Genomic DNA, 247,579 nt, shown 5'->3' on the forward strand with positions numbered 1-247,579 from the left:
TATACTTCTCTGCTTTTGAAACAATGGTTAATAATACTGTCTTCGACTCTTAAAATACTGACTTTCTTGGAGGCTATCTGGAATGTCCTTTCTTGTTCTACTTTGGACAATATAAATCCTCAATCTTCAATAACTAGGCATAACTTAAATTTTATTTCTAATCCAGACTTTACTACACTGGTCTCCACCTGTGCATATAGCAGCAGCCTGCTTGAATTCTCCATGTGGTAGCCCAATTAGACATGAGCGCTTTCCCACCTCATTAACTACTCTACCATCTACTAAACTTTTTTTTTTTTTTTTTTTTTTTTTTTGGTTTTTCGAGACAGGGTTTCTCTGTGTAGCTTTGCGCCTGTCCTGGAACTCACTTGGTAGCCCAGGCTGGCCTCGAACTCACAGAGATCCGCCTGGCTCTGCCTCCCGAGTGCTGGGATTAAAGGCGTGCGCCACCACCGCCCGGCTCATCTACTAAACTTTTAAGTCTTCAGCAATAAACTGATAATATGGTTTTAGGCTTTTACTATTTAAAATCTTTTGAGTGTCCTTAAAACACGGATTCTAACATTATTCCAATGTTCTAGACAAGAGGTTAAGTAACTGTTCCTCAGTCACAGGAAATGACAACACAAGATTTTTAAAACATATCTTACAGGTCTATTATGTTCTAGGCACCATTCAGCAACTAGAACAACTTTAAAAAAATAAAATAAAATACGGGGACTAAAGATGCAGCTCAGTGAGAATGCTTGCTTAGCACATGCAAGACCTTGGGGTCAATTCTTAGCGGGGCAAAGGGGAATTTCCAGAGAAAAAAAATTAAATCGTCTTAGCCCTTTCTTGCCATAAATTTAGATTGCAGGAGCTCAATTCAGTATTAAAAACTAAAGCACACTACAGACATTAGGACACTTCAGAAAATGGGCATTTTGTGACATGATCCAAATACACCCATCATGCAACAAAATTTCATGCGCCACTCTTAGTGCCACACTTGAAAACTTTAGCTTCTTTCTTTTATGACAAGAACCCAACTTGCCCCCTCGAACATTTCGTTAAGGTTGGTTCTAAATGTCTTTGGGTTGTTTTAAAACTTGACAATATCTTCATGGGATAAAAAGTGCTGACCCTGAGGACCTTTAAAGGAATGGGCCACTGTTTCTGAAGGTCATTTCAAGCATCTTGCACATTCCCACGGAAAGTGTCTCTAACAACATTCTTCTGGATGCATACATGCTGTCGCTCAGAAACAGTCAAAGTGCTCTGCAGTCGGAACTTTCCAGCTCTGAGGAAAGTGCTATGAGCTTGCCGTGTGTGGAGGTACTCTTCCCTGTCCTCTCCCTGGCAGCTCACCACAGAAAGAACAGGTAAGGTCGCCAACAAGATCCTGATCACTGTGTGGTAGATGAATTCGGCAGGTGGAGTTTGAGCAGTTTTCGAGCAGGTGAAGAATCTAATTGCTCCATGCTTCTCTTCTCTGCAGAGGAAAGGAGCCAAAAACCACATTTCAATTATTGGAACTCTATGTGGAAACTGTGCCAGACAGTGAAGGCCACTAAATGACACATAAAATCTTTGTTCTCAAGGAGATGGCAGTCTAGTAGGAAAGCCAGTATGGTGTGATAAATAAGAAAATGGACAGAGAAAGCCAGGAAAAACTCTGGGAAAGTACCTGCAGCTTTACTTCATGCGTTCTTGAAAACTGAAGCCGTCAAAAAGCAGTGGGTATCTTCATGGAGTGCTTTTATGGAATTTACACTAAGGCATTTCTATCAACATTCGACTTACTATGGGGAGTAAAACAAGTCATATGGCTTAAGTCTAAGGACCTTCTGCCTGGAAAGACAGTTTAGATCGCAAGGGGTCCCCTCAAATGATGCACTTACTGAGCTGGAGTGACACCTTCTGGAGGTACTGAGTATTTCATCCATGAAGGCTTGCAGCTGCTTCACTGATCCTTGCAGCTCATCCATCTGCAGACAGAAAGGACTTTCTCTGATTCCCCATACTGCCAGGCAAGCTCCTGCTTTGGAGCTTTAGGCCTGCTCTTTCAGCCTGGAATGCTGATGCCAGACATTCGCTCTTGGCACCCACTCAACCACACCCTACATTTCTCCAGCTTGCTCCATGCCCCAGGAGACTGACCCCCAAACCTCTACCAACAAGATGCCAAGTCCTCTAGGTTTTGTTTGAGCATAATGACAAAGGAGCTAATAGCCACTGTATGTAAAATAGCAGCTCACTGCTCCTCCTGTATTCTTTACCCCATCACTCTGTTTTATTAGCACTTAACATTATATATTTACTTAAATTTTTTCCTCGTTTTCCCATGGTCGAGAGGTTGATATCCTTATTACACATCTTTTACTTCCAAAGATTAAGCCTGAACTCCTATTTTGTGTGTTCTCCTGAGGCTTACACTTTAAAAGGCTTTGTTGCTGCTACTCAAGTGTCACCAGCAGGAGGTGATGGGACCTTTAGAAGTAGTTTAGCTTTTTGGGAGCATGAAGTGGCTATCAGGACCTAACTCTCTGTCTCTCCCTGCTCCTCTTGTTACTCACCCTCATAAGGGGAGTAGTCTCCTCTGCCACATGTTCCCACCACCATTATTGCATGGCTGCAGTCCAAATCGACAGGGTTTAAACAACCACAGACTGAAATTAGCAGCCAAAATAATCCCTTCCTCCTTGAGTCACCTCAGGTACTCTGTCAGAATGTCATAACGCTAAGAAATGGTGACAAGTCCAGAAAGCTGGGCAATCCACGTAGTAAGCCCAAAGCACTAACCACTAACTCCATGCAGGCAAAGACACGGTTCTGATTCCGTACTATTTCCTGGTAGTCAGGCTTTGTGTGAAGGACTTCCTTCTGGGAAGAACCAAGACAAGTCGTAGGATCCACTTGGACTTCAGTGATTTTGGTTTCAGTTGATTCCCTAAAACAACAACAACAACAACAACAAATCCGGAGTTTTCCTGGAGCTTACAATCCTTCTCTGGAAACAATATGTAAGAGTGTCTTTGAGAGGGAAACCCTGTTATGTTCCTCAGAGCCTCTTTCCAGCACCTCTATGACTAGGGTTTCACCTAACACTTTATAGTTGCCTTTGTAAGTGAGATTTGGTTGGGGGAAGAGCTTTCAAATACCAGCTGAGAGATTTGTGGTGCCGCACATTTACAATACCAGCAACTGGGAAGCTGAGACAGGAGGATTGTGAATTTGATGTACACCTGGGGATTTGAGACCAACCTTGGCTGCCTCGTGAGACCGTATTTTAAACTAATGAAACCAGTTCAGATGCTGAAGTAAAACAAAATCTAGTGCTTTCGAACCTTCTCTGACTTACCTAGCCAAAGATGGCCTCTCATATCTTATACCTCCTGTTCCACTCCCTTCATGGCTTTGTGTTTTCACCAAGGCCTTAACCAAGGTTCTCTCTCCTATCTACAGCTCAAAGGCCATGTACTCACTCACTAAAGTCTTTTGAGGAGCGATGTTGGCTCAGTTCCAGGGGAACAGGTGCAAGGGTGGCCATGTGCCCATCTCCCTGAGGATTGTGAATAGTAGCCAAAAACACAGCCTAGAAGCAGTTCTGTTCTGTGTCTGAAAACAGTGACACTTAGGCTTCCATTTTTGTCCTCCATTCCACCAAAGAAAACAAATGGATACTTTAAAGTTGACTGAACTATGAGAACAGATTCATCACTCAGTTTGTACAAATGGATTTGAAATAAACTCAAATCAAATTTCACAAAGTAAAAAGAGAGCTGTTCCTTTCCAGTTCTCGGGTCTCACCTGGGCGTCTCTTCGGGTGGAACCTCATTCTGGTATTGTAGTAAGAGCTGATCCCAAGTTTGACGTTCCAAAGAAAACCTGTGGAATTCAGGAAGGGAAATTCAGTTAACTTTTGGTCACATTTTTAATTACTCAGGGCAACAATAAGTACTCTAGGCATGTAATCTGGTTATAAAATGCATTAAAAGGTCATTAAAGGATTAGAAAGCTCAACTGATTCAGAGGGTATTAATTTAATCAAGTAATACACAAGCTGTTAAAATCAAATTAACACCCTTATTCCTTGACTGCACCCCGTCTATCAGGGCTGCTCATGTGCCTTCCGGCTCTAGAGCTGACACACGAGTGCTTCCACCAGGCTTACCAGGCATTTTCTCCGCATTCAGTTATTTCCCTGGTGGAGAACAAGGCTCAGTTTTCTAAGAAAGGTTCACCCATTTTACTTACTTTGCTATATATTCTTTCACCTCAGCCACTGAGGTTTCCAGTGAAAAATCTGGTGCTTTTCTAGAACACAGATAATACTATGAGATTAATATGAATCCTTCAACAAACACTTGCTTTTAATGTCTTACATAATTTTAGTGGTATTTAAATATACTCATAATTTTTTATTATTCAGAGAATATTTATTCTTGGACTCAATATCTACTTTGCACTAGCAACGGCTAAATGGTTTTTAAATCTGTTTTTCTCATCAACTCCACTTCATACCTTTCTAAAAATAGTCCTTTATACTTTTTCTCCCCAGCTTCAAAACTCCATGACTACTGCAAACAGAATAAAAGCCAAAACCCTTTAACTTGGTTCTTGAGACTTTCTGTGTTCCGGCTCCTCTTAACTCAGCAATTTCTCTATGGTTCGGCTCACTAGGATGATTATTTCTAATGCAAAGAAGCAGGGACTGAAAACGCCAAAGCACTGCAGATAGACTTGGGCTGCCATCTGACAAACACAGATTAGCAGTGGCACAACTCCTGTTTTTCTACCAAGGCTTGTGCACAGTATCTCTAGCAAAGATGCAGCCAACTGTGCTTAAATACACATTCAGAGAGATTTTGTTGGGCGAAAATATTCCATGTCTGATGAGAAATGTCACCCTTAAGAACTTGTGAATGGGCAGACCTCGAATGAATTTCAAACTCGGACTAAGTGCATGATCTATTGCAGGGTGGAGTTGTGATGGCAGCCGCACCCTTGAAGGATTACCAATTTAGGGTGATATCCTTTTAACAATAAATTCTATTTATTATTATTGTTAGTAGTAGTCGTGTGTTTGCATGTACATACGCACATGTGAAGGTATGCATATGACATAGAGTGTGTACAGGTCAGAAGACAACTTTCAACAATGGGTTTGCATCCTTCCAAGGGAGGTATGGATAGAAACGAGGTCATCAGCTTGTGCAGCAAGAGCTCTTACATTTACCATCTGCTAATATTCGTGTTTGCAAAGAACATTAGAACAAGAGCTGCCCTCTGCATGACAATCAAAGATCGGAGGAACGAGAGCCGGGCGGTGGTGGCGCACACCTTTAATCCCAGCACTTGGGAGGCAGAGGCAGGCAGATCTTTGTGAGTTCGAGGCCAGCCTGGTCTACAGAGCGAGATCCAGGAAAAAGATCGGAGGAACGGCCCCCTCAGTCTTCCCAAGTCATTCCTTCTTGCTACCCAGGTCTTTTGTTCCAGCCCCAAATGAAACCATTAGGATCTTCTCTCAAAACTCTACCAAGGTTGCCTGCTCCTGACGTCACTATGCTACTTGCCGACTCCCTGGTTTATTTATCACTAGCTGAGACTGAATTTTCTCTGCATTATCTCCTCAAATACAAACAGGACAAGAGGGACTTGACTCATTGATCACTACATCCCCTTCCTCATCATCTGGAAGAGCCTTGTACAAGCCAAGGATGGCAGCTCACACCTGTAATCCCAGCACTTGGAAGGTAGAGGTAAAAGGATTGCCAAGGTTGAGTCCAGTCTGGACTACAGAGACCCTATCTCAAGAAAGCAAAAATAAACAATTAAGAGTGTGGTGGTACACAGGCGCTGGGTAAATGTTTATTGTGTAAGCAATGGCGTAATTATAATCAAGTTTTAGCTCAGTTATAATTAAGGACAGAAGGGGAATTGCTCTTACTCTTTTGAATCTTCAACAAAACATCTTTGTAGAGTTCCATCACTTTCCAGCCTGTCTGTAAAATGTTTCAATTCTTCAGAGAGAGAAGATGCTAGAGAGGATAAATTGGTTAGAAAATAAAAAGATTACAGATGTTCACCAAGAGCACATGACAAAGACATTAAGGAGTTCCTAAGTCTAGGGTCCCATTCCGGCCCTCTCATTCACACAAACAGTCATGTAAGTATGCCAATATTTTATCTTTGGGATTGGAAGTTTAGCTTTATGGTAGAGAACTTGCATGGCAAATTCAAGGTCCTGGGTTTGGTACCCAGCACCAAAGGGATGGCTGTGGTGGTTTGAATGAGAATGGTACCCATAGGTTCATGTTTGAGTACTTGGTTCCCAGTTAGTGGAACTGTTAAGGAAGGATTAAGAGATGTGGCCTTGTTGGAGGTGTGTCACTAGGGGTGGGCTTTGAGGTTTCAAAAGACTTGTGCTATTCCCAGTGTGCTCTCTTGCCTCCTACTAGCAGATCAAGATGTACACTCTCAGCTGTTCCTGCTGCCATGCCTTTGCTCTGCAATCATGGACTCTAGCTCTCTGGAACTATAAGCCCAACTAAATACTTTCTTTTATAAGTTGTCTTGGTCGTGATGTATCGCAGTAAGAGAAAATTGAGGGCATGGAGACAAAAAAATACAAAAGAAAATTTTATCCTTTTATTTGGGTAGATAGTTAAATGGAAGGCAACTTTATTAAGTGTTTTTATACTTATGAAAAAAGCAGTTAAACGCAGCTATCTATACAATTTCACTTTTCCCCAGAGATGTGAACTGCTGTCACTGAAGACAAAGCGTCACCTAAGCAGTAAGAAGGGGCATTTTTTTTTTTTTTTTTTTTTTTTCCAGTTTTTCGAGACAGGGTTTCTCTGTGTAGCTTTGCGCCTTTTCTGGAACTCACTTGGTAGTCCAGGCTGGCCTCGAACTCACAGAGATCCGCCTGGCTCTGCCTCCCGAGTGCTGGGATTAAAGGCGTGCGCTACCACCACCCGGCTAGAAGGGGCAATTTTTAAAGAGGCCAGGGACCTGGTTTAAAGAGGCAGCATCTCCTGTAAAAGGACACTGAAAGCATGCTGGCTGGTTCCGAGAGAGGGACTGGGTCAAGGCCAAAGCACTTGTCTATGCTCGGCAACTCACCTTTCGCTCTAAAGCATTCAAGGCTGAAGTCCTTAGTGCTCTTTAGGAAAGGTTCAAGTTTCTCAACAGAGAACTAAAGAAAGAAAAGCATTTTCAGTACAACCACCAAAATCTCCCAGGCAAGCTCTATGTGTGGCTTTATGATGCTTAGGATAAACTTTATGATGAAACTACAAAGGGCCTAACTTTTCCATCCAACACTTTTCATGTAAGTAAGTAGATAAGGAAAAATTCTCTGTTGCTCACATTCCGTTTTGATTTTAGTTTTTGTTTTTTTGAGACAGGGTTTCTCTGTAGGTTGTCCTGGAACTCACTCTGTAGAACACATTGGCCTTGAACTCAGAGGTCCACCCACAAGGCATGCACTATCACACCCAGCTTACATTTTGACTTTTAACTCAGGGAAAACAATAGTCATTTAATTCTCACAAATTACTTGCTTATCTAAACAGTCATAAGCATCAGTGAGACATGAAACACAACTTAAAAAAAATTAAAAAAAAAAAAAAGTGGTGGCGGCATACATTTTTAATCCCAGTACTCGGGAGGCAGAGGCAGGCGAATCTCTGTGAGTTCAAGGTCAGCCTGGTTTAGAGTGAGTTCTAGGATAGCCAGAGCTACACAGAGAAACCCTGTCTCAAAAAAAATCAACAAAACAAACAAACAAACAAAAATCATATGCTCCATAGACCAGTCTACCCTGTAGGCAGCCTTGAATGTCTACAGCGACAGATTTTGACCTCTACCCAATTTATTTTCATCACTTGCTGCCAATGAGTAAAATACACTGCGAAACTTTTCAGCTGCTCAGCCTAGCAACAGCAGAATTCAGTGCAAAGGCCACCTGCCCAGGTGAGAACTGGCTTTTAAGTCAGTCCCCCACATGGAAAAATCTCTTTTCCTCAGTTCATCACTGATCCTGCAATCTCTTTGAAGTTGTGACAGTAACACAACAGTGAACGAGAACACTTCTCAACCCCGGAACCTCACCTGGAAGCTGGAGAGCAGGAGAGCGCCAAGCCGTTTGCTACCTGCTAACTTCAAACTGATGGATCTGCTGAGCTCTGACGCAAAAAAGCACATTTAAGGAACATCACACTACAGTTAGCAAGACAACAAAACTGGAAAATCTCCTTCCTCTCCATGCAACCCAGCTTAAGACAAGAAGCTGCCTTCTCTTAGTAAGAAGAGAATTCTAGTTTTTCCAGGCTAACCGAGGAATAAAGTTTACACTTTCATGCATCCAAATTTTCAAGTGTTATTAGAACCTTTTCATGTATTGTATTACATTAAAATCTTGTTCTGTTTAACAAAGTAGATAGAAAATATAATGAAATCTATTACTTTGTATGTCAATTAAAAACAAACAAGGTAGATACAAATAATGTAGATGGCACTTTTGTAACAGGCCCTGCAATGTGCTTTAGTACAGTCCTACAAGCTGTTGGGGCTGCTGCTCGCTCAGTGGATGAACCCTTGCCTCGAATGTGCATGGACCTGAATATTACCTTCAGCACTGAAAAGAAAAAACGGCTTCAAATAAACAGCACAGGCTCCACTTTACGAATGGAGAAACTCAAGGAAGGGAAGTGAACTGTCTGAAGACAGGCTGAAGAAGCCATGCTTCAAATCCAAGTATGCCAGCAGGATCTGTTTTCCTAGTAGTAGCAGGCTGCCTACGTGATCTACTATTAATAGCCAGCACCAGCTGAACACCTGCTGTATAACAGACATTTTTCTTTGCCGCCCTGCACATCTCATTAAAATTTTAAGGCAAGTATCTTCTGTTCATTTGATTTGGGCTTTTTGAAACATGGTCTTGTAATGTAGTAGCCCAGGCTGGTCTTAAACTCCTGGCAACCCTCCTACATCAGACTTCCAAGTGCTGGGATCACAGGAAAGAATGACTATGCCTGGCATCAATTCTATTTTGATAACAGATGGTAACACTGTGGCACATAGGCTGGTTAGACTCCTTGCTCAAGGTTATACAGCAAGCAATGAGAATGGACTGGGTGCGTGCTTTACATAATCATGTCACTGACCATTGTTCTCTCAATGATGTCCATTTAAGAACAATTATTATATAGTAAAGGAATTGTTGTATAGTAAACAATGATCATATAGTAAAGGAATTGCTGTATAGTAAACAATGACCATATAGTAAGGGAATTGTTGTATAGTAAACAATGATCATATAGTAAAGGAATTGCTGTATAGTAAACAATGACCATATAGTACAGGAATTGTTGTATAGTAAACAATGATCATATAGTACAGGAATTGGCTGCAAGAATTCTTGCCCTTTGGCTTCAGCTGGCTATTTTAAAAGCATTCTTGTCTCTTGAATGATTTTGGCTGCTGTTAACCAGATTCTTTCTGGCTATAACCAAGGAAACCTGGCAAGTAGCCAGAATAACCAGAAAAATAATTCATCTTATTACATGGTTGATTCCATGTTACACAGAACATGTTGTACAGAATGGGAATGAAGGTAGGGCTAGTCTTGGACAACGACTCCCTTGGCATGTCTAGGGAGTGAAGTGCATGGGCACTATGGCACCAGTTTTCCAACTTGGCTGTTTCCCTTCCACACACATAACCACCTTAAAGAAATCGCAATAGCTTTAACACTTGAGGCTCTACTAATGGCCAAGTATATGCACTGTGGTGTTATTTCCCCAGTTTACTGAGAAGGACTTAAGACAAAGGAAGTGAAGCTCGAGACCAAACTAGACTTTCTGCATTATGTCCTGTACTTTGATACCGGCAAATCAAATGATTATAAATTTAGAAGAAAAAAAAACACAAATTACATTCAAATATGGCATCCCTAGAAACATTTTACTTTTTGTTCTTTAGTGTCAGGGATTGAACCTAGGGCCTCAGGCACACTAAGTATGCACCCTACCACTGAACTATATTCCTGTCCCCACTTAATGTATTTTTATGCACATCTTCCTTCTAAGTCATAGCTATAAAGGCTAGAATCAGGCAGGTATTAACCCACTTGCCTTCTGTTCTACTTTAAGGTATAAGACACAGGAAGAACTCAAATTCCTAGCATCCTAGATAGGATGACAGATTAAACAATTAGCAACCAGAATTTCTGTTCATATGTAAACCATAAGCAGCCAATATGTAAACACCAATTAACACTGAACACTTATTAGGTGTGTGGCATTAGGATGTATAAACAAGAGCATGTCCACAGGATTCTCTATTTTATAGGTAAGGAGACTGAGGCTCAAGGAGATGATGTGTTCAAAGTTGCATAGCTAAAATGTAGCCAAGTAGTGTCCACTCTGCTACACTTCCTGTCATTCATTTCTCACTGCCTCTTATTTGGGCTGGAATTCCAGTTTTCTGGACACAGCACCCCACCTGTGATGCCTGGGTGGAAGGGGGCCAGCGACTTCCGTCGGTTTATCTCCTTCATACTTGCTCGTCGCCAGGACTGCCTTCTGTCTTGATGACGGACAGACTGTTCTTGGGGGGACAAATGAAGTGACCTCAACTGAAGTCTCTCCTGATGGTTGGCATCACAACTTTCCCCCTTTTCAGGGCTCCAGCCGAGGTGATTTTTTTCCGTTGGAATGCCTTGCGTCATCTCCAGGGAGGCAGAGGATTTAGGCAACACTTCCAAAGGGTTGGGACTTGATTGCAATTGATGATCCTGAGTCTTGGACATCATTGGTTCCTGTTCTAGCATTTGTTATAGAAAAGTCAAAATATAAAATCAAAACCTACCGCAATCAAGTATCTGAGCCTTTGCTCAGTGACAACAGAAAATGTACAGCCCCACAAGATGACATACACTGGAAGGCTCAGCTTCCTGGGAGCCTAGGCAGAAGGAACAAAGGAGGGAAGGAAATCTATTTCCCTGGTGAAGAAAACAGGAAGCCTTTCTGCAAATATACAGCGTGTGATTCCAAAGCCACCAGGAGCCAGAGAAGGGTTCTGTAATAGTTCAGGAGTCTGAACCTGAGGCAAGAGGCACTAAATTTCACCGTAAAACTCACCTTCTGCTCTGGTGACTGACGTCATCCTGGATGGAGAAATGAAAATAGGAAAATGAGGTGATTTGTTCTTAACATTCCAGCTCCAGTCTCACAGGGGCTTCACAACCCCATAATAGGTCTCGTGCTTGAACTGCCCTCACTTGTCTCCTCCAAGACTATCTGCCGGGGTCACTGACTGCTCTCCTACAGAACTTACTACATATAGCCTATCTTAGCTCCCAGGCACTTTGTGATTCACTAGCCTCTAATTCCATCAATGGTATTAGGATCTACTTTGTTTTCCAAACTAGAAAACAAACAAAACAACCCCACACCATCTCTTCTTATTCTCTCCAGATCCTTCCATACCTGGAAATCCTACTTTTTAATCTCTGTACACATATTCCTTCCACCCATAAAAGACTCATCTTTTTTTTTTTAAATGCGCATTGGCATTTTGCCTGCATGTATGTCTGTCTGTGTGAGGGTGTTGGGCCCCCTGGAACTGGAATTACAGACAGTTGTGAGCTGCCATGTGGGTGCTGGGAATTGAACCTGGGTCCTCTGGAAGAGCAATCAGTATTCTTAACCACTGAGCCATTTCTCCAGCCCCCAGACTCATCCTTTTTAACACAGCTTAAATTTGAAGTCACGGGGCTGGAGCGATGGCTCAGTAGGTAAGAGCACTGACTGCTCTTCAGGAGGACCCAGGTTCAATTCCCAGCACCCACATGGCAGCTCACAACTGTCTGTAACTCCAGTTCCAGGGGATCCAATACCCATGGCAAAACACCAATGCACATAACTAACTAATTAAAAAAAAAATTGAAGTCACTTCCCTTTGGCATATTTTGATGGCCACTAATCTTTTCTCTATATTACTGGCTGTAAAATATATTTACATGTCTGTCTTCCCAGCCAGACTGCACTGCATTCCCAGTACCTGTCAGAGACAACTGACCCGAAGAGAGGCAGGGACACAGCCTGGCATCTCTCCATCTTGCATGTATTTCTCCCTCCCAAAAGACATCTGAATGTGGGGGGAGCTTGGTAAAGAACAAAACGAGTGGTTGCTGAGGGACCATACTGAAAGAACAAAGGGTCCTTTAAGGATCTAAATCACCACAATCCGTATAACAGATCCCACAGGCTCAAGCTTAGATAATGGATCATTATCCCATTTAATACGTTCTACAACTCTTGAGTATTATTACTCTATCAGGAGGCCCAGGCTCCTTACGAGGCCAGCCCGGGGCACAGGAACAATGCAACCCGGGCTGTGACCCCAGCCCTCTGCCCAGCCCCCAGCCACCATCTGGAATCAGGGTCGCTCGCCGCTGTGCCCGGGAGAGAGGAGTGGTCTTCCCGCGGTTGTCCTATCGCGAGGAAGTCTCCGAGGCCCTGCGGCCGGGAGCGCCGGGAGCGCCGAGAGCGCCGGGAGCGCCGGGAGCGCCGGGAGCGCGGGGTGGGCCGGGCCGAGAGGCGGGTCAGGGGCGAGCGAGCCACATCCGGGGAGATGTCTGCGACTTCCGACCCCAGAGCGACGCCCGTCCAGCCCGGGGGCCCCCGTTCCTGAAACACAAAGCCCAAGGTCACCTCTGAAAACTCGGCGTCAGTGCAGAGGGCCCTCTCCCGGGTTAGTACGGCTCGCGGTCCCGCGTCGCTGCCGCTACTTCCGAAATTCCCGCCAAACAACTGCGCGTGCGCAGCCAGCGGCTTCGGCGTTCGAGCGCAGGGCCGCGCCTCCGGGAGAGCGCATGCGTACTCCGGTGTTCCAGGCTCTGGCCCAGCCCATCTTGTCCCTGATTTTTCTGTCCAATTACGGTCACTACTTGTCCAGCCACACCCAGCCCCGGGATTGCCTTCTCCAGTGCACCACTTTGCTGACCCTTACTACAATACAGCCTACATAGGAAAGTCAGGGAGTCTGGTGCCGTACTCCTGTTCTGGGCCACGGCTGCCTCTCTATCTCTTTCACTCCAAAAGTGTGGACAGTGACTCTCCCCAGGGACAACTGGAACTCTGAGCTCAGTTTGTCCCCTGCCGATTTACTCCTGCTTCACGGGCCCCTCCCATGGTCCCTTACGTACAGAGCAACCGACCCTGCGGCTGCCACCGCTCTGCCAGTTCTTGCCCTGCTCCTTTGTTCGAGCATGCTCTTTGCCTTGAAAGCCTTTCTCTTCCCCTGCTAACCTTCTCTTCCATGTTGGAGGCCAGATGTTCTGTGCTCCCAGGAGCCCAACCCATGCCTGCTTCACCCTCCTTTGCCTGGGAGGGTCCGTGTCCTCGGGACAAGGTATTGAGCCATCAGAATGGCCCTATGCATCAATGAAGTGATTTCTTTCAGATCTGAACCTTGTGAATGCTGAATTGAGAGCAGTAAGAGAGATTCCAAAGGGCCAGGTGTGGTGGCACATGCCTTTAATCCCAGCACTGGGAAGGCAGAGGCAGGCACATCTCTTGAGTTTGAGGCCAGCCAAGGCTACATAGTAAGACCCTGTCTCAAACAAAAGCAAAGCAAAGCAAAACAAAACAAAAAGGCCCTCAAGGAGTGGGAGGCAGGTGGATGTAGCATGACTTTGGCCATTCTTCCATTGTAATTGTGGTCCCTTGCAAAGTTTCTAGTCAAAGATAGAAATGTGTATAGCAGAAATTTCTGCGCTGCCACTCTGGCCTAGTAGTTTCAACAGTTATCCGAAAGAGGTGTGTTCTTGGTTCCCTGAATATCACTTTCTGGAGCTGGGTTCCTTTATCCATGCCTCCGTCCTTCAGCACTTCATGTGTTGATGTCCCAAAGACAGAATTTAATATTCCCAGCCAGGGCTGGCCATGTTGGCTGGCCTCATTCAATCCAGTCCCAGTCAACGTCCAACCATGTCTTTTCCTTGCTTTGAATTCTCTGATGGTTCCCTCCTCTTTTTAAGATACATACGAATTCTTTCCCTGTTCCACATTCAACTTTCATTTCTTAAGTTCATATTGCCTCCCCATTTCTGGTTACTTTGAAACAGGTTCTCATGTAGCCCAGGCTGGCCTCAAACTCAATATATAGCTAAGGATGACACTGTAACTTCTGCTCCTCCTGCCTCTCCCTCCCAAGTATCAGGATTACCAGTGTTGCCACCCTGCCTGTCTCTGCCCTCTTTCCCCAGGCTTTCAGGCACATTCTTTCTCTCCTCTGTTTCCTACCTACAATCCATTACCATTCACTTTGCTCAATATGACAACTCTGTGTGCTTCCCAGGGGCCCCCCACTTTGGTTACTGGTGATTGATATATTATTTTCCAGGCCCATCTGTTGGGAGCTAGGTCAGTATGAGTGGTTGTCCAAGGGATCTCCAGATGAGGCAAAGCCCACGGGGACAGTCTCACTCGGCAAGGACCAGTGGACTTTGGGACAGCGCAGAGTGCTGCTGGAACTGTGTGGCCTGTACACTCTCTTCTCATAATACTGATGATTCTCTTAGCAGTTTTTAGTGTCACTTTGTCAGTCACGTGTGGGACAGATGTGATCAGTCCTGGAAACCCCATTTCTCTTGAATATTTTCCCCTAAAACTCTTTGGGAGCTGATGCTTCTCAGGTTTCTTGTCTGGGGATACCAGCTGTCACTCTAGACCCTGGGAGCTGTCCTGATTCAGTGCTGACAGGATCAGAGGTAGATCATCCCTATTTCTGTAAATATGTTTGAATGATATTGTTGTTCTTGAAAATTTGGCCTGTGTTTATCACCTTTTAGTTTTGTAAAGACAGGATGTACCTGGCTCGGTATTTGACCAAGCTAGCAAAATAAAAATTTTTTGATGTAAAAGTTGGGGGAAAACCCCATATTTGACATATTTGTTTTTGCTGGAGGTTAACATCGGAAGGGTGGGAAAACATGTTTGTTAGTATGGAAAAACATGCTTGTTTTTGAAGTATAAAGACGGCTTGAGCTCTTTGGACGGCTACTTGTGTGAAACTCATCTGAGGGTCAGACAATTCATTTCTTTGTGCCAACCCCCCTTCCCGTCTCAGGACCCGAACCCAGGCTGTAGCGGGACTGCAGCACCTATCTGTTATATCCTCCATGCCTGGCACAGGCCTGGCATTTATTAGCCCCCCATAAAAGAGAAGATCTATAAAAGTAGGTGTTAAGTCTTAGGCTGTCCAAACATCCAGAAATGAGCTAAAACTGGACTATAAGGAAAATTTCCAGCAGTTAAATAAAAACCAGCATTCTTTGGAAACTTGTAAAACTGGTTTCCATCTGCCCACAGTGCCTATCAGCATAGCAAAGCCCATGCTGCCCTCCAGGCTCCCTCACTATCAAGAGTACCTGTTACACATTTCTTTTTTTTTTGGTTGTTACGAGACAGGATTTCTCCGTGTGGTTTTGCGCCTTTCCTGGAACTCACTTGGTAGCCCAAGCTGGCCTCGAATTCACAGAGATCCGCCTGCCTCTGCCTCCCGAGTGCTGGGATTGAAGGTGTGCGCCACCACCGCCCGGCACTGTTACACATTTCAGAGTCCATACTAGCTAGCTCTTCTCACTTCCTCCTCCACCCCAAACTTCCTCCAGTTCACGGGCTTCCCACCTCCCAGCTACTCACTCTCTTTTATAACTCACTGTTCTCTGCTTCCCGCAATTACTCTAGCTTGTCTCTTATTTGCACTTGATTTCCTTTACTCTCTCTCACTATGCCCTATGCTCCATCTCTGGCTACCCTGCTACTCTCCACTATTCTCTCCCACGCCCCTAGCCCTGGCCATGTTCAGTCTACTTCTTTCTCTCTCTGCTCTGGACTCTTTCAGATCCCCCTGGCTGTTCTGTCTCGTATCTACAATAAAAACCTTAACCATATCAAGGAGCGGTCATGTCAGCAGCTTCTTTACCGTACCCCTCACATACAGCAGGCAGCTTCCAAGATGGCCCCAGTGTCCCTTTTCCTGGTGTGTCGTCTCTTCCTACAGTGAAGAGTGTCTGTATAGCCCCCTCCTGCACTGAAAAGAGTTGGTTTATATAACCAATAAAATATCACAGAAATGTAACTTTCAGGGCTTAGCCCATAAGCTAGTGGCCACACGCAAGGATACATACGCAAGCTTCCCCACATGTTGAGGAACTGAATCTCTTTACCCAGGTTTGTGAATTAGTCACTTTGTAAAGGGATCTTTGAGCTCTAGTCAGAAATCCAAGGAGCACAGGCTGCCTAGGCCTATAGCTCTCTGGTAGAGAGCTCCCCTGACATGCATGACATGGACCCTGGGTTCCATCCCCAGACGCTCTAAGCTGCAAATACTCATAGCCTACTTGATATCAGATTGCAAGCCTCCAGAATCCATGAACTAGAACTGCCCAGCCCCCACATTCGCAGCCCACAACATTGGTAGGATATGATACATTTGGGATGATTAATGCAACTGTAATGACTAAAAGTATCTTCCCCCCGTAATAAATCACTGTGTTAGGGAAAGGCTTGATTCTCTTTTTCCCCTTCTTGAGCATTCTGCATTTGTTTCTCAGTAGTGGTGACATACTTCCTGGGAGACGCTGAGTTACCAGCCATGAGCCACCAGAACCGCACCCCCCCCCCCCCCCCCCCCCCCGCCCCCGTGGCCCCATCTAGGTGATTCCAAACCAGCCAGCTGGCTTCAGTTTTCCCCTCTTAAGCAATCCCAGGTGGGATGGAGTCAGTTTTCAAACCTGCTGGGGCCCCACCAGCCTCTCCACGGAAAAGCAGAGAGCAGAAAGCAGGCAAATGTTTATATGACATACTTTATTTCCAATCTACAACCATTAAAAACACTTTGTAAGTTTACACTGTACAGTTCTCATGTCTGAAATAAGACACAGGGCGAGGAGAGCTGGTGGACTAGACTGCTGTTCTCTGTCACCCAATCCATCCCAGGAAGGAGCCTTTAAAGACAGAAAGGGGGATGGGGGTAATGGAAGGAGGGAGAGAAGAGAAGGAGGAGGAGGGGAGAATAGTGGAAGGGAGAGGTGGATAGTTGGCCCAAGGATGCCCTTGGTCCCTTCCCTCCTGAGGGGTCCCCCAGGGCCCACGACTGCAGGACCCTCCCCAGGAAACCGGGATGAGCAGGAAGGGCCTTCACAGTATTGGCCAGATCGGGGAGGGGAGCCAGGACGAGGAGGAGAGGCAGTTTCTAGCTCTTTCCCAGGCGCTGGGGTCTGGAGCTGGGTTTTGGCACTGTCTTCAGGTCTCCCTGGGATTGGGAGGATAAGGACATGGTGTGGGAGTGCTGACGGTGAGGGGCTGGGGAGTCTCTTCCTGCAGCAGGTTCCTTCCCTTTGGACAGAGGCCCTCTGGCAATGGTGAGGATTCCAGTGGAAAAACAAAAAAGGGTCCTTTTTGCCTCCTGCCTCTGGGGACTCTCCCCTTTGCCTGCTGTGACCTCCTATGCACAGTTCCTCAAAATCCAAATTAGTGGGGGATGGTGAGCTGGGCTGAAATGGAACCAGGGAGGTAATAGGAAAGCTGCAGGGCTGTCTCCCCATCCCAGCTTCCAAAAGTAGGAGATGCTACAGTGATGTTTTGTTAGGGTGGGGGTGGGGGTGTGGGCAGAGACCCTGAATCGAGGGTCTGGTTGACTGGTTGTTTTCCATTGTTCTTGGCCCAGGCCAGGCCCAGTTACTGCCCACGCTGAATGGACAGCTGTCTGGGACAACAACCTTGTTGATGGTGGCAAACTTGTCTACATAGGAATGACCTGGAGGCTCTTTCAAACCCCAACTGGCTGGACTTGCTTCAGTGGGTCTTGGGTGGGGCCAACAATCTGCACTTCTCTCAACCTTGCTGGCGAGGGCTCTACTGCTGGAGAGAGTTTGAGAGACACTAGTCTCCAGTGATGCCCCCAGTTGCCTTGGCAACCTGGTACTCCTAAGGCAAGCCATGTTGGCAAGGCCCAGTTGTAGAGGTCCAAAAGATCTAGACAGATGCTAGGAATGATGTTGTTGTGGGTGAGCCCCCCTGTGCAGAGAGGTAAAACAAGGCACAGAGAGAGATCAATGGCAGAGCCAAGAGAAGAGCCAGGGTGCCAGGGCCCAGAGGATCCAGGGGAGGCTGCAGGACCCCAAATGCAAAGGATGTTTGAAGCCCATAGGGTCATCCTGGTGCTCCCGGGAGGACCATAAAACTGGGAGGCTCATAAAACTGGGAGGCTCAAACTTGGGATAGGTTTCCAGACTGCCAACTGAGGTCTCTCTTGACAGAAGTGGCAACGGTGGCTTTGGATGTGGTGTGACAAGTAATCCAGACTCTGACTGCCTCAATCCTTCTAGGATTTTCAGAGGAAACCAAAGACTCTTCCCTTAGGTCCAGGGAGCTGGTGAAGGGTAGGAGAAGGGGGCCGGGCACAGAATCAATGGGGTAGACAAAGGGAAGAGAAGGGTCCCAGGAAGGTGAGGAAGGAAAGGGGTCGGGCAGTAGAGGAGCCCTGAGCAGGGACTGTGGCCCAGGATCATGCCCTCAGTCCCCTTTCATGGCTCTGTGGTTCTGCAAACTGCAAATGCTGTTGGTTCAAGAGGGTGAGTGAGGTTCTGTCACCTGAGGAGCTGATCTGGAGGAGGTGAAGGCTAGGGGAGAACAGACAGGATGGACAGAGGGACACAAAACCAAAGAAAGAGAAGTCAAACTTCTGCTTTATACCAAGGCCACCCAGAGTAGGGAGGGGAAGAGAAGACCCAAAGGTGAACACTGGGTCCGTGTGCACTGCGCATCTTCCCAGAGGAAGGTGACATGGTTGCTACTGGGAGGAGCAGGGAAGACAGAAGCCAGAGAGTGGGGTGGGACTGGGGGTGTTCTGGGCTGGTATGAGTCTGATGAGAAGGGCTGGAAGAGGTGGCATTGCATGATGCCCAGAACAAAGGGGATGCTTCTAGTGAGAAAAAATACAAAATAAACACAAGACTGGATAATTCCGGATCTGAGAGAAAACCTTGGAATTGGAAAAAAAACAAAACAAAACTGGACATGGCAATCCCCTGATGGGGTGAGGATGTGAGTGTGTAGGGACAGGGAGGGGATTGTCAAGGTCAGACAAAAGTCCATACAAAAGAGGGAAGAGTGTACCAGAGGATACAGGAGGGCTGAGGGCTGGTGCTACAGAAATCCCAGGGTCCCAGAGAAGAAAACCTGGTTCTAGGTTAGGATTGCTTCACCAGGTGGCAGAAACCAGCTAAGAAGTGGAAGCTACGAGGGGAGCTCTGGATGATGAGGGAGGAGGAGGGGTGTGAGGTAGGAAGATGGGGATTCAGCCAAGCCCCCAGAGCATGCTTCATGCACTATGTCTGGAATCTTCCGGGAGTCAGGAGCCCTGGATGTGCTGGTAGCTACGCCTCTGCCTTGCTGTGAGGCCTTGGGCAAGCCACTCCTTTCTCAACGCGTAAACCACGAAGGGGTGAAACACGATGGATAAATGTTGGATTCTGTCTACACAAGTACCTAAAAGAGGCCAGTGCAAAAAGGAAGGAAGTAGAGCAGAGGTCATTCAGCCCTGGGGCAGGGGCAGGAATTATTGTTTAGGGGTCAGTTATTAACTATTATGAGGGGGTGCAGTTTCAGTCTGGGGCCAAGAAAAAGTTCTGGGAATAGTACTGGTGACACAATATTGTGAATGTTCACAAAAGACAGGGGTTGTGGCAAATGCCGGTGGAGAGAGAGAGACAGGAAGATCAGGAGTTCAAGTTCATCCTTGGTTACACAGTGAGTTGGAGGCCAGCTGATGACAGAGGAGACCCTGTATCGAAATAAATTAATTTTCTAAAAGCCTCTTAGGTGTTGAAGATGTAGCTCAGTGGTAAAGTGCTTGTCTCATATGCTCAGTCTCATTCCCAGCACACACACACACACACACACACACACCACTGGAGCCAGGGCACTGAGGAGCTCGATGGCTATACCGAGTGCGGTCAGATGTAATTCAGATTGGTATAGAACTTCAGCTTTTCTTGGGAGATGAGCAGGCATGGTGCATCTGGTCATTACCATAGCCACCGCTTTATCGCTGGGGAAACTGAAGCACGGACTGGCTATGTGATTTGGCCAAGGTCATTCAAGCTGGTGGCAGTTTATTATTTTATAAATGTCACCTGGAAAACATGCTTTATTGGTAAAACACCAACCAGCTCCTCAGTCTTCGAGGAAAGAACTCATGCTCCACATTAGCTTGTCTCTCAGAGCAAAAATGCTCATCGCTCACATGCCTGACTGCCGGAAACGATAAAAACCTGACATGCTTCTTCTCTTACCGTGGCTGCCAGGAAACTCAAGAATGAAGTTTCAGGCTGTGTATGGTGGTACACGGCTATTAATTATTAATTAATTAAACTTGGGGAGGCAGAGGCAGGAGAATTACCACAAGTTTAAGGTCTACATAGCAATTTCCAGATTTGCCAGGGATACATAGCACAGTCCTGTCTAAAAACAAAAACAGACGGGGGGGGAGAGTACAATTTAAATCATGTAATCACGGGGATGATAGCAGGTAGGCTGGGGAAAGATTGTTTTTCCCTTTTTCATACGCTGGGCAAGTGCTCTCCTACTGAGATATATGTCTCTAGTCCTACTCACCCTTTGATTTTCTAGTTTTCTAATGCTAGGGAAAGAACCCAGGGCCTCACACATGTGAAGTAAGTGTCTACCACTGAGCTACATAGCACTTTCTAAAATCCTTATTTTGAGACAAGGCCTCAGAAAACTGCCCAGACCAACCATGAACTATAGCCCAAACAGGCTTTGAACTTGACCCTCCTGTTTCAGCCTCCTGAGTAGCTGGGATTAAAGGGCTGTGCCGTCAGCCTCAACTTTCTGGCTTTGCTATTTTATGAAACATCTGACTAAGGTGGAACACTGGTCTGGGTGCCCTTTGGAAATCCTTGGGGTAATTTCCTCAAAGTAGAGTTTGGTTGAGGACCCTCCCCCCCCACCCCACCCCCCCACACATCCTCAATATCCCAGTTTAATGCTCAGGGCTCTTGTCAAGAACCCACACCACGAGCACTGGCTCACAATGCAAGAGCTACGAATGACTGGACCTGTGGATGTAAACGCTGTGGTCACTGGTACTTAAGGATCTCCCAGAGAGCTAAACCTGAAGGTCCTCTGTGCAGACGGTTATGGTACGGCCTAGGAATCTGCACTTTGAGCACGCTCTCAGAGGTTCAGATGTAGCAGGTCCCTGGGATACCCTCTGGAACACAAAGGTCTAGAGAGTTGAAAGTCTTGCCTCTGGGTTTGGCAGTGGCAAATTTGGGATGCCCTGAATCTAGCAGCATCCCAGTGAGTTTGTACAGAAAGAGTCCAGCTGTAAAAGTGATGACTTCCTGGCTCCAGGCTCCGGTATGAGAACTTTATCTGTTTTCTCATTGGCAGAAGGAGCATTAATCCCTGCTTTGTCAAAACCGCCTCTTAAGAGTTGCCCTTGAGAGACCTGAGGAGAGGGGTTTGAGGATGTGACTTCTAAACAGTTAAGTACTCTAGGGAGGATGGTGTGAGGGATGGCTGTTACTACAACAGGGAGCTAGTGAACAGTTAAGTCTGGAACTGGATCCATTCTGGGTGGGTCTGGGAAGAGGAAGAGCCTGGTGGTCTTGGGGCAAAAGACAAAGCTGAGTGAGCTGAGTGATGGATATATCCATGAAAGGTTCATAGAGTGGCACAGTGGTATCCAGAAGGCCAAGTCTTTGGAGTACTTATTCTTGTCACCTGGAGGCCAGCTGGTGATGAATATCCCTGGAGAGGCCAAGAGACAGGGCCCGATTTGAGAACAGGCCTTGGTTGGATAAGGACTAGGAGGAAGACCACAGAGCAAAGGGAATGGATTCTGATGCCTTGTTCAGTCAGGGGTCCCAAGGGCTCTGAATTTCATTTCAAAACCCTCACCATTGCCTCCAAGATGGTCTAGTTTGGTTTAGCCCTGGGAAAAGGTGAGACCTAGTTTAGTTTCAATCATGTAACTCACCCTCATGCCGCCCGCCAATTTGTGTCAACCCTATGGGCTCAAGCCAGGCAATCTATTAGAGGAGGGGGACCCCAGGGTTCCTTGGGACATTGGCTAAGAGAGAAAGAGAGATGGGGGAAAAGGAGGTAGAGGGCTGAAGGAAAAGGAGGAGAAAGGCGGAGGTGGACAGAAAGAGGATGGATTGGGAGGAAGGGCGGTGCTCCTTCCCAGGACCCCAGGCCTCCGGGGGAGTGCCCCATGTGGGCCAGGCAGTTTTCTGCTTTGGGAATGTTACCAAGACATAAAAGGCATTTGAAGAAACAAACAAACTTAGAAATTACATTTCGAAAGAGTAGAGAGATTTACATACCAACCCTTCCACCCCCCCCAAAAGAAAACAGAACCAGTTACCAAGTAAAATGCTAAAGATCAAATCAAACCAATATTTACATGTAACATGTTCAACCCCATCAAGCCCTATGTCCAGGGGCTTCTATGGGGACAGTGACAAGGGCCTTGCACAGTAGCAAGCAAGAGTTAGAAACAGGGACTGAAAACCAAGACTTGGAGCTTGCAACACCTGCTGGGGGCCACAGGGGGCCAGGTGCTGAGACAGCGGAAACGCAAAACGACCCAGATGGGAGACGATGGTAAGGCTGAGTGGCCCCTAAGCCCTGGGGTTCAGGTCTATGGGGACTTTTCTTCAAGCCTCCCTGGCTCTCAGCAGCTCTGGGAGGTGGCAGAAGGCCTCTGGTGGCTTGTGGCCTGGTGTGGTCCCCTCAGCTGGAGGTAACCTTAGAGGGGCCTCTGACCTCTTGGAGGAGAGCAGTAGCATCCTGGAGGGACCTGGCCCAAGGTCCACTGGCCTGCTGACTCTGCCCATGCAAGTCACTAGGACACGAGGCAACAGCTGGTGGGATGGACTGACCCTGGTATACTGCCCATAGGGAATGGGGTCGTGGGGCTTTGGGTAACTGTTCCAGGTGTCCCCAAAAAGGTAGCCTGGAAACTGGTAGGTGGGAGTGCAGAGGCATCTCCCTAGTCTGGAGGAAACCCGCTGTGCAGCTGGCCCTCTGCCTTTCCGATGGGGAACTCGGCACGACACCAATCCATCCTTAGATGAGTCCAGATCCCCAGCCAGGAACAGGAGGGCAGCACATCCCGTGCACAAGTGAAATTGGTTCATTGGCACCAAGGGGAGGCATGTGAGCTCCCGATACTGTGGTTTGAGTTACACTGGTGTGGCTCAGGCGACTCCTAGGGGTGCAGGAAGGGCAGGCAGGCAGTAGAGCTGGGGCTAGAAGAGGAGCCGTGAGTGGCTATAAGGCTAAGAGAAGGGCTGGTAGACACTCTCAGATCCATGTGCAAAGCTGCGGTAGACAACATTCTACAAGTCCATCCCGTTGTCCTGTGATGTCTCACATGGGGAACGTGGAGGGTCGCTGTGCTCACAGCAGAGCTGCAGCTACGGTCATCTATGTTTGACTCGGGAGAAAAGGTGTTGGAGGAACGGGAGGGGTCAGAAGGATCACGGAGGATGTCTGGGGAGTGATGACATCATTCTGGCCTACACTGTGTCTGAAGTATTTACAGTCTGGCCTGTAGAGGCCAGGCCAAGTACCAGGCGATGAGTAAAATGTCGTGATCTGAGACTAAATGGCCAGTGGCACTGGGGTACCAAGGTGCTGAGCCCCAGCTCTGCCAAGGGCCCTTCTGACGAAACCAGGCCATCTGAGCCTGGTGCTGAGTTGCCTCAGCTACGTGGGGGACTCCATGGTGTCACAAGCCCCACATTGTCCCAGCGGCAAGAAAACCTCTAATAAATTACCTTAAGGGCTTCGGGGGGCTGGTAAGTTAAATTATTAAAATAAAGTAAATCACCTTAAATATTTATAGTATGAAAAATTCAAATAAACAATCTAGGCAAGAACTGTTTGTAGGCCCTTGTCTTGGGCTGCGTCCTGGGACACTAGCCTTTTGGCGCTTTTCTCTGGCCTGGCCTGACCAACAGAGTCTCTCCCAGGGAGCATTTCTGCCCCTACTTGCTGCAGGATTGTGGCACCCATTCCTGCTACCAAGAAAGAGGCCCTCGGGATCAAGGCATGGCATGTAGGCTTTTACCTCTGCGTCAGGTGTCGAGATGGACCCTACCCATTTCTGTTCTCACGGAGTCTCCTATGAAAGTCGGGCTTTCAAGTCACCTTGACAAGGGAGCCAGCTCTTCTGGCCTCCAATTATGAACCTTACACACTCCTAGCTGCCTCCCAGTTCTTGTTACATGTGGGTACAGGAGGGGGATCCAGGGCTCCAGGATCCCAAGTGTACTTGGCCCTGGCTTCTGCTCTATCATATCCCCCTTCCCTGCTCCAAGAAGGCCTACCAACCGGATCAGCAGAGCTAGGAGGAGGAGGCAAGAAGTGACGGTGACACCGCCCAGCCCACCCACTCTTCAGGAGCGGCAAGCTGGGCCCGAAGCAAAAACCAGTCTTCTCGGTGGCTTCTCCGCATGTGGTTAGGTAGGGCCCATCTCTGTGAGCCCCATTCCTGGAGCCTGACCAGAAATCCCTCCTTTTCTAGATCCTTCTAAGAAGCGGTGTGGGTGGTACCAGGCCCCCTTTAGGATCCAGAGATGACTTGTGGAGCTCTTCAGGTGCATTTGAGGCTCAGAGTCCTGATTACCCAGATTTGGTCTTTCTCCTGCTCACTGCCTTCCCCTGGAAATCAGAGGTCACCTCCCAGCAGTCAGCGGGACACCCTGCTTTACCTTGAAAAGCTCTTCTCTGGCAGTGGTACAGCTGCTGTTCCTCCTGGGCAGAGCGAGGCTGAGGACGTGACCCCTTGTCTCATCTCCAGGGTCTGGGCTGCTTGAGGCGGGAGCTTGGCTGCCCTGGGACTCACTGTGGGGCTGCCCTCTCCTCCCCGCCCCAGCCCGACTCTGAAGGGTGCAGTCTGCACTTGGAAGGAGAGTGTCGGATGGTGTTGCGGGATGGCCGGACGAAGCAGGAGGCGAGCGACTGGGCACTACAGTCACAAACAGCATCCTGGGAAGAGACAGAGAGGCGGTGAGGAGCAGTCCCAGGCACTGGCTGCAGCCACCCAGGAGCTGAGACTCAGCCATGTCTCACACTGCTTCCCAGGGGCAACAACCCTGTTCTATACAAATTTTTATCACATTACACCTACTAGGGCAGAAATGGATCCTCATTCTAATAAAGTCTGGAAGGCACAAAGAAGAAGGCAGACATTATGCATGGTTAAAATTCTCAACATTCTACGCATTCATACACTGACCAGCATGGCCTCATCCCCAAAGCATTTTTTTCCACTTACAAATGACAAACACTTCTCTGCTGCTGTGAATGTCTATGTTTCTGTTGGTTTGTTTTTGTTGTTATTTTTATGTGTTTGGGCATTTTGCTTGCATGTGTGTCTGTGCACCACATGTCTACAGTGCCCACGGAGTCTAGAAGAAGGTGTCAGATACCCTGGAACTAGAGTTATACACAGCTGTGAGCCATCATGTAGTGCTGGGAATCAAACCCAGGACCCCTGGAAGAGCAGCCAGGGTTCTTAACTACTGAGCCATCTCTCCAGCCCCTGGGTCTCTCTGTTTTAATGGCTCTATAGTATTCTGCTGAATGGAAATAAATACCTTCCAATTCACCGCCCCCCCCCCCCCCCCCCCCCCAGCACTAGAGATAGAATCCAGGGCCTTGAGCAAGCCAGGCAGGTGCTCTACCACTGAGCTACATCCTCGGCCCCAATTTACTTTTCTGTTTGCTTCTTTGTGACAGAGTCACACTATGTAGCTCCAGCTAGCCTTGAATTCACTATGCAGCCCAGTCTGGCCTCAACTTGTGGTGTTTTTGTCTCAGCTACTCATAATCCCAAGTATTGGGGTTATGGGTATGTGCAACCACATCTGGTCAATGCTTTCCTCCTCCCCTGGGAGGACTGGGCATTTCCCAATCCACTTTTGATGTATATTTAGGTAGATCCAGTCTTCTGTTTTGTTTTGAGCATTTCTCTGTGTAGCCCTGGCTGTAGACCAGGCTGGCCTCAAACTCAAAGATCCGCCTGGCTCCGCCTCCCGAGTGCTGGGATTAAAGGCACGCACCACTAATGCCCAGCTCATTCATTCTTGTAGTTATTACCAGAACATAGAAACAGTCCAAAGCACTGCTGTCAAACCTGCTCTTTCTGTTCAGTCCTGGCTCTGCACTTACTAGGCAAGTGACACATCTATAAGCTGTTATCCCCTTCTCTCTATGATGAAAGTACACTGTGTCTCGCAGTATTGTGAGGGGCAAATCAAACACAAGAGTACTGGCTGTTCATGCAAAGCACCCACATCAGGCTGCTCATAGGTGCTGTAACTCCAGTTGCAGGGGGCCTGACATCATCTGGCCTCTACAGGCACTTTCACACACATGATGCAAAAAGACTCAAGTGAACTCACATAATACACATGAATATAAAATAAATAAATCTAAAAGAAAAAAACGCAGGACACTGGAGAGATGGCTCAGTGGTTAAGAGCACTGGCTGCTCTTCCAGAGGACCCGGGATCAATTTCCAGCGCCCACACAGTGGCTCACAACTCTCTGTAACTCCAGCTCCAGTGAGTTAAGACACCTTCACACAGACATACATGCAGGCAAAACACCAATGCACATACAATAAAACTGAAATATTTTTAAAAAGAAAGAAAAAGCCAGGAAGAGGGTAAGAGAGGAGAAACAGGGGAAGACAGAGTTCAAGTAGGAGAGGACGATGCTGCAGTCTGCCAGGCCCACGTTAGGGTTCCACGAGACCACCATCCTGCAGAGACCACTTCTTCCCCTTCTCCAATTTAGACACATTCCTTTACTAAATTTCAAATAATCCCTAACACAACAAAACTGGTATCGGGAGTGGGGTGTGCAGCAAGACATTCCTAGACAACTTAGACGTGAAGTCTTGTTGGGATGGGGAAATGGCAGTTGGTGAATGTGTTATAACCAGTCTTCTAAGAGTGAGGGTGGGTAAAACCCTGATTTGTAGCTTTTCAAAGCTTTTTTTTTTTTTCCTGGGATTTACCTGTTATTACAGCAATCTTAAGTTACCAAGGCACGAAGGATGCTAACAACTGACTCTCAGAAGCTCACAAGCCACTCGGTAGGCACACCTCCTATCTGGAGGGATGCTGTAATCTCTGCAGCACTGTGGCAAAGTGAGTGGTTAGGCCATGTCCACTAGTCTCTTGGCACTAGGCCTGTGTTATTTCAAGTCAGGGATGTTCGTGTCCATCCCAGATCAGTGTAAGAACACTTTAAGACACACAGCTAATATCTTCCCTGGGTTTAAGAGCCAGAGGAGGGCCTTGGCACACACCTCAGTCGGTAGAGGCTTGCCTAGCGTGCACAAAGCCCTGGATACCATCTCCAGCACCATATAAACCAGGTGTCATGCACATACCTAGAATCCCAGCACACTGGAGGTAGAGACAAGGGGGTCAGGAATTCAAGGTCATCCTCAGCCACATAGAAAATTCAAGGCCAGCCGGGGCTACAAGAGACTCTGACTTTAAAGAATAAAAACGCGTAACACAGCACAAAGCAAAACAGAAGAGTTTGAACTTCCTAGGCTAATCCCCCATCCTGACAGAAGGGTAAAGACCATCCATACCTCACTGGAGAGGATCAAGGTGCCATCTCCATCCCGAAGGACACCATCCTTCCCCACCTGGGAGAGCATGGTGGGTCTGACCTCTTCACTACCGCCTGTCTTGGCTGCCTTCTTATTCAGAATCCTGGCTACACCCTCAGGTTGGTGGTAGCTGGCAGGGGAAAGAGGCTCGGGTTTCTTGGAACCCTCCTCTCCCGCTGCAGTAGTGGGGCTCGGTGCCCGGCCACACACATTCCGGAAGAACTCCTGCACAATGCCATACTTGGGAGGCTCGGGCTTGGTTCGGGCCTCAGACATGCCCAGTTTCCAGACAGATTCTGTGCTCCCTGAGTGCTCCACCACGCTGAAGAGGCTGGACAGCCCATCGTTGATGTTCCTCAGCACGGGGCTATCCCGTGTGGTGGTGGAGCGGGCCCAGGCCGAGCCATTCTGCTTGCCTTGGTGCAGGTTCCACAAGCTGCGGTCCTTGGTGCTGTCCAGCTTGGACACTGATCGCCTCTGGAGCTTGGGGGAGCCATACTTAGGCGAGCAGCATGGCCGCTCAATGCGCGAATGGACCTTGTCCAGGGAAGAGGAGATCTGCTTGCTGCGTACAGACATGAGCGAGGAGCTGCGGGGTGACCAGCTCTTGCTATGGAGGCTGCTGCGGGGTGGATCAGTCTGCAGGCCCACACTGACCGTCCGAATGGTCTGCGTGCCCACACTGGCCAGGCCCACCGTCTGGCTGGATGTGCTCTTCACCTTCCTCTCCAGGGAGCCAGAGCGCATGGCCTGCCGCACACAGTTGGTGATCTCCTTCATGTCATCGCTCATGTTGCCGGACATCTCAAAGTCATGCAAGGCTGCAGGGAAAGCAGATCCGGAACCCGAGGTGTTGCCCCCGGATCCTCCATCCAGTCGCTGCCGGGAGAAGTTGCAAAGCCACCGGCTATAGGAGCTCTCAGCCAGCCCATCTGCCTCGGCTGACTCCTTGGGCTTGGCTGTGGTGAAGAGGAAGCCTGGTTCAATGAGGATCTTGCCCTCCTTGTCATGGACCACAGGGACACCCAGGCGCCGGGCCACCGGGGGACTGTAGTAGACTCGTATGCCCGTCTTGTCTGGAGCCGTGTAGCTGCGCTGCATCTGCCTTCCTGCAGGCTCCTGGCAAGCCAGGGTACCCATGCGGCCGCAGTCCCGGGTGGAAAGCCCAGGCTTTTCCTTGGCCTCTTTCTCAGGCTCCCCCGGCTCAGTACTCACAAAGGCAAAAGCAGGGTTGTTGGGCAGCTTCTTGTTCCGGGCATCTCCACCAGCAAGGTAGGGGGAGCAGTCAAGCAGACTTTCAAACTCAGACATGGAGGAAACTGATTTGGTCCTGGGAAGAGTAGAGGAAGAAAATGGGACTGATAGAAAATCACATATCAAGCACGCTAGTCTACTTACCTGGCTATGCATGTGGAGACCAAGCCTGTCTTGCCTGTCTCTTAGAGAGCGCCTTGCTGGCACCCCCTCAAACCCGCTCTATACAGCTACCTTATATACTCAGGTGGCACAAACACTAGGACCACACTTAACCTCTAGACAGAGGAAGCCAGAAGCAGCCGCTTCAATCCCCCTGAATGTAGCCCTTAGCACACAATGGGTGGGATCTGGAGTAAGTACGTGGCCTTCTCACACCTTAACTGGGGTAGCTCTGATTGACTGATTCGGCCTCTGCTAGCTCCCAGGTTCCTCAGCAGTCTTGAGCTCCAGTTGCCCACTGACTAACCTGGCAGTACCCCAGATCTGCCATCGATCATTTGGAATTCCTTTGGCCCACTGCCTTCATTCTGTGTCTTACATCCAGGTAGAGCTTGCTTCTAAGGCGTCCTCTGCTGCACATGACTGGTCACTAGGCAGCTCTGGGGACATCTCCAATTATCCCACTACAGAGAGGGAGCTACCCAAGGCCTCAGTGCTAGAAATGGCAGAGCTAGAATTGAAGCCTGGCTCTCTGACCCCAATAACCCCCTCACTCTAGAACGTTCTGTATTGCCCGTCACTTCCTTCGTGGAGGGTCTTAATGGTGGAGACACTATCCTTGGGCGTCCCCCTGGCCACAGCATTGGGCGGGGCCCAATGGACACTGCCCAACCCCAGGAATGGATATCTACCAAACTCAAACTCCAGGGAGGAAAAGATAATCCCCAAAGGAGTCAAACAGCTTCTTTGCCAGCAGGTACAGCTGAGGCCCCAGTTTTCCATACCCGGCATCAACATTAAACTGCATGCTGCAGTCTTCATAGCCCCAAGCTTTCCAGGGCCCGAGTGACCGGGATTACAGAGATAAAAACCATCTGGTGGCTCTCCCAACCCTCAGGGGGACAGAAGTGAACACATGGGGCAGTGGAGTGCAGACAGCCAAAGCCAAGGGTCTATGGGGGAGGCAGAACTGGGGGGGGGCACTGGGGAGTGAGGGGCCAGCACCTCTTTAAGCCGGTTCCCCCAAGTTCAGCTTCAGAAACACCCTCCTTGTCGTGGATCTTCTCACTTCGTGTCTGTCAAAGGGAGAGACAAGAAGCGTCAGTTCTGGTGACCAGTGTGTGAAAAAGAACTGCGTCACTAGCCCTGTGAACCCCCCACAAATCCTCTGTGTCTCAGCTCCCCAGAACAGGCATTTACCTTCTGTAGCCCCATTTCCCGAGTACTATGACATCATGAGGAGGGAATGGCGATGTGAAGGGTCTGTACATAACCTCTGTTACTTGGCTCTGTATTCTATGGACAATGCCCCTGGATCTATGCACAAACTCCTCCAGTGTGACCCGACTGACCCCACTCAGGACTAGGCCAGGGCGATGAGACAACTGGGGCTCAGAGATGGAGAGTGACTCACCTAAGACCACACAGCCTGCTTTCTGCTGAGGTATAACTGAAGTGGCCTGGGGCTTCCCCCAGGCACGGTCAGATAGCCCCAGCAGAGGACCCTTCCCAACCCCAATCCATGGGCAGGAGTGTGAGAAAGGGATAGCTAAGAAGCCCAGGGTGTGAGAAAGGTACAGCTTTTGGGACAGAGTTAGCAGCCTTTGGTCACGTTTCCCACAAGCAAGAAATTTTCTAGTGTAGTCAGGAGCCAACAGAACACGGGTAGCAGGGATCCCCTTACCTCTTTCCAGTTGTTGTCCTGCTTTTCCAGGTCTGAGTGCTTCAGGACCCAGGGTTCAGCAGCCTTCTGTAGCTGAGAAAGGCAAAAAGTGTGTGCTGGTGAGCAGGGCTGCTCTGAGCAGGGCCATTCCCCAGGCTCAACTCTATAGCCCACATGACCCACGTCATGGGTCCAGTATTAGCTTCTCAGTGGGTAGCAGATCTGAGCCCCCACAGGTGGATTTGGAAAACAGTTAATACAAGCAGCTCCTGGCAGGCATCTTCCTGACATAGCTAATGGAGTTGTTATAACAGTTGTTATCGCCACATTAATCGACAGGAGAGTCACAGAACAGCTAGGCAGAAAAGCAACAGCTATTTCACATAAGGGACCATGCTGCCATCAACAGCGGCCATCCGCAACAATCCAGCACTACTTCCTGCTGAGTCCTGAGGTGACCCCCGGAGCACCATCACTTCCGGGGAGTCCACTGCATGTACATATCAGTTCATTTAATCCTCATTAATACTTGCAACCACAGGAGTAGGTGTGACTGTGATTATTCCCATGTAGCAGGTGAGAGGATAAAGACAAGAAAAGGAAAAAACTGGCCCAGATGTGGGCAGATGAATTAGCAGCTGGGATTACAGGAGCTGCACCATCACTTTGCTTAAATTCCTCCACAGCTTTACAGCTGACTCCCACATAGGGTGACTCACCTGAGTTTCCCCAGGGTTTTCCCAGTGTTAATAAGGCTGACGTCCCCCCAAACCTTTCAGTTCTGAAAAAGCAAGAAGGTTCTGCCTAGGACTGTTCCAAGAGAAAAGTGGAAGTCCAAAGCAAAGCCAGGATGGGCTGGTCACCTGTTTGCACTTGAACCCATGTCTCAAAATTTATAAGATAAATAAAATGGGGGCGGGGGCAATCGAAGTCACCTCAACATGACTGACATGAACAGAAATCACAGATGAAGACGGTTAAGCCAAGGCCCGGGCAGGGGGACCTGGGGACATGTGCCGTTCTTGTAGCTAGCTCTCTTATTCCCATGGCTTCCCTGAGAGATGAGAAGGTGAAAGAACAGCCATCCTCCTTGTGTAGACAAACCCCAGAGATCAGAGCTGACTTGACTAGGCTTGGGCCTCCTGATCAGGAGCCCCTTTGTGGTCCGAATGAAAATGGCCCCCATAGGCTCATAGGGAGCAGCACTATTAGGAGGTGTGGCCTCGTCTGAGTAGATGTGGCCTTGTTGGAGGAAGGGTGTCACTGGGGATGGGTTTTGAGGTTTCAAGTGCTCAAGCCAGGCCCAGTGTCATTCTCTCTTCCTGCTGCCTTTGGATCAGGATATAGAACTCTCAGCTACTTCTCCAGTACCATGTCTGCCTGTGAGCCACCATGCTCCCACCATGACGATAACGGACTGAACCTGTAAGCCAGCCCCAATTACATGTTTTCCTTTACAAGAGTTGCAGTGATTATGGTGTCTCTTCACAGCAACAGAGCACTGACTAAGACCCCCCCTCCTGCTGCTCTGCAGGCTGTCTGACCTGGCTGGTTTCACTGAGAGCACAACTTACATGGATGTGGGGCTGACACCCGTGATCCTAGCTCTGGAGAGGCTGAGGAAGAACTGAGCACCCCAGGCTGATCTGGGACAACTACTAAGTGAGATACACAGAGACTCAGTCTCAAAACAAACAAAACAAAAAAGGAAGGAAAGGGTGAAGGGAGGAAGGAGGGAGAAAATAAGAGAAAGAGGATGCAGCTTTGGGTGTCCTGGTTTGAACTGAGGGAAGCCAGCAAATTCCACACAAGGTCCCTGCTGGGACACCAAGCGCAGGACTCAGCACCTGTGAGCCAGCAGGTCCCGGCTGTGGATTTGCTGATACCCCATTAAGCATGGCATGGATTTGGCTTAATGATTTCTAAATCATCAAAAAATAATGTTAATGGAACAAAAAGGAATCATTCTATAGACAGGAAGTGGCCAGATGGTGCAAAAGGGTGCTCTGATCAGCGCTCCACATGTCCCAGGGAATGTGCTTTAATTTGTGGGTGTATCAGCCTGAACTTGCCACATATAGACACCAATGAAATGTAACCCCCCGAGATGCGATGTTCTGTAGCTAGTGAGTGTGACCCCAGAGAAAACCTGGTCCCTTGCAAGAGGTCAGTTCACGCCAAATGTTAGGGCTGGAGAGATGGCTCAGCCATTAAAAGGACTTGCTGCTTTTCTAGAGGACTCAGGCTCAGATCCCAGCACCCACGTGGCCGTCACAACCATCTGTAACTCCAGTTCCAAGAAATCTTTTTTGGCCTGAGGGCATCAGGTATGTACATGGTACATATACATACATGCAAGCAAACAACTCATCCACATAATCTTTATTTTTAATCTGCCAGATGTGAGGTTTCTGCCATGTTTCGGTCCTGTCAGAAACAGGACATTTTGGGTCATTTTGCTCATCTGCAAAGTGACCTTCCAAGGTTGAGGGGGTTGGAGATTGCATTCTGAGAAGACATACAATGAAGGTAACTCTTGGAGAGATTTATTAACTCTTGGAAGGTAACTCACCCTCATCAGGTGAACTGAAAGATTGGGGAGTCTTGGAAACTGGCAAGGGAAAAGCAAAGCAGGTCTGCATAACGCTCCGCTTACAGCGGGTGGGTGGGGCGGGGGGGTAGGTGTGGGGGAGAGGGAGGGCACACAACACGACATGGGGCTGGAAGGCCAAGGGAAAACCCTTCTGAGACCAGCTTTTCAATCACTATACACTCGAGTGCCCTTGAATGTAGCATCGTGATACTGTGCACACGCTCGTGTGTAGATCTCACTAGGGGGCTACTTTCTGCTTGTTTGGTTGTTTTGAGACAGGGTTCCTTGTAAACCAGGCTAGCTCCAAACGCACTAACTAGCTGAGGATGATGACCATGAACCTCTAACTCTCCTGCCTTTACCTTTGAAAAGATTACAGGCATGAGCCGCCACGCTTGGTTCCCATGGTGCTGGGAATCCAAGTCAGGGTTCCACGCATGCTAGGCAAGTGCTCTGAGACATCACCGGCTCCCTAGTGCAAACACGGTGCCTGGATTTTGTCTGTGTGGGATAAAGAATGGTGGAGTGAAGCAGCAGCTACACTCCTGAGGCTCTGCACGGGAGAGGCAAGTGTGCATGCAGGAACAGAAAACCCTCCGCAGGCGTAAACCCACACAGCACCAAGGGAGGGAGCCAGATGGAGTACGGTTTCTGTAGTATGTAGGTCTTGGTCTCCCTCCTCCAGAGGACTCCAGTTTTCCTATGGGAATCACTCTCGGCCCTTCAATCACTTATGGGTCCCGGTTTTGATAGGCCCTCATAACGGGTCTATCATGACTGACACCCGGCCACTGAGAACTTGGGGGGGAAAAAAGTTTTTATTGCAACTGCTAAGCTGTGAGCTATGAGCAGGAAACGATGGCCTTATGCGAGGCTGGCATGCATAAGAGTGGCGTGAACACAGGCGAGGGGCCTGAAAGACTGAGGCCGAGGAAAGGCCTGGTTCTCACGCCTCTCTCTGGGCTCTCTCGCCGCCTGAGCCCCTGGATGCAGCCTCACCTGACTGAGGCGGTTCTGCAGCTCCTTCACCTGCTGCTCCACCTGCTGCTTCTCGCCCTGCAGCCGCTCCACCAGCTGCAGCTTCTCCTGGCTCCAGTGGCGCTCGCTGATCTGCAGCTGCCGCGTCAGCTCCATGACGGCGCTGTAGGACTCAGCCAGGAGGTGTTGCTGTTCTTCCCGCTCCCGCTGCAGCGCAGCCTTCCAGTCGGGCCCGGGCCTCTCGCTGGCACCCTTCCCAGCCTTCAGCTCCATCTGCAGGAAGAAGCATCAGCTGGGTAGTGGAGGGGACACTGGCTCCACACCTATACCAGGGAGGCCCTGGGGACCCTCCATGCTGATCCCCCTTCAATAGAGCTGTGGACCCCTTTCTGCATACGAGCCAGGCCCTGCACTAATGTTCTCTTCCTAAACCTCTGTAAGCCAAGTGCTACATCCCGTCCCTCAGAGCGGCTCCAAGGGGCTAAATAAACATTCCACATCTGGCTACAATAGGCAAAGCCCCCAGCTACTGATAACCATGCCATTTATCAACTCTCTCTTTTTTTTTTTTTTTTTTTTTTTTGGTTTTCAAGACAGTGTGTCTCTGTAAAGCCCTGGGCATCCTGGAACTCACTCTGTGGACCAGGCTGGCCTTGAATTCACAGAGATCCGCCTGCCTCTGCCTCCTGAGTGCTGGGATTAAAGGCGTGAGCCACCATCACTCAGCCCCTGCCTATTTATCTGTATTAATAACGCTGCCTGCGTCTCTCTGCTCTAACCGACTACATAATAAATAGGCTAAGCTACCAGAGCATTGTGGTTTCTCCAGCAGAGAGCCCAGATCACCCAATCCTAGCTTTCTGTGTCTCCTTGTGTCCCTCTGTCTTTTCTTCATTCTCTTGACATCCTAGCCAGGTCTAGCCCAGAGCCACGTTGGCTGTGGCATGCAGGCAGGTGTGGGAGCATTCTGAGAGCCCACGGTGCAGCCTATCATCTCTCTATCATCTCTCTGGGGCACAAGGTGAAGTGTAAGGGGTCCTGTGCACCCCAAGAGCACAGCTTAGGACCCTCCTCCCCGATCTGACGGTCTAGATCTGGGCTGGGAACAAGGGAGAGACGCCCCTGAGAAGCAAGGAGGCTTACTTGTGAGGCGTGGCCCTTGAGCTCTGCCCGCTCCGTCTCCCACGCGGCCTTAGCCTTCGCAAACTGCTGCTGAAGCTCAGTCAGACCGCGACGTTCGTCCCGCAGGAGCCAACACAGCTCCTTCAGCGTGACCTTCATGTCGGCCAGGGTCTTGACGTACTCATTAGGCTGCAGACAGGGGAAGGCCTGGTCAAGAGCTCTGTGAAGGCAGCCTCAGAGAACCCACCTCGGGTCCTCTCCAGTAGAATGGGGGGGAAGGCCAGTCCCGGGGTAGCCTGGCTGAGCAGCACGTCTCACACGCAATGGATTGTCACATGAGCAGCAGTTCTGCCCAGGCGGAGAGAAACAACCTCCCCCAGGCTTTGCAGGCCCCAGGCTACAGCTCTCTTGCCTCGCTGAGCTGAGGCCTCCATGGAGCCTCTCAAACGGTACTCCCCTTTCCTGGTTCCTTACACACGGCTCAGCCACAGCCCGGCTCACGGTAGAACCCTTCGAGGCTGACTGACTCCGTGGCTCCCTCTGACCGGTGGCTTGATTTGACAGTTCTTAACTCTAGACCATAAGGGCCTCTCTTCGTGTGACCCTGGCCTGGTATCCTTACCCTCTCCCAATGTCCCCCACTGGTCACAGCTACTCCAACACATCTTGCCACACCTCTGTACACACAGTCCTCTTGGTTCAACATGGTCTGTTCTCCTTTCTGAATTTAGCAAGCCCCTATTCATCCATGGAAGCGCACTACACATGACCCCCTTCTCTGTAACACTGTTGCCTACAAACATAACAAATTAACTACTCTCCTTCCTGTACTTCACAGATCATCTGTTCTTCTGTCACCACCCCGGATGACTCACGTCCCCCTAGCCCTGAGCAATTGGAGGGGCCGGTTCCCAGCCAATAACCATCTGCAGCTCCCGTGTCCCATCAGGGCTGTGTGGGAAGACAGCCGGAAGTGGTCATTAACAGATGAGGTACACATGAGTAGGACCAGAAGGGGCTGAACACACCGTGTTCTGGGTCCAGCTGTCCCCTGTGCAGGCCTTGTTATCCGAGTGTTGGGCGTTCATCTCTTCTTCCTCCATGAGCAGGTACAGTTCCTTCATGCTGTTTACCTGGTTTGAGAAACCGCATTCAACAGCCTCAGCCTTCAGAGGGTGGGGACACTGCCTAGCCGCCCATGCAGGAAGGATGAGCGGCTCAGGAGGAACCAAAGCCTGTCACTGACGTCCCACACCTTAACGGTGACCCACCCCCAACCCGGCACTGCTCAGGGAGAGAAGCAGAACTCACGCCCCACGCCCCCTTCTTCCCGCTCAGGGCTAGGACTAAGCTCAGCCATACCTCCAGGAAATCATCCTCCTCATGGGGCAGGACCTTGCCCTGCCGCCAGCGCTTCAGGAACCACCTGAGCTTCATGAAGAGCAGCAGGAAGTTGTGCTTGAACTGCTGGGACTCCTGCACCAGGATGTTCTTCTCCTGGCTCCAGAATTTCTGCTCCAGCCTCCTTTGGAGGCTCAGACTCTGCAGCTCGAACTCCCGCCTCAGCAGCGCCCTCTGCTGGTCTTCTTTTAGCTGCCAGGACAGGCGTGAGCAAGGGAGGGACCCAGTTGATTCCAGATCCAGATCAAAGGCAGAGGGGGGGACACTAATGGCAAGTGCCTGCTGGTGGACCCCTGCCAGGGCTTCTACTCAAAGCAGCCCAGTGGGCTGGAGAGAGAACTGTCAGTACAGTGCCTGCCACACAAGCATAAGGACGTTAGTTCATCCAGAAGGCACATACAAGAGCTCAGCCAGCCCGCCTCCTGTCATCAGTGAGCCCCGGGTGTCAGGGAGGGATCCTGACTCAAAACATTGAGGAATGACCTCTGGCCACCGTGACTGAGCACCTACCGGGCGTCAGATGCCTCCCATGTGCTCACACTGGTCTGGGAACTATGACGGTAAGTGGGGACCGCAGAGAGATACCCGCAGAGGTATGCTGGGGTCAAGGAAGGCTGAGAAACATGAACTATCCTAAGGAGCAACCCTGGGTCACGGCTAAGGGAGCCAAAGGCCCGGGATGTACAGCTCTCAGCGAAGCACGTCTGCTCTGTGAGCTCTGTTTCCCAATCTGTAATCCTTCTGCCTCTGCAGCACGTCCTACCCTGCACCGTCACTGCAGCAGCTTCCAGATCGGTAAAGTGGGGGACCTCATAGGGAAGAGTATGAGGATTACAGGATATAATATGTGGGGCATGTGTTACACGGGCCACTCAGGAAGGTCTGCTTCTCTCTCTCTCTCTCTCTCTCTCTCTCTCTCTCTCTCTCTCTCTCTCTCTCTCTCTCTCTTTCTCTCTCTCTCTCTCTCTCTCTCCATTTCCTTATTATGTATTATTATTCCTTATTTTGTATGTATACCGGTGGGCACAGGTGCCTTGGCACGTGTACGGGGGTCAGAGGACTAGAGAGGTTAGTTCTCTCTCACTGTATGGGTCCTGGAGATCGAACTTAAGTTGTAAGGATTGATGACTAGTGTCTTTACCCTTCTCACCATTAATAAATGCTATTATCGAACTATCAAATTGACCCACAGCCAGGTTTGAGAGGAGCACCATTTCAAAAACAGGAAACTGAGGCCAAGAGTTGAAACGGGCTGGAGAGATGGCTCAGTGGTTAAAAGCACTGGCTGTTCTTCCCAAGGACCCGGTTTCTGCTGAGCGCCATGGGAGTATACAGCAGGTGACAACTGATGTTTGACAAGTCGACCCACCAGATGTATAACTCTCTGATGGGGAGCCCTACCTGGCAAGGCCATGGGGTCACTGGCTGTGGAAACCGGTTGCTTTCTGTCTGTAGCTTTCTCATGTGCCACCATTATACCTCCCTGTGGGGTGCTTTCCAAGGCCCTTTGGTAGTGTGTTTTATATCTCTGGGCACACAGTCAGCTCTGGATTTCTGTTTAAGCTCTATAATTCTGATAAACAGAAATATTACCAGAATATTCTTCTTTACTGACACAGGAAAGTAGCAGTATTCTCAGTCTCAAAGACAGCCTTTCATACATTTTGCAAAGACCTTAGAACAAGTCCAATATAGACTAGCTGCCCCCACAGAATATATGCAAAGACTAATTCCCAGGTGTTGTTTATTGCTAAGTCGAGGCCAGGCTGTTTACATCAAGACACAGTCCTTTCTTGCAGTAGTTCCCTTTCTGCATGGGCCCTGACCACTCAAGGCTCAGCCAATTGTTTATTGGCTGTGTAGAGCTATGTGAGAGCTTGTGGCTGCATCCCTGCTGAGCTCCCCAGGAGTGGCTCCAGAGAGCAGCACCTAGCCCTAGTCCATCTTTTGTTTAACTGATACCTTTTGTTTGTCCTATGTGAATCTTGTCTCAGAGCCTCCTAAGGATACAAGGCCTATGCAAAACTTGGTTCAGGAAACTCGGCACACTGTGGTACCTGAGAAATCGAGGAATTTGCACTTGGCATTGTATTGTTGGGAGCTCCTTTTAGGTTGTTTTGAGCATATGGAAATCAACTGGCTAAACTGTAAATATTGAGAGATATAAAAATGCCCAGGGTGAAGGGAAAGGGGTCAGTCCCTAGAGTCTTGAATCCAGAGAGGCTGGATTCCCCTGCAGCCTCGAAGGCTAAATTCATTCTTTTTTTTTTTTTTTTGTTTTGTTTTGTTTTTTGTTTTTTGTCTGTTTGTTTTTCGAGACAGGGTTTCTCTGTGTAGCTTTGTGCCTTTCCTGGATCTCACTCTGTAGACCAGGCTGACCTCGAACTCACAAAGATCCGCCTAAATTCATTCTTAAGGTGCCTCTGAGCCTTCTTTCCATGGATTCATGTGAACCCACACACCCGTGCTGCGACATTTCGACACAAGAGCTGCTACAGAATGTGAGTGAAGTGTGTGTGTGTGTGTGTGTGTGTGTGTGTGTGTGTGTGTGTGTGTGTTGGGTGAGAGATGAAGAAGCATGAGAGAAGTGTGAGGAAGTGAATGGGTGAAAGAATGAATGAATAAAATGTGATAGATAGACTAAAACTTGTTCCGAATTACCCTCAGATAAAAGTTCCCTACCGCTCGATACTCTGAGGCATTCCTTTCATTACCCTGAGCCCATCGTGGGAGCTGGTCTAACAAGGTCCACGATAGGTTTCAGTTCCCAGAACCCACATCAGGCAGCTCCACAGACACCTGCACTGACATGCACATTATCCACACATATCTATGTGTAATTAAAAATAAAAAAATCTTAAATTTTTTTTTAAAGAGATGAAACAGGGAGTCATGGTGGCACACACCTTTCCCAGCACTTGGGAGACAGAGGCAGGTGGATCTCTGTGAGTTCGAATCAGCCCACTCTACATATTGAGTGGACAGCCAGGGCTACATAGAGAGAGATGTTGTAGAATATTATTTTAATGCTGTGGAACATTTGTTTAATGATGCAAAGATGTATTGCATTCTTTTATGATGCATGTGTTTAATTCTGTGAAGCTGTGTTACTGTGCCTGTCTAAAATACCTGATTGGTCTAATAAAGAGCTGAACAGCCATAGCAAGGCAGGAGAAAGGATAGGCGGGGCTGGCAGGCAGAGAGAAAAGGAGAAAATGAGAGAAACTGGAGATTAAGGAACGAGAAAGGAAGAAGAGGGGACTCCAGGGGCCAGTCACTCTGCTACACAGCAAGCCATGGAGTAAGAAGTAAAGAAAGGTATACAGAAATAGAGAAAGGTAAATGCCCAGAGGCAAAAGGTAGATGGATAATTTAAATTAAGGCAAGCTGGCTAGAAACAAGCCAAGCTAAGGCTGGGCATTCATAAGAAAGATTAAGACTCTGTGTGTGATTTATGTGGGAGCTGGTGGTAGGCTCCCAAAAGATTGAAAGAGTACAAAACAACCAACAACAGAGAGAGACACTGTCTCAAACAAAACAGAGCAAAATCCAAAGAGATTAAACAGGCCAGTGTCATCTAGGCAGCCAATATCATGGGCAGAGGTCCCAGCCCAGTCTAGAGCTAACAATCACAAGCTCGGTGACACCCTGGCATGTGGTGATATATTGTGTACCCTAATAAACTTGCCTGAGGATCAGAGGACAGAACCAGCCACTAGATTAGACACAGTGCCAGGCAGTGGTGGCACACACCTTTAATGCCAGCATTTGAGATCTCATGCCTTTGCTTGGGAAGCACACACGCCTTTAATCCCAGGAAGTGATGTCTGGGCAGAGGAAGGTAGATAAGGCGTGAGGAAACAGGAACTCACTCTCTTTAGGCTGAGGATTTTGGACAGGTAAGAACTAGTGGCTGCTGCTCTGTTTCTCTGATTTGTCAGCTTTCATCCTGATATCTGGCTCTGGGTTTTTTATTAAAAGACCATCTAAGATTTGAATAAGCACTGGCAGGGCACCAGGGGTGCTTCCCCTCATGTTATCCCCTTCTGAGGGCCCTGCTTTTAGTAGTGTTTTATTTCTTCTGCCAGGGACAGAATCCTGAGCCTCCCACACGCTGGGCAAGCGCTCTGCCACAGAATTACACCATGGCCTCTGCATCTTCAGTCCTGGGAGAAGTTGTAGCAGGTTAAAAATGTGGTACAAACCCACCTGGACCACTTTCTGGTTGAAGCTGTCTGCCTCCTCCTTCCGGAGCTGCCGCTCCTGGGACAGCTGCTCTTGCAAGCCCCGGAGGCTGTCGTGGGCCTCGGCCAGAACCAGCTGAAGCTCTTTGATCTGCAGTGGGGCGGGGGCCATACAAGAATGAAGAGAGGACACAGGCTGTGGTCAAAGAACGGCAGGAGCAGAGAACCAACAGTAAGCTGGATCCGGGCTCCTTGCCTCAGAGTCATCGTGATCGTTAAATGAAACAGTCCATGTCAAACCCTCCACAGAATAATTTTTAACATTTCTCTCTTGCAAATGTATTTGCAGAAAAAATATACCGTGAAAACTAAAGTTGATTCACGAAGTTGTTCATAGTCTCTTTAATCGCTTGATTTACTTATTTTTGACTCGGCCTCAGTATTTTTCACAGGCTGGTCTCAAACTCCTGAGCTCAAGGTATCCCCCTGCTTCAGCCTCCCAAGTAGCTGGGGCTGTAGGAACTGCCACCACAGGCAATTTCATTGTTTATAATTAAAGGTTTAGAGGTCTCTTTGTCAACAATCAGGTGCCCATAGGTGTGTGGATTTACATCGGGGTCTTGGATTCCATTGATCCACCTGTCTGTTTTTATGCCACTACCATACTACAGCTCTGTAGTAGCGCTTGAGATCAGGGATGGTGATAGCTTCGGAAGTTCAGGATTGTTTTGGCTACCCCGAGTTTTTTGTTTTTCCATATGAAGTTCAATATTGCTCTTTCAAGGTCTGTAAAGAATTGTGCTGGAATTCTAATGGGGATTGCACTGAATTTGTGGATTGCTTTTGGTAAGATGGCCATTTTACTATGTTAATCCTACTGATTCATAAGCATGGGGAGATCTTTCCATACACGATTGGAGAAAAAAAGTCAACATAGTGATGCCTAACAGTATTCTGCCTAACAATATATATACTCATAGATCGGTGACTATGCCAATTGTCATCAGAGAGCCTTCATCCAGTAATCAATGGACACAGATACAGACACCCACAGCCAAGCATTGGGCCAAGCTCAGGGAATCCTGCTGAAGAGAAGGAGGAAGGATTGTATGAGCCGGGGTGTGTGTGTGTGTGTGGGGGGTGGTCAAGGACATCACAAGAGAACCCACAGAAACAATTAATCTGGGCTCATAGGAGCTCACAGACTCTGGATGGACAGTTAGGGAGCCTACATGGGACTGACCTAGGCCTTTTGCGCGCGCGCGCGCGTGTGTGTGTGTGTGTGTGTGTGTGTGTGTGTGTGTGACAGTTGTGTAGCTTGGTCTACTTACGGGACTCCTAGTAATGGGTGCAGGGACTGTCTCCAATGCTTTGGCTGGCCTTTGGGAACCTATTCCTCATACTGGGTTGCCTTGCCCAGCCTTAATACAAGGGGAGGAGCTTGGTCCTGCCTCAACTTGATATGCCATGCTTTGTTGACACCCACGGGAGGCCTGACCCTTTCTGAACAGAAACAGAGAAGTGGTGGTGGAGGGGAGGTGGGGGAGGAAATGGAAGGACAGGAGGGAGGGGAAACTGTGGTCTGGATGTGAAATAAATGAATAAATTTAATTAATATAAAAAATTTAGAAGCAATTTAAATAATAAATAATGAAATCTAAAATGTATTTAATGGGTCTATATATGTAAAATCCATTCAGCTGTACACTTACAGACAGTCTTTGTGTATTATTACATAACAGAAACACATTAACTATCAACATGGTTAACTACTTAATGATCTTAACTTTCTTTGTATCTTCATGTAATGCTGCTTAGGGGTCTAATTGTACTTATTGTGGCTTATAATGACCATGGAACAAGATCATTAAAAAAAAAAAGTTGGGCTGGAGAGATGGCTCAGAGGTTAAGAGCACTGACTGCTCTTCCAGAGGTCCTGAGTTCAATTCCCAGCAACCACATGGTAGCTCACAACCATCTGTAATGAGATCTGGTGCCCTCTTCTGGCTTGCAGGCATACATGCAGGCAGAACATTGTATAAATAAAAAATAAAAATCTTTAAAAAAAAAAAAGTTAACCAAATTCTCCAATTTCTGGGGGAACTGGTGTTTTAAAAGCATTTAGAACTAAATAGGCAAAGTTGATGTGTCCTTGGCCCCGGAGGATGGCTCAGCCAATAAAGGCTCTTGCAGACAAGCATCAGGACCTGAGTTTGATTCCCGGGACCCACGTGGTGGGAGGAGAGAACCAACTCCTACAAGTTGTCCTCTGACTATACGTGCATGCTGCAGCTCAATGTGCACACACCCACACACTAAATAAATAAATGTAAAAAGTGTTTTAAAACCTGTTCTTTTGTAAGTCCAGCTAGAGACTAGAAGGGCACACAGAAGGAAATTTCTAGAATCTGCTGGTGGATCTAGAGGCTAATTTACAAAACAGGAAGATCTTGAGCTTGAGGCCAGCATGGGCTACATGGCAAGACCCTGTCACAGGGCACCACAGGGGAACAAGGTGTTCAGTTTGTGAAAAGCCGCACGCACCTGTTCGTCTTCCCTTCTCCCTCTCTCTCCCTTCCCTATCTGTGTGCGCGTGTGTTGATGCCGGGGATTGGACCCAAAGCCCCACACATGCTAAGCAAGTGCTTCATCACTGAGCTGTAGCCCCGCCCCATTGGTACTCCGTTGTTTACTCCAGTCACAAAAGTTTTAGCCAGACGAAATGAAGTGGTGCATGAGGCAGGAGGGTCACCTGAGCCAGTGAGTTTGAGACCAGCCTGAGCAACACAGTGAGACTCCATCTCAAAAAAAGAGAAAAGCATTGAGTATTTCTGGTAACGGGAATGTTTATTCTAACACACTGTGCAGGAAGAGGGACGTGGAAACGGTCCCAGGCATGGCAGGTGTCCTGCTGTGAGAAAAAATTATGTGGCCAATAATATGACAACTTGGCACTGTCTCTGCAATGATTTGAGGCATGTCTTGTACACCTGTTCTGTATTAAAAATCTCTGCAGAGCTGGGCAAAGTGTCGTGTGCCTGTAATCCCAGCACTAAGAAGTTGGAGGCAGGAAGATGGTAAGTTTGAGGTAAATGTGGTCTACATCCTGAGACCCTGGCTCAGCAAACCAACAACTCTTTAGAAGAAGTCAGGCTGCTACCCTCACACATCCTCCTTGAACTCAGGGTTGGTGCCATGTTTCAATCGTAACTGCTCAGGAAGGATGAATGAAACCGATTAAATGTGTAAACGAGCTCACACAAACAAGCTCATTTCTTCTCAGAAAATGAGATCTAAGCATCTCAGGGGTTTTCTTCTTCCTTCTCTCTCCTTGCCCTTCTCTATCTGTCTGTCCATCTCCCCACTGGGGATCAAAGCTAAGGTCTTCCGCATGCTAAGTGCACAGGGCTACAGCTCAGTTACACACCAGACACTGTTTTTCCTTTTTCCCCCTTCCCCGACTAGAATGTCCAGACTGCCTCAGTTTCCAGGGAGCATCCCAGGCTCAAGGGGACAGGGAACTTTTCAAAGACCAGAGAACTTTAGAAATTCTAATGATCATCAATGTTGTGGGTGGGAAAGCTGGGGCCACAGGATGTGAGTGTATCCAAGGTCATACCACCAGACCATCAGAGTGATATTTCACTCAGGTCCCCTGAGTCCAAGTGACATGTCATGGACACTGTCCTTATCCTCACCCATAGAGGCCAGGCCTTAAGCTAAAGCTTTTCACGTATCTACCCCTGTCAACAACCCTATGAGGGGCTCTGTTCTTAAGGTCACAAACCCTACAAATAAGAAGCAAAGTGACATATCCAAGATCTCAGAGCCAGCACACAAGAGATTCACAACCTGAACTCAGCCAGAGAGACCATTGTGCTGGGGGATGTCTTTCTGTATGCTGTGAATACATGTTGTTCCCATTGGTTAATAAATAAGCTGCTTCGGCCTATGGCAAGGCAGCTTAGAGACAGGCAGGAAATCCAAGGAGAGAGAAAAGAGGAGTCTGGAGAGACTCGAGCCTGCCACCCAAGGAGCAACATGCCAGCAGACTGGTAAAGCCACAGAACACACGGCAAAACATACATTAATAGAAATGGGCTAATTTAAGATAAAAGAGCTAGCTAGCAAGAAGCCTGTCATAGGCCATGCAATTGGTAATTAATATAAGCCTCTGTGTGTTTACTTAGGACCAATCAGCTGCAGGACGCGGGTGGGAGAGATTCGTCCCATAGCATGTGGGGTGGGGCGTGGGGGCGGGTGGTACAGGCAGGAGAAACTTCCAGCTACACCATTGCCTCTCTGGTATGCACATTAGACATTTTATGATGGCCTCCAGTTCAGCATCCTAACACTGGCATTACAGGTACATACCATGTCCAGCTAAGCTTTCTCTAACTAGACATGGGATTGATTCAAATTCTCCCCCCGACCCCCCGGTTGTCAGGAAGCTTAAAACCAAACAGAATGCTCAAAGCCCATACCATCACCCTCCAAGGGTCACCCTGGTTTTGAGAGGCCCCAGACAATCTCCTTCAACCCAACCTCCAGCTTAGGCCTCGACCCACCTCAGAGGCATAGGAATCATTATCTTCAGCTCGATAAGGCCTGAAGTTCCGACTAGGGTCAGGCTTGGAGTCCAAGTCACCAGCACGGAAGGCCTCTCGGATCCTAGGCTCCCATTCCAGCAGATCTCTGAAGTCAGATGGCTAAAGTGAGGGGCACAAGCAGAAGACAGCCATGGGGAGAGGCCCGAGGAACACTACAAAAGGTCCCCACCAGGTCTCAGCTCCATAAAAGGGTTTGTCCACATGAGAGCGAGGCCCAGGTGAATCAACCTTGCACCCTGGGCCCAGCCTTACCAGGGAGCATTGCCACCACGCAATGACTGCTTGTTGCAAAGATGAATGAGTGGCAAAGATGAATGAGTAGGCACGTGAAAACACTATTTTTGTGAATGGCTGTTATGCAAAGCCCTCTGAAACAGTTCCACTGCTCTACCACCTGTGTGATCCCAGCTCACTCTTCAGGATGAAACAAGGAGGGGACTCGACATGGGGCTGTCCACTTGTTTAAGAAGCCATCTCAAGCCACAGCAGCAAAGCATGAGTTGAAGCTGCTATAGTACTGTGCAGTGCCATGCATGGAAATCTGCTCTCAGGATGAAAACCAAACCACCCCATGCTCTGCAGCCCAGCCTCACCGCTCTGCACAGTTCCTTGACCCTACCATGTTCCTTCTCTATGAGCTGAGCCTCTTCAAGATCTAGGACAAGTTCCTTGTTGATAGAAACTATGTATCTTTCTTTCAGGTCCCTCTTCTGTTTGTCATATCATAGTCACAGGCTTGCCATGTTAATTAATTCTTCCTCACTAGGCAATAAGGACCTTTGGAGTGGGAATCCTATTGCTATCTGGTTCTACAGACTACCACCTATCCTGTGCTGAGCCAAAGGGTAGGGACAAGCAACAAAGTATCCAGCAAATGGACCGGTAATACAGTGCATGAGGAAGACACGCTATCCAGGAATACAAAGGGTAGGGACCAGCAACAAAGTATCCAGCAAATAGACTGGGAATATCATCCATGAAGAAGATGCTGTCCAACAAAGCCAAAGGAGTGAAAAAGAAGCGCAGGGGAGGGCATATGGAGGTTTAGAAGGCTGCTTCCAGGATGCAACAAGACACAAACATCTAAATGAGTAACTGCACCCAAGAAACCTCAGCCCAATCCTATGTCGTTTTTATTCATTTAATTTTTAAATTTTGTTTTGTTTCTATTCTGTCCTGGAGATGAAGCCTGTGCAGCCTGCTAAGGCAAGTGCCTTACCACTGAGCCAAATTCCCACATGGCTGCTACATGTGACTGTATTGAATATCACCAATCAAGACCACCTACAGAGGTATTGGCACGAAGTGGTAAGCAGGGACACAAGGTGTTCACTTAATTTTGTCTTTGCTTCCAATGTTTATGTGTTGCTTTTGCAAGAATACTTTGCAAAGTGTGGACATTTTTGCCGTTTTAGTTTTTCTAGGTAGCATATCCTGGGTATTAAGACTAAGCTTCTCAAAAACTCATCAAAATGATTTAAAAACCACAAACATTTGCTTTAAAATTTAAAATTATGGGCTGGCAAAATAGCTTAGTGGGTAAAGGTCCTTGCTACCAAGGCTGACAACTTGAGTAGATCTGCAGGACCATCTGAGAACTGACTCCTGTGACCACTGCATGTCCACAGTGGCTCCCCCTGACCCCCCAAGAAAATAAGTGTAATAAAGATTTTAGTTACAAAAGAGACAAGAAAAGAAGGGGTGGGGTGGCTGCCCTGGAGAAATGGCTCAATGGCTAAGAGCTCTTGATGCTCTTCAGGAGGACCCAAGGTCAGTTCCTAGTACCCATATCAAGGCGCTCACAACCACCTTCCTCTGGCTTCTGTGGACCCATATACAGGGGGCATACATATACACATATGCACACACACGTACATTTTCAAAAGTCTTTTAAAAGGAAGGGGCCAGGGATGTGGCTCAACGGTAGAGTACTTGCCTAGCATGTATGAGGCCCTGGGTTCTGTCCCCAGCACTAAGGAGAGGGGAGGGCAGGGGAGAGGGAGGAAGGGAAAAAAGTAATCTAGCAAAAAGATAGGACCTCAGAATCAACCTCCATCCATAGTAAATGCATGCTGGGCAATTCACTGAGTCAACAGACTTATACTTAGTAAGTTGGAATAAATACATTTTTACTACCTGTAACAGCAAATTAGCAGGCCAAGTGAACAAAGCCAGGTACTGCTGTGTTCGGTTTGTATAATTCCATTTATATAAAGCTCAAAGATGGATAAAATCAGGAGGTTGTCCTGAGGAGCAGGGATAGTGGCTAGCAGGGAGACTGAGCAGGGCAGCCTTGGGACTGACTGGCCATGTTCTGGATGATGATCACATGACTGTTGACTGCAGGACACTCGTAGAGTTGTTTGTACACATGGACTTGTGTCCTCCTCTGTCGTGTGCCTGGCCCAGCACAAAGTTTGTGTGTAATAAAAGTAACAGGACCCTGGCCTGGGCATCTTACCTGGAAGTCAGAGCCAAGGTCTTTGGCCAGCATGATCTCCTTAGAGGACCCCTGGGAGCCCAAGGCGGGTAGCGGAGGGAAGGGCTCAGGTGGCTCCTTGCCAGAGCTACCCAAGGCCACATCCACCTTGCGTGTGAAAGTGTTCAGTTCCTGCTGCAGCACGCTCAGGCGCACCAGGATGGCATGGATGAGCTTGGCATCCCTGGGTCCCTCACTGTTATCAGGTGCCTCGTGCAACCGCAAGTCTGCACACTCATTGTCCAGGCACAGCCGGAGGCCAACCGAGAAGCCATTGGCATCAGCCACCAGGACGTCGATGGCCTTGCTGACCAGGGCGGCCTGCTCCCGCAGCCCGGGCAGCGCCTCGGCCTCACGGGCCCTGCAGAGCCGGGCAGTGTGGGGCTCCAGCGCCTCGCCCAGAGGAGCGGGCACACACTGTGCAGAGTCCCCAGCCTCGGCGTCCGTCTCCAGCATGGGGCGCGTGCTCTGGCAAGAGGCCAGGTCGCAGCGCTGCAGGTTGGAGAGGAGCACGCGGTTCTCATACTGCAGCTTCTTGACCTTGCCGCTGAGCTCGCCGATCTGCAGTTTGGCGGCCGCGAGCTCCTCCTGCGAGGGCTCGCTGAGCACCGAGCAGCTGTCCTCTGACAGAGTCACATCCAGCTCGTGCTCCGAGCGGTATTTGGCCAGCTCATTCAGCAGCAACTTGTTCTGGTCCTCCAGCTCAGCGGAAGAGCGCCGCAGCAGCTCAGCCTCCTCTTCCACGAACTGCAGGTGGCGCCGCAACTCAGCCAGGCTCTCCCCGCATTCACCACCCAGAGCAGAGAAGGCCAACCGGGCCTCAGGGCCCCCGCCACCCCCGTGGTCCTTCATGTCGTCCATCTCGGCCCGGAGGCCCCGGTTCTCCACCTCCAGCTCCACGATGCGCCGACTCAGCAAGTTGGCCTCCTCCTCCACCAGCTTCAGGTGCACCTTCAGCTCTGTCTCGCGGGAGTGCGGAGCATCCGCCAGCTCCTCCGCGGACAGGGCTGCGTCCAGATCCCCATACAAGGAGCGGTACTTGAGCAGCTCCTCCTTCATGCTGTCGTTCTCCTTGGCTAGCTTGGTGAGCTTCTTGCACATGAGAGCGGACTCCTCCTTTGCAAAATGCAGCTGGCATTTCAGGTCTGCGCTGTCCTCCTGCGGCCCAAGGGGTACGGAGACAGATAGCAATAAGGAAGGTTATTGACAGCTTGGAGCTAGCCACAGCATTCTGGAGTGCACTGACTATGTCTGAGAACACAGGGGTGAATCAGCCCGGCTCTCCAGGCCTGGAGGCCACAGGAAGCAGAGCAGGGACATTGATATTGAGAGACCAGGGCACACTGCCTACAATCTCGGAGTCTTGGAGCCGGTGACATTCTGACTGACTATGGCAACTGCTCCATCTGTAAAAGGGGACAGAAACATTCCTCTCTCACACAATGACTGTTAAATGGGAAAATGTACAAAAAGTGCCTGGCACCCTGGCTGCTAACAGGATGTGCCCGGCCTGTGCAAAATGTGGTGTTTTTATCTAATTCTTACAACAAACCCACATAATAGGAATAGATGAGGAAATGGACCAGAAAGTTGAAGTGATGCATCTCAGTCGGATGGCAATCAAGCCGCAGAGTCCAAGGGCCTCTGACCCTGAACCCTGGGTTTAGTCATCCCTATGCTGTGTAAGCAACGTGTGGGTCCCGGAGAGTCTAAGGATGGGCTCAGAGTGGGCTTGGAGAAAGTAAAGTTATAGTGGAGTTGAGAACATGCACAGGGAAGGAAGTGTACAGGAGAGACACGGGGGAGGGATGGGGACCTCTGGGGACGTCCCAGGACACTTCGAGTTGGCCTGGTCTTCCAAACTCCACACAGGGTGTGTGAGGGGTGCTGAGGAAGTACCTGTGCAGTGGGCTTCTTGTCTGTCTTCCCCAGAGATCGGGTTCCTCTTTTCTTCAAGGAATGCTGAAGGGAAAGAAGAACCAAACTGAAAGATCACAAAGACGATGCGTGTCCAAAGAGGGCTCCCACAACAGATTCACACTGACGGCCCCAGCCCAGCCTGCGTGTGTCGGCCAGCACCCACGGCTGAGCTGGGGGGGGTCACTGACTGAGCGGCACAGGGCAGGCAGACTAGAGGAAATAACCAGATGCCTTGCCCATGGCTCCTCCCCCCTGCACCCACCTGTGCCGTCGCCATCCTGTTGGCTGGAAATTGGAATTTGGGCTCTTTTGGGCTCCCCCCCCCCCCCGCAGATTAAAACATAATTATATCATTTTCTCCCTTCCTTCCCTCCAATCCCTCTCATATACCTCCCCCTCATTCAAATTCATGGCCTCTTTCTTAAAGTGTTGCTGCATATGTGTGTGTTCCTAAATATATAAATACAACGGCTCACTCCAGATGTCACTTGGATGTATGTTTTCATGGCTGACGCTCGCTCCAGATGTCACTTGCGTGTGTTTTCATGGCTGACACTTGTCTTTCATTCACTCATCAGAGATTTCCTGAGAACACCTCAAAGTGCAGAGAACACGACACTGAACTAGACAAACGAAATACCAAAAGGATGCTGTGGCCCCCCGCTTCGGGACTGAGATGTTCCTTCTCCCAGGAAAGACCTCCAAACCTAGGACTGTTCTTGGTGGTGCTCACTGGCTAAGGGGAGCATCTTAAGTGCGCTCCCTGGGTGGAGCCCAGGCCCCATGCCTCAGCCATAAAGGGCCACTAGCTCGAGCTGTTGCCATCCAAGTGATTCAGTTTCTATTTCTGCCTCACTCCCTGTCACAGCCTAAGGGGATCTTCCCTAAAACTCTGCATGCAAAGCTCCACCTCGCAGGAAGTGACATTTCACAGGACCTTGGACACAGAATGAATACTAATGAACAAAATGTGGGTGCAGAAGTAGAAACAGCACAGGAGACTCAAAAGTGATGGTGAGAGACAAACAAGCAAAGGTTCAAAAAACCCAGAAGCTTCGGAGGAGGGGGATCAATACATTTGATTACACAGGAAATACTACCCAGATAAAAACAAAACAAAGGAGAACAAACCATCTCGGTCCCAGCACAGCTCAGTGCTAGAAAACAGGCCCCATGTGTTCCAAGCCCTGGGTTCCATCTTTAGAAACACACACACACACAGTTAAGAAATAAACAATGAATTGGTGAAAATATCTGCAATGGGAAAATGGGTTAGGAATATAAGAAAAAGCACAAGAAGTCAGGCCCAGGGGGGCAGGCCTATAAATCCAGTTACTCCCAGTTACTCAGGAGCTTGAGACCGGAGAATCATAAATTCAAGGCCTGTCTGTGCCACAGATTAAGACCTCGTCTCATTAAAAGAAACGACAGAAGAAAGACTGGGGGATGCTGTTCAGTGGGAGAGAGCTTGCTCAGTGTGCATGGGGCTCTAGGTTCCAGCCCCAGTTCAGGGTGGGGGAAAGTTTACAGAAGAAAGGCAAATCCATCTTAACCTGGAGAGATGCTTGGCCCCACTCAGGATGGAGACACTCAAAGGAAGCTACACCGAGGTGCCACTTCTCAATGACCAGATTGGCAATGCGCCAAGCCACCTAACAATACGACCTATTGGTGAGGCTCCAGCTAAACAAGGAGGCTCATTTATTGCTGGCAGGGGTGCAAAACGGCACAAGCCCCACGGTGGGGAATTTAAGGAAATGCTACAATCATCAGTGCTGAAGTTTCTTGTTGTTTAAAGAAGTCATTCAATTAGACGCATGATTCCATTGAACACTTCCTCCCGAGAGAGGGATGATTCATGCCACCAGCTTTTGAAACCACACTTGGGTTGTTCTCAACTTTCTGAGTTGGGCTGCCCACTTGGATTTCTGAAAATGCTCCCCAGGGGTTTTAGATATGCCAACTCCCCATCACTGTAGGCAGGCCACTTACAAAAAACAAGACTTGTTTGTTCGCATATTTTTATTTTATGTACAGGAGTGTTTTGCCTGTGTGTATGTTTGTGCATCACATGCGTGCAGTGCCTGTAGAAGCCGGAAGAGGGCATTGGATTTCCTGGATCTGGAGTTACAGACGGCTGTGAGCTGGGAATTGAACCTGGGACCTCTGGAAGAGCAGCCAGGGCTCTTAACCACCGAGTCATCTCTCCAGTTCATCAAGCCCTGTTTTACTGAAACTGAGAAAGGAACAGGGACTTGACCAGAGAGTTCTGTAGCAAATACAAAGCCAACCTGAGACTAATTCTTGACCTAGCTCTTGATTGCATTCCAAAGGCTAGGTGGGAGAAAAATGTGTCTTTGATGAGGGCCCGAGTGGAGCTAACATAGTGGTTTTTAACCTGCATGCAGGGAAGAATTATCTGGGGATTCAGGAAAACACCAATGAAGGCGTCGCTTCAGAGTCTGGAGTAACTGGCCTGGGGTAGGCCTCAGCCATCCAAGGTTAAAGTCACTTCCCAGCAAAGCGGGTTGGCCCTATCATGTGTGTGTGTGTCCATGTGGGTGTTTGCTAGTGTGTGTGCACATGTGGGCATGTGTGTGTATGCACAAATGCATGTGTTTGCATGCATGTGGAGACTAGAGGACTTCAGTGTGCACACGTGTGTGTGTGTGTGTGTGTGTGTGTGTGTGTGTTTGCATGCATGTAGAGACTAGAGGACAACTTCAGTGTGCACACACGTATGCATGCACAAATGGATGTGTGTGTGTATTTGTGTGTGTGTGTGTGTGTGTGTGTGTGTGTGTGTGTGTGTTTGCACGCACGTGGACACTAGAGGACAACCTCAGTTGCTCAGACGCTCTCCATCATTTCATCTTGTTTTTCTGAGACAGGGTTGCTCATTTGCCTGGAGCTTACCAATTATGCTAGGCAGGCTGCTGGGAAGCCGCAGGGCTCCTTCCCGAGTCTGGTGTTTACATCTTGTCAGCCCACTCTAGGTCTATCTTAAAACTCATTTAGGTCATACAGAACTTTGGGAACACCAATGAGGCAGGAAGATGGAGATAGAGTCAGGATGCCACCAGGCTGCCAAAAGAGCCCCGGATCTTTCAAAAGAGGACTTAGGCATGGGGGTCATAAAATAAGCTCACCAAAACAAGGGGCCTGGAAGGGAGAGCTCAGAGGGAGACTCCCGTGGAGCGATGAGGTGGTGCTGTGGGTCAGACTCCCACGGGCTGAGTGGTGCCTTGGCTGTGGCCTCTGCTGTGATTCTGGAGAACCCACACAGAGGAACTCCTTCGCCTCCCTAGAAATCCATGAGCTAGGTGACCACAGCTCCACCAAGTCCCCCTGATCCCAGGAAGGAAGTGAAGAGACTCAGATCTCGAAGTGTTCCCAGCTATCACACATGCACCCATGAGATGATGTAAAAAGCCACCAGGGCCGGGCGGTGGTGGCGCACGCCTTTAATCCCAGCACTCGGGAGGCAGAGCCAGGCGGATCTCTGTGAGTTCGAGGCCAGCCTGGGCTACCAAGTGAGTTCCAGGAAAGGCGCAAAGCTACACAGAGAAACCCTGTCTCGGAAAAACCAAAAAAAAAAAAAAAAGCCACCAGGAATGGCTGAGGGGTCGTGACAGTGGGCTGACAAATAACAGTGTGACAAATAACCACTATGAAGGGATGGAAGTAACCTACAAACAAAGCCTCCAACCCAACAGGCCTCCAAGTGAGGAACGGAGGAACAAGCCACTGGTGTGTTCACACAGGAAAAACAAATGGGGTCCTGATGCTCAGGGCCACGTGGGCGCCTTGAAGACACCATGTGAAGTGAGCCAGGCCACCCAGACATGGCAGGCACTGCTGTGTAACAGTTTCCTCTGAGATTAAAACTTTTCCATCCTGCAGGAAGCTCCTTAAGCAGGAAGGTAAACAACACAAAATAGGTTCAGGAAGCCCCTGAACCTGGCCAGACTCACTAGGCCCCTCTCTGCCAGAGTCAGCAATAAAAGCTGAGAGTCCCTCTCACACAAAGTGAAGCTGAACTCCAAAGAAAACTCTCAGGAGAAAAGCTGCAAAAACCCTGAGACCAGATCAGCTGCCTGGAAGACTTCCGACCAGAGTCACTGGGGAGGACAATCCCCAACCTGCTGAGCAGCCTGCAGGCTGTGTGGCGAGCTCCAGGTTCCCAGCTTTGTGAGCTGTCACCCGTGCTAGGGTGGGCCTTGGTGACGCAGCTGTCTTTGAGTCATTTCTGCTCCTGTAAGTGACCCCTCACCCATACTCCTGGAAGTGACCCCTCAGCCACACTCCTGGAAGTGACCCCTCAGCCACACTCCTGGAAGTGACCCCTCAGCCACACTCCTGGAAGTAACTCCAATAAAACCTGTTGGTTTGCAAAGGTGGACTTTGGTTTGTCGTGCGATCCCTGTCTAGGGATCTAGGCGTGTGTGTGTGTGTGTGTGCGAGCGCGCGCGCGCGCACACGCGCGCGCGCGCGTGTCCCCAAGAAGACACAACGTCAGTCAGGCACGTAGCATCAGGTTCCGTTTCCACAAACTATCCAGGCCAGGCAAATTGGCAAAGATGGAAAATATATTAATGGTGTCCCAGAGCTGAGAGAGGAAGGAATGGGGGGTGACTGCTAATAAATGCCAGGTTGGCTTTTTTTAAAGGGTGTAACAAAAAAGTCCTGGAATTAGGGAGCAGGGATGGATACACAATTGTGCAACCCACTAGCTGTGAAGTTTAAAAGGGCAAACTTGGGCTAGGGATGTCGTTTAATAGCAGAGCATTTGGCTGGTGTGGGTTCAATTCCTAGCACTGCAAATAAAAAGGGGAGGGCAGAGTCACAGCATGTTAATTACATCTCAATAAAACGGTACTAAAAACCCAAACTGGATACCCGGGCACAGGGGCACACAACTGCCAATTCAGCACTTAGGGGCAGAAGCAGGAAGAATGTCACAAGTCCAAGACCAGCCTGTCTGCATAGCAAGTTCCAGGCCAGCCTGGTGTACGTAGTGAGTTCCGGGTGAGCCTGGACTACAAACAGGAGCACACACATAACATACAAAAATATAGTCATGCTGGGCGGCTGGTGGCGCACGCCTTTAACCCAGCCCTCGGGAGGCAGAGGCAGGTGGATCTCTGGGTTTAAGGCCAGCCTGGTCTACAGAATGAGAGCTACACAAAGAAACTCTGTCTTGACAAACCAAACCAAACAAAGCAAACACCCCATCCCACCCACCCCCAAAACACCCCAGCAAAGCACAGATGTCAAGTGGATAAAGCCAAGGCCTCCTCTCATGCTGCCCCCCACCCTCCTCCCCTCCCTGAGGGACACTTGCCAACTGGTGTCCTCTGGAGCACCTTCTAGACCCGTGGCTCTGTGTTTAGGACTGAAATAGATGGTTCTGCTTGGGACTTTCTTCCCTTCCTATGTTTGCTTGATTCTGTGATGTTTTTTTATAATAAGCACTTCAGACTGAAGAAAACCCAAAAGCACCCAGCATTTTAAAAGGCTACATCCATGCAACATGATCCCGGACATGACAGAAACCGCGTGTGCAACCTAAACCCGTCTTTGTTTATTTTTTAAAGACATAGAAAGGTGCATTGTTAAACACAGGGAAAGACCCAGAAAAATACAAAGCAAACTGTTAATCCCAGGTTAGGCAGATGAGAAGGGAGTGGCTGGGTACGGCTTTCATTATTTTGTATATTTTTATACTGGTTCTGTCAGTTTGAATAGATGCCTCAGTCACATGGTGACATTGAAAGAGCACAAAGGACAGAGGGGAGCAATGGTCCCCAGTTTCCTGCCTCAGGGGCAGGCAGTGTAGCCAGAGCCTGCTGGAACCTTCCTCAGAGTTATGCCAGGTATGCGCCTACAGGCTTTTGCAATGGGATTTTTGCCTCATTAAGTTTATATTACATTTTTAAATTTAAAGAAGCATGTACACATATACATAAAAGTGTGTCTGTATACACACAGAAAATCCTATTGGGAGTGTCTGTTCACCTCCCAAGTCGGAATCTCAGAGTACTGGATTGCAAGAGCCTGGAAAGGATTCGATTCTCTGATTGTGGATCTGTTGGGGAAGGGAAAGGCCTACTGTTTTTTCATTTCAAAGCTCTCTAAGAAGCCATGGCACACCTTGCCAGCAGCAGGCAGGCTGTGGGGCTGGAACCTCACAGAATAGAGGCAGGCAGAGAGCATGAAGCTGCACCTTGGGAGGTGGACGACAGTGGTCCCAGTCCTTCTGTCTTGGACTGAACCCTTTCTCACCACGCGGAAGTCGTTTGGGCTCCTGCACTGCCCTGAGTTCAGGAGGGAAACCAAGGCAGGTTTTACAAGCACACAGACCGCCCTCCATCTGTTGCGTGGCAGCTGGCCGGGCGGCTGAGGGCTGCCTTGCCCCTCAAGGGAGCCAAGGTCTGTCAGAGCTCCCTTTTAGAGCCCTCAGAGGTGGGGCCAGTCCTGCTCAAAAGGCAATGTTCTGGCTCTGGGCCTCTTAGGGTGGGCCCGTATACCAGAGAGAAAGCAGCCACAGGTCCAGCAGGACCCAGCTCAAAGGCACACTCCCCACTCCTCATAAGGCCACTATGAGGAGCCTGGGTGGCACCTCTGTGCATCCCCTGGTCCAATCCATCCCAGCAAGAGCCTGAGCTCCCAGAAACTCCCAGGCAGCACCCTAAGGCCTGGAGAGAGCTGCCTAAACACACCTCAGGGACCTCCGCCCCCAACACCTCCTTGCCTCCTTGCTGCCAATTTAGCAAATGTGGAGGGGTGTCCATATAAGTCTCACTGACATCAGATTACAGGTGCACAAAACTGACCATAAGGGGGACATGGGTTGGGGTGCATCTCTAGAGTGAGGTGTAGTTCTTGCAGCATGGCCAGATGGTTAGGCAGACAAGCCATATAATCCTCGGAGAGATTACCACTCGAACGGAGGGAAAAAAATTTAAATTGTATCGTGTGTGTATGTATGCATAGTATATGGGTGTGGTGTGTGCACACACCTTTGTACACACATGGAAGCGGGATGTCGGCTGTCCCACTCTCTCACTGACTGCCTTACTCCTTCGAGACAGGGTTTCCCACAGAACCTGGAGACGAGCAAACCTGAGCCGTCCTCCTGTTCCCTGCTCCTCACTCAGTGCTGGGGTTGCGGGTCTGTTTGGGACCATGCCTAACTTTTTATGTGGGTTGTGGAGATTTGAACTCAGATCGCCATGTTTACTCAGTAAGCTCTCTTAGCCTCTGAGCCACCCTAAAGCCAGGAAAAATAAGTTTAGACTGTGTCCCAAACCAAATACCATCGACGGTTTTCTGTGTAGCTGTTTCTTCCACATGCAGCTGCCAGCGTTATGGGGAGAGCCCCTGTGCGAGGCAGCGAAGGCTTCTCCAGGCCGGCAGCCAGTGGCTGGTTGAGATGGTAACGATAATAGTACATACTGTATTTAGCAAGCGCTGATTCTATGGTGAGCACTTCCCAGCCTGCCTCATTGAATTCTCACAAACGCCCCTAAGCTGTAGGGACTGATTTTCCCTTTTTGTAAACAGATCAAGCAAGCACTAAAGCTGTTGCGCCATCTGCCCAAGGTTACAGTCGCTCTTAAGGAAACAGCGAAGCCAAGATTCACACCCAGGCCTCCGTGGCTCCATGGCTGGGTTTGCCTTGCAGCTCACAGACCGGGGCCGGAACACATCGCACAGCAGCAGAACCAGGGCCTGACCCCAGGTGGTTGGTAGTGTTCTTCTCACCCACCAAGGAGGAAATCCAGATGAGAAATCACTGATGTGGGTGAAAGCCCCTTGATGGCTCAGGGCCAGGGCAGCAGCATCTCTGGTAGGAGTCAGCACAAGTGTGGGAGACCCAGGGCCCCGGGTTTGAATCCCCTACTTCTCTTTCCTCAGTCTGTCATAGACAGCAGTTCCGCTGCTGTGTGCAATACAGAATCACAAAATAAGTGAACAGGGATGCCCTTTGCAACATTATTTACGACAGCAGAAAGTGGAAACCACCCCAAATATCTATTCAATATAAGGCACTCAGCCCACACAATAGATTATTACCCAGCCATGAAAAGAAATGAGGTCCTTCAACATGGATGCCTAAACCCAGAAAGCCTTCGGCTAAGTCACAGAAGCCCATCACCAAAGATCACACATTGCTTGATTCCATTTGAATGCAATCTCCTGAATGGACAAATCAATAGAGACAGAAAACAGGCCAGCAGTTGCCAGGAGCTGGAGGGGAGGGGTAGAGAGTGACTGCTAACAGGTGTGGGTCACTTACAAGAGCAATGGGAGTCTTCTGGAATTAGATCATGGTGATGGCAATACAACATCAATCTACGAGACTGAACTATAAGATGGTGTATTGTGTGATCACCGAATTGAACTGCAATTTTAAAATGTCCATGAAGGAGGAGTACCTATAAAGCAGGGACAGTGGAGGGTTAAACATCATGAAGGCGCATGGGCAAGGCTGGAAGCTGTGCCTGGCACAGGGTAAGCACTCAGACACAGCAGCTATGTGAGGACAAACCACACTCGCACTGGCTTTCTGCCTGAATACAAGGGGGATGAGAGTGGACGAAGGGGCAGCTGCCTTTAAGATTCTTAAGCAGCAGCCCAGCTGAGCCACAGTGCCACTGCAGATAGCAGTCAGGGCATGCCACCTCCCTTCTGTCTCACCACGAGCTGTCTCCATAGCAACAAGCATCAGCTCAGGGCAGGGGCTCCCATTCTCAGTCGGGTGACAACATTGCCCCAGCAACCTGTCAGGATGGCAAAGGCAGGTCGTGAGGATGGGACTGTAGCTCTTGCAGAAGAAGTGCTGAGGGACCCTTGTCTCCATAGCAACCACTGTCAGGAAGGAGAGGGAGGAGAAGAGGGCAAACAGCACATAAACAGGATCTGGAGCCAACACCACACATCAGGACAGACCAGACTTGAGGCATCTGTTTCCCAGGAAAGAGAACAGGTTTCTTCAGCGCCTACTCTGTGTCAGGGTCAATTCTGGGCTCTTTACATTAAAATCCTAAAATTTACATTTGAAGCTCCACGAGTAGGGCTGTGGGGCTACTTAGTAGGTAAAGGCACCTGCCACCAACCCTGGTGACCTGAGTTTGGTACCCGGGATCCATGGGGTGGAAGAAAAGAACCAACTTCTTCAAGTTATCCTTTGACCTCCTCACACCTGCTGTGGACAGACACAGATACACACACACACACACACACACACACACACACACACACACACACACACACACACACTGTCTAACTTTGGGCTGGTGGTATAGCTCAAGAGTCCACCCTACCCTGGTATGTATGAGATCTAAAATAACTTGTGGGATTTTTCAATATATGCAATTCTGTAACTTTCTTTTTTGGCTCTAGTGGGTCTCAAATCCTGGGTTTCGTGCGTGTTAGGCAAGTGTTCTACTCCTGGGCAATGTTCCCAGCCCTTTATTGACTTTTGATTTCAAGACAAGGTCTCACTAAATTGCCTCAGCTGGCCTTAAACTGCCTCTGCAGCTCAGGCAGGACTAGGATGTGCCATCCCCTCCCTTTAGCCTTCCAGGTAGCTGGGATAACGGGTCTGGCCACCAGGCCTAGCTCCCTCATTTCCTTCCCGGGTTTACAAGAAAACTTGGAGAACTTCTCATATCAGTACATATTTTTCTACTTTTTAAACATGTGGTAAAGGTTCTATCATATAAATTTACCATCTCAAACGTTCTTTTTTATTGTGGTAAAGTATATTTAACATATAATTACCATTTTTTACTTCTGGTTTTTCTGGTGCTAAGGTTTGAACCCAGGCTCTCTTTGTGAGACAGGGTCACATGTAGCCCAGCGTGGCTCCAACTCACTGGGGAGCTGAAAATGACCTGAACTCCTGATCCTCCTGCTTCTGTCTCCCAGGTGCTGGGACAGTAGGTGGTAACACCACATCCGGCTTAAATCTACTCCTTCTGTATGGCAAGCACAATCTGTCTCCAAAGCCCTTCCATTGCTCCAAACTGAAGCTCTGCCCCCGACTCCCACTGAACAGTCAGCCCTGGCTCCCTCCTCCCTTGCCCAGTACCTCTACTCCCGGTCTTAGGAATCTGACGACTCTAGGATTCTCAGATAAATGGAACTTTACAACGTTTACCCTCACGTATCTGGGTTCCTTCACATGGCATGATGTTTTCAAGGCCCATCCATGCTGTAGTGTGTATCAGCACTTCAATCCTCCAGGTTAGACAACTGTCCCAGGACACATACACACCTGGCTTTGTAAATCCATCCATCATCACATTTGGGTTGTTCTGCCTCTGGGCTACTGTGAATGATGCTATGAACATGGAGGCTCGATCATCTCTGTGTCCCTGCTCACAGTTCTTTGGGATATACCGAGAACTGGAACTGCTGGGTGAGGCAGTAACTCTGTCCTTAGGGTTCTGAGAAATGGTCACATGACCTTATTCTTTCTAACTTCTTCAGAGTATTCTATAGTCACTCAAAAGGTTTTGTTTTGTTTGTTTTCTTTTCTTTTCGGCCCTAGGGATTGACCCCAGGGCCTCCCATGTGCCAGGCACAGATTCTACCACTGGGCTGCATCCCTGGTCCCTCTGGTTACACAAACTTCTTAGTGATCCAAAACAGTCTCGTAAACTGCAACTATTTGTATCCTGATATCGTAGAGCAACATTTCTCAACATGTGGGTCATGACCCCTTTGGGGTTAAATGACCCTTTCATAGTGATCACCTAAGACCATCAGAAAACACAGATATTTACACTATGATTCGTAACAGTAGCAAAATTACAGTTATGAAGTAACAACGAAAATAATCTTATGGTTGGGGTCCCAACATGAGGAACTGTATTAAAGGGTCACAGCATGGGGAAGGTTGAGAACCACTGTCTTAAGAGGAAGGAGCTAAGACTCAGAGAGGGGAAGTGGCTTCAGTCACATCTTTGTCAAGGAAAGCCTGGGGCAAACTCAACAAGCTGCAGCTGAGGGCCTCAGTTTCCCTATCTGTGCATGAAGAACGGGCTGTGTTCTAAGGGTACTCTGTAACGCCCCTTCTTTTCACCATCAGACATGGGAGCAACAAGACTGTGTGCAGATGGCACCCAGTGCTGTAGGCTGTCCACGATGGGCACAAAGGAAGGAAACCTCCCACAACAACCCTCAGGGTAGATCCTCCCCTCTCCGCCCTGTGGGCCACTGGCACATGGCAACAATTCGCCCAGTGTGAAGGGCAGCCAAAGGACTGCTCTGCCCTTGGGACCGTGATGTCTCGTTCTGGACTGCTGGCATGCTGGCCCTCTTGGGAAGCAGGTGGGCGTCCCAGAAAATGTACAGCCTGGGATGCCTAATGAGCAGCCAACCAGCTGAGGGCCAGCTGTGCCTCTGGGGCCAGAGGCCACCTAGTGTTTGGACACACACTCCCCCTGGAATCAGGAAGTATTTAGGCTTACATCACCCGGGCTGATGGTTTTCCACTGGCATTCTGCAAAGTCCCGGCAGTCTGCATGACCTTGAGAACCCACCTCCCTCTCCCAGAAGGAAGCTGTTTGCTCAGCCGTGAAACGGATCACAGCTTTGCTGGGCCTTTACAAAGATTTCTGAGACAAACTGTCCAGCCTAACTCACAGCTGGAGGAGGGTACAGCAGGAGGAGAGGTCGACATCAACCAGGATGGGGAACATGGGGTCTGGAGTCACATTCAGAGACAAAAGTGGGAGACCCTGGCCTAGCATCCTTCTCAAACCAAGTGGCGACAGCACACTAGTCCCTAAAGCACGTCCACACAAGCTAGTCAGTAGCCCACTCAGTGAGCAGGGAACAATTGCCCAACCTTACAGATGAGGGAGGGAACTGAGGCACAGACGTTCCCTCATCTGTATGCTGGGCATTGATGAACATACCCTCAATAATCCCAGAGAGTAATTAATCCCAGTAAGTGAACCTTGCTTACCACTCTACTCTATTTGTTTTTTGTTTTTGTTTTTGTTTTTGTTTTAAGACAGGGTTTCTCTGTGTAGTTTTAGTGCCTGTCCTGGATCTCCCTCTGTAGATCAGGCTGGCCTAGAACTCACAGAGATCCTCCCGGCTCTGCCTCCCGAGTGCTGGGATTAAAGTTGTGCACCACCACCACCCGGCTTCACCACTCTAGTCTGAACGTCCAGTGTAGAATACAGATGGGGTACTCAGCAAATCCATGCTGGAAGGATGAATGGATAATCAACACTGCCAGGGAGGCCCAAGGGTACCCATCTCGGTCCACAAGCAATCAGGCGGAGATGCGCATCCCACCCACCCGGGCCAGCTGGGCTGTAGCGCTCACCTCTCTGGGACGATCCAGCTCCGTCTGTAGCACCTGCTTGGCCAGCTCCGTCTCGATGAGCCTCTGCCGAAGCCCCTCGTTCTCCTCCTCCAGCCTCATGCGCTTCTTCTCCACCACCTCCAGCTCCTTATGAAGCCGCATGGAGATGTCCTTAGAGACCTGAGCCAGGGTGGGAGAGAGAGAGAATGTTCAAGCTGAAGGAGGACACACCTGGAGTCCCAGTGACCATCCCACCATAGTCAGAGTCACCTCATCACCCTCACTCAGCAGACAGGGAAACTGAGGCACAAGGGGTCCTAAGACTCACCCAAGAGCCATGAATCTAGGGATTAACACACCCCAAACCCAAACCCAGGCACCCAGCTTTTGGGGGCAACATATTGGGTTGTTCTGTTCTTACAGGTGCCTTTATATTCAGCTGGGGGAGCCTGTGAGAGAAGAGGGTTAGTTTGGAAGCCCAGTACCAAATGGGCAGCATGTAATCCTCAGCAAGTCATTTCCTGGCCCCGTGCCTCAGTGTTCTCGGCTTGTATAAAATGGGTACAGCATAACAGGGCAATCTCAGGACTGACAGGAGGATCACATCAGCTATTGCTCACAAAGCCTTCACCCGGCGCCTGCCACAGTGAGTGCCTGATGACCTGTGGCCGCTGCTCCCAGGAACCGACATCCAGAGACAGGCATGACTTGCTGGAGGTCACAGTGACCCTGAGGCCTGTTCTGGGATATAGAACATGCTAGAATGACAGAGGCTGGACAAGTGTCCAAGTATCCCTCGGACGCAGCTAACAGAGTGGCAGTCTCTAATCCCGGGTCTAGGATCAACAGGAAGAGCACCCCAGACTCTGGAGGATCCCCCTCTGTCCTGCCCCTGCTGCTGGCTGTGGCAGGGCAGGGGGGCTGGGGTGGGGTGAAGGGAGCCCTCCTGAGCTGGTAAAACGCAAACAGATGCTATCCCCAGGTAGGCTGGGCCCTGCTAACACCTAGATGCTAGTCCTGCCCTCACTTTACAGACACTCAGAAGTGACTTTTTCAGGGTCACACACATCGAGCACGGCTGGGCTGGACTGGGACTCCCTGGAGTTTGGAGCGGCCAGCACAGCCAGGGTCCCCCAGGAGTCTGAAGGCTTTGCCAGCAAAACCTGTGCAGCACAGACAGCCCAGCACCCAAGCCTGCCCGTGTCGGAAATGACCGTGCGCCTCCTCCCTCTGGAAGGGAAGAGGCCCTCCCTGGCTCTGCCCTCTGCCTGGGCCCAGGCCCAACTCAGCACAGACCCCTTTGGTAGGGTGCGGGGAAGGCCAGGAAAAACAACATTTGAGAGGAAACTGGGCATGCCTCTCCTCCCTCCTCTGCCCACTGCCCCCTCCAGCCCGAAGCTCTCTGGGGACGCCAGATGGAGGCCCACAAGCCTCCCCTGTAGCCACCCTGGGCCACAAAGCTTTCCTCAACCCGTAAAGTAGGGTAGGCCAACCTTCGATACCAAGAAAAGATTTGGCAGAGAAGAAAACTAGATTCAAGCCCAGGGCCAGCATTCACTGGCCACGTGGTCAGCAATAAATGGGGGGATACACTGCTCATGAGGGCTGCTGCGGGGAGGAAATGGCATCGGGGGCGCTTGGGTGGTGGCTGGAATCCAGAAGGTAATCAAAAAATACAAGGCTTCTTATTTACTATTATTTTTAAATAATCCACTCTATTTATTAATGTATTACAAAGTTGCATTTATTTCATAGTTTCATGACCTATTTTTGATTGTGTAAGATACTTAAGAACTACCAGAGCCGCTCAAAGGCCACAAGCTCAAGGAACCATCTCTACAGGGATTTTTGTTTCAGGCTGGGCTGAGAATGAACCTTGGACTTTCAAGCACACTAGGCGAGCACGCTCCCACTCATCTACATCTCCAGCCAGGAAATCTTCTTCTCCCCATCCGAGCCTTGAGCTTGCTACTAGCCGGGGATGGCCTTGAACTTCTGATATTCCTGCCTCTGCCTCCCAAGTGCTGGGCTAATAGGCGTATGCCACCTTGCTGAGTCTATGCAGTGCTGAAGACCAATGCCAAGGCTTCGTGCCTGCTAGGCAAAGCACTCAGTCAGCTGAGCTACACCTCCAGCCCAGCGACAAAAGCGTTTGTTTGTTTGTTGGTTGGTTGGTTGGTTGTTTCTCTGTGTAGCTTTGGAGCCTGTCCTGGAACTTGCTCAGTAGACCAGGCTGGCCTCTGCCTCCCCAGTGCTGGGATTAAAGGCGTGTGCCACCACTGCCCAGCCACAAAAGCATTTTTATTGTATTACTGATTACTGCTTTGCCTCTTTGCATTGGTTTTATGCACCTTGGCCCAGGCTTATGGCTAAAGTCCCCAATGTGGGGCTATTAGGTTACTCAGGAAGCCCTCTCCTCACCAACATTCTATTCATTCATTCATTCATTCATCTTGCCTTGGCACTGGGGTGGAAGTGGTGGACCACAGAGACCAAGGCCATGCCTATTCGGATTCATTCACGTGTGCGTCCCAGGAGCAGCTCAGGGCCTAGCATACACTAAATGCCTAATAATTGTTTGTTGGGTGAACAAACAAATGAGGATCCAGCACATGATGAAGGAGTGGCTGGCTGAACATGTGTGGGGAGCTGCCCCTGCCCCTGCCCCACTGTCTAAAGAGGGCTACTAGGGTCAAGGTCCTCTCCCAAACATGCTTCTATGGGGCGTGGGGATGGGACGTGTCCCCATATCCACCATAGCCTCTGTCTGGGAAGCGCATCTGGTCCCCATGAGAGTTCCTGGATCCTCTCCCTTCTCCATGGATTCCCGGTCCTAATTCTCCACACCCCAGGGCCCCATGTTAAGAAAGCATCCCCCCAAGCTGCAGAATTCTAGACCGAAGAGCCCACAAGCTCAGATCCCTACAGTGCCCTGCAGCCTCCATGAGGGCCAGGAAGCAAAGGGCACCACCACCGCCGGAGTGGGCAGCAGGAACCACGGCCTGGCCCTGCCTTCCCCTCCCAGATTTCCAGTGGTCCCAGAGCCCTGGGCTCTCACAGGTCATTTATAGAACCAGTTAGCTGCTCCCCAGGCTGGCACCACAAGCTTTTCTCACCCTCAGGACACATTTCATTTCCACTTTGAGGCTCAGAAAGGAAAGGTCAGTTGCCCAAGGTCACATGACTGAAAAGGTCTAAAGCTGATGCTGTGGGGGCAGGCTTGAAGGCATAAAGCTACGAACAAGGGGCTGTCAAGGACAAGTCCCAACATGGCTTACTATGTCAGAAGGACCTAAAGGGCCCCATGTGCTTGTCTCATTGGGCCCCACAGTTACATCCAAAGGAGGGGGCCGAGAGACCAAGAGGGGAGAGGCAGCTGCAGCATCCGGACACGGGGCAAATGCCTGAAGCACAAACAAATGTGCTCAGCCATGAGGTCACTGTTTACAGTGCCGGCCTTGGTCCCTGCCAAAGGCCATCAGCAGCGGAGGGCCCCCAGCTCCTGGGCACATCAGCTCTGGGCTCTGAACCTCGGATTGCAGTACGTCCCTGTGGCTCTGATCTTCAGCAAGAGAGATGGAAACGATAAGCAGCATCCCAGGCCGGGCAGCATCCTGAGCCACGTGTGACTGAATTCTCTCAAGAATCACATGATGGGAGTGTCACCCCACTTTACACAGAGGAAAACTGAGGCTCTGAGGAGAAAATGATGCAGGTCACCCAGGACACAGCCAAGGCCAGAGCATCCTTATCTAAGGATGGGGTACATATTACTGATGTGTTCTGGGACCTTGTACAAGAAAAAGCTGTGGGACCCCAGTGTCCCTACCCATGACACCCTCCCATCATATGCTCAGTTGACGGCTACCACACCCATCACACAGCACTCTCTACAGTAATTTCATTTTATATTCATAAAAGTCCTATAGGGAACTGAACTTATCTCCATGTTCCACAGGGGAAACAGGATCAGAGATGTGAAGCAGCTTACTCAAGGCCACACAGCCACAAAGTGGCAGGAGCACAGGTCTCTATCCAGTGACTCTCCCATCCTCATGCTACCAGCCTGCTGAGGGTCTAAGATCTTGTTAACTGGGTGGACCAGCAAAAAGTGAAAGAGGCCGGGCGGTGGTGGCGCACGCCTTTAATCCCAGCACTCGGGAGGCAGAGCCAGGCGGATCTCTGTGAGTTCGAGGCCAGCCTGGTCTCCAAAGCGAGTTCCAGGAAAGGCGCAAAGCTACACAGAGAAACCCTGTCTCGAAAAACCAAAAAAAAAAAAAAAAAAAAAAAAAAGTGAAAGAGCCTGGGAGGGTTGTTATGGGGTGGCAGTGGGGGAAAACTCACAAATAACAATGTGCCCAATAAAACCACTGGAGCGCAAAAGCCCTGCAGGGCACGGGGCCAAGGAGCCTGCTGAGCAAAGGAGGAATCCCTAGGCATACCCCTTCCAGTCCCTCTCCACCTGGCTCCCTTAGCCTGCCTAGGGGAAGTCAGCATTCTGAGGACCTCCATAATTGCCTCTAACATTCCTAGCACGCTGGGGCGAAGGGCGATGGCAAAGCTGTGGCCAGCGCGGGCTGAGCCAGAGCATGAGCTCAGCGTTGCAGCTGCGAGGGGAGGGGAGCGAGGAGGGGGGCAGGGGAAGCACGGAGATGCTGATTGGCTGGTTCAAATCCCAACAGAAGGGGCCCTTCCCCTCCTCCTGGAGGGCTGAGCCCCACCCCCACCCCAGCTGCTCCGGCCCCGCCCACCAGCCTGTTCCCCACTCCCTCATCTCCTAGTAGGCTTGTCTAGGGTCCCTCCCAGAAATCCTCAAGGACCAGGGCCCGATGGCAGATTTGCCCGGACTTCTCCACTCACCTTCCGTCTCAGGCGTCTCTAACCAATGAGGGAAATGGAGGGTTGGGTTTTTTTTGTTTTTTCCTTCAAACCGTGTTTTGTTTTGTTACAAACAAAAACAAAAACAAAATCAGGATCTTGCTGTGTGTGCAGTCAAGAAAACTGGCTCCACGCAGGTACACAGGCTTGCATTGAGCCACCACGGCTTTCCTAAATCAACACTGGTTCTGGAATGAACAGCGTCCTTTAAGAGTGGCTTGCGAGGCTGGATTGAGTCAGTGCCCTCCGGCAACAGGCCTGTGTGGATGGCTCTGCACCTGTCTGCCCTCGGGGGCCCTTGGGAGTCTTCCCTGGAACATCCCTGGTTACCGGCAGCTCAGGCCTTCTCTTCTCTTGGGCCCCAGTGCGGAGGTTAACCTACGAGACTCTGTTCTGTACCAGCCCCAGCTCCCGCAACCCCCTGCTCACACTGGGCTGTGTTCTGAGAGCAGAGGGCTGGCTCAGGGACCCATGGTTTGGACCCTCACCAGGGCTTACATAAGACAGGCAGTGGAGACTTCTCTCCTGGAGCCCTCACCTGTCTGAGTGGGGCCATCCCTGCTTGCTCCTGAGGCAGGGGAGCAGCAGGGTCCAGCAGTGAGGTCTGGGGGTGGGTGAGTCTGACTTCTGCCAACCCCCCTCTGAGCCCCAGAACCCTCATCCAGAAATCAGATGCAATAATAAAGGCTAATCACTGTTGGTCCCTCTGGTGTCTTAGCCACGATTTCAATATCCCGGGTTGGATGTTCTTACATCCATTTTACAGATGGGGAAATTGAAATATAGGTGACTTGCTCAAAATCACAAAACTCAGGCATACTAGAGCCCAGCTCTGAGCCAGCCCAGCTTAGCTGACTCCTTTGTCTCTCAGTAGCCTAAGGAGCCTGTAGAACTGAGCAGGGACTGTGGAGGAGGCCACTCAGAGGCCAGGTACAGGCAAGAAAGAGCCTCCTGCTGCTGCTGCTGCTGCTGCTGGGGTGTGTGTGTGTGTGTGTGTGTGTGTGTGTGTGTGTGTGTGTGTGTGTATTGGTGGTGGTGGTGGTTCTGGTCATATCATTTTGGGATATCCCATTTGGAGGACCTGTTGATCCACCACGGGTCCCAACTTTGCAGATGGAGAAACTGAGACCCAGAGAGGCAGGATAACTTGCCCAAGGTAAGCAGTAAGCTACAGGGATATCCTGGATCCCCAGTGGGGCCCATGACCCAACCACCCATCACGGGCACCTATAAAAAAGGTTGGTGGAGACGCCCGGACTAACCTTGACATCCTGCTCCAGACCACGGATGAGCTCACCATCCACCTGGCCTGTCTGGGCCGCACGGAGGCTGCGGCGCTCGGCTTTACGCAGTCGGTACTGCAGGATGCGACAGGTCTTGCTGGCTTGGTCCAGCTGCTGCCGGAGCTCCTGTAGCTGGTACACATCTTCCTCCATGTAGACATCCCGCATCTCCAGCATCTCAGCCCGCAGCTCCTCAATCTCATCCTGCAGGAGGGAGGAATGGTCAGATCCCCAGATACCATGGCAGTGGCCAGGGTGCCTGAATGCTGGCCACATCTGGCAAGCAGCCCTGGGGGCCTGGGGTTATAGGCCAGATAACACCCAGATAACCACAGCTGAACTCCCAGGCACTGTAAATATATGCCTTCTGTGACAAAGGGGGCTTTGCAGATGTGACTAAGATAAGGGTCTCCAGACAGAAGCGTTATCCTGGACTATCTGGATAGGCCCTGACAGGGAGGTTAGTGGGAGCGAACAATGAGAGACATTAGTAGAGGGAAGGCAGACAGGCTCTGCAGGTGGAGAAAGGGCCACCAGCCAAGAAACGCAGGCAGCCTCCACAAGGGGCAAAAGGCCATGGAGAACACCCTAGAACACTCAGCAGACGTGCAGCCTGCTGGGACTTGGTTTCAGACTGCAGATGCTACGCCCCTCTGAAGATCTGGATCGTAACCGTCCCCGCCAAGTCACCTGCTACCGGCTAAGTCTTCCTTGTGCCTCTGCTGGGAAGTGGTGTGCCCTTTTCAGGAGCTGAGGGCGCCAGGTCATTGGAAGGTGCCTTTGAAGGGGAACTGGTACCCAGTCCCCTCCCTCCATGCTTCCTGGATACCACGAGGTAGGCAGCCTCCTGTGCCACACTCCCCCTGGCACGATGCTCTATGTCACAGCAGGCACAAAATGAAGCAAAGCCTCCAAAGGGTGAGTGAGGCAAAGAACAAGCCACCGCGTTCCTCCTTGTAAGCTGGTTACCTCGGGTATTTTGTCAAAGCAACAGAGGCGATTTGTTACAGAAGCGAGGGGAAACACACCAGGATGTACTCAACAAACATTCCTGAGTGCCAGCTGCCTAACTGACGCGACGCTGCACACCAAACCAGGGCAACGCGTTAGCGAGCAGCATGGGGGGGGGGGGTGCTGTGTTAGGGGACAAGGTCAAGGGGGCCCTCTCTAAAGAAGGGACATTTAAGCCAAGGCAAGAAGCGATGTCCACAAGAGATCCAGGGAGAGGGAGCAGTGTGTGCAAAGGCTCAGAGGTAGGAAAGAACTCAACGCATCCAGACACACCAAGAGGTTGACAGCGGTGGCAGTGCACGCCTTTAATCCCAGCACTTGGGAGTCAGAGGCAGGTGGATCTCTGTGAGTTCGAGGCCAGCCTGGTCCACAGAGTGAGATCCAGGATAGCCATGGCTACATAGTGAGGCCCCATTCTAGAAAAAAAAAATCCATCAAGGGACTGGTAAGATGGGTAAAGGTGCTGGCCAGCAAGCCTGGTGGCCTGAGTTTGATCCCTGGGACCTACATGGTGGAGGAGAGGAGAGAACCAACCTCTGTAAGCTGTCCTCTGACCTCCTCATTGGTTCTGTGGGACACATATATACAAAAAACTTAATTTAAAAATTGTTTTTGTTTAATAATGACACAAACATTTAATTCCAACACTTAGAGGAGGCAGAGGCAGAGAGGCAGGATCTCTGTTAGTTCCAGGCCAGCCTGGTCTGTATGGGAAGTTGCAGCCCAGCCAAGGCTACATAGTGAGACTCTTGTCTCACAAAAATTTTTGTTTGTTTACTTTTGCTTAAAAGACAGGGGAATGGGGGAATATGGAGTTGGGAAGATCATGAGTTCAAAGCCAGCCTCAGCTATACGAGATTATCTAAAACCCAAACAAAACAAAGCAAAAAAGAAAAAAAACCAAAGCTGGGGGAGTAGAGGGGTCAGCCACACAGGGCCTGGAAGGTCTGGTTTGAGGGTTTTGTTTGTTCGTTTGTTTTGGTTTTTTGAGACAGGATGTCTCTGTGTGTATTCCTGGCTGTGCTGGAACTCGTTCTGCAGACCAGGCTGGCCTCAAACGCACAGAGATCTGGCTGCCTCTGCCTCCCGAGTACTGGGATTAAAGGCGTGCGCCACCACCGCCCAGCTGGTTTGAGGTTTAAGCGGAGGGTATTACAGGTGACCTCATTCAGGAAGGCCACCTACTGCCCCTCTGTCACCAGCTCCCATCAGCTCCTCACTTCCGTCAGCTCATCTGAAACTCTGTGGAAGAGTTGGCCTCCCAGTAACCAGGGGAGCCTGGAAGGTTGTCCCACCTGCCCGGCCTGACATCTAGCACCTGCTTAGCCTCCGGCAGACGCCCAATGAGTATTAGTTGAATGAAGAAAAGCATGCCTAGTTAAGGAAGAAAGAACAAGAGGGAGGGACTTCCTGCTGTGAAAGACAGCAGGGGACTACCAGACACTACATAGAGGACACCTCGCAGAAGAAACACATAATTATGTCTCATATCAAATATGGAAACTGAGTCACCAACATGAATAATATCTGTTATCTTAAACAAGATTGCACACAGAGAAGGGAAACTGAGTCATCAGGAATGAAGCCTTGACAGAGGCACTCGCCAGGATAAGCACTCAGGGTTGGTACTGATGGAGGCAGGGAGGGAACCAGGAACAGAAAGGCCACTCTGGAGAAGGAACCAGATCTGGAAGGCTGGAGTCCCCAGAAGATGATAGGAATAAAGGGGAGTACCCACCCCACACCCTTTGCTGACCCCAGGGGCCTCCATAGTCTGGGAAAGGAATCATAGGGCCTCTCCTCACATCTGCCTGCCAGCAAGACAAGCCCGGCTGTGGGTCTAGACCGCAATGGGTCCAGACTGTGGCCTGGCTGCAGTGGCTCCCTGTGGGAAAGGGATGTGGCCAGCTGGATTGATGGATAAGTGAGAAGCCATGTTATCTGGGCCTCCCCACACCCCAGGGTCCTCACATCCATCTGCCTGGCTTCTGGAACTATTTCTCAGAACACAGGAAAGGCAGACAGAAGTGGCAAATTGGGGAATCTGGCTGCCTCTGCCTCCTGAGTGCTGGGATTAAAGGTGTGCGCCACCACTGCCCAGCTGGTTTGAGGTTCAAGCGGAGGGAATTACAGGTGACCTCATTCAGGAAGGCCACCTACTGCCCCTCTGTCACCAGCTCCCATCAGCTCCTCACTTCCGTCAGCTCGTCTGAAACTCTGTGTAAGAGTTGGTCCACCCCCCCATGCTGTCTCCCTCCACTAACAGCTGATCGGTGTATCACCACTCGCCACACCAGACTGTGTCTTGGGGCGTGTTCACCATCACTCTAAAGTGGATGACCCTGCCTTTGGCTGCAGAGGGGCAGTCACCTCCGTGGACACCCCATCCCAAAGTAAAGTCACCCCCCGACACCATGCCCAGTACTTGGGCAGACAGGAAGTGGAAAGGGGGGAAGCGAGACAGCCAGTGAGAAAAATGAGGAAGTGAGGCGTTCAGCTGGCACAGAAGGGAGCAGGAAGTAAGGGGCAGGAGATGCAGGCAGACACATAACATCCACACGGCCCCGGCTGCAGGGACCCACGTACAAACGCAGCCTTGCCATCTGTGAGCAGCTCACACAGTCCCCTGGTTGCTCTGACAGAACACAGCGACTGGGAGGATGTGGGGTCTGAGTGACGCTCCAGGTCAGCATGAGTCAAGGGGAGAACGGGGGCATGCTCAGACTCACGCTGCTGGGCACATTAACAGATGCATGAGGTTGCTATCCCTCCGAGCTTAGCTTTCAGTAACTACCTGGCTTCTGTGAGAGTAGTACACGGTCAAACCAAGTTTTGAAAAACACAGAAAATGTCAATCATAATTTCTCTACCTGGTTCTGAATGACAGTGGTCCCCAGGGACAGTGCTATGGCTCACTGGTAGCGTTTGCCTAACATGCTGGGGGATATGGTTCTACCCCAATGCTCTGCACCCCCAAAAAGTGGAAACCTGATAAAAAAAAAAACATATTCCCATCCAGACCTACTGAGTCAGAATCTTAGGGGGTGGGTCCCCTGAGTGATTCTGAGGTAAAGAATTTCTTTCCCATTTTCTTCCCCACAGAAGACAAGAGTCCCATCTCAGCACAAGTCCTGGCCCCGGGCCTGACACGGACGTCCAGGGAAGAAGCGGACGAATGTCTCCCCGAGCAGCTGTCTCTCAGGGAACTGCCTTCACCACAGTGCAGGCAGTTGTGGACATGCCAGCTCTGTATCTGACAGGGTTTGGGGGGCCGAGGCCTCTGCTGGCTTGCTCCAGCTGCAGGCAAAACACCCACCAGCCCCTCCTGGCACGGTCCCATGTGAGGCTTGAGTTGACAAAGGCAGGCTTGTGGCCCACACGGGCTTCTCCTGGGGTGTGTGCAACAGAGACTGGACACTGCAGAGTTTAGGCAGAGACTCTGGGTGTCCAGGCCTGAGGTGGAGGCAGGGAAAGGAGTCACTGAGGAAGGGCCCCAGAAGCCAAGTGTCCACGCCCAACCCAGGCATCTTCTGAGCACCTAGGTCCTGCATACAGGGTTTTGCCTTTCGAGGCTCCACAGTGGCAGGTCTGGTTGAAAAGAGAGGAGACACAGGCCTCCTGGCTTCTTCACAGACAATCCAGAGGCCCCGCAGAGGTGCTACCGCTTGAACTCTTCTACAGGACATCAAGAAGGAGGGTTCAAACTCATAGAACAAGGTCCTGGGGTTTCCCCTTCCCAACATGGGGGCTCTCCAAATCTCATCCTCTACCTCAGATGTAAATGGGGGCTACACTGTGCAGTGCCCACTTTGGAGTCTGGGGAACCCCGATTCTCAACCCCACAATCCGAGGGCTGCTCTGAATGCTGGATCAAGACCCCTAGACTGTACCAACCCTAGGAAGCTAAAGAAGGGCGTCAAGCAGTCCCTCTTGACTCTGTTTTCATGCCACCCTCTATCCCTTGATGCTTAACCCAAACTTCTAAGGCCAGGCTGCACACAGGGAGTGGAAGGGGAGGCCAGGGTCTCAGGACGACAGCTCAGCATGATCTTCCCTTTTCCAAGTTCCTTTACCTCTGACTGGAGGGCAATGCCTGTTGATTAGAGGAAGTCTGAAAAAAGCAGGTGGCTTCTGTCTCAGGTCCAAGCCCCTGACCCCTGACCCCTGGCCATGCCCCAGTCTGTTCCCTACTCTGTCTTGCACCCATGCCCAGATATGCTAGGACTCAAAGGCTGGCATGGCCTACAGGGAGGCCCACGAACACAGGCCCATCCATGCACTTCTGACTGCCAATCCTCTCCCCAACCCTGTGAAGGAGGCGGTGAAAATGTTCCCATTTTGCAGAGGAAGCATCCGAGCCTCAGAACTTTCCCAGAGCTGCTCAAGCTAGGGAGGGGTGAGGCTGGATTCCACACAAGGCAATGGCCCTAGGCCAGGGGATGCTAACTGCGTTCCTCCAGCTTTACTCAGGCCGTTCCCTATGCTCTACTGGCCTTCACCAGGCCAGCTCCTAACTCTCTCATCTTTCCAAAACATCCCTCCCTCCCCTAATCTGATTCAGAATCTACACTCTGAACTGCAGGGTCCCTAATGGCTACAACACAAGGCTGTATTTACTTTTTCTTCTTCTTTCTTCCTCTAACTGCCTGAGGAAGGGCAGGGCAGGGTAAGGCTGGGTCTGACCCATGCCTGGTCCCCAGCATCACTAGGATGTGGAATGCAACAAGTACCATGGGTAGGTATGAATGAAAAAGTCAGCTGTTGGCCTGCTGGTCTCTCTCCACAGCCTGGGGTCTCTGTCCTTTGACCCCAGATGTAGGGCTTGTATGAAAGGGCAGATAGAGCCCAGGCAGACCCCTGTGCCACCATAGGAGGGTGGCAAGGTCTGCCCAGGGGACCGCCTGCTTCCCACACACTTACTACATGTCAAGTGCCTCTCTGTCCACACAGGGACCCAAGAGGGTTACTGGCAGGAAGCAACCTCCCAGAGATGACCAATTCCCAGGACTCCTGGGAAATTGGCCCGGAAGAGTCTCTAGGTTCAGGCTGGGCTGAACATGAACTCAGAATGCTACTAATAATAGGCTTGCAGAGTAGCACAGGACTCAATAGTTTATACAGACATTCCTGGTGAATCATCTCATGGGTCCTCACAGAAAGTGCTGGCTAAGGCAGGCCAGGAATCCCTGTTCTGCAGAGAGCTGTGAGCATCACAGGGAAGGTGGGGTATGCCGAGCTACCCAGCCAGGCAAGAGCCCTGGACAGAATGCTTCCCTTGGGACGCCTCCTCTGTGTCGCTACTCAGCAAAGTCACACATTTATTTTCACTAACCTCTCAAAATTAGCATCTCCTTCCATTATGGACTCAAGAACAAACTGAAACTATATCGGAAGCATCCAGGACTTGGACACTAAAAAAACCACTAATATTTTCATATCCTATAATGGTTGTTGCAAAAATGTAAAATATTGTTCATGCTCATCAGTATTGAAATTACAGTAGTTAACAAAGCAGCCACCAGAACTCATGAGTTTATAAACACACGTAACTATATCATAGTTGTTGTAGTCGGAAGTTTTCCTGTGTCCCATCCAGTCCCACAGTCGCTTGGACCCATGTAAACATATAAAGGCTTACATTACTTACAAACTGTATGGCCTATGGGTCAGGCTTCTTGCTAGCTAGCTCTTATAACTTAATTCAACCCATTTCTATTAATCTATATGTTGCCACGTGGCTGTGGGATTACTGGTCTGCTGTCCAATAAGGACCAAGTGGGGAGTAAGTCCTTGTATATGAGAGCAAAGCATATGCAGGATGGATTTGGGCTGTGGGAAATGAAAAAGACTGGACATGACATCCCTTTGCAGATACACAGCAAATGGCAGTGGATAATCTGACCCCAGAGACAGCCCTGCCCCAACCTGCTCCTTAAGGGACAGAGAAGTAGTCTAGGGGACGTAAGGTTCCTGAAGACTAGAAGATGTTGCCACTTGGCAGCCTATGAATTAATAGGTGGAGATCTTCGACTCTCCCACCCAAAAGTAGCTCCCAGTGCCACCGAGGAGCCCTGCAGACCACGTTTGAGATCCTAGCTATGCTGAGGCTGAGTCTGAAGCTGGGAACGGACATCCTAACACAGTAAGCTCCCATGTACTCTGCACTGTCTGGGCCTCCTGCTGCTCCATCCTGGCCTCCCAACTTTTCACCTCAAAAACACCAAGCACCGACTACCTCAAACACATCTCTGTGCTTGAACAATTAGTGAGTGCCACAGTAGGCCTGGTGGCCAGAGCCAGGTTGAAATGACCAGATGTCATCCTTGTCATGGTCACCCCTCATCCCAATAAGCTGCTCCAACTTGTATAAGATATGCTGTGGTTTTTCCTTCCTCCCTCCCTTCTCCAGGGCTGTTGATTGAACTCAGAGTCTTGCGCTTATTAGCGCTTGCTTTGTACATTCCAACCCCCAAAAAATGACTTTAAAAAAAATGCTTATACATGTGACTGAAACTGTTTAAATGTTCCCTCATTTTAAACACTCCAGTGGTTACCAAAACCTGGGGACAGCCATGTGTCTCCTGCCTGGCAAATGGATAAGCTGTGGCCACTCCGTGTAACAGAACTCCAACAGCAGAAGAGGGACAGGACTCTGGAAGCATCTGGTACCCTGGCTCCATGAAGGAAGCCAGCCACACTAGACACTGTGGGATGCCATGTATGTGCCTTTCTGGATGGGCAAGGTTATGGGACAGAGAACACACCACGGAAGAGGGAGGGCTTTGATTACAGAGGAAACTCGGGCAAACAACGAACTCTTCTAGACCCTTTCTTTTTTTTGGTTGCTGAGGATTAAATCTGCTGTCTCCCACAGGTCAAGTCCAGGCTCCAGCCCTGAGCTACACTCTTAGCCCTTAGGTACAACTTAAATACGGTAAAGCGATTGCTTTAGTGTATCCAGTTTGGGACCTGTGAGATGGTTCAGTGGGTAAAGGTCTTCACTGCTAAGCTTGATCTTCCACAAGCTGTCCTGTGACCTCCACATGCATGCCTGCACTCACATGTTAATATAATAGAAAGGCGGCTAGGTAGGTAGGTAGGGAGGTAGAGAGATAAGATAGATAGATAGATAGATAGATAGATAGATAGATAGATAGATAGATAGATAGATAGATAGACAGATAGATAATTTTTAAGAAGAAACAAAATTTTTTAATGTACCTTGTTTTGCATCCTTAGTTTATATCTTGACTGGAATGAACAGTTATAGAACTGAACACATTTGTCAATTTTGTTTTACAGTGAGACCCTGCTTCAAACAGATAAAAGCAAAGTAAAACAAAACCTCCACGGAGGCAAACTCTTTCACCACATGCAGAACGAACCTGTCCCAGAAGCACAGGCTCCCCCAAGCCCGACCCCGCTCACTTCTCACATCCATGTCGCTCAGCTACCTTATGTGGGCCACACTCCAGCCATTCGAGTCTTCCCCCTGCAGCAGAAATCACCTGACCCGTCCCGGCTCTCAGCCTGTCATTCCTGCGCTGAATGGCATGTGGCACCTCCTGCCTAGGCCTCCTTTGAAGCCTTGCAGCCTAGACGTCTCTTTCCCTCACACTGGGTGTCACGGTCTTACCTGTGACATTCATTTTACTTATTTGTCTACTTGACTGTGGAAAGCTTGTCTCTGACACTAGCGACGTCACGACAGGCCTGGCCTGGCACACACGAGAGGTTCAAGGACAGCTAAGAGTGAGCAGCCAGCCTGAGGAGAGCACCACCATCCCACTGTGCAGCGGCAGCCAACCGCCTTTAGACTCTGAGGTAATGTCCAAGGAGGCTTCAACTGTGACACAAGGCCACAGCCGTGACAGATTCCAAATCTAACCCAAATGGATCACTTCCTTCCCAGCTCCTACCCAACTGGCCAATGAGCAGGCAGACTCAGGAATGGACCGGCAAAGTTGAGTCATAAATGGGCCCAGGAACTTCTCTCACATCAACCGCTCTACAGAGAAATAGGGGCTCTGCCCTGCCCACCTCCTCCCACACCACCTGGCTACCATGTGGCTATCATTCCCTTGGGTCAAGGCCCGGGCTGCCCACCCATCTGCCACCCTGGCTCTAGGCCACTTGTCACCCACCCCGGCTCTGGCAACCTACCCCAGGCCTGGAAGAGCTGACCAGCAGGGTGGCCAGCAGTGGCCACGGGGACAGCATGCCAACCCCACCCAAAAGGCCAGAAAAGCCATCTGCTGTCCTCTCCCTGCTCCCCGGGACTCTGACAAGGCTCCAGATGAGATCATCGCACGTGGACCCCAGAGGAGGGCTGCAAAAGGCTTCACTTCCCTCTCGGCTCAAATTCAAATGCTCGAGACACAGGCAAGGGGATGGGGAACTCAAAAGGCTCCATCCTTCACAGAGCGGGCAGAGGCTGAGAGGGACTCTGGGCTCCGTCTCCGGTGCAAGCTCACTTCAGCTTAGCCTCTTTGGGCAGGAGTTTGGCGGAGTGAGAGCCAAGGTTCCTAGATGAAGGCCACATCCAACCAAGCATCGTGGGGTCACAGACCTCAGTGGCCCTTGTTCTGTTGGCACTGAAGAAGTCTGATCCTGACTCTGGGACCTGCCTATCCAACACCATAGACAGCAGAGAGAGTGACCGAGCCAGGCCCATGCCAACAGTGCACAGCTATTCCCTACATCTCCAGCAGGCAAGAAGCCTGAAATGAGAGGGGTCAATGGTGAGAACTTGAGGCTCATAACCTGGACCATCTCTGCTAGACACTAGTGAAGACCAGGAGCCATCATCTCTTTCTCAGTGATGATCCTTTGTGGCTGGCACTATTCTTACCTTCCCACTTCACAGAGGAGCAAACTGAGGCTGAGGGAGAGAAGGCCCCCAGCCAGTGAGGTGGTCTCCAGGCCTGGCACATCTCTGCACATGAAGCAGATGCTCCTCACTCGCTTGCTCACTCGTGTGTGTGTGTGTGTGTATGTGTGTGTGTGTGTGTGTGTGTGTGTGTGTGTGTGTGTGTGTGTGTGTGTGTCTGCGCGTATGCACATTGATCAAGGCTGGGGAGATGCCCAGAGACTACTGCCCACCAAGGTCACATCTGGCTTGTCACTGTCCGATTCAATGCCTTTAGGGGAAAGCAGGCCCTGTGCTGCTTGGGCACACTCTGGGGAGCACCAAACCCTGTTCCTCCTCCTGTCCCAGTGCACAGGAAGGTAGGCAGCTTTGGACCAAGATTTGTTGACAACTTCCCCCAGCCTCTGGGCTTCAGCCAAGTCTAGAACAGCAGAGAGCAGGGAGTTGAGGATTTAACAGTCAAAAGAGCCACATAGCCTGAGTCCCTCTTGTCATTTACAGGCTATGTGACCAGCAAGCTCCTAACCTTCCTGGGCTGCAGTGTAAGCCTGGGTAGAAGGGAGGGCGAAACATTCTGGAAGGTCCATGCTGTGCCCTGCCGAACACCAGGAGGGGCTGCTGTGAAACTGAGAATTACTGGTTAACAATCTAGGCACTGTAGGATGAATGCCCCACCAAGGAGTCCCCACAAATCTCCGTGGTACCTGACACAGGAAACCTGCCCCGGAGCAGGCCCCAGGCACTGCTCCAGCTGAACTCGTGGAAGGGGGTGGAGGAATGGATGGGGTAACGAAAGGGCGAAGCCGTGGGGGAGTCTGGGTGGAAAGGCTGTGGAAGTGTGACCTCATAGGCAGCTCAGCCACAGGCTGGGCCAGGAGGGGTGGTGCCTGGGCAATGCAGGACCAGCGAGGAGTGACCAAGCAAACTGGTGCTATTGAACAGTCCAGAAGAGTCAAGCAGGCTCAGGCAGTCGGGGAACCCCACCAGCCACCTCTATTTCCATCTGTGGCCCAGGCAGGAGGGGACCACTATCTTGGAATAGGGGCCCCAGGAGTGGTCCTCCACCAGTAAGCAAGCATTACCAGATTCCATGTAAGGCACAGGCTTTGGCCATCACGGGAAGAGTGACTTTGGGTAAGTGAGCTGCAAGGAGAAACGTGGCTCCACACACCTCCCAGACAGACAGGCACATCCAAGAACTAGCAGCCGCCTGAAACCCAGGACCCAGGGCTCTCCTGGGTCAGACCAGAGCCTTCTGCCGCTGAGGGTAAGGGCTGAGAACCAGGATGATGATAAGCAGAGAGGGCCAGCTCCTCAAATACTCCCTCATGAGAAATCTTCATGGCAACTGTGCAGAGCATTTTATAGAGCTGAGGCTCATGAAACGGAAACACGGAGAACCAAAGTGCAGGCCTAGGGCTGTAGCCCAGGCTTGTTCATTCCAAATCCCTTGCTTTCGGTCCTTCTGGCCGAGACAAGGAAGGGATGGATGGTCTATAGCTTCTACCTCCTTGGACTCCTGCCTCACCTCGGGGCAGCCAGCAACCGCAGCCAAGGTGCTGGCCCCAGGGGGCCCCTCCTTCCTGCACCAGAGGGGTGTGTATTGACTACAAATGATGTCATTCCTTAGAAGCTAGGAGGTTGGCCACAGTTAGAACCCTGGCTGCTCGCCAGGCCTCTGGCTTGAACTTAACCAAGCCCTCTTCTGGGGGGTCCCTCTGCTATAGAAGCTACCCAGAGCCTGGGGTCCCTCCCATCTTCTGTACACAGGATGGTGATGGGCTGCTATATGCCTGGACTCTTATCTCCCCAAGTGTCTGCAAGAAAGGGATTGAACTCCCACTGTACAGACCGGAAGACTGAGGCTCCAACAGGCAACATGCATAGGAAGGAAGTAACAAGGTGAGGCTTGGCCTCAGACCTAATTCTAAAGAAGGAGTGTGCCTAGGAGACCTCACAATCTTCCTTGCTCCCTCTCTCATTGGCCTCCTGAGATAGGAGCAGTCTGGTGCCTGCTGCTAGGGCCACATGGCCCCAGCCCTGCTACCAACCAACAAGGCTACCTTCCAGTCAAGGCTCTACCGGACTGGAACTTAGTGCCCTTCAAGAGGGCCTCCCCTTCCACGACTCTCACACCCATGACTCAACTCTATTCTCCTGTCTTCCCTCTCACTCTGTCCTTTCCTGACAGGGACTCACTCTACATAGCACAGGCTGGCCTTGAACTCCTGCCCCAGCCTCCTGAGTGTTGGGACTATGAGCATGAACCACCACCACCCAGCTCCAGCCCTCCTTTTTAAACCTATCATCCATTGCCAGACCAGAACCACAGCTGATCAATCAGGCATACACAGCTATTTAATGAGCCCCACCCACCCACTCAATTGTGCCAGGCCCTGTTCCAGAAGCTGAGCACCAAGGCAGTCACTCAGGCAACCCTGCAACTGTGATGTCTCCTCCTTCAGGAAGTCCACTCAGCTGCTCTCAGGTGCCTGCACCACTTCTCACTTCTTTAAGTTCCAGACTACACATGGGCACCCTCTACGGATCAGTGCATCGTGGCCTCTGTAGCTTGCAGCCGAGGGAGACAGGATAAGCAGGAAATTCCAAAGAGATCAGAAGTTACCCTGAGGCAGTGTTCCTTCTGGGGCGGGCTTGCTGTCTATTTCCCTGGGCCCCACAGGGCCTGGCTCAGAAGCCTGGGGAGCTCTGGCACCGCTTCTCAGTCATGGAGACCTGCAGACGCCCTCCACTGCCAGCCTTCTTCAGTTGGGCTCCTGGGACCCCAGATCCGGGCGGTTACAAACTCCAGTCCTGACTCCACTCCCAGTCCCCAGCAGTCTGCTAAGAGGAAGCCTTATGAGCAGCTGGAAACAGTAGGGCCATACACAGTAGCTCCGGGGGGGACATTGGCCAAGTAAGTCTTCCTGTGTTTATGTGTGTAGGTGAAATGTCACAGTCAGTGTAAGCGGACGTGTGTGTGTGTGTGTGTGTGTGTGTGTGTGTGTGTATGTGTGCGTGTGTGTATGACCATGCATGTCTGGGTGCCCTGGTTAGGCAAACACCATGTCTGGCATTTGCATGGTCAGCCTTTGTGTCTCTGCTAATGGGTATGAAGATTTGTGTCCATCCTATATCTGTGCACCTCTTTGTATCCACCTGAAATCTGTTGAGCCTCAGGTCCACGTGCAAAGGTCTGTTGCTTTCTGAGGAAGGGGCAGTTCGGGGTATCTGGGTGAGTCAGTGACTCTGTCACCTGTCAAGGATGTCCCTGGGTTCCCAGGGATGCTGGTATGTGTAGATAATGTCTGTGTGTATTTATGTGCACACCTTCACATGTATGTGGACTTCCTATGTGTCTGAGGGTGTGTCCAGGCTGTGTGTAGAAGGGTGTGTTTCTCCTGCTGATATGTGATGTGTTTGGTAGTGTGTGGCATGAAGGGTCTATCTGCACGGGTCTGTATACTGCTTTCCATGTGGATCCACAGTGACTGTGCCCGGAGGCTGGCCTCTGGAAGAATATAGCATAAGTGAGTCACTGAATGTATACATCAGCCAGGCACGAATAGCTGCGGGTCTCTGGGCTTGAGCTCCGCATGAGCGTACATGTGTTTATGTGTGTCCAGGCCCTTGTAAAGCACTCTGAGCTTTGCGATCTCCTCAGCCACCTCATCTTCTCTCTGCTGGAGCTGCTCCCCCAGCCCCCAAGCCCTGCCCCTCAGCTAGAAGCTGTGACTCAGGGCAGGGACCAGGGGACATGGGACAGACTGGGTCCCTCCTATGCCTCTCAGGAGTTTTGCAGAACTGCCCAAGGCCTACCGCTCAGAAGACTCTGGATGACATCAGAGGAAGGGAGGAGAGAGGAAAGGGCCACGACTGGGCTGAAACAATGGACACGCACCTTCACAATCAAGAGGTCCATGACACACTGAACCCCCATTTTACAGAAGTGATCCCCCTAGAGGCACACCCCCACCTGCAGGCTTGGATATCAGCCTTTTGAGTTTTTGCTTTTGAGACCCAGTCTTAGCTTAAGCTGGCCTTGAACTCACTATGTTGCTGAGGATGGCCTTCAACTTCTGGCCCTTCTGCCTCTGCCTCCTGAATGCCAGGATTACAGGCATGTCTGGTTTCTGTGGGTCTAGAGATGGAACCCAAGGTTTTGTGCATGAGAGGCAAACACTCCCACACCTGAGCTTGCTCACCATTTGCTCCCTACAAATCTTAGCCTGGCACCTGGCCCACAGGATTCCTCTCACCAACCTCCATCCATGACCAGACATGTCAGTAGCAACCAAAAGCTCAATCATGCTGGCCACATGGCAGACGGAACAGGACCAAGATAGAACAGCAAAGTTGGAATGCTGGCTGTAAGGGAATCCTGGGGCCTCCACTTGTCCATCGCCAGTCAGTGAAGGTTTTCCTCTGGGCCCTTGTGAGCAGTATCTATCCCTCACAGTTGGAACCCTAGTAGGGTGCCTTGGCTCCCTGTTACCTATCTGTGCAGTGGGAAATATGATCATGCCTTCCTGTCCCCCCCTGAAGCAGCACCCAATGTATTAATACTCAAGGGCTAAGGAAACTCACTCCCCTGGCTCCTCCCAGTTCCTCCAAGAATGAACACACAGACATCCTGTCTGCTCATTGGCTCAGAATCGTAACAATTCCTCACGAGATACAAGGACTTCGCTTTACGAGATGTTTTCCTGACTGTTCACATCTCCCTGATTGCTGAAAACAATCCTTGGAGACTGTCCAGGCACACCCCACCATCTCCATTAGACAGATGAAAAAAAAAAAAAAAACAAAAGCAGCTCCGAGTGCCCGGCCACTTGCCCGTGACCACACAGTAAATGGTAGAATCAGGTCTCAAAGCCAGCTCTAGTACTGAGATACCCATGGCACATGGGTAACAGTTAGTGGTCACAGGTAATTTAGACCACTGGGGCTTTGAAAGTCAAACACAGTTTAACCTGGCTGAAGCCGTGTATCTCTGGGTCCTGAAAAGCCCAGCAGATAACCCTCAGGCACCTTGACCAGAAGGGGCCCCAGGTCAGACAGCTCTACTGTAACCATCATGGCTGTCTCCCTAGTTGCTCCCCAGTGATCACAACCACACTCAGGACCATTTACACAATGCTCCCGACAAACCCAACGCCTGTATCCACTCTCTGAAGAGTTCCAGGGATACCAAGCTCGCCACCTTCCCCGAAGAAGTGCTTTTTGTCTTCTCACTGGCAGAGGCTGTACCTCCCTCACCTGGGCCCCAGAACAAGACTTCAAGAGACGGGAGATATGCAGTCACCCGAGGGTCCTTCCTGGTTGACAGTTACCCCCACCCCGACATCCCCTAGCACACACACAAACTGGAAGGTGACCCTGAAAAGGGCCACCCAGAGTCCAGGGCGTTCCCTCCCACTCATATGGTCAGTCTGCAGTGGATATGCTGGGGACTTGGAGTCATCCTCCTTCTTACCCAGTTTCTACACCTCAGATGTAAAGAGGCTCAGAGAGGCAGGAAACACACAGGAGACTGATGCTCTCTTTCTCCCTGCCCTGGCTGCCTGGAGCAGTGTGGCTACCGCCCGAATGTGCGCAACAAGAGTCAGCGTGACTCCCTTCCTCGCCCAACACCTTCTCAACTTTCTTCAGCCCAGAATGTTCTACTTCAGCCTCTTATTCTGCTGGCTCCATCATCTCTCAGCTCCCGGCCTCCCTGAGACCCCAGCCTCACCTCCCTGTGCCCTTGGCAGTTAGCCATCTCACCCTGCTCACCAGCCACACTGTGTTTAGTCGACTATTGTTTAACTCTGGTCTCTCCAGAGGCTCTCCCTAGCTCAGTTACTCCCCCGAATCTGCACTATACTGCTAAGCTCTAAGCAAACAGTGAGTGAGTGAGTGAGTGAGTGAGTGAATGAATGAATGAATGGATTCAAGGTCAGGAGGAAGAGCCCAGCCTGCTCCCACAGAAGTCACAAACCAATTTGACAGATGCACAAGGTCTCTATCCTGCGAGCAGCAAGTGACATCAGGATAGAAATCTACAGCACCAAGTGCTCTGTAGCTACGTGCACATTTAAACTTTAAGGATGACCTGTGTGTAACTGTTTAATTCTTAAGATGAGAAAAACTCAGGTCCAATCATGGGAAGTAAGGTGCCCAAGATCACACAGTCAAGAAGCTACAGGTCCAGCAGTGGTCCAAAGCTTGTGCAGGAAGACTCAACTACAAATGGATGGTAGAAACTGAGGCTCAACCTGACCCGGAAATGGAATGTTCCCAGGTGGGTCCTGGTCTCTAGGAGAACCTAGGCTCAACCCGAAGGCCCCTGGGACCACCTTCCCATCTGCATACTCATGGGTGGTTTCAGATGGGGTTCAGGAGGTTCAGATCCACTTCCTGGGGGCACAGGAAGGGATCCAGGATAGGGGCAGGAAGAAACCAAATCAAGAACTACGAGTTACCCTCATTTGCTGGAGTCAGGTCCAGGTCTGGAGCAGCTCAGGTTGGGAACACAGGGAGCATCCAGGAGGCTGTCTCCATCCTCCCACCCTCCACAAACTGACCCAACCCCCGATTGTCAACACCGAGTGAAGCCTTTGTGAAGACTCATACTCCCATTTAACAGAAAAAGAATGGAAGCCTGGCCTGGGGGAGGTTCCGGCTAGGAACAGGTAGCAGATGACCATTTCTCAGATGGACCTGTGTTCTCTAGTGTGCAGGAGTTTACTGAGAACATGTGGGCCAGAGGACCCAAAGGAGAGCAAGAGGAACACCCCAACAGGCTAAGGAAGAAGAAACCCTTCTAGACAGTGGAACCAGGAGAGGCAGTTAAGTGCTGCAGGGCAGACATGTCATTAGAGTGCCGTCAACTCCATGGCTGCTGGCCAGGCCACTCTGGGTGTCGTGCCAGGCCATCAGCAGACAAGTGCAGACAACATTGCAGTCTCTTCTAGCAGTGGCAGTACAGCCCGTGAAGATGCCAGCTTCCCACACCAAGGTCAAGAAGCCAGGGCAGGGCTGTCCCCATAGTTGCCACCGTGTCAGGGGACAGGGAGCCAGAGCACGGGATGCACCTAGGTGCCCAGGCACAGCCCCTTTTTCTTCCCAGGCAGCTCTGCAGTCCCCCCCACACACAAAGGGAATACCCCTATCCAAGAGGGCAGCTTCCCTCCTCAGGCAGGCAGCACCGGCCATGTCTGCCCAAGCCTCCCTCAGAAGGGACAGAAGACAATATCCTGGGATTGAGGAAGTGGCCTCTGAACCAGTTCTCCCACGACATCATCCTCTCAGGCTGTGGGACCGTTAGACTGGGCGGAAGTGGACTCCAGCCAAGGGGATGTTCCCAGATGTCATGCTTTCAAACTGGTCCCGCCCCAAAAGGCAGGCGAGGACAGGCCTGCCGGGGAAGCCCTGGGTAAGGACTAAGGATGGTGTTCTGGCTCTCCTTGCCAGGGGATAGCCACGGTTACCCTGGCAGCCAGACACATCAATGTTGGCCCCAGAGAGGAGAGGCAAGGAAGGCCCGCTGACCCGGGGGCGGTGTCCGAGGCGGCTTAAAGCAGAGGTCAGCCGTGGCTGACTATCCCCCGCCCCTCGACACACCGAGCATCCTCCAAAGCAGTTTTACGGGGAGGGGGATGCACATTGGGGTCCTTTAGTCAGTATCTTATCCAAGATCCCCCTCAGGAGAAGAGTAGGAAAAGAAGGTGAGGAACTCTCTCCCTGCTTGTTCAGTGTTAAAGTGGCCGGCTGTGGCCTCAGGGCCTCAGGTCCTGGGGCTCTTGAGCCAGGATGGCAGATCCTCCTCCCCAAACCCTGCGACTCCCCTTCCCCTCTAGGTCCCCACCTTGAGATAGTCGTTCTCGGAACGCAGCTCTTCCAGCTCCCGCACCAAGCCGCCGGGCCCGCAGTCCAGCATCTCCTCGGTGAGGTCGGAGAAGGCGAGCGAGGCGCTGAGTGGCAGGCGGCTGCTGCCCACCGACGATGCTGCCCCCGACGGCTCATCCGGGGAGGCGGGCGGCCGCGGAGGCTGCTGCCCCGACGGTGCGGGTTGGGGCGGCTGCCCGGTGCGGGTCCCCGCCGGGCCACCCGCCGCAGACTCGGCGTCGCTGCTCAGCGCCAGCTCCAGGCCCAGCAGGCGCGCCTCCTCCGACGCGCAGTCCGACACCTCTGAGCTGCTGTCGGTGAGGCTGGGCGGCGGCGGCGGCGGGCGCGGCCCGGTACCCGGACGAGGGCGGCCCTTGGCGCGGACCCCCGTGCGCACCCCGGCCACCCGCGGCCCCGCGCCCCGGGCTCCAGGCGTCACCGTGCGCCCCTTCTTGTCCGGCCTCGCCGAGGACGCGGCGCCACAGGCTGCAGCGGCGCCCGGGCCTGTGCCGCGGCGGCCCTTGGCCAGAGACCAGCCGGCCACGTCCTTGGGCCGGGCTGGCGATGGCGCGCGGTGGCTCTTCTTCCTTTCCGTGGCGGGCGCGGGAGCAGGCGGGGGGCAGTAGCCCCGCGCCGATGACTCTCCCGCTGGCGCCTCCATCGCGGCCTCTCCGGGTCTCAGCGAGCGGCGCGCATGGCCCGGGAGCGGCCGGTCTGGGGGTCCCTGCGGCGGGTCCCGGATGCGCTCCCGCCGCTCAGGCCGCGACTGCGCTCCGGCCTCCTGCGTCCGGGGACTGCGCTCGGGCCCTGGCCCGCGCCGCGCGGCCTCTCCGCTACTTTGTGCTCGCAGCGCGCGGCCCGATCTCCTCCAGGCACCGCGACTCCGGCTCCGGCTCCGCCCGGTGCCCGCCCCCTCCGCCTCGCCGCGCCCTCGGAGCGAGCCCGGACCCCGGCTGCCGCCTGTTCGGCGATCGCCGCCTCGGACTCCCAGTCCGGCTGAGGCCAGGGCCCCGGCTCCGCCCGGCGCGGCCCGCCCCCCACGCAGCCCCGCCAGTTCCCCGCCCCGCCGCCTCGGCTCGGGGGCGCGCGGCTCGGCGAACAAAAGGCGGACGCGGCGGGAGCAGCGGGGAGGGACGCGGGCGGGGAGCGAGGGAGGGATCCGCGAGGCAACAGCGACCCCCTCGAGGGTCAGGCAGGCCTGGGCAGCCGCGGCCTCGGCTTGCTGCGGCAGCTCCCGGACACTGGCTGCTCCCGTGCGGGCTGGGGGATCGCACCCGGCCGTGGAGCCTGGGAGTCTGGCGTCGCCGTGGGGGCCTCGTCGATGGCAGGAGAGGATATTCCCCGGCAGAGGCCCCGCGGACCTCAAAGGGCCGGAGCCAGCATCCATGCACACCCAGCACCGCGCCGCGAGCCCCTTGCGGGTGCTGAGCCTGCGCGAACTCCGCCCCCTTTAGCTGGGCATGACAAACGACCCCATCGCCTAGAACGGTAAACTGAAGCATGACCCAGCACGCGGTCGGCTCTTGGTCAGCGGAGGAACCAGGATGGAGCCTCATGCCTGCCGAGTGTACTGGACTCCTCCTGCCTGACCGCTGTCATAGTGACCCCGCGTGCACACTGGACTCTGTATACACCCTGGCCGCCTGCGATCCCGAGCAGAGTCCTGTCTCCCCTACCCCAATTCCAAGGTCTTCGCGATTAAACTTCAGGCTGTGCCTTATGGATGCCTGGCCATCGGATGCTTGGAGGGAAGGGGCAGGTTCTGGGCCGGATGGAGGCTGGCATGGCCTGAAGACTGTGGCCTTGAATCCTACAGGGTCAGGTCGTCTCTACCCCTCAGACTCCAAGACCCCAGCCCTGGTAGGCGTGGTTTCTTTCCTTCCACCTACTCCAGTTAACAGAGTAGCTTCTCAGTCCCTCACACCTTCTTCACCTCTGCCCTCTCCTGCAGCCCTCACAGTGCCTGAGCCACAGGAAGTTCTTTGGCTGGCCCTGGGAAGACACTCACCCTCAGGGTGGCTGCCCAACAACCCCTTGCTACCCAGGAGAGTAGCGCATGCACGCAACACACACACACACACACACACACACACACACACACACACACACACACACACACACACCCTATGCAGCTTCATTTTCCTCCTCCTCCTCTAGTCCCTTTCCCCCCTCTCCTCCTTTCCCCCTTCTTTCTCCTCGCCCTCTTCCATTTCCTCGCCTCCCCTTATTCTTCCGCCCCTTCTCCTAACCTGATCTACAGCACAACAAGCTGGTATCAGGTCTACCCCTTTTTCTCCTACCCACCCTCCACACTGAAGTGCAAGCAGGTCCGCCAAAGCCCTGGGCGAGGGTGCTGGGCAGTGATTTGGGAACCCTAGGCCAGAGACCCAGAGTGTGTCATCTCACAGGCAGGCCTCAGTCCAGCCCTGGTCTGGTCTGATGTGCCCATGACAGGTCTATTAGCTTGATTGGCCCTACTCAGGCAGGCTTGTCACAGTGATACACGGACATTGTGCAGTTCTTGCAAACTGCTGCCCTCTCTCTGCTTCTGTTTCTGCTTCTGCAGCGCATGTGGGCTTTGAGGTATGAGAGGGTATGCGTGTCACCATCCTCGGCTGCTCCAAGCCCACAGCACTAATGCAGACCACGATGAATATTTCAGCAAAGGATCTCGGAATTCTCTCGCCCACACCACGGCCTCTCTCTCCAGAGGGGGTCTCGCCATGATGCCTAGGCTGGTCTGGAATTCACCGACTTTGGTAATCTTCAGCTTCCCAAACAGCCAGGAGCACAAGGGTCTGCCAACCCTTGTCTCAGAAAGGTTAAGGAACATCTCTCTGATCACATTTTCAAAAAAAAGAACCACGTAGATATATATTCCAATTGCCCCTTTATTACTATTATTAATGTGTGTGTGTCACACATGCATGTGCACACGCAGGTGCACACGTGCCACCACGGTGCACGTGTGAAGGTCAGAGGACAACTTTCAGGACTTGGTGCTCTCCATCCAACCAACTGCTCTTCTCACAGTGACATGGACCACCTCCAGCAGCCACAGGGCCTGCTTCCTGCCCTTCCGTCTGGGCAGAAGACCTCTGGGGCGTGGTCTCTCTCACTCCTGGGCTCTCTCTACTACTCTTGCTCTTCATTCATTCTTGGAAGCCAGTCATCAGGTGGAGAGGAAGTTTGGGTCTCGTGGGGTAGCCACGTGAAGGCACTCTAGTCTCCACTGGCCACCAGACCCGTGAGATGAGGAGGCTACAGATGCTCCACTGGTAATCTTGAGCCGCCCAGTGAGGCGTGGACAGAAATGAATTCTCTCGCCACCCTGCTCAAGCTGCAAAACAAAGCTCTGCAGGCACCAGCCCCCCCTTTTTATACACAGCAGTGGGTATAACCCAAATGCACAGCCAAGGTCATGCAGCTTGGAAATAACTTAGCTGGGGCTGTTTGACCAGAGGCTGCTCTATTCCAGGGCCCGGTACTAACTGGAGGAAGCATTCAATGATGGCTTTAGTGGCAGGTTGTAAGATATGAAGGGGGTGATGACCCAAACGTTCTCCCATTCAAGCTGCTAAATTGACCAACAGGATGGAAACTAAATGGAAGCTAACTCCTGGAAGGCTTCCAAGAGGAGGTATCTTTTTCTAACTAAAGTGAAGGTTGTCTTCATCCTACAAATCATGAAAGAAATAAGCCCCTGGCTGGAGGATGAGAGGGAAACCCACTTGAACAGGGTTCTCAGGGAGCCCTCTCTGAGGAGGTGGCCTGTATGCCGAGTTAGCCAAAGGATCTGGGGAGAGAATCTGGGGCAGATTGAAGAACCAGGGCAAAGTCCCTGGAGGAAGAGAAAGTGTGACAGATGCTCAGGGAGGGGTGGTTAGTGTGGCTGGAGCCCCCCGGGAGATAAAGACGAACAAGATAGCGTGGCAAGCAGGAAGCAGACGGGACATAGGCAGGGCATTATCTCCGATGCTGTGGCAAACATTAGAAACTGCAAGCAGGGAGTCACAGCGTCTAATCTATGTCCAGAAGTAGATCCCTGTGCTGACAAGAACAGATGCTGGCCAAGCTTAGGGGCCGATGAACATGACTCTGGGGGCTAAGGGAGCTCAGACGCATTAGAAGTCAGAGAAAGGATGTGTTCTGCTTTGGAGAACCAGCCACTCTTGGCTGGAAGTGAGGACTGAGAGAAGTGATGTCAAGTTCATCTCCCCATCACCTGCTTCAGAGGACAAATGACAGCACCATTTGCTTAAGCAGGAAAGACAAGCCTGCAGGTGTCAAAGGGTAAGAGAGCCTCAGTTCATAGGCCACAGTGGCTTTGGAGCATCTCTGGAGATGTCCAAATAGAGACCCAGAAAAGCATAGCACAGGCATGCAAAGCCAGGCCAGCAACAAGACGTGGAGTAGTCAAGAAAATATTCACCTTGAGGACTGGAGATGTTGCTCAGTTGGTAGCATGCTGGCCTAGCATGCACAAGGCATCACATAAAACCAGACATGGTGGTACATGCTTCTGTAATCCCAGAACTCAGAAGGTGAAGGCAAGAGGACCAGAATTTCAAGGTCATCATGGGCTACATAGTGTGTTTGAGGCCAGCCTGGGCTACAATGAGACCCTGTTAATAAAAAATTCACATTAAGGCTGGGCGGTGGTGGCGCACGCCTTTAATCCCAGCACTCGGGAGGCAGAGCCAGGTGGATCTCTGTGAGTTCGAGGCCAGCCTGGGCTACCAAGCGAGTCCCAGGAAAGGCGCAAAGCTACACAGAGAAACCCTGTCTCGAAAAACGAAAAAAAAAAAAAAATTCACATTAAAACTGGGTAAAGTTACTCAGGAAGAGAGTCTGGAAAGAGGAAAACTGGTCCAGAACCAGAAAGTTAAGCATTTCTGGTTCAAGAAAATAGTCAAGGGAGCTGAAGAGATGGTTCAGTGGTTAAGAGCACATGCTGTTCTTTCAGAGGACCTGGGTTTAATTCCCAGCACCCACATGGCAGCTCACAACTGTCTGTAACTCCTGTTCCAGGGGATCTGACAGCCTCACACAGACATACATGCAGGCAAAACACCAATGCACATAAAATTAAAAAAAAAAATAGTCAAAAGAAGAGAAAATGGGGACAAAAGAAGAGGAAGTGGTCCCTGCCAAAGTCAAGGAGCAGAGCAGGTTGAAAGGAGGCTGCTGGGCCTGGCAGGGTAGAGCTGTGAGGGCAGAGCCATAGGAAGTGGCCTGAGAGAGGACAGAGGTGGAGGCAGAGTGTAGGGAGAAGTGGCATGCTCATGGGGGACCCTGGGATCAGCAAGGAAGAGGAACAAGAGGCAGGAGAAGCAGCTGAGAGCCAGCTTGGCTTTGGAAAACAGCAGGGCCCACCCTCTGCCAGCCCTTAGGAAGGCAGAGGAGCAGAGGACGGATGCCAGGCGAGGGAGTGGAAGGTGGGCTGACCAGCGGGGATGTCAGCTGAGGGCGGGGAAGAGGGAGAGCATTGAGGAGGATGAAGTCTAGATGCAAAAGTGACCTCAGAAACTGGAGACTGACCTCGAAGTATGCCTGCAGGGCTGTGTCAGACGGGCTCACACTCACCTGAGGTTCGGAGACTAGCCAGGAGGCCCAGTGAACACAGGTGTGTTCCCTTCTGGTCATTTTCTCTTGGTTCTTTTCAACTTTTGTGTGTGTGTGTGTGTTGCTGAAATCATACTGAATTTTAGCTTCTGCTCTTATCAGAGTAGAGGAAACATTCCCCACACATTCCTGAACCCTCACAAGCCTGTTTTCATAATTAAAAATAATCCCCATGAGCGGGTGTTCCACGGACATTCACCTTCCCCCTCTATTGAATACTTAAACATCTCCTGGAGGTGCTAAGCACCTATGATTCCAACATTTAAGAGGTGAAGGCAGGAGCCGGGCGGTGGTGGTGCACGCCTTTAATTCCAGCACTCGGGAGACAGAGGCAGGTGGATCTCTGTGAGTTCCAGGCCAGCCTGGGCTACAGAGTGAGTTCCAGAACAGGCACAAAGCTACACAGAGAAAGCCTGTCTCGAAAAACCACACACACACACATAAAAAAAAAAAAAACCCACACACACACAAAAAAGAGGTGAAGGCAGGTGGACAAGGAGTTCGAGGCAGGAGCTGGAGAAATGGCTCACAAGCTCATGCAGAGGACCCAGGTTCAGTACCCTGTACTCGGTGATTCACAACTCTCTGGAACTCTAGTTCCAAGGGATCCGACACCCACTTCTGACCTCCTGGGCATCAGGCATGAACATGGTCAGGGTATAGACAGGCAAGCAAAACACTCACTCATGAAATAAAATACACCCCTCCCCCCCACCCCGGGCATACACACACACACACACACACACACACACACACACACACACACACACACACAAATCTCATTACATTAGGCATTACAGTGAATCCTAGGTCAGCCTTGGCCACGTAGCAAAACCCTCGCTCAAAAAATCAAAAATAATAGGACGCTTACCTGTTGTGCTAAGGCCCTGGGTTCAATTTCAGCACCATACATGACAAAAGTCATCCCTGGGGGTGAAGGTTGCGTTCTGAAAGGGGCTGTGCAAGGTCTGGTGGAGGAGAACGGTGAGGGGGGCTTCAAGGGGTCCGATGGGGGCATCTCTTAAGGGGCTGTAACCTGGCAAGGGATGTTCCTGTCAGATCACATACTGGACCTTCCAGACATGAGGACAGAGAACGGGACAGTCAGGCAAACCTCACTGCTCCGTCAGAGCGCTTGGTAGTCAGGTGCTGAATGTGGGAGGGACTGCAGAAGGCAGTGTGTGTGTGGGGGGGGGGGGCGGGTGTATTGGCGCACATCCTGAATCCCAGCACTGGGGAGGCAGAGGCTGCAGGATCTCTGGGTCAAGGTCAGCCTGGTCTACAAAGCTAGACCCAGGCCAGCCAGGACTACATAGTGAGAGCCTGTCTCAAAGAATTAAAATTTAAATTATTTTTCAAAAAAAGGTGGGCTGAAGGGAGGAGGAAGCGCCAGGCCTGTGACCCTGAGCTGTTTACAACTCAAACACACATTGCAACAGCCATGTTTGAGGTGACAACAGGCCCCTCACTTTCCTGTTTTCCCTATAATAGAAGTCCTTAGGCAGGCCGCACTTCCTGGAGGGAATGTTATCCTAGATCACTTGGCCTTGAGGCTCAAGTCACCTGATGGCCATCAGGACAGTCTTCTAGCTGTGTGGAGATGGACTGAACTACATGGCTTAGTGAGCTCATCTGCCCAGCATGCTTTGCAGGGCTTCCTGGCCTGGTGGGGTACTCACTTTGAAGGCCCTCCCAAGTCTGAGTCCTGTGCCTGAAAAATATAGCAGTTCTCACAGTCCTCCTGGGAGCCAAAGATAGGGAAGTTACCCCCACAGGCAGGGTGCTCACTGTGTGCCAGACACTGTGCTTCCTGTGAGAGACCTTGCCAAATGTACCCCAGGCCAATGAGGAAAGTCCTTATCCCACCTGGGAGGGAGCGGAGTTCAGACCTGGGATCCCTACAGCTTGGGGTGGTTCATGAGAACCCACAGTACGGCCCTCTCTTGTGTCAATTGTATATCACAGATTCTAACCTTATTGAGAGGACTGGCCTCCATGAGGGCATCAGGCAACAAATGGTATTCAGGAGCCAGTGAAAAGCAGGTTGGGGCACAAAGCCTGGTATATCTCCCCTCTTTTGGCTGATGGTAACAGCTAGGGACCTGGGGGGTCGATAAGGTCTTTTAGCATGTTTGTGGGATTTGAGTTTCTGATGTAGGGTAATCATTGGCACCTTCCCAGTTGGAACTGGCTTGGCATGGGGCCAGGACCCGCCACCTCGGGGCAGGTATAAGAAGCAGGGAGAAGGGTTGGAGCCGGGGCCAGGCAGAGGCACTAGTCACACACAGAGGACAGGAGTTGGGGCCAAAGTCGCTGTGTCCAGACAGCGGGATAGACAGATCATTCTGGGTGTGGCCTTCCCTCTGAGGGATCGGAAAGACCATCGGTGGACGAGCTGCAGGAGGGTCGGCAGGGATTGTGGGGTGAGTGCCTTCAGCCATGTCTTCCCTACCTTGCCTTTCCCCCACTGTTCCTCACCTCATGTGACTGAGGATCCCAAGTGGAGGACCAGTGGCCCCGTATCAGGGGTTGGACACTGGGTCTCCCCGAGAGGCAGGTCTAATAAATGCTGGCATTTATCCAACTGCATCCAATGTCAGGTGCTACGGGTTACCACACAGATTTGAGCACAGGAGAGGGAGGATGGAGGCTTAGCATCCTGATCCTTGGGTGTCATCTCCATTTCTTGAGAAATGCTAGTGCTTACAGATGAGGAGAGTGGGGTAACTTGCCCAAGGTTGCATAACCAGATAAGGAGTAAATCTCTCTCTCTTCCTTTCTCTCTCTTCCTCCCTCCCCATCTTTTTCCCCTCCCTCCCCCTCTCTCTTGTCTCCCTCTCCCCCTTTTCCCAGGTCCTTGTGCACACTGGGAGTGAGCTACCCTGGAGGGGAGGGGCCTGTGTTGGGTTAAGAGTGGATGTGTGTGGGGGGGTGTGATTGGCCACTACCACTGAGCTGTAGACAGTCTGGGCTCTTTTCCTCCCCTTCCCTTCCCCTCCTTCCCCTTCATTTCCTTTTCTTCTTTCTCTTCTCCTCCCTCCCCTCCCTCCCTCCCTCCTTCCCTCCCTCCTCTTCCTTCTCTTTCTCCCTCCCTTTCCCTTTCTTTCTCTTTATACCAGAGATCGGATCCAGAGCCTTGTGCATGCTAAATAAGCACCTGCTACTGAGCTACCTTTGGGCAAAACTACATCCTTCAAAGGCCGGTTCTTTTGGTCTGGGCATGCTCCTTCAGGCTTTAGCTACGGCGTGCTCTTTGGCTTTGAGAGGGACATGAATTATTGGCTGTCAGTCCTGGAAAGTCTTTTGAGGTTTCCTGTCCCAGGAGTGAAAGTGCTTACCATGCAAGCCTGAGGATCTGAGTTCAAATCTTGGAACCCACATAAAGGTGGAAGGAGAGAGTTGACTTCTAAGAGTTCCCCTCTGGCCTCCATGCATGTGCTTTGGTTGGTTCTTGCCTGCAGACACAGAATTTTTCCTTTCTTTCTTTCTTTCTTTTCTTTTCTTTTTTTTTTTTTTTTTTGAGATAGGGTCTCATTGTGTAGTCCTGGCTGACCTGAAACTCTATATGAAGACCAGGTTGGCCTTGAACTCACAGAACTCTACCTGCCTCTGCCTCTCGAGTGCTGGTATTAAGTGTGTGCACCACCACTCCTGGCTTACAATAATTTTTTAATGTTACATACTGAGTGATTAAGGCCTGGGGTGCAAATGATTTTTTTCTCAGTCATTCATGGAATTAGGGGTCCTGGATCCCTCGTCTGGACCTTAGATATCCTACAAAAGAATCAATGTGTCTAGGCCAGACTGTTAGAAGAAACTGAAGTGGCCAGAATTCACAGCTGGAATTTACTGTGTCAGGCTAACGTGGTAGAGGCTAACTGCCCATGAGGCCTTGAATGTCAGTCCAGTGGCTCACAGACCCACCCAGCGGCCACTTGGCGAGAGGGGGCAAAGGGCAGCTGGGTAGGCACGGAGCCAGTGGGGAGTGCCCAGGCACCTCCTCACTGCTGGCTTTACCCTCGCAGTGTTTCCTCTCTCAGGGCCGAGGACTGTCCCTTGTCCTGGGCTGTGACAGGAGAATGAAAGGCCGGAGATGGCGGTACACTCAGCTGGTAAGGGCTCAGCACAGGCCGCTGTGGGGTCACTTGGGAGGGGGATGAGATCTCTAGCAGGGAGGGGCATGGGCTAGGCTGGAGGGTGCGTGCGTGTGTGTGTGTGTGTGTGTGTGTGTGTGTGTGTGTGTGTGTGTGTGTGTTTACCCCTCTCAAGTCCTTCCCAGCTGGCTGGGGCTTTAAAGCAAGGGCTGATGGAGGACTTAGAGCAACCTTTAGTTGCCAAGACTCCCCCGACCCAAAGGGGATAGACCACTGTTGCTGACCCTTTGGGGGGACTATTTCAAGGTGAGGATCCCTCCAGGTCTGAGCCTGAGTAATGGAGGGGGTAAGGAGGGAGGATATCGGGCATTCCTTCCCAGATGGGAGTCTCCTTCTGTGATGAGCCTTATGTTACTGTGTACAGGCCTGCTCACATGTGTGAACACACACACTCAAACACACCATGGTAGAGTTTGGAGGCTCAATTAAATGAATGAGAATGACCACACTGGCAATCATGCCTACTGATACCCACGTGAATATATATAACCCCAGCTCACCCTCAAAGCACACTGACAGTCAACACACCAATCTGCCCTGTACACCTGCTCTCACCAATCTGCCCTGTACATCTGTTCTCACCAACCTGCCCACACACATACCTCTATTTCAAGCAACATACAACTCACGTGGGCGAACACACACTTTGCGGGGAGCTAGGTGTGACTGCACGAGTCTCTTCACTGACTGAATGTGAATCCCAGAGCTCCCTATACAATGTAGAAATCAGTGGTACCTTCTCAGGATACAGGGAGAATTCGAAGAGACCATTCACAGCATGCTCATCACACAGGCCTGCTCAGAGTTCGGGACCACACCAATATCAGCCATTCTTGTGATCAGTATTGTTGTAGTCACTATTTCACGTTCAAACACACACAACTGCAGCAGAACTAGACTCCTACCTACCCTTCTGCCCTCTTCCAGGCTCAGAGCGTGGAGCCTGGTGCTGCCCTGGGGCTAGAGCAAACTGGCAAGGGATGATGGTGCCCACCTGAGTGGCACTGTGAGTGCCTTTGCCCACCCCACTTCCTTTGCTAGCGGTAACCAGCCAGGAGGAAGCAGGCTGCAGGCAGGGACAGAGTTTTGCTTGTGGTGGGTGCTTCCCAGCTCTGCTGAGCTGGGCTTGCAGGGGTCTGGGCAGGGGCCAAGGCAGCCCTGGCTTTTGAGGGCAGGATATGGTGACAGCTGGCGCCCCTGCATCCTTCAATCCACCAAACTTCTTTGTATCTTTACAGCCCACCCAGGTGGAGGGCACCCTGTCTGGGGAAGAGGGCGAGGAGGAGGAAGAGGAGGAGGAGGAAGAGGAGGCAGTCCCAGCCCCAGCCCCTCAGGACCCCGTGGAGCCTCAGCTGACAGAAGCCAGCCAGGTCCTGGGTGCCTCAGAAATTAGGCAGGTTCGGGCACATTCTCTGGAGTAGGACTTCAGCCCTGGACCTCTTCCCTGTACCAGCCACACCCAGAGGCACTGGAGTCACAGCTTCAGTGTCACCTTGAATCAATCACACTTTCTCCCTGGGTTTCGCTGTCCTCTCTTGTCACACTGGGTAGATCTGGGGAAGGTAGCAAGGGTGACATAGATCCTGGGGACTAAAGCCAGAGCTGGGGTGGGGTAGACACATAAAGGAGTTCCAGGAGGAAGGGTTCAGCCTCTCTTCTATCCTCCAAGGACCAGTGACCAAGGTGAGTTCCCAGAGATCTGCCCTGGCTTAGAATGCTGTTTCTGCCATCTACTCTCCATTGCCCTGAACCTCGGTTTTCTCATCCACAAAATGGGAACAAAAACAGCTCTAAAGGCTATATCTAATGGGTGCAGAGCCTTTGAACAAAGTAAAAGGCTGAGGGGGGCGGGGAGATGGAGGCAATCCCGTCACACAGCTCTAGCTCTGCCTCCAGCTCAGTCTCCACCTACCCCCAAGAGTCACTGGCCACCCCTGGAGTCTGGTCTTCTGCACATCAAGGGACGGCTTTAGTCTTCGGAGACTATACCGGCAGATGGAGGGTCACAGTGGGCCAGTACTGCTGGTGTTGAGAGACCAGGATGGACAGGTGAGCTGGGACAGGGCATGGGGGCTCCCAGCCAGGCCAGTGGGTACTGCCCAGGGCGGAGTGAGATGCAAGGAGGTAGAGATGGCAGGCTATATCACCTGTGAGGTACACTGATGGCGGCACTCGGGCCTGTCCCACTTGGAGTCTTAGTTGCTCACTCATGTGTCTGAAGTCACTTTTGTGTGCCAGGTTAGGTGATGTGGAGAAGAGCAGAATCAAGCCAGAAATGGTCCAGCACACTTAGAGCTAATTTCTTGTGTGTGTAAGGGATGGGTGGTGGGGCACTGAGCAACTAACCACTGAGGCCATGCCAAACTACACCTTATGTTTGCAAGCACAAGACCATGGATGGATGGTTTTGATCTATTGTGAGACAGGGTCTCACTGACTAAAACACAAACTGGCTCCGAATCCTGTATGTTGCCTATGCTGACCTTGCACTCTAGATCTTCCTGCCTCAGTCTCCCCAGTACTAAGTACAGGCAGATGTCATCGCCTCTGGCTCTTACAGAAGTCAAGCAGACGATCTACATCTAAATGATGGATGCATATTTTGAAAATATCCCCAGCTGGTGGGGAAGAATGGATTGGAGGAAATCAGAGGGGACAGCCAAGGCAGTTCCTCCACGCCACAAGAGGAACTCTGACAGCTCTGCCTGAAGTCCATGTGGCCACTCTAACAATAGAATTTCTGGCAGGTTCTCCACGCAGAAGGTGGGTGGGATTGAAAGCTGGTTGCAAATGCTCCTCTATAGAAGGAACAGAGTTGGAAGATCTCAAGGGTCCCCACATAGACAGGAGTCTCTCTGGGAAGACTTTGTGCTTGAGAGCCAAGAAACTCACCCTGTTCAGAGCGAGCCCCTTCCGTGGCAGGGAACTATGTACTATGGGAAGTTTCTCCTAGCATTAGGTCTAAACCCTGCATCCCATGGCTCCCCTATGCAGCACTGTGAGGATTCGCACCCCAACCCCAGGAGCCATCCCTCAGAAGGAAGATGTCAACCAGACAAATAGCAGGCAGGCGAGAAGCAAGATGCAGAAGCGCAGCTATCAAGTGTGTTGTTTTCTCTTTAAAGCAGGGTGTGAGGCACATTCTTGAGATAATCGGGGACAATTGAGTACACAATGATACAAAGAGATAATACGAGGTATTGGGATTATATCGCTAGCAATTCCCGGAGTCTGCTTAATGATCAAAGGAATTTATTTATTTATTTATTTATTTATTTATTTATTTATTTATTTATTTATTTATTTTAATTTTTCGAGACAGGGTTTCTCTGTGTAGCTTTGCACCTCTCCTGGAACTCACTTGGTAGCCCAGGCTCAAAGGAATTTATTTGGGGGTTAACTCACAAGACAGAATAAAGGAATTTGTCGCAGGATCCTGGAAGGGTGAGGCATGGTCCAACACTGTTCTTAGCATCCAAAACCACAAGGTAGCGAAGAGAGAGCTGTGTACACGCATCCCAAGTCTTAACCCCCCCCCCCACGTGCGCCATGGCCACGCCTCAGGGGCATGTACCTCAAGATCATAGACAGATGTAACAGTTACCTGCTACCTCAAGAGGGGTGGTTCTTCAGGGCATGGCTCAAACAGCTCCCACTACAACCAGGATTATTGTTAGTTCTCTTAGGTGTGATAACAGCATGGGGGTCATAGAAGGGTAAGCCCCATTCTTGGAAGTTGTTGTGTTAGGAATGAAGGATCGTTGTAGCTGGAATTTTCCACAGCCGCTCAGACCCAAATAAACACACAGACTCTTATATTAATTAAAACTGTTTGGCCTAATGGCTCAGGCTTCTTGCTAGCTAGATCTTATCTTACATTTAAATTAACCCATAATTCTTATTTATGTTTAGCCACATGGCTTGGTACCTTTTCCCAGTTCTGCCTTCATATCTTGCTTCTCATGGCGGCAGCAGTGGCTGGCAGTGTCTCCTGACTCAGCCTTCCAGTTCCCAGAATTCTCCTCTCTGCTTATCCCACCTACACTATACTTCCTGTCTGGCCACTGGCCAATCAGCATTTTATTTATCAATCGGTCAGAGCAACACATTTCACAGCATACAGAAAGACATCCCCAGCAGATCATAGCGGTCAAGTGGGTCTGAGAAATGTAAAGAGAAAAAGCTAGCTGGGAACGAGAGCAAGCTCCCTGTTGGGTCGAAGCTGCAAGGAAGCTGTACTTGTTTTGAACTTTAAAAAGTAAACTTTTGGTGGTGCTGGGGTTGAGTCTAGGACCTTGCACATGCCAGGCCAGCACTCTACCAACGGACATACACCCCCGGCCCTGTGCTCTTCTGTACACTTGAAGTTGGTGCAGAAAAGCAAGAAGGAACGGTTTATGTGTGGGGTGTCAGTACGTCGGAAAGTCTGCGCACTGGCATTGGACAGGTGCCAAGAGGAAGTGACAGAAGTCATCTCGGGGAGGAAGAAGGAGATTTGACTGTGGCTTGTTTCATTTTCTTTCTGCTTGTGTATGATTGCCAGCTCTTCTAGAGGCATTACTCGTATGAAATAAGTATATTTGGGGCTGAGACGATGGTTCCGTCAGTAAAGTATTTGCCATGCAAGCATGAGGACCTGAGTTCAATTCCCAGCAGCCATGTAAAAAGCAGGGGTGGTAGGATGTGCCTGTAACCCCAGCACTGGGAGGCAGACACAGGAGGACCCTGGAACCTGCTGGTCAGCCAGTCTCATTGGTCAGTTCCAGATTTAGAGCCTGTCTCAAAAAATAACATGGAAGGCAATAGAGGAAGATAGTCCGTTCATAGTGGCCTCTAGCTTCTATATGCACGGGAACGTGTATGTGTGTGTGTGTGTACACCCACGCACACACATGAACATATTCACATTCATACAATACAGACACACAAAGTATATTTAAGAAAAGGTAGGCTGGCCATGGCACATGCCTGTAAAGGCTCTCATGGAATTAAGCTCTGGGTCAGCCTTGGTTGCACAGAAGGACCCTGAAGAGGGAAAGAGGAGAGGAAAGAGAGGGAGGGAGGGAGAGAGAAAGCAAGCGAGAGCAGAGAGTCAGGACACTTCAGGGGAGGCAGCCAGCAAGGGCTCTTCCTGTGGAGTGTGGGAAAGAGGGCAGGCTGGTGGCCTTGGAGACTCCCTATCCCCAGCTTTACACCCAGCTCCCCCGGAGCCCTGGAGGCTGAGTGCACACCTGCAAGTCTGGTGAAGGTGGCTGGTAGACTCCCAGCTCCTTTCTTGCACTGGTCTCTGTTTTCCAGATGTTTGGCGCCTTCTCCTCCTCAGCTATCCGACTCAGCAAAGGCTTCTACGGCACCGGCGAGACATTCCTCTTCTCATTCTCCCCACAGCTAAAGGTGAGGTTCCCACCTTCTGTCATGGAGGAAGGCTATGACAGGTCACAGCTCTGGGGATGCTAGCGGCTCCCAGCTTCTGACCCCATGCTGGGCTGCCTCCTGTCCACTTCTCCACAGGGCAATGGTGGGCATGGAAGTGCCCTTAGCTGCCCATCAAGATCTCCAGAAACCGTGAGCTGATTGAGCAAGGGAGGCATACTGTTCTGCACAGGCGGGAAAGGACAAGATAGGTTCTCGTGCAGGTAGACCTGAGGTGTGGGAGGAGGAGGATATGTCCAGTGGCTTCTTGTGAGGTATGCACATGAAGGCTGGAGGAGAGTGGAATCTTCTCTGCGTGAGAAGAGGAGCCCCAGAGAGCATGCCAGTCCGGTTGTGGCAGGAAGAGGCCATCTCTGCCCTGTCCTTTTCTCAGCAGGGTAAGGCTCTCCCTTGGCCAGGCTTGTACCAGAGCAGCCAGTGTTCTCAGACCCAGCTCTTGGCAGGCCCCATTCACAGGAAACAATGGGGGAAGGGCAGGACAGAGTGAAAGTACCAAGTGGCCCACAGAGCCTAGAGTGGGCCGGAGGCCAGCGAAGCCAGAGGGAATGAAGGGTGAACAAAGGAGGGGTCTCCTTGAGGGCAAATACTTGGAGCAGTGGCAAGAGCTGAGCCATGTGTAGGACAACAGGAAGGAGTGGGCAGATGGCGAGGGACATCCGAAATGAACTGGAGGGGCTCCGTGCACTCCTTGCTAAGGACAAGAGCCAGATGTGACCATGAAGACAGTGCCTGGAGACTGCAATTGAGGAAGAAATGGGCTGAGGAGACGGGCGGGTGGACCCACGAAGTTCACTAGGAAGCTGGTAAAGAATGGGGAGACTGACTTCAGTGCTCGGGTCCCCCAAGTGGAAAGAGATCAGTGACAGGCACAGGTGACTGGAACTTCAGAGGCCAGAAGCTGCTGAAGAGCTGGGGCTTTTGAAGGCGGGAGACAGAGTCCCAAACATCTTCCACATAAATATTCTCTGTCACTGGGTTGTTGGCTTAACTGAAGCTGCCGAGTGCTGCATGATAGGCAGAGCATGCAACATTTACCATAAATAGACATGATAGTAACTCACGGGTCTGCATTTATCACCTCACAAAATGGCACATGTAGTTATTGAAAAAAAAAAAAAAACCCACAGGTCACTGGGCAGTGGTGGTGCATGCCTTTAATCCCAGCACTCAGGAGGCAGAGGCAGGTGGATCTCTGTGAGTTCCAGGCTAGCCTGGTCTACAGAGAGAGCTCCAGGATAGTCAGGGCTACACAGAGAAACCCTGTCTCAGGGGTTAAAAAAAATCCCACATGTGCATGCTGTTATCATTGCCACATCTTACAGATGAGGGAACCGAGGCACGGAAAGGTTGGCTAACATGCCCAACTCAGTCGGTGGTGAAGGGAGATGTGGAAACCAGCCCCAGAGTGTGAATTCAGGCAGGGCACTCCGGAGGCAGAGGATGGGGGAAGAGTGCACATGCAGGAACCACCAATGCAGGAAGGGACCACAACAGTGGACTAGGTCAATGTGTAAGGTAGGACATGTATTGGCTTAGTGTGTCCTTGAGAGCTATTTGTTCACACTTGTTTGATGGATGAAGAACTAGTTCTGGATGCTTTTGTTTGCTATTAGAGGTCTCCCCTCCAATGCACAGACACCTGAAAACACTCTCTGCCACACCGTCATCTAATCTCACACCAAGATGGTCACCAGGGTGTGGATGGCCTTGCCAATGACAAAAATACCTGGTCTCGCTGGGTGGTGGTGGTGCACGCCTTTAATCCCAGCACTTGGGAGGCAGAGCCAGGTGAATATCTGTGAGTTTGAGGCCAGCCGGGTCTACAGAGTGAGTTCCAGGACAGGCTCCAAAGCTACACAGAGAAACCCCGTCTCGAAAAAACAAAACAAAACAAAAACCTAGTGTGTTGCACAGCCTCCATCACTGCAAGCCACCTTCCCTTCTTGGGAGAGAGGTAAAGGGGTCAGTTACGCAGGGTCACCAAGCCTGTAGGCTGATCGTCGCCACCTTCCTTCCTTCAGCACGTACTCCTGTTGGAGCCTCCTGCTAGTTCCTATCCTCAGAGCTGGGGATTCGGTCATCTTTGCTGACCACCCCTGCTTCCTCTGTGGCTTCTCTCATGCCATCCACACACTGATGGCTCTTCCCTGATCCCTTTCTAATAGTGGGTATTTATTTTTCCCATCACTTTGCCCCGGCTGGCCTAAGCTGGAGGGCAAACATACAGGCCCATGCCTGCCTCAGGGCCTTTGCATGTGCTATTCTACTCTGCACATCCTCCCATTGACTCGTCAGGACTGTCCGACTGTGCCCTGCCGTAGCCATCGCAGGGACGGACTACTTTATTTTAAATGACCATTCCCCGACAACTTTAGTGCCCCTCTGCCTGTCACTTCTCACTAGTGTTTCTAACATACCATTTCTTATTTCTTGATCTGTCTCCTCCTGAAATGTCATATGAAGCAGATGTTTTTGTTCATTATGTCCACTGTTCTACCCAATGCCTAGCTGTGCCTAGTATGTGAGTGCTAAAAAAATTATTACACGAACTCCATCATGTCCAAGGGATCACTGTCACCCCAGCCTGTAAGAATTCCATACATTGAAAAACTTAATCCTTGGCTGTGCCTGGCCTGGCACTCTTCATGAATTCCCAGTGCTTGCACACGTAACTGCTATCCAAGCAACACTACCAACTTTGTCTTAGTGTCTTCTGTAGCAATGTGTATCTTGCTCTTTTAAATTAGAAGGACATGTCCTTGGAGAAAGCAGAGGAAGTGCTGGGCAATCCTGGCTTCTTGAGGTCACTGTTCACTTTATCTCATCCCTTCTCAGCTTGCTTCTTTATCTTTTTCTATTCCTCCGGGGTCTGCTCTTAGCATTTGTGACATCTAATTACAGGAAGCAACATACTATACTTTTTTGGCCCTTTAAAAAGCCTTTTTATTGCCTAATTTGGCTCTTTGAATATTCACTTTCATTTCAGAGTCTAGAAGAACATCTGAGCAGTTCTCCTGGAATTTACATTGTAGTGGGGTAGACAGAGAAGACACACTACTACAGGAATGGAGTCGTCTCAGAGGGGTAGAGGCCTAGGAAAACAGAGACTCTCTGTAATGACAGTCTGTAGGGTAAGAAGAGACCCTTGAGGACGGAGTTGTGGGGAGCTGTGGTGGAGGGGTCTGAAAGTAGGAGGGCCCTAAGGCATGAGCACTTTCACATGCTGGTGAACAGAAAGGTCAGTGTGGCTCAGTCAGTAAGAGAAGGAGAGGGTATAAAGAAAAGGGATGGCGGCAGGTGCACTCTGGCTGGAGGACTGGATTCTGTCTCCTTCACAGTGGAGAATGTCAGAAGGCTTTAGGTAGAAGACTTAAAATGTGATTTAGGGTTGGGATGGGCCGGCCATTCAGGTCACTATGGAGAGAGCTGTGGGCAGTATATGATGATGGGAGGGTGGGGCAGAGAAGTCACAGGAGGTCATGGTGAGTCTTACTAGCCTGCAGGTCATGGGATAGGTTGGCTGGGAGACAGTTCCACCCAACTCCAGGCCTGGCCTTTCCCCCTCCTCTTTCCATCTTTGAAAGCAGGAAGCCTTGGAGGTTTTGTTTTACTGCTGGCATGAAGGTGACGTTAGGATGCAGGGGCTCCAAAGCAGAGGGCATAGGGGTGGAGCCCAAGGAAACTGAAATCTTACTCACTGGGCCCAGGAGCGTCTGGCCCCTGCACAACACTGCCACCACGTGGATTGGAGTCAGACCGCAAGGACAGCACTCCAACGTGACCCAGCCTTTCCTTTTCACCCAGGTCTTTAAGTGGACAGGAAACAACTCTTTCTTCGTGAAAGGAGATCTGGACTCACTGATGATGGGCAGTGGAAGGTGTGTGTCTGTCCCCCCCCCCCCCCCCCACGTCTTGGGATGGCTTGTTTTCCTCTTCTAAGGGTGTCGCAGGTGGAACCGGCAGGCTGAGTCTTTCAGGCTGACTTCAGTGCCCTCTAGCATCAGCCCCATGGCCCATCCCCAGAGGCCCACACTCAATCAACCCTCCTCTAGGTCAAGTGAGGAGAGTGGGCCAACTGGTTAGTGTCATCATGGTCTGCACTGACTCTGGGAATGTCCACAAGGATGAGGTTATAGTCACAAGATAGGAAAGGCCCAGATTTCTGAGTCCCATGGGAAATGGCTCATTATAAGACCTGCATCTAGCTAGGAACACAGCCTGCGTCTGTGGACAGGAGCGGGAGCGGGTTATGAACAAAAATGGAGGGTAGCCTCACCGTGTTGTGACTTCACACGGAAGCACATTAAGTTATACCTAAATGAAAACATTCCTCAATCAGCACAGCTGTGTGTGTGTGTGTGTGTGACTGAAGTTGACCTCAGGTGTGTTCCACAGTCCATCTCTCACTGACTGCCTAGATCGGCTGCCCGGCAAGCTCTGGCCCTCCCCCTCCCCCCACCCTCCACTCCCCACCCCCTCTTCACTCCCCCTGTACCAGGGCTGCAGAGGGAATGTGACCTGCCTGGCTTCTTATGTTGGTGCTGGGGGCAGGTCCTCACGCTTGTGTAGCAGACACTGTACCAACTGAGCCATCTTTACAGCCCATTTCCTCTTCTCTTTAGTGGCCAGTTTGGGCTGTGGTTGGATGGAGACTTGTACCACGGGGGAAGCTACCCCTGTGCTACCTTTAACAATGAAGTGCTGGCCCGGCAAGAGCAATTTTGCATCGAGGAGCTGGAGGCCTGGGTTCTGAGCTGACACCTCCCAGGACCAAGATGCTCGAGTCACTTTCGTATGCTGCCCAGGCCTTGCTCACACAGGGCAGCCATTCTGCCTGACTCAGGATGATGGAGAACCCTCATGTGGACTGTGGCTCTCAGCCAGCCTCCTAATGGCCCGAAAACCCAGGGCAGGGATGGGCAGCCCCTGTTCTGCAGCAGAGTTGACTGTGAAGGTGTGAAAGACACTCTTGCTGAAGAAGCATGAAATTTGTCTTTACAGGATTTGACAATTCCTAGAGAACCCAGAACAAGACCAACAAAACAAAACAAAAGACCCATAAAAACAACAAACAACTGCCTCCCCCAATAACATTTCCATATCCTTCCAAACAAGTCAGGTGTGTACACGAGCATACACACACACACACACACACACACACACACACACACACACACACACCCTTTTTTTTTTTCTTTTTCGAGACAGGGTTTCTCTGTGTAGTTTTGAAGCCTGTCCTGAATCTCACTCTGTAGACCAGGCTGGCCTCAAATTCACAGAGATCCGCCTGGCTCTGCCTCCTGAGTGCTGGGATTAAAGGTGTACACCACCACCGTCCGGCCACACTTCTTTTTGTATGTTTTAAAGACTTACTTGAAGAATGCTATCAAACCCCAGAAACCTGGGCTCAGCTACTAGAAACTAATAAAGAATGGAAGCATCATTTTACCCCTCCCTTGCTGTATCTTCTAGAAGCCAAAGGGTGGGGTTGGAGGCCACCAATGGGTCAGGTGCTTGCACATCTGTTACTTGATTTCATGGGAGACATAAAAACTGAAAATGAACAGTATGTATATTTGGCCAAAGGAGCTGAGCCTTTGCAGACCCCAGGGGCTTGAGAGAGGAAAGAGTTCATTTTCAGGCACAAGAGCCTTGTGAACTAAGGCTCTATCATCCGTTCCATGTAGGGTCTGTCTCCTGCTGGAAGGGAGCAAACTATATCCTGCTCTTATTTTATGAGGAAAACCGAGAACCTGGGACCTTGTCAATACCACTGTCTTTCAGACCCAACACAGTGTTGTGACACCATGAAGCATCTCCATGGGTCCTACAGAAAACACGTTGCTTTGCACAGGAATCCAAACCAGGCACACAAGGTGTGAGGAGACAGTAATTAAGGAGCATACCTCTATAGTTTCAAGAGAGAAATACATTCATGAAAGCTTCACTGCAGCTGTCTCCCTCACCCAACTGAAATCACCATCACTCAACCTGTGGTTCTATTTACATCGAGCTGACAGTGTTCAGTAACTTAGAGGCCAAGCTGTTAAAAATCTCCATTTTTATGTGATCTTGTAAATGACACAGGTACTCACAATGAAAATAGCTTCAAAGGCATAAAATAGAGCTGTCTTGTACATAAAGGGGGTCAGAGATGTTTCCCAGATACCACGGTACAAAATTAGGACTACAAAATTCCAGAATAAACCATAAGGAGTTAAAAATAAGAAACAAAACATAAAATAAACAACAGTAGCAGAAAATATACCATTCTTAACATTGAGTCTGGGCCCACGAAGGTGGGACCTCTGGCCGTCTCCCTGAATGTGAGAGGCCCGTGGCTAGCAGGGCAAGCTAGCACCTCCCTTGTGCATCTATGAGCCCAGAGAGGCAAACACACCAAATCCTCTTTCACTCACAAGTGGACAGAATAGAACCTGGCTACCCAGAGGGGAGAGCTGGCACAGGCAACCTGCTGGTGTCCTCGAGCTGCCCACTGCCAAGGCTGCCACCTCACTTAGGGGAGCGTCATGACTAAGATGTCATCTGCAGTTGCTGCTTCCGGTTACCACCCCCTTGGGCTCCAGCTAGACTGGGTTCTTGGTGAAGCTGTGCAGAGTGGGGGTGAGCGGAGCAGTACAGGTGAGCTCAACCATGGGCGGCTCTGCACTGCTGGGAACAGCAAGTGACATGGGGGAACCTGGGACCCACTGGGTGGTCACTAGGCTCACACACACAGTCCAGAATATTCTGAAACTCATAAACACAACGAAGCAGCGGTGGGGAAATGCCAGGTGAGAGCAGGCAGGACGGTGTCTGTGGTGTGTTCTGAGCAGCTGGCCAGGCCAACTCAGAAGAGGTGGAAGGGCTGTCCCCAGGCTGGCAGTGCTGAGTCCCTTGGGGCTGGAGTGGTTCCAGGTGCAAAGAAGCTGATCGTGTCTGGAGCCACATCAGACTCAGAGAGCAGCCTGGTGTGAGGTCCCCTCTGACCCTAGCACCCCCTACAGCAGGGACAGGAGGTTATACTAGGAGACAGGGGTGGAGCTGCCGGTCAGTGGTGGAGGACTTGCCTGGCACACCTCTGCTCCTCTCCACAAGAGCTGCCCCCTGATGCTTCCCCAGCCTGGCACTTAACAAGGCTGGAGGGGGCGGCGGCTTTCTCTCCTGGGAGGAGCAGGGTGAGGGGCACCTTTTCAGGGGGGCTAGGATTTTGTTTACTTTTTAACCATGTGGTACAGGACAATTTCAACTTTGAATTCCAATTTGTGCCCTTGTCTCAATTTCTAAATTAAAAACAAAAGACAATCATTTGTCCTAAGAGTTCAGAAGAGATGGGAGAGTTATCCTGAGAAAATAGGTTGCGAAAGGAAAAAAGCTTCAATTAATGTTAAAAATACACAAGCTAATGCTTTTCATAGTATGTGTCTTAGCCACTGTTCTATTGCTGTCGAGAGACACCATAGGCAACTCTTATAAAAGAAAGCAGTTAATTGGGGACTTGCTTACAGCTTTAGAGGTTTAGTCCACTATCATCATGGTGGAGAGCATGGAGCTGGAGCAGTAGCTGAGAGCTACATCCTGACCCATAGGCAGAGAAAGAGAGACTGGACCTGGCAAGGACTTTTGAAACCTCAAAGGCCACCCCCAGTGACACACTTTCTCCAACAAGGCCACACCTCCTGATCCTTGTAATCCTTTCAAACAGTGCCACTCCCTGGTGACTAAGCATTCAATTATATGAGCCTGTGGGGCCATTCTCATTCACACTCCACAGTAAGCAGAGCAAAAATGGGCTAATATTACCACTTTTCATTCTGAATAAAAGTAACTTACCCTTCGGCATGTGCGTACATTCAAAATACTAAATAAAAATCACTAGTGGACTCTGGTCACATATCCTAACTTAATTGTGAAGAGGGAAGAGGTTTATACAAAGAGCTGTTTTTTTTTGTTTGTTTTTTTTTTTTTTTTCCGTTTTTCGAGACAGGGTTTCTCTGTGTAGCTTTGTGCCTTTCCTGGAACTCACTTGGTAGCCCAGGCTGGCCTCGAACTCACAGCGATCCGCCTGGCTCTGCCTCCCGAGTGCTGGGATTAAAGGTGTGCGCTACCACCACCCGGCCCAAAGAGCTGTTTTTTGACTTCGTCTTTGGATGCTTTTTGGCGGCAATCTGGACGATTTTTATGCCATTTCAGAGGTGTTATAAGTGGGGCTATAATGTCACCATCCTATGAAAGAGAGAGAGAGAGTCAGGACATAGAAAAAAGCCAGTTTCCATCACTGTATTTTAGAGTGCAGTCTCAGGCACACATACCCTTACTTACACACACTTACTCCTGAGAAATTCTAAGTTGTATATGTTCTGGATTAAACCAGAACACCACAGTCCTAAGCAGGTAAAGGTCTTCATGGGAAAATGGCTGAGACACAGCACACTACAGCCCAGAACTGGCTGAGTTCACACACTACGTGGGATTCTTGGGGACCACAAGCTACACTGGATTCTTGCTTCTCTTTTTCCCAGTCTCTAAAACAAATGACCCAGGTCTGCAAATGGGGGAGAACAAAGAGGGGACAGGGAGGATGGGGACAGATGACGATGGGGACATTGGGACCACAATGACCTGACGGGGGTGGGGGAGCATGAGCAGCAAGGCCCTCTAACGGGGCCTGCCCCCTGGGATGAGGCTCTGCCCATTTGCTCCAGGTACTTATCACCCCTTCACGCCCCACTCAGAAGGCAGCCGCCCTCTCTCTTTGTTTTCTCTCTTCTCAGCGGCCTTTTCTAGCCCTCATGCCTAGTGGCTTCTCAGGTGAAGCGAAGGCGGCGGAGAAGCCCGGGATCTCCTCTGGTGTGGGTTTCAGGGGCCGTTACCATTCAGGTTCCAGCTCCTGGAAGGGGCCACAGCTCTTGACCTCCCACCTGCTCCCTCAGCCTCTCCTAGAAGGCAGTGACATCGTCCAGGCATCGTCTCACTGTGTGCCATTTGCTCTACCAAAGCTTTGGAAACACCCCATGTTAAATGTCTTCTGCTGAACACACTTGGTCGAGCTGGACAGAGCTTTTCAGCTGCTACTTGTTATCTGTTTTACTCTTTGGGGGGCCGCCACCCAGCTCCCAAATAAAACCCACTGGAGGCTTATTCTCACTTATAAACACCCAGCCTTGGCTTGACGTGTTTCTTGCCAGCTCTCCTAAACTTTAAGTTATCCCATCTGTCTTTTGCCTCTGGGCTTTTCCTTTTCTATTCCTGTGTACTTTTCTTTGTTTTTTAATCTGTTGCTGGTTGTGTAGCTGGGTGGCTGGCCCCTGGGGTCCTCCTCCTTCTCTGGCTACTTCTTTTTTTCCTTCCTCACTCCTCCATCTCTCTTCTTCTTCTGATTTCTCCTTTTATTTATTCTCTCCACCTGCCAGCCCCGCCTATCCTTTCTCCTGCCTCGCCATTGGCTGCCAGTTCTTTATTAGACCATCAGGTGTTCTAGACAGGCACAATAACACAGCTTCACAGAGTTAAACAAATGCAACATAAACAAAAGTAACACACCTTAAAATAATATTCTACAACAACTACTGTTCATCTCAAGGGCAGCAGTATTTGTAAAACTATTTCCATCACACTTCCTTCTGATTTCAGCTCTAGCAATTGTTAAAAATGCAAACTTAAAAGATTTGCCTCACTCCAATTCAATGGCCCCAGACTGCCCCTCCAGACCAGATGGCAGACAGTATCTCACACTCAATGCTGTTCCTGAAAGGCCTTGTGTTCTTTGTTACCTTTTCAGCTACCTCCATGTTGTTCTGTCTCAACACCAGCCCTGCTGCTGGCCCTGTCAAGAGTCTTCTCCTCCTTAGGGGGTCGACTCGCAAGCTCTCCTGAGGCAGGCTTTTCTCATCTCACCAAGTCTGGCTAGATCTCCTTTCGCACCCCACAACACTCACTATGCTACACAATTGCTGTTTCCTTCTGCGCTCGTGGTCCACACCTAGAGTGAGACCCAGAGCACTAAGGAACTGTCTATCTTAGGTACTGCTTCTTCCCAGCACCTAACACAGGGCCCGACAAGAAACAAACCAAGCAAACTCGTCTGATGAGTTAATATACCTAGGCTTAAGGTACTCATCACATACACCAGTGTTTTTATTTCCCTTTCCTTTAAACAACAAAAAAAGTGTGTATATGTGTGTGTGCGGTGTGTGTGTATGTGTATTGTGTGTGATATGTGTGTTGTGTGAATGTATGTGGCACACATGTGTGTTGTGTGTGTATGTGTGTTGTGTGTGATAGATGTGTATTGTGCATATGTATGTGGTATGCATGGGTATGTGTGTGTGTAGTATATATGTATGTGTACGCATGCGTATTATGTGTGTGCAGGTGATGCGTATTGTGTGTATGCCAGTGATCTTGACTACGCGGCACATGTGGAAGCCAGAGGGTAACATTGGGTGCCTTCCTCAATCACTTCTCCACCTTTTTTTAGGATTTTCCCCTACATTTTTTATTTTATGTGTATGTATGTATGTCTATGCACCACTTGCATGTCTGGTACCCACGGAGACCAGAAGAGGGCATCAGATCCTCTGGAACTGGAGTTACAGCTGGTTGTGAGCCGCCATGGGGGTGCTGGGAATTGAGCCCGGGTCCTCTGGAAGAGTAGCCAGTGCACTTAACTGCTGAGCCATCTCTCCAGCCCCATATTGCTACAATTTAAATGAGAACTGTTCAGTGGATAAAAAGGATCACATTTGAATTTTCCTTAAAAATCAAAACTATGCCAGGCTCCAATGCTGCTGCCTACCTGTACTCCCCATCCTTGGGAGGTGAAGCAGGAGGGTCAGGAACTCAAGGCAATTCTCATCCACACAGCAAATCTGAGACCAACCCGAGCTACACAGGACCCTGTCTCACCCCAACTCTCAGGTTCCTTTCTTTTAATGTTTGAGGATATAAACAGAGTTGCCCACCTGTGGCTTGGTGAAGTCTCTGTCCGCACACCATTGAGTGAAATGTTGCCTAGCGGCATACAGGCTCTTCTTGTCTTTCTTCTTACAGTACACTCGAATCAGTTGCTCTGCAAATTTCTGTGGCAGAAGTTGTGACACCTTTTTTACAAAAAGAAAAGATCTTGCTTGAGTTCACACTTCTAGGAATGAGCTGCCTCCCATGGTCTGGGGTTCTATTTTTAATGTTGAGTTAAAAGCACCGAACTGCTTTTCTATTTTATCCCAATTACAATCCAAAGGGGAAAATAATTATGTACTGCAAAATGCCTCAGAATTTTAAGTTAATTACTAAAAGACTGAAAGATTTACAGGACATAACAATGTACAGACCACAGACTCTCATATAAGATATGCAGATAGGCACATTTAGCTTGTATAATTTCAATTGCCTGGCCCACTAGATTTTGTAACCGAAGCTTCAAACCAAACACTGCACTTTCAATGATGTTCAGGAAAGAGGAGACACTGGAAATTGGCTGTTACTATGCCTCTGTTTTGAGATAAAGTTTCATGATTATCACCCAGGCTTACCTTGAACTCAGGATCCCATGTCCTATGGTTATAGGTGTAGCTAGCAAAATATGCTTTATTTTGAAATTATTATTATTATTTTGGTGGATCAGGGATTCAACCCAAGACCCCACTGCATGCTAGGCAAATAGCTCACAACTGAGCTACATCCCTTTTTTATTTTGATTTTTCGAGACAGGGTTTCTCTGTGTAGCTTTGGAGTCTGTCCTGGAACTCACTTTGAAAACCAGACTGGCCTTGAACTCAGAGATTTGCCTGGCTCTGCCTCCCGAGTACTGGGATTAAAGGTGTGTGCTACCATCGCCTGGCTAAGTGAGCTACATCTCTAGCTCTCTGTCTCTTTCCTGTCTTCCTATTTTGAGAGACAGGGTCTCATTTGGTTGCCCAAGCTGGCCCTGAACTCACTTCATTGTACTGGCAGGTGTTGAACCTATGATCCTGCAGCTTCAGGCTCTTGGGATTAAAGGCCTGCAACACTATGTCCAGATATCCATTTATCTATTTATATCTATTTCTTTATTTTCTTTTTTTGAGAAAGGGTCTCACTATTGTTGCCCCGGGTGGCCTGGAACTTACTATATAAACCAGGCTGCCTCAGACTCACAAAGATCCACCTGACTCTGCGTCTGGAGTGTTGGGATTAAAGGTGTGTGCCACTGTGTCCAGCTTGATATAGATATTTAAAATTATTATTTTTCTTTATTTTGAGATAGAGTCTCATTCACCTCAGGCTGGCCTTTAACTCCTGATCTTCTGCATCTCCTTCGCTCCCCAAATGTGGGATTACAAGTGTGCATCAGCCCACCTGGCTTATGCTTTACTTCAAAAAATATTAGGTTTATTGATTTTATTTTATACGTGTGTGTGTTTTGTCTGCATGTATGCATACATACCATGTACATGCTAGGAATTAAACTGGTGTCCTCTGCAAGAGCTGTAAGTGTTCCCAATCACTGAGCCATCTCTCTTCCCCTGCCTTTTTTTTTTTTTTATTGAAAATAGATTTTTCTCTCATACAACACATCCTGACCAGTTTCCCCTCCCTCCACTCTTCCCAGCTTCCCCAACCTCCCCTTTCTCCTGGATGCACACCTACTCCATCTCCTATCAGAAAAGGGCAGGCCTCAAAGAGACAACTAAACATGACAAAACAAAATACGATGAGGCAAAAGCCCTCACACTGAACCTGGACAACCCAACAGGAGGGACGAGGCAACCCAGCAGGAGGAACAGTCCCGAGAGCAGGCAAAAGAGTCGGGGACACCCCCACTCCCACAGTAAGGAGTCCCACAAAACACCAAGCTAACAGCCATGACATATATGCAGAGGACTGCTGCACACCCCTGCAGGCCCCGCCGCACACCCCTGCGGGCCCCATGGCCACTGCTTCAGTCTCTGTGAGTCCCTGCTTAGATGATTCAGTGGGCCGTGTCTTCTTTTATCTCTTTAACAGTAGACACTGACTTTACAACCTGACTGGTATGCAAAATATAACTTGACTTTCAGACCTTAGAGTAGAATTCCCTACGTAGCCGGTTACCTGGTCCTTAGAGATCAAGACTGCGTGCTTTGTGTTACTTTTGCAATAGAAGTGAACGTGATCAACTGGGTTCTTGTCTTCCATCCCATAATCCATGTTGATAACCTTAATTAAAACAATAAGTAAATAAGCAATCACATAACAACCACAAGAACTGAATTCAGGATTGTCAGAATACCACAAGAAATGAACTGAGCCCTCTGGTGTTCAGAAGTAGGAATTTTATGAAGTTGTAACGTGTGGAGTAAAAACAACTCTGGTACATGACCACCTTTGGGGATTTGGTTTAGAAACTTGGGTGGAGAGGGAAGTATCTTTGAGTATTTAACTAAGTAGGGTATAAAGGCAATATCTACTATGTGATAACACTGGTAGAGAGTAGATAATCAACTTTTGTGTATGTATGGGCATGTCCAAGAGGAGGTCAGAGGTCAACTTTGGCTGTAATTCTTCAGGTGCCATGCACTTTTTTTCCCCGAGATAGGGTCTCTCACTGGCTTGGAGTCACTTAGGCTGTAGGCCAATGAGCCTCAGGGATCCAGCTGTCTTTGCCTCCCTAGCTCTGGCCTGACAAGTGTGTATCATCAGGGTGTGTGTGTGTGTGTGTGTGTGTGTGTGTGTGTGTGTGTTTAAGTGGGTTCTGCAGCTAGAACTCAGGTCCTTATGCCAGCATGGCTACTGGAAGTATGTGGCATGCTTGCTGGGGATAGCAACTTTATAAGTGAGCAGAAATTAAACCAGGTAGGAAGGAAAGGATTCCCAGGATATAAAAACTGCTCTGAAGCATAAGTCTGACACTGTCTGATGCCTTAGCCACACTGAAATCACTGACAATCTTGGTGAGAATTCTGCTCTCAGGGTGCAGGGTGAGGGGGGTTGGGGTGTGTGTGTGTGTGTGTGTGTGTGTGTGTGTGTGTGTGTGTGTGTGTGCTGGGGACTAAACTCAGGGACTAGAGAATGGTAGGTAAGTGCTCTACCACTGAGCCAAATTCTCAGCTCTAGATTCTATAACATTTTACATTTCAGGTTTCAGATTTTGGATAAGGGGCACTTTAACCTAAACCTGGAGAAAAACGTAAGAATTCAGAAGGCCTTTTCACGAGTTTGCCCCTGAAGGAGAGGAAAGGGAGCAAGATGAGTGTAGTGTGGTGGTTTTCTTCAGACAGAAGACTGTCTAACTGCTGCTAAGGAAAGTCTGAGGAAGAAGGGCAGAACTGGCACTGTAGGGCTCTACAGAAGAGGCGAGCACACAGTGGGCTCCAGAGCTGCAACGCCAAGCGTGGTGGTCACTAGCCACATGTGGCTTATTCTCTTCTTTTTTATTTATTAGGCAAGTATCACTATACCGTCCAGTTCAGGTGACCCTCCTGACTTTCTCAGTCTCTCATGTGGCTGGGAATACATTTACATCCCATCACCTCCAGCAATAACTTAAAATGTAAATTAATTAACACAGAATACAGAAAAATCATTTCTTGGACTTAGGAACCTCATTTAAAATGGCAGTAAAAAGATACAGGCCTTCCTGTGAGTGCAGGAGGTTCCACTGAGCAGTACTGCTGTAAATACAGCAGGAAGAGCACCCTCCTGAGAGTCTCTCGGGGTTTTTTTTTGGTTTATCAAGACAAGGTTTCTTTGTGTAGCCCTGGCTATCCTGGAACTTGTCCTGTGGTTCAGGCTGGCCTGGAACTCACAGAGATTCACCTGCCTCTGCCTCCCGAGGGCTGGGATTAAATGTGTGTGCCACCACACCTGGCCTGGTCTTTAATTAGGAGAAAGGTATTTCTCTACTCTAACTAAGGGAAGACAGCTACAGGTAGGAGGAAACTGCAGTTGGAGAGAGTACCCACGCCACGGCCTGAAAGTGCTGTGGTAAGATTTGGTTGTACTCTAATAAAATCTGCCTGGAGATCAGAGGACAGAGCCAGTTACTAGATTAAACACAGAGGTGAGGCAGCAGTGGCACACACCTTTAATCCCAGCACTCGGGAGGCAGAGATCCAGTCTGGTTCTCTGTGAGTTCAAAGCCACACTGGGCTACATGAGATCGATCCAGTCTAAGAGAGAAACAGAGCCAGGCAGTGGTGGCACACACCTTTAACCTCAGTATTTGGGAAGCACACACGCCATTAATCCCAGCACTAGGAAGGTTGAGACAGGAAGTGAAATGTCTGGGCAGAGAAAGGCGTATAAGGTGTGAGGAGACAGGAACTAGAGGCCCTTTTGGCTGAGGACTCAGAGGCATTCATTCAGTCAAAGGATTCATGGAGTTGGCAAGGTGAGAAGAGGCTGTGGCTTGTTCTTTTGTTTCTTTAATCTTTCAGCATTTACCCCAATATCTAGCTCTGGGTTTTTATTATAAGACCATTTAGGATTTGTGCAACAAAGTATCTTTTATTTTTATTATCTGAACATGGGACCACATTGGGCTATTCACTCAGGGTGAAAGTCTAGGGTTGGTAAGCAGGGGTGAAGGGCTGAGTGGCGTAAAGATGGTTTGACATAGTTGCTATGGAGCCTGGGAGAATTGTACTCAAACTGCTAGAAAGCATGGAGGACCCATAAAGTTGGGGACCATGAATGCACAGTGTAGTGATGTCTCTAGCAGGATGTGTGTGGCCAGCTATAGGTAGGGAGGAGGTCAGCATCAACAAATCTAGGTTATTTGGACTTTTGCCAAACAGATGCAAAGGGTGAGGAGTTGGTGGTAACTGCAGAAATGAAGGAATTATTAATAATGTTCACAAAATCTAAGTTTGACTAAAAGAGAAACCAAGGTGAGGAGCCAATAGGCAGTGAGCTGAGCTAGGGACAAGTAAATGAAGAGAAAAGGGCTTTGTGGACAGAAAACAAGATGCTTATAAACTAGTGATTTCAGACAGGGTGGTTTCAAATGGTGATAAAGTCCAAGGTATAGCCAGATAAGGTGACTCTCACTTGTAACTCCGGCACCATTAGGAAAACTCAGTTCTAGGACAGCCTGGGCTACAGAGCAAAGTTTACAGAAGTCCAAAACATTATCTACTGGAGCAGTGGCTGAGGGGAACTGTGTACATCACCATTATGATTAGGTCAGCCTGGGCTACAGAGCAAGGCTTGTACAAGTCCAAAACATAACCCACTGGAGTGGTAGCTGAGAGGAACTGCGTATGTCACCATGACAATTAATTTTCCTTTTTTTCTCTTTTTTTTTTTGGTTTTTCAAGACAGGGTTTCTTTGTGTGTATTCCTGTCTGTCCTGGAACTCGCCCTAGACCAGGCTGGCTTCAGACTCACTTATCTGCCTGACTCTGCCTCCTGAGTGTTGGGATTAAAGGCCTGCACCACCACCGCCTGGCTTGTGATGGTTAATTTGGAATCACCCGGCAGATAACATCTGGGCATATCTGTGAGTGTTTCCAGAAAGGGTTAACTGAGGAGAGAACACCCACCCTGAATGTGGGCAGAGCACCCCATGGGAGAGAACACCTACCCTGAATGTGGGCAGCAGCACCCCATGGGCCAGGGTCCTGGACTGATTGAAAACGGAAGAGAGGAGCGGGGGGGCTGAATACTAGCATTGATCTGTGTCTGTTCCCTACTGTGAACACAGCCGCCTCACGGTCCCTTTGCCCTGCCCCAGGACCAAGATGAACTCAAACTAGGAACACAAAATAAACGTGTCCTGCCTTAAGTTACTTTGTACGTTTCCTCTTATCAATGAGAAAAGCAACTAACACTGCCACTAAGAATAAAAATAAAGAATAAAAATACAGCAGTCAAGAGCAGTAGCTGTTCTTCCAAAGGATCAGGTTCAATTCCCAGCACCCACATGGCAGTTCATAACTATCTAATTCCAGTTCCAGCCAGGGGATCTGGCATCCTCACACAGATATACATGCAGGCAAAACTCCAATGTACATAAAATAAATAAATAAAATCTTTAAAAAAAAAAAAGAAAGAAAGAAAAATAAAGAGATCCAAGAGTTTCTCCTTGTGGATTATCTCAGGATCATGGCGGAACCAGCGCAGAGGGGAAGACTGGACCGTGCCCAAAGCTTTCCACAGACAGCAGCTAGTTTGGACAAAGAGAAGATCTCTACAAATTCCTAGTGTGAAATTGATGAGTCAATTACAATTTCAGAATAAACTTCCAATTTGTTCTCTTGTACCGATTCACACTTCTGCATTTTCATGTAGATTTATTAACACAGAATTGTATAACACTCTTTGTTCTTGTATGGCTGATGTAAAACAGTCCGCTGTCACATCCCACTGACTTCACTTGATTACTGGTCTTTCATGTCTGCTACGGGTAGCATCAAGTACCTCAGACCTAAATGCATTTGGAGACAGTTGAGTGGCAGAAGTCAGACAGGAGGTGAGGGATTGCCCCCAGCCCTCAGAACAAGACAGGCCTTCTCATGAAGCAGAAGAGCCAGGGTGGGCACACTGGCACACAGGTGCCCAGGAAGAGTGCTGGGAAGTGATGTCTTTCTAAGTCTCGGGGAGTGCAGGAGAACCTTGCTCCTTGGGCCGCTCATTGTATTTGGCAAAGAATGGTTAGGGCCTTTCATGCAAGAATTTGTCAACAAGAAAACAAGAAAGGAAAAACTTAGCTAAAAACACAAAGTAAACACTCTGAGACTTCAGAGGAATGAACACTGAAGAGAATTTCCTACAGAGAATTGAAGAAAATACAAGAAGGCTTCAGGGCTTTTCATTAGGATACACCAAGACATTATGGCCATGTAAAAATAGGAACAAAAAAAAAAATCTTAATTGCTTTGTGTATATATGTAAGCAAGCAAAAATATCTAATTGTTAGTACTTTTATAGCCAAAATAATTTAAATCAACATATACAACATGCTATTTATCACATGATCTCAATATACTGGCAGAACATCACAAAGAAAATCTGAAAAGTGTCTGATAATGTTGATTTTCTCTGAGGCCACAGATGATTCTCTTCCTCCTAGCTTTCTGTGTGTCTCCAAGTTTTGGGTTTTTTTACATATATATTTTTAAAATTAAGTGCATGAATGTGTGTGAGTGTGTGTGCACATGAAGGTATTGTAGGAGGACACTGGATCCTGGGGCTGGAGTGACAGGTGGTTTTGAGTCACCTGACATGGGTGCTGGTAACTGACCTTCCTGGTCCTCTGGAAGAGCAGAAAGTCCTTAACTGCTGAGCCATCTCTCCAGCCTCTTCGTTGTTTTGTTTGTTTGTTTTGAGACAGGTTCTCACTATGTAGTACTGGTTAGCCTGGAGCTTACTATGTAGACCAGGCTGGCCTCCAATATGTTTCTTCTGCCTCTACTTCCTGAGTGCTGAGATTTCAGAAGTACATCACCACTTCCTACTCACCAAGTTTTCACAGTGAAGAAAGGGTTCTTCGTTTTGTTTTTTGAGATTGGGTCTTTCTACATAGTCCTGGTTTTTCTGGAACTTACTATGTAGACCAGGATGGACTTGAACTCATAGATCTGCCTGCCTCTGCCTCCTGAGTGCTGGGATTAAAGGCTGCCACTCTTGGAGGGAAGGCTTTTGGTGTTAAAACACAATTTTTCACTTAGCCTATTCTTAGGCTCACTACTTACATCCACTTCGAAATCTTCGGCCTTCAGCTGGGCTTCCAGCGGCACGTTAGGTTTGGCGTCAGCAATGTCTTGGGGAAGCTGTTTATAGTCTTCCTAGAAGAGAAGAGGCTTCCCAGTTAGGATCCAGTTTGTCATTAAGTACATGTACCGTGGTCATGTTCCTTCTTCACCAAGAAAAACAGAAATACCCCAACAAGACAGCTCCAATACATGCTAGCCTGGAAACAAACTGGGCAGTTTTCATTAAAAAACAAACAGACAGAAACAGCCATCACATTTTGGAAAGAATGTGGCATCCATCCATTCACAGCTACCTCCTGTTGCTTTTGCAGTGACTCCCGTTGCCAGCGGCCCATGTGATGGTATCTCACATCTCACCAGGAAGCTACATATAGTAGCAAGCTCATCTTTCCCAGTTCTTCTGGTTTTTTTGCCACATATAATACAAATAACACACAAAATCCACAGAGTTAACTGTTATGATGCTGGTAAGGTTCCCGGGCAATGACAGACTATTAGTGGTTACACTTCTGGAGAGTCCAAAGTGAAAGGCCAGTTTTTGACTGCACCGTGTCAAGTGCCCCTAACCATCACTGTTCAAGGGTCAACTATAGATAAAATGGGTTCTCAGAGCCTTAGTGAAGCTCACACGGGTCTTATTTTGAGGGATTTCCCCTTAGATTAATTTTCCAGTGCTTGGATCTATCTCAACCTTGAGGCCCTTATTGAATGTGAGAGCAAATATTTATAGGTGCTTAGATCTGCCTTTGAATCCTACCTGATGGCTTTCATGAATGATTTATTGATTAACACCCAGCATCAGTTTCCCATTTGGTAAACAGGCCTAACAACACTGCGAAGAATAAATGAGAATGTACAGGAAGCATGGTTACTGTGACAGATTAATGGCTTTTTCTTGAGGACAGAGATTGGGATAACCCTCCACTAACAGCAGGATACCTGATGACTCAACTTACCTTTTTAATCTTGTCTTGACCGTTTGGCTGGGTCTCACCCAAATACTTGTATAGATTACGGTTTTCGATGTTCCTTAAAATATTTCGTGCCTCAGACAACTTTGGATCAGTAGAATATAAAATCTCCAGAAAAATGTTATCTGTCAATGTGATGACATTTCATTCACATTAAAAGGACAGTAGGATTTAAAGACACTTCGCTGTGGTCCTAAGATGTTCTTAACAAGGCAGAGATTATGTTCGAGCTTAAAAAAAAAAGATGGCAATAAGGGAGGGAAAAAAGGCAAGGGCAGAGGTGGGAAGCCTCCCCTGTGGGAGAGGAACGGAGAGGGGACTAGAACTGACGGCTTGAGCTGGGCAGGCAGGACACAGAGACTTACTATTGTTTTTATTTTTGTAAATGAGACAAGGTTTTGCTAATTAGCCCTACACAGCCTTAAACATTTACAAACAAAATTATGTCTATAATCTACTTAAAATAAATAGCCCAATGTTTGTCAGAAGGAGGGAGATGGAAAGAATTGCTGTGCTGATTACAGCTGAAGCTAAGTGATGAGCACATGGAAGTTTGTCAAATGACTTAAGTAAAAGGTTTTTTCTTTTTAAATTTTTTGAGACAGGGTTTCTCTGTGTAGTTTTGGTACCTGTCCTGGATCTCACTCTGTACACCAGGCTGGTCTTGAACTCACAAAGATCTGCCTGGCTCTGCCTCCCGAGTGCTGGGATTAAAGACATGCACCACCACTGCCCGGCTTTTTTTTTTTTTCCTAAGTTTTAAAATATTTTATTCTATGATGATAACAGAAGGGGAAAAACTTTCTTCTTTTGTCTTTTTTCAATTTTCTTTACAAATTTTCTAATCAAAATAGCTTTCAACCAAATTCATTATTGTCATTTTTTTCATAAAAGAACTCTATTTATATACAATTTTCTTGCTTTTGTTTTTCTTTTTTGAGAGAAGGTCTCACTCTTAGGGTGGTTTGAGCTCACTATATAACTCAGGTTAGTCTCAAAAGTTGTGGTAATCCCCCTGCCTCATTCTCCTGCGTGTGAGCCACTGCAGCTGGCTATGTATATATGATTTTTTTATGGAACATTATATTATAGTATATACTTCCCAAGAACAAGAACACTTTTTAAAACATAAATAAAAGCACCAAGAAATTTAACAGTGATTTTTTTTTTAATTGCTTTACCTGTCTTGATAACGTAACTTAAGGATTTTCATTATGGGTAATAGGGATATCAAGCAAATATATGGATAAAATTAGTGGTCACACACTTTCAGTCTTTTAAAATCTAGAACTAGAACAACCACTCCATCTTCCAGGATGTTGACTGTTGTTGGTTGTTTTTTTATTCTTTGGGGGGCCTGCCACCCAGCTCCCAAATAAATACATGCGGGGCCTGCCACCCAGCTCCCAAATAAATACATGGAGGCTTTTTCTTACTTATGAATGCCTAGCCTTGGCTTGGCTTGTTTCTTGCCAGCTTTTCTTAACTTAAATTATCCCGTCACCCTTACGCCTCTGGTATTTTACTGTTCTCTTACTTCTGTAAATTTTACTTTCATTCTTACTCCATGGCTGGCTGAACAGCTAGGTGGCTGGCCCCTAACGTCCTCCTCTCCTTCCCTCACATCTTCCTTCTTTCAGATTTCTCCTTCTATTTATCCTCTCTGCCTCCCAGCCCTGTCTATCCTTTCTCCTGCCTCGTTATTGGCTGTTCAGCTCTTTATTAGACCATCAAGTGTTTTAGATAGGCACAGTAACACAGCTTCACAGAGTTAAACAAAAGTAACATACCTTAAAATAATATTCTACAAGAGTTGATCTTTAGAACAGATCAGGGAGCCATGGTGTATGCACTGCTGCCATGACCACTATGTTAAATCTGATCGGATTTCTCTATTATAAATTTTTTTGGGGATGTGGTTCTGTGGACTGGACCCAGGCCTCACGCCCGCTCCTGTCCACCATCAGCCCTTAATTACCAGCCTGATGGGTTTGAGACTGTACGCTGACCAACAACCTTTCAGCCACTGGTGCTCAGTGATGACAAGGTTTGTTTGGTTTGGATTTTTTTTTTAGTATTAATCGAGTTGTGCCAAGTATACAAGAGGTACTGTGACTCATTTAAGCATTACTTACACACTATGCCACTTTAAGAATCATTATTTTGTAATTTCACGTATGTATGTACTTTCTCCTCATTATCTTCTCTATCCCTGCAAAGGCAGCTTATATCTGACACAGACATGTGTGTCCTGGAGTTCTTACCTGTCAGCTTAGTGAAGGCTTCCATGTCATCAATGGCTGTAGAAATACGGAACTTTCCCCCGCCGGCCCCTGTAAACTCCATGTAGGGGTCTGCTTTGAGGAAAGCTTCTGTGATCCTAAAGACCATTTTAGAAACACACAAGGACATCTGAAGATTCGCTTTATACCTTGCTCAAAAGGATCTTTCTAGTTTAAGAAAACAAAATCTTGAGGTATGATGTTCAAAGACAACTGCTTGCCTATTTATTGATTGATTTATGGTTTTTCAAGACAGGGTTTCTCTGTGTAGCTTTGGAGCATGTCCTGGAACTTTCTTTGTAGACCAGGCTAGCCTTGAACGCACAGAGATCCGCCTGCCTCTGCCTCCCAAGTGCTGGGATTAAAGGCGTGCACCACCACTGCCCGGCAAGACAGCTGTTTATTAATATCCTTGTAATGACACATGACCTGTGCGTTGCATGCCTATGTTCCAGGCACTAGGGCAGAGCTTTACAGACCTTATCTCATTTAGTTTTTCTAATAATAAGCATATTCAGCTCCAATTTTATAGAAGCAGAAATAACATAACTTTCCTTTAAACAAGTTCAGAAGTATATTAAGCTTTGAACCAAAGTCTCTCTGACTCTGAACTGGAAACAAAACTACTTTAGTTCTTTTCTTTTCTTGAGACAAGGTCTCATGTACCTCAGGCTAGCTTCAAAGCTGCTACATACCTGAGAATGACCTTGAACTCTGTCTCCACCTCCCAAGTGCTGGCATGGCAGACATGTACTACCATATTCATTCAGCTTTAACCTTTTTTTTTTTTCTTTTTGTGACTGGGTTTTTCTACACAGCTCTGGCTGTCCTAGAACTCACTGTATAGACCAGGTTGGCCTTGAACTCAGAGATCCATCTGCCTTTGCCTTCCTAGTGTGGGATTAAAGGGGTGTGCTACCACACCTGGCTACATCTAACTTCTAACTGAGGTTAGACTCTTCAGGAACCAATGTGGTGGTTCATGCCTGATCCCAGCACCTGGGAGGTGGAAGCCAGAGAATCATGAATTTGAGGTCAACCTGGGCTATACAGTGAATTCCAGACCTGTCAGGGCTATCAGTATGAAATCCTGTCTCAAAAACAAAGAAAGGAAACTCCTTATGGGGTCTCTGAGACATGTACAGACTTTGTGCACTTTTTGGCTATAGCTCTGTCTGGATCAGGGAAAAAGATGAAATTCCTATTTGCTACTAACTTTGAAAAACATTTGACAGTCAGCACTCCAGAGGCAGAGGCAGGTGGATCTTTACAAGTTCGAGGCTAGCCTGGTCTACAGAGTGGGTTCCAGGACTGTTACACAGAAAAACCCTGTCTCAAAAAACAAACAAACAAAAACATTTGACAGGACAAAGGTAGAAATCAGTGTAAATATAATTTTGTTTGTCAGCTATTCATGTCTCACTACCTCCATGAATAATAGCTGTGTGTAACTTGATGCACAGGGACCCTGAGCCATTCTGGCAAACTCTTCATGTCTAGCCTAGGCCAGCTCTTCTTTCTCTATCTACCCTATCGCCACATCCACTTTCCTCCTCTTCCTCCTGCTAAATTTATAGTATGCTAGTCTTCTTTTAAGGGAGCCTTTTTAGATTGCACAGCTTGAGCTGGGAATGCTAATGTGGTAAAACATCACGTACACTTTTATAATGAGATAACACTTACATTATATCGATGAGGTTGCTGATTTTGTGTTGATAAGCCCTGCGGTGTAAGCAGTTACGTGTGTGGAACATGTCATACAGATTTCCAACCTCCTGCAAGGGAATAGAAATGGTAATGCAGGATCAGATTATGTTCACCTTTGTTGGAGACAGGGTCTCAACGCGTAGCCCTGGCTGTCCTGAAACTCATTATGTAGACCAGGATGGCCCTGAATTTACAGACATCCACCTGCCTCTGCCTCCTGAATTCTGGGATTAAAGGACCAGCATACATAAAGATTTTCCTATGGCATAATTCTATACCACCGCTTAAGTTATATGAGTGTCTCTGTGGTGGTATGAAATAAAAAAAATGTGTGTAGGGAGAGACCTTGAGAAAAGAGAGAAAGCAGACAGTGACAGAGCAGGGCAGCCTCTGCACGCATTCACACTGGTGTGCACAGCAAGCATGCACACACACACACACACACACACACACACACACACACGCGCGTGCGCACACAATCTAAAAAAAAAAATTCAAAAGAGAGAGAGAGAGAAGGAAGGAAGAAATGAGGGGAAACAAAAGAAAAGAAAGATGGCTCTGGATCTTTTCAAATTGCTGAGTGATTATTTCCAGATTTCAGACCAGGAGCTGCACTCTTATTTCCTGAGGATGTAACTTACCTTTTCTCTAGTACAAATGTGCTTCATCTTACAGCCAGCCTTGTCTTCCACTTCACAGATACGGGCAAACTTAACAAAGCGCTTGTAATCAAAATTATTTTGGATGCCAAGATGGTGACAGTCCCTAGGAAATTCCAAAGCAGAGATAGGAAACATTTCAACAAGGAAACTGTGTCTTAAATACAAAGACTACATTTCTTTTCTTTCTTTCTTTCTTTCTTTCTTTCTTTCTTTCTTCTTTCTTTCTTTCTTTCTTTCTTTCTTTCTTTCTCTCTCTCTCTCTCTCTCTCTCTCTCTCTCTCTCTCTCTCTCTCTCTCTCTTCTTTCTTTCTTTTTTTAAATTCTGAACCAGGCTTTGGATCCACCGGCTTGCAGAAGGCTGGTTGGCGACTGAAGAATGTACTGAAGGACACAAGGCGGTATAACTAGCTAAGTGAGTCAGTGGGAAGACTCCCTGGAAGAACGTGAGGGACCTGCTATAGAATAAAAACTGGAGCGCGATCACCAGGTGCAGTGTGTAGACAAAGGATTATGAATTGCACAAGCTAATAATAACAAGGCAGTTATGAAATAGCTAGGGAATTTTGAATCCTGACCATATATTAAGTAATACCTTAGGAGTGGTGGAGCACACCTATAATCTCAGCACTAGGGAGGCAGAGGCAGGAGGATCCCTGAGTTTGAGGCCAGCCTGGTCTACACAGTGAGTTCCAGGACAGCTAGGACTACAAAGTAATACCCTGTCTCAAAACAAAAAACAAACAAACAAAAAACCTTAAAACAATTGCAGAGTGTTTTTAGGTTTAACAGAGACACTTTATTTACAGATGCACACAGAAACATGACGAGATGCTATATTGCCCGAGATTTACTTTAAAATAATTTGAGGTCACTCAGGAGGCAGAGTTAAGCAGATCTCCATGAGCTTGAGGCCACACTGGTCTATATCGTCTCAAAAAAGTAATAAAATAATTCGAAGTGTAGAATAGACAAAATAAGATTGGTCATGTGAGGCATGCCTTCAATCCTGGTCATGGGAGGCAGAGGCTGGAGGATCTGTATGACTCTGAGGACAGCCTGGTCTTTGTAGCGATTTCCAGGCCAGCCAAGCTATATGGTAAGACCCAGTCTCAACAAACAAACAAGGGATTGAGTATGTTCTGACATTCACAACAACTTGAGGTATGAGCACCTGGAAGGTCCTTATGCTGTTCTCACTTATTATTAAAATCCTTCATTATATTTATTTATTTATTTATTTTAAAAGATTTATTTATTTATTATGTATACAGTGTTCTGCCTGCATGTATGCCTACAGGCCAGAAGAGGGCACCAGATCTCATTACAGATGGTTGTGAGCCACCATGTGGTTGCTGGGAATTGAACTCAGGACCTCTGGAAGAGCAGTCAGTGCTCTTAACCTCTGAGCCATCTCTCCAGCCCAAATCCTTCATTATATTTAAGAACAAAGCCTTGACTGTGAAGAAGTAAGCAGAGAGGAAAAAGAATTTTTCCCACTTCAAAATGAGACTGTCAGCCGGGCAGTGGTGGCGCACGCCTTTAATCCCAGCACTCGGGAGGCAGAGCCAGGCGGATCTCTGTGAGTTCGAGGCCAGCCTGGACTACCAAGTGAGTTCCAGGAAAGGCGCAAAGCTACACAGAGAAACCCTGTCTCGAAAAACCAAAAAAAAAAAAAAAAAAACAAAATGAGACTGTCTTCTACCTTGAACCAGCTCGGGAGCTAACCAGAGCCCAACCGGAAGCCCAGGGGAGTAATCGATTGTGATGCAGGACAAGGGGCAGGAAGGAACCCAGCACGCTCAGGGCAAGGGGAAGGCTGTTTCACTTCTTCCACAGTGGCCGCGAAGCTAGTGCTATAGCCATGCCAGGACTGTGGCGACCAACTTCTGATTAGCTGGGGAGGCCTTAATGCTACTTTATACAAAGAATTTAGCAACGTTTCTGAAAACATTCAGTGCATACCTGGCAAAATAATCCCATTTGTCCACATCGATGCCATTTCTCTTGTTAGCTACTATCTCATAAAGGAAGCTCTTCTTGGCAGGACGTCCTTTATACGGCCACTGGAAAACAAGAGAATTTCATCAAGGTTTTAGGTAGACACAGACCTATTTATAAGCAAAGCAACTGTATCGACCTGCAAATTACAAACAAGACACTGAAGTTAGAATGCTAATCCTTCTTTCTCCTTCTCACTTCTAATGAAGTACGAAGGGAAAGAAATGCTAAAGCATATGCTACCCTAGAAATACCAGGCCTCCCAGCTGGGGCTGTTGCTCTGTGGTCCAGTGCGTGCATGTGTGAGGGCCACAAAAATCAATGAATAAAGAAAAAGCCTATAAAGGGCTGGTGGGATGGCTTAGCAAGTAAAGGCTTTTGCTGCCAACCAGACTACCTGAATTCTATCCCTAGGACCCACAAGGTGGAGGGAGAGAACTGACTTCTGCAAAGTGTCCTGTGACTTCCACAAGTACACTGTGGTCCACAGGCAGGCGAATAGACAACTACTAAAAAATGTTCCTTAAATGATAAACCTTGAATTCATATATTAAAATAATAATGTCTTTCACTGATACGGTGACACGTACCTGTAACCTCAGCCCTTGGGAGGCTGAGGCAGGAGGATTGTGACTTCAAAGTCAGCATGGGCTACAGAACAAGACTCCCCCTGCTAGAGAAGAACAAAACAACCTCTCCCTCTGTGTACATATATGTATGTGTTATGTATGTAGAGACTACTATATTTCTCTTCCCTTTGTATTGTTGTTGGAGACAGGGTTTCTCTGGGTGGCCCTGGCTGTCCTGGAACTCACTCTGTAGACCAGGCTAGCCTCGAACTCAGAGATCTGCCTGACTCTGCCTTCTGAGAGCTGAGTGTGAAGGCGTGCACCACCACACCCTGCTCCCCCCCCCCCCCCCCCCCCCCCCCCCCCCCCCCCCCCCCCCGTCAGAGTCTCGTGTAACACAGACTCACCGTGCAGGAGAAAAAGACTTTTAACTTCTGTTCCTCCTGCTTCCACCTCTCTAGGGACAGACTTCAATAAGCATGTATCACCATACCTGTGTGTTATATGTTACTATATTTCAAAACAGCTACACAGCTACTCTAAATACTAACCACTTGAAGTGTTTTTGAAGCTAATTTTTTTAGAAATGAGATAGTTGCTCCTCAGTCTACCTCGTGTATGTGTGTATGTATGCATATGTATGTGTCTGTGTGTATACATGTGTGTACACATATACATAGAGACCAGAGGTTAATGCTGAATATCTTTTTCTGCCTCTCAGTGCTGAGGTTATAAGCCTGTGTCCAGCCATGCTTTTTTCTTGTTGTTGTTTTATTTTTTGTTTGTTTCTTGAGACAGGGTTTCTCTGTGTAACAGTCCTGGCTGTCCTGGAACTTGCTTTGTAGACCAGGCTGGCCTCGAATTCACTGAGATCTGCCTGTCTCTGTGAGTGCTGGGATTAAAGGTGTGTGCCACCACTACGAGGAGCTTTTTTTTTTTAAATTGTTGTTGTTGTGTGCTGTGGAACACTTTGTACACTATAAATATGTATTACTCTCATTGCTTAATAATAAAGAGCTGACTGGCCTATAGCTGGGCAGAAAGAGATTGGGCAGGACGGCCAGACTAGGAGGATGCTAGGAAGAAGTGAGGAGTCTAAGGGTCATGTCCGTGAGACACAGGAGAAGCAAGAGATGAACTTACCATGTTGAAAGAAGGCACCGCCACGTGGCAGAGGGTAGATAAGAAATATGGGTTAATTTAAGTATAAGAGCTAGCTAGTAACCCTCATAAGCTACTGGCCGAGCATTTATACTTAATAATAAGTCTCTGTGTTGTGATTTGGGAACTGGCTGGCCAGAAAGAAAAGTCCACCTACAGTTGTGTTGTTTTATTTGAGATAGAGTCCCACTGTATAGGGCTGGCTGGCCTGGAACTCTCTATGTAGACCATGTTGGCCTCTGCCCCTTGAGTGTTGGAATTGAAGGTGTGTGTTACTTAGCTTGCCTTTTTACGTGAGTGCTAGGGATCTGAACTCAGACACTCATGCTTACATAGCAAGTACCCTTACCTACTGAGACATCTCCAGCTCAGGATGTATACTTTTACATTTTGATCCTCTTGCTTCTGCATCCCAAGTACTGATGTTGCAGACATAAACTATTATTGGGGGAAATACTGTCTAAAGAACTCAAGATGAGGAAAAAAATATATATTTTGCATTAGAAGGCAGATGCATATAACATATATTTTGACAATTAGCATCCCTACAATAGCCAAATGTGTAGCTCTGAGAGAATCAAGAGTGGACTAGATGGAAAGTACCAGTTGACTCTAAGTAACATGAATAAAAACTTACCGAACAGTCTTTGACTGGAGTGTCAGGTGGTCCCATAATTTGTTCCTTGATAAAGTCAATATCTTCTTCAGGGATGAGACCATAGTTTTTCATGATAGGTTTAAGGTCATTAGAATCAACCAGATGCTGAAACATCTCAACTGAGCCCTGTTCATGCTGTGAAAAGTCAATATAACAGCCTGTTACAGATTCTCTAATTAAACAGATTATTCTGGATTCTAGGTAATTCTCAGGTGAAGTCCCATTGACAGTTGATTACTGAGTTTCCAACTACATTGCTACAGCTTTTAAATTAGTCAATTTTTGTCAATATTTTATTTGTCTACAAAACAGTTTCAGTTGGTTGGTTGGTTTTTTTAAGACTGTTTTTTTTAACCAGTCTCACTATATAGCACTGGTTGGCCAGGAACTTGTTCTGTAGACCAGGCTGGCCTTGCACTCACAGAGATCCACCTGTCTCTGCTTCCTGAGTGCGGGAATTAAAGGCGTGCCCCACCATGCCCAGTCACAAAACAATTTTTATTAGTTTTAAAAATGGGCTTACAAAGGGATGAGTTCCACTGTAGCATTTTCACATATACTTTAGTTTATTGATCCTCTTCCCCTAGTCTACAAAACTTTTATAAATCATGTTTATTATTGCATAAATAAATAGAATGAAAATATTTTATGAAATATAACCATTTATATTACCAAGAAGAATATTATCAGATCATACAGGTAGAATGAATATCACTCTAAAATTTAGGATTTTTTTCCATCCACAGAAGAACATCTGAAGTTAAAAGCTGTTGGTTGGTATTTCCACCTTGTGGTGGACAAGGGTATTGGCAACATTTGCCAGTAAAATCAAGTGTCTCCCAGCTCTGATGTCAGGATCTGAATTAAATTCTCAAATTGGACACCCGGTTGCTCATGTCTCTGCTCACTCTTTCATAATCACTATAAAGAGCAAATGACCCCCAGAGACATTGGCCCTATCGTACATCTTATCAAAACTGATTCAAAATGAAAATGAACCTGGAATGATCCTATAACTATTATGAATTGACTCAAGATATATTAATTACAAACAGAAAGATAGTAACTTTGTTATCTTGATTATTCACTGTCTGTTTTGAATAAAATAAAATAAAAACGTAACCCACGATGACCTAAACTCACTATATAGCCTGGACTGGCCTGAAACTTCCAATTGTCTCCTTGTGGCCTCTGGAATAATTACAAACACACTGCATGAATTCCCATAAACAATCACTGTTCAAGGTACAAAAAAACTATTATAGAATAATAGTAACAAAGAAAATGTGAAACATGGGGCTAGAGAAATGGCTCAGTGGTTAGGAAAACATGCTGTCCAAGCAGAGGACCTGGGTTTGGTACTCAGTACCAACACAGTGGCTCACAACCATCCATAACTGCAGCTCCAAGGAATCCAACGCCACCTTCTCACCTCTGTGGGTACCAGGCATGCATGTGATGCATATATATATATATATATATATATATATATATATATATGCATACAGGCAATGAACACATACAAAATAAAACTGTGAAATAGAATCTAGGAAGATTCATCATATATGGGAAATTTAAAAATGTTGATAACGCGTCAGAAAAGAAGTAACTGCTATTCAATAAACAGTTATCCATTAGGCTGGGGCTATCACTTAGAGGTAGAGTGTGTGCTTAGCATGCTTGACAACTTCAGTTCAACTCCCAAAACTGCAGAAAAATAAAACAAAATAAGTATCTCTACAAATAAAGAAAAGATCTTATATTTGTATTATTTGTGTATAAGAATTAATTCTGCCAGGTGGTGGTGGTACACACCTTTAACCTCAGCACTCAGGAGCCAGAGGCAGGCAGAGCTGTGAGTTCGAAGCCAGCCTGAGCTACAAAGTGAGTTTCAGGAAAGGCACCAAAGCTATGCAGATAAAACCTTTCTCGAAAAACAAAACAAAACAAAACAAAAAAAAGAATTAATTCCATATGAGCTAAAGTATTAAATGAAAAAGGCAAATATATTTTTAAAGGCTGGGGATATAGCTTAGTGGTATAGTACTTAGCATGTGTAAGCACAAACACACACACACAGCATATACACAGAGCACACACATATAGTACACACACCACACACACACAGAGTACACACACACAGCACATACAACATACACACAGACTCATAGCACACACACACATAGCACATGCACAAAACACACAAATACAACATACACACAGCACACACACACAGACTCACACACACAACACACAGCAGACAAACACAGCATACACACAGCACACACACACAGAAAGAAACACACACATAGACTCACACACACAGCACACAGCAGACAAACACAGCATACACACAGCACACAAACACAGCAAACACACACAGAGCAGACAGCATACACACAGCGTACACACACCGAGTAATGGCTGAGTAGCTCCTAGCTCCTGTTAGATCAATCCTTCTGGAGATAAAAAACTATACTCTGAACAACCAAGTTCCTGATTGTATTGGACACTGGCCAAAAGCAAGCAGATGTTAAGCGAAAGTCAACAGTAGGACGAGAGGGCAAAGAACTCACTTCCAATGTTCTGGCTTTCCTGCAGAAAGCAAGCCCCACAGCACTAAAACTGATAGGAAGCTATGCAATCTACTGGCTTCAAGGAGACCAGAAAATGTCTTCCTCAAAAGGCACCATTAAAACAAGAAGTGACAAGTCAAACACTAACAGGAAATATTCCTAATACATATAAAACTACACACACACACACACACACACACACACACACACACACATATATATATATAACAAATCAATACTAAGTGGGCAAACAAACAATAAAAGCTCTTTTGTATGTGTGTACCTGTGGAGACCGGACGATAACTTCAGCTATCATTCCTCAGGTGCTGTCCGCCTTATGGTTTTGGTCTAGGGTTTCCCACTGGTTCTGAATTCTCCAAGCAGGCTAGGCTGGCTGTACAGCGAACCCCAGGAACCTGCCTGACTCTGCCTCCTTACCACCAGGATTACAAACACACACCCTACACTTGCCTTTAACAAAGGTTCTAGGGGTCAAACTCAGGTGTTCAGCACCTTACAAATTATCTCCCGGGGTCACACTCCCCCTCCCGCCCACCTTTTTGCAGTGTTGAGAATCAAACCTAAAGACTCAGCTACTTGGCAAGTGACCTCCTCCCTCCTAAGCAGCCTCCTACCCCAACTTTTTAAATGGGTAAAACACTAGAGCAGTGTCTCAACCTGTGAGTCATAACCCTTTTGGGGGTCAAATAACCCTTTCATGGGGGTTGCCTAAGACCATTGGAAAACACAGATATTTGCATTACGATTCATAACAGTAGTAAAATTACAGTCATAAAGCAGCAATGAAAATAATTTTATGGTTGGGAGTCACAACCTGAGGAATTGTATTAAAGGGTCATAGCATTAGGAAGGTTGAGAACCAATGCATTAGAGGAACTCTTCACACACACACACACACACACACACACACACACACACACACACACAAAACCACAAAGTGCAAATAACAGGAAATCATATTTTCGATAGATTAAAGAATACTAATGAAACTGAGATACCATTCCACAGTCAGGTGAGCTAATCTAAAAGGTGAAGTATCAGGGCTGGGATGTAACATGATGATAGAGTGTTTGCCCAGCGTGTACAAGGCTCTGGGTTCTATCTTCAGCAGTATATAAAGAGAATAAATAAAAGTTAATTAATTTAATTAAAGATGATATGGTGAGGTTATAGACTGGCATCTGGAATTTTTACACACTGCTGGTGAGGGTGTAAAATGGAACAAACACACTGGAAAATCTGTAGGTTTTTATAATGTTAAATGAACACCTGCCATATGACGCTATAATTCTACTCTAAGGTACTTATTTAAGAGACATGAGAGCATATTTCCACAAAACTGTTATACAATGACACACACAGCAACCTTAGACGTAGTAGTCCACATTCAAAACAACCTAAATCTCATCAAAAGGAGAAAGGACAAAGTGTGGTTCATACACTAGGTACAGCCTTAGCAGGAAAAGGCCATCCGCGGCGTCCGACATGCGCGGATGAAGGAGCGCTCACTTCTGACTGTACTGACAGCACTGGGGATCAAACCTAAGGACTCGGCATCTCCCACTACGCAGCCGGCTAGCTCACTAATCAATCAACTGTTTAAATAGGTAAACCAGTAAGAGGAAGTCTAAACACACACACACTACAAAACCGCATCGTGCAAACAACAGGAAATCCTATTTGCAACAGAGTAGAGAATACAAATGAAACTGAGACACCAAGTCTAAGAAAAGACGGACTAATCTATGCTCATGAAAATCACAAGTAATGGCAGTGGCACATACTCCGTGTGTGTGGTGCTGTGGGTTTGATCCTCACCGCCACAGCAAAGAAAGGCAAGGCACAAGGGACATCTCCAAATGATAAAAATGTTCTAAATCCTGACAGCATGTGTGCACCTGTCAAACTCCCACCAGCTTTGAACAATTTAAGCGAGAACACGCCTTTAATCCCAGCACCTTTAATCCCAGCTCTAGGGAACTAAAAGCAGGCAATCTCTCAGTTTCAAGGTCGGCTTGGTCTACACAGTGAGACCCTGTCTCAAAACAAAAACAAAAACAATGCAATCAAAAATGCATAATGTATTGGATGTAAATTATATTTTTAAAAAAGGGCAGGCAGAGAAAAACGTGGTTTGACCTACAAGGAGCTTTCAGCTTATGTTAATGAGCTCTTCTCTAGTTGTTAGAAATACAGCGTGGTAGAAACCAGGAGGTCAACTTCATTTCTCAAAAACTGATTCAAAATGCACAAATTCATCACCTGCAAATGTGTAATTACAAAGGGTTCATTTAAAGCTAGAAGTGAGGGTATAACATACTCTCAGCGTTTGGGAGACTGGGGTAGGACAGCATTCAGTCATTCTCAATTATGTAAGAAAACTCTGTATTAAGAATACAAGATCGCCCTCAGCTCTGGAAAAAAAAAAAAAAAAGAATACAAGATCGCCAGGTGGTGGTGGTGCACGCCTTTAATTCCAGCACTGGGGAGGTAGAGGCAGGCAGATCTCTGTGAGTTTGAGGCCAGCCTGGTCTACAGAGTGAGATCCAGGACAGGCTCCAAAGCTACACAAAGAAACCCTGTCCCGAAAAATCAACAAGAACAAACAAAACACAAGTTCATTGACCAAAAGTGATGATACTTAACTTCATGGCTACACCAAAATAAAAACTGAAGTTGGACTTTAAAAATGATGATACTTAACTTCATGGCTACACCAAAATAAAAACTGAAGTTGGACTTTAAAAATAGAACTGTACATTAATGTGACAGAGTAGAAAGAACACTGTACTGACAAACGGGGAAGCTGGTTTTCTAGGGCTGGTCCACCACTCTATAGCTCTCTGACGTCAGGTCCCTCACTATGCTTCAGAGGGTTTCAAGTTCCTTTGACTGTGGATGGGAGAGAAGGGTTCTTTCTCCACAGACTATTGTGAGGATCGACTCAAACAGACACATGTAATGGAAGCACCCTGAACATTGTTCCAGGGAAGGATGCTAGAACATGGAGAGGAAAAACAGATTAATTCAATTGAATAACTAGATAAAATCCTATTTCTTTCTATTGACTACAGAACAGATGAATACATACCCTCCAATTTTTATCTGGGCGAGCACGTGGGATAAATCTTGAATCAAACATATGAGAAAATGGCCCATGACCTAAAAACAAAAGCAGCCTTCAAATAAGAAAAATATTTGTAAATTGCTAAAAACTTAATTCTTAAAATTTTTTTTTAATTTACTTTAAATATCAACAGCCACTGTTAATAATCTATAAATTAATCAAAAAAACAGAACAAATCTGCGCTTTCAATTTTCCAAAACAACAGAGTAAGATGCAAAACTACACTGGAAAGCTAGCCTTCCTTAGGTCAGTCTCCAGTTTGTATTAGCTACCAGGAATGCTGAGAGTTTTTTGTATTTAAAAAAAAAAAAAATCAAGGTTTACTTATTTAGGGCTGGGATGCAGCTCAGTAGGAGAGCACACGCAGGCCCTAGGCTTAGTCCAGTCACCAAAACCAAACCCTAAAAGCACACAAGGACCAGCTGTCTTCTAAGAAGGGTCACTGAGCCACTGAAATCCCTGGGCTGACAGAGGCAGCACTCTCCTCCTTCAGTATCTGTCCATGGAGACACAAGCACACACTCTCTCTTGTAAATAAAGAGGTTGGGGCAGTCACCTCTCTCTTATTTTAAATAAAAGGATGCTATTCTTCTACTTGAATTTAACTGGCCTAAGACCTCCCATGAGTCAGGGAAGAAAAAGTATTTCTTAAACCTGTTCTAGTTGTGAGAAGGGACGGATTTAACAAAGGAACTAAAGGAAAAAGTAATTTTAGTCAATGAGAATGATAAAAGAAAAATCACATTCCTATTATCCTCAAGACAGAATAAGAAAAACTCACTGTCAGACGGCCCTCTCAGCCAAGTGCATTGGCTCATGCTGGTAATCTCAGCACTCAGGAAGCAGAAGCAGGAGTATTGCCATAAGTTGGAGGCTAACCTGGGCTATATATAGTGAGTTCTAGACAGCTTGGTAAGAACCCCATCTCATAAATAAATATATAATAAAAAAATGAATAATGCCTTTCCTATGACATAGCAAAGACGCTTAACATGGAAAATTCATACGTTAAAACAATGTTTTGTCCTTATCAATAATATCAGGAACCATGGTGCACTGTGATTAATGAAAAATGACAACACTTCCACATCTCCCTTGGTTAGAGTTCTGAGTTCTGAATGTGAAGCAGAGGTGAGACAGTAGGATCTTACAGGAAGTGAGGGCTTTGCGGGAGCTTACCAAGGTCATGGCAGAGCCCGGCAATCTGAACGCAGAGCATGTCTCGCTCACTGATCTGCAGCTCTGGCTGTTTTTCAGCGAGTGCTCGAACAAGGCAGCCTGCTAGGTACCCAACCCTGCAGAGAAAAAGATCAAAAGTCACTCTTTGGTTTAAAAGATGTGCCTTTGGAACTTGAAACTTGAGTTCTGAGAGTTGGCTCTGTGATGTTCCACCACAGACTGAAGAAGATACGCGCTTAGCAGGGCTGAGGATGTGGTTTTGGAGAACACTTGACTAGCATGTGCCAAGACCCTGGGTTTAATCCCCAGCAAAGCAAACAAAAGTAAAATAAATAAATGGCATGACAAGTGCTAAATGCACTTTCAGCACTTCTCTCTGAAAGGAATTCCTCAAAAAATCTCCTCTGCCCTGAACTCAGCTCTGGGGGGTAGACAACTTGTTTGTGGTTTGGAAAGCTCTAGTAAGTGTACAATAAATATTGTTTATAATTTGAAGATAGGTACATGAATCTTGACTCCTGGACCTGGACACAGTGGCGCCTACCTGTAACTCGGGCATTGGGAGGCTAAGGATGAGGAGTCTGAGGCCAGCCAAGGCGGCATAATGAAACCCTGAAGAAAACCAAAGGAAGCAAGCAACAAAGAGAAAGGCCTAGATAACAAATGAAAACCACAAAGAAAAAACAACGAATACTTAATTCCCAGTTATTCTCTGCCCACTTCTCCCAGCTCTCCACACATAATGGAAACGCATACAACCGAGACGACCCTCTCAGAGCTTATAAGCATTTCTCTAACTTACAAAGTTCCTGACACAATTATTTTGTTGAAAGCGGGGAATCTATACAACTGGATAGGAGCCAGGCATGGTGGAGTGTGTCCAGAATCTCCATTCTCAGGAATGTGGGGAAGACACTGAATTTGAGGTCAGCCTGAGCGCCACCCAGAGTGGAGTGGAGCTCAGGGGTCCCAGAAGAAAAGAAATGAAAAAACTAAATAGGGACTAAAGGAAAACTAATCAAATTTATAGTTAGTTATGCCAGCAGCCAACTCTATTCAATTTAAGTATTCACAGACAAGTATTTAATTCAACTGACCTGCCAACAGACATTAGGTTTCTGGAGGATATGAGGTCGTTTCAAAACACACATCAAATATAGTAAGAGGGCTCCAAAGTCTTAATTTTCCCATCAATAAAATAAAGATGTTACAATGACCATTTGAAAGAGCACTCTCTAAGATTAAAGGAGACTATTCTATGAGAGAGAAAGGGTAAGAACTGCATGTCCCCCGCCCTTCCCCTCTTACCCCAGACTGTGTTCAAAGCGATTGTGAGACGCTCCTGGGAAAACATAGTAGCCGCCTCCCAGCTGTTTAATGTACCGAAGTCGCTGAAACTGAGGTGTGTCAATGATCCGGATAAGGAGAGGGTGGAACTCAATATGGCCATGAATGGGATCATTAAATACCTGGAAAATTATGTTTAAAAAGTTGTCCTCTGACCTCCACATGCCCACACTGGTGCACACATGTCCCTCCAGCACACATACAAAGAAACAACAGATACAATTTTAAAAACTACCTTTAACAGTTAATATCATAATACACTCTCCTTTTTTTTTTTTTTTAAAGATTTATTTATTTATTTATTATGTGTACAGCATATGTGACTGCGGGCCAGAAGAGGGCACCAGATCTCTTACAGGTGGTTGTGAGCCACCATGTGGTTGCTGGGAATTGAACTCAGGACCTCTGGAAGAGCAGCCAATGCTCTTAACCTCTGAGCCATCTCTCCAGCCCCACACTCTCCTTCTTACATCAAAATCAACAGTGGACATTTTATATTTTTATATAATAATTATTTTAATAACTTAATTTCATTAACAAACAGCTAAAATTTAAAAAATGATATTTTATTTATTTTTTATTTTATAAGTGTTTGCCTATGTCTGTGTACTATGTGTGCTTGGAGAATATTAACGTTTTTCATCCTGCTCTGTAAGGTCACTTGACAATTATCATAAACTACACCAAGTTTATCACCTCTAATAAAACTCAAGGAATGGTATCAAAGTCCTCAGGAAGAGAAGGAACTCAGAATATCAAAATTAAATCCTCTGGACATTCTAACTGCATAAGACCAAGTTCAGTGATCTCTAAATATTTAATCATAAACATTCCTCCTAACACAAGGTCAACCTAAGGATCACAAACAAGTGATGTGTGTGTGTGTGTGTGTGTGTGTGTATACACACACACATAGAAACAATAAATACAATTTTAAAAGCTACCTTTAATAGTTAATACCATAATACAGTCTCCTTTTGATATCAAAATGAATGGTGAACACTCTATACTTTTATATAATAATCATTTTAATGGTTGTATCTCATTAATGAACAGCTAAAATTAAAAAAAATTTTTGAGATATTTATTTTTTATTTTGTGAATGTTTGCCTGATCGCCTATCTGTGCACTGTGTGTGTAGTGCCGGTGGAGGGCAGAAGAGAGCATCAGCTCTCTTAGAACTAGTTACAGACAGTTTTGAGCCATCATGCGTGTGCTGAGAATCTAACCTGAAGAGAGTGGGCAGTGCTGCTCCAGCTCTACAGTCCCCTTAACATCTATTTATTTATTTACTCTGTGTGTGTGTGTGTGTGTGTGTGTGTGTGTGTGTGTGTGTGTGTGCAATATAAGAGTGATGGTCAGAAGACAGCCTGACTGAACTGGTTCTCTCCCAGCACGTGGGTCCTCAGGATTGAACTCAGGTTGTCAGGCTTGGTGGCAAGCACCCTAACCCACTGAGCCCTCTCATACACCCTGATGAACATTTTTAAAAAACTATTCCTTTAATGTTGAGCATTAAGTTATTGGAAATAATACCACATAATTTCGTATTCTCTTCCTAATTTTTAGTAAATACATGTGATATTTAAGTATTTTGATCACTATTTTATATTTGTTTGTTTGTTTAATTGAGACAGGGTTTCTCTGTGTGCAGCCATTGGCTGTCCTGGAACTTGCTCTGTAGACCAGGCTGGCCTTGAACTCACAGAGATCTGCCTGTCTCTGTCTCCTGAGTGCTGGGATTAAAGGCATGCGACACAACTGCCCGCTTTTGATCACTATATTATAATTGGCCATACTTATTTATTTATTTATTTATTTATTTTTGTTTTTTTGAGACAGGGTTTCTCTGTGTAGCCCTGGTTGTCCTGGAACTCACTCTGTAGACCAAGCTGGCCTTGAACTCACAGAGATCCGCCTGCCTCCATCTCTCGAGTGCTGGGATTAAAGCTGTGCCACTGCCGCCCAGTGGTCATTTTTATTCTTACTATTTTCACTTGATATAAATGACATAGTCACATGGTCTGCTTATGATTTGTAGTGGCTGCATGATATCCTGGTTTGTTACTAGCAAGCAAGATAATGCAATCCCATTAACTGTTTAGTTACTGTATTTGCCAAGCAGAGTAGGCAAGCAATCAGTCAGGAACCATATCTGCACTCTGGGAGAAACAGTAGAGCTGTCCAGAGTAAGAGGGTCAAAGCATAGAAAGAATTCCCAGCACCCACATGGCAGCTCACAGCCGTCTGTAACTCCAGTTCCAGGGGATCCGATGCCCTCTTCTGGCCTCCATGGGCATCATGTAGGAAAGTGATACATACATCCATCCAGGCAAAACACTTATACACATAAAAATAAATTAATTAATTAAAAACTAAAACCAAAAGTTTGCTGGATGTGGTGGTGTACATCTTTAATTTCAGCACTTGGGGAGCAGAGGCAGGTGGATCTCTGAGTTTGAGGTCAGTCTGATCTACATAGCAAGTTTCAGGACAGCTAGGGCTATATAGTGAGAAACTCCCTAAAAAATAAAGAAAGAAATGAAAATAAAAACTAATAAATAAAAGTTATTCTATGACTGAAGGTTATTAGGGCTTTTGTGTCAAATTAACTGATTACCAAAAAGAATATCACAGGGCTGGAGAGATAGCTCAGGGGGTAAAGACACTTGAGGCCAAGCCTCATGACCTGAGTTCCATCCCTCATACCCACATAGTGGAGGGAGAGAACTGACCTCCCAAAAGTTGTCTTCTGATCACTACACTTGGGCTGACACTTGTATACACACACACACACACACACACACACAAAATGGTATCATAAATCAAAGTTGTAAGTTATAATACCTTATGTTTCAATACCATTTGTATAAAGTAAACGCTGTTTATCTGCTCAGATTCCTTTTACCTTCATTAGCTCTATGTGAGATTGACTCAGTTCTTGGATACATGCAATCATCTTCTTCCTCTCCTCCAAGGAACTAAAATTGAAACAGTGTAAGTCAATATATTAATGCTTGACTAATAATAATCCCAGGACTATTGGGAGCATATAGCCAGCTCTAGGGTATCTATACCAATAAAAAGAAACAGTGGATTAGAAGGAAAATCAATCAACTCAAACATATTTCTAGAAACTTTCTTTGCTCCCATAACAAGTATTAGGTCACAAAGCAGGCCCCAAATGGCAATGCTGCTAACAGTGTCCTAGAATGACGGCCCAGGCCCAGCCCAGCCCAGCCCAGCTTCTTACCAGGTAAACAGAAACCTCAACTCTGAATTCCTCAGAAACTTCACAACGCAGGTTCTGTCTGATGGTCAACTGACGGGGGCAAAGTGCATCTAGTTCCCATGTAACTGAACAGCCTGCATCAGCTCAAAGACCCTCACCCTCCTGACCGCCATACAAAGTCCCCTTGCCTTTTTGCCTGGCTGCTGCTCTGTGCTCTCTGAGGCAGCCCAGCACTCTGCCCCCCCAGTAAACTGTCTTCCTACCTATGGAGTGGTTTACTTTGGTGTTTTGCTGCCCTTGCTTACAAGAAGTTCCTGCTGAACCAAGGGGGCCCACTCCTGCTCTTGAGCCCGTTCCCTTTGGACACACTTAGGCTTCATTATCTCCTCCACCTCACTTCATATTTCAAATCTATTTTTAACCAAACTGAAGTCAACATATGCTTCATAATCCTATCAATCATATCCTGATTGATAAATGTCAGGATGACTCAGGCATGAACTAGTATCTATGAAGATTTTAACTTTGTACTACATCTCCCATTATCTATAATGATCTAGCTGGGGAATATAATCATATGGGAATTGTATTTGAACAGCTCAGAATCTAATATCTCGCTTCACTTGTGATTGCTCATTGGTTGATGCATAATAGAAACACACCTGTCCTAAATGTTAACCAAAACAACAGCAGGTAGATATTGGTATCCCTGACTTATCTACTGTCTACTCAGGTTAAAAAATTTTTTGTTGTTAAAAGTCTTATTAGACTTGAAGTCAGAAGTACCACAATTGGCCTCTTTGTTGTACTGAAACAGCAATAACAAAACCTAGGAGTGATTCTCAAGATATACAGAGATATTATTAAGCTGATAAATTAAAAAGGAACAAATTTAATACACCGTAGGAGTTAGCGGGGGTGGGGTGGGGGGATTGGGGGGGTGGGGGGTGGGGTGTGTATGTGTGTGTATGTGTTGTTTCTGTAGCCTAGGCTGGCCTGGAACTTAATGTGTAGCCTAAGCTGGCCTAGAACTCACAACAGTCCTCCCAAGTACTAGGGTTACAGGATGAGCCATCATCATATGTACATTCAGTATAACAATGTTCACTTTCTGGAAAAACCTTCATAAATCAGTATTTCATCAAAAATTGAAGGAATACAGAAAGTGTTGGTCTAAACAGGATCCCTCATAAAATGCTGAGTCTAACACAAGAGCTCATACACAGAACATTTATTTGGAAGTTTATATCCTGGAAACAGGAGTTGGGGGACTAGGAAGGATAAAAGAAACAAGAAAAGCTTGACAATATAGCAGCAAGCTAGGCTATCACCACGGGCTCACTGGGCGACGCCGAGGTATCCTCCGAGGTAGCCGCCTTCCAGAACTTTCTGCAGTTACCCAAGTGTCCTTATCTGCCCTGTGTAACACGGTGGCAACTACATACAAATGGCTAGTGATCACTTGAAATGTAGACAGTACAACAGAAGAGCTAAAAAATTTTAATTCCTCCAACTGAAAAGATTTTATTTTTAATTGTGTGTCTCTGTGTGGGTCTGTGTACACGAGGACAGTCTGTGGAGGCCAGAGAGGGTGTTAGACCCAACGGAGCCGTAGTTAACAGTGTTGCTAACGGGGGGCGCAGCTTGATGTGGTTGCTGGGGACTGAGCTGGGGTCCTCTGGAAGAACAGTAAGTGCTCTTACCCTCTGAGCTACAGCTCCGGCCCTGACTTAATCAAATTTTAGATAATCAAAACATACAACAGGTGGCTACATTACAGGCTAATGCAAATCTAAGAGTCCTGAAGATTCCATCTCAGAGGCAGAAAGCAGGGTACACGACCCATACAGGACAGTAGTGTTCCTTCTAGAATTTGCCTATCTTGTTCACCTATGTGCCCCAAGTTCCCAGCAGAGTGCCTAGAACCAAACGAGCCTCCATAAATATCTGCTAAACAAGTTAATAGTATTTGGGTCTTTGAAAAAAAAGATTAGAAGAAAGGCCACCAGGTCGCAGGTAATAAGGTGATGAATGGAAGCCTCAGATGGCTGAAATGGGTATGAAAGAAGAAAAGTAAAAGTCCCTGAAGAATGTGCTCTAAAGGGCACTTTCTAAATGACAGCTAATGCCCTTTGCTGATGCTCATTCCCCATCTATTTCCGTTTTCAAGTTCTAAGCTGTAGGACCTGAAATAATTCAGAATTAGCCTTTGTTTTTATTCTTTAGTTACTGTTACCACAAACATTAACTGTTGCCAATTTTAAAGAAAGGAAAGCTACATTTTAAAGCACACATAAACACTGAATACTCAGCTAAGATCTTTAAAGGAGTTTTAGCTCTGCTTAGACCCCAGAACCTCCAGCCATATACAGAGATATCTACATGTGCGGACAAAGCTATAAAGGGATAATTATGTGCCTTAACAGTCTACATACACAGATACATCCCAGTCCTAAGACAGCTTTAGGAACTTTGGTAACTTTGACTTTCTTGCTAATCTTTTTCCTGCTGGTTCCTATATATTTCTAGTGTATATAATTCAATATTCTGAATTTGAGAGTAAAAAGTTAGTCTCTACAAACTTCATGAATGCTTGTCAGCAAAGCCCTCTGAAATAGAAACCACATGTAAAACTAAACACAAGGTCCATACAGCAGAAACAGCAGGCAAGGGATTCTGTTTAAAACATGTCACAGTATTGACCTGAGGATGGGTAAAACCCAAGATCTTGAGCTTTGTCTCTGAAAGGTGAATAAAGTATGTCTGGACTCACTGTGAATGTTATTATTCTTACCTTACTCCAAGATTTTCGAGACGAGACTCATTGAGAAAGGGCAGAAATGAACCAGTGATTTTATTTTCTATGGAAGAGGAAAAAGCAAACTCAGTATTTACAGCATATGTTTTCCAGTTTCTTTTGGTTTGAATCCATCAGAATTTACTCAACTTATATTTACTAAGAACCCACTACAGGCAGTGAACCATGTGACCTGCAGCCAGCCTTCTGTAGCCACAGATTCTTTATTTATTGTATTAATGGGAAATATTAAAAAAAAAAAAAACCTGCACCTGTACTGAACATGTAAAGACTTCTGTTCATTATTGTAGATAACATGTAAAAATATGGTACAACAACAACTGTTTACATTATATGAGGCATTACAGTAATGCAGAGATGAGTTAAAGTATACAAGTATGGGTGTACACAGGTTAGGTGCAAACACCATGTTATTTTATGTAATGGACTGAAGCATCAGATTCTTAGATACCTGCTTTGGTCTTGGAACCAATACTTCTCAGATACTGGGACACGAATGCATCATATATAATATATATATATATATATTTAAATACATGTGTACATATAATTTATAAAATACAAAATACATGAAAAATTTAAGTATTAAAAATATATAATATATTTAAATTATGTGTGTGCTGTATGTGTGTGTGCTGTAGTATGCACCAGTACTGACACACGGAGGGCATTGAGTGTCTTCTCCCATCACTCTCTGCCTATTCCTCTGAGACAAGGTTTCTTTCCTGGACCAGGGGCTTGCATTTGGGTAGGTTGGAAGCCAGCAATCACCAGCCATCCCCTTTCTGTCTACATTCCCACCTCAGTGATGGGATTACTAGTGTTGATAGGAAACACTCAGCATGTTCTTTAGGTGCTGAGATCTGAACTCCAGTCCTCATGATTATGGGCAAGCACTTTTTCAGTACAGGAGCCTGTCCTGGAACTCACTCTGTAGACCAGGTTGGCCTCAAACTCACAGAGATCCACCTGCCTCTGCCTCCTGAGTGCTGGGATTAAAAGCATGTGCCACCACCGCCTGGTGGACAAGCACTCTTAACCATTGAACTAGCTCTCCCGTCCTCCTTTTGATTTTTATTTATTTATTGTTTGTTTGTTTAGGTTTTTTGAGTCAGGGTCTCACTATGCAGCTCTAGCCATCTTGGAACTCACTATGTAGACCGGGCTGGCCTCAAACTCATAGAAATCCACTTGCTCTGTCTCCTAAATGCTGGGACTAAGTCACCATGCCTGTTTTTTTTTTTTTTCTTTCTTCTTCTTTTTTTAATGACAGAGTCTTGCCATATAGCTAGGTTGGCCTTATCTCTGAGAACCTCCAGAGTTCAAAGCTTTAAAAAAAATGTTCCCAAGGATTGAATCCAGGTCTTTGTACATACTAGGCAAGTATTTTATGACTGGGTTACATCCCCAGTCTGTACCATACTTTTGACATTCTACTTTAAAAATCTTAATTAGGTAACTAGCCTAAGACCTATTTTGATGAATCAGATGAACATTTATAAATTATTCATGTAAATTATGTGTGAGAAAAGCAATGGGAAAATTAAAGTTGCTTGTGAGGTTCTCCCAGGTCAGCAGCTTCCTGTTTTTTTGTTGTTGTTGTTGTTGTTGTTTTTCGAGATAGGGTTTCTCTGTGTAGTTTTGCGCCTTTCCTGGGACTCACTTGGTAGCCCAGGCTGGCCTCGAACTCACAGAGATCTGCCTGGCTCTGCCTCCCGCGTGCTGGGATTAAAGGCGTGCACCACCACCGCCCGGCCAGCTTCCTGTTTTTTACGTCAGGGCTGGGGAGGGGGGTGGAGAAGGACATTAAAATCAATTGTTCTTAGAACCATCAGATTAAAATCAGACTGAGGACTACCCAGAGTTTTATTTCTAAAATATCCTTTGAAAGCACACAATACTCTGTTTTGAAAGAGTTATATATACATATATCAATATATTTTTTTTCTTTCCAAATAGTTAATTCTAGCTCTTCTTGAGCTCAGATTCTATAGCTCTGAACTATTTCCATATACACAAAAATCTTTTTTCTTAACAAGAGAAAATGAGGAAGCGGTTTTCTGAAGAAATAATATAAAAAAAATACAAAATACCAATTTACTTAAGTTCAAACTGATACTTACTGCTAACATTTTGAGATAACACATTTATCTATGTACAATTATGTAGTTTTACATATAAAAGATTGTCATGCCAGGCAGTGGTGGCGCATGCCTTTAATTCCAGCACTCGGGAGGCAGAGCCAGACGGATCTCTGTGAGTTCAAGGCCAGCCTGGTCTACAAAGTGAGTTCTAGGAAAGGCGCAAAGCTACACAAGAGAAACCCTGTCTCGAAGAAAAAAAAAAGATTGTCATATAACCAATTTTTCCCACCCAATATCCTAAACATAGCTCTTCTCAATGATGAAAATCTATATTTTTCTCTATTTTAAAAAAGATTTATTTATTTTATTTTGTATGTATGAGTGTTTGGCCGGCACATACATACATGGACCACATGTGTGCCTGGTGCCATGAAGGACAGAAGAGGACACTGGATCGTCTGGAACTGGAGTTACAGATGGTTTTGAGCCACCATGTGGGTACTGGGCATCAAACCAGGGTCCTCTGCAAGAGTAACAAATGCTCTAAACCACTGAACCATCTTTCCAGCTCCATCTCTATTTTTCTTGATGGACACTTTGTATTCGACAATATATACAAATCCTAATACATTCTGTATGTGTGTGCACTTGTGTGGGGGTGCGTTCACACACTTGTGCATGTGCTTGCTGGAAGCTGGAGGTCAATGTCAGGTATCTTTCTTAATTACTCCTCTGCCTGGTATTTTTCTAAGATTTATTCATTTTTTTTATTTATGTGTATGTGTGCCTGTATGAGTTTATGTGTAAAATTCTGATAAAGTGCTTGGCCAGCAAACCTTAGGAAACTACCTGTCTCTGCTCCCTCACCTCTGGGATTCTAAGCATGCACCATTAAGCCCAACTTTTCATGTGGGTGTAGAATTCAGAACTCAGGTCTTCATGACTGAGCTATCTCCCCGGCCCCTGTTGTAAGATTTTATAAAATAAAATACGTACAGAACAGGTGTGTATGTGACTCAGTGGTAGAGTCTACACATAGCATGAACAAAGCCCTAGGTCTGATCCTCCATATTATATACATACACAAAAATTCTACCCCTCCCAAAAAAGCCTGTAAAATGTATATAGCAGTACTTCATACAAAGTATATACATAATAAATGCTACCCATCACTACCATAAGTCAAAAAGCATTGCCAAACAGTCCATAGTTGAGCTAATGGACACTTCCAGCAACTTTACTGGAATACATATTTCATCTACTAACAATCTTTTCTAATTATTACATTAAAACCCAGTATTTTAAAAATTACTATTGAGATGGAACTGCTTTACTTAAGTTTATTGGGAGGTTGTTAATGGTCTCCTGCTGTTGTTTTACTCATTTTTCTACAGGATAATTTTTTTCCCTTGCTCTTCGTTGATTTTCTAATTTTGGTTATGTTCTCCAAAGCCTTATTATGTAGTCCAGGATGGGCTGAAGACCTAAGACTGGGACCTGAAGTCTTGATTGTTTTGCCTCAGCCTCCCGAAGAGTAGGATTACAGGCATATGTTCCCCAGTAATTTTTATTGAGAACACTGGTTAAGTAATAACTGGAATGAATTCTGGAATCCAAAGACGTAACCTTTAAAAAAATCCAACTCTGCATCTTTTGCCTAGTGGTGTGACTTTGGAAAGTTACTTAACATCTTTGGATATCAAAACATCATCTGGGGTTGGAGAGACGGCTTAGCAGTTAAGAGCACACACTGCTTGTGTGTCCCCAGTACCCACTTTAGGTCACTCACAACTGCCTTTAACTCCAGCTCCAGGGGGTTGGATGCTCTCTTCTGGCTTCTGTGGGCACTGCACTCATGTGCATACACTCCCCACCTCCACTCCCATGAAAACATAATTAAAAATAAAAATAAAGCCAGACGAGGAAACTCAGAGGTTAAGAGCACTCATTGCTCTTGCAGAGGGCTCAGATTCAGTTCTCAGCACCCCCATGGCAGCTCACAACAACCATCTGTAACTTCAGATCTAGGGTGAGTTACAGCCTCTTCTGGCCTCCTCAAGGACACCAGGCACACACATGGTGCATATACACACATGAAGGCAAAAACACTCATACATATAAAATTAAAATAAAATACTGCCAGGTGTGGTGGTACATGCCTTTAATCCTAGTACTCAAGAGGCAGAGGCAGGTGGATCTCTGAGTTCGAGGCCAGCGAGCGCTACATAGAGAGTTCCCCGACAGCCAGAGCTACACAGAGAGACACTGTCTTAGCACCCCATCCCCCAAGTTACTTTTCCTGTAGAGGAGGTAGTGGGGAAGGGAAAAAGAAAAATGTGAGTTCCTACATTTAAGCTACCTTTATGTCCTGAACTTTAAACTTCTCACTCCATCACTCAATTAGTTATAAGGAGCTCTACCCCACAAGAAGTAAAGTTTACTGAATTTGCAAATCACAACCACCTAAGAGCCACATTCCCAGTAAACACTTCAGGAGATTCCAAGTGTTTGATGCATGAGCAAGAATCAGAAGAGTCACTTAAAATTCTTAGCCTGTACCCTTCCCTTTGTGTGGCCAAGTCGCGGAATGCTGGGGTTTCAGTGGTCAACTGAATAAGTTGTTCTTATTTTGGAAGAGAAATTGATAAGTAGCACTGTGCAAATACAGTCAGCACAAACTGAGCCCTACTGGGATGCTATGGTAGCCAGTGAGAATCCGGAGATCAACCAACTTCCCTCCCTTTTAGGAAAACCCCAAATTCCGGGGACGGCGAAACTTAAAAGCGCCAAAATCTCTCCTGGGGTCAAGTGTTTTGGGAGCTGCGGTTAGTACAGAAGGTAAGCCTGAAAGACCGCAAGCCACTGCCGGAGGTCCGGGGGGATTTCTAAGGGCGGAGATCTCTCCTGTCAGAAGTGACAAGTTTCCGAAGATACCCATCCACCAGAAGATGCAAACCTCCCAGGGCCCCTCCCAGGTTCGAAGCCCCCAGAGCCAGCACCTTCCCATGGGCTCGCACTTCGCCCACGCCCACCTCGGGTAGCCGGCCAGGACGGCTCGCTTCGGGGCGCCTCCCGCCTCAGGTCCGGGTTCCCGCCGCGAGCCGCTTCCCCCAGAGGCCTCCGCTCTGTGAGCCTCCCGCTTCGGATGCCTCTCGCGTGGGTCCTCCCCACTCAGCCCCTTGGTCATAATCCCTTGTCCCTCATCCCCCTCAGCCCCGTTACCTTTGAAGCTGTCCAGCACTTTCTTCTCTAGGAAGCCACATGTCTCTAAGAAGGAGCACACGTCCTCCACTTCCCAGGTCCGGAGGTCGGTGTGGAGGTCGCAGCCCGGAGACGCGTTCGCCGCTGCAGGAGGGGTGCGCTGTGGCGTTCTTGGGCTGCCTTCGCAGCGAGGCCGCTTAGCGGGCTGCTCGGGATCCGCGCTCTGCATGCTTACCTCCTCCGACACTAGGTGCAGCGCACTTAAGTAGCGCGGCACCCGGCCCACGCGCAGTCGCACTGACTGCACAGCCCTGGAGGCGAGTCCATTCAGCAGTGCCATCTGGGCCTGCTGCGCAAGCGCAATGATATGCGCTCGCGCTCAACCCTGCCCAGCCCTGTGTTTCTCCGAAAGGGCGGAGTTATTAGAGAAGCAAAACTGAGCAAGGGCAATGATGTGCGCTCGCCCTCAACCCCGCCCCTGGGTTTCTCCGACAGGGCGGAGTTATTAGAGAAGCAAAACCGCGCAAACGCAATGATATGCGCTCGCCCTCAACCCCGCCCCTGGGTTTCTCCGACAGGGCGGAGTTATTAGAGAAGTGAAACTCAGGGCTGTGATTAAGGGTGAAGGCTCTAGTAAAGACTGTGCTAGGGTAAGAGGGCACCTGGGGCTAATGAAGGTTCCACTACACTCCAGATTAAAGGGTCTTCTGGTGGACTGCAGGTACCTTCCCCTAAACAAGTACTTTTTTGCCAGGTTTCAAGTGTGAAAAATAGACCTAAAAGGCAACGAAGCTGCCAGCACCATCCCAGTGCAGAAAACAATGGGCAAGGGACTGGTCAATCCGGAAGATCCTGCTATGATTTCCGGCTAAGTTGCCAGACTGTCCTTTTTTTTTTGCATTTCACAAATTCACAGTTAGTTGGCAGCGGACCGCCCTAAGATGCCAAATTTATTTCCAAACAGACAAGATTTTCACTAATTACTAGTTAGTGTCCAAATGGCACTTATTTTCTTTTGCTTTAAGCCATTTTGGGGCAAGACCCAAACTTCCCCATAAATCCTTATCCATACATTACTAGTACAATGACCACTGCTAATAAAAAAAAAAAGTCTTTTCGGAAACCAAGACACATCTACAGCTAGGTTATTTTAACACCAAGCAGTACAAATTAGATGCTTAGTGGTGAGCTCCACAGCTGCAGGTGACATTCAGGAATAGAACACAAGCTTGAGGCTCCGTATTCAATCCCCAGCACCCAAACAAAGCAAACATGAAATCTGATGAACCAAAGTATTCTTAGCAAACAATGCTGTTGTGTTCAGGGCACTTGTTCTAAAGGATTTACAAATACTAACTCATTCAACAAATTTCAGATGTAAGAAAGTGAAGCACAAAGTTGGGGAGGAGAAGGGGAGAGGCAGAAAGGGAGAGACAGAGCTAAGAAATGGTAGACAGCATGTCCTAAAGCCCATGCTCTTCATAACTTGTCGGCCCAGAAAAACATGCTCCATCCTGTCAACAGAATACTTGGTGAAAACATCCCATAGTTGTCAAGACTTAAGAAACTGAAACAAGAGGGTAAAAGATGTGTTTATGTCTGCGGTGGCTGATTTGAAAACTGTGCATATAAGATGTGTGGGAAAGTCTTTTCCCATAGCAATCAGCAATAGAAAGTGATACAAACAGGGTTTTAAGTTTAATCAATTAGATTTGTGTGTTCAGCTTGGCTTAGCAAGATGGCTTAATGGGTAAAGGCACTAGCTGTGCAAGTGTAGCAATCTGAGTTTGAGTCTCAGACCCTATAGAAAGGAGAGAGCTGACTCTGGGAAATTGTCTTCTGACCTCCATGTGTATGCTGTGGCATGAGAGGCCACACACACACACACACACACACACACAATTTAAAAATATGCATTATTTCTCCCAAACCTCTCATTTCCAGATGCCTTTAATCTTTAGAACTATTAGTTACTGGCTCAAGGTCACATGCTGGTAACAGAGTTGAGAGTCTGTTGGTACAGGATTTCAACTTGAAAACTGACTCTTTCCAGGGTGCCACTTAGCCAACTCTAGTTCTGGTGACCTGGTCCCACTCAGTCATCCCATGGCCTGGGAAGCAGGACCTATCAGACAGGAGTCCTGCCCACCGTGAGAGGAAGTCCTGCCCAAGCTTCCTCTTCTGAAGTCCATTTTGCCATGCTTAGGAGCAGAGAGGCAGTAACATCAACTATTTTAAAGACCATTTTGTCAGTGTCCTCCCCATTCCAAGAAATTTGTCCTGGACCTCCAATTGTCACAGACCCAGGTAAATTGTGAAGTTTGGTCCTGACAGCATCAGGCTTGTGAGTTCTACATGTCTCCACAGTCGGCCATCATCACTCTGGTTCACTGTTTTACTTCCTCTTCAGCCTTCACTGAACACGCTTCCTGGAGACATTTTCCATCTATGCAAATTTCAAGGCCAAACCCCAATCTTTTTTCTTCCTTCCTCCCTTTCTTTCTTTCTTTCTTTCTCTTCTCTTCTCTTCTCCCCTCCCTCCCCTCCCCTCCCCTCCCCTCCCCTCCCCTCCCCTCCCCTCCCCTCCCCTTCTCTCTCTCTTTCTCTCTCTCTCTCTCTCTCTCTCTCTCTCTCTCTCTCTCTCTTTCTTGAGATAGAGTTTCTCTGTGTAGTCCTGGAACTGGCTCTGTAGACCAGGCTGGCCTCGAACTCAGAGATCTGCCTGCCTCTGCCTCCCAAGTGCTGATATTTTTTTTTTTAAGATTTATTTATTTATTATGTATACAGCATGTATGACCGCAGGTCAGAAGAGGGCGCCAGATCTCATTATAGATGGTTGTGAGCCACCATGTGGTTGCTGGGAATTGAACTCAGGACCTCTGGAAGAGCAGTCAGTGCTCTTAACCTCTGAGCCACCTCTCCAGCCCCCAAGTGCTGATATTAAAGGCACTGCCTGGCTCCAAATTCTTAAAAAAAAAAAAAAAAAAAAAAAAAAAAAGGAAAGAAAGTTTGTATCCAAGCATTTGTGGAGGCAGAGGCAGGAGGATCTTGAGTTCAGGATTGCCTGGTTGACATCGTCTTTCTCAACAGCTACCACACAGAGCTGAGGACATGGCTCAGTGGCTAAGAATGCTTGCTGAGCAGGCAGGAGGATCTGCATGGCTGGGCCTTGGCACATGTGTGACTGTAGTTTTGGGGGAAGGGCAGAGAGGTGAAGATAGAGGATCGATCACTGGAGCTTGCTGGCTGCCACGCTCCTTCAAGTTCAGACAGAGACCCTGTCTTCTAGGTGTAGTGCTGCACATCTTTAATTCTGGCATGCAGGAGGCAGAAGCAGGGGGATCTCTGTGAGCCTGAGGCCAGCCTAATATACACAGCAAGTACCAGACTATCCAGACAGAGCTACATAGTGAGACCTAGTCTCAAAAAAAAAAAAAAAAGGAATAAGGCAGAGAGAGAGAGAGAACAGAACTCTACATGTGATCTTCTCACCATTCGATGTGCACAAGGACATACACATGGACATGTACACCTGCACACACGTCTATATATCACACATACACAAATGGTATTTGGCTAGGGCTGGGGGGTATATCTCAGTGAGTAGAACACTTACCTATCATTTATGATGCACACACACACACACACACACATACACACACACAGAGAGAGAGAGAGAAAGAGAGAGAGAGAGAGAGAGAGAGAGAGAGAGAGAGAGAGAGAGAGATGGCTGAATCAGACATTTCATTTTTGTCTTAGTGTCTATTATTTTGAATCCTCCTAGGAGTTTCCTTGACTGGTTATTCTAGTTTTAAGTTTCTGTGGTTATCAAAGAATTTGTATTCATCAAATATGAGTGTTTACTGGTTACTTAGAATTTGCTTAGCACTGCTCTGGACAACTAGGACACATCAACAAATTATACAGACAAAAAAAAAAAAAATCCCTGCTTACTGGAATTCACATTCTACTGGGAACACCAGCAGTGAACAACGTAATTAACAATAGGAGACCTGCCTGATATGTCAGAAGCTGGTGCTGCAGAAAATTATAGATTGGATTAAGAGAGCAGGACTGGAGAAAGATTGGGACGCCATGTTGGGTAGGATAGTTGGGACAGGTCTTTGGGGAAGATGACATCGAACAGAATGAAGGAGTTATCCGTGTGGTATAGAAAGGCCTTCCACAAAGAGGAAGCAAGTCTTCCTAAGCAGAAGCATGCCTGGAGTTGCAAAATACCAAGGGTCAGAGGAGGAAGCAGTGAGAAGAGATGAAGCACGAGGGCTCATGCGGATGCAGGCATGGGCGCATGCGGATGCATGGGCGGGAGGACTCCAGTCCCAACTGCACATCCTGAGAGAATGACTTCAACAAGATGGATGACCTCCATTTTTGGACTAACCACCACTGTGGACACTCTAAAATGACTGACTCAGTCAGGTTACCTTTAACTCCTTTAGTCAAAAGGCAAGGTCTCATCCCGGTAGGGAAAGAACTTACTCTGGACAAAGACCCCAGATGCCACCATAGCCACATAACAGAGAAAGACACGAAGCTCAGAGGTGAAATGATTTACTTATCCAGGGCCACATACATACAAGGGCCCTGAAACTTACACCTAACTAGTTTTGAAATTCTTTTTCTATAACTTAAGCTGAGTAATGGCACTATTGCTTTTAAGACATTGCAGGGCCAGACTGCTCAGAGCTGGGCAGCGGCGCACGCCTTTAAACCCAGCACTCAGGACACAGAGGCAGGTGGAGCTACATGAGTTTGAGGCCAGCCTGGTTTACAAAGCAAGTTCCAGGACATCCAAAACAAAACAAAAATACAAAAATCTCATTGCTAGGAGTTAATCATATCTGACAGTTTAAACCCTGCATGGGTTTTCTAAACTCAAGTGGTCACATCAGCTTGTCTTTTGCCAGCATGGATTTGCTTGGTAGACTGAGCAACAGCAGAACCTGTCAAACTTGTCTTTGCTACAATTAGCTAGTCTAAAGGCACCAGCAGAGCCTCTGGAGGAAGTCACACTCTGTACCTGGTCACCTGTTGTCTGCTTTGTTACTGGAGATTTGCCTTTCCTAGATTGTAATATAAATGTTACGTGCATGCACAATGTACCCTTGGTACTTTTCTTTCACTTAGTACATAATTTGAGATTTATCTATGGTGCATACATACTATCTCCCTACCATCGACATATATCTCAAGAACATCTAGACTCTGCACACGAGACAAAACAAGCAGCCAATCTTGTTCAGCTGTACACATCCTTTTCTATCTCCACCTGTTTTCCTGCCAATTATACCATTTCTTTCCTCTTGTCTAAGCATAGCTCTTACTGTTAAAGAAAGAAGATTCTGGATCTAAGTATGGGTGACCACATCCTGGAACGCAGATTCAGACTGCCTCAAATACTGTGTGCCAACATGGCAAGAATTTGACGACGTTTTTAATTGTAACAAAAACAAAGAAAATTATAAATAAGTTACATGCATTGGTGGAAACTCCAGGTAGGCAGGTTAGAGGGGAGAAACCTTCGTTGTAACCTCAGATGCTATGTGATGGTGACCTTTTTAGCTTTAGGGTTGGGGGAAGCTAGAGGGTTAGTTGTACATATCCAAAAGATCTGCTTAATAGTCACAATGATGCTAGGTCAAACACAGAGCTGGGCAAATGGTTATTTAGGGGGCTGAGACAGCAGGAGATAATTTGGCTGTGGGCCTGTATTATTTCAAATCACCACAGTCACTGAAATTTTTTGTTTGTTTTTATTAGTCTATCAGCCATATAGAATATTTAACTAGGTTCAGATTTTTTTGGGGTGGGGAGGAAACAACATTTTTTTAATGTGTAAATAAAATACCATTTTGCAAATGCCATTTTTAAAAATTCATTCATCTGTTGATGGGCATCTAAGGTGGTTCTACATCTTGGCTGTTGGCCTCTTTTCTTTTTTTGAGACAAGGTCTCATGTAGCCCAGGCTGATCTCCAATTTGAACTTGTTATGGAGATGACCTTGAATTTCCTGAACCTCGTGCTGGATGGTTTTATGTCAACTTAACACAGGCTGAAGCCATCTGAGAGGAGGGAGCCTCAACTGAAAAAATGCCTTATTAAGATCGGGCTATAGGCAAGCCTTGGGGCATTTTCTTAATTAGTGAATAGTGGGGGCGGGGCCCAGCCCATGGTAGGTGATGCCATGGGCTGGTAGTCCTAGTTTCTATAAGAAAGCAGGCTGAGCAAGCCATGAGGAACTGGCCAGTAAGCAGCACCCCTGCATGGCTTCTGCATCAGCTCCTGCCTCCAGGTTCCTGCTCTGTTTGAGTTCCTGTCCTGACTCCTGCAGTGATATGGAAGTGTAAGCCAAATAAACTCTTTCCTCCTATCTTAAGGTTTCTATTGCTGCGAAGAGACACTATGACCACAACAATTCTTATATAAAGGAAAATGTTTCACTGGGGCTGGCTTACAATTAGTCCATTATCATCATGGCAGGTGGGGTGCAGGCAGACATTGTTATTTATTTGTCAACATTATTTACAGGGCATGAGAAAACATGAGGTACAACGGAACCCACTACAAGAGTTTTTATTAGGGAAGGGGAAGGGTGGAGAGTACCTAACATTCCAACGTAAGGGAAAAGTACCTGACGTTCAAAACATTTCTAAGTACCTGGCATTCAAAACATTTCCAACTGGCATCATCAGATGTCCCTTAGTCCAGCACACATCTATCACCTTTTGCCAAGATAACTCCTAGACAAATGTCAGCCAGTCAGGGTCCTGAACCCTGGGAATCCCCTTATCCCAACCTCTGCTATGATAAAAACCCTACCTTGACCAGGCTCAGGGCTCTCTGCTCTCACTGCTGTGTCAGACGGACGGAGAGCAGCTCAAGCTTGAATGAAGGCTCTTTGCTTTTGCATTGGATTCAGTCTCCATGGTGGTCTTTGAGGGACCCCTGAGATCTGGGCATAACACCTTCAACTTCACAGCTTCACGCAATGGCCTCCCTACGAGGCCTCCATTCAGGGACATTCCCGACACATGCCTCAGCAGCTTTCTTTAGGTGCGGAGGCAAATTCCATAGCCCCTTTCTTCTATCCTTAACTCTAAAGTCAGAACCACGGGGCCAAAGCTGCCAAGTTCTGCTGTTTACTGGGGCTGGAACATGGCCCCCTCATTTAATTACATATTCACCAACTTTCTGTCTTTCACTGCCTAAGCCTGGCTGTCCTGAAACTTGCTCTGTAGACCAGGCTGGCCTCAAACTCAGAGATCTGCCAAGTTCTGCCCTCCCAGTGCTGGGATTAAAGGCGTGTGCCACCACACCAGGCTCTACACTCTCCTTTAGTTTCTTCCCACAAGTTGGAAACTTAGCTGGGTGGGATCTTGTCCTGAGGTCACCACTCCCTTTATTCCATTTCTTAGTTCATTTATCTCCTTGAACACAGGACTTAGATCTATTCCACGTCCTAGTGAAGCAGGATTTTCTGAAGGGCTGTCCTACCTTGTTTTGGTAAAGTTAGGCAGTCCTTTCTTTTGTGTCCTGCTTGTCCATTTTGGACAGCATACTGTCAGCAGTCGAGGTAAGGGCAGTTTCTTGCCCAGTGGCTAACTTTTGCCACAAAGAAAGTAAACTCCATATTGAGTTTCTTCTATGCCCATCATCTTCTCTGAACTAGATTGGTGCTGCCAGAAGGAGACATGTCTCATAGTCATTAAAAAAAAAAGAACCTATGTTATTAAAACATCTTAAATGCCATATTCTGTAGATCTCTGAAGTGTTTGAAGATGACCTGTCTATCTAAAATATATCTGTTTGATCTTGAAAACATACCTAACATGACTACAAGTTTGATTGTAATGACTTCCAACTTGCGTTTCTTTATAACCTAATTAGTTGGTAATAATAACTTTCAAGGACTAGCAATTTGCATTACATTAAGTGAGATGTATAGGTATAATACCTTGAACAAGATTAGAAATGTATGTACAGAATGTTCTAACAAAAATAATCTCAACTTTGTATCAATATATGAAGATCCATATCGGTGTAAAATATTTAAAACTGCTGGGCAGTAGTAGCGCACACCTTTAATCCCAGCACTCAGGAGGCGGAGCCAGGCAGATCTCTGTGAGTTCGAGGCCAGCCTGGCCAACAGAGTGAGATCCAGGACAGGCACCAAAACTATGCAGAGAAACACTGTCTCGAAAAAAAAAATTAAAACTAGTAGTTGCTTTTTAACAGTAGATTCAATAATCTACCTTTTTATCTTATCATATCTATATCCTTTTTTCTTTTCAGAGTAGATTCAATAATCTACTCTTTTATCCTATTATTTCTATCTCTCTTTTTTTCAGAGTAGACTCAATAATCTACCTCTTATCTATATCCTCTTTTTTCTTTTTCTTTTTTGTTTCAAACAAGAACTCTGAATCTAATCTCCTTGTTTAGCTTTTTTTCCTGACCATTATCAATTAACAACTTGTAACCAACCATCCTAAACAATGACAATTATTCATAACCCATCATTGAAAGGCCAAAAACCACCCACCCCACTTCTTGGGAATGTGGGTGTCGTGTTCTTAAAATTACTTCCTGCTGTCTTGGGGCAAAGGCATCTTTAGGGAATTCTGAAAAGAAAATTTTTGGGTTAACTGTCAAGTCCTGGGAGAGGTAGCTGTATCATTTGTTGTCCAGTCTCTGCATAATGGGGAAGTGCAGGACTTGTCTCAAGTCCTTGTTCAAATAGTCTGTGAGGCTGTATCATCTCAGCTAGCCATCTCAAAATTGTCATGAGCAGTTTGTAGTCCAAAGCTGATCTTTGGGTGGTGTTTGTCATCTTAGTGGTATTATCATTATCCTGATGGAATCATCGTTTGTGGGACCCCATCATCATTTTGGAGACTTCAAAGTCACTGTTAGGCATGGTCATGGTTCACTGCAGAAAACTGATAGACTCAAACCCGAAATTATGCACAGGAAGTTAGATGAAGCCTTTTTTTCTAGTACTCTATATGACCATTAATATCATGACCAAAGTTTAAAACATATATATATATATATATTAATCTTATAAACTTTGATATAAAATTCATACCTTAAGAAAAGTTTTAAAGAGTCAAAATAAAACCAAAGGATCATAAGATTAGTAGCAATAGAGTAGTCCCTTAAATTTTGGTAATATCAGGTGGCTCTTCTGACACGATACAGAGATTTTGCATTTTCCTTTAACAAGCATGCTTGGGTTTAGAGAAGGAGAGAGCCACACTCCAACTCCAAAGCCAACTTTAATTTTTAATTGAACTGGGACAACATAAAGACCATTTGTGTTATTTGTCTGTAGAAAACAGCAGAAACAAACATTAAGCAAGACTTAATGAAATTTTATCCTGTTAGACATGTGATATACCAATAGGCCAATTTACTTTTACTTGGGACATTTCTTCTGGATGATTTCTTTTTTTTTTTTTTGTCTTCAGATATCTCATGTGTCCAGTGTTCTTCAGATTCCTTAGCCTTCTTCTCTTGAAAGATAAAAACAAAACCCTTCCCCAATCCTAACTTTGGAAAAGTTCCCAATCTAATCTTTATCAATTTTGATTTACAGTTTCTCCTGATTCTTTTTCTCTCTTCTATAGCTGTTCTGTCATCCAGAACAGTATGGTTTCTTACAATAAGCATTAGGTTCTTTAATTGCTCTGAGGAGTTTCCTCCATGATGACAAGAAACTGAACTGAATTTGACATGGGGGCCTGCAAGAGGTCCCTCAGGGCATTTCCCAATGGCAAAGGCAAGGAATTACCTTGTCTGTCCCTTGTTGATCTACATTCATTAGTCCAAAGTCTGCCTTTGCCACACCTTCTGAATAATCCAGAAGAGAGGGGAATTCTTTTTGGATTATTCCTTGAAAAAAACATATTTCTAGGAATGCCCTGTTTACAGTCCCTTTTTAGGTGACCTTATTTACTGCAATTGAAACATTTGACATTCCGATTTTTCTTCAAACCTCTGGAAATCAACTCTCCTATCCCAGCATCATCATGGTCATGAGATTCAATATTGATTGTATTTGGATCCATTCCTCCAAGGGTGTTGATCTTGCCTTTAACAGACTAATTACCCTTTTGCATTGTGCATTGGCATTTTTAAAAGTCAGAGATTCAATTATTATTTGTCTACCTTCTGAATTTGGTATCATTTTATTTACCGCTGAAGTCAATCTTTGTAAGAAATCAATAAAGGTTTCTTTGGGGCCCTGTATAACTTTAGTAAATAACCCAGTTTTCTTTACTACTTGTTCAGTTCTGTCCCAAGCATTCAAGGCTGCTGTGTGGCATAAAGTCAGAGTGTGGTCATCATATAAAGATTGTCTTTGTACATTAGCATAATTGTCCTCCCCAAGAAGTTGATCTTGGGAAATTTCAATACCTCTAGCCCTGCTTCGTTGTTCAATGGTCTTAGACTCATCCTTCCACCAGGTACTCCACTGTAATTGGGGACCAGCCTCTAAGACATCTGTAACCAACTCTCTCCAGTCTTAAGGGATAATTCTATTACAAGTTGACCACAAGTTTAACATCTGCTTCACAAAAGGTGAGTGCATGCCATGAGACTTTAGCTTCTTTGAATCTCTTCAAATCTACCATTTGCACAGGAGTCCATCCAGCTCATATGCATTCTGGGGGATATCTATTATTTGGTAGTGTCCTGGCCAGCAGGATCTTCAGCAGAGACCCTAGAAGGGGGAATGGTGAATGAAAGGGACAAAAGACACAAAGAATTGACAGCAAGCCAGTATTCTGATCAAGCTGCAAAATTTTATTTTTCTCAGGTGGGTTTTATAGTAAGCAGACCAGGAAATTTTCTTTGGGAAAAGATCAAGGGACTGTTGAGTTGCCAAGCAACCCAACCACAAAACATTGTTAATAATGGTCACTGTAGCAGAAAGATAAGGAAATGTTAAGTTATTTTCTAATAACTCAGGACTTGTCCAGGCATGCCAAAAGTTTCTGGTTAGTAGCTCAATACTGGACAACAGAGACTTAACTCAGGGAGGCAATGTGGCACGGCTCTTACAATTGTCCTCGGCACTGATCTTCAGGCAAATTTTATTTCAAAATATCACCACAAGGCAACTTATTTTTTTTTCCTGCTTTATTGGTTCTTTGTGGATTTCACATCATGCATCCCATGCCACTTATCTCCCCTCCACCCACCACATCTGTCCTCTGCCCTTGCAACCTCCCCTTCAAAATTTAAAAGAAAAACCAAACCAAGCAAACAAAACAAAACAAAAACAAAAAAATTTATAAAAAAAAAATGTTTAACTGGGTTTATGGTTCCAGAGGGTGAGAGTCTATGATGTCTAATAGAGTGAAGGCATGAGGGTGGGAACAGCTGAGGCCTATATCTCAAACTGCAAGCAAGAAGCAGAGAGCAGACTGGGAATGCCATGAATCTTTTGAAACCTCAAAGCCCTCCCCCAGTGACATATCTCTTCCAACAAGGCCACACCCCCTAATCCTTCCTAAAGGGTTCCACCAACTAGAGATCAACTATTGAGGCACATGAGCCTGTGGGAGGCATCTCATTCAAAACATCACCATGAGTATGTGTGTGTATACACATGTGCATATAGGTGCCCTTTGAGGCTAGAAGATGGTATTGGGTCCCTTGGAACTGGAGTTATAGGCTTCAAGTTATAAGTTGCCCAGTGTGGGTGCTGGGAACCAAACTCTGGTATTTTGCAAGAGCAGACAGTGCTTCTGACAGCTGAGACATCTCTCCAACTCCAATACATGAATTTTAGATGGCTGCACATCAACCTCTAGTAATATAGTAAAAAGTATAATAGTTCAGTAGTTTTTAAAATTTTAATTTTTATTACTGTTTTATGTACATTAATACAAAGTCCTGAAAATTGGTAAAAACATGTCTTAAGTTTTTTAACATAGTCATTGAATAAATTCACATTTATATTTTGTACATTAATAATGGAAGTGATACAGTAGTTATAGCTACATAGAAATATGTACAAGGATTCAAGACAGACTATTATTTGGCATATTACAACATGTGTAGATACTACACAAAACACAAGAATACAATTTTCAGCAAAATAAAACATAACCCAAATCTCTTTTTAAAATTTAAAAATAAAATTTCGGTTACCATTCATCATTAATTGGCAGTCAAATCTTGGACCAATTCAAATTAGCTAGTTTTGGATAAGTTAAACACTACTGAGCTAGACTGCCAGGTCAACACTGTATATTAAAAAAAAATAAGTTTGCAGCTAAAATATTTATACGGATACATCATCTAGATATTAATTAAAAATGGCTTATTCACATCCTTTCAGATTCTAGAAAAACACAAAAAAAGGTGAACACTAAAGACCTGATTCTTTAGAAGGCTATACCTCCAGTGTGGAAAGACCTTCAAGGGGATCCAGGAGTTAAACCCCAGTGGAAAACTCACGAGAAACCATAATTATCGGGACAAAGAGTGATACAAGACAGAAAGAAAAAATGGCTCTTAATCTGGAACATTCCGACTCTACAGCATAAAGTAATTTGAATATGAAAGCTTCAAATATTTCCAGGAATGAAAGCTGTCTTTTTGAGTCAGGCTCTTGCTATGTAGCCCAAGTTACTGGGGAACTTGCTACGTAGCCAGGCTAGCCTGACATTCCCAGCAATCCTCCTGTGTTGCTGGAATTATAGGCATGTCCCACTGTGCCCAACAAGAATGGATGATCTTATCATAATGCTACATTACTAATGAAATTTAATTTCTCATTTATCTGAATTTTATTCTACTAGATTAAGAAACAGTTTCTTATTTTGAAAACTACATAACTGAATACAATCACATATAATAATTAAGGTAATATCATGAAAATCAAAACTATATAGTAGATTTAAAAATGGAGCAAATGTCCCTTTCATTGGGTTGTAACATCAGGCTAAGAGGGCCCAGGACTAGAAGCAAGGAGTGGGGCAGTACAGGGCTCAGGTACCGAGCTGCTTCTACTTACGAGAGGAAGAAGACAAGCGCACAGGCAGCCTAGCATGGTGGTGACACCTGACGTGCAGTTACTACAGCGGACCCAAGGCAGGCTGGTGCATCACCGAATCCACATATTGTGGAAGCTAACCCGACTTTCAACATGAGCAGACAGTACAAGCAACTCAAAGAAGACTCACTGACCTCATATTAAAAAGTACAGGAGACATTTGATCATCCTGAAAAGACAGCTAGAAAATAGTTTCTCCTTAATTCATCCTAAAAAGTAACCCAAAGAACAAACGTTTTTAAAAAATATTAATATTTATAAAGGCACTTAAAATATTTTTTTCTAATCTAACTGAAAATACATGTCTGTCAGATACATTCTGAATAAAAGTTTTTAAAAAGCAACTTACTTTTGGTACAAGTTTTTATATAACCCAGTGACAAAAGTGTGAAGGAGGGAGCCCCCAACTTTCTCCAGAACAACACCAAAGTGCTTTGATCAGAAAAAGGAGTGCCGTTAGTGATTTGCTCTTTCACTGACAACGTCTTGTAGGCGTTTAAGTAAAACATCATCGTTCTCTTGGCAGAGACGTTTGGCAGGTGATTCTGCATCTCCACTGATGGCTATTACACGCTTCTTGGTTTTCTGCTCACCTTGTCTTATCATGTTGTTGATATCTTTTAAACTCTACAAAAACAAGAGGGCATGTGTAAAAGACAGGAAAAGAGAGAAACTGTAAGTAATGAACTAAGCTAACGGCCTTTCTCCTTTCTATCTTCTGCCCTAATCTAAGCACTGGTATAAAGATTATCTTTTGAATCTAAATCAACCAAAAGAGGTGGTTTCTTGAGTGGTTTTAAAAGAAGATGTACCTTTTGACAGTAGTTCTCAAAATGTAACCTGCAGACAGAAGTAGCAGAGGCACTGAGCAGTTGATGTTAGAAATGCAAATTCACAAGCCTTATCATCCACTTCCTGAGTCAGATGTTTTGAGGTAGGCCTAGCAGTCCATGTTGCATTTATGTGTGTGTGTGTGTGTGTGTGTGTGTGTGTGTGTGTGTGTGTGTGTGTGTGTGTGTTGTGTGTATAGGGCACATTATTGCCATGGCATGGGAACAGAGGTCAGAGAACAACTTTGGGGAGTTGGTTCTTCCCTACCAGTGTGGGTTTCTGAGACAGAATTCAGACATCAGGACTGGTCAGCAAGTGCTTTCCCTCACTGCACTTGCTGACCAGCTGCACCCCAAGTTTATGTTTGTTTTTAAATCTCGTCATTTATTATTTATTTATTTATTTAATGTATATGAATGTTTTGTCTGCATATATGCATGGATACCATGTGCACTCCTGGTGCTCACAGAGGCCAGAAGAGAGGTCAGATCCCCCAAGACTGGCATTAGAAATGGTTGTGAGCCACCATGCGGGTGCTGGGAATTGAACCTAGGTCCTCTGAAAGAGCAGAATAACATATACATACATACATACACATAATAATAATAATAATAATAATAATAAAAAATAGCATTGTATATTATATTTAAGATACAATGTAGTATAACATAAATACAGTATCTGTACTACATAATATAGTATATGGTATGTATACTATATAATATATAGTATATAGTAATTATATATTTATATAAATATAAAACACACATACTATATATATATATTTAAATTTTTGTGTGTTTGTCTCTGTTGTTGGGGGGGGTAGGTACATGTCATGGCACACAGGTGGACATCAAAGGACAATATGCAGGAGTCATGTCTTCTTCTATCACATAGGTCCCAGGGATGTAACTCAAGTCATCAGGCTTGGTGGGAAGGGCATTAACCTTCTGAGCCAACATATTGGTTTTTTTCTTTTCTCTGAGACAGGATCTCATTATATAGACCAGGCTGGCCTTGAACTACTAGAAGCCTGTCTGCCTCTGGCTGATGCACCACTATGCTTGGTTTAACATGGTAATGCTTTAAAACTTAGACGTGCTTACTGGTTGTCTGCGAATCTTGATAATGTAAAAACTCAGATTTAGCTGGTGTGGGGGGGGTCTGTGAGTCATCCTAGGTGATGCTGATGTCATAGGTACATGAGAAGTGGTTTCTGAGGGGCTGGAGAGATGGCTCAGAGGTTGAGAGCACTGACTGCTCTTCCAGAGGTCCTGAGTTCAACTCCCAGCAACCACATGGTGGCTCACAACCATCCATAAATGAGATCTGGTGCTCTCTTCTGGCCTGCAGGCATACATGCAAGCAGAACACTGTATACAGTGTTCTGTATACAGAAGTGGTTCCTGAAACTGCATCCCAGGTGTCTAGAGCGAATGTTATACCTGGACCTGCCTGCTAGCTCTTTGTGATTCCACAAGTCTGCAGGACAGTACTGGTGTTCACCAAGCTCCCCGGGTGATTCTGACTCTGGTCTTGGATCCCAGACAGTCTAATATCTTCTAAACACCATATGGGAAATAAATCATGGAGGAAGAAACACAAGTCTCATCTTGGTCAATTTTCTTTGACAAGTACAGTAAGTGTGGAGTTAATGAGCTGTTATTGCACTGATACTCACAATTTGTCCAAATAATATTTATGGCTTTTGGAAACTTAAGATGCTGCTGTGCAGTCTCAGATATACTGAAAAAGCTTATGTCTGACATGCCTCCATCAGTGCACAGGGTGAAGATGGAGCTAGTATCTCCATAAAAGTAAACATAAGAGGAGGCCCCTGTTTTATAACTTTTCACTAACCTCGCTGTCATCCATCTAATGCACTTAACGTTCAAAGCCATTCTTTAAAATTAACATTTTCATATAAGCATGGGATTATAATCCCCAGACGTTTGAGGGCAGCTTGGACAATCTATTGAGACAGTTCTCAAAACAAAGCAAAACAAAAACACCAAACAGGGGCCAGAGAGAGAGATGGCTCAGTGGTTAACAGCACTAGGTGCTCTTCCAGAGGCCCAGGTTTAATGCCCAGCATTCACATGACAGTTAACAACTGTCCAAAACTCCAGTTCCAAGAGATCCAATGCCATCTTCTAGCCTCCAAGAGCACCATGCACATAAGTGATGCATAGATATACATGCAGTCAAAACATTCACATAAAATAATAAAGTAAAAATTAACAAACAAAAAACATCTTTAAAAAAAAAAAGGTGGTGGTAGTGGACACCTTTAATCCTAGCATTTGGGAAGCAGAGGCAGGCAGATCTCTGAGTTCAAGGCCAGTCTGGTTTATAGAGTGAGTTACAGGGCTACACATAGAAAAACCTTGTTTTGAAAAACAAAACAAAACAAAAACAGTTATCCCTGAAAGGCTACATGGGTAGCAATGGATTAAGTTGTATCAACTAGCAGGGCAGTGGTGGCGCACACCTTTAATCCCAGCACTTAGAAAGCAGAGGCAGGTGGATCTCTGTGAGTTCCAGGCCAGCCTGGTCTACAGGGCAAGTTCCAGGACAGGCAGGGCTACACAGAGAAACCCTGTCTTAAAATGTCAACAAACAAACAACAACAAAACAAGAAAACAAAATAACTGTATCAATTGAATGTAATGCTCTCTTTTCCATTTCTTCTCTTTTTGTGGTAGTAGGATCAAACTCAGGGACTAGTTAATGCTTGGAACATCTGCAGAACTAAACATACTGCTTTTTTGGGAAGACAGTATGTTACTATGTAGTCTAGGCTAGACGTGAATCACAATCTTCCTGCCTCGGCATTGTTAGAATGCAGATCAGATTGCTGCTCAGGCCACAATAACTGCATCCGGCCCTCCCATCCTACACATATTGACAGGCACCCTATTGATAGCATTCTCTGTGAATCTCCAGCAACAGGCTTAAAGGTGCCTGAGATTTTTTTTTCTTGAGATGTTGAATGTGCAGGCTTGGAGGATACATCAAAGGGGTATTGGTGGCCATGTATCCTGCTCCCTACTCACTCCCCTGCCCTGTGCTAGAGAAGCAGGGAGCCTGGCTCCTAGAGTCCTTTAAGAAGCCCCGCTCCTGCCTGATGGGCCTGAATCTCCTTAGAGCTCTCACACACTGTTTTGTTGGTCCATGTTGTTAACAACCTTTCAAGTAAACCCCTTCCCTCTAACAACAGGTCTAAGCATCCCTCTTTCGCCCCACTTCTGAGACTTCAAGCAACTCAAGAACTGAGTGCTGGGATTACAGGTATGTACCAGCATGCCTAGCTTCGTAGCAGTGTTTCTGGTCAAACAAAGCATGCCACAGCTTATATTAATAGTTTATATTTTATTAGTGGTAATTTTTTAACAAAAAGATTAATGAATGCTGCCTGATAAACTGAAGTCTAGTTTTAAGAGGTAAAGTTACTTGAAATCAAACTTTTTCATAGTTACTTGAAAATTCTAACTTGAAAATCCAACATTGAACAAGCATGTACATGAGGTGTTCTAAAGCAAAGACCGTATGCACCTTACCTTAGAAGGGCTGCCATTGAACTTGTACAACAGAGCGCTCTTAGGGGTGAGGCCTGATCCATTTTTGTGTGGTGAAACATAAATGGAATGCTGCTGGGAAATGCGTCGTGGGGAGCCTGGCTGCTGCTTAATATGTGGAAAAGGTGAGAGGGGTGGAGCATCCATCTAAAATAACCCAGAAATCATATTTTAAGACAAAAGGAAAAAAACATATTTTTGTCCTTATGGCAATTATTTATTAAAAGATATTTACATTTTAAGAACTTATTTAAGGCTGAAAAAGACAAAAAAAAAGTTATTACCCATTTTTTTCATCAATGATTAATAGGTAAGCTAAAACTTACCTTCTTGGATCACCCGAGAAATCCTGTAACTAGATTTGAAGATTCTGGGTAAGCTGAGCACACTGGCATGTTTGTAATGCCAGTACTCATGAGCTGAGGCTAGCCTGGGCTGTCTTTCCAAAACAACAACAACAAAACAAAAAACTGGGACAAATAACTAGGAATGGTAAGCTGGGAACATGTGAAATCCTGTGTTCATACCATGAAGGTAAGAACAGGGTTTGGGGCTCGTTCAATTCCAAGTATCATAATACAAACAAACCAGCCCTCTACCACCACAGAAACAAAAACAAACCATAACCAAGTTTCATTGACTAATAAAGATGAACATAAAGAAAAGAAATTTCTAAGTGATGCCCAAGAAATTATAAGCAGGCTGAATGAAATGACAAATGCAATCCAGGATTTGAACACTGGGCTCCATGAAGAGAAACACTGAAGAAAGCTCCAGCTGAAATGAAGATGGAACTGAAAAACTCAATATTCCAATTAGGAAACTCAGAAAAATCTGACAAGTAGAACAGATCAAGTAGACACTAGAATATCAGGTTTCAAAGACAAAGCAGAGGTTAGACAATGTAAGCAAAGAATATAAAAACTTTTTTTTTTTTTTTTTTGGTTTTTCGAGACAGGGTTTCTCTGTGTAGTTTTGGTGCCTTTCCTGGAACTCACTTGGTAGTCCAGACTGGCCTCGAACTCACAGAGATCTGCCTGGCTCTGCCTCCCCAGTGCTGGGATTAAAGGCGTGCGCCACCACCGCCCGGCAAAAACATTTTTTTTTGTTTTGTTTTGTTTTTGTTTTTCGAGACAGGGTTTCTCTGTGTAGCTTTGCGCCTTTCCTGGAACTCACTTGGTAGTCCAGGCTGGCCTCGAACTCACAGAGATCCGCCTGGCTCTGCCTCCCGAGTGCTGGGATTAAAGGCGTGCGCCACCACCGCCCGGCTCGGCAAAAACATTTTTAAAAATGCAGAAAAAGGGCCGGGCCAGATCTCTGTGAGTTCGAGGTCAGCCTGGTCTACAGAGCGAGATCCAGGACAGGCACCAAAACACACAGAGAAACCCTGTCTCGAAAAACAAACAAACAAACAAATACAGGAAAGGTGTAAAAGGGTTCTAGACCTGAGCATAACTGACTCCATGATGAAAGTACCATTCAGGCTGTAAAAGCTTAGTACACAGACAGTACCATCTGCTGAAACTAAAACAAAGGCCAAATCTATCAAAATCCAAAGTTCTGGGAAAGTCTCTAAATGTACTAATCTTGCTTTCTGGCTTCTGCAGTTCTGCTTCTGGTTAGTGTTCTTGTTAACTGACGTATGTCAACCCAGGACATGATTTTGTGGTTAAAGCTCACCCTGGGAAAGGCTTGAGATCCCAAACACCCAGTGCAGTTGCTGGCCAGCTAGTAAAGACTTTCTATTGGCTTAAACGCATGTCCAAGCAGTCTTCTCTGGTGTATACCTCACAACAAAAGGATTTATGCAGGAACTATGGTAAACCATGAAAAAACCAAATCTTTGAATAGAGACAAAGTTGAAGAAAGAGAATCTAGGGCAATGGCACAGACCAGATCTGAAGACGAGAAAACTTCCCCAAACTAAGAAAAGACACACCCATACAGATACAAGAAGCACACAGAAGCCCAAATAGACAAGACCAGAAAGGAAACTCCCCAAGGCATATCATAGTTAGAACACAGAACAAAAAAATAAAAGTACTAAAAGCTGAGAGAGAAAAAATACAAGTTACATATAAAAGAAAACTCATCAGAATAATAGCTGATTTCTCAATGTAAACTTTGAAAGCCAGAAGAGCCTGGAGAAATGCACTCAAAAGGTCTAAAAAACTCACAACCCAAATTACTGTACCTACCAAAACTATCTTCCATGGTTGAAGAAGAAACCAAAAATATTTATGTTCTGGGGCTGGAGAGATGGCTCAGCAGTTAAGAGCACTCACTGATCTTCCAGAAGACCCAGGTTCAATTCCCAGCACCCAAATGGCAGTTCACAGCTGTCTATAACTCCAAGATCTGACACCCTCACACAGACATACATGCAGGCAAAACACCAAAACACACTAAATAAATACATAAGTAAATAAATAAATGATTTATGTTCACCAAAACAACCCTAAGGAGAATACTGGAAGCAATACTTTGGACTACAAAGAGGAAGAAGCATAGCCAAGAGACTCTAGAAAGAAAACAAGGTTGTCATTAATAAAATACAAAGCATAACTAAGAATACAAACAGAAAAAACAAACAATAAAACAACTGCAATCAACACATAACTCTCAACAATAACTTAAGAATATTAATGGACTAAATGGACTAAACTCTCCAATCAAAAGATTTAGACCAGTTGAATGCAATAAGAAACAAAATCTAGTCTGGGCGGTGGTTACATGCACCTTTAATTCCAGCACTTGGGAGACAGAGGCAGGTGGATCTCTGTGAGTTAGAAGCCAGCCTGGTCTACATAGAGTTCCAGGACAGAACAGCTAGAGCTACATAGTGAGTCCTAATCACACACACACACACACACACACACACACACACACACACACACACACACACACACACGGAACCCAGGCCCTTGCCTAGACTCCTGCCTTGGCTATTCTGAAGCCATGAGAGGCTGCAGCAAAGACCCTGCAGGATGGAGGCCCCTGGCACAACAAGATGTGCCTTAGAGCCTCCGACCTTGGGCCTAGCCCTAGTTGCTAAAAAATCCCCACCAGATGTTCCCACATGGTAAGGGGACAATTAAAAGTTACAACTAGCAGGCTCATGATAAAGATAAAATACAGTAACCACATCAACTGCCATAAGAGATAACTTTCCTGCAGCTGCAACTGACCAATTAAGCCAAGGACAGGCACCTCCAACTTGGAGGTGCACCAATCCTGAGTTTGTTCCTATGGAGCCCATAGACCCTCAGACCCCCCCCATAAATACCCTGCCCCATTGCTCTCGGGGTCCCTCTTGCTCCATTGCTGTGAGAGACAGATAGAGAGGCCCAAGTTAACTCACACTAAAAGACTCTTTGTTTTTGCATCAGATTTGGTCTCTTGAGGGTCTTTGGGGGTCCAGACTCTGGGCATAACAATATATGTGTTATAATAACAAAGAAAAAGAGGCCATCAATTTGAGAGAGAGTGTGGGGGAGGGGGTGACTTTGGAGGGACTGAAAGTATAAGGGGGAAATTACATAAATATATTTAAATTAAAATTTTAAAATTTTTTGAAGAAAGTAGCAAGACTTAAAACATACTATATGGGGGCTGGAGAGATGGCTCAGCAATTAAGAGCACTGACTGCTCTTCCAGAGGACCTGGGTTCAGTTCCCAGTACCTACATGGCAGCTTACACTTGTCTGTAACTCCAAGGTCTGACAAGTGCACAGATGTACATGCAGGCAAAACACCAATGCAAATAAAATAAATAAATTATTTTAAAAAAAACTTACTATATGGTCCTGATTGGACAAATCATACTTCAATGCAAATGACTTCACTCTTCCTACATAGATTGTATTGTAGAATTTGATAAGATCACCCCTTTCCTCTTTCACTGGTTCAGTGCAACAGTTGGGCGTCTTTGTGGCATCTTCTATGTCTGTTAAGAAGAATTCTTCATTGTGATAGGTATTCTTTAATATTACATTAGTGACTTGGATTACATTCCTTCTAACAAAATTAAAAGAAAATACAAATCCTTATAAAAAGCAATTAGTATTTTTAGAAAAATCTTTCTGCGCACTTTACAAATCAAACCGGGAGTGTAGTGGCCCATGCTTGTAATCCCAGCAATTGGAGGGCTGAGGTAGGGGATCAAGAGTCCAAGCCACCCTGAGATATACTATGAGACTTTGTTAAAACAAATAATCCAATCAGAATCTAGAAAAATGGAATTGTGTCGACTGAATGTGCTGCTCTTCTCTCTAGTGACTGTTGAGAAAACACATTTCACAAGGGCAGTTTTTGAGCTCTCTGTCACCTCTGGCCTTTATAAAAGGGGAACCAGCTCTGATTAGGTCTTAAGCAACTCTACAAATGGGTGGCAGTGAAAAACCCCGAACGTCGGAGTACAGGAAGGCCTGCAGATGCTCATACTGGTTGTCTGAAGAAGGTGGAATGACTCTAAAAGGCAAGACATATATTCATAGGTTAAGAAAGCAGCAAAATGAGCCAGACATGATGGCACACACCTCTGACGGCAGCACATAGAGTTCCAGGCCAGCTAAGGCTGCGGAGTGAGACCATGGCTCAAAAAATAAAAGAAAATCAAGCCGGGCGGTGGTGGCGCACGCCTTTAATCCCAGCACTAGGGAGGCAGAGGTAGGGAGATCTCTGTAAGTTCGAGGCCAGCCTGGGCTATAGAGTGAGTTCCAGGGAAGGCTCCAAAGCTACCCAGAGAAACCCTGTCTCGAAAACCCCCACCAAAAAAAAAAAAAAAGAATTGTGTTTATCTTTTTGCAAATGCAAGGCAAGTAAGTAGTAGGGTTTGTTGTTTGTTGAGACAGTCTTATCTATAGTAGAAGGTAACCTCAAACTTGCAGCCATTCTCCTGCCCCAGCCTCCAGAGTGTTGGGAATTAGGCATGAGCCACCCAACTGGCCAGTACATTCTAGAACTCTTGTTTTCTCTTGTAAACAGGAACTCTCAAGTTTGCCTATGGTGCTTTCCTGTTTGTTTCCTATTTGTTGGTGTCACTCAGGAATGGATTGTGACTTCAGGCAGAGCTTTCGTCTCCTCACTGCTTAGGGAAAAGTATATAAACTTCAGCTTACTTGTGTAAGAATGACCTGTTGTTGTCCCCCATTGTCATCCCTGTCCCTATGCCCACTCCCTCACCCCCGTCCCCAGACAGGACTTCTCTGTGTAACAGCCCTGGCTGTCCTTGAACCAGCTCTGTAGACCAGACTGGCCTAGAGCTCATAGAGATCCACCAGCCTCTGCTTCCCGAGTGCTGGGAGTAAAAGTGTGCGCCATCATGCCAGGCCTGTTTCTTTACAGGAGTAAAGAACCCATTGCCAAGTAAAAGAAATTTAGCATGTCAAAAATGAGTTATTTTCAACAGAGCTGAAACATGTCTTTGCCTTAGGGAAATCAGAAAACTAAAATAGTTCAGGGCTATGTAACCCCTGGAAAACTCCAAAAGGGTCTCAGACCCAGTTTGGATGTCATCTCCCACAGCAAAGTGCTGGGAATTAAAGTCAGGGCCTGCACATTCTGGCAAGGTGCTCTTCTGACCTCCATGGACACCTGTATACATATATAAATTTCAAAAAAAACAATTTTTAAACCAAACAGACAAGGGCTAGAGAGATAGCTCAATGGTTAAAAGCACTTTTTGCTCTTGCAGAGGACCTGGGTTTAGTTCCCAGCACCCACAAGGTGGCTCACAGTCCATCCAGTTCCAAGGAATCTGATGCTTTCTTCTGGCCTCCAAGGGTATACATACAAGTGGTGCACAGATGTGCGGCATTTACACATATTAAAAAAATTAAAACCAAAACAAAACAAACCCCCCAAGGTTACAGTTCTTAAAATAGAATACAATAAACAAACTGTCTACTTGGCTCTGCGGTCGGAGACGCTGCTTTTGCCATGTGGTACTCTGCACAACTTAAGAACCTTGCAGAATCTCCCCCATCAACAAGAAGGCCTTTACCAGAAATGGTCCCTCAACCTTGAGCTCTTCAACTTTTAGAAGTGAAAGATACAAATTTCTGTTTTTTCTTAACTATACAGTCTCAGGTATCTTGTTATAGTAACAGAAAATAAACTCAGAAACTTGGTAATAGCTGTTGTAGGTCAATCTCATCACATGAATCAACTGTAATTATTTAATGTTTTCATTAAATTATACATTTCAGTTTTATAGAAACAATATGAATACTTTAACATGGATCTTTGGTTTGAAATTTTTCTCAGGATTTAAAGTGCAAGTGGAAAAGAAGGCGGCAAACCATCCCATGGTCATGAGTAGACACACAGTTCTACATCCCAAGATGACATACGAACACTGGAGGAAAGAATGTAAGGGAAGCAAGTACTATGTCTCATGGGGACTGTTTGGGGCACGTGTTAAGGCGATCTACGTCCAGCTTCTTAAGGGTCTGCTCAACAACTGCATCTGGTGCCTTCGTACAGTCATTAGTCTTCAGATTGAGAAGACTCAGGCTGTGATCCTTGCCGCTTCAAGATGAAGAAGGCAGGGGCCAGCGAGACGACTGGGGGACAGTTAACAGTCACGTGGGTGCTCTGCAAGAACATTTCGCACTCTTGACCACTAAGCCATTTCTCCAGTCCCTGTGTATGCTTTTTCAAAAGTAATTTTTGGGGTACACTGTAGCTCAGTTGATGGAGTGCTTGTCTAGCATACTCCGAGTCCTGGGTTCAGTTCTCAGCACCCCATAAACTGCAGGGTTCCACAAACATTTAATCACAGTGCTCAGGACATGGAAGAGTCAGAATTGCAAGGCCATTGTCTGACACACAAGGAGATCAGCCTGGGCTAGAAATCTTGTCTCAAAAAACAAAAGCAAACAAACTCCACAGAACAGGCAAAGAATCCAGGGGCCTTTGCTGTTCCACATGGTTTATCCTTTTATGTATTTCATACTGCCTAGGGAATAATATGTTTAAGTAAAAAGAAGTAAATATGGTCTCCAAATCCTGAAATAGTCAAGTTCTGAAAGATTGTTAAATGGTTTACATCTGATTCCCAGCTGGTGGCATCATTTTGGGAGGCAGTGGAAATTTTAGGAGATAGGACCTAGTTAAAGGAAGAAAGTCCCTGGAGGTGGGCCTTTACCGTTATAGTCAGACTCCTTCCTGCTGTTCCCCACCATGATGAGTGCCTCCTGACAGCCCAGAAAAAATGAAGTCAGTTGGCCATGGAACTCTGAGCCAACCCTGTCTTCTTTCTTCTTCCCTTCTTTGACATGGTTTCTCTCAGGTGTGTTGCTGCCACAAAGACTTAGCACAACAGGACTGCTGACTGAGTTCTTCAAAGTTTAATCCCAGTACACCTATCTCTGTTACTCTTCCTGCTGCTGTGATACAATACTCTGAAAGCATGTAAGGAGAATAGCTTTGTTTTGGCACATGGTCAAGGGTACAGCTCATCATGACAGGAAGTCAAGGCAGCAGGTCACGCTGCATCCCCAGTCAGATGCAGAGAATGATGGATGTGCACACTCATCGAGCTTCCTCGTGTTATGCAGTCTAGGACCCAAGCTCAGGGACGGGTGCTGCTGTTCTTCTTTGCCCACTGCAATCAACCTCCTTAGGACAATCCCCCAGAATCGTGCCTGAAGGCTTACTAGGTAACAATCAACACTAACCAACCCAACACTAGAGTGATACAGAGCTGTGCAGTTTAAAAATTGCCTTTAGGTCTGAGAGTGTAGTGCAGTGGTTAGAGTGCTTGCCTAGCATGCTTAAGGCTTTTGGTTTAATCTCTAGCAATACAATAAAAAAAAGCAGGGTGCAGGGAGTTGGAGAGATGGACCAGTTAAAAATGTACTACTCTTGCAGAGGTCAGTTTGGTTCCTAGCATCCACATCAGAGCTTTAACACCAGCTCTGGGGATCCCAACACCCTCTTTTGGCCTCCACACGTACCTACAGTCAGTTTCTTTCTCTCCTTCCCTCTCTTCATCTCTCTCTCTCTCTCTCTCTCTCTCTCTCTCTCTCTCTCTCTCTCTCTCTCACACACACACACACACACACACACAAGCAAATCTTTAAAAACAGTGAGACTGTATTGCTCATTCCTCCTACATTATGAGTCCATGTTGTCTGATATCTACCATACTGTGTATGATGTAGTCAAAGATTTATTATGTAGAGCATATTAAGTTGAATAACTTACCATCATCTGTCATTTCACAATCACCATTGTATGCCATAACTTCTCTTGGAATACTTTTCAAGAGAACACTCCTATATACCTACAAGCCAGAGGGGGAAGGATCACTCAGTCACAAAAGGATACAAATTAAACAAAATCCAAATAATAGCAAAATAAAGTAAGTTAAGAAATAATTCTCATATGGGCTATCATCAAAATTTAAAATTGGCTGGGCAGTGGTAGTGTACGCCTTTAATCCCAGCACTCAGGAGGCAGAGGCAGGCGAATCTCTGAGTTTGAGGCCAACCTGGTCTACAGAGTGAGTTCCAGGACAGCCAGGGCTACACAGAGAGAAACCCTGTCTCAAGAAGAAGAAAAAAAAAAAAAAAAGGAAAGAAAGAAAGAAATGTTATTAGTAGTGAACTGTTATGGTGCACACCTTTAATCCCAGTACTTGGGAGGTAAAGGCAGGCAGATCTTTGTGAATTTGAGTCCACCCTGGTCCATATAGTTAGTTCCTGGTCAGCTAGGGCTAAAAGGTGAGACTGTCTCAAAAAAACAGAACAAAATAAAACCCAAAAAACAATTAAATATTATATGTATCTTTTGCTAGGTTTTCTAGTGAAAAAAATGTCTCTCCTCTTAAAATGAACAGAAGTTACTCCAGAATTTGTGAGAATATATGCATGGTATGGATGAGCTGCCAAGAGTCAGATCTCTGGCTTCTATTTAGACAGTCCTTTAATGAAACTATTTCTTGAGTTTACAGGCATCCACTAACCAGAATATCCAAACTACAGTAAAACTATCAAGCAACTACTTTTTATATGACTTGTCAGCAAAGAAATGGCACAAAAAAAAACTATTTTTGGACAGTAGGAAAAATAATGTAACTCACATGACTATTAGCTTGGGGCTGATTCCTATAACTTTTCATTATTTCTTGAAAAGTTCTTTCTTCTTTTGTTACCTAGGGAAAAGAAAAATTACATTTATCAACTGCTTTTGAAAGAAAAATGGCTCTGAACAAAAACTTCAATTACAGGTTGGTATTGAGAGCAGTCTTGCAGAAAGCCATTAACCCCAGGCCAATTCATGACTGAAAACCACATACAATTCTGATTTTTGCTACCTTTATAGTTCAGTCTTTGTGGCCTGTGGGGACACAGTTAACAGTTTCATTAATCCAAAAGCACCAGAACTGGTAGGAACTGTATTGAAAAGGAATTCTACGAAAAGCAGTAGAAGAAAACGCAGACCTGTGGAGCTAGCTCCCTGCAGTCCCTGGCTTTATTACTTTTTTAACCACCTAATATAGGACAGAAAATGTCTTGCAGTGACTCATAAAAGAACTGAGTAGTTATTATAGGATTAGATTTTGAATGTTTTAAGACAGTTTGTAGGAATTCTAATACTTAGAAGTCACAGTAGGCCTAAGGAAAGGAAACAGATTAGTGACCCAGAGGAATCCCTTCTGTAATCTGTTATCATAACATCAGCTTCAATTAATCCTTCCCTGATTCACTGTCCATTAGCACTGAACCCATTTTCTATAATGATGACTTAGAAGTAGAAAAGCCTCAATTCTGATAGATTTCTGGAAAAACACAAATGATTTTAGTTAAAAACATTTATTAACACTTTGTATAGAGATTTTTAAAAAATTATTTTTATTTTATATGTATGAGTATTTGTCTGCATGAATGCCTATGTTCCAAATGCATGTCTGGGGGCCAAGGAAGCCAGAAGAGGATATCAGATCCCCTAGAACTAGAGTTACAGGAGGTAGTAAAAGCCACGTGGGTGCTGGGAATTGAACCCAGGTCCTCTTGAAAAGCAACCAGTGCTTGTATCCACTGAGCCATCTCTCTAGCTCCTATATATCAATTTTAAAGAGATATTAGACAGGAAGGTCATAAGAGTCTGGAAACATAACCTTTGCCTCAAACGCTTAAAAATCAGGTTTTAAAATTATATACATTGGCTAAGATTGCTAGTTTGGCCAATATATTGTCAAAATAGAAGTTATAAATGATTTTTCTCACATATGTCAAACTTTTAAAAAACAAGCAAAATAGGTTATTTTATGACCTAAAACATGGTATAGCAACTAAAAGCAAAAACTACTTGCAAAGCAGCATGATACAAATGAAAGGCAATAAAGAACAGAGGCATCCTACACCAGATTAAGAATGCAGAGTGCCTGTGTTGCCACTTTACTGGGTAACTTTAGCCAAGCGACTTTCAGCTCTGGGCCATACTCATCTGAATGTAATACTCACTTTAAAGTTTTATATCAGAGATGTCACAAGTAGAGGTGGAAATGAGTTATTCACATTTCCCAACTCCTTTAAGCCAGTGTATTCTTTTTTTAAAAACTCAGAATTTCATTTATGATGATAATGATGGTGTGTATATGAACTCAGGAGCATATCTGACACAGAACATGTGTGAAGGTCAGAGGACAATATTCAGGAGTCAGTTTTCCCTTTCTTCCCTTCCACTGTGAGTACCAGAAATCAAATTCAGGCCATCAGGCTTGTATGGCAAGCACCTTTCCCCACTGAGCCATCTCACTGGTCCAAGGCAAACTGTAGTCTTATCAAGTGGAAAAGCTGATTATTATGAAACTCACAGAAAAGTCCAGACAATGTAGTAGCTTGAAAGTATTAATAATGGTAAGCAATACTGGCTTGTAGCACAAAAGGAAAACTAAGGATCGAGTTCAACAGCTGTTTATGGATGCTTCAAGTTAAGGCTACTAGGGCAAAGACCTTCTCCCATCCTATACATACTTTTGCCATGATGTAAAAGGCACACAGAAGGAGCTGATCCAAATGCCTATCTTTCATTAAATCAGGGCAGTGAACTAAAGTGAATTCAAAACATGTCCAGATCTTCCTTCGTAACTCATTTGAAACATCAAGTTTTAAACATAAATCACGTAAGCGCACACTTGCCAAATGATAGACCTAAGGTAGAAGAAAACACATTGTTATAAAACAAATCATTTTTCAAGTTTTTATGTCTTAGCATGAATATGGGCTTATAGGCCAAGGTTAAAAAAAACAGGTAGGCTGTTAATTATCAAATCATCTAAATTTTTTTGTTTTATAGCAGTAGTTCACTGCTGGGTAGAGAGTATAGATGAAAACAAAATTCTCTTTCAAAAATTGCAGTTTTTTTTTAAAGATTATGCTTTTTACTCTATAATGCCACCAAGTAAAGTAAGAAAGAATAAAAACAAGGTCTACCTGCATCATAACTATTATGACTTCAAGCTTTTCAAGTGTTCAGAAGCCCTGAGTATTCTCTTTTGGTTGGAGTAAAATTGCTGGAACATTTAATATGCCAGGTAGGAAAGATCTGAATTTCTGAGCCTGAAAATAACTTGGAAGCAAAACTATTAAAAAAAAAAGTCTCCTGGGATTGGAGAGATGGCTCCATGGTTACAGTGTGCCTGGTGCCTGAGGCCACAAGAGAGGCCCTGGGACTGGAGTTACAGACTGTTGTGAGCCACTACCTGGGTGCTGGGAATTGAACCTGGGTCTCTGGTAGGACAGCCAGTCCTCTTAACTGCTGAGCCATTTCTTCATCCCCTAAATAAACATATTTTTAAAATAAGGTAGGGAGTGACTGAGGAAGACATCCAACATTAACCTCTGGCCCCATGCACATCCACACGTGCATATACACATATACATATTCAAAAGAAAAAAACTTTTGTCAAAGTTACGATTTTTTTTTCCAAGACAGGGTTTCTCTGTGTAGTTTTGGTGCCTGTCCTGGATCTCTCTCTGTAGACCAGGCTAGCCTCAAACTCACAGAGATCTGCTTGGCCCTGCCTCAGAGTGCTGGGATTAAAGGCGTGCACCACCACAAAAGTTGTGAATTTTTATGCATCAAAGAATATAATCAACAGAGTGAAAAAACAACTCCTGCAATGAGGGAAAATATCTGAAAATCATGAATCTGTAAGAATATCCAGAATAAATAAAGGACTCCTGTAACAATCACAAAAATCCAATTAAAGTAGGCAAAGGAACTAAACAGACATTTATGCAAAGATATACAGACTGACAATAAGCCACATTTAATATTAATAAGCATAGAGACACCAAAATCCAAGCCAGAGATGGCTCAGTGGTTAAGAGCACTAACTGCTCTTCCAAATGACTGGAGTTCAAATCCCAGCAGCCACATAGTAGCTAATAACAACCAGAACTGTAACTCCATTAACAAAAGGATCTGACCCCTTTTCTGGCCTCTGGAGGCACTACACAAGTATGGTGCACAGATATACATGCAGGGAAAACACCCATACACATAAAAATAATTTAAATGTAAAATAAAAATGAATATACAATGCTCTGGTTTAATACTCAGTACCCTAGTCCACAGGGGCTATAGAAACACATACCTTTCTATAAAACAGTGCTAAGGACCCCGTTCTCTTTGGTTTGCTTACTCCGGTCAGATGAGCATCTTGTGCTTTGGTCAGATGGGTCTGTTTTGGAGAAGTACCAATTAATGACTGGGCAGTCAGTGATACAGGGCTCTCAGCTTTGGACTCCTGAGTTGTATTCATGGAAATAGGAACCAGTGTGATCTCTCCAGCATCATTGGCAACACCTGAATGCACAAGCAAAAGTTCTCAGTTTGAGATCCAAGCTGAATGTTCCCAGTAAAGCTGTCAATTTATATATACGTATGCATGTCTGTGTATGAATAAGCATAGGGATATGTTAGAAGAGAAGGCAGCTGGAACATAGTAACTATATGTTGGAAATGAGGTTTTGTTTTTCTCTTTCTGAAACAAGACCATGTCTAATTTTGATATTTTTATGCTTAATTTTATTTAAAAAAACCAATTTTGAGTAGGAGGGTATGATGATTCATGCCTATGATCTCTATACTTGCGAGTCTGAGGTAGGAGGATTGCTGTGAATTTGAGGCCAGCCCAGGCTGCATGATGAGTTAAAGCCAGCCAGGTATAGAGGCTCTGTCTCAAAAACAAACAAACAAACAAACAAACAGACAACAAAAAAACCTTGTCCTCTATTTTGTATGTGCTTGTGATGTTTTTACATGCCAATTAAAACTTTTAAAAACATCATTTATGTACTTTATTTATGGGGAGGAGTGTGTGCATGTGCCATGATGTGTGTGTGGAGGTCAGAGGACAACCTGCAGGAGTCATGTGAGTTCTGGGCACTGAACTTGGGTTGTTGCAGGAAAGATCCTTTAGCTGATGAGCCACCTCACTGGTTCTACTTTAATATTTTAAAAAGCAAATTTTACTCTTTTGTGTGCTTAAGATGTCTTGAAAAAAAAATCTTCCCTAATACACTAATTTATAAAGCTCAGATAATAAAGTAAATTCTAACAAAAAGGGTTGTAAATTTATAAAATGTGAAAATTTAAAAAGTAGTATAGGTTCAAAACAAAACAAGAGGTGGAGGACTGAATACTTTAGGGCAGTAAGACTATTGTGTATGCTACTATGAAAGCAGACACATGTCATTATATATCATCAAAATTCACAGAATGTAAAATACCAAGGGTAAACCTTAATATAAGCTGTGGGCTTTGGGTGGTGATGCACCAATGTAGGCTCACTGATTCTAAGAACATGTTGGCCTGGTGTAATATTGATGCTTTCAGAGGCTGTGGGAGAGAGCAGGGATGATGACAGGAAGTGTATGAGAAATAGCTCTCCTCTCAATTCTGTAGTGAATCTTAAACTGCCCTAAAATACAGGGTCAGTTAAAGGAAAAGAAAGTAATTGTGGTTTAAGAATAAAATACTGGGCTGAAGAGATGGCTCAATGGTTAAGAGCATTTACTGCTCCTGCAGAGGACCCAAGGTTCAGTTCCCAGCATCCACACTGTGGCTCACAACCACCTGTACTCCAGTTCAGGGGAATTTGATATCCTCTTCTAGTCTCTGTGGGCATCAGGCATGTACATGGTACATAGACATTCATACAGGCAAAACTCTATGCACATAAAATAAAAATAAATCTTTAAAAAAGTGTTAGATCATGTGATCCAATTTAATAAGACATTTCTTAAATTTTTATCTAACTCAAAAGTATAAAGTATAGATGAAGATGTTACCATGCAAAGGAACTGTAACTTTTTGTCCAGTTGTCCCCATTACTGTGGCTGTGGCCATTGTCAGCAGAGCTTGCCCAGGGGAAATGGATAAGCTTTCAGCAGTAACACTCGAAGGAGCAATTTTCAGTTTTGTTCCTTCTGCTATAATCTTATCTGTCAACATCTCCTTTGGTGGGTCATCTCCAAAAAGTCTCCTCTTAGCACTCCCTGCAGCAGGGGAGCTGTAGCGTTCATGGACAGAAATTGGAGACAGCGGTTGCATATCTAACAAAGAGAAAAAGAAAAGAGTTTAAAAACAGGTTTACTTATGTTAAGCACTTAGAATCTAGAAGCAAATAACATGGTTTCCATCCTCATGGAATATCAAGTCTAGAGGAAGAGAGAGACATGTACGTCATTTCAGTAGAGTGTGAGGGTTATGGCAGCTCATCTTTCTGGATTCCTGAAGCTCTGTCCATACCAACAGAGCAACATATTAAGAATAAAGGAGAAGCTGAGAGGTAAAATGACATGATCATTAATTTAAGAATTAGCTTATATCTCCCAATATTACCTATTAAATAGCACCCAAGAAAAAGGTAGGTACAAGCAAAATTCAGTTTGAGGTCATAGTTTTGTCACTCCCACACTCCTAGCAGTTTAAGGCAGTGCTGTGGTGTAGTGGGTAGCCGTTCCAGCTTTGACCTGGAAGTGCCACCCCCATTGAAGCTTCGGTAACTGTCATGCCTACAAGGCGGAGCTGAGAGAGGACCCTGAAGACCCGAGATCCGGATGGGCTGGCTCTCTTGGTTCCTGTATCCTGGACACTGGAGGCAGACTGAGCAGAGTTCTCCAGAGAAAACCGCTGGACTGTGCTACACCTTTCCCAGACCCTGTTACCTATCCCTTCACTTGTAAGTTACCCCACAAAATAAACCTCCCTTTTAACTACGTGGAGTGGCCTTAATATTTAAACCAATATCTGGCGCCCCAATTGGGTGCCATTTTTGCCAAATACAAATAGACTAGATATTGTAACTGTAATTCTTGCTTGATAATTGTTTTTTATATGTAATTTTACTATGTTAAAGTTAAAACCTTCCTTTTTGAAAAAAAAAAAAGAAAAAGGGGAAGTGCTATGGATGATTTATTGACAAATAAAACACTGACTGGCCAGCAGCCAGGCAGGAAGTATAGGCGGGACTAGCAGAGAGGAGAATTGGAAGAACAGGAAGGCAGAGTCGGAGAGATGCCAGCCTGCCGTCCAGGGAGCAACATGTAAAGGCAACAGGTAAAGCCATGGAACACGTGGCGACATATAGATTAACAGAAATGGGCTGAGTTAAGTGGAAGAGCTAGTCAGCGGTAGGCCTGAGCTAATGGCCCAGCAGTTTAATTAATATAAGTTTCTGAGTGATTATTTTATAAGTGGTTGCGGGGTCTGTGGTGCTGGGCAGGATTGGAGAAAACTCCGGCCATACTGTGGTTTCTGAGTTAGTAAATACAGATCATCTTTAATAGGTCCATCAGAAAACATGAGCAAAAGTGATCCATGCCACTGCTGACTTAGCCTTAATCTGAGGGTCTTCTCCGGTCAAAACCAAAGTGAGGATTACAGATTGCTGAGGTGGATTAGTCAATTAAGTGCCCATCATGCAACCATAAGAACCTGGGGATTTGGAGCCCCAGTACCCACATAAAAAAGCCAGGAGTGGTCACACAGGTTTGTAACCCTAACAAAGGGTGAAGGGGGAACGAGGATGGGCAGAGACAGGCAGATCCCAGAGCTTACTAGCCAGCCTGCCTCAAGAGAAAAGGTGAAGAGCACATGATGCTAACTTCTGTCACACACACAGTTAGGGACTAGGCCTCCTCAATGCTACAATCTACAGCACTGTCTGTCTTTGCCCTCAGTGGAAACGAAGGTTCTCCAGACTGTTTCAATACTACACGTTCTTTTTAAAGGAAGAAGAGATATTTTATTCTACAACCAAATATGAGTGATCATGGTCTAGGAACACAGATTTAATTTATCGCAAATTCTGTATTTCAATATGGAAGCAGCTTTATAAAGTTTTCATATTAACATAACAAAGACTCATGAGACAAAAGCTGGTTACAGCAACCTGGGGCAATCTCTCCTGTAGATCGCGTGCACTTTCTGATGACATGATGACATTCTCTCTCTCTCTCTCTCTCTTTTGGTTTTTTGAGACAGTTTCTCTGTGTAGCCCTGGATGTCCCAAGTACAGTGAGCAAGCCAGCACTCCTCCATGGCCTCTAAATCAGCTCCTGCCTCTAGGTTCCTACCCTATTTGAGTTCCTGCCTGACTTCTCTCAGTGATGGACAGTGGAACTATAAGCTGAAATAAACCTTTTCTTCCCCAAGTTGCTTTTGGTGGTGGTGGTTTATCACAGCAATAGAAACCTAACTAAGAGAGTCACTAATAATTATGCATGTCAAATAATTTTTAAAAAATGGATTTTGTCCTCCAAGAGTCAATATACTCTCAATAGTTCCAGCATTGTTCAAAAGTTCAAGTCCAAAGTCTACTTTGACTCAGGAAAACTATTAGTTGTGAGCCTCTAAAAAACTGTAATACAAGTTACATTATTTTATTGAGAACCACTGGTTGCAAAAGTCCATGAGAGTATACAGCAGTGACAACTAGAGTTCAGAAGGTCAACCTATCAGAACTAAGGGTTCTGTTGGAGGAAACCATCATGCAAGGCTGTATGGAATTACTGCCTTTTGAATGAACTGGCTGCCTCTTGTTGTAAACTTCTTGTGCAATAACAGCTATGATTCTCCCCATTTACCGTGCATCTCCATGTTATGTGTACATGTAATAACACGATTGCATCTCAATCTTGGGCACAACTTTCCCTATACATTTGGGGTAATTGGACAACTGTCCCCAGCTGTGTTTATTTTTCACTAACATATACCTGGCCAGGGCCATTCTCCAGACAAAAGTATTTCAGCAAAGATACCTTTTTCCAAGGACAAAACCGCACATAGACAAAACTGCACATAGCTAAACATTAGCTCATCTCACTCACAGAGAGAGAAAAGAACCAATAACAATTAAATCCTCAACCCCTTACCTTCACCCCGGGTTATTTACACAAGACCCTAACTTAAGAGATTTACAGCTCACATTCCTGGGATGAAGTTTTAGCCATTTGCTAGATACTGAGTTAAGGCAGTTACTTCCCACTGACCCAAGGAGATTGCCTCCAGGCCAGGCAGGTGATAGGTGCCAAGCTTCTTTCTTGTGCAAATTAAGTTTTTATTCCTCCTCAGCCAGGTGCTATTCCTAGATTTTCTCCTCAGCAATGAAAGATTTTCTCCTCTGAGTGAAAGTGCTTTTACTAACCGAATACTACATGCTCTGATATAGGTTGCTTAGCCACCTAGCATATGTCCCCCTCCCTATCAGAAAGCAGCTACAGCCGGGACGAGCGGGAAAAGTGGCACCAAAGACAGTTACTTTCTGGTGACTTACTGACCCCTAACATTTTACCTAGCCATTTCTAGATTATAGTTGGAGCACATAAATTCCCTAATTGATCGTAGCCTTTAGTTGACCCTACCAGAGAACTCCCCTTTAGTCACTCCCCTTTTGGGTTGTAATTGGAAGTTGACAATTAATTGCTCTATGAGTGGGTCCTTATCACCTCTCTCTCTGAGACCCTGAAAACTTCAAGCCTCACATTGCTTTACCAAAGAGTTACTGTGTGGGGGTATATATGCTGCTTCTCTGAGAGCAATAGAAGAAGAGGATGGATGGAAAAGAACAAAGATGAGGACGGAGATGGAAAGAACTAGGTAGAATAATGAGAGAACAGCAGAAGGGACCGAGAGCAGGAGGGACCGAGAGCAGGAGGGATTGAGAGCAGGAGGGACCGAGAGCAGGAGGGACCGAGAGCAGGAGGGACCGAGAGGAGCTAAGTAAGAGAACAGAAAAGAAACTGTGTAGATAGAATCGCCATAGAAGAATAAAGTGAATGGACTAAAGAACTCAGTGTGCTTAGATTCACTGAATATCCCTCAGATTAGAATCCTCAGCTGGTTGGTAGACTCTTCCGCGGACCCTGGGAGCAAACAATATAGGCCGGACCTAATATTGTTTGCGTTATTATTTCTGGGTTTTGTTCTTGAGGCAGGGTCTTACAATGTAGCCATGGATGTCTGGGAACTCACTGTAGAACAGACCAGGTTGACCTTGAACTCACAGGGATCCACCTTCCCAGAGGTACTGAGTACTGTGATAAAGCACCAACACACCACACCCAGCTCAAGTCAACTATTTCTAAGATCCATTCAATCCTACATTGCTGTCCAGAACTTTTTACCACTTTGCTAAGCCAATTTCCCAAGTATACAATGTGCTCTTTTTATGTTTTGTGAATGTTAGGTAAGCATTCTACCACTGAATTTTTAAAGTGAGGGCATCTCAGTTACCTATTTTACACTCAGTAGGTAATTAGTCAATCCACTTTTAAAACATAGGTAATAAAAATTACTCTGGCAATGATGTGGAGGCACTGTGTATTAGTGAGACGGTTGGGGAAGCAGCTGTGGCTAATGAAAATCTTTCAATGATTCTGGATGTTATAAAAGCAGCTCTGCCTTCTTTAGCCCTTACTAAACAACTCTAGCTCCCGTGACTCACAAGAGTCTGCAGATTCCTGAGATACCATTTCTTACCAGAGCACTTGCTTAGCATAGCTTGAGGCTCACAGTTTGATCCCCAGCACCCCAAAACAAAATAAAAACGTACAAAGAGTAAGCTAGATGATGCTTGCTGCCTTCCCATGTCATCTATAACAGAGCATCTTTATTTTTGCCCTGGCAAACTGTCACTTTTTAAAAAGTGTAGATAGATCAGCTATTATTTGTATATTCATTAAATTGAGTGTCTATCACAGTTTTTCCAGTATTTGCAAAGTAGCAGTACAACAGCCAACGTTTTTTTCAACTATGTTAAGAATGCAAAGCACACAGCTGTAATTCTAGCACTCAGGAGGCTGAGGACAGAGGAGCATAAGTCTGAGGCCAGCCTGGGATACATAGAGAAGCTTTCTCAAAAATAAAACAAACTAAAAACCAAGAGCTACATAATTCAGAAAGCTGAGTGTGCCAGTTAGTATGCGGTAAGAAAAACAAGACTGCACTACAATCTTCCCATTACTAAGGCTCAAAAGGTGTAATTTTAAGAGTGTAGATAGGTCTTTTAGGGGATGTAGTTCAGTAGTAGAGGACTTTTTTTTAAAATTATATTTTAATTTATTTAGTTAGGAGAAGAACAGCAGACCACGGTGCACAGAGGTCAGAGGACAATCTGAAGGAGTTAGCTCTCTCCCTCCAGCATGTGGGTCCTGGGGAAATCACACTCAGGTTACCAGAATCAGTGACTAGATCCAATACCCATTGGGCAATCTTGCTGGTCAAGAAAACCTTTTCCTTTCTCCTTTCCTCCCAACTCCCTCAAGACAGGGTCTTTTTCTATATCCCTGGGTGTCCTGGAACTCACTATGTAGACCAGGATGACTTTGAACTCACAGAGATCTGCCTGCCTCTGCCTCTAGAATGTTGGGATCAAAGGCATGCATCACCAGGCCCAGCCCAGAAGTGCTTTTTTTTTTTTTTGGTTTTCTTGAGACAGGGTTTCTCTGTGTAGTTTTGGTGCCTGTCCCGGATCTCACTCTGTAGACCAGGTGGGCCTAGAACTCACAGAGATCCGCCTGGCTCTGCCTCCTGAGGATTGGGATTAAAGGTGTGCACCACCACGCCTGGCTCCAGAAATGCTTTTAATACGAAGAAAGTATATAACAGGCCATATAGAAGGATGGGTTAAAGCATTGAGCTTCTTGTCAAATCTTAATGAAGAAATCAGATGTTTTACTATACTATGGAGTTTGAAATTTTTTTCTTAAAAATGGTCTTTGACGCCGGGTGGTGGTGGCGCACGCCTTTAATCCCAGCACTCGGGAGGCAGAGCCAGGCGGATCTCTGTGAGTTCGAGGCCAGCCTGGACTACCAAGTGAGTTCCAGGAAAGGCGCAAAGCTACACAGAGAAACCCTGTCTCGAAAAACCAAAAAAAAAAAAAAAAAATGGTCTTTGTCTGTCCCCCCCCAGTATTTCATCAGTGTCATACCTACCCTTTCGAAGACTCCCGCTATCAGTCCGAACTTCCTTCACTCTTGGATGTATTATTGGGGACATTGGCATCATGGGGAGATGTCCCTGTACATTTCCTCCATTTCCTATTTCAAAGTTATTTGGGAATATAACCTACAGAAAACAAAAACCACTTCATCTTACAAAGATGAACCCAGTAATAGAAACTTATGAGAAAAAGCAACTTTAGTTTATTTCACTTTCCTTTTTACTTCTTCTCAAAATGTAACATTTTTCAAAAGCTCCAATAGTTACAATGTGACCCAGTAATTCCAAGCATAGATAAAATACCACTCATAGATACCTAAGGAAATTGAAAACATGCCCATAAGACCTATGTATGAATGTTCACAGCAGCATCTTTTTTGTTTTGTTTGGTTTTTCAAGAAGGGGTTTCTCTGTGTGTATCCCTGGCTGTACGGGAACTTGCTCTGTAGACCAGGCTGGCCTTGAACTCACTGAGATCTGCCTCCCAAGTGCTGGGAATAAAGGTGTGCACCACTACCTACCGCCTGGCCATTTTTATTTTTTTGAAAAAAATTTTTCATACAATATATTTTGATCTGGCTGGAGAGATGGCTCAGCAATTGAGAGCACTGGCTGCTCTTCCAGGGGGCCCGGGTTCAATTCCCAGCACCCACATGACTGCTCACAACCATCTATAACTCTAGTTCCAGAGGATCCGACACCCATGGCAAAACATCAATGCACATAAAATAAAAATAAATTTAAAAAAAGATACAATATATTTCGTTCAAGTTTTTCACCTCCCCCAATTCCTCTCAGATCTACCCCACCTCCCTACCCACTCAACTTTAAGTTCTTCCTCTCTTTAAAACAAACAAAACAAGAAACACACACACAAAAACCCTCACAAAAATGAAAATAAGTGAAAGACCAATAGGACAAAAACTGCCAATACAAAGCAAAATGAAACAAAAGTCCATAAAAATACCACTGAGTTTGTTTTGTGTTAACCAACTACTCCTGAGCAAGGGGCCTGCCCTAAAAGGTAGTTGATATACCAGTGAGACTCCATCAGAGAAAACTGATTTTCCCTTTGCTAGGAGGTATCAACTGTAGATAGTTTTTAGGTTGGGGTGGAACTCCCTGTTCATTTCCCCCTCTCAGTGCTAGTACGTATTTGGCTTGAACCTTTGTAGAGCATCGTTCTTAACAGCCAAGAGAAGGAAACTTAAATGTCTATCAAATGACAGATGGATGAGTAACACGTGGCATATCTATCTAGTCAATGAAGTATTGACAACAAAAGGAAATGAAAGGCTGATACACACTGCAATATACATGAAAGTGAAAGGAAGCCAGCCATCATGGACTTAGGTATAGCCATTTATAGGACTACGCACATCTATAGAGACAGCAAGTAGATTAGTGGTTGCTCAGGGGGAGAAAGGGAGACTAGAGAGAAGGGATAACCAAGTAGTGAGAGAGGCTAACAGATGTGATACCTATGTTCTAAAACTGTTACCATGAATGTACACAGTAACACACTAAAACCCACTCAACTGTACACTTTAAATGGGTGAATCGTATAGTACATGAATTTTATCTTGAAAAGGCTCATTTCAAAAACTGACTGGGTGGTGGTGGCACAGGCCTTTAATCCCAGCACTCCAGAGGTAGAGGCAGGTAGATCTCTGTGTTGAGGCCAGCCTGATCTACAAAAACCCAAACAAACAAAAAATACTATTAGCTGAGGCCTGACTTACTTCTTCACAGGTAGGAACTTTGTTTGCAGAAGAATGGAGAGCTTCCCACAGTGCAGAATTATTACTCCAAGCTAAACTCTCCAAAATCTGCTCTTCAATGCTGTTCAGGTGTTTCACCATATCTCTGGAAAGCCCCTCCTCTGAGCGGATCACCACCTCAATAACCTGGAAAGGAGAGAGTTGACATAGCAAAGAGGTTAGACTAACAAGCAATCACTGGTCTGGCATACAAGCATGAATGACCCTAGCTTTACTATCACATAGAACCACATTGGAGCCATAATTCTGTGAACTGCTAGTATCTGTATATATTATAAATTAAAATACAAGATGCTTTTAAGCCTTTTTTTCCCTTTCTCTTTATTCTTCTCATATAATACATATTGACTGCAGTCTCCCTTACCTCCCATTCTCCCAGCAACCCCCGCCCCCAGATCCACTGGCCCTCCATCTCCCGCCAGAAAGAACAGGTTTCCCAGGATATCAACTGAACACCTTTAAAATATTGCCACACTGTGCTGGAGAGATGGCTCAGAGGTTAAGAGCACTGACTGCTCTTCCAGAGGTCCTGAGTTCAATTCCCAGCAACCACATGGTGGCTCACAACCATCTGTAATGATGCCCTCTTCTGGCCTGCAGGGAAACATGCAGGCAGAACACTGTATACATACATACATATAAATAAATAAATAAATAATAAATTAAAAAAAAATATTGCCACATACCAGGCTGGCACAACAGGTAAAATGCTTTCTACACAAGCAAAGAGACTGGAGTTCAGAACCTCAGATCTCAAATAAATGTTGGTGGATGTGGTAGCCTGCCTGCAACTCCAGCCTTGGAAGGCAGAGATGGGGGATCCCTGGAGCAGGCTGGCTAGAAAGACTAGTTATACTGGCAGATCTGGGTTCCATTAAGAGACCCTACTTCAAAAGAATATGGTAAGAGCGCAGTTGAGGAAAATACCCAACATCAACTTTGGGTTTCCACACGCATATGCTTATAGGTACATGCCCACCCACAAACTCAAGCATGCATACATGCACTCATACATACCATATACAGACACATGAAAAGGGAAAAAAATAGAAAAATATTACTACATGGTTGAAATATATGTCAGTGAAAGAGTACTTTCCCACTATGTACAAGGTCCCCAGTACTAAATTAATTAATTAGTTAAAAGAGCAGAGTAAAAGAAAATTACACATATTTTTTTCATGGCTTTTTGGTTTTGTTTTTTGAGACAGGATCTCAGGTAGTCTAGGCTGACTGTGAACTTTCTATGTAGCCAAGGATGATTTCCTGAGTGCTGGGATTATAGGCAGGCTTGTAATCCTTGTGTCTTTCTTTTTAACGGATTAAAAACAGATCCAATGGGTATAAACTGGTGACTAGTCCAACAGTGGTAGGAACACAGTCCTAGACTCGTCTAGCTTCTTTTTAATCTACTTCTCCTTTCCAGTATCTCCAAAGAACAGAATGAACTATTCGAAAATAATTACATGTTTCTTCTCTAAAAAAATACTGACTAGTTAATGACTCTAGCTAGCATAGGGAGAGGGCCTAGAGGCTGTGGAATGATAGACTTTCAAACCCACAGTAGTATCTGGGTACATGCTAAAGGAGGCAAGGCCTAGGACAAGGAGAAAATCTGAAGTTAAGTACTGAGTCACATTTGCAAGTCCATGATTTGAAAGGAACTCAAACTATGAAATTTGGCTCAATATACTCCTACTTTCCTTTTATCTTTGATTACACCCCAAAAGGAATAATTATTATCAGAACAAAAATATTCCAAAAATATTTTCTAAACATTGCAACTGTGTTTCTTCAACATTAAGATAAATGTGTTTACGTGAGGTATACATACCATAACAGAACTTTGCAATCACGTTACCTTATAAAAATAAAACGGTTGCAAATCGAGAACTTCAATAATCCACGGGAAAGTGCGGGGCGAGCTATAGGCGAAGAGCACAATTTCCAGACAACAAGCCATCAAGGATCTATGAAATATATCTTGCTCCAAAAGAACCTTGGGGAAGAAAAAGATCAGAGTTTAGTATTTCTCAGTAATTTCTGTCTTGGTCCTTTTAAAAAGAAAACTATAACCTAGTGGTTGGGAGATGAGGCAGAAAGACTTGTATTCAAGACTAGCACAAGTTGTATAGGAAAATGGAGACTAATCTAGGCAGCATATAGAGAAGGACAGGTGGAAGGGAGAACGAACAAAAAAAACGACAAAATTATTTGTAAAAAATTATGCTAAATTATCAGAGATAATAGGATATTAGGATATAAGTCCATTAATGTTATATATATATGTATGCATCACATATATGTACATACACATATATATCTCACTTTCAAGCTGGTGAAGTTTTCCAATTATATTTACTTTTGTTTACTGTAGATTTTGAACTTAAATGAGGTACATGTAAAAATCTGCTTTGAAATGTTAAATAAAATGAGTGATTTTCCACTGAAAGAAAAACTTAGGATTGGTTTTCTTTTAATTTATTTAATGATTAAAAATATCAAAATTTAATTATTTTGTCAGCATAAATGTTAGCACTGAAATAGAAGATAAAATAACGCAATAGCTAAAAGTTCAGAGAAAAATATTTCACTGGGAAGACATAAACTTCTTTCACCATTGAGTATAAGAACTAATATGTTTTCAGGTTTTTTTTTTTTTTTTTTTTTTTTTTTTTTGGTTTTTCGAGACAGGGTTTCTCTGTGTAGCTTTGCGCCTTTCCTGGAACTCACTTGGTAGCCCAGGCTGGCCTCGAACTCACAGAGATCCGCCTGGCTCTGCCTCCCGAGTGCTGGGATTAAAGGCGTGCGCCACCACCGCCCGGCCTCATTAGGTTTTTGGTTTTTGAGACAGGGTCTCTCTGTGTATCCCTGGCTGTCCTAGAACTCACTCTGTAGACGAGGCTGGCCTTGAACTCACAGAGATCCACCTGTCTCTGCCTCCTGAGTGCTGGGATTAAAGGTGTGCGCCACCACTACCAGGCTATGTTTTCAGTTTTTAAAAATTTAAAAGTCATTTGGGGGCCAGAGAAGAGATGGTAATGCTGCCTGACAACCTGAGTTTAATCCATGGGACCCACATAGGAGTGAAACTGACACCTCACCTCCACATGCACACCTTGTCACATGCTCTCTCTATACACACACACACACACACACACACACACACACACGCTTAAAAACAATGGCTATTTGAACCAGCAAAATGGTTCAGTGGGTGAAGGCACTTGTGCAAGTCTGACAAGCTGAGTTTGATCCCTGATCCACATAAAGTTGGAAGGAAAGAACTGACTCCACAAAGTTGACCTCTTGACCTCCAAACGTGCACCATGACATGCACATGTCTGTACACAAAACATGTACACAATACTTCTTAAATTTGCATTCATTTATTTTGTTTGAGTATGTATTTGTGTGTATGCACACAACTGTATGTACCATGATGCCCATTTGGGGGTATTTTATGTGTGCTATGGGGATCAAACTAAGTTGTCAGCTTGCACAGTAAGTGCTTTTTACCCACTGAATCATCTTGCTGGACTCCAAAACTACTTTTTTAAAAAAAACTATCAATTGTCCTTCTTTTATCAAGAATCACCACAGATCAATAGGAGAATAAAAGAACAGAAACCCCATCTAGGATAAGTCATCTGTAACTACAAACCACAAGTCACACTAGACAAAGACCAAAAGGAGAAAGGACAATAAATAACTCGGCAGATAGGAAGATAGTCAACTATACCCGAGGGCCTGTACACAGACACTTGAAGGAACTTGATATATGAAACCTGGAGGAAGCACAGCAGCTGATGGCATGGGCAGAATGTACTGGAGGGAGGAGGGAGACAAGGACTGACACAGAGGGGCAATTCAAGTCTGCAGGGGCTGGAGTGTGCCAGGCTACACACAACCAGATTCTAAGGGTCAGATGATAGGAAACTGTTCTTTAGAGGACCTGAACAAGACTCACAGGTACTTAAGAAGAGGTGAAAGTCTGTAACTGGACTGTGAAACAGTTTCCCTTCCTTGTCTTGCTCCATAACACCAATAAGCAGGCAAGAGATTAGAACAGAACACTAACAGGGGAGACTCTTATCACCTGAACCACTGGACTTTATCCTCACAGTTTATCAACTTTTTGGTGCTTTATTCACATGTAAGTGGACAATCAAGAATGACCTACCATTTGCAGAAAACCTTTCCTTGAAGTACAGAGCAAAATATACAGAAACATTTAGGAGACATGTTGGGCAATACAAGAAAACATCAAAGAAATATAATTAACCTTAGAAATAAAAAAGAAATGCAAAAATTTAGGGGTATATGCTCAGTGGTAGAGCACTTGCCTCATATACATGGGGCTCTGAGTTCATAAAACAGAGCATTGTAAAACTATGAAACAAAACAAATACAACGAATCATAGGATATAAGTTTAGATGAAAAAAGCAGCTCTGTAGGAATGCCCAGTGGATGAATATAAAACCCACAAAAAGGCACATGAGGAGGCTAGGGTTGTAGCATAGTTGGTAGAGTGCTTATCCAGCATGCACAAAGCCCTGAGTTCCCTATCACCATATAAACTGGGTATGGTGACCCATGTCCATAATCCCAGCAGTGAAAGCATGACGATCAGGAGTTCAAGGTCATCCCGGGCTATTCAGTGAGTTAGAGGCCAGTCTAGGCTACATAAGACCCTGTCTCAAATAAAAAAAAAAAAAAAAAGCCGGGCGGTGGTGGCGCACGCCTTTAATCCCAACACTGGGGAGGCAGAGCCAGGTGGATCATTGTGAGTTCGAGGCCAGCCTGGTCTACAGAGCGAGATCCAGGACAGGCACCAAAACTGCACAGAGAAACTCTGTCTCGAAAAACCAAAAAAATTATTACAAATTTAACATCAGTGGTAAAAGAAAGATACTGAAAAATTCTAAAAAGAAGGCTGAGGCAGTAGGATCAAGAGTTCCAGACCAGCCTACACCACATACCAAGTTCCAGGACAGTTTGGGATGCAGAGAGAACTATTTAAAAGAGTCATGAGCTGGAGAGATAGCTCAATGGTTAAGACCATTGGCAGCTGAGTTACAGTTCTCAGTCAGCCATAATGGTGGCTCACACCATCTATAATGTACATGCAGATAGAACACTGTATACATAAATAAATCTTAAAAAATATTAAAAAAAGAAAAAGATTTCCGAAGCTGGGTGGTGGCGGCACACACCTTTAATCCCAGCACTCAGGAGGCAGAGGCAGGAGGATCTCTGTGAGTTAGGGGCCAGTCTAGTCTAGAGATCGAGTTCTAAGACAGCCAGGGCTACATAGAAAAACCTTGCCTCAAAAACAAACAAACAAACAAGCAAACAAACAAACAAGCAAACAAATAAACAAAACAAAACTGATATGTTTGAATGAGACAAATTCATAATTATATTCAAACATTTTATTTATTTATTTTTTATTTTATTTTATTTTTTCGGTTTTTCGAGACAGGGTTTCTCTGTGTAACTTTGCACCTTTCCTGGAACTTGCTCTGTAGACCAGGCTGGCCTCAAACTCAGAGATCCGCCTGCCTCTGCCTCCCAAGTGCTGGGATTAAAGGCATGCGCCACCACCGCCCCAAACATTTTAATATCCCTCTCTCAACAACAGAAAATCAGGAAGGAAATAGACTCAGCAATGTCATGAATAATAATAACAGAACTCGCAATGTCTTAAAATATAACTGGACATTTAAAGACATTCAGAAAACATTCCACACAACAGCAGAATATACATTTTTTTTCAAGTTTCTACAAAATATTTACCAATATAAACTCTGCCTTAGGCTACAAATATAGTATCAATAAATTAAAAGAGATAGACTCATACAATGTGTTATAAAGTTGTAAAAAGGTTAAACAGTAGCTGAGTGTAGTGTGCTATACAGGGCCAGCATGAAGGCCTTTTTGGTAACAGAGAGTTCTATGTGATAGACACCATTTATCTGTGGTTTTGCTTTCTCAGGTTTCTTTCATTTGTCCATGGTCAGTCTTGATTCAAAAAATCTTAAATGAAAAGTAACAGACAATAAATCTTAAGTTGTAAACTGTGTGCTATTCTGAGCAGTATAATAAAACATCACACTGTCTCACTCTATCCTGCTGTGGATGTGAATCATCACTTTGTCTAATATATCCATACTGTACATATTACCTGCTCATTAGTCATTTAGTAGTAGTGATCATGTTGTGTATCTCAGTGCTTATGTTTAAATAACTCATTTTACTTAATAATGACCCAAAAGTGCAAGAGTAGAGATGGTAGCAATTTGGATATGACAAAGAGTAACCACCAAGTGATTTGTCTAGGTGAAAGGATAAAAGTACTATGAAGTACTTAGAGATGGATAATATTCACATAATTTTGATTATAATTATATATATAATATATATAAAAACAATCCATAACATCTTGTTATAAGTATTATTAGTAGTAGTTATTAGTGTTACTCTCTCACTGTGCCTATATAAATTAAACTTTATCAGCCAGGCACACCTGTCATCCCAGCACTTAGGAAGCAGATTGGGAAGCAGATCAGGAAGATTGAAGCCAAATTTGGCTACATAGTAAGATCCTGTCTCACAAAACAAAAACAGGCTGGTGAGATGGCTTGGCAGGTAAGGGTTCTTGTCATGAAGCTTGAGGACATGAGTTCAAAGCCTGGGACACACCAGGGTGGAAGGAAGGAACCTAAACTGTCCTCTGACCTTCATTTATATGCTATGGTATATGTGTACAAATACATGCTTAATAAATAATAAATGTTTCAAAACCCCCAAAGCAAGCAAATTTTATCACAATAACATATATAGTATACTATATATTTATTTATTTATATACTATTTATATTAGAGCAGAATAAAGAAACACAAGATTAGGGGCTATTTGAAAACTAACCCTTCCCCCAAAGGGGGACTACTATATCTTGATTTTTGTGCTGGTTACATAACCAACACAAGACACACCTGTAGAATGGTAGACACGGCATTTCACTGTCAAGTTTCTTGGTTTTGATACCATACTATTAAACTGTAATCCCTGTAGGAAACTGATCTATCACTTTTGCAACTTTCTAAGACTCTATAACTATTTCAAAATAAAAGTAAAAATTTTACTTCTCCCTCAGGTGTCCCATTAAGATGTCAGCATAAACACAAGAGACACATGCATGAAATTTGAGAAAAAGAACCAATACTAAAGAAACAAGATGAAAAATTCCAGGGTGAACACAGAAATTCTATTCAAATAGTTACACAGCATCCTTACATATCTACCTGTCTCTACTGGCACAGAAGATGCGAGGACTCTAAGAGTTGCTGCAGAGGGCATAGAGGAAAGAGGCGAAAGCTGAACCATCTTACAATAGGTTTAACTTTGTAAAAAATTTCTTTAAGGGGCTGGACAGATGGCTCAGGTAAGGGCACTTGATGCCAAGCCTGAGAACCTTAGTTTGATCTGCAGGACTCACATGGCAGAAGGAGAGAACTGACTCCTGAAAGTTATAATCTGAGACACAACATCCCCTCAACACCACTAAATATATACATAAGTACAAAGTAAATATACAGAACAAAATAGAAAACACTCTTAGCAGTCCTCGAGGTGATCAGACTTGGTCAAACGTTCAAAGAAAACTCTTTTTTTTTTTTTTTTTAAAGAAAAACAAATACTCTTTTACAATTTAAGGATTTTTGAGTTATGAACAAATAGATAATTGTTAGCTTAATAGTTTGAGGGCCAGAGTGCTTATTAACAGGAACTGGGAATGAAGGACATAGAAAGATCAATTATAGGGAGAGAACACTGATGGTATACTGCTGTGGCATAATGCTCTTGTACACTGTAAAGATTTGTCACTGGAACTGGTTTAATAAAACACTGATTGGCTAGTAGCCAGGCAGGAAGTGTAGGTAGGGTGACCAGACTAGGAGAATTCTGGGAAGAAGAAGGGCAGTCAGGAGTTGCCAGCCAGACACAAGGAAGCAAGATGAGAATGTTGTTTTGAGAAAAGATACCAAGCCATGTGGCTAAACATAGATAAGAATGATGGGTTCATTTAAGTGTAAGAACTAGTTAGTAATAAGCCTGAGCTACCGGCTGAGCATTTATAAGTAACATTAAGATTCCAAGTCAGTTATTAGGGAAGCAGCTGCTGGGTATTTGGGAACAAGCAGGCGGGAGAGAAACTTCTGCCTACAGTATAGCAAAGATGATGTTTTTGTATTTTACTTTTCTACCTCAAGATGGATGTGTCAAAATCAACAACAGAAATTAAAAATAAAATCATCTTGTCCAAATCTGCCATAAACTGTTGATCCTCCACAATGGCACGTCAAATCACTACTTCAGATAACAAACTTCCCATAGTTAGCATGCAGTTTACATGGCTGAGTGCCAGCACCATGTTGAGGTTGAGGGCAGCGATGAACCAGCCATCGATGGCACTGCTCCAGGGCCTCTAGGGGGCACTGAGGGCACTCAGGAGCTTTGGGGGCCAACATGTGCAAGGGCGTGGAGCCACATGAGCTTTGTCTGTATTCCAAAATGTTTTTCATTCAACTTGGTAATTATCAAAAAAAAAAAAAAAAAACCCTATGAGTTCATACCTTCAATTTTTTATAGAACTTAAACCAGATTTAAAGCTAAACATCCAAATGTGAAACTTTCAGAACTGATTAGAAAAACTGTGGCCCTGTGGAGGGAATTACTGTATTCAGAAAAAAAAAAAAAGTATATTAAGCTAATTTTAAGGCAGAATGGAAAGCATACAAAGAAGCTATGAGCAAGTTTAAAGAACAACTAACTCCAAGTCAGATGATGTCTTCTGAGAAAGAAATCAGGCAAAATATATATTTTTTTTTTTTGGTTTTTTTTCGAGACAGGGTTTCTCTGTGTAGCTTTGCGCCTTTCCTGGAACTCGCTTTGGAGACCAGGCTGGCCTCGAACTCACAGAGATCCGCCTGGCTCTGCCTCCCGAGTGCTGGGATTAAAGGCGTGCGCCACCACCGCCCGGCTTTTTTTTTTTTTTTTTGAAAATATTTTTTAAAAAAAGCATTAAAAAGGAGAGAATTAATTTTGCTTAGAAAACCAAAAAGACCTCAATCAGCATATTTACTATATAAAAGCTTCCAAGATGAATCTGCTCAGGGGAAACTGAGACTATACCAAGCTTGGAAAAAATCTGACTAATGCACATATATTCAGCTTGCTAAAGATGACAGAATTCGTTATGGTAACAAAATGAAGTCTTAAGAAGAGCAAATGGGGGCTGGAGAGATGGCTCAGAGGTTAAGAGCACTGCCTGTTCTTCCAGAGGTCCTGAGTTCAATTCCCAGCAACCACATGGTGGCTCACAACCATCCTTAATGAGATCTGGTGCCCTCTTCTGGCCTGCAAGCCTACATGTAGGCAGAATATTGTATACATAATAAATAAATAAATCTTAAAAAAAAAAAGAAGAAGAGCAAATGGCTGAAGTTGGAAAGAATGATCTCATCAGTCGTAATATGAAATGATCAGATGACATCACTGAGAATTAAGAAGAAGATGTGTTTTTGTGATTAGGCACAAGAAACCAATTAGGTTTCAATGCCTCAAGTTGTTGTCAGATTAGAAAGGATAAAGTTGGTTAACATTTGATATTCAATTCCTGTTTCTATAACTCATGAACTTCTGCCCATTGAATACATTTCTACCTGTATTTTCAAGCCCTGACAGACAGTGGGAATTCCCTGCCTTTTGCTTAAGAACTGGAGAGGAGCTGTCCATGCAGATGTGGTGGTGATCACTCTGCCTTTGAAGGAGGCAGACCTGTGAGGCTTTTTACACTGGTGAGTTATGTGTGAGTGTGCACCTTATGTTCGGGGGCCAGAGCTGCTTTCACAGCTGTTGCAGAACTGTGAGGTAACTGCGTTTTCAAAGCAGCTTCCACACTCAATAGGTAAAGTCTAGCTCCTAGGCACAGGTCAAGTGTAGAGTTGATGGCAGTACATACAAGTGATTGTTGGTATTATGACAACTTTTTCTAGTAGGAACACAGAGATTTACACATCTTTCTCATTATATTTTTTTTCTTAAAGTAAAAAATAAGAAATTCTGTACCAAGTCTGTGCCTATTGTCTATATTGCATAGAATAAAAATTCTGATTTTCTTCAAAAGAGAAAAAACAAAACAAAAAACCCACTACTTTCCTGGTAGGACTTTGAGACCTTGCTGGTGGCTAGGAGGGTAGTTTTACTTACTGACATGTCCATTCCATGAAGTCTTCGTGTTTCCTGGACCATTATAGTCTCTAATATTTTATAATACAAAATTTCTGCCAGTTTTAGTCTGTTTACAGCAAAGTCTATGGGACATAAAGGAAAGTATAATGTTATTGAAATTTAGTTGTGAAGACAACTAAAGAGGAAACTTAAACTGTTACTTAAAACTATAAGAAAAGGGAAAGAGGGCTGGAGAGATGGCTCAGTGGTTAAGAGCACTGGCTGTTCTTCCAGAGGTCCTGAGTTCAATTCCCAGCAACCACATGGGTGGCTCATAACCATCGGCAATGAGATCTGGTGCTCTCTTCTGGCCTGCAAGCATGCATGTAATCAGAACACTGTATACATATTAAATAAATAAATCTTTAAAAAAAAAAGGAAAAGAAAAGAAAAGGGAAAGAATTCTACTTTGGGGGACACTCTGCATACTTAATAGTGGACCATTTTCAATTTCTCTTCTTACCTATGTGAGATCCTGGCTGCTTATCTGTGGACTGAGTATAGTACTGGCAGAAAGTCTCTCCTATTCCTTTCACTATTTTTGTAATGTTTTCCATAGGATTCCGCATACAAGAGCTATAAAATACAAGAGGGAAAACCCAGATTACCAACATTTCTCAAGATTCTTCAAGACCACAGAGTTGGGATGTAGCTCAGATAGACCTGCTTGCCTAGCACACCCAAGACCATTGACTGCACACACACACACACACACACACACACACACACACACACACACACACACACACACAGAGAGAGAGAGAGAGGAGAGAGAGAGAGAGAGAGAGAGAGAGAGAGAGAGAGAGAGAGAGGTGAGCACAGCACTGGGATACAAAATCATGAAGATCATGAGTTCAAGATCAGCCTGGGCTACAAAGCTAAAGAACAAAACTAAAAAACTAAAAACTAGCAGTTTTTTAGTGGCTAAAGTTCTATTATGAGTTATGAGCTTATAAATTTAAATAAAGATATATATATTGCAACATATATTAAAGGTATGTGGTCCCAATGAATTTCTATAATAAAATTAACGAAAGTAGCAAAATTTCACATGTAAAAAATTACATATAAAAATTTTTAACTTTGACTATCTTATATATGTTTTATAAAATGTAAGCATGAGCTATGTCTTTGTGACTGGCTTATTTTATTTAGTATACTTAAGGCCGAGACGCTGTGGTATATGACTAGCTTTCCTTCCTTTTAGAGGCTAAATAATATTTTATTCTATGTCTATATATACTGTTTTCTTTGATTCATTCACCTGTAGGCATTTTGTTTCCACATAATGATGACCATGAATAATGCTGCAGGGATACAATATACAAATATCCCTTATATCCCTCTAAATACTATTTCCAGCACGTGAGAGGCAGAGGCAGGCAGATCTGTGAGAGTTCCAGGCCAGCCAGGGCTGTATAGTGAGACCCTGTCTCAGTAACAACAGCATAAACCCACATAACGGAAGATCCTATTTTCAATTTTTTGAATACATTAACTGAGCCCTATGATAATCAGCTTTTTTAAAAAAATTTTTGTTGTCGTTATTGTTTTTTGTTTTTTTTGAGACAGGGTTTTTCTGTGTAAACAGCTTTGTCTGTCCTGGAATTCACTCTATAGACCAGGCTGACCTTGAACTCACAGAGATCCACCTGCCTCTGCCTCCCAAGTGCTAGGATTAGAGGCATGCACCACCACTGCCCAGCCAACTTTTTTTTTTTTTTTTTTTCTTAGTTTTTTTTCGAGCCAGGGTTTCTCTGTGTAGCCCAGGCTATCCTGGATCTCTCTGGCCTCAAACTCACAGAGATCCACCTGCCTCTGCCTCCCAAGTGCTGGGATTAAAGGGTGTGCGGCCACCACTGCTATGTGATGGTCTACACATGGACACCCAGAGGATGACTTGGGGAATGGCTCTCTTTCCACCATGGGGTCTAGGCATCAGATTCAGGGCTGTCAGGGTTATGCAACAAGCACTTTTAGACAATGAGCGGCGTCACCGCCCAGTGTTTTCTATTCTGAGAAAACATCCTATCATTTCCACTATGACTGCACCATTCCCAACCCTCAACAAGAATGTCCAAGGACCCTAATTCCTTCCTGTTCTTTTTTTTTTATTTATTTACCTTTATTTTATGTGTGTTGGTACGAAGGTGTCATCCCCTGAAACTGGAGTTAGAGACAGTTGTGAGCTGCTGTGTGGGGCTGGGAATTGAACCTGGGTCCATCTGGAAGAACAGGCAGTACTCTTAACCACTGAGTCATCTCTCCAGCCCCTAATTTCTCCCTGTTCTTACTAACACTCCTGATTATCTTTTGATTTTGGGATAAAGTGAAAGGTATGGCAATCTTGATGGACGAGGACAGGAGGTGACTGCTCACTGTGGGGTTGATGTGCACTTCTCCAGTTAGTGATGCTCAGCACTCTTTCATATTAGCCCTTTGTCTCTCTGGTAAAATATCTGAGTGCTTTAAACATTTTAAAACATTTATAAATGTATTGATTTGTGTGGATGAAGAGGGGATGTAGGTCACAGCATAGGAGGGAACCTTGAGGAAGTTGGTTTCTATACACTACGTAAGTCTTGGGGGACTGAACTTATCAGGTACTTGCTGAGCTGCCTTACCAGACTGCTCTTTTTTTTTGGGGGGGGGGGGGGGAGTTGAGACAAGATTTCTCTGTGTAGCTTTGGAGCTTGTCCTGGAACTCACTCTGTAAACCAGACTGGCCTCAAACTCACAGAGATCCACCTGGCCTCTGCCTCCCGAGTGCTGGGAGGTAAAGGCCATGTGCCACTGCCGGCCAGCCCACTGAGGTATTTTATTGATATGAATATTTCACATTCCTTAGAAAATTAATCCCAGGACTTTCATCTATGTGTCTTTATTTATGTCCTGCTTTTTCAAGGTTCACCATGAAAGGCCCTATCATGCCTGCTGACCTTGTCAGTACAATGAGGTCAAAACCGAAGGGGACAGAAGCAGATCAGTCCATTGTTGCTCTAGGTCTTTGAGCTACATAGCACATCTCAGGCAGTCACTCTATACTCATCTTCTTCCTGTGAGGCTTATTACAATTTTGCCATCTCTGTGATCACCAATGATTAAAAAATATAACCATGCCTCAGCATCAGTTAGAAAACTGATGACTGTGGAGCATAATTCCCCCCCCCCCCCTTTTTTTTTTCCAGGGCTGAGGACCGAACCCAGGGTCTTGCGCTAGCAAGCGCTCTACCACTGAGCTAAATCCCCAACCCCTGCCCCCTCTTTTCTTTATTAGTGTCTATGTAGACCTATGCAGTTGTGTGTGGACACCAGAGGTCTACTCTGGGCATCATCCTCAGGAACTGGCCACTTGGTTTTTCAGAGCTTCTCTCTCTAGCCTGGGGCTCTTAGATTAGGCTAGGCTGGCTAGCCGGAGAGCTCCAAGGGTCCTCGTGCTTCTGCCTCCTTGGCGCTGTGATTTACAAAGGCATGGCACCACACTCAACTTCTTTACATGGGTTCTGGGGGATCAAACTCAGGGCCTCAGCACTTTACCAACTAAGTTACCTCCCCAGCCCCTGAAAGTTATTTTTTTAAAACTGTCCCAGGGCTCACTTAACCAGTATGGGCTCTCCTTCCTCAAAGCCGTCAAGGAAGAAGAGGACTGGGCTGCAGAGTTAGGTGCAGAAGACAGCAACAACGTCTGGATCTGGAGACACTGGCCACCTCTTTCCCTACCCCTGCTTGCTTATTTCTGAGACAAGGTCTTGTGTAACCTAGCCTGGCCTTGAACTCTTGATCGTTATGCCTCAATAGATCTACAGAGGAAAGAGCTCGGTATAGAATACTAATTAGTACAATTACACCTTTATCAAATATACCCCTTTCCCAGTACCACTTCTTGGGGATGGCCATATGAGAACCATCCAATTCTTTTCCTAACCACTAATTTAGAAGTTTATAAGTCACCTCTCTTTCCTCAAAGGCAGCTACTGATCATTATTTTTTGATTTCACATTATTCTCTTATTTCATTAGGAATCAGGAAAGAATGGTCTCTGATCTGGCTTCACCCTACCATCTTTACCAAGAAACACACCTCTTAAAAAACAATTCCACAAAATTCCATTATAGACTGGCCCTAGTAAGTAACCAGTCTCACCTTGAATAGCCACTCAGGTTGAACTCATTTAAAGTGAACTTAGGGGCCAGTTAGATGGCTCAGTGGGTAAGGGCACTTGCCTCTAAGACTAACAACCTAAATTCGATATCCACAATCCAAATGGTGGAAGGAGAGAAATGACTTTCTCAAGTTATTCTCTGGCTTCTACAAACATGTCATGGCTTTCTTAACCCACCTCCCATAAACATATAAATGAATGCAAAAAACATTACAAAAAAATAATGAACTAAAAAGAAAAACAACAAACAACTCGAGTTCTTACCAGAATGGAATGTGAGCACTCAATAAACTTTCAAATACACTTGAAAGCCTATTATTCTGTGAAATATCACAATTTTCAGTAGGTATTTCTGCCTAGATGTCAACGTATTTTGTGATTGAATTGATGGAGTAAAACTTGTCACATGCACTCCTAGCCTCAAAAATTCTGACTATATTAAAATCAGAATTGAACAAAGAATCTGATTTTAATAAAACATTTAGGAAAATATTATACTCACTCAAAAATACTCAGAAGTTGCTCACTTGGTGCATTTTTTAGTCCAGCCACAATACTCTGTAAGCGGCTTACACTCTGAGTAGCTGAAGCAACAGGTGTGGTGACCGCCTCCTTTTCTTGTAAATACCGCCGTCCAGTAAGCGGGGTAGAAGGTGCAAACGACGGTTTCTGTCAGAGAAGGAAAGTGTGCGAAACTGGTGAGTTATTTCCTCGGACCCCGTGTTAATGCAGCGTCCGCCCACCTTCTCTATCCCTGTGTCCAGGTCCGTTATTATCACTTTCTTCCTTTTCGGGCTAGCCATCAGGTGTCCAGCAGTATTATGCAAATGACAGCCATACAACAGAATCATACTTCCTATTTGTAGGCTCATTTTAATCTCATACACCATATCTTAACTATAATGTATATCTATTTTAATTTTATACACGAGGAAATAGCACAGACAGTAAAGAATTTGTCTGTGCTAATGAAGTTAATGTAAGAGCTGGGAAGTAGGCCCCCACTCTCCACAGGAGTCAGTTTTCCATTGTCTTTTGTCCTCTAATAAATCTCACACATAAACATGGAATTAAACCTTGGTCCTCAGCACTCCAGTCTACACTTACACAGCAAAAGCCAGAGAAAAGCAGTCTGTGTCAAGTGTAGGGAAGTAAACAATTCTGAAGCAACATAACACAGGTTAAGCTGAGGCAAAGAGACTGGTAAGAAAGCCCAAGTTTACGTCCAAAGACATATAATGACAAAGCCAGGTGAGCTTGACAAATGGATTTAAGCTGTGACTAACAGTAAGTGCTGTAATAGAAGAAACTCAGTATTTAACTTGAAAGATGCCTCTGCTGTTAGCAGAGTCACACAGAGAAAAGACAAGCATCATTCAGAACCGAGGCCACACTAGGTTATATTACTTTTTCAAAGTGTTGTTGAAGGTTGTATTCCACATTGGCCTGTGATGTCAGTTTCTCAAATGGGGTGTCAGCAGCGAACTTTCGAGGTGTTCCAATTTCCTCCTCTGCATCTGCTCCCAAAAAGATCCTCTCGTCAAAGTCACCCACAGTTAGAACATACTCCTCATACTCCTTGTTAACCGCTTTGCTGCAAAGAGAATTGCTTTAAGCTGCCAGAACAAAACTGAGCTGTACAACAGACACATCTCAGATGAAGACAGATCCATCCAACAGCTTGGAAAAAAGGGATGGCTCTGTATTTTTATTGCCTTTGCATATCAAATATCGGAGGTCCCTACCTGATTAAGAACATTCATGCTGGTCACAGCAATAACTTACCTTGAAGTACAAGTGAAAGGAACCATATACTTAATCTTAAAACAGTGAAGCTAATTCAAGCTTCTGATCACTGATCACTGAGGAAATAACAGTGGCTTTGAAATAGGGGCATTCTCAACTGCTAATGTAAATTAATTTGAAGACTATAAACTCAAATACAGATGTCACTGGGTATATTTCTGAATTCTCAGGGGAGTACAGTTGTTTCAAATGCCAATGTTTCTTAAATGTATTTAGCTAACAAGGCTTAATGACAATTCCATTCAATGCCATTAGAGTAAGACTTTTGAAATTGAAGGAGTTACCTTGATATTTAATGTTTCACTTAACAAATTTCCACAAATCATTATTGCCAGTCTGTGACATGCCAGGTACTATTTGTATTAGATTCTTACCTATTGTCTATAAGATCTCATGTAGCCTAGGCTGGCCTCAAACTCACTATGTAGCTAAGGCTGGCCTTGAATTTCTGATACTCCTGCCACCAAGTCCTAAGTACTGAGATTACATACAGGTGTGCACCACACTCATCTTTAAATACTTACCTATTATCAGTAAAACTGGAAAGGTCCAAGAGACATTCGCCTTTTAAAATCTGGCAACAACAAAAAAAAATAATTTAGGGAATATCAACAAGCACAAATGTGAGATTTCTGTAACATTTCACACATGTGTAACACATGTAAAAAGAATTATTGAATGTCCAAGCAGGGGCTTGAGACAAGGCTCAACGGTTAGCAGCACTGGCTGTTCTCACAGAGGACCTGGATCCTGTCGCCAGCACCCACACAGTGGTTCACAACTATCTATAACTCCAGTTCTAGAGGATCTGATGCCTCTTCTGACCTCTGAAGGATCCTGCAGACATATGGTGCAAAGACAGTCATACACACACAGAAAATTAAATAAATAAATATTTTTAAAAGGACACCTAGACCAGTAAAACCTCTGTCATAGAACATTAAAACAAATTTAAAGTCAGTTTTTTTAATCTTCTAGCACCATTCTCCCAAATAAGTAAAATCAAAGGTTTTTGGTTTTAATGGTGCTGGATGTTGAATTTAGGACCTCACTCACGCTAAGTGAGCACTACACCACTGTGATACACAACCCTAAAGACAAATTTTCAAAATACTGCAAGGTTTGTCTACAGCAGTTCTTTTCAAAATTTAAAAATATTTTCATTAATTCTTTAAGAACTGCACATAAGGCATTCTGGCCATATTTATCCCCTTCTAATTCCTCCCATATCTACCCTCCCTCCCTCCCTCCCTCCCTCCCTCCACTTTTTAAAATAATCCACTGAGTCCAACTTGCGCCACCCATAAACCTGGGAAGAAGGTCATCCACTGGAGTGTGGTTAACTTCCATGAGCCATACCATCAAAGAACACAGACTCTCCCTCCCCTGAAGCTATCAACGAACCATAGTTCCTTGGTTAGGAATGGGGGCTCTTCCTACTCCATACTAAAATGTTGACTGGATTGATGCTGTTCAGGCAACCATAGCTGCTGTGAACTCATTTGAATGGAGTGGTTCTGTCATATCCCAAAGATATTGTTTTGCTCTGGTCCTTCCTGACCTCTGGATATTAGAATTCCCCCACCACTTCCAAATGATCCCTGTGCCTTGGGAGGGGATGTGATACAGATGTCCCTTTTGTAGCTAAGCATTCCACTGACATTTATTCTCTGCACTGAGAAAGTATTTTTAACAAACGAAAGCATTTTTAACAAACGATTTAATGAGTAATTCTAGTGAAAGAGATTCATTATTAAACACTAAGCTGTGAGAAGGAAAACTAAAGTTACTATAACACGCTTCAGGCAAGCAAAAAGTTTAAAAGGAGAGCCAGATGTGGTATAGCAGATGCTTGCAATCCCAGAACTTGAGAGGTAGAGGAAGAGGATTGGTGGTTTAAGGTTATCCTTGGTTCCAGAGTGAGTTTGAGGCTAGCCTAAATTACATGAGACCCTGTCTCAAAACAAACAAATAAAAAAGATTAAAAGAAAATTTAGGGGCTGGGGCTGGGTCCCAGTGGTACAGTACTGGCCTAGCATTTACAAAGCCTTGGATTTGATCTTCAGTACCACAAACGGAAAGAGGGGAAGACCTTGACTCCTATTACTGGTGAGAAAGAAAAACCACAGTTATCAATAGTTCCATCTACCTCACTAGACTTAGATTGTCATTATGTTGGGTCACAAAGGAAAATGCCTTCAAGAGCAAGGGTCCATCATACGTGAATGGAGAGAGAGAGAGAACTGAATGCACATTTGCCATCCTAAAAATTATGGTCATCATTTAGCTTGGTAATAGTTTACTATGTAGAAATTCTAACCCTTAGCTGGGCATGATGGCGCACACCTTTAATCTCAGTAATCAGGAAGCAGAGGCAGGTGAATCTCTGTGAGTTCTAGGCTAGCCTGGTCTACAAAGCGAGTTCCAGGACAGTCAGGTCGGTTACATAGACAAATCCTATCTTGAAAAACAAAACCGGGGCTGGAGAGATGGCTCAGAGGTTAAGAGCACTGCCTGTTCTTCCAGAGGTCCTGAATTCAATTCCCAGCAACCACATGGTGGCTCACAACCATCTGTAATGAGATCTGGTGCCCTCTTCTGGCGTGCAGGCATGCATGCAGATAGAACACTGTATACGTAAATAAATAAATCTTAAAAAAAAAAAGTTTAAAAACAACAACAAAAAAAATGTTTGTTTAAAAAAAAAAAAGAAAAACAAAACCAAAAAATTCCAACCTTGAATTGCCATAGCTTCTTGTTTTTAAAAGCTTTTTATATAAAAAGTCATGTTATTTAAATAATAAATTGAACAAGATAAAACTAAGTATCATCCTACAAGCCAAACAAAACATCTCTGGCCTTAGAGCTGAAATACTATCCTGTCCAAGCATGCAATCCAGAATACTTGAATAGCCTCCAAGTATTTTCAAAACCAGAATGATGGTTTGGATGATGAGTTTGCTTTGGAATGAAATAAATTGTTATAATAATTATGCCAAGACAATATAGAGGTTTGGACCACTGTACCAAGGTATATTGCATCTGCACAATACATTCTTTAAAAGTTTACTATGCTGGAAGTGTTTAACATACCTACAAGAAACCATGATGTATACATACTCCAGGACATGTAAGATTAAACACAATGTATGGAAGCAAGAAGAAACCAGTTAGGAAAGGCTTTATGCTTAAAGAAAATACCATGGCCTGTGGGGTGGCTCAGCAGATACTGGCTCCTGCCACACAATCTGGTAACCTGAATTTGATGCCTGGAACCAACTTAAAGATGGAAGCCAAGAACCGACTCCATGAAGTTGTCCTCTGGCCTCCACATATGCTGTGGCATGTGTACTCACATATATACAACAGGCATTCATGCACACATACAATAACGGTAATACTTAAAAAAAAAAATTCAAGCCAGGCTATGGAGGCATACACCTTTAATCCCAGCACTTGGGAGGCAGAAACAGGTAGATCTCTATGAGTTCAAGGCCAGCCTGGTCTACAGAGCTAGTTCTAGGACAGCCAAGGCTACACAGAGAAACCCTGTCTTGAAAAACAAACAACAACAACAATAATACTAATAATAATAATTAAATAAAAATCTCTTAATACTAAGTGGGGAACCAGAGTGATGATTTAAACCAAATCCTTTGGGAAAAGACAAGGCCTAGTTGTATTATATGATTCAATGCTGAAGAAATAAGTTAATAACTCCTCCATGATAAACTAATTCGGAAATATAAAAAATAGACAATTAATTAGAGAGAAAAATAATTCAGAATGCATGTAAGTAGCCTGCAAGCAGTTTTCTGCTTTATTTATGTAGAACGAAAGCAATAGTTGTAGCTGGGTGTGGTGGCACCTGCTTTAATACTTGGGGCAGAGGCAGGGGGATCTCTGTGACTTCAAGGCCAGCATTGTCTACACAGTGATTTCCAGGACAGCCAGAGATAAATAGTGAGACCTAGTCTCCAAAACCCAAAAGAGAAAAAACAAAGCAATAGTTGTTATACTAGTACAATGCTTTTAGTAAGCAGCACTTATGAGAACTACTTACGGCAGGAAGTCAGTCAGCTCACTCTGAGCTCACGCTTTTCCTAACCCTTCATCAGGACAATGCAGGTTCTGTGAGAAGCCCTAGAACTGCTGGCATTGCATTTCCCTGACATATAACTGAATACTTTCTTCAACCACTCAGTTTCTCTTGTGACTAGGGGGCAATATTGCATCACAGCAGACACTGAAACTTGGGACTCAAAGGCACTGGATCCCCTGAAACTGGAGTTACAGGAGGTTATGAGCTGAGAATGGTGGGTACTGGGAATTGAATGTGGGTCATCTGCAAAGCAGTAAGTGCTCTTAACTTCTGAGCCATCTCTTTAGCCCCAGACCTGAGACAGCTGACCATGAGTCCACATGTTGAGAAGATTCTTTCCTTTCAGACTGCTGCTGACTCCTAAACATCATATTTACTTCTTAGTACCTTCTTATCATAGAGTTTGGAAATGTATGGCTTGAAGTAATGCTCCTTTATTCCTTTTGCTTCTACTAGAAGTCCATCATGCAGATCACAAAGTACAGCAATGATACATGGAGGCTCTTCTGCAGCTTTGAAGTCAGGAGCATGGAAATCAGATGGTAAACCTAGTTTACCATGAAGGGAACAGGAAGGACAAAAAGAACAGTCAGTTTTTCAACTTTTTCTAAAAATTAGTAATTATTTTTCAAAAACAAATATTTTACCTTTAAATGATGGATTTAGCAGGTCTCGTCTATTTGGGCACATAATAGCATTGGCAAAAATCAGGTCCAAGCAGCACAGAAGTAGATGGTATGAGTTTACTAAATCATCACCAATCATACGAAAATTACCTTTATAAGGAAAAAAAAGTTAAACATCCAGAAACATCATCAAATCCCAAAGTAGAAATGTAAAGCACTGAGAATGTCAACTTACCCTTAGTGTAAACAAAGAGTGTCCAGCAGAAATTAAAGAGATCCTTTACACTGCAAGGAATTCTCCTAAAATGAAATAATGTATTTTTTTGGTCTGACTAACCTGCTAAGCATTGAAAGAGCAAATATAAATAAAAGGGTCAAATTCCAGGTAAAACTCCATTCAAGTGGACAGATGGCTCAGAAACAGACTTGTTAAATCATAATCAGCATAAATAAAAATAATAATAAAAGTATCACCCTTATTTTCAAATATAAGCAACTGCCCATAAATTTCAAAAGAAATTCAAGTCTTTGCAGAAAGGTAACATGTAGACTTTTAAAATTAAACTCTCCTAATAATTTTGCATCACAAATATATGAGATTAAAGGTCTCACCTCTGCTTCCTGCTTCGTGGCAATTTGGGCAGCTCTTCATATGGATTTTGAAATATATCTAAAAAAATGGGCTCAAATTTTTTAAAAATTACAGTAGATACTTCAAAATTTCTCTCTAGCCTTTCTATACGTTCACGAAATTCTTGTGGTAGGTTTGACATGTCCATCCACTTCTTCATTTTACTAAAAAACTGTATTAAGCTTCAAAGAAAAGGAAGAAAAGGCAACTTTAAAATGAGTCCATGGAATGGATTGAAAATGACATTTTCTTCATGACTAAAAATCTTTGTTTTAAAAACCTAAATTTACATAAAAACAAAACAAAACAAAACAAACAACATAAACCCTCACCCCCAGTGCTAGGAATTACACTGGTTCTCTGGGTCATCATAGAGACCGACGAGGCGGAAGTAGGAGCAATCTTCCAGGATGCAGGTGGTGAAAGCACCTACCTATCTCCTTCCTCCTCTACACCTAGGCAATGATCTACTATAGTTTATGAAGTAAATGTTAGTCAACAATGTATAGGTCCACAAAGTTAGTTTGAAGAAAAAAATAAGTCTCCCAAATGGAAAGCTGTTCACAAAGTAGCAGACTATTATAGGTTGGGAACAAAATTCAAGTGTTTGAGTTCTTTTTGTTTTTCAAGACAGGGTTTCTCTGTGTAGCCCTGGCTATCCTGGAACTTGCTCTATAGACCAGCTTGGCCTCGAACTCAGAGATTGCTCTGCCTCTACCTCCCAGGTGCTTGGACTAAAGGTGTGTGTCACCAGGACCTGCTAAGTGTTTGAGTTCTAATGTGTGGCATTACCACCAAAAATAAAATAAATATGAGGATACTTAGAAAATCATAAGAGATTGTTATTCTACTTTCTCAGCTTATTCAATAGGGATACTCTCTGTTAGCGTGGTCTTAGATTAAAAACTCATAGTGTCAATGGTTTACTTTATTAAATATCTGGCACTATATAGAGGGATACTTGGTTTTTTTTTAAGTTATCAGTTAATTGTTCACAGGTAAATCTGACATGTTAATTAAAATCTGAAATTCTAAAAAAAAATCCTTATCAACAGCAGCAACCAAAAAAAAAAAAAGAAAGAAAGGAAAATTGTCACACTATTTTTTTTTTTTCTTTTCTTCTCCCAATTAGTTGCTATGGAGAAGTCTTCCCTTTTTTGGCAGGGGTAGATTGGAGCAGGAAGATGCTAAGTGTGGTAAGTTCTCTCCTTGGAGGAATTCCTCAGTTTTGAGAATTACTTCCCTTAGACCACCTTCACTGGAAATTGGGATGCAATTATGTATGGATCCAAGGCTGGCCTTGAATCATTGACCACATGAAAATGAACAGGGTGGCCTCCAAATTATGATCCCCTGCCATAGCCTCTTGAGTGCTAGGATAACTGACATGTCTCATCATGCCCGACGCATTACTTGCAGGCACTGTACCACTAAAAATCATCTTCATGTCTCTGATAAACTATACACAGGATTACATTTGCCATTTTAAGGTCTACAGTCCAGTAGCATCTGCTACACTCAGGTTATAAAGCCACCATCACCATCCACTACCAGAACTCATTTGAAATTTTTATTATGAGTAAGTACTGATCTAAATTTTGAAGTTGTAATTCTCTTGTTTAGAGACAGGTCTTTTGCAGCCTAAGCTGGCTCTGAACTTCTTATATCCAAGGATGATCTGGAATCCCTAATCTTCCATCACCCCAGAGCTGGAATGACAGGCTTATGCCATACCAGCCAGCTTTTACATGGTTCTTGGGATGAAACCTAGGGCCTCAGGCACACTAGGCAAGAAAGCACATTACCAACTGAGCTATATTACCCAGCCCCATGATAACATTCTCAGTAAGATCTACAATTACCCCAGTCCTCTTTCAAAATAGATTACTCTTTATTTGAGCTTTGTCCGATGTCTCCTTATGGTTGAATATACACAAGTTGTACATTTAAACTGGAGAACTGTGGCACAGTGAATTTGTCTTTAGGACAACTACACACAGTGGCACACTACATCCACCCTCATCTCAGTAGTGTTATTGACTCTGGTCATCCTGCCAATGTTTTCTGTCGTATAGTTGACATTTATTTTTTAACTTGTCACTACTAAGCACCCTGTAGATCTTAGTTCTACCGTTTACTTGCTCCTTTGTCAATCACATAGGACTATTTGCCTGGAAAGGAAACAAAGTAATGCAATAATCCAGACTCAGATAGGTGCTAATGTCCACTTCTGGGGTGTTGAGGGGGTTTGACTGATAAAACTATTTGAGAGCATCTCTACTTCCTATCCCTGAGTACCCAGAATAGAAGAAAGGCAATTATTAAAGGCCCATTCTGGGGGCTGGAGAGATGGCTCAGAGATTAAGAGCGCTGCTTGTTCTTCCAAAGATCCTGAGTTCAATTCCCAGCAACCACATGGTGGCTCACAACCATCTGTAATGAGATCTGGCGCCCTCTTCTGGCTTGCAGGGATATGTGCAGACAGAACACTATACATAAAATAAATAAATAAATCTTTTAAAAAAAATCTTCATAGATCTCAATTTTTGTCATTGATAAAAATAAAGATTAATGTCATGGTAAATTTAAATTGAGAAAAATCTATCCATTGTTGTAGAAAAATCTGATCTTTTTGTCATCACTGGCCACATAATTTTTTAAATCTTTATAATAACTGGCTATTATTAACATGGTGTCTCATGCCTATAATCCCAATAATGTCAAAAGACACAACAACTATAGAAATATTCCTTATTAAAGGGGAATAAATAGGCATAAGTAAATGTAGTACTAACCCAAAATTGGGAACTATACTCAACGAAAATCAATGCTCTCAGGAAGATTATTAGATAGACTAACAGAACTAGAATAGAGATGGCAGATTTGAAAAAAGTGTTGAGTTTCCTGAAGTTTATAACTATCACAGTTCATTAAGAAATACCTCTGAAACTGGGCTTGATGACGTACATCTACCACTGTAGCACTTGGAAGACTGAAGCAGGAGCCACACAGTTTGAAGCTAGCCTGGACCTGGGCTATATATAGTATGATACACTCTCAAAAATAAGTAAATAACTAAATAATTAAAATATCATTGAAAAAATTGTAGGATAAAAGGCTATAAAGAATACACCTCATTTTGAAATTATTAAGGAACAAACACTGAGAGAAAGAGCATAGTACTTGATATAGAAAGATAAAGTGACAAGGTAGAATGGCAGTACAGGTGAGCCTGGATCACAGGTACACGGGGATTCTTTCCATTTCTCTCATTTGTCTAATAATTTTCCTCTACGCTTTAAATTATTTCTAAATTTTAAAGGATTAGTGAGCAAAAGTATAGCTAAAATCAATGTAACGGAAGTCTTCAGTTGAAGTTAGACTCTGAAGAGGAAAAGTCGAGAAGCAGTGTCATACTGGGAAAGAACATGAAGTGACAGACTAGGGACTGAACAACGTCCAATGAGTTAAAATGAGAAGCGGAATCCTAAAAGGAATTCAGGACTCTGTTTATGTGTGTGCATGCGTGAGTGCACGTGTGTATACTTTGTTCAGGTGGCTACACGTGCAAATGACACCAGAATATCTCCCTCAATCATTTTTCCACTGGAATTTTTTATTTTTAAATTTATCTTTGTGTGTGTGTGTGTGTGTGTGTGTGTGTGTGTGTGTGTGTGTGTGTGTTACATGCCATATCTAAGCAAGTGCCTGAGGAGGCAAGGAGGAAGTGTCAGAACCCTTTGAAGTATAGTTACAGGGAGTTATGAGCCCTGATATGGATGTTAGGAACCATATTCAGGTTCTCTGGGTGAACAGGAAGCCCTCTTAAACAGGGGCCATCTCTCCAGAACCTCCACTTCAATTAGAGCTGTCATTGTGACTGGACTGGCTAGCCAGCAAGCCCCAGGACTAGCTTACCGCAGTCCCCCAGCACTAAGGCTCTAGAGCACAAGAAGCCAGGTCCTCATGCTTGTGTGACAGACACTCTACCCAATTTTAGAACTTCTAAAACATCCTTTGGAAAAACAGAACGCTTTACCTTAACTTAGCTGAGCGCAGTATTCTGGTCAGTGACACACAGTTTCCCTCCACGATGCCCTTCCCCACTGTAGGAATGATGCTCCTGCGGCAAGCAACATATAAAGAGCATGCCAGCCAGTGGATGACTTCTCCCTGCAGGCAGATGCAAGAAAAATACAGAGACACCTTCAAATGCTGATCTGGGAAAGGCCTCACAATTTCGTCTCTCTAAACCCTAAGAAATAAGGTTAATACAATCCCAAACATCAGTATGGACTCCCACATTCTCCTTCCTGTTCTTAGAACAAGAACATGAAAAATCAACAATTTTCCTAAATGTCTAAATCTAAAAATAGATCTCTTGGGGCTGGAGAGATGGCTCAGAAGTTAAGAGCACTGGCTGCTCTTCCAGAGGTCCTGAGTTCAGTTCCCAGCAACCATGTGGTGTCTCATAATCGTCTATAACGAGATCTGGTGCCTTCTTCTGGCGTGCAGGCATACATAGAGGCAGAATGTTGCATACATAATAAATAAATAAATCTTTAAAAAAAATAGATCTCTTTCTCAATTCCAAATTTAACCTTACCGAAAGAATTCTACTAAAATCTCTTTATATTCTCTCTCTCTCTCTCTCTCTCTCTCTCTCTCTCTCTCTCTCTCTCTCTCTCTCTTTTTCTCTGAGACAGAATTTTGTGTAGCCTTAGCTGTCTTGGAACTAGCTCTGTAGATCAGGCTGGCCTTGAACTCACAGAGGTCTACCTGCCTCTATTTCCTGAATGCTAGGATTAAAGGCATATGCCACCACCACCTGGCAGTCATATTCTTGATGGTACTTATTCTTTTCTATCATTTAAGTTTTATGTTTCTTTTTAAGCATTTTGGCAGAGAAAAGAAAAAATAAATTAGAATGTTATCAAGGGAGTCACATGTCAAAATATTAATACTTAATATACTGATATATAATGGTATATTAATATTAATACCAACAATATGAAGGACAATGTCATTTTTGTGAGGTAAAGATTTGGGGCATTATTTATCCCATATTAAGTTATCTTTAAAATATTAAGCATAGTTCTCCACCACCACAGATATATCAGTTTACAAGCTATAAAAAAAAAAGTAGGGTGGAGAGATGGCCCAGAGGTTAAGAGCACTGACTGCTCTTCCAGAGGTCCTGAGTTCAATTCCCAGCAACCACATGGTGGCTCACAACCATGTGTAATAAGACCTAGTGCCCTCTTCTGGCCTGCAGACATACATGCAGGCAGAACATTGTATACATAATGAAATATTAAAAAAAAAAAGTAATGATTGGTAACTCAACACTTAATTTTCTGCTCTTGACTTCAAATATTTTCAAGTTGGAAACACCTCATGACTGGATGAAATACAGTTGAAGTCTAAGGATTAAGGATTATAGATACAAGCCAGGCAGTGGTGGCACAAGCCTTTAATCCCAGTACTTGGGAGGCAGAGGCATTTGGATCTCTGAGTTCGAGACCAGCTGGTCTACAGAGCAAGTTCCAGGATAGTCAGGGTTACCCAGAGAAAAAAAGAGAATTACAGATCTAGACACCAATATGGCTGTATAAACAAGACCTGAACAAGGACGCTAAGACAGAGGGAAGAACCTGGACAAAGAACTATGGGGAACTGAGGGATGCTGACAGGGAGAAACAGCGCACCAACTGCTTCTCCAACATCAAATGGTCAGCCTCAAGAGCAGAAACAGACAGACTGTATTAATATGTTTAGACATGCACACACATGTGGAACAAGTTAAAGACTATGAATTTGAGAGAGAGCATAAAGTGGAGGTACATAGAGGAGGGAGGGGTTGGAGGGAGGAAAGAGACAGGGAGATATGATGGAATCATATCATAATCTAAAAAAAATGGTAATACTACGAAAAAGAATTACAGATAGAGGGCCAGAGAGATGGCCTTTGCTATGCAGGCCTGGAGACCTAGATTTCATCCCTGGAACCCATGTAAACATGGAGGGAGGGAACTAACCCAACAGAAGTTACCCTCCAACCTCCATGTGGCACATGCTGCCCCCACTACAAATTAAAATTTTATTTTAAAATATTCTGTGACAGGGTCGGACATATACCTCAGTGGTAGAGTACTTAAAACAACAAAATCAAAGATGGTTCTTAATCTCTAAGTCTAAAGTTAAGAATAGTAACAGAAACTATTCTCTATAATTGGTAAAAATATAGGTTGTAAGAAGTGAAGAGAAAGTGTGGGAAAATACAGTGTAGTAACTGACTTTGACTGGAAGTCAACAAAAACTTCACAAAGGAAGATTTAAAACTGCTCAGCAGCGGGGCTGGAGAGATGGCTCAGAGGTTAAGAGCACTGACTGCTCTTCCAAAGGTCCTGAGTTCAATTCCCAGCAACCACATGGTGGCTTACGATCATCTGTAATGAGATCTGGTGCCCTCTTCTGGCCTGTAGAGATACGTGCAGACAGAACACTGTGTACATAATAAATAAATAAATCTTAAAAAAAAACCAACAAAACTGCTCAGTAGCAAACTACCAAAAAAAAGTAAGTTAGGGGAGTAAAGGGAGAATGCTAGCAGGGGCTTGTGTGGTGCATTAGGCAGGGTGGCGACTGTAGAAAGGGTTCTTAGGGGCAGCAGAGACAGGGAGATGCCTTTTCTCCAATTGTCTTTCACCAACAACTAAAAGAAGAAAAAGAACAAGAAAAAACAAAACACAGGACAAAATACTTCCAAACTCAATTCACATAGCTATGCTTTCTTTTCTTTTCTCTTTTAAAAGAAGCATTTATTATGTACAGAGTTCTACCTGCATGTATGCCTCTGTGCCATAAGAAGGCACCAGATCTCATTATAGGTTCCCGGGAACTGAACTCAGGACCTCTGGAAGAACAACAGCACTCAACCTCTGAGCCATCTCTCCAGCCCACAAACCATGCTGTCTAAAGCAAACATTTAAGGTGTCAATCAACTCTGTCTAACTATGGATTTAGAATTTAGATAGTCAACCTTCTCTGGAGTTACAGGTGAAGGGAAATAGTCCAGGCAGAGTGACCTGCAGAAAGCACACAACTTGGACTGAGTTTAATATACTTAAGAATCTGAAACAAGCATCTAGTTCGAGTGACTTGGCCACAGATTGTACTTAATAATGCTTATTTGAGGAGATTAAATGAAGGCCCGGGAGATCAGAATGCTTTCTCAGGATGTCAAAAACATATTTTCAACTGAGACGTCATTATAATTTCCCTTACTTTTTTGTATAGTGTACGCGTGTGCACATATGTGTGCACATGTGTAAATGAGTGAAGGTCAGAGATAAATGTTGGGCGTCTTCATCTATCACTCTCAACCTTTTGAGACAGTCTCACTGAACCTGGAGCTTTGTGTTTCAGCTAGACTGGCAGGCTAGGACGGGCGCTTAGGATTAGCCTGTCTCCATTCCTCATAACCTGTAACCCCAGGGTTCCAGAGCATACTGCCACTGCACCTGCACCTGCCTTTGACATGGCTGCTGGGGAATCCTTCATCCACTGAGCCGGCTTTCTGGCTCTCCTCTAATTTCATATCCTCTCAGTTTTCCAGACATGTACCTTCTGTTGCAGATCACTATCCTTTATTCAGTCCATTCTGCCTTTCCCTGGAACATGTAAGGTTGTCTCAGGTACTTTTCTCTCATGAGTATAGGTACATGTACAATAGTCAGCTCCCCATTTCCAACCCCATGCCTTTGAGGCCAGCAATTATTTCACTGGCAGGTTGAGTCAGAGGTACAGCCTATATGTGAATCCAGCCCACATGTACAATGAAAGCTTTTGTACATCCCAGTGATATGCTGAAATAGTGTCTTGATATCCCCTGGGGCATGGTTCCACTACCTTAGAAGATACCAAAATCCAAGGATGTTCAAGGCCCCGATTCAAAATGGCAATGCATTTGCATATAACCTATGATCATCTTTAGATTAGTTGATGTAAATGTTATACAAACAATCATACTATATTGTTTGTGTAATGACAAGTCTGTTCACGTTCAGGACAAATGCAGTGTTTCCCCCAAATACTTTTGATCTGCTGAACCTACGGACATGAATGCTACTTGTACATGCCATCACAATTCTACTTCTACACTAAGCTTATATACCTATGTGAGTTTCGATATTCGAGTGACTCTAGGCAAAACAATCCTGGGCCGTGGTAACACCAAGAAAACAGGTATAGCAGTCACTGCCCTGCCGTGAAGACAAAGATAAAAGTTACTGGGGAAATCTAACAGTGATAACCACCATTTATTTTATTCAGAGCCAGACCACAGTAACGACCTGGCAGAAGAACGTGGGACTGAGAAGAGCCTTGTGTGTGCTAACTTTGATCAAACTACAGTGGTCACTGCTGTACCCTATGCAGCACAAGGGTGGAGAGGTTAAATACAGCTGAGCCAGGCTGCATCACAAACCGTGTCACCTCGGGCGCCAAATGAACCTCTGACGACCCCGCTTTCTCTTCTGCCCAGTGGGGATCAAAAAGTGTTTCAAAAGGGTGGGGAAGACATAATCAAAGGGCCGAGCAGCGATGAGCAATTCGCTTTATCACAGGATCTGCTCTGATCGATTCAACGGCAGCACCGCGCCGTTTGGGGCGCTGGGCGGCGCGCAGAAAGCAAGTTTGGAAGTGTGGTGTCTAGGGAACCCCGGAGCAGAATGGGACTCCGGAGCAGCAGCTCCTTCTCTCAGCTTCGGCTTCCCGCCTCGAAACAAATGGGTGGGTCGGCCGAGGTACACCCACCCTTCCCTCCCCGCACTCCTCAGAGACCCTCGTAGGTGGGGGAACTCCCACCGCCCGATAGGCTTGGGGCGGGGGCGGGCCGGGGGTGGGGCCTGGCGAGGGTCGGGGCGGCCGCCCACCTGCCGCCGCTCACCTCTAGGCTGTAGTTGCCGCGGATGGCGGTGAAGTCGTCCAGGGCTTCGGCCGCGCTCCCCTCGTCCAGGTTCAGCTCCTGGCACAGGGCCTGCAGCGCCTCCCTGGCCGCGGCGACCACCGCCGCCCCCTCGGCGTGGGGCTCGTCCTCGAACATCCCCTCCGGCCCGACGGGCGGCGCGACCCGGCTTCGGGGTTTTCTTTTCCCTCCCGGCCAGCTACCCACAACCCCCCGCGACAAAGCGCGCGAAAATCGCCGACTTGAGCTCGCCTTCCCTTCATCGTCTGCCTCCGCTTTTCTCCTCAAAAAGTCCCTTTCTCCTCGGCAGCCCGCAGTAGCCCCTCTCCGGGAATGTGATAAGGAGATGGACCTCAGACTCTAAAGGAGACCTGGCTCGGGCCCTTGGTGGGCAGCCCCGGGGCACCGGCCCGCGGGGACCGACGTGAGGGAGCGGGGCGGAGGGATCCGAGCCGGTGCTGAGGCCGCCGGGACTGTAGCTTGCGACCCGCGCTCTCCACGGCGGGTCCCGTGGTGTGGGGAGCTGAGGGCTACCTGTGGCGCGTTCGGTCACACTAGTGAGAAGCCTTCCCCATGACACTAGCCCGTGGACCGAGGTTGGGCAGCTCCCCCGCGCACATTTATCCCGCTCTCACTGCGCTTTGACCCTTGATGGGGATGGAGGCGGGAGCAGCCCAAAGTGGCTCATTCCGTAGGAGCGCCACGTCGGAGGCTTCTGCCTCGCCAGAAGGGATGGAGAGGCAAGGGTTTTCGGGGACACCTCCCAGCCTCGCCCTTTCTTCTTCTTCTTCTAATTCTTTTGTTTGTTTTGTTTTTCGAGACAGGGTTTCTCTGTGTAGTTTTGGTGCACTGTCCTGGAACTCACTCTGTAGACCAGGCTAGCCTTGAACTCACAGAGATCCTCCTGCCTCTGCCTCTCGAGTGCTGGGATTAAAGGCATGCGCCACCAACGCCCGGCAGCCTCGCTAGATTAACTCCCTGGATTTTGAAACTGCCCCAGTAAGTAGTCGTTTCAGGAGTAGAGATGGTCTTTGTGGTAACCTGAAAGGTGTTTTTAAAACGTAAACTAAAACCGGGCAGTTTCACTCAGAATCCTTCAGGAAATACATGCCTTTCGTCTTTAAAATAAAGAAAAATATAGCATTCAGACGCAATAGGTAATTCTTAACCTTGAAAATAATCAAGCTAGTTGGTTCTCAGTTGGAGGAGGCTTTTCTCATATGTTCACCAAACTGGAAATGCTATTGGGCATGCCTTTGCTTACCTAGCTCTTCAGTATTTAAACCCAGATGTCACCCTCTCAGGCCATTTCTGAGCAGTACATCTAAAAGTAGTGACACCTCCCACGCAACATCCATTTCTTTGTCTCCATTGTACCTTATCCTCTGAAGTTGTCATGCTTATTGACCAGCTCTTCCTACTGAAAGTTGCATGGTGAGAAAGAACCTTTTGTCTTCACTGCATTCCCTAGTTTGGATTAGTTCTTGCCAATCAGTACTTGGTGTATTGAGTGTTTTTGAAAAACTACTAAGTACTCCTTATTTTGGATGGAGTCACTAGAGAAGAAAATGGGGGCACCGAGGCAATTTATGAAGGAATTCCTATGTCTCACTAAAGCCTGGATGTTACACTCAAAGCAGAGATTTTAACATGTTAGTGATGGTCAGTCTGTTGTGGACAAACTCCTCTGGCTACAGCTATGGCTTCATGGAGGGGATAAGATAGATTACCAAGTCTGGAGATAATAGGGTGCTGTCTTACATGCTGGAAGGTGCCAGGTTGGAAGGAATCTTTGGACTAAAATACAAGGGTACACTGCTGATGTAGGAGAAGTCCTGTGTTCCGTGCCTTTTCCTAGGGAGAGGTAAACCTCTCTAAATCCAATAGACAAATGACAGCATAACTAAGAAACAGTGCAGCCTCATCCAGCTTTAGTCAGTGAGTTAGTTTAGTGGGGTTACTTAGAGGAAGGAGCACGGATGCAAAGGCAGCTGCCGTTTCCATCGTGGGGTGACAACCTACAAGAGCTACATCCTCGGAGCTCCCTGCACAACTAGCTGGCACCAGAGCCAGCCTGAGTTTCCCTAGCAGTTATTTAATGTTCTATTCCTGAGGAGTGGATCCTGCGAGTCCTGTAAGTTTGTGAGCCTTTAGTTTTGTTTTCTGAGCCTCTTTCCAGGAGAGAATGCTTTAATTCAGAGGAAATAGCTGCACAGCACCCCAGTAACATAGGTTTCCATCTAGGCCAAGGTGTTAAGAGACTTTAACTAGGATGGGCCTTCAAGCAAAGGGACAAGCAAGGTTAGCTATAGTGCAGTTTCATACAGGGGTCTTGTAGGAAGTGGAGGCCTCACAACTTCATTTAAACGCTAAAGCAGGTTATCATAATGGAAGTTGTGGACTGTGGTTTAAAAGCTATTTAAGCTATGTGGAAAACAGCAAAACAAAAACCTTTTTTCATTTAATACTTGAATAAAATCAATGAATTGGTTGACCAGACCTTACAGTCCTATGAAGTCTATGGCTGAATGAAAAATCTGGGTAGTAATATGATCCAAAAGCTCTTTAGAAGTCACCAAGGTAATTGCAGGAGGAAGGCCTGAGGACTTGCTTGTAAATTTCTTTAGTTTTCAGGTGATAGTATTTGAAACTGCCTGCAGATTCCTTTCCCTTTTAGTGTTCTGCCCTTGACAGATCAAGTCTGTCCCAGAAATAGCCACTAGACCATTAGTGGTGAAATTTAAAAAAATATTTACTTTTTTTTGTATTGGCTGGTAAGAAAGGGCCTGGGAGTTGCTCTAGCACCTCATGCATGTACGACCTCTTTGAAGCCTGAGTAGCTGGAGACACAGGGCCTTTATCTTGTTTAGAAGTAGAGAATAGAGCTGGCTGCACTTGTGAGGTCTCCTGAAGTGGTCTGGGGTAGCAAGACTACTGAAATCTAGGGTCCTAGCACCCATAGATACACATTAAGCTGAGCCTATTTTATATATGTTCTGCATTGTTTCATCACCTTTTTACTGTTTAACTTAGTTCACAAATGGACATCTGTGGTGGTTTGAGTAAGAATTGCCCCAGTGGGCTCATATATTTGAATGTTTATAGCACTATTTGAAAGGATTAAAAGTATTAGGAGGTGTGGCCTTGTTGGAGTAGGCATGGCCTTGTTGAAGGAAATGTGTCACTTGGGGGTGGGTTTTGAGATTTCTAACTTGATCTGTCTTTGTCTCTGTCTCTCTCTCTCTGCCTACAGATCAGGATGTAGCTCTCAGCTACTGCTCTAGCACCTGCCTGTATGATAATGGACTAAACCTCTGAAACTGTAGGCAAACTCTCCATTAAATGCCTTCTTTCATAAGAGTTGCCCTGGTCATGGTGTCTTCAAAGCAACAGAACACTGACTGAAACAACATCTTTCTGGATTCTTGACTGTCCCTCTAATTCTTTGTAAATCACCATCCCTGAGATTTTTTTTCCCTTTTCTATATTTGTGTTACCATTTCTGTTAGAACAAAAGCAGTAATTCACTCATAATTATAGAATACATTATATATTACACATATTTATATGCATTTTTATGGTGTTAAAGACTGAACCCAGGGCTTCTTATGAATATTCTCTGATACTAAGTTACATCCCAGCGCTAATAGGAATGGTCTTAAATAATCAGTATTTTCCTCCTTGAATAGATGAACATAGAAACCATAACCAGTTCACTGGGCAACTAACACTGGCTTCAGTTAGGGAGACCATCCCATGTTCTGGACTTCACTGCTTTTTAGAAATGGTAGAATCTGTCTCTTTCCTTTTGACTTTCCAAATCCGAAGACTTTTTGGGGGGGGTTTTGTTTGTTTGTTTTAGTTTTTGGTTTTTCCAAGACAGGGTTTCTCTAGAAGCCCTGGTCCATCCTGGAACTCACTCTGTAGACCAGGCTGGGCTCAAACTCAGAGATTCACCTGCCTCTGCCCCCTGAGTGCTGGGGTTAAAGGCGTGCGCCAAGACAGTTTTTGACTATCCCTTCTCTTCTGTTTTATTCTTTTCTCTGCTCTTGAGGAAGATTTGGGAGCTCCAGAAAAAAAGCATATGAGTTAGGGGCTCAGGGAGAAAAGGAAAGTCTCCATATCCTGCTCTCAACTCCACTCTTATCTCCTTACACTGTCTCTGTTCTCTTCAGTAATCCTTGGCTCTCTATAAACTTTCATGATTTTTGGCTTTAGAATCATGTTCTGGAAATGTAACTTCATTAAGCCTTGCATTTTTGATCATTTACACATAAATCCATCCCTGCAAAAGAAATGGGAGAAGCATGGAGCCAAGTTGGAGTGGGGTGGCTAGAAAGGACAGATGTTTAACCTAGCTTACAATTTTACCTAGTATATTTTCACTTGCTGAACTAATACATGAGAGCTCCTCCCCATCCCCAGCCCTGTCTTTTATTTATATAATATTCTTTTAATGAGAGAAAAAAATTTCTGTTTTGTGAAAGATTTGTGTGTGTGTGTGTGTGTGTGTGTGTGTGTGTGTGTGTGTGTGTGTGTAAGTACTTACAGAGGCCAGAAGAGGACATTGGATCCCCTGGAGCTGGAGTTACAGGTGGTTGTGAGCCAACCAACAGGGGTGCAGAAAACCAAGCTAACTGCTGAACCCTATCTCCAGTACTGCCCCCCCCCCCTTTTTGAGACAGGGTCTAATATAGCCCAGGCTGATCTTGAGTGGAGTAAGCCATCATGCCCCACAAGAATATCTTACAAAATAGGTGTCTCAGTAAAAGGCAGGAAAGCAAAGCAGTTATTAAAAAAAAGGGAGAATTGAAAATAATAAAGACATGGGTGTGTCAGTAAGAGAAAATGAACAATATATTTAATATGTAGTATTAAAATGACATGGTACTGTTTTGAATATTTATTTCAGCATATCACAAAACTAAAGCCTAGACCTTTTGTTTCATACGTTTTTTTAAAAAAATCAATAGGACAGCTTTATATAAAAATAACAGAGCTATCAAGATTTAATACATGTGTTAGTATTATCACTATTATCATCACTAGTAGGCACTTATAAAAGTTCCCAGCTTCTGAGGTAGTTCAGGAATCAGCAGTCCTTTGTCTCTCAGCGTGTACTTCTATGAATTTTAACTAACAAATATAAATAAAATAAGCATTGTTATGCTTGAGACCATCTGTTGGTGGCATTAGTAAGAAAATAAAAAATCTACTTGGTGGGAAAGGGACTTCAGCACAAAATATGAGAAAGAAAAGGGGTCATTCAGTCTTTTTCTTGCCACTAGAGAGCTAAACTATATCCTCAGCTTAGTTTCTGTAATCATAATCTCTTTACATTTTTGGATTTAAAAAGGGAATTCATCACTCTTTCTGTAACAGAGTCTTGCTAATATATAGCTCTGCCTGGCCTGGAATTTGCTATATAGATCAGCCTTGAACTTGTGACTTTTCTCTCACCTCTGCCTTACAAGTGCTGGGATATAAGCATAAGACACCATGCCTGGCTTATTCTCTCATTTTTTAAATATGGAAATTTAAAGATGAGTATCTTTTCATCCCTACAGGTCTGTTTCTACCCTGAGAATGGAGCAGTTCATGAAATCAAACCAAGGACTGAAAAAAGGTTCAAGAAAACCACTAGTTTTTATATAACTCCATTATCTTTACAGTACAGGATGGATGGATATTCTGTGATCAAAATGTACAGTATGCTAACTTTAGGAAATACGTGGCCAGTCCTTGAATTTGATAAAACACTGGAGGCTCAATATCACTAAAACATATTTGGTTGCATGAGTTTTTTTGGAGCACAAATTCAGCAACTGAGATGAACTGTAGAGCAGAACTGTGTTTATTCCCATTTGCAAGAAAGAGCAGATGGAGAAGAATACAGCAGGGTAACCAAGGATGTGGGTGTAGGAGTCAGAATACTTGGGTAATCATGGCTTTGCCATTTACTAGTTGTGTGACCCAGAGCAACTCACTTTCATGTTTGTCTCCTCAGTTTCTCTCCATCTGCAAAATAAAGGTAACAATGAAGTGAATTAATAATTAAAAGGGTTAATTATATAATATGCTCAGAGTTAGGCTGATTGTGAACTCTCAATAAGCTGCTATTCATTTTTATTGGATAATCTAGAAAACAGACTAGTTCAGAAGTAGATAGAGCTGGTTTCCTAAAAGGAGCCAAAGAGAATATGGTGAGGAATGAATGTAATTCAAATGTATGTTTAGTTAGCATTCATTGCAGTTTTAAATGTAGTGATTTAGATATATATATTCTGCTCTGACTCAGAGTGAAGATTTAAGTAGGGATGTCCAATGTGACACTGTCATCTAGGATGCCTGTGCCCTGCAGCCTATATATAGGTTGGACATACCTAAATCTATCAGGCAACTAAGGTCTTCATTTTGAACCTCCTGGAGCTACACCTAGCATATTGCCACTTTCCACTCACTATGAACCATCGAGGGATTTGGTCCTAAAGACATCTCAGCAGAGAGAGAGCAATGAAAGTTGGGAAAGAGGGTGAATAAAGATTGAGAATGCTTACTGAACAACACAAACAATGCAATTCACTATTGGATGTAGTTCTTCATCTGCCAGTTGCTGTAGCAGGAATCTTAACAGGTCTTATTAGTAAAAACAAACCCAGAACCAGGTATTGGGGTGAACGCTGAATGATCAGAGAAACAGAACACACCACAGCCAACCTCCTCTCACTATCTTCTCAGCTGATCCTGTTTCCTCAGACTAAAAGCCTCTGTGTCCTCATCCAAATGGATCTCAGCTGAACTGCTGCCAAAAGCTTAACAGCTCTCTATTTCCTGGTCCTCATGCCTTATATACCTTTCTGCTTCCTGCCATCACTTCCTGGGGTTAAAGGCATGTGTCACCATGCCTGGCTGTTTCCAGTGTAGCTGTGAACTCAGAGATCCAGATGGATCTCTGCCTGCTGAATGCTAGGATAAAGGCGAGTGCTATCACTGCCTAACCTCTATGTTTAATATTGTGGCTGTTCTGTTCTCTGACCCCCAGATAAGTTTATTAGGGTGAACAATATATTGGGGAACACAATATTGCCACAAGTTGTCACATTTCCTTTTTCTCTCCGTATCACCCCAAGAGGTTTCTTTTGTCCCATAGAGTTCAGCTCTGGCTTTCTGCTTAGATTTCTCCACTAAATAATAGCTTGGAAGTCAGACTTTGTACCTCATTTCTAGTATGTTCCTTCTATGTGCAGTCATCAAGGTATTTATTCAACTAATCTGTTTCTCCTTTTTTTATGTGCATTGGTGTTTGCCTGCATGTATATCTGTGAAAGGGTGTCAGATCTTGGAGTCAGAGACAGTTGTAAGCCTCCATGTGGATGCTGGGAATTGAACCCTGGTCCTCTGGAAGAGCAGTCAGTGCTCTTAACCCATGAGTCATCTCTCCAACCCAACTAATCTGTTTCTTAGAAAAATTCATCTTCTGAGAACCTTTTCTTCACTTGTATTAAACTGGGCAGTGGGTAGTAAACAGACTCCATCTTAGAGCTATCTAGGACCTGGCAGCAGTAGTTGGAGAAATTAGGAACACTGGGGAAAAGGAGTGGGAACTTTGTATGTACTGTGATAGAGTCAGCATTATACCCTATCAGAATTTTGTTATTGCTCACAGGCTTCAAAAGGAATTGGAAAAGAGAAAGGCTTTACGAGATTTTATAAAATATTAGGTATGAAAATGTAAAAATAGACTGGTATCTCTTGTCCTTAAGATTTGTAGACGAGAGTGAGCGGGACGTCCGTCCGTCTTCGGTTCGTAGCGATCGTGGTGTTGATCACCCGGGAGCGAAATAAAAATGGGTGATGTTGAGAAAGGCAAGAAGATTTTTGTTCAGAAGTGTGCCCAGTGCCACACTGTGGAAAAGGGAGGCAAGCATAAGACTGGACCAAATCTCCATGGTCTGTTTGGGAGGAAGACTGGTCAGGCCGCTGGATTCTCGTACACAGATGCCAACAAGAACAAAGGCATCACCTGGGGAGAGGACACCCTGATGGAGTATTTGGAGAATCCCAAAAAGTACATCCCTGGAACAAAAATGATCTTCGCTGGAATTAAGAAGAAGGGAGAAAGGGCAGACCTAATAGCTTATCTTAAAAAGGCTACTAATGAGTAATTCCACTGCCTTATTTATTACAAAACAAATGTCTCATGGCTTTTAATGTGTACCATAATTTAATTCATACATCAAAATTCAGATCATGAATGGCTAACAATGTTTTTGTTGGGACGGTCCTGATTTAAGTAAAAATGACTTATAGTAAAAAAAAAAAAAAAAAAAAAAAAAAAGATTTGTAGACGATCAGTCACCCTTGACAAGAGAGCCATCACTACTAACACTGCAACACTGTCATTTACTTGGAATTGTTCTTTTCTCTTCTTTGTTGTTGTTACTTAAGGATTGTTTTGTGTTTATACAGAGTTTTACTGTGTAGCCCTGGCTGGCCCAGAACTGGCTATGTAGCCCAGGCTGGCCTAGAACTTCAGGGATCTGCCTGCCTCTGCCTCCTGAGTGCTGGGATTAAAGGTGGGCACATAAGTCTTATTTTTTGATAGAATATAACAGACTCTCATGAAGTAGAAACTGGCCTCAAACTCACTGTGAATCTCAATTTCTTAATTAATTCTTAAATGGTCTTCAATTCCTGATTCTCCTGCCTCAGTCTCCCAAGTGCTGGGGTTACACGTGTGTTTTTGTGCACTGAACCCAAGTGCTGGGGTTACCTGTTTGTTTTTGTGCACTGAACCCAGGGCCTCTCATATGTTGGGCATGCACACTTCCACTCTGCCATTGACTTATATCCCTGGCCCTGGAGTATCTCCCCCACCTCTCTGTATCTCTAAAGCAGTCATCAGCACTTAAATTTTGTGGATGTCTGCATGACTCAAACTCACTACAATTTTTACTATATTTTCAAATTTAAACCAAGAACTTAACTCCCTGGTACATTTAACTACTAACATGTTTTTTAAGTGGTGATTATGTTGGAGGTAACTAACTGCATGGAAGTAGCTTCATGCTAGGGTTGCCTAAGTCTGAAAGAAAAACAAGGGAATGCAGGCTGGCAAGATCAATTTAGTGGGCAAACATATTTGCTACCAAGGCTGACAACCTATGTTTGATCCTTGGGATGGATGCACATTATGGAAAGAGGACCAACTCCCACAAGCTGTCCTCTGACCTCCACATGCGCACACTCACAGATACATTTGAAAAAAGAAAGAAAATGGGATGTGTTTATCACTTCTGGGGTTTCTGAAAGGTTCGTTCTTACCTGCTGTCATGTGCTTTGCATTCTAAGTATGAAGACAGCCACAGAGCTTCCTCAACCAGGAAACCCTTATCTGGGATTCTGACTCATTCCACACCCTCTGGATTCGGAACAGGGCCTGGGAGGCGATGATCCGCAAAGAGGGCTCAGGGTCGTGTAACAGTTCTCTCAGATCTACATGGAAGAAAACCAAGACTGGAGGTTTCTAGAAATGAGTACTGTTCTGGACACCAAGTAGCCAACAAACCAGAGCAGCTGGGATAAAAGGGCAACTTTTACAGAGCTGTATGAAAGTCTGTAGATTGGTGCATTGATTCCAATTTTGATCTGTAACACACTGTTTTCTTAATTACTAAGTATTTCATTCCTTTGCGATAGCCATATTTTAAGTAGTCTATCTAAAATACACTTATCTGAGCCTGCCAAGCTATGTCTAATGTTAACCTCTTCTTGCCTTACTCTAAAGAAAATGTTAACTCTTAAATCATTATTCCCTTGGAATATTTTTCTTTCTTTATTTGTCCTTTCTTTTCCTTCCTTCCTTCCTTCCTTCCTTCCTTCCTTCCTTCCTTCCTTCTTTCCTTCTTTCCTTCCTTTCTCCCTTCCTCCCTCTCTTTCACTATGTAGCTCTGGCTGTCCTAGAACCTACTATGTAGACTGGGCTAGACTCAAACTCATAAAGATCTACCTACCTCTGCCTCTCAGGTGCTAGGATTAAAGGCAGGTACCACTGTGTCTGGCTAGTTTTCATTTTTTTTTGTCTTGGTGTTTTGTTGTTTTGTTTTGTTTTTCCAGGCCAAACTGTATCCAGCTTTATTAAAGATACTTTTCATAAACAATCATGGTTTTTCAGGCAAGACCTGGGCAGACAATCATTAACAGAATACAAGAGCTTCCAAACTCCCTTCTTGTATAGACTACCAAAATCAGAAAGCCACTATAAAACCTGATGAGTCTTCATTCGATGCTTTGAAAAGGGGGAGAGCTTAGAGTGAGGGCTGACAGTTCACATTGAGGATGTTGTTTAACAACTTTTCCCAAGCCGACCCTGACTTTCAGGAAATGAAACAAACACGGCAAAATTATCAATCTGAAGATCCACAATCTTTTATAAAAGGAACCACTGTTCTTCTGAGGACACAACAATACCACAGCAAAGTAGAGATTGCCTGATAGACCGGCAAAACCAATTTTGGGGGTCAGGTTCCAACAGGTCTCTGGTTTGAAGGGAGTTAAATCTATGTTGATGGTACAGGGGAGGAAGACACAGAAATGAATTTAGAGTTTCCCACACAAGGCATTTTGTGCCATGGTGGCACATATGTCAACACCAGGATGTCTCTCCTGAGAGCCAAGAGGAGTCTTTCAAAATCATCAGGGAAAGATGTTTTCCAACATCAGCCATCATCAATCCAGCTTGGGAGACATTTTGTTAGTGACACATGTTCCTCCCGCGCCCTCCCCCCCAACAATGAAGTGTTCTATGTGCTAACAACATAGCTTAAAAAAAAAGTAAAACAAAATTCTGCATTTTTATAAAACTTGATAAAAAATAGTATTTCAAACTGTACAGTCAACCGAAGTACAGTTATCAAAAATGCACACATCTCACTTGGTGTCTCCAGCACCGTCAGCTTTCTGTGCCTGGTCTGCCTTGGTGTCTCCATTACTCTCACCCTTACCAGCATCGGCTTTCCCCTTCTTCCCCTTGGGGACCTTCTCCCCCTTCTTTACAGGGGCCTTTTTAGGCGTGGGTTCTGTGCTGTGGGATGGTCTGTATGGCAAATGTGTTGCTGATTGGTCAATAAATAAATCACTGATTGGTCAGTGGCCAGGCAGGAAGTATAGGCTGGACAAAGAGGAGAAAAAACTGGGAAGTGGAAGGCTGAGTCAGAGAGACACCGCCAGCCACCATGATGAGAAACAGCATGTGAAGATGCCGGTAAGCCACAAGCCACGTGGCAAGGTATAGATTAATAGAAATGGATTAATTTAAGCTGTAAGAACAGTTAGCAAGAAGCCTGTCACGGCCATACAGTTTGTAACCAATATAAGTCTCTGTGTTTACTTGGTCGGGTCTGAGCGGTTGTAGGACTGGCGGGTGGCAGAGATTTATCCTGACTGTGGGCCAGGCAGGAAAACTCAAGCTACAGTTCTGGCTTTGGAGGAGCAGGTTTAGCAGACAACCTTGCAGATCTTCTCTGTGGCTCATCCTTCACCTTGGCTTCATCTCCTTTAGTATTCCCTTCAGCCTTTCTTTTGGGCATGGCGGTGGCGGGGGACGTCAGTGCTGTTTTTTTGTTTTGTTTTGTTGAGGCGGGTTTTTTGTGTACCCTTGGTTGTCCTGGAAGTAGCTCTGTAGACCTCACAGAGATCCGCCTGCCTCTGCCTCATGAGTGCTGGGATTAAAGGTGTGCCCACCACCGCCTGGCATATTTTTACCATTTTTAATGGCTTGTTTTGTTTTGTTTTGAGACAGGTTCTCCCTTGGTTGCCCAAGCTAAATTTGAATGGCCATTCCTCTGCCTTAGCCTACCATGTCGCTGAGATATCAGACACAAACTACCATGCCCAGTTTAAAGTTTTAGCTTTTATATTTTCCTATGGCAAAAGAAGTTCATGTTTGTTATATAGAAAACTCAGATAATACATGTAAGTACCAGAAGGATATAAGTGGTGTATGATTCTACCACTTAGAGATAGAATGTTGTTTTGAAAGTATGTCTTTCAGCAGGGTGGTGGTGGCACACTCCTTTAATCCCAGCACTCAGGAGGCAGATCTCTGAGTTCAAGGCCAGCCTAGTCCACTGATCAAGTTCCAGGACAGCTAAAGCTACACAGAAAAACCTTGTCTGGAAACATACAAACAAAAAGTATGTCTTCCTGATCTTTTTTTTTTCTATGCACTGTTTTGCTTCAATATTGTTGTCCAAATGGAATCGTATGATCTGAAAACTTTTTTTTTTTTTGAGATAGGGTCTTGGTATGACCTTGAACTCATGATCCCCCTGCCTTTACCTCCTGAGTTTGGATAATTGATTGTCTTATGGAATAATATCTCATTATTATCTGAGTCACTTCTGTGTGGGAATAGAACTTTTGTTCCCCAAGTGTTTTAGGTAAGAAATAAATCAGTCATATAGTATCCTACTCCACAGAATAATTTACACGACTTTCTTTTCTTTTCTTCTTTTTTGAAACAAGATTTCATTATACATAAGGCCTAGTCTGGCCTCAAACACACAATCTTCTTCCTCAGTGTCGCAAGTACTGGGATTATAGGTGTACTCCACCAAAGCTGGCTGGTTGTTGTTGCTGTTGTTTTAGAATATTTTAATATCTATGCAGAAATCGTAGATGTTAGTGAGAAATAGGTGGTAGATCAGGGCTCAGTAGTTAAGGGTACTTGCTGCTCTTGCAAAGGGCTTGGGTTCAGTTCCCAGCACCCACATGTTAGTTTATAACCTAGTGTAACTCTAGTTCCAAGAGATCTTGATGTCCTCTTCTGACCTCTGCAGGCACTGGATATGCACATATATGCAGGCAAAACACTCATATTCATAAAATAAATATTAAGAAAATTAGCAGTATCTGCCTTATATTAGCTTTATTCCCTACCTGTTTCAATAATTACTGTGTTTTTAAAAGTAGCAAATTGAGTCCTGCAAGATGACTTAGTGGAAGCTGGGTGGTGGTGACACACACCTTTAATTCCACCACTCAGGAGACAGAGGCAGGCGGATCTTTGAGTTTCAGGCTAGCCTGGTCTACAGAGTGAGTTCCAGGATAGCCAGGGCTACACAGAGAAACTCTATCTCAGAAAGAGAGAGAAAGAGAGAGAGAGAGAGAATGATATAGTGGGTAAAGCACTTGCTACCAAGCCTGACAAGTTAAGTTCAATCCCCATGACCCACATGGTTGAGGAAAAGAATCACTAACTCTTGTAGTTTATCCTCTTACTTCCATACTCATACTAAGTAAATAAAAAATTTTTAATTAAAAAAAAGCAAATTCTTTAGATTTTTAATTTGGTTATGAAAGTAGTGATTTGGATTGTGAGAATGTGCATTTGCATTTCTAACTATATACCTACCTTTCCCTCCCTCGCTAGGGATTGAACCTACAGCCTAATGCTAAGCTACCTCTGCACATATTAAACAAACATTGTAACACTAAACTATATCTCCAGATTTATTCAACTATTCTTAAATGGGAATAATAATTCTTTGAGCACTCAATCTGCACAGCTATGCAGTTACAGAAAGTTTCGCCCGCTGACAGTTCTGAAAGTGGTTCTCTGATGGTTGCCTTAGATAGCTATAAAGCGTCTTCAAGCTAAGTCCTACACTCTACAACACAGCTGCTTAGACAGCGGGGCAGTCTCTGAGGCTCTTGTAAGACATCACCATAATTTGTTAAGATAGATTTCTAGAAAGATGGTGTTTTACTTCCTGACACAGTTTAGCAGGACTTCCCCCTTAGTCCTTAAAGCTGGTTCCGGACAAACAAGATCGTACCCTTTCCTACGGGGTCTTAGACTAAGAGGAGACCACACTCTAACTGAATTACACTCACACGGGATCATACCCTCTCCTACGGGGTCTTAGACTAAGAGGAGACCACACTCTAACTGAATTACACTCACTTGTGCTTGCATTGCTGCATAAGCCCAGAGTTTTAGATGCCAGACTCAGCTGTGCTATGGAGCCTGCCCGTAGTCACAGAATCAGATACCTTCCAAAACAGTGCAGTCCACATCCAAGCAACGGCATTACTTACCATTCTCTATCCAGTCAATACCCTTCATCTTGAGCTCACTGGGATCCACATACTTTGATAAGATCCCTAAACACAAGACAATAAGCTTAGACTTTCACTGTTAGAAACTAAAAGTTTTTCATTTTTATCATTTAATAATCTAAGCAGATGGCAAAATTAGACTTTTGTTAATAAGGCATATTCAAAACAATACATTCCAGCCAGGCTTTCTGGCTCACACCTGTAATCCCAACACTTGAGAAGCTCAGGCATGAGAATTGCCATGAGTTCCAAGTTAGCCTTGAGTATACAATGAAACTATCTCAAAAGCTAAGCAGAGCCTTGATGGTAACATACATCTTTAATCCTAGCATTCAGGGAGCAGAGGCAGGTGGATCTATCTGAGTTCAAGGCAAGCCTGGTCTTCATATCAGTTTCAGACAAGCCAGGGCTATACAGTGAAAACCTGTTTCAAAAAATAACCAAAATACTAAGGAACAAGAGCCAGGAAGATGACTTAAAGAGCTAATGTCCTTGCTCATGAACCTGACACCCTGAGTTCCATTTCCAGATTCACAGTGGATGGAGAGCTAACTCTTATGAGCTCTGACCTCCACATACCCACCATGTCACCGACATGCTATGTCACCTACAAGCATACACACACATACAAACACTAAAGGTTTAAATATTAAAATAATATTCCCAAGTGTTTTATAGTTATTGGTCAATAATGCGGTTCCTTCTTCCTTGAAAGGATTTTCAAGGTCAACTACATAAAGATCATGCCTGATACTATAAGTCTGGTTTGAAGTTTGTGGCAGAGGAGGTCAGGCCCTAGAAAGAAGATATCATTTTTGCTTTGCTAGAGGGATTATTGTGGCCATCAAATTGTCAAATAAACACTTAGATTTATGCTCATAGATTAGTGCTACTGTCAGCTTTGATCAGAGAAAGTTTTTTTGTGTGTGTGTGTGGGGAGTGGGTAGGCATATTATTGGAGAAACTCATAGTGTCAGAGTGCTGATAATAAGACTATTGGGAGCCCTGAGACATCTGTCTCCCCAACCTGGGCTCAGGAAACACTGGAGAAGAGGGAGCTGAAGGAAGGTCTGAGTTGAAGGAACAGGTGTGTTGTAGAATATGTCTTCTAGACATTGCACTCATGAGCTCACAGCAGCTGTGATGGCCTGCATAAGACCTGCACAAGACTGGGCCCACCAGTATTCTGTCACCAAGGACTTAGGAGTCCCCACATACCCTTGAGGATTTCTAGGCAGTTCCTGGGGTAAGGGGTTTGTGAAGTCCTACACCTCCCTGAGGATCTATAGGCAGTTAATGGTTGCTTAAAGGGGTAACGTAAAGTATGAAACATTTTCCTTAGTGCTAGTCACTGAGTTACTCAGGCTCCTGTAAATAGCCCTTTACCCATGCTCCTATAGTAACCCTAATTAAACTCATTAAGTCACCAAAATAAAAGACATGAAAGTAGATGAGAGACAATTTGGGAAGAAGGGGATAAATGGGAATGGGTGAGGGATAAGAGGGTTATGGTGCAAATATGACTGCAATACATTCTATGTAAAGAAAAGACTGGGGATACTCAACACAAGGTGGGAAGGTATAGGATAATGTAACTATACAAATCAAAGTTTTCTTTTACCTATAAACAAGACAGCTGTTCTTCTGATGGGAAGTTTTGGATCCTTGGAATACATTAGTGTTTGGTCTAGGATGTTGATTTTCCCCTTGCTTTTTTCTCCCTAAGTTGATGGGAAGAGTATATAACAATAAAGTAGCAGGTGAGTACAGCAGTGCCTGAATTACTATAGTGAACGTCACAGTGACTGTTTGCCATGATAGCAAGCCCCTGTAAAGTTAGGTCCTCAGAATACCCACTGTGCACACCTGTCCATGATACCTTTAGGTCACCCTGGCTTCTCTGCACCTCTGTCTTCTCGCCTCTAAATGCCACCTTGAGTTTTAACTTCCCTACCAGCTCTTCCTGCCTCATCAGCCCAGCTCTGAGGACTCTGTAGGCTTCCTTTCCTGGCACATATTATTTTCCATTTGGAGTTTCTATTTTCGTTTCTTAGAAGTTTTCTGTCTCCTTAGTCATTTTCAGGTGCCAAACTAGAAATTTTAAAACTGGATTGCCATGACCTGCTACACAGAGGATGCATTTTGCTCTCTGGGTGAATGAGTGAACCTTTCAAGGGCCTCTTGGAAGGATAAGCACCTCACAAACAGACAAGAATTATTTCTCATAGAGCTTAAATCTGACATGGACAGTTTGCACTTTTACCCACTGGGAACAGCAAATTTCTTGTTGGAAATATTGTCATTAGTGCATCAACTATAGGTAATGGCTGAAGTTCAGAGACCTAATACCCAGGAAAAAGGCAAGGGCACTATAGTATGCTTCCTAGCCCTGCAAGTTTGATGAGAAGAGACCACGGGGGTTTTAGATATGTAGAAGATTCCTAGAAATCCCCAGAGACTTCAATGTGGGATCCAGGTGGTTCTACTATAATTGCTTTCTAGAAAACTATGCATGGACCTTCTAATGCTACCCTAGATCATATATGCTTTGCTGGGTTTGTAAAGAGAAGATGCTATCTGGGTCTCAGGGCTAGTGACATGCTGCCCTCTTTTTATCCGATCTTCTTATGGCAGTTCTTGCTTAGGGACTTATGCTCTAATGGAAAATAAGACAATCCACTATATCAAGCAAAGGGCTATAGACGTGAAGACAATGTATAATTTCAGTTCAGCTCACAAAGTCTCATTATGTAGCTCTGGGTGGCCTGAACAGCTTGGCTTGAACTTACAGAAATCCACCTACCTCTGCCTCCTGAGTGCTGGGATTAAAGGTGTGCACCACCAAGCCTAGCCCAAGTAAAAAATTTTGACTAGATACTATCAGTCTGACCTTGTAGTTTTTGATGCAATTAGTGGGGCTCTCTAGTTTATCAGTCATTTTGTTATTACTATTTTGAAACAAGGTCTTACTCTATAGCTCAACTTACCCTTAAACTCACACTGAGCCTCCTGACTCAGCCTCCTGAGTGATATTATTACAGGAATGTCCCACCATATCTTGTACCACCAGCTTTTTGCATATATGAAGAAATGTGTTAGTAGCAAATTTGTTGGCTAGTGAAATGGCCCAGTGGGTAAAAGTGCTTGCCATGCAAGCCTGAGGACTCAAGTTTGACCCCTGGGAGCCAGATGTGTGATTCCAGCATTCCCACAGTGAGATGGGAGATGGAGTAGGAGACCCTCTCACAATGTGGAAGGCAAGAACTGACTCCTGAAAGTTGTCCACTGACTTCTACTTGCACACTGTGGCAGACTCAATGTGTGTGTACATACACACACACACAAAATTTATAAAGTGTATTTGTGACTAATTGGGGGAACTATAGGGAAGAGATGTACCTAACTGAACAATTCATGGAGAGCAACTACTGCTGTGAAGGGGTGGGATGGGAAATGTTTCCCGCATGCCATGTGTCTCCATTAAAAACTATCAGAAAAAACAAAGCCACTCTTTCTCACATACAAAGAATTTGCAGACCCTTCTGACTTCATTTGGTTTGATGTATAAGGGATCTTTGCAGTACACTTCTCGGGGCAGCTTCCATTTCAAGAACTGGGCACATATAGTTAGCACTTGTCTACTCTCCTGTGGGGGAAAAGAGTATAACCGGTCAGCATTTTCAAACACTCTTGAACTGAGGTATATTTTCTTTAGTAAAACTGACACCAAAGTCTAATGTGAAAGGTTGATAATTCCAGAATTACTCTGGGTGAGGTGAGGAAAGGGGGTGAACTGGCACTCTGCCTTCCTCCTGAAGACCCTAAAGGACTCATAAACCTGCAAGGTGCCGAAAAGGATGTAGCGACCAGTGTCTCTGGAAAAGTGAGAACTAGTAGATGGGGTACACAGGTAAGATACACTATAGCCCAGGCTCTAGACAGGATTCCCCTGAGCAAGTAGGACTCGTTTCCAGTCAGTGCTCTCAGAATGCCACTAAGCACCATTCAAAACTGTTTGTCTCAGGTCCACTAGATATCCTTTAAGGCCAGGTATGGTGGTGTATGTCTTTAATTTAATCACAACACGTAGGAGACTAAGGCAAGTGGGCAGATCTCTGAGTTAGAGGCCAGCCTGGTCTACATGGCCAGTTCCAGGCCATCTGGAGCTACATAGTGAGACCTTGTCTCAAAACAAAAACAACCAAAAACAAACCCTCTGGGGATTGACTAATAAAAATTAGTTCAGGTTATTTGTGTAGCAATTTGTAGATATGTAGTATCTAACCCAGGTACCCACACTAGGTTTTTATGCCCTTAAGAAATTTTCACATGCATGCACTAAAGTGCTTGTTGCAGCACTATAATCATGAAAACCAAACACTGTCTCAGTGTCCTGGAATAGGAGAATGGGGTAAATTTTAGATTAAATGATGCAATTCCACATAACACTGAAAATAAATGATCTATAGCCTTACAATAAAAATATCATAAATACAATGTTAAGCAAATATGCTGAGAGATTTACAGAAATACACAACATAAGTTTAAAACATGAGGGGACTGCAGAGATGGCTTAGGGTTAAGAGCACTGGCTGCTCTTCCAGAGGACCTGGGTTCAATTCCCAGCACCTACATGGCAGCTCACACCTGTCTGTAGCTCTAGTTCCAGGGGGTCGGACACCCTCACACAGACACACATGCAGACAAAACACCAATGTACATAAAATAAAAATAAACATTAAAAGTTTAAAACATGAAAAATAAACTCGGTATGGTGGCACACAACTATAAAACCAGCACTTGGGATGTAAAGGCAAGAGGACAGGAAGTTCAAGGTCAGGTTAACCTACATAGTGAGAATGCCTCTCTCTCTCACACACACACACACACACACACACACACACACACACGACGAGGCAGGCATTGATGGCACAAACCTGTAACCCCAGTACTTAGGAAGCAGAAGCAGGACAATCAAATTCATCCAGAATCAAGCCTTGGCTACCTAGTGAGTTTGAGATCAGCTTGAGCTACCAGAGACCCCGTCCCAAAGCAAAAGACACAAAAGAGAGTTGAGGGAAAGGAAAGAAAAGAGAAGAGGGAAAGGAAGGGAAGGAATTACTTCAGGAATGATCAAACTTTGGATGGCATGTCTTTAGGGGCTTCAGTTGGGAACAGATGTATTATTTACTTGTTTCATTTCTTAGAGCATTGGTTCTGTCCTAACACAATTTAACATCCACCTCTCTGATCAGACTCTTCTCTAAAGAGCTCAGCTTAGCTAGAAGTTGTTCAAGTTTGTAGGAAAATAAACTCAGAGCCTTGGTGGCTCTAGGCCTTTTCTGATTGCCAAGGGATGGCAGATTGGAGGAAGGTATTAGCACCATGTATCTGTGAGCCCCAAAGATATGCTTCTATCACCTGGATGACAAGGTCTGAGCTATACTTTACTGAGGTCTGAAATGGTTCTCATTTATGGCTACAGAGCTATAGACCTTTTCACACAAGGTATGAGGGCCCACATAAATCTTCAGTTCTGTTTCTAAGTTCCCCTGCCCTCAAGACAGGGTCTCACTATGTAGTCCTGGAACTTGGTCTCTACAGATCAGGCTGGCCTCAAACTCAGAGAGATCCACCTGCCTCTGCTCCTGAGTGCTGGGATTAAAGGTGTGCGCCACTACCACCTCTGGCTGTTTCTAAGTTTTTTTAAGTTAGACTTTCATTTCTGTATGGGGGAACACAAAGACTGATCTCCAGAATTCTTCCAGAATCCTTGTGGTCTAAATGTTCCTCCTGGAATGATATAACTGGTGATCACGGTTAGCATAATGGACTGAGTAAGCTTAAACACTCTGTGTGTGTGCATGCGCGTGCACGTGTGTGTGCGTGCACGTGTGTGTGTGTGTGTGTGTGTGTGTGTGTGTGTGTGTGTGTGTGTGTGTGTGTGTGTTACTGTACTGGTGGCTGAATCCAGGAACTCACATGTGATAGGCAAGCACTCTACCACTGAGCTGTATTTCCAGCTCTCTTTATTTTTATTTAAAAATTTTAATTACATTTATCTATATATTTCTATCTATCTATCTATCTATCTATCTATCTATCTATCTATATGTATCTATATATCTCCCTGTCTCTACATGTGTTTTTATGAATCAGTTCCTCTCCTTCCATCTGTGGGTTCTAGTTGTCAGGCTTGGCAGCAAGTACCTTTACCTACTGAGTCATCTTGCCAGCCTTACTCTTTTAAGTTATCCACACTGGCCCTGAACTTGAAAGCCTCCTGCCTCAGCCTCCCAAGTAGCAGAGATTACACATCTGTGCCATTATGCCCAGCCTGAACACATACAGTTAATACTAGATGGCTTAAATGAAAAACCACAATTCTTACAGCAAAACCCTTGGAAGCCTTAGGAGAAATAAAGTCTCCAGATGGTCTAGAGAGGGTATTCTCTAACTTAACTCCAACACAGTCCATGTCTCAAGGCCATGAAAGAAAAGAACATGTTTGTCACCAACACAGAGTTTGTTGAGTTGAGCATTCGATTTCAGGCTCTGTGCTAGGCTACAAAGTGATAATAAACAGTTCTTGGCCCTAACGACCATATTTTGCTAAACAGAAATTAAGAGTTTGATTCCTCACAATTTACACAGGGAAATGACTGAAATGTAGTTTTGTGCCAGAGGATGTAAGAAAGCGCCTGCAAAGTCTGTGCCCTCAAGGATATAAACAGTTTGCAGAGCTAGATCTAAACTCAGAGTTATTTGTGGCTAAAAAGAACTGACATTACCTTAGCTATTTCATCACTGTCGTCCTGAGAAAACAGAAGTAGTGGGACCAAGCTCTCCAGGACGTGGCTCTCCACACACTTCTTATCTGTGTGTCTCACAGCCTTTATGGAGGCTCCAAAGAGAGTCATGGAGAAACGATGGATGCCATGTCTCACCTAAGAATGGAGGATTCAGAAGGAAACAGCCCACTGAACATGCTCATACTAGCTTATAAGATGAACTCCAGGGGTCTGGCCCATCAGTCTTAACATGAAGCTATCTAGTTGCATATAGTTGAGGGCAAGAAATCAACTGTACAGGGAAGCAGCAAGACCTGTGTTTGGTGTTCTTGTTTCTGAACTGCACAAGCAAGAAACAAGTAACGCCACCCATTGCTGAAAAAGCTTGTATCCAATACTGGTTTTAATTACTCACATAAGCTCTTTTGCTAAAATTCAAAACCCTAGCAAGCATATATACTGAGGATGCTGGTCAATGTGCTTTATGTTTCTTTTAGAAATCTTTGTGATTTGGGACAAGGATGTAAGTACAGCCATCATTTTGACCCACTTCTTTCTCTTCTTTCTCTCTTTACTTCCTTCCTTTCCTTGTGACCCATTTCTTTTTCCTTTCTTTCTTTCTTTCTTTTTTTTTTTTTTTTGTCTTTCAAGACAGGGTTTCTCTGTGTAGCTTTGGTGCCTTTTCTGGAACTCACTCTGTATCCCAGGCTGGCCTCGACTCGCAGAGATCTGCCTGCCTCCTGAGTGCTGGGATTAAAGGTGTGTGCAACCACCGCCTGGCTTGTGACCCATTTCTTAACTGTTCCTTATCTTCTCCTTCCCACAGAGCAAGGTAATGTCTTGGTAAGTCTGTGTGTCTCATTTTTTTTTTTTTTTTTGAGATAGAGTTTCTCTGTGTAGTCCTAGCCATTCTGGACCAGGCTGGCCTCAAACTCTGTTATTCACCTGCTTCTGCCTCCTGAGTACTGGGATTGAAGGCATGTACCAACACCACCCTGCTATGTCTCGACATTTTTTAAGTCTGAAAAACTAATAATATCAGTACAGAAAAGCAGGACATCACAGATTATCGGAAGGGTCTTGAGGAAGAAGATCTAAAAGGCCTCTAAAAATAAAAAATTCCATTTGTAAATAAAATAAAATGGCCTTTTATGGTCTCAAAATCTACTAGCTGGTAGGTACCCGCCCTCTAGGGAAGAATCTTTTCTCTCATTGTCTTACATCACCAAATAAGGAGAACAGGATCTTCATCAGGGTAGCCAAGGTGGTAGAGTCTAGTGTCTTGACAAGCTTCATCAGTATCTGGATGGCCAACAGAACGATCCTCTCATCAGTCTCCTGTAAGCTATCTAAGATGCAAGGTATTGCGCCTTTGATGTCTTCTCTCTGTGTGTCCAAAAGCAGCCATGACCTCCTCTCCTGGTAGCACATTATCTAATTCTAAATGGAGGGATTCTACACAGAATTAAGTAACCTGGTGCTTGTGGATTTCTGGTAACTCTGGTGGTAAAGAGAGCATGCCTATTGTAGAGGAGGGGGAGGAGCTATGGTGAATTGCTTCATAAAACAGAGGTGGGACCAGGTGAGGGAGGGCCAGGGATATACTCTTGGCTTTACTTTAAGGAAAGGCTCTCCCAACATAGGAAAAAAAAAAAAAAGTGGAATGGCCAGCTCAGGCCACAGTGAGTTCTCCATCACAGAAGTTATTCAAACACAGGCTTGAAAACTCCTTGATAGAGATTAAGCAGGGTTTGACTGAGGATCCTTAAAAGCCCTCCCCATTCTAAACTCCTACAAGAGAGCAATCTCGGCCGGGCAGTGGTGGCGCACGTCTTTAATCCCAGCACTCGGGAGGCAGAGCCAGGCGGATCTCTGTGAGTTCGAGGCCAGCCTGGTCTACAGAGTGAGTTCCAGGAAAGGCGCAAAGCTACACAGAGAAACCCTGTCTCGAAAAACCAAAAAAAAAAAAAAAAAAAAAAAAAAAAAAGAAAGCAATCTCAGGTTTTTAAAACGTGTGTGTGTGTACATATATACATAAGTATAATAATCAAATGTTCATGCATCCAATCAGCCACAGTTAGCATATACTAGCATTTGTCATTTTTGTTCCATATATTTATGTATTCTTTTTATAAAATAAATACATCTCAAGTGGCAAAATTAAAGCCTCAGGATTACTTATGACTGAGGCATAGTTTTTTTTCTTTCTTTCTTTCTTTTTAGTTTTTCAAGACAGGGTTGGTTTGTGTAGCTTTGGCTGTCCTGGAACTTCTTGCTCTGTAGACCAGGCTGGCCTCGAACTCACAGAGATCCTCCTGCCTCTACCTCCCAAGTGCTTAGATTAAAGGCATGTGTTACCACAGCTCAGTGGAGGGATAATTTTCTAATGAGACATGTAGAAGACTCTCATCATGAATGACAGTGATCTTTGTCATAGATAATAAATATCCCAGAGTATCCAAGCAGGGCAGCATGTTATAAGGCATCAAGCGGGTAGCTGGATATTTTCTACTGTGTTGTAGCAATAAGTGTACCTCCCCGACAAAATGCAAGTTTCAAAGTATTATGAATATTTGTGACTTAGAATTTTAAAGTTATTTCATTTTAATAGTACCCACATAACTCCTAGGTATAAAATTAGAGGTACAGATGGATGTACAGTGATAAAGGCCTTCCCCCATTCCCTCCTGCCCCAACGCTCCCAGTTCCTCCTCCCTGAGTTTTTTGGGTATCTTTGGCGTTATCTATTTACTATTATGTATCTACTATTATCTATTTATTGTATCTATTACCAGCAAATCAGTGGTCAAAGGTCCTTTTACCATCTCACGGTGTCTGACAAGATTGTGTAGTCCCCTCAGTGCAAGAATCCTGAAGAGCTTATTCTCTTCATACAGCCAGTCTTTCAGGCGGGCAGTGGAGTATAACCTGGGCAATCTCCTGGCCATTGGACTCTTTAAGAGCTGAAAGAAATGACCTTGAAGCTTTTTTCCTTGAAGGGAACTACCTTCCCACCAACTCCAATGGACATTTCCCTTTGAAATCCCCAAGCTTCTGCACAGACAGTACAGGGGGATGCTGGAGCAGAAACACAAGGGATGCTAACAATGGGGAGAGGAAACGACTTCAAAGGCTTGAACCTTAAGAGAGCATCTACTGCACACACAGAACAGACCCCAGCCTGTCCCTAAGTTGAACACAGCATAGGAATGAGGTTCTTCTGCTTTCTGGGATTCCAGATTCCAGCACCTACAGAACTCTTACCTCTACAAAAAAGCCTGCAGATGTGAGTCTGTGTTTATCATTCCCTCGGTTAATCAAAGGGACTAACAAGTACATGATCTTATATGCAAAGAAGTGACTTCTTTCCAGCAAGGAACTGTAAAACAGACCAACAGAAAACTCTCAGACATATGCCCACCCAGATGACAATTTCCCAGGGTCAGGTCCTCTGAAGTTTTTACCTTGCTTCAGGTATTCAAGTGGTCAAGCCAGAGCCTTTTTTCTGGTTAATTTACAGATACTATAGCTAGGCATGATGGTGCACACCTTTAATCACAACACTTGGGAGGCAGAGGCAGGAGGATCGCTATGAGTTTGAGGCTAGCCTGGTCTAGATAGAGAGAAAGTTCCAGGCCAGGGACACAGTGAGACCCTGCCTCAAAAACATTAAGCTATTGTATACTCTGTTATGGTTTTAGTTACTGTGATTTTTTTTAAGGGGAAAATAAAACAATGCTGCTTTCTGGAGAGAATGGATATATTAGAATGAGGAAGTCTTACTTGGCAAGGAGGAATACTCCCTGAAGATGGCATTCTCCCTTCAGAAGAGTCCATCCATTATTCTTTTCCATGATGCTGAATTCCTGCCAGCATGATGTTCTGAGGAGGAGAGTCTTTGTAGCTTGCATGGCGAAGCTAAGTTGAGCAAAAACAGGCATGAATGGAAAGAAAAGGCCTGCCAATCACTGGGATGGGCCCGGGGCTGTACTATAATCCATCCCATTCTAGAGTTCCTAACGATGCTTCATGTATAGTAACTGGAAAGGCCTTCCACATAATTCTCAACAGAAAAAAGTTTAACTTGATTTTGTTTCTCAAGGAGTTTGGAAGGAGATCTATGATTCAGAAACTGATTTGGAATGCTAAATGGATACCCACTGCATTAAAAAATTATTTTTATTTTATGAGTGTGAGTTAGCCTGCAGTTCTGTGCACCACGTGCAGTGCCCATGGAGGCCAGAAGAGAGGGTGTTGGATCCCCTAGAACTAGAGTTATAGATGGTTATGAGCTGTCATATAGGTGCTGGAAACTGAGCCTGGGTCCTCTGCAAGAGCAGCAAGTGCCCTTAATCTCTAAACCATCTCTCCAGTCTGATCCATTGATTAAAAATTTTTTGAGGTAAAATTTAAGGCTAGGTATTTGGCTGAGTTAGTAGAACACCTGCCTAGCCTGCTCTATGTCCTGGGTTTGATCACCATCACTTCTCAAACCAGACATGGTGGTACATGCCTGGACCCCCAGCATCTGGGAGCTAGGAGGATCAGTAGTTCAAGGTCATCCTAAGCTACAAAGTGAGTTTGAGGCTGGCTTGTAGGACATGAGACCCTGTTTCAAAAAGAGAAAGAAAAAGATGCAATTTATACTTCCCTGTAATATTTACCAGTATAACTTAAAAGTACTTCTTGAATAGCCAACCCATCAGAGCTTCAAGAGCAAGTTAGAGCTGGAATGGTTCTTGGAGATAACCTGGTCCAATCTCCTCAGTTACAGAAAAGGAAACTAAGACACAGAACAGTAGGTTGGCCCAGGGTATGCAGCTTATTAAACAGATGCACGAGAACTACTGACACTTAGCCTGGTCTGAGTATCCCATGGTATGGCATTTCCTTCCAAAAGATCTGTGTGTCAGCAGCACTAGAAATGTCTACCAAGACCTGCTTGAGGAACTGAAAAAATCTCTCCAAGCAATATCCCAGAAATAAGGAATCATTTCACTGAATCAATCCAGTTTGGGAGGCTGATTTACTGGTTTTTGTCTCTACTTGCTCTGTAAGGGAAGGGCCAGCACAACATCACACATTATCTGCCAGGCACCTAGATAGTGGAATTTAACATTGGTACCAAGAAAACTAAAGGCAGCAAATATTCCTGGGCATTTCATCTTCAGGATTGTGGACCTATGTTCACTCAGTTAGGACCACATCTACCCTTGTGTCTACTACAGTGCCCAGGACTCTGTAAGTATTCAGATCAATGAAATCAATGAGCAATACCACAAAGGTGAGACCTCCATTGGTATTCCCTGTACTGGATACAGGCCACTTGGAATGTTGACATCAGACATGGTGAGGCCGATGCTGTGGTGAATCTGGATGAGCAGTGTCATCAAAAGCTGAGGAAAGAGTCGGAATGCAGCTGCTCGAAATTTGTTTCCCAAAAGCACCTCATAAAGGGCATCTGTTACCTGGGGTAGAAAAGGCACAGGGAAGACCTGAGTGCCTGTTGGTCCTAACCGTCTGTGTCACAACTAGTCCACAGACAGAACAACAATGGTTACTGGTAGAGGGAACAGACGTGAAAGGGAGATTAAGAGTAAAGTGATCATTAGAAGTGAGCTGGGGCATGCTCAGAGTGGAGTACATGCTTAGTAAGTGGTAGGCCCAGGGTTCAAGCCCTAGCACCAATACATATTATACATATACATGCATACATACACACACACACAGAGGGTATGTATGTATGTATGTGTGTGTGTGTGTGTGTGTGTGTGTGTGTGTGTGTGTGTGTGTCCAATGAGCAGATTTAACATCCAAAAATCATAACTGGAAACTATCAGTACACTTGATTAGATACAACTAAAAACAATAAAACAAATATCATGTTAGATGACAAGTAACAACTCAGAAAAGTATCTATTTTTGTACCAATGTGTTAATAAAAGGCTCTCATCCTTCAGTAAGACAAATGTAAAGACTTGCTGCATCATCTGGGAGCTGGTTAGAAGTGAGAATATCAAGTCCCTCCCACATCTCCTATATCACAATCTGCATTGTGTAACTTAAATACACATGTATTTGCCCTAACTTCTAAAACTACAGTAACATTTTAGAAAAAAATACTTTGAGACAGGGTTTCTTTGTGTAGACCAGGCTGTCCTCAAACTCACAGAGATCTACCTTGCTCTGCCTCCCGAGTGCTGGGATTAAAAGCATGTGCCACCACAGCCCAGCTACATTTTAGAATTTTGGAAAAGCATACATTCATAAGAAAGGAGAATAAAAGAGAAGACAATAGCAAATTAGAAATGCTGAAAGAAATTTGGAAGCTTAAAATACTATGACAATCATTTGGACTAGACAAAGAGGAACCTAGAGTAGGAGGGGAGGAGCTAAGGTGAGAAGCCCAGCCTGCCAGGAGGCCAGGTGGAGAGGGAATCCCAGCACTGGGAAAGCCAAAGTAAGAGGTTCAAAGTCACCCTTCATTACATCGCTATTTCGA

At 45.5% G+C, this 247,579-nt stretch overlaps 8 protein-coding genes across 32 annotated transcripts in view; 2 read left to right on the forward strand and 6 right to left on the reverse strand.

The window, feature by feature from the left end:
• Positions 1-309: 309 nt before the first annotated feature.
• Dsn1 (DSN1 component of MIS12 kinetochore complex) lies at positions 310-12,670 on the reverse strand. The gene is given in 12 exon segments (XM_052725593.1): positions 310-1,474; positions 1,884-1,919; positions 1,922-1,970; positions 2,785-2,932; positions 3,793-3,870; positions 4,240-4,299; positions 5,933-6,023; positions 7,111-7,183; positions 8,101-8,174; positions 10,495-10,815; positions 11,133-11,158; positions 12,352-12,670. Coding segments are annotated over 11 exon segments (1,041 nt in total). The 5' UTR covers position 11,158; positions 12,352-12,670; the 3' UTR covers positions 310-1,388.
• Positions 12,671-16,848: 4,178 nt separating this feature from the next.
• Soga1 (suppressor of glucose, autophagy associated 1) lies at positions 16,849-87,374 on the reverse strand. The gene is made up of 15 exons (XM_052722570.1): positions 86,326-87,374; positions 68,576-68,800; positions 62,457-62,615; positions 50,084-50,146; positions 48,167-49,342; positions 45,664-45,804; positions 41,121-41,246; positions 36,873-37,103; positions 36,539-36,643; positions 35,532-35,699; positions 34,410-34,661; positions 30,839-30,910; positions 30,160-30,230; positions 27,718-29,068; positions 16,849-25,091 (listed from the first exon to the last, which is right to left on the reverse strand). Exons 1-15 carry the CDS (start codon positions 87,004-87,006, stop codon positions 24,945-24,947), a joined length of 4,968 nt encoding a protein of 1,655 aa, XP_052578530.1. The 5' UTR covers positions 87,007-87,374; the 3' UTR covers positions 16,849-24,944.
• An 8,675-nt stretch (positions 87,375-96,049) lies between these two features.
• Positions 96,050-106,745, forward strand: Tldc2 (TBC/LysM-associated domain containing 2). Of its 2 annotated transcripts, XM_052724707.1 has the most exons (6): positions 96,050-96,082; positions 97,363-97,521; positions 98,021-98,173; positions 101,423-101,518; positions 105,362-105,435; positions 106,180-106,745. In XM_052724707.1, exons 1-6 carry the CDS (start codon positions 96,050-96,052, stop codon positions 106,313-106,315), a joined length of 651 nt encoding a protein of 216 aa, XP_052580667.1. In that variant the 3' UTR covers positions 106,316-106,745. The 2 variants fall into 2 exon arrangements, with proteins under 2 accessions (XP_052580667.1, XP_052580668.1); XM_052724708.1 differs by lacking the exon at positions 101,423-101,518.
• Samhd1 (SAM and HD domain containing deoxynucleoside triphosphate triphosphohydrolase 1) lies at positions 99,446-150,289 on the reverse strand. Of its 4 annotated transcripts, none has more exons than XM_052724705.1 (17): positions 149,849-150,289; positions 144,519-144,585; positions 141,401-141,473; positions 138,454-138,614; positions 137,146-137,261; positions 135,931-136,001; positions 130,222-130,377; positions 127,819-127,919; positions 125,836-125,959; positions 125,171-125,262; positions 123,470-123,585; positions 121,191-121,330; positions 120,214-120,306; positions 114,632-114,736; positions 112,522-112,659; positions 112,111-112,257; positions 109,670-109,783 (listed from the first exon to the last, which is right to left on the reverse strand). In XM_052724705.1, exons 1-16 carry the CDS (start codon positions 150,165-150,167, stop codon positions 112,150-112,152), a joined length of 1,980 nt encoding a protein of 659 aa, XP_052580665.1. In that variant the 5' UTR covers positions 150,168-150,289; the 3' UTR covers positions 109,670-109,783; positions 112,111-112,149. The 4 variants fall into 4 exon arrangements, 3 of the variants coding, with proteins under 3 accessions (XP_052580666.1, XP_052580664.1, XP_052580665.1); XR_008215118.1 differs by having other exon boundaries at positions 109,673-109,783; positions 112,089-112,257; XM_052724706.1 differs by lacking the exons at positions 109,670-109,783; positions 112,111-112,257 and adding an exon at positions 99,446-102,561.
• Positions 150,290-161,699: 11,410 nt separating this feature from the next.
• Positions 161,700-220,696, reverse strand: Rbl1 (RB transcriptional corepressor like 1). 3 transcript variants are annotated; one of them, XM_052724731.1, is made up of 22 exons: positions 220,148-220,693; positions 215,237-215,370; positions 211,179-211,379; positions 210,802-210,866; positions 210,588-210,716; positions 210,328-210,488; positions 206,363-206,412; positions 205,440-205,626; positions 204,535-204,701; positions 200,334-200,446; positions 199,850-199,953; positions 191,434-191,571; positions 189,534-189,689; positions 187,785-187,917; positions 181,637-181,900; positions 179,938-180,149; positions 178,313-178,489; positions 176,416-176,487; positions 175,539-175,617; positions 171,125-171,273; positions 167,310-167,474; positions 161,700-163,545 (listed from the first exon to the last, which is right to left on the reverse strand). In XM_052724731.1, exons 1-22 carry the CDS (start codon positions 220,301-220,303, stop codon positions 163,375-163,377), a joined length of 3,183 nt encoding a protein of 1,060 aa, XP_052580691.1. In that variant the 5' UTR covers positions 220,304-220,693; the 3' UTR covers positions 161,700-163,374. The 3 variants fall into 3 exon arrangements, with proteins under 3 accessions (XP_052580691.1, XP_052580689.1, XP_052580692.1); XM_052724729.1 differs by having other exon boundaries at positions 189,534-189,698; XM_052724732.1 differs by lacking the exon at positions 178,313-178,489 and having other exon boundaries at positions 189,534-189,698; positions 220,148-220,696.
• A 4,329-nt stretch (positions 220,697-225,025) lies between these two features.
• Mroh8 (maestro heat like repeat family member 8) overlaps positions 225,026-247,579 on the reverse strand; it is a 79,807-nt gene continuing 57,253 nt past the window's right edge. For 4 of the 19 annotated variants that reach the window (XM_052724979.1, XM_052724974.1, XM_052724970.1 and 1 more), the window contains 11 exons: positions 246,355-246,545; positions 244,861-244,995; positions 244,342-244,456; positions 243,900-244,040; positions 242,299-242,463; positions 241,078-241,233; positions 237,810-237,932; positions 235,908-236,007; positions 234,266-234,331; positions 229,490-229,660; positions 226,002-226,183 (listed from right to left, as the gene is read on the reverse strand). In XM_052724979.1, coding sequence (XP_052580939.1) covers positions 229,512-229,660; positions 234,266-234,331; positions 235,908-236,007; positions 237,810-237,932; positions 241,078-241,233; positions 242,299-242,463; positions 243,900-244,040; positions 244,342-244,456; positions 244,861-244,995; positions 246,355-246,545 — 1,341 coding nt within the window. In that variant the 3' untranslated portion in view covers positions 226,002-226,183; positions 229,490-229,511. Of the gene's footprint in view, positions 225,302-226,001; positions 226,184-229,489; positions 229,661-234,265; positions 234,332-235,907; positions 236,008-237,808; positions 237,933-241,077; positions 241,234-242,298; positions 242,464-243,899; positions 244,041-244,341; positions 244,457-244,860; positions 244,996-246,354; positions 246,546-247,579 lie in introns of those variants that run through there. The other 15 variants (XR_008215155.1, XM_052724971.1, XM_052724973.1 and 12 more) reach the window with 15 other exon arrangements.
• On the forward strand, positions 227,934-228,420 carry LOC128101670 (cytochrome c, somatic). The gene has a single exon (XM_052724988.1). The coding sequence runs from the start codon at positions 228,013-228,015 to the stop codon at positions 228,328-228,330; it is 318 nt and encodes a 105-aa protein (XP_052580948.1). The 5' UTR covers positions 227,934-228,012; the 3' UTR covers positions 228,331-228,420.
• Positions 229,672-234,259, reverse strand: LOC128101671 (non-histone chromosomal protein HMG-17-like). Its single transcript, XM_052724989.1, has one exon. The coding sequence runs from the start codon at positions 231,751-231,753 to the stop codon at positions 231,634-231,636; it is 120 nt and encodes a 39-aa protein (XP_052580949.1). The 5' UTR covers positions 231,754-234,259; the 3' UTR covers positions 229,672-231,633.

Source organism: Peromyscus californicus, unplaced genomic scaffold (assembly GCF_007827085.1).
Source record: "Peromyscus californicus insignis strain IS unplaced genomic scaffold, ASM782708v3 Scaffold_7__1_contigs__length_154581171, whole genome shotgun sequence".
Classification (NCBI taxonomy): Eukaryota; Metazoa; Chordata; class Mammalia; order Rodentia; family Cricetidae; genus Peromyscus; species Peromyscus californicus.

What these genes read in the sequence shown, in the direction of transcription:
- Soga1 (XM_052722570.1), bottom strand. Translation starts at nt 87,006, where the DNA reads ATGGAGGCGCCAGCGGGAGAGTCATCGGCGCGGGGCTACTGCCCCCCG. An exon ending in GTCTGGAGCAGGATGTCAAG is followed by an intron (nt 62,616 to 68,575) that starts GTTAGTCCGGGC and finishes ACCCTGGCTCAG; the next exon opens with GTCTCTAAGGACATCTCCAT. An exon ending in ACAGCTGGACCCAGAACACG is followed by an intron (nt 35,700 to 36,538) that starts GTGTGTTCAGCC and finishes CCCTGTCTGCAG; the next exon opens with CCTAATGAGTACGTCAAGAC.
- Tldc2 (XM_052724707.1), top strand. Translation starts at nt 96,050, where the DNA reads ATGAAAGGCCGGAGATGGCGGTACACTCAGCTG. An exon ending in CATTCTCCCCACAGCTAAAG is followed by an intron (nt 101,519 to 105,361) that starts GTGAGGTTCCCA and finishes CTTTTCACCCAG; the next exon opens with GTCTTTAAGTGGACAGGAAA. An exon ending in CTGATGATGGGCAGTGGAAG is followed by an intron (nt 105,436 to 106,179) that starts GTGTGTGTCTGT and finishes TCTTCTCTTTAG; the next exon opens with TGGCCAGTTTGGGCTGTGGT.
- Samhd1 (XM_052724704.1), bottom strand. Translation starts at nt 150,167, where the DNA reads ATGGCACTGCTGAATGGACTCGCCTCCAGGGCTGTGCAGTCAGTGCGA. An exon ending in CTCCAGTCAAAGACTGTTCG is followed by an intron (nt 127,920 to 130,221) that starts GTAAGTTTTTAT and finishes CTTGTTTTCCAG; the next exon opens with TGGCCGTATAAAGGACGTCC. An exon ending in AGCCTTCACTAAGCTGACAG is followed by an intron (nt 121,331 to 123,469) that starts GTAAGAACTCCA and finishes TCACATTGACAG; the next exon opens with ATAACATTTTTCTGGAGATT.
- Rbl1 (XM_052724729.1), bottom strand. Translation starts at nt 220,303, where the DNA reads ATGTTCGAGGACGAGCCCCACGCCGAGGGGGCGGCGGTGGTCGCCGCG. An exon ending in CCAAACTCTATGATAAGAAG is followed by an intron (nt 206,413 to 210,327) that starts GTACTAAGAAGT and finishes TGTTGTTGCCAG; the next exon opens with ATTTTAAAAGGCGAATGTCT. An exon ending in AGCCCCAAGCTAATAGTCAT is followed by an intron (nt 175,618 to 176,415) that starts GTGAGTTACATT and finishes TCTGGCTTGTAG; the next exon opens with GTATATAGGAGTGTTCTCTT.
- LOC128101670 (XM_052724988.1), top strand. Translation starts at nt 228,013, where the DNA reads ATGGGTGATGTTGAGAAAGGCAAGAAGATTTTTGTTCAGAAGTGTGCC.
- LOC128101671 (XM_052724989.1), bottom strand. Translation starts at nt 231,753, where the DNA reads ATGCCCAAAAGAAAGGCTGAAGGGAATACTAAAGGAGATGAAGCCAAG.